Source organism: Schistocerca cancellata, chromosome 1 (genome assembly GCF_023864275.1).
Source record: "Schistocerca cancellata isolate TAMUIC-IGC-003103 chromosome 1, iqSchCanc2.1, whole genome shotgun sequence".
Taxonomy (NCBI): Eukaryota; Metazoa; Arthropoda; class Insecta; order Orthoptera; family Acrididae; genus Schistocerca; species Schistocerca cancellata.
In genome coordinates this window covers 922,499,182-922,787,539 of record NC_064626.1, presented here as the reverse complement: position 1 = coordinate 922,787,539, position 288,358 = coordinate 922,499,182, and the positions used below count along the sequence as shown (strand labels likewise).

The 288,358-nt window shown below is 40.7% G+C and overlaps 1 protein-coding gene across 3 annotated transcripts; it reads left to right on the top strand.

Moving 5' to 3' along the window:
- The first annotated feature begins 80,691 nt into the window (after nucleotides 1-80,691).
- On the top strand, nucleotides 80,692-268,758 carry LOC126191347 (lipid storage droplets surface-binding protein 1). Of its 3 annotated transcripts, XM_049932190.1 has the most exons (9): nucleotides 80,692-80,800; nucleotides 167,303-167,443; nucleotides 168,123-168,308; nucleotides 201,944-202,166; nucleotides 204,590-204,756; nucleotides 214,000-214,257; nucleotides 229,760-229,870; nucleotides 247,255-247,678; nucleotides 267,498-268,758. In XM_049932190.1, the coding sequence occupies exons 2-8, from the start codon at nucleotides 167,303-167,305 to the stop codon at nucleotides 247,609-247,611; spliced, it is 1,443 nt and encodes a 480-aa protein (XP_049788147.1). In that variant the 5' UTR covers nucleotides 80,692-80,800; the 3' UTR covers nucleotides 247,612-247,678; nucleotides 267,498-268,758. The 3 variants fall into 3 exon arrangements, with proteins under 3 accessions (XP_049788147.1, XP_049788155.1, XP_049788164.1); XM_049932198.1 differs by lacking the exon at nucleotides 80,692-80,800 and having other exon boundaries at nucleotides 204,608-204,756; XM_049932207.1 differs by lacking the exons at nucleotides 80,692-80,800; nucleotides 247,255-247,678.
- The last annotated feature ends 19,600 nt before the right edge of the window (nucleotides 268,759-288,358 follow it).

The following is a 288,358-nucleotide window of genomic DNA, read 5'->3' as shown; positions in this document are numbered from 1 at the left end:
GTGTGTTTGTCTTTAGGATAATTTAGGTTAAATAGTGTGTAACCTTAGGGACTGATGACCTTAGCAGTTAAGTCCCATAAGATTGCACACACATTTGAACATTTTGAAAACCTGCCTGGATGTTTCCAGATTTAGAAGTGGATGGCTATAGGGATGATTGTGGACATGAAGTCGCCTACACAATTAATACCATGCAATGTGACACTTGCTCAACCCCCACCCTAGTCGAAGCAAGTTTATTAAAAAAAATCGGGGTCGAAGGAACGCATCAACTGTGAAGCCATGTTTACAAACGCACTACAGAGATGTCAAATAGCTGTAGCGACGCCAGCGCTCCAGGTGGTTAAATTTCGCATTACAGTGAACAGAAGACGAACGAATTTTATGATCAAATCTATGGCGAGGCTCTAGGTTTGATCATATTTATTTGACGACAGGCGAGGTTTGACAAAGTTCCTTATTACACCATCAAGTTTCATCGCCGTAAATATTAGACATATCAGCTTTGACAAAGACATATGATAGTATAATACCGGCCTAAGCGTATATAGCGCAACTCATTGCCAGTTCAGCGCCGCGTAGCTTGTTCTGGTCATTTGCGGTGACTGTTTTTGCTAGCGCCGTTTTGTTCTTCTTTCGTTTTTTTTTTTTTTTTTTTTTTTTTTTTTTGTGATGGCAAGTTCATGTGAAGAACGTACAGCTGTGAAATTTTGTTTTCTGCTCGGTAAAAATGCTGCTGAACTGGTTTAATGTTGAAAACAGCTTACCAAGATTACGCTATGGGAAAAACTCAAGTGTACGAGTGGTTTGCTAGATTTGAAAACGGCGACATGTCGATTGATGACAAACCTCATTATCGACGTCCATCAAATGCCCAAATTGACGAAAATATTGAAAAAATTCGAGGGGTTGTGCTCACAGACCGTCGACAGACAAGTAATCAACTGTCAGAGATTGTGCAAGAGTGTTCGTCAAAAAAGACCCAATTTATGGCAGAGAGGATACAGGTTCTTCCACCATGACACGCACCTGCACACACAGCCATCTCTGATAGACAATTTTTGGCTAAAAACGCCGTGGTTCCGCTGCCCCAAGCACCTTACTCGCTGGACCTGGCTCCGTGCAAGTCAAGAAAAAACGAGGGAGGAGCTGTCAGCCAAGTCTAAAGATGACTACAAGAAATGTTTCGAACGGTGGAAGCACAGGTGGGACAAATGTGTTAGATGTAATGGAGAGTATTTTGAAGAGGACAAGGTTGTTCTGTAAATATATAGCTTTTCAAAAATAATTCCAGTTTTCATTTGGGCACCTCTTTGTACTTTAACCATGGCGGCAGGCGAACAATTTACAGATTTAGTCATTTCGGAAATGCTTTCATCTTTGCACCAAAAGCCAAAGATGTCAGATAAATCGCTCCATTTTCACATTACGATAGCGACTGTACTGTTGACTGCGTCCCCATAAAACGCTTTACACTGAGGTGACAAAGCTGTAGGATACATCCTAATATCGTAACGGACCTGCTTTTGTTCAGCGTAGTGCAGCAACTTGACGTGGCAGGGACTAAAAAAAAAAAATGGTTCAAATGGCTCTGAGCACTATGGGACTTAACAGCTATGGTCATCAGTCCCCTAGAACTTAGAACTACTTAAACCTAACTAACCTAAGGACAGCACACAACACCCAGCCATCACGAGGCAGAGAAAATCCCTGACCCCGCCGGGAATCGAACCCGGGAACCCGGGCGTGGGAAGCGCGAACGCTACCGCACGACCACGAGATGCGGGCTGGCAGGGACTCAACAAATCACTGGAAGTCCTCTGCTGAATAATGAGATATGCTGCCTCTACAGCCATCCATAATTGCAAGAGTGTTGCCGGTGCAGGATTTTGTGCACGAACTGACCTCTTTATTATGTTCAATAAAAGTTCAATGGGATTCATGTCGGGCAATATGGGTGGCCAAATCATTAGCTCGAACAGCCCAGAATGTTCTTCAAACCAGTTGCGAACGACTGTAGCCCGGTGGCATAGCGCATTGTCATCCAAAAAAATCCATCGTTCTTTGGGAACATGAAGTCCATAAATGGCTACAAATGGTTTCCAAGTTGCCGGACATAACCATTTCCAGTTTAATGATCGGTTCAGTTGGACCAGAGTACCCCGCCCATTCCATGTAAACATAGCCCACATCATTACGCAGCCAGCAACAGCTTGCACAGTGCCTTATTGACAACTTGGGTCCATGGCTTCGTGGGCCCTAAGCTATACTAACACCCTGCCATCAGCTCTTACCAACTGAAATAGGGACTTGTCCGACTAGGCCACGGTTTTCCAGTCGTCTAGGGTCCAACCGATTTGGTCACAAGCCCAGGGGAGATGTTGCAGGCAATGTAGTATTGTTAACAAAGGCACTCACGTTGGTCATGTGGTGCCAGTCTATTAACGCCAAATTTCGCCGAACTGTCCTAACGGATAGGTTGGTCGTACGCCCCAAATTGATTTCTGGTGTAACTCAGTCTCACTTGTTTTCTGTAAGCACGCAAACGCCGCTGCTCATTGTCGTCAAGTGAAGGTCGGCGGCCACTGCGTTGTCTATGGTGAGCGATAATGCCTGAAATTGGGTATTCTCGGCAAACTCTTGATATTGCGGATTTCGGAATACTGAATTAGCTAACGATTTCCGAAATGGAATGTCCCATGCCTGTAACTCAACTGCCATTCTGGTTCAAATCTATTAATTCTCGTCGTGCGGCCATAATCATGCCCGAAAGCTTTTCACACGAATAACCTGAGTACAAATACCTGCTGTTTTATAACTTGAGTGCGCGATACTACCTCCGTCTGTATATGTGCATATCGCTGCCCGACGTTTGTTGTGGTGTCACCGCCAGACACCACACTTGCTAGGTGGTAGCTTAAATCGGCCGCGGTCCATTAGTACATGTCGGACCCGCGTGTCGCCGCCATCAGTACTTGCAGACCTAGCGCCACCACATGGCAGGTCTAGAAAGACGGACTAGCACTCGCCCCAGTTGTACGGACGACATTGCTAGCGACTAGACGTACGAAGCCTTCCTCTCATTTGCCGAGAGACAGTTAGAATAGCCTTCAGCTAAGCACATGACTACGACCTAGCAAGGCGCCATTAGCCTTACCTACTTTGAGAGTTATAGTATAAATGTCTCAAGAAGAACGCTGTATTCATCAGAAAATAAAAGTTAAGTATAAAGCAGCTACGTACTTTTTCTTGCTACCATTCAATAGTTATCCTGTTCCAGAATTCACGCCCGTCTGCATTACTAGCGTGCCTTTCGGCTACCTCCGAGTGGTGTGGCTGTATTGCTACGCCACAACATTTGTCACCTCAATCTATATACCATCCATTCCTAGTGCTCCCACCTGCCGCCTGTGAGTGGTTATTGCGCGTTGACGTGGTAGTCACATCAGTATAACTGGACTACGTAGCTTCTGCGGAATGCAATCGCTTAAAGCAAAGATATCGATGTTGCGCCATGTGCGCACTCGTAAATATTTTAAATACATTAGAAACCACACAGAACATGCCATATTACACTACAACAGCTGGAGAAACAAAAGAGTGTTAGCACGGCGACTACAGTCCGGCGTCCTTTTACAAGTGCGCCAACATTGGTGCGTTCGACAACATTGGTCACAATACCAGCACCACGTAATCTTGTCCGACGACTCCTGGTTTTTCGTACAGCATCACGATACGTATCCATGTGTGGAGGCTCTGAGAAGACGTGCGTTTAAAGAATGCATTCGTCACTGTCATAGGTGTTCATTCCTGACGTAATGGTATTGGCTGACATTCGATACACACAACGTCACCTCTGGTTCGCAAAGCCGGTAATTTCGCCGGCATCCGTTAGTTTAAGACGTGTTAAGGCCTGTGGTTGTGGTCTATCTTCGATATTTCCGTGGCCTTCAGCAAGATACTCCAGGACTTTGTTAGCCGTGTTGTTCTGACCTACCTCGATGCAGAGAGTATTAGAGTGTCGCCCTGCCAGAATGTCCTCCAACTCTGTCACCCACGGAAAATATCTGGCAATGGGTTGTCTAGACATTGGCACGCCACCACTTTCCAGCCACTACAGCTGACGGACACTGACATTGAACTGAGACAGCATGGGGCCGTACATGTCATCGGGCTTAGTTCGAGGTGATGCCCAGCCGTGTTAGTGCCATTGCTGCTTCCAGAGGCGGCGGCTCTATGTACTGAATTTCACAGCTTGTATAGCTCCAAACAACATACAAATTTATATTAGGTTGGTTTATATTAGGTTGTCGTTTTGTAGTTCACTGTTGCTATTTGAGTTTACAAATTGTCATTTTGTCATTTGGAGATAGTGAGTCAAGCCGTGGACGCCAAGAAAATGGAGTGCCGACTGGAGAAATCGGAACATTTCCGACGTATTCTTCTGTTTGAGTTCAATAGAGGGGTGACAGCAGCGAAAGCAAAGAAAGATCTATTTGACATTAGTGACTCTTCATGTCCAGGAAGACCTTCGAGATTTGATGAAGATCGTTGAAACGTATTAATCCACAATGATCCACATCAGCATATTCGAGAACAGGCAAATGTGATGAACCGTGATTATTTCACCATCTTGCTACATCTGCATGCAAGGGGGAGGTTCAAAACTCGGGTGTATATAAGTCGCACGCTCTAAGCCAAAATCAGGAATATCAGTGGATGGCCATATGTGCATCTCTGCTTGCTCCTCATCAACTGGTTCGTGAACAACGCCGACCATTCGTATCCTGTATCGTTACTGGTGACGAGAAATCGTGTCTTTATGCTAACATAAGGGAAAGAAAGGAATGGTTGAGCCCAAATAAAGCAGTAGAAAGACCTGCGCGCATCCACAACAGACACTGTTACGCATCCGGTGGAATAGCAACAGTGTGGTGTACTACGAATTGCGTCCCCGAGGTCTAACCGTCACAGCTGACATTTATTGTCAACAACTGAGACGTCTTGCGCACGCAATCCAAGGACAACGATCAGGAAGACTGCGTGAAGTGATGCTACTCCACGATAACATCCTCCCGCGTTCTGGTATACTGATAAAAAACACTATATAATAGTTGGGTTGGGAAGTCATTCCGCACCCACCTTTCTCACTTGCTCCAGCGCCCTCAGATTTTCATCTTTTCCACTCTCTGTCGAACAACCTTCGAGCAACACCCTTCTGGATGAAAATGCACTCGGAACATGGCTCGATCAATTCTTCACCTCAAAACCACGTGATTTCTAGAGTCGCTGAATCGAAAAGTTGCCCTAGCGTTGGGAGACAGTTGTAAATAGCGTAGGAGAATATATTACTGATGACTAAACTCTCTGCTATGTGTATCTGTTGTGTATATTAAACTTATGGGATAACTCTATAACATACGCATCAACCCAATACATGTATTCTTCGAACTACACAACACAATAACTAAAATTCGATATTTGCTCTGCTTCCTAGTGTTTGCAAAATTCAAATGGCTCGAAGCACTATGGGACTTAACATCTGAGGTCATCAGTCCACTAAACTTAGAACTACTTAAACCTAACTAACCTAAGGACATCACACAGATCCATGCCTGAAGCAGGATTCGAACCTGTGATCGCAGCGGTCGCGCGGTTCCGGACTGAAGCGCCTGGAACCACTCGGCCACAGCGGGTGGCCCTAGTGTTGCAGTTTTAATGATAAGTCGTGTGTACTTATGATGTATCATGGGAGATGGAACACTTCGATTTTCGCAGAGTTTAGATTCATGTTGGTTTTCCAGTGTAGGAGTGCCGAACATTGTCAGTTGGCTGCTATGTGAAGCTAGCTGAATGCTGCGTCCTCTGACACTGATGCTCAGGTCATGGTATTCGGGAACACAATTCTGGGTTTCGTACAATTTTTTGTTGATGTGTTTCATGGTCTTGTATTAATACATCCGTCATTGTAAGAAGTCTCTTAAGGAAATGTAGTTTGCAATTTGTGTTACATTTGTTTTAGAGTTCTGTTTCTGCTTCGGTACGCTTATTGTAGAAGGGGCGACCAAAATGTTTTCATTTGAGGACGTTGCTGCAGCGTATGTGCAACGTAGCGCGACTCCGAACGAGTATATAAGCACCGACATTAGCCAAGGAATTATTATGGCACACGTTTTTTTCCGACGTGTGTGCGGTAAATGCGACAACGTGAACCATGGCAACGCTATTACCAAATGCATCTAAACAGGACTAACGTGCTGTTATTCGTTTCTTGCTTACCAAAAGACAAACAACGGTATACGTCCATCTGAGAATGAAGAATACATATGGGGCAGCACGTCTGTCGAAAACCACCGTTGCCCCTCAAGGGATGCTGCTGCTATTTGACAACGCACGTTCCAGTATCGCAAATGTCGTCACGAAGAAGTTACGCCAGCTCAAGTGAGAGACACTAGAGCACCCGCCCTATAGTACTAATCTCTCGCCTTTGGTCCCTTTAAAAAGGCCTTGAACAGCCGACAAGCCCTTTCGGACGAGGCTGTACAGCAGGCACATCCGGACTTCATCATCCATCAGGACTCGGCGTCTTACCAAATGGGTATCTTCAGCCAGGTGCGTCGGTGGGATAATTACCTCAATGCTCACGGCGATTTTGCCTGATTGGTCTACCTATTCTGGACTGTACGGCATTTTTTTAATGACCCCTTATTTACACTACTGGCCATTAAAATTGCTACACCAAGAAGAACTGCAGATCATAAACGGGTATTCATTGGACAAATATATTATACTAGAACTGACATGTGATTACATTTTCACGCAATTTGGGTGCATAGATCCTGAGAAATCAGTACCCAGAACAACCACCTCTGGCCGTAATAACGGCCTTGATACGCCTGGGCACTGAGTCAAACAGAGCTTGGATGGGTGTACAGGTACAACTGCCCATGCAGCTCCAACACGATACCACAGTTCATCAAGAGTAGTGACTGGCGTATTGTGACGAGCCAGTTGCTCAGCCACCATTGACCAGACGTTTTCAATTGGTGAGAGATCTGGAGAATGTGCTGGCCAGGGCAGCAGTCGAACATTTTCTGTATCCAGAAAGGCCCGCACAGGACCTGCAACATGCGGTCGTGCATTATCCTGCTGAAATGTAGGGTTTCGCAGGAATCGAATGAAGGGTAGAGCCACGGGTCGTAACACATCTGAAATGTAACGACCACTGTACAAAGTGCCGTCAATGCGAACAAGAGGTGACCGAGACATGTAACCAATGGCAGCACCCCATACCATCGCGCCGGGTGATACGCCAGTATGGCGATGACGAATACACGCTTCCGATGTGCGTTCACTGCGATGTCGCCAAACACGGATACGACCATCATGATGCTGTAAACAGAACCTGGATTCATCCGAAAAAATGACGTGTTGCCATTCGTGCACCCAGGTTCGTCGTTGAGTACACCATCGCAGGCGCCCCTGTCTGTGATGCAGCGTCAAAGGTAACCGCAGCCATGGTCTCCGAGCTGATAGTCCATGCTGCTGCAAACGTCGTCGAACTGTTCGTGCAGATGGTTGGTGTCTTGCAAACGTCCCCATCTGCTGACTCAGGGATCGAGACGTGGCTGCACGATCCGTTACAGCCATGCGGATAAGATGCCTGTCATCTCGACTGCTAGTGATACGGGGCCGTTGGGATACAGCACGGCGTTCCGTATTACCCTCCTGAACCCACCGATTCCATATTCTGCTAACAGTCATTGGCTCTCGACCAACGCAAGCAGCAATGTCGCGATACGATAAACCGCAATCGGGATAGGCTACAATCCGACCTTTATCAAAGTCGGAAACGTGATGGTACGCATTTCTCCTCCTTACACGTGGCATCACAACATTTCACCAGGCAACGCCGGTCAACTGCTGTTTGTGTATGAGAAATCGGTTGGAAACTCTCCTCATATCAGCACGTTGTAGGTGTCGCCACCGGCGCGAAATTTCTGTGAATGCTCTGAAAAGCTAATCATTTGCATATCTCATCATCTTCTTCCTGTCGGTTAAATTTCGCGTCTGTAGCACGTCATGTTCGAGGTGTAGCAATTTTAATGGCCAGTAGTGTATTTCTCTTGTATTAAAAATATCGCATAACAATAGATGCTTACTTTTGAGCAATGTTAAAAGACCTGAAACTGTCACCTCAGTAAGAATACTCCTGTCCGTCTTTGTAGCTAATTTGGTAGAGCGTCTTGCAAGCACGGCTGTACATCTGGAACACTTCTTTGCCTCCGTTTTGAGATGAAGGAAATTTCCTTCGGGGTGGGGTATCGGCTAGCGGAATGTAACCTCCTGTCCTGAGTCACCTCAGACTTTGACTGTTTGGGGTCAGCGACAGCTGCGTAACGTGACTGCCCTCTTCTGCCGGACTCCTCTGTTTACTAACACGCTGCTTCACTGGCGGCAGAAAATAACTGCTTACACCGCTGCTTGCCATCATTCATTCACGGGAACAAAATCAACAGACTTGTAAAAGAGGGTTAGCGAAGCTTCTTCCTAGGTAAAAGGCTTACCGTATTGTCCATCCATTGTTGACATTACACAGAAATTAAGTTTTTAACCTCCCGGAAAGACCTACGCAATCTTCGTATTAAAACGGAGAACCTTATACGAGGGCATGCTAAAAAGCAATAGCTTCGACACTTTTATAAGAAAAAAAACGTTATTAACATTTTGATTCCTTATTCTTCATGTCTACATATTAATTTCTCAACATAGTCACCCTGGCAACGAACATTTTTTTCCCAACGAGAGACCAGTTTATTGATACCGACACTGTAGACTTTGTTGACGGAGACAAAGCCTCACCTCTGCTTGCACCACTTCATCACTATCAAAGTGAAGTCTTCGAAGGTGTTCTTTATGTTTTTGGAACAGACGAAAGTCTGATGAAGCCAAGTCGGGACTGTAAGGAGGATGACCAACGACAGTGAACCCAAGGTATCAGGCTGTTGCCGATGTCCCAGCACTCGTGTGTGGTCTGTCAGTGACATGCTGAAGGAGAGAGTACACCACGTGCGGACGAACTATTCGAATTCGAAACTCGATTACAACACTCTGTTTCTCACGCACCATAGTTACACACCGCCATGTTACACTTTATTCGGATCTCTCTAGCAGCAGAGGGCTGCGAATATGTAGTCATGACTAATAAAGGTGTAGAATGTTGCTAACGTTTATTTTATTTAAAAAGCTGTACGACTTTTCACAAAAAAAAAATCGGTGTCATTACTTCTCAGCACGTCCTCGTATCATTTAACTGTAATTTTTTTTCAGTCAATGCTCACTGAAATGCCTTATCAAAAACAGTGAGGAGCTTGGGTGTAAGTTTGGATGAGCAGCTCAACTGGGCAGGAAATCGTGTCGCCGCATGTTGAACGACTTCGGCTTACCTCGTTGCCCTTAAAAGTTTCGGAACATATTTCCACAGGATATGAAAAGTAAATGGCCGAGCGTTTCTAGGCGCTTCAGTCTGGAACCGCGCGACTGCTACGGTCGCAGGTTCGAATCCTGCCTCGGGCATGGATGTGTGTGATGTCCTTAGGTTAGTTAGGTTTAAGTAGTTCTAAGTTCTAGGGAACTGATGACGTCAGATGTTAAGTCCCATAGTGCTCGGAGCCATTTTGAAAAGTAAACTTGTGCAATCGCCTGTTCGACCGAACCTCCATTATCGCGATGTACTTGAACACGGCAGGGGTAGTGTGAATACTGTATGTATACGACTAACCACGAATTCTTGTGTGCGTTACATTTACAACATCCGTATATGTGAGTATGAGAGTGCTTCATGCTCCCAATTAGGTCATCGTTATGCGACATTATTTTCAGTACAGAAGAAAGCCATTAACACAGATAAAAAGTTGTGTGAGTACTTGATGGCTGTTGCTGGTATTTTTCAGGTGGAAATCACAACACAGTATAGCCGGTGGACGTGCACGGGCAGATTATCACCATGTTTCGAACTTTGAGAAGGGTCCAATCATCAGCTTGAGGGACATGGGAACATCACAGATATGAGCTCAGGACAACACAGTAGCAAGAAGAGCAGGTACGTCTCCTTCCAGAAAGATTACACCACGAGGAGTTTGTAGGATTATCCGACTGACTCTGATGAACCGACAGATCACCACAACTGAAATCGGAAGAGAATTTGCAGGGAGAGTGTCACAACGAACAGTCAGAAACATATCACTGGAAGCTGGCTTGAGATCTCGATCTGCTACATGTCGTCTCCGGTTGACAGCACACCACAGACAACCGACACTTGCATGGTGTAGAGATAGGGCCAACTGGCACATTAAGTAGCATCCTGCTGTGTTCAGCGATGAGTTAGGCGTCTTTTCGCAGCTGTTAGGTCGATGCCTAATTGTCCTTAGACGGTATGGTCGAAGCTTCTAGGAAATAGTGATTCTAGACAATATTCGTTAGAATGTGGAAAGAATGGCAAACTCTGTTGTCATACTCTTCATGGCCGAAGTATCAAATGGCATATTCCAGCAGGATAACTGCAAGACCCAACACTGCGGTTGAGACCATAATCTCCTTAAGGAATGCCACAGATTCTCACAAGTTTACCCAATTCCCTGATCTGTAGATCAGCAGATATCCTCGGTGTAACAAAGCAGCTTAAATCACTTAATAAAGGCAAGGCCACCGGTCCAGATTGTATACCAGTCAGGTTCCTCTCAGAGTATACTGATAAAATAGCTCCACATTTAACAGTTATATACAACCACTCGCTCACAGGAAGATCCGTACCTAAAGACTGGAAAATTGCTCAAGTCACACCAATACCCAAAAAGGGAAGTAGGAGTAATCCGCTGTATTACAGGCCTATATCACTAACGTCGATTTGCAGTAGGATTTTAGAACATCTACTGTATTCGAACATTATGAAGTACCTCGAATAAAACGATTTATTGACATATAGTCAGCACGGATTCAGAAAAAATCGTTCTTGTGAAACACAACTAGCTCTTTATACTAATGGAGTAATAAGTGCTATCGACAGGGGATGTCAAATTGATTCTATATTTTTAGATTTCCAGAAGGCTTTCGACACGGTTCCTCACAAGCGTCTTCTAACCAAAATGCGTGCCTACAGAGTACCGCCTCAGTTGTGCGACTGGATTCGTGATTTCCTGTCAGAAAGGTCACAGTTCGTAGTAATAGACGGAAAGTCATCGAGTAAAACAGAAGTAATATCCGTCGTTCCCCAAGGAAGTGTTATAGGCCCTCTATTGTTCCTGATCTATATTAACGACATAGAAGACAATCTGAGTAGCCGTCTTAGATTGTTTGAGATGATGTTGTCATTTACCGTCGTGTCAAGTCATCAGACGATCAAAACGACTTACAAAATGATTTAGATAAGATATCTGTATGGTGCGAAAAGTGGCAATTGACCCTGAATAAGGAAAAGTGTGAAGTTATTCACATAAGTACTAAAAGAAATCAGCTAAATTTCGATTACGCGATAAGTCACACAAATCTGAAGGCTGTAAATTCAACTAAATACTTAGGGATTACAATTACAAATAACCTAAATTGGAACGATCACATAGATAATATTGTGGGTAGAGCAAACGAAAGACTGCGATTCATTGGCAGAACACTTAGAAGGTGCAAACAGGTCTACCAAAGAGACTGCGTACACCACGCTTGTCCGCCCTACACTGGAGTATTGCTGTGCGGTGTGTGATCCGCATCAGGTGGGACTGGCGGATGACATCGAAAAAGTACAAAGAAGGGCAGCTGTTTTGTACTATCGCGAAATAGGGGAGATAGTGTCGCAGGCATGATACATGAATTGGAGTGGGAATCATTAAAACAAAGGCGTTTTTCGTTGCGACGGGATCTTCCCATGACATTTTAACAACCAGTTTTCGCCTCCGATTGCGAAAACATTCTGTTGGCACCCACCTACATAGGGAGAAATGATCTTCACGATAAAATAAGAGAAATCAGGGCTCGCACAGAAAAATTTAAGTGCTCGTTCTTCCCGCGTGCCGTTCGAGAGTGGAACGATAGAGAGACAGCATGAAAGTGGTTCATTGAACCCTCTGCCAGGCACTTTATTGTGAATAGCAGAGTAATCACGTAGATGTAGATGTAGATCTGTTACTTGTCACCGTCAGAGCACATCTGCGATGTGAGGGGAAAAAGTATATTAAAAAAACCTTTATTGACAGGTGCCTTACACTAAAATAAAAAGAAATGTCTAGTAAACATGGGCTCTAAAATGCACACCTCAACAGATATCAGCATTTGGTTGTCTTCGAAGCTATGAAATACAAATCTTGTACTGCAAGCTCTTTGCTTTCCATCTTCTGAAGGTATGGGCCAAACCAAGAAAATAATGTCGCGTAAACTTGGGTATAAAATGCTTACAATAAGAGCTATGAGCACTTGCTTGCTAGTGTGAAACACATCTGTTCTAGTGAACAAGTGCTCATAGCTCTTAAAGTATGCATTTTAGAGCTCATGTTTACTAGACTTTTTTTGTTTTGGTGTAAGAAATATCTTCCTAAAGCTTATCGGTGTTTTTTGGGACACACTGTACTTTCATTTCAGCTTCCAGCCAGCAGTCTTTATGAAGTGACATTGCACGTGTTTCAGACTTTTTTTTTTCACTAGCTGCTTATATTTTATGACCCACCGTCTAATTTCTTATGGTGGGTCGTATATTGCCACTTAGCCGCTGTGACTGGGTCCGGGTTCCGCAGTGACTGAAAGTAACACCACACCGGCTCCCGTCCCCACTCACACCGTTGCCCGTGTCCCGCCACGTGGAGGCGGGCTCTGTTTAGATCCATTTGATATCTTTTTTTTTGCGCAGCATTAGAAAAACGTATAACTAATACAAAATCAAGTAAGATATTAATAAACAAAACGAAATTAAATATTTAGAAAGAAGGAAGGAAGAGAACTGAATAGAGAAGTTATAGGTATAATATTGCCCGTCACCTGGTTGTGGGCGGCGGCCCGGGTCTTGGAATGAACCTCAAGACGCTGGCCGTCGCTCACCATGCCTTTAACATCTACCATCCTAAAAACTACCTTAACTAGAAGAGATTAGGGTACGTTAAAGCTAGAAACTAAGACTAAGACCTCCATGTCCAGCCTACTAAACTATTTACGATATACAATAGAGAGGTAACTGATTTTGTGCTTGGCTCAAAGTTGGTAATGAAAGGGTACTCGTAGTAAAAGTAATAAGGTAATGACGCTAACGGTTTGTGTTGAGCCTACAAGGCTCCTAGTAGAGTACATCAGGCGCAAGCACCTCCCGGCCCCGCCGACAACACGACCTGAACGGTGGTTTTCCCCGATCTACCATAGGTATCCGTCGGGTTGGGCTCAAAAGAGAGGAACCACAATTAAGATCCTTCCATCCAGGACGTGCGCCGCCTCTTACCAGGGGGGCGTGGGTCCCTTGAAGAGGTCCCCAACTTTAAGCTTCAGATGAGTTCTTAGTATAGTGGAGGTTGAGGTATAGGCTGTGTAGGTTAGTTGTACAAACAGTTCACACTGAGCCAATGAGACTTACAATGATACGTGGTGTGGCAGTTAGCACCTTCCGGCCCCGCCAGCAACACAGCCTGAGCGGTGGTTTTCCCCGATCTACCGTAGGTATCCGTCGGGTTGGGCTCAAAAGAGAGGGACCACAATTAAGATCCTTCCATACAGACTGTGCGCTGCCTCTTAACGGAAGGCGTAGGTCCCTTGAAGAGGTACCTAGCTTTAAGCTCTTATTGAACATGGAGATGCTGTTAACTGTTTATATATAAGGTGCAATCTGTTTTTAGGATTGTGTGTGACTTGTGCACCTCTTGTCGGTTGTTCCACTCTGTTCTTTGAATTTAACTTGGTTGACACTATGGATCATCTGCGCTGGACGCTTCAATATCTGTGTTGGTGCCCTGGTCTGTATCTGTTTCTTCTTCATCACTCGTGGTGCTAATCATATCTGTGTCCCCTTGGGCATCGTGACGTCTGTTTGGACCGACTTGCCTTCGGTAGGGTCTGTTGCGCAAGTATTCTATTTGTTGGATCTTCGAGATTTCGTCCGTTAGTTTGTTGAGTTCAGGCCACCTTTCCGGGTAGCGTATTATGGCATGTAGTTCGTTCTGTGTGTTCAGGCGATTTATGTGTACTGTGTGTCTTATGTTCGTGCGTTGTCCGCAGAAGAAGACAGTATGTTCAGGGGAACCTTCTTCCCCGCATGTGCATCTATTAGTCTGCTGCAGACTCACGCGGTACAGGTGCGTGGGATAAGGGCCATGTCCTGTGATGAAATGTACCATACCGCGGCTGGGATCAATATGTTTTAGTTTTAGTCTTTCCCGGATGTCAGGGAAGAAGTTGTATACACGGCGGCCCTTATCGCTGTTGGCCCACTCGCTCTGCCAGGTATCCACTCGCCATGCTCTGAGTTGGCGTGTTGTCTCAATCGGTACACCAGTGATTGCCGAACCTGGTCTATTCTCCCCATCCTAAGCCAGTACATTGCTGCGCGGTACCTGATGGTGATATCTATGGGGAAAATTCCCATGACGACACATAGTGCGTCATTTGATGTTGTGTTAAATGCCCCTGTTAGTCGAAGTAGAACACTTCTTTGGCCTCGACGTACAATGGTTCTGTTGGTTGAGAGATTTAACCTGTGGGCCCACGTACTGGCAGCAAAGCATAGTACTGACTCGAAGAGAGCGCAATGGTATGTTCGTGTCACTGACAGGGGTAGTCTGAATTGTTCCGAATTTAGCCTAGCCAATTTGTGTAGTATCTTTTCTGCTTTGTTTGTGCGTATTCGCATGTGTTCGTGGAAGTTCAATCGTTCATCAATGTATACTCCTAGATAGCGTGTGACTGCTAGTCTTTTTATGTTTGTGTCCCCGATTTTGACTATTGGGTTCCTGCGCAGGATACCCTTTAGCAATGTATAAGTTGTTTTGTTTCTTGCTATCTTTAATTTATTATCTGTGCACTATTGGGTTATTGTCCTAAGTGTTCCATTGGCTCTTTCTTCTAGCTGGGCACGGTTATTTGCTGAAACTACGACGAGCAGATCATCAGCATAAGCGACAGCTCCATCTGTCAAGATGTGCTCCTCTAGTAACAGTAGGAGCGGTTCTATAACTATGTCCCAGAAGATGGGGCCGCAGATCGACCCTTGTGGACAGCCTTTTGTAATTCGTTTAATCACTTTCTGGTTGTCCATTTGCCAAACGACCGTTCTGTCTCTGCAGTAGTCCATGAAACTATTATACAGAGACTCCGGTACCTGCAGGTGTCTGAGCCTCTTGAACAAGGCCGGCCACCAGAAGTTGTCGAAGGCACCATAATTGCAAGTGTGTATTTCGAGGGTGTGTCGTGTACTATTTGGAGTGCTCTGTTAATTGCGTCGTCTATAGATTTCCCATCCCTGAAGCCATATTGGTGTGGTGTCAGTCCCCGTAGTGTTCGGTGTGCTTGTAGTCTTCTGCAGAGTAGTTTTTCTTGTACTTTACCGAGTGTATTGATAAGGCAAATTGGTCTGTATGACTTGGGGTCTGATGTGTCTTTGTCTGGAGCCTTTTTGATGATAACCGCCTTCGAGGTCTTCCACACTGCAGGCACACGGCCCAGCCTTAATGCATCGTTTAACAACGTTGTGAGAAACGGGATGATCTGCGGTGCAATTTGTTTCAGTACCTCAGAATGGATACCATCCGGTCCAGGCGCCTTTTTGTTTTTGAGTTCTGAGATCGCTGTCGCCACTTCTTCCTGCGCAAATGGACAGGTGACGGTTGGTGTGGTGTATACTGTGTCTACTTCGCGTCTCACCGCTGCATGTTGTGGTGTGTCTGTGTCTGCGATGTCGTCGGGCAGGAGTTTGCCCAGCAGGAACTCCGCTGTGCGTCTCCAGCCCTTAGTCATCTCACCATCCTCCTGTCGCAGCGTTCCCAGAACCAGTGGGCTCTTAATTTTCTCTGTCACGATTTTGTATGGTTCCCCCCAAATGTTTAGTTGTGTTTGTGCTGCTACATGGCTGTTCCAATGGTCTTTCCTGGTCTTATTCAGCTCAAGTTTATATTTATCCTTGGCAAGCCGGTAGTCGTGTAGTCGTAATTGTCTTTCTCTATCTGAAATTGCTCGTTGGTAAAGTTTACGTTTACGTTTTGAGTCTTGTTTGAGTCGTGTTAATTGTGTAGTCCAGGGAATATTTTGGTGTTTTGTCATTCTTTGTGTGGGTATGCAGGTGTTCTGTGTGTGTGTGATGATATCTGTCAGCATGTGTGCTCTGTAATCAACACTGCCGGTGATGTCTTGCGGTATGTGCTCATGTATTTTTTGTCTGACCCTGTCCCAGTCTGTTTTGTCAAATAATAGTCTTTTTGGTAGTGTTTCTGTGTTGACGTTTGGTGTGCCACTTAAGGTTAGTGTGATGATGTTGTGGTCGCTAGCAGTGATCTGGTCATGAACGGTCCAGTCTCGTACGTGGTTGATGGCGGCGTTATTAACGAGGGTGATGTCTATGTTTGATGAATGACCGTTGTGTCCGATGTGAGTCGGGTGATGTCCTTCCTTGTTGAGTACGTGTAATCTGTTTTCTTGGATGATGTCATTTATTATTCTACCTCTGTCGTCAGTTCTGTCTGAATGCCACAGGGTTGATCTGGCATTTATGTCTGCACAGATGAGAAGTTTTTTGTTGCCAGCGTATTGCGCAACATCTCTGATGAGGTCTGCGTATGGTTTGATGCAATGACAGAATTGGGCGTACAGCGACGCGATGATCCAAGTATCCCCCTTGTGTGTGACTTCAACTGTAACTAGGTGCTCGGAACAGAGTTCTGAAATTTTGACTGGATGTATTTCTTTGTTTAGGATTATGACAGATGCCATGCAGCCTGTCCCCTCCGCAACTGTCACCGCACTTGGAGGAAAGTTGGGGATATGCCCTTGTCTAGTGTAGGGCTCCTGTATGCACAGAATGTCACTTTTTAGTTCACGTAGGACCCGTGGGAGCTCCGAATTTACAAGTATACTCCGCATAGCATTAAGCCGTGCTATTAGCAGTTTGGGTGTTTAACTGTGGCGTAGCACTTGCTGCCAGTTTGACTGTAATCGAAGTATGTTCTCCCATGAGCCCTTACGTGATCCTTGTAAAGCTTGTCCATATCGAATGGTTCCTCCCTGCGGGCGCACACCTGCATAAGCAGGTTTAGTAGGCTGTCTGGATCTGTTGGAATATTCTCCGTTTTGAGAATCACTCTATCGGTTTGCTCTGATGTACGGAAACAAACAGATTGGCCGTACGGGTGTAGGGTGCGGATGAGCATCCGCTGTGCCGTCTCTAAGATGTCTCTTTTTTCTAGCCTATTTAATTTTACATTTATATCTAGCTTGTCGTAACTAAAACTATCGGTGTCGATGGCGTGTGTTGGCGTCTCTGCAGCCGTGACGTGTCGTGATGGTGTAGTGGCGTTGTTGTGTACCTCTGCCGGGGGCGCTGGATTGGCTTCCTCATTGGTTGTTGTGGGGGTTTCCTTGGGCGTCGGCATTGAGGCTGTTGGTTGGGGGGCTGCGAAGGTGTTGGTATCATCAGGGGTATGCACTTTCGTATCACTAGGTTTTGAGGCAGCCTGCGATTGCCGAGATTGGTCGTCACACGCTTTCACTTTCGGGACTCTCTTAGGCTGTTTGGGTTTTCTATGCGGTTTTAGTTTCCTAAAGGCTGCGATGATTCGTTTGTTTTTGTGTGTGTTTCGTTTGTGCAGTCTTGATGTGTATCAGATGTGTTGGTTGTTTGTGCCTCCATTCTGCATTGATTTGACGTGATTTGGTTCCCACTTGACTGCTCGTCTGCGCTACCTGTGACAGACATAAAAGCTTTTGGTATGTTATGCCCAGTGTCGCCTCTGTTGCCAGACCCTCCGCAAACTTTTGTTGCGGTTGTTGCTGCGGCTTTTTGTGTGGCATTCGTGGTGTCTGCCGGCGCTGTGGCCTGTTCAAGGTCGGTATTACGGTTTCGAATATCATTGTTATGAACACTACAATCTATGAAATTTATTGCAAATGAGACATCCTGAGGCTCTTTGTTACCATGCCATTGCGAATACCAAAATGTATTCGTGCTACTGGAGGCCAAACCTCGTGCTGATATTGATGAGGGACAGCAGTTCAAAATGGAATGAAAGTTTAATCAATTAATACCAGTTATGTGGTGAACAACTCCACAAAGTTTGATAAATGCCTGCCTGGTGTTCCATAGTGTAGTACTTTCAGTTTCTGTCACAGCAGTTTTCGTGGTTATTTGGTTATCTGTTGTCTACTGTGTAAGTTTCACGTCGATTATTTTGTTCTGTGTTATTTGTGTCCAAGGGAAACAATACGCATCCTCCACACCTGAATCTACTTCGTCGATAACAAGTTTTGCATGTTGACAAATGCCTAGCGCCTGAGAGGACAACTGAGCGAAGTTGCGGTGTGGTGGCACACTGGGCTCGCATTCGGGAGGGCGACGGTTCAGATCCCCGTCTGGCCATCCAGATTTAGATCTCCCATGATTTCCCTAAACTGCTTAAGTAAAATGTCGGAATAGTTCCATTGAAAGGACAGGCCGATTACCATCACCATCCTTCCCTAATCCGAGCTTGTGCTCCATCCCTAATGCACTCGCTTTCGACGGTATGTTAAAAGCTAATCTTTCGTCCTTCCGAGAGGACAGATATATTGTTCTCTCGGCCGTGGAGGGTCGTAGAGCAGCGTGATGTACCTTAAGTCAGTGCGACGACGTCTGAACACCACCGATTGTCAGAATGGCGACAACTGTTGCAGCTTCCCCTGACGCTTCAGCAGGGAGAGGTGCCCCGACTCTTAGGCGGCCAAGGACAACACTAGACACAAGGAAATTAGAATTATATTAATACCGTCAGCTGCCGACGGGCGTTGATATATATCAACGGGGACAGGTGAAAATGTGTACCCCGACCGGAACCCGAAGCCGGGATCTCCTGCTTACATGGCAGACGCTCTGTCCATCTGAGCATCCCAGGGCACAGAGGACAGCGCAAATGCAGGGACTATCCCGCGTATGCCTCCCGCGAGACCCACATTCTCACCTTGTATGGCCACACACTACATTCGTAGTGTCCCACCCCAACACACTCATTACTCGTGGAAGACATTCTTACCAAGTCCAGTAAGAGTTCGGGGAATATGTGTGCATCCGCACAGAAGAAGAAAGTCATGGCCGGTATTGCCAGAACTATATACTTATATGGATATGGTGTCTGTTCTTTCGGACAAGTATACTAGACGCAAGAGTGGCGCCACGTTGGCTTGTTAGACAAGTCCTGTTTGTGTGTGTAGTATCACAACGGACGTATACATGTGTGATTGTCGCTGTCATACAGGCACAGCAGCTGGAGTTACAGTACCTGACTCAATGTGGCCTATGTTCGAGGTTTCTTTCAACTGCCTTCTCATGTTGGAAATACAGGGTGTCCCGACTAGAGATATACACAAACAAACGCCCAACTCATTTTATGTTGCTGGGTAAATACGCAGTCGATAGAGACACTCTCCAAGATGTGATCCACGCCATTTCATGAACAGCGCTGAATCGTGCGGTGCTTGCGCACAAATGTTTATTGTGCAGACGCACGCCTGACAGTCAACATGAGAACGCCACAACGAAATGTGCAGTGTGTGCTGTGGTTAGCATTACACGTGTTCGGAGGCGTGCAATAAGGGAATGGAACGTGGATCCTCCCACATGCAAATCCAATTATCAGTGGGACAGAACTCTTCGAGAAACGGGAAATTTGATTTCAAGTGTTGTAAAACATCCTAAAATGTAAGTGAATGAGGATACCGTGGAACGATCGCACGAAGCATTCGGTAGAAGCCCAGGTAAAACCATTAGAAAAAGATTGCAGGGAACTAACCGTCCCCCGTTCGACGGCGCACGACATTGTACACAAACGCCTCTGGTTGCGTGCTTACAGACTACAACTTTTACATCACATTAAGCCTCAGGATCACGGCAGACGATATGATTTTGCTTTCGAAATGTTGCATCGTGTAGACGAAAACAACGACTACGTCAGTGGAGTGCTGTTCAGTGATGAATCTACCTTTACGTCTGTGGCAAAACAAACCGACGTAACTGTCGAATATGGACCGACGCAACTGTCGAATTTGGACCGACGCAACTGTCGAATATGGCGACATGAGGTTTCAAGAGAACTGACTCAGTACTAAAATGACACACCAATATCTGGTTGGGATTACATAAAAATGGTATGACTGGTCCATTTTGTATCTTTTATTTATTTTATTTTTTAATATGGAGTCTACAGCGACAGAGCACACCTAGCTCGACACGTTGGCGAGCTATGCAGTTCCACAGGTGCCTCCCGACGTCATTTTCCGGCAGAATGGTGCCTCACCCATCGTCAGGATGTTACCACATTCCTACATGAGTCGTTTCCTGAGTGTTGGATCGGAAGATCGGATGGCGTCCGACTGTCTGGCCCCCTCGGTCCCCCGATCCGACTCTGATGGTTTTCACTCCATGGGAGCTTATCAAGAACACTGTTTGCAGAACAGAGGTTCGAGATCTGGTAGATTTGGGATAACGGATCTACGCCGCATTGAACAGATCTACGCCACAGTAGAGGCTATAACACCTCTGATGCTTATGAACATGTGGCAAGAAGTGGAGTATCGTTTCGATATCCGTCGAGCTTCAAACGGTACCCACACTGTACTCTACCAACACACATAAAAATTGTTGATCTCCTGAGCGTTGGATCGGAGCGGGGGAGGGCGTCCAATTGTCTGGTCCGCTGAGTTTCCCGATCCGACTCTGCTGGATTTCATTACATGGTGAATTATCAAGAACATTGTTTACAGAACAAAGGATTGGAGATCTGGTAGATTTGGGAGAACGGATCTACGCCGTAGTAGTGGACATAATAGCTCTAATACTTGCGAACATGTGGCGAGAAGTGGAGTACCGTTTCGATATCTGCCGAGCATCAAACGGTGCTCACATTGAACTGTGCTAACATGCATAAAAATGTTTGTTCTCCTATGTACAATATTGGACAATGAAGGTATAAACTTTAATAGGTACAAATATAAACAAATGTTTTTGTATTCCTCTTGCCTGGTCATCCCGTTCTGTTCTTAAGTAACGTTGGGCCTGGTTAATGCATAGTGACCGACTGGGTACGCCGGGTGCCTTTGGCTCATGGTCGCGCAAGTCGTCGATGTGGCGTCCAAATGAAATACTTGTACCAGGCCTTTGTCATGCGGCATTATTGTTATTAACAAGATAACGCAAGACCGCATACTGTCCGTGCTGTCATGATCGACGTCGACATAGCAAGTGTTCGACTATTGCCCTGACCAGCTCTCTCCCCCATTGAAAACATGTGGTCTTGGGTGGCCGAGCGACTGCCGTGCCACCGCTCGCCAGCTACTACGATTGATGAAATCTGATGCAGAGCACAAACAGCATGTAATGACGAATCCGCAGCTGTCGCTCAACCTCTCTTCGACTCGACAACCAATCGGGATAAAACCATTGTTGCTGCCTGAGGTGGCAGGTTTCTGTACTGAATTTCGCACTTTGCATGGTCCCAAGTCACCAACAAATTAAATCATGTATTTTTCCAACTACACTGAATATTCACAACAAGCAAAACTCCGTTATTCTCTGTTCTTCCTGGTGTTGCAGTTTCAATCGCCAGATTTGTAGTTTTTTAATTATTTTAATTTACAAGTCCTCTAATCGGTTGGCATGTATAAATCAGAAGCGGTTAACGTGGCAGTCCTTGCTCATTACAACGCCGCAGGAAGAACACACTTTGCTCAGTTATGGAATGTGCCATTTGTTGCACTTGGGCCCCGCGTGTGATAACCTAGCAGGTTGCACCCTGCAGCTCACACAAATACGGATCCACTGCCATTAAACGTTAAACAACTTTCCTATCGCCGCTTATGTTGATTAAGTAAAAAACTTAAAAAGTCACATATCTCGCTAGCCTCGTAAATTCCTTAAGCACACGTGACTATTTGGGAGATACTGCAATAAAGAAAGCAGTCCGGGGTTCCTTAGTTACATTGTGGGTTAATTAAGCACTTGGCTAATTATGTGGAGGTCTTGAGATCAGTCCTCTATCGCTGGTGGGACTTCTTTTCTCTCTGGAAATTACCATGACTCTTCTGTCTGAAAAGTGCAATGTCGCACAGAGGTTCGGTATCCACATTTAATTTCATGCTCAGCACGTAACAGCCCTCGTTATCTGACATACAGGTTAGCAGAAAGGAAGGGCAGATCATACCCGAAAGGGCATTGCCTAACGTGGCACTACATTGTTCAGCCAAACTTTAGGTCCTTGACTACTTCGTTTGAAACAAGTTTTGTGATACCGGCAATACAACGCCGCACTTACACCCATTAAATGACATAAGTGTTTAGAGCAAGTACGCCGTTAGATTCAGTACTTCTTGGAAGCGGAGACTCAGAATGCCTTTGTCAGAAGCCAAAGTATCAGGAGGGCCTCAATAAAGGAAGTATTATAGTACCGTTATTTTCCGTGTTATATATAAATTATCTGGTTAGAGACAGTCCGAATGTTCCCTTTCCGGCTTCAGTTGATCGCATATTAGGGCAGAATCCAGAAAAAGTGGTCATAAATAACAAAAAAGTTCGGAGCTACGAATTTTCGTTTAATTGGTTGGCTACAGTAATGTTGGAAAGCTGAATTTCGTTCGATGAAATATTTTTGTTCAGCGAAAGACGAGAGGTAATTTTTTTTAAATGGAGGCTTTTTCTGAAGGCATGACTCAGTTACAAACACTTGTTTCATTATTTAATCATTAATAACAAGTAGTTTTTGTTAATAAACTTGTTGCCCGAATACAAGTAAAAAAATTATAAAACTGGAACGAAAAAAGAGATAAGTTTTAGATTCGATGACATTCCGCCTTATTTCCTTTTCCATCCTTAAGTATGTACTATTATCTTCGCGAATCAGCCTTTTAGTCCAGATTCCAACCGCAACCCCGGCTTTGGGCCATTTTTTTAAAGCGACAGTTGCAAAATGCCGTTATTTACACCGAGAAAACTGAAACTTTTACTAAAATACGAGTAATACAATTAATCATACAATTGTTATTTCTCTAACATTGCTAATAAGCTATTAGAAAATAAAAATATAATTACTAAATATAAAAAATGTTAAATATAAAAATTACTATTTATAAAATAATGACGTTTCATATTCATCAGCTTTGCCTGGATAAATTTAGTTTCGTTAAGTTATATTTTGCCATTATATATTTCTTCTTTGCGGAAACCATCTCCGAGGAAAGTGAAAAACATCGTCGGAAGCTTTTGCCCCGTTAGTACTTGCTGAGAATGATGAAGAGGATACAAATGTGGGTGAGAAGAAGATGAAGAAGGAAATGAAGAACAAGACGCACAAGAGGAAGAAAACTAAGAAGACCTATAAAACTTTCAATTTTTGTTACTGAGATATATTTTCTTTAATAAAGACGGTAGTAGAGGCAGTTTTGTAATAACGTTTACCATTAAAATTGTAAATGTTCACCGAAAACACTTTTTGTCCACTTCATGATTTTTTTCCGGATGCTTTTCGCTATATGGTATCCGCTATTTTGAATTTTTCAGTTGTAATATGAAGGTCATCATCAGAACAGTCAGAAATCCCGTTATCCAATTTTTGCCGTATTGGAGGAGAATTTTGCAATTTTGAACAGGTTTTCAGGGTTCTTGCCCACTGTGAATCGGTAGGTTTATTACCCATTTAAAGGTTCTTGTAGCGTCTCAAAATATACTTTTATCTAGGTTTACAAAAGGCTAGTCCCAAACAACTATCGGACAATCACAACAAGCATGACTATTATCAGCGACCAGATGTTGAAATTCATATGATGTTTAAAAACAGGATTACACAAAAATAATAGCACAAAGAACCCTTTGTGCAGAGGGCAGCCTGCCAGTGAGTTCTTTTATGCCTCACGTTATCTGCGCGTTAACATGCCAAGTGTTTCATAAAGACAGCGAAGACGCAGGCTGTTCACGTCCCTGGAGTTGATATGGCACGTCATGTATATTGTGTGAGCTTCTTTGTTACAGCTTTCGCTGTCCTTGTTTTAGCAAGGCAATCGTGACAACGTAAATAAATGTGATATTTAATATCTCCAGCTCTGTCTTATGGTGATTCATATGTCACATGATCTGTGGACGCCTAGAGTTTCATTTATTGATCTAATCTTTTTATTCATTTATTTTCTATGTTTGTAGTGTCTGCACTTTCGGACATACGAGTATACATAATTAAGGTGAAACGGCCAATGATCCCCTCAGTGCAGATTCACACCAGGTTCGATCTCTTACGGGAATCGGCTAAATGCCGCGAGTAATAATAGGCAGGGGCACTGCATTAGTGGCGTGTGGATAAGTTGAAAATTCGGTTGTTACGGGAGGCGTGCTAGGGTAGACCGTGCAGTTGCAATGACCACTGTCTCCGGATGGCTTAGTGGTGCCGGCAAAATAGTCCAGTGTTCGAGCAGACAGCTGGCAACGATGAGCTTGTGCAGATGTCATGCGACGTTCGCCCAAGCCAAATGACACGAACAGTAACGAATAAAATGACAAAAAAGAAAAAAGAGAAAGAAAAAACAAAAGAAGTCAGAGCATCTGCCTAGTTAGCAAGAGACCCGGGGTCGAATCCCTGTCCGGCACAAATTTTTAACTTACCCCATTCATTTCAGTCAATGTCCGCTTGCAGTCAACGTCTGCAATTCCTTTGTGTCTTCATTTATTTTCGCTGCAGTTAAGTGGCTCCGATTCTAGAGACACTACATCACCTTTAACTTTAAGCTTCGAAAGCAATCCGATAGTTTCATTCACATTCTGCGTAAGTACGTGTTTTTGCACTTTCCTGACACTGTCAAGTATTGTTTGCAAGTTATATACATTCATTTTCTCTAGCTTCATCTGTAGATGAGGTCATAAAAATCCGAACTGTAAGTAGCCATCTGAATCCTAGTGGTAAATATTTTTTTATCACTAGAATTAGGTTCAAATGGTTCAAATGGCTCTGAGCACTATGGGACTTAACATCTGAGGTCATCAGTCCCCTAGAACTTAGAACTACTTAAACCTAACTAACCTGGGGACATCACAGACACCCATGCCCGAGGCAGGATTCGAACCAACGATCGTAGCGGTCACGCGGTTCCAGACTGAAGCGTCTAGAACCGTTCGGCCACGTCGGCCGGCTAGAATTAGGTCGTTAGAAAGAGCAAAAGTGGAGCCTTAGAGTTATGATCGCTATTACACATGGGGCGTCCTGATACTGGGTGGCAAATTATTGAAAAATAAAAGAGTATACGATGAGTCCTACACACAAATGTGAACAAATAAAATAAGTAGCCCAAATATAGCATTTTGAGCCATGATGGTGGTATTAAGTACAGCATGGACGAAACTGCGTGAACGGAATTTCTTTGTTTCATGAGGCAACAGAAACGTACCGTCACTGTGTGTCCTTTACAAGTTATTATCCTAGCGAACTGGGCTGTTTTCACAGGTATCACTATCATTCTTTAGTACCGCCTTACTTTGATTTCTCTTTCTCTGTCTAACTGTAGACCAAAGAAGTTCCCGTGACTGTAGTTGTAGTGATTGGGTTTCAGTATGATCTGTTATGCGGATTTTTTTTAACATCCTTTTTCATAGTGCGCTCAGTATCAATTCAGTCGCTAGAAAGCGACTAGAAGAAAGTAACACTTATATGTACCAGAAGACACTGAAACCAGATATGATTTTTTTAGTAATACAGGGGGAACTATAGAAATCTAAAAACGACAGTTACTGCTAAGAATGGTTATGACTTGTGAGATTTAAACTTGCCCGGCGTACATACCGCTCCACAAAATTTCGAAAGAACTACCGGATGTCTGTGACTTCCTGCCACAATATTTCGGCGCAGAGTCTTCTGGCCATCTTCTGGTGATACTGGCGAAAACGTGCCATTACCCTCAACTGTGAGTAATATTGGAACAGCAACCTACGACATAGCAAAGTACTCGGCGTTTTTGCTCAAACCAATGGTAGGAAAATGTCCACATCGCGTAAATAATTCTAGTTATTTCATCAGCAGGCTTTAGTTAATGAAGCTGCAAAGTAATGACTTGTTGGTCGTTTTTGATGTGGTTTTACTTTTTACAAATGTACCTCTTGTGGACTCACTACACCTCATTGGCAATAGGTTTGGAGCAGACATTACAGCGCTGTGTGAGCACATCCTCTTCTCTAATTCTTCAAACTACAAACGTATTCTACAGAGAAGGAATTACTTAACTGCTTGACTCAGAAGTTATTCGGATATGTTCGTTTGTACATTCCTTGTTACGCTTATTGTTCTAAATGTTGGATACGAAATACTTAGACTCAAAAATTTACGTGATCGTAAGGTGCGTCATAATTAAATATGGAGTTCCTAATAAATGAGCAGAATTTGTAGTAACATCAGCTGTTAAATTTCAAATCTTACTACAGTTTCATATGTAGTGCAATCCGTCATTCATACGAGGTGGACGCTGAATTCGAAGACCACATACGCTTAAGTCCCTGACTGCGTAAATTCTCTAGACTTAATTACTCGAGGAACCCATTTATGGATATTTTCGTTATTAAGTGCTTTACTGTCTTCGTTCTTGGTTGCTGAAATTCCTCAGTGGTGTCCGTATCACAGATTTTAAACAATACACATGTTACAGTGCCATGACGGGCTCAGGGCTCTACTGTCTAGTATCCAAAAAAAAATGTCGAAAATATTGCTTCCTTTAAGTTATCCAACACGCAGTCAAATCTTGGAATCAGAAAATGTCATACTTGTAGTAGTGTTTCAGTTAGTGAGTTATGGTAATTAGTTATTTGGATGTTTCGTGAATTTTGCTACAGTTGGTGCGATGTGGTAACGTGTCGGAAGTTTTAAGAATGAGATATATTTTTTCTGTGTAAAAGTGCTGACAATTTACATAACGGGGTTTTTGCTTGTTTACTTTACAATAAAGTTTAATGTGTGTAACCCAACCACGTACAGAAATACTCAATTCATAAGTTCGTGTTTGGAGTAGAAGGTGGTGTCAAACAGCAAATATTTCAGTTTTTTTAATACATCTGCCACCACTTTTAATTCGTGTGGGAGATGTATATACTGGTGTGCAAACCTTAAGGACGAAAGTAACTTCCTCATGACATGTCACTGCCAAGTAACTTGGTAATCGAAAGAAATACACAATGAAAGGAACATAAATGACACTTTTATTCAAAGACAATAATTACACTGGGTGGCTCGCAGTGATCCTGTGAACATTACAAGATCTGGGACATGGTTCTTAATGGGTGTGTGTGATCACCACGGACGGCAATGCAACTCTGCAAAAGTGCTCCCATGCTGACCACAAGCTTGGTAAGAAATTATTGTGGTAGGACTTCTTATTCCTCCACCAGCGCGTTTGAGAACTCTGGATAGCTGTTGGTGCATGTGTATGTGCTGCAGGTGGTCTTCCCAACGTTTCCCACACGACAGGTCTCCCGACGGGAGGCCCTACCCACACGACATTCCATTTCAGTTGGGGGAACGCACAGGCCAGCCCATTCGCCGAATATCCTCCCGTTCCAAGAACTGTTCCACCTTCACTGTTCGGTACAGTCGCGCATTGTCATCCATAAAAATAAAGTCAGAGCCGAATGCACCCATGAAAAGACCCACAAGAGGACTAACATGCTTAAAACATTGACCAGTGAGTGTACAGTGTTCAAAGATTTGGATTCAATCAATACGTCCTTTCAAAATTATGCCTGCGCACACCGTAACACCTGGACCACGAGCACGATCACGTAGACAAGGTTCCTGTGCGAAGGACGTGTTCCCACTTCTCGCCATATGAAGGTACTTCCAGACCCACTACTCAGGCTGAATCTGCTCTCACCGAATGCGGTGGCGCAGTGGTTAGCACAATGGACTCGCATTCGGGAGGACGATAGTTAGAATCCGCGTCCGGCCATCCAGATTTAGGTTTTCCGTCATGTTCCTAACCCGATCAAGGAAAATGTCGGCATGGTACCTTTGAAATGATTTTTTCCCCATCCTTGACACAATCCGAGCTTGTGCTCCATCTCAAATGACATCGATGTCGACGGGACGTTAAACCCAACCTTCCTTCCTAAATCTGCTCTCCTCTGAGCAGAACACGCGACTTCACTCCTCGACGGTCCAGTCCTTATGATCTTGGCACCATCGGAAATCTTTGAAAACAGCACACTCACTGGTTAGCGTTATTCCCTCTCTGCACTCCTTTCCTATGTGCGTCTGTCCAGGAATGCATCCGGCCCTGTTTTCACTGTTATGGATGATAATACCCGACCACATAGAACAGCACAGGTGGAGACGCTCTTGGAACGAGAGGATTTTCGGCGAATGGACTGGACTGCCCGTTCACCCGACTTAAATCCCCTCCAGCGCGTGTGCTATGCTTTGGGGAGACGCCTTGCATCACATCCACAAGCACCGATGACCATCGAGTAGTTGTGGTGGAGAAATGAAGCTCCCTATCACAATAAATTCCTACCATTGTTCCCAAGCTTCAGCCATAAATCGCAATTTTTATTTCAATACTTGATGAATATCGAGCCCTGGGGGCTCGACTTCACGTTCTTGATCACTCTACATCATTTTTTGAAACAGATTACTACCGGTCCTGATGAGAGTGTATAGGTATCTTACGATGTGGCACTCCATGACAACAAAATTAAAACAAAAACAAGAATGTTGTTTCCAGCAGAGGTTACACAGTTTTTTGGTATGGTATGTGTAGCCCTACTTACATACATACAAACATTTTTTTTCCTCAAAGTAAATTCTCAACAAAATTCGAACATCACATCATAATTTCAAGATGCTACATTTCCACATATACACAGATGGTGCTATTTCTAAGATGATATAGAGATTTATTTATTTGGCCTCCGGCAGCTAACGTCCATTTCGTCAGGTAAGCGATAAATAAGAGACCTGTAGAACGATCCATAAATTGATGACATGATAGTGATACAAAAATGACAATACTAACGATTAACACAAGTTAATGTATAAAACGAAAAAATAGGTCCACTAGAAACACAACTGTTCAGAGGCTAAATTAAAATAACTATATATATAAAATACATAATAACACAATTGTTAACATAGTCCTCAGTGCTGGGTTATTATTACAAAGATATCGTGGCAGCTTGTAAAAATTTGGAAAGCTCTTTGTTATATGCAGGATTATTCAAAGAAACAAGAATGGCAGCACTCGTAGAAAAATCTGCTTTCATACGACGTAATTGTTGTAAAAATGATTGTCTGTGTCCCTCTCCTTTTACACATGCAAAGGGGATGTGACTGTTGTCACCTTCTGTAGTGTTTGGGGTTGGAGTGACCCCAGTGCGGTGGAGATGCATCGGCAAGCTTCCGTGGTTGAATCTCATATGACAGGCAAAACAATGGCTCTGAGTACTATGGGACTTAACTTCTGAGGTCATCAGTCACCTAGAACTTAGAACTACTTAAACCTAACTAACCTAAGGACACCACACACACCCATGCCCGAGGCAGGATTCGAACCTGCGACCGTAGCGGTCGCGCGGTTCCAGACTGTAGCGCCTAGAACCGCTCTGCCACCCCGGCCGGCATACGACAGACAGTAGATATGTCATCTAGGTAAGTGAACATCGCGAAATAAGGATGTACCTGGGATAACAGACAACACAGGCGTAATATCATCCACCCAACAGTTGAGATACGTTCCAGTCCTCTTGCCATCGTTGAAAGGTCTTCTTTGTGGCCTTATGGTATAGTTCAGAGGGCGAAAGTACGAGAGCGATGAAAGTTCCAGAGTTTGTGGATTCTTTAGTAACATTATCGACTTCTTCATTATGACTTACGCTGCAGTGAGATTGGATCCACAGGAATTCTAACGTCAGCCTGTGGGTTTCACACTTGAGACATTGCCAAATGATTGCCAATATGAGGTTGTTTTAGATTTCATAATCCCACTTCTTTTGCCTTAGACATTGCAAATATAAAATCAGATAAAGTGAGGATCGTGGAAATGAAACATGAAAGGAGATGCCTTCTAGTATGGCTACGGTATCCGCAGAAAAAAAAAAACAGAAATTTTCCTTCGGCAGTTGAAATATTTTTGAGACATGTTTTTGTGGACAGGGAAAGGCACTGCCCACATTTTGTCCCTCACTTAATTTGGAGCCATCGGTATACATGTACAAAATGTCCGGCTATTCCTGGGATACAAGGCACATCACATCTTGACAGATGAACAGGTTTTCCGTTAGTGACATCCCATGTTACGTTATTATTTATACACAGATGTCATTCCCAAAACAAATTCTTTTATAAGTATCAGATGTAATATCATGGCAAAATGGTTATACCTGTTAAATTCTTGCTTTTTATAGGAAAAATGGATTTTTTAAATTGCTGAAAAAACTGTGGATCTTGAAGTCAGTTTGTTCGTTTAATATGTTTTCAGAAATTTTTTTCTGTACAGAGTACAGTTTGGCTGTTGTGAATGTCATTTAGTGTGGATCAGTTTGCTTTCCTTTTTACAAAAGTAATACAGTCACGGCAATAACACTTCGAAAATGAACAAAATTAAATTCTGATATGGTATCTGTACAAGATTTAAAAAAAAAAGGTTCAAATGGCTCTGAGCACTATGGGACTTAACATCTGAGGTCATCAGTCCCCTAGAACTTAGTACTACTTAAACCTAACTAACCTATGGACATCACACACATCCATGCCCGAGGCTGGATTCGAACCTGCGACCGTAGCGGTCACGCGGTTCCAGACTGAAGCGCCTAGAACTGCTCGGCCACACCGGCCGGCGTACAAGATTCATATTGCATCCTCACATGGCTGATGTTAACGGTATGGCTAGCACTCATTGTGCTGAAAGTAAGGATCTTCATTTCTAGCCAATGTATGTACATGATTTCCTCTGCATATTGGTTGATAGGTTGATACTTGTATTGGGCGCTCAGCAGCAAGGACATCAGCGCCCTCACTAAACCAATTTGAGACGAGTGTGGTTATAACGTTAAAAATTACGTTTCAAAAGATAAAATATGGAATGAAAATCTGATACACTCTACGCTGCTCTTGCCACGAAGACGTGCAACGCGACTGGTGAGTTGTGCGATGTGCTGCGACGGGAAGTGGCATCTCCCGTATGAGCGAGAAAGATGTTGGACACGATTATTTCCATGAAAGAGGGGCTATTCCGCACTTCGTGAGTCTGATTCAGCAGCTTCTTCAAAATTTTTCGTGGTAATTTAACTGTTCGGTGACTGTTACCCAAAGTTTGACTGCTCCAACCATCCAGTCTAAACGTGTTTTCTAATTGCAACAGAGCGTCCTGAGATTCACCTAATGTAAATATAGGATAGCCACATTAAATATAACCTAAGAGAGCATGTAATCCAACTGGATTGACGTGGTCACATACGAAATCGCGATCGTACGCCGTTTATTCTTACATCGGGTGAATGAAACGTCTTATTTACGGCCAACAAAATCGAAACATTTACGGAAATGCTGTCAAAATTTCTATTTTATGATATACCATCTTCTGCAAGAAAATACACGTAATAATAGGTCAAACATAAAAATAAAATGCTCTAAAAACAATATCGGAATTCAACGAGAGCTCACGGAAGAAAACTACTATCTAGCCTCATTTCTATCTTTCGCAGCAGTGCATCACATTTTATTGTGATATAACGTAACCAGCGTGGCGGACTTCTTATATTCCTCAGGCGCTTACTGTTCCTGGGAGGATGTTGTCTGTCGACCAACTGATTCGTAGGAATCTAGGCGCATCGAGTGACGACCTACGGAGGTACCACTGCATAGTTATTCACGTAATATTTGCTGTCTCACAATAGGAATCCGGCCCTGAATTAATAACTTCGCTTGACTGCTCATAAATTGGTGACGGCGAACAGGAATGTTACAATTCTGAGTAAAAATCACGGCTAGCATGCCAGAAGACTTTCTGCATACGTGACGTTATTTAGACGCATTATCAACTATCGATGCAGGACGTGTCATATTCATTTTGGTATACTTGGATGTGTTGTATTAACTCTGACTTGCAGAATACGTTTCAAAGCAATGGCGCATTGAAAATTTATCACAGACACGTCACATTATCCTTAAATATCGGAACATAGCGCACCAACGACATAAGGTTTTCAGACATACTATAAAAAACCAAGACAGGAGACTAAAAATTACGGCACCAAGCGCTAGTGGTTTCTGAAAGAAAGGACATATGTTCGCATCACGATACATCTTAATATTCTTTTCCATCTAACAAGTAAGCGTTGTTATCAAAATCTGGGATTCTGATAAATGTAATACAGTCTTGTTGTAACCTTCAGTCCAGAGACTGGTTTGGTGCAGCTCTCTATGCTACTATGTATTGTGCAAACCTCTTCATTTCCGAATAACTACTGCAACCTACCTCCTCCTGAATCTGCTTCGTGTATTCATCTCTTCGTCTCCCTCTACTTTTTTACCCTCCTCGCTTACTTCCAATGCTAAATTGGTGATCCCTTGATGCCTTTTAACTTGTCCTACCAACTAATAACATCTTCTAGTCAAGTTGTGCCACAAATTCCTCTTCTCCCCAACTCTACTCAGTACCTCCTCGTTAGCTACATGATCTACCTATTTAATCTTCAGCATTCTTCTGTAGCATCACATTTCAAAAGCTTCTATTCTCTTCTTGTGTACACTGTTTATTGTCCATGTTTCACTTCCATACATGGCTGCACTCCATACAAATGCTCTCAGAAAAGACTTCCTGACACTTGAATCTATACTCGATGTTAACAAATTTCTCTGCTTCAGAAACACTTTCCTTGCCACAGCCAGTATACATTTTATATCCTCTCTACTTCTTCCATCATCATTTATTTTGCTCCCAAATAGCAAAACTCATTGACTACCTTAAGCGTCTCATTTCCTAACCAATTCCCTTAGTATCACCTGATTTAATTTAACTACATTCCATTAACCTCGTTTTGCTTTTGTTGAAGTGCATCTTATATCCTCCTTTCAAGACGCTGTCCATCTCGTTAAGATGTGCTCCCAGGTCCTTTGCTTTCTCTGACAGAATTACAATGTCATCGGCGATCCTCAAAGTTTTTATTTCTTGTCCATGAATTTTAATACCTACTCCGAATTTTTCTTTTGTTTCCTTTACTGCTTGCTCAATATACAGATTGAATAAAATCAGCGAAAGGCTACAATCCTGTCTCACTCCCTTCTCAATCATTCTTTCCCTCTCATGCCCCTCGACTCTTATAATTGCCATCTGGTTTCTGTACAAATTGTAAATAGCCTTTCGCTCCCTGTATTTCAGACCTGCCATCTTCAGAATTTGAAAGAGAGTATTCCAGTCAGCATGGTCAGAAGCTTTTCCTAAGTCTACAAATGCTAGAAACATAGGTTTGCCTTTCCTTAAGCTATCTTCTAAGATGAGTCGTAGGGTCAGTATTGCCTCACGTGTTCCATCATTTCTACGGAATCCAAACTGATCTTCTCCGAAGTCGGCTTCTACCAGTTTTTACATTCGTTAGTACAGAGTTCGTGTTAGTATGTAATAGAGTATGTTGTGCAATATTTGATGTTATTTACGTTTTAGACAACGAAGGATGAAATAAATATTTTGTGATTTCCGAGTGTGTGGTTAGGCAGTAATCTAAGAGGACAGCTTAAACTGCTGAGAGTGAAACAAGGAACAATAACATTCATATTCTTCTTTGTTAAAAAGTCGATAGCAGTTCCTAGCGTGTGATGTCGAAATGACATCATGTTTGCAGAAACTCTTGTGAGATGAGTGTTACCCAAAAATCATAATTTTCTAAGTATAGCTCACTTACACAGAGCAAACACGATGTAACTTCCATAAAATATTTCTATCTCTCGATAAGGACGATTATACTTCATTCTGACATTAAACTGACTCGCAGATTATCATATCAGTCCATCCGAACACCACGAATGTCTCAATAACAGATCGAAGTCACCACATTTTATTAGTATGGAGATGACGGCATAAGGTCATTTTTTATATAAAATTAATATGCAAATTAATTAAATTAATCAATTAATTACCGTCCACCCACACACCTCCACACACCCCCACCTTCAGATGACGCCACTTGTTTTCCTCGGTCTGCCCCTCCCCACCTCTCCCCCTCCCCACACCTTCCCCCACCAACCCTATTGCGGGAATTGGGATTTTTGATGGCAATTCCGAATTTTGTAGGTATTTTGAATTTTGGTGGGAAATCCTTTGTCCGAGGCCAGTTCTGACGCCCAATCCCACCCCCATTCGGGAATTGGTGGGAAATTAAAAATGGCTGTGCCATTTGTGGGTGCCTCTGGACTGAAAGCCCAAGAGCACCCCACAGCACATGGAAACCGTCCAGATGCAGGAGAGGAAGGTTAGGTTACTGTACTTTATTTATTTTGTTGGGGAACTGAAGTAAACATTGGTCCTAATTGCATAATTAATCATAAAGATCAGGCCTAGTTACACAACTATATGCATAGCGCTACACAAGCGCCTAAAATCACAACACTGATCAAACACTGACGATGCCATGCAACTGATGGCACCTGCTGGGGAAAAATTTCATAATACCACTCAAAACCAAACTCTACCCTTCACTTACAAGCTGGTGGGGGAAAGGCTGTTCTTTCTTTTGACAGGAATTGTGTTCAACTGATGAGACGTTGGTGTTGGTAAGACTCAAGTTTAATAAGTCTATTATCTGTAAGCATACAGCAGAGGATGTGTCTATCGCTGTTTGAGATTAGAGTTCACTACAGACATCTGCCCCTGCATTGCTTGACAATCACTCTGCATCACAACTGATGGAAAATGCTTCACAGTTCTAATTACACATCCAGATTGTCGTGAAAAAACCGCACTCGTAATTAGCAGGTCATAACGCAACACATGTACTGGGAAAAAATCGTCGTCTCAGAAGATTTCAACAGGAGAGAGAGGTGGCAGTTGAATGTGCATTCTCTTCGATGTACGGTTAGGAGCTAGCGAAATTATAGACACTGCTACCTCTCCTCATCCCTCCCCCCTCCATCCCTCCCTCCCTCCACCTATGGTGTGGACATAGGCCGCAGTTCATACCATGCGCTGCACAGTTCTTTGGATGCCATGCCAACTAAACAATGCGAGATAAATGACTTTAAAATGTCGCCACGCCCTAGTCGGAGCACAGCTGCATCGGGCGACCACACACACACACGCACACACAGTAGGTCTACCCACCATAAAATCCAACAGCCCATCATTCTGTGAGGGAAACATTTTATTGCAACAATATATTTAACGTCAACGCATCTATTATAAGCGAGCATCTGTAAAAAAGGAAAACACAGTAGTGACGACAATAAACGTCCTGTTTCCATGAAAATAGGTGCAGTCCATTTTCTTTTAGTTTTATGAACAAAATCACTGTAGTCTGAGAACATTCATCATGTTCAAATTATAAATGGTCGTGCATAAGGGCATTACATTCGTTTCAGATCGTTGAATTACAGTATGGAATGGCACCTATACAGTCATTCTTTTATGTTCGATTGTAGGATACAATTCACATCTCTCTCCTGCCAGCTTCTGTTATTTTGCGACATCCAAGAAAGTGGAAAAAAAAACTACAGTAGCACCGCTGATTACATACGACCAAACTGTAGAGGCGACCCTGCGTAAAATTGAGGAAAAAAAATCTTCCACTATTCTGCAGCGAAAACTACCAATTACTGCAGAAAGCCCTCGTTATTTTGAAACCGTCATCGGCGTAAAGAAAAAAGCGAGAATTTAAGCTACAAAGGAAGAAACATCTATGTTAAGCGATTTCTTTCGGCCTGATGGACAAGAGCATCCCTTGTACTCAAATCAGTGTTTGTAAATAAACGGTTGTACATGTATATTACAAAAATGTCTATGTCTGTGCGTGTGTCATGGATGGCTCCAATAAACCCAGTCCAGTCCTCTTGCTGGTGGATCCACCTTTGAACCCTATCCATAGCGGATCATCCTCTAGACAACGTTCCAGATATAATGCCTGGTGGATTCACCTTCGAGCCCTGTCTCGGACATAGTGCATCGTGAATTCATACCTATACACTGTTCCAGATATACCATGAATCCACGTTCTAAAACTAATGCAGGCCTATCCTCGGTCATGTGATCCATCCTCAACACATGCACAGACAGAGACATGCAGAAAATAGAGCAAATTCAACACACCTGTAGAATATGTGTTGTGATTGGTTGTTGTTTTTTGGGGAAGGAGACCAGACAGCGTGGTCATCGGTCTCATCGGATTAGGGAAGGATGGGGAAGGAAGTCGGCCGTGCCCTTTCAGAGGAACCATCCCGGCATTTGCCTGGAGTGATCTAGGGAAATCACGGAAAACCTAAATCAGGATGGCCGGACGCGGGATTGAACAGTCGTCCTCCCGAATATGTGTTGTGAGTCACTGGGTGCATTCGAATACAGTGCTATGCTATATCATCCGACTAATGTGCTGTTCTATCTTGTGCATAAGAGTAATAATCAGGAAAGGCTATCTCTACTCTGCCAATGGACATCTAGCACACAAAATAGCGGAATTTGAATGATCTTGTGCTATCATCAAGGATCTTTAAGAGAATAAAAGGAGGCGTGATAGATGCAGCAGGGGCCCTTGGTTGCTGTTACTACTGGAGGATCTAGACAATATTATTACGAAATATCGGTAATATAACTTGTATCTAAGATGTTATGCTCTTTAGCAGAATGAATTTAAATGTGCTTACATCCCCTACAGAATTGTTTTGCGAAGAGGTTTTCGCTATTTACGGGACTGTAGCACTGTCGAAAATAGTGTACAAGTGGTTGTAATCGAGACTTCGCGATTGGTAATATCCATGCATAGCCTCTATATGTATGTGTATAGAGCTGTCAGCGGCGGACGATTCCAGTATGAATGCATAACTTGCTAACTTTTCATTTATAAATTATGTTGCCGGGCATGCGTACTCTGTAGGTATGGAGAAGGGAAACTATCGTGATCGAAGATACTAAGTGCAGTCGACACATTGTCAACTAACGAATAACTTATTACTAGGGTAAAAATACACCCGAAATCTACAGTTTGTTGATGTCGTGCTATGGTTGTGAGGATGCATCAGAGTTGTAAGGTGTAAACAAAAGTACGCAAAGCTCGTCTTATAAGCAATAAGACCATATATTTATGGGAAAAAATATCAGAGCAGCAGCAGAAATCAATTCCGTACACCTGTCAACTCCCTGTTGCAGATCCCTACGCGGTAGAGTGGAAGTAAAATAAACGTGTGGAGCTAAACCAGACTGAATTTTCATCAAGTGAATCGCTACATGAGCCTGCAGACAAGCTTTCTGATGAGTCGTAGTAGTATACGGATTTGTTTTCAGACTACGAGTTTCTATTTGCACCAGTCGTTGAGCCTCATCTAGGTATGAGGCGAGTGTTACTATACTTTTCATGATCTTCCTATCCCAAATGCATGCATGCAGATTATCGGGAAGAGGGGAATTCTTAGGATGTTTTAGTAGGCTGATGTATAGGACATGCAAATATCCTCATATAAAATCAAACAACGCATGGGTATGCCAGCAATATGGCGGTATACACACGAAAACTATCGAAAAATATGAAAAATGACCTAAAATCGGTAAAAATCGAGATTTTTACGACAAATTAATGGGAAATATGTAAAATTGAGGGAAATACGACTAGATATGTAAAATTGCTGAAAACTTCCAAAATTATGTAAACTGATAATACATAAAATTAGGGGAAAAGCACCATGAAATGTGGGAAATTGAGGCGGGTTGGGTGTAACCCTACACTCAAGACCGAGAAAAGCTTAAACATTATTCTGTCTGCAATCAGTTTTAACCCTGCCCTTCCCCTGTAAACTATGTGGGTTTCGACACATACATCAACAACGGCAATATAAGTGTTACACAAAGGCTCTATATTATAGCAGGTGAAACAGTTATATCCCAATATTAAACTGTGTTCTCACACATGCAGTGGAATATAGATATTACCGAATTACAGTTGGTTCTCACAAGCAATGTTATTCCTTAAGTATTAAGGAGAAGAATCAATGCGTTTGTTTGACTTAAGCCATTCCCTAGTGTTCTGTAGGAGAGTGGACCGACTCAGACATATACAATCTTTAATAGTGTGAGGAGGGTGTACTCGTGAAACATGGTGTTAGTACGAAATTGTTATATTATCCCACACATGAGCAAAACTACCTAATATCAGACCAGGACTTCTGTGTGCAAGAGAAATGCTACCAGGGCCACAGTGATGCTACTGTAAACAGCAATAAGACTGTTAATCTCCTTCGAAGCAATAAGACTGTATTTCAAAATATTCTATTTTCTTCTTGCTTAAACTGTTTATCGTCTATGTTTCAGTTCCGTACATGGCTGTACCCCATACGAATACTTTCAGACTTAAACCTACACTCGATTTTAATACATTTCTCTTCTTCAGAAACGCCTCTATAACTGCCCATAGTTAGGTAAGTATTGCCACTGCCGTATTTTGTTCACGGACTGACCTCTCAATCATGCCCCATAAATGTTCGATCGGACTCGTGTCGCGTAATCTGGGTGGCCAAATCATTCGCTCATGTTGTCCAGAATGTTTTTCAAACCCATCGCAAAGAACTAAGGCCCGGTGAGATGGCATCATTGTTTAGAAACATGAAGGCCATGAATGGCTGCAGATGGTCTCGAAGATAATCAATTCCAGTCAATGAACGGTTCAGTTGGACCAGAGGAGCCGGGCATTCCATGTAAACACCGCCCAGCCAATTACGGAGCCACAACCAGGTTGGACAGTACGTTGTTGAAAACTTGGGTCCACAGCTACGTGGAGTCTGGGACATCAGCTCCTACAAACTGAAATCGGCACTCCTCAAATTAAGTCGCGGTTTTCCAGTTATCTGCGGTCTAACCTATATGGTCACAAGCCCAGGAGAGGCGCTGCAGGCGATGTCGAGCTGTTAGCTAAGGCACTCGCGTCAGTCGTCTTCTGCCATAGAACATTAACGCCAGATTTTGCCGCGCTATCCTAACGGATTCGTTCATAGTACATCCCACACTGAATTCTGCGGCCATTTTACGCAGTGTTGGCGTGTCTGTTAGCACTGAGAACTCTACACAAAAGCCGCTGCTCTCGGTCGTGAAGTGAAGGCCGTCGGCCACTGCGTTGTCCGTGGTGAGAGGTAGTGATTGAAATTTGGTATTTTCGGCACACAATTGATATTTTGGATCTCGGAATATTGAATTCCCGAACGATTTCCGAAATGGCATGTCCCATGCGTCTAGCTCCAACTAGCATTCTGAGTTCAGTGTGTTAATCACAGTCGTGCGGCCATAATCACGTCGGAAACCTTTTACATGAACCATCTGAGTACAAATGACATCTCCGCCAACGCACTGCCCTTTTTTTATACCTTATGTATGCGATACTACCGCCATCTGCATATGTGCATATTACTATTCCATCTTTTGCCGCCGCACTATATTGGTACGAGGCTGCAACTAAAACGTTCCAGGTACGCAGCTAAATAATCCTTTCCTCACATAAAAGTCCAATAAGGTTATTAAATAGCTACTTTCATCGTATTAACCATTTCCTCGTAGTATGGCGGGTCACACCAGTAAATAACTCGCGTACTGAGCTGTGGAGTTAGGATTCTGCAAATGGGGACAAGAAGGGGACTTGCCAGTCTCCTGTTTGGAATCTGTGGCAGAGGCTTCTTACTAATTCCAGAAGTCTCACGCTTTTGTAGATATTATGTAAACGATAATTTGCTACTCACTATATAGAAGTGATGTTGAGTCGCAGAGAGGCTCAACAAAATGCCTACTGTACATTTGAGCTTTCGGCCAAAACGCTTTCTTCTAAAGGAGGTGTGGCCGTGCGGTTAAAGGCCCTTCAGTCTGGAACCGGACCGCTACGGTCGCAGGTTCGAATCCTGCCTCGGGCATGGATGTGTGTGATGTCCTTAGGTTAGTTAGGTTTAATTAGTTCTAAGTTCTAGGCGACTGATGACCTCAGAAGTAAAGTCGCATAGTGCTCAGAGCCATTTGAACCATTTTTCTAAAGGAGGAAGCAATACACGCTCACGCAAGCAACACACACACACCTGCCTCTGGCCACTGAGGCCGGACTGCGGGCAACTTCTGTCGAAAGCTCAAATTTATAGCAGTCTTTTTGTGTTGGCTGTCTGCGACTCAGCACTTCCTCTAAGTGGTGAGTAGCAGTCTATCCTTTGGATAATATTGTCGTTATACCATCTTGAATTTCCCATTGTTTGCTTTTCTAGATACGATTGCCTGCGAAACCACTAACACCCAAACCTCCAGATGTCAGACACTCAGATTGGCATCAAATGTTGTATGTAGGTAGGGTACCAACCAAAACACCGAATTACTTTGTGCTATGTGCTGTCGTCCAGTAGAACATGCGTAAACGGTAATTAAAAGTAACACCAGAACTACAGAGTTAGGGAAAATAGTGTCTGTGAATAATGATGTTCTTGATCTCGCGTGGGTGAGTTGCTAGAGCGTGTGGTCGGCGCATCAACGGTCCTGTGTTCAAACCTCACTGACGGCAATTAGTTTTAACTGTTTACACGTCAAACTGTTTTAGGGGAGAATATTTTCCTGACATGTAAAAGGACTTTTCGAAGTTTGTAGCAATGTTCTTTTGGCATTCTTCTTTCGCTTCATTAGTTGGAAATAGCAAATCTATATTTGTATAGACAGTTGTGGTGCTCTGTCAGGCATGATCGGCAGGACAGACACCACTCGTGATGAAGCAGCTAGTGCATTTATAGTTTCATAGAATAAACATAAGCAATCGGGACAGTGGAATAAAGAAAGAATTGTATCACACGTGCGGAAGTGTTAATAGACTCATATAACACTTTCACGCATAATACAGTAAAAAAATGGGGCACTACTGAAACTGGGATACAACCCATCAGCTTTGACCAGTGACGTCAGAATTTGCCAGAGATGATTTATTACACAGATTTAACAGCAAAGACGAGTGTTCGTAAACAAAGGAATGCAGAAGAGAGAAAACAGATGGTAGACATTATCACGTGCATTAATATTTCGAACATATTGTTAAGGATATCGCTTGTTTGAGACGTAGTACATCTGTAAAAATAAAGGAAAAAAGGGATAGAAGTAACGTTAGCATGGAATACCTCAGTTGACATATATATGAGCTGTATCTCGAACTTCAGTCGATCTGTATAGGTTAGCTGCAGTAAGGAATACAAATTTAATGTGCGTCGATTTCTTCGTTTTCGTTAGCATTAGTATCCTATTCTTCAGCTGACCTCCATAGGTCAACGGAAGTAGGGGATACAAATGTTTTGGCCTCAGCTACTACTAACGTTCTGTTCTTACAAGCAAAGGCGAAAAGACCTACATACATAATATTTGTATACCATACTTCAGTTGACCTATATAGCTCAACTGAAGAATAGAATACTAGTGCTAACGAAAAAAAGAAATCGATGTACTTAACATTGGCATCCTGTACCTTAATTGAACTACGAGAAGGCGAAAAAAAAGGAGACACATAAAATTTGTATCCCACACTTCAGTTGTGCTATAAAGGTAAAGTGAAGTATGGGGAATAAATTTTTTTTTGTCTTCGATACTTATACTATCGACTGAAAATTATGATAGTCTTCTCAGCGACGGAAAAAAATGGACAACAGTATATTTTGTATCCTATTCTTCAGTTGAGCTATACACGTCAACTGAAGAACAGGGTACTATTACCAGCGAATGGGAAAATAACGACATTTATAACATGTGTATACTGTACTTCAGTTCACCTGTATAGATCAACTGAAGAATAGGATACTATTGGTAGCGAAGTCAAAAAATAGCGACATACATAGCATTTGCATCCTGTTCTTCGTTGACCTATACAGGTAAATGATAGCAATGTTACATATTTCGCTGTTTTGTCTAGCTAGTGCTAATATCCCGTACTTCAGTTAACCTTTATACATCGACTGAAGTACGGGATACAAATTTTACGTATATCGCTCTTTTTCACTTCAGGAATGCTAGTATAGACTCGAAAAAATCGTAGTGATACTATTACTAGGAAAGGGAAACAGATCAACAACTGCAAAATTTGTTTTCCATACTGCAGCTGACGAACCCATACTTAACGCAGAACAATTTAATATGACAAAGAAATACATCAAAATAGACAAATTCAGTACAACATAAAAATAAAAGACTAAACTTCCCATACGCAAACTCCTCCGTAAAAAAAACCAAAGCTCGCCTGGCAAGACGTCAAGAAAAATCACATACCCACATACACAAGAAACACAACATCGCAAAAAATACACATTATATATATATATATATATATATATATATATATATATATATATATATATATATATATATATATATATATATCCAGAAGTTCACGTCAACGAAATGAAGTAAACTAATTAAAAAAATATCTGCCGAATAATCTCATCTAACATAATAAAATTAAGGATGATGGATCAACCCCAAAAAATCCAAATCAATATTTTAACCATTCCACCCTCCCTTTTTCCTTAATTATCAGTTACCGCTCCCACCCTCCCATCCAACTAAAATTATCTTGCAAATTTTGGAGGATACATTTGCCCAACATGTTTAAGGAACACTTAAACGGGCAATATATATTGGGTACATTACGCCTCCATGAATCTAAATGGCTCTGTAGTGCGAAACGCGTCGTTTCCCCCTCCCTACAACAAATTTTATGGCTGACCAATAACCTCCTGTACTATTGGTACAAGCCCCAGTTGATGGAGGTCTGAATTCAGTATTATGATTGATGACAAGATGCTGAAAACCCCTATTCCCATAATCCATATATGAAGAAAAACCGTCGGAGATAACTACAGAACCCCCTGCAACATGATCTTCAATTAATTTCACAAACACTTTCTTCGTTCGACTAGGAACTACTTTAAAAGCTACATGATCACATTCTGGACTTGAAATTACAGCCTTTTAAACCCACAATCCCACGGCAAGTTCCCCCATGTTATACTTGGTTTTGCTGAAATGAGGCTCATCGACTTCGACCCCCTGTACTTTATATATTTTCCACAAACATTCCTACAGAACGAATACCAGTCTAAAACGGTATGCTAACTGACACGACATTCATGCACACACTTCCACACAGGATACCTCAAACACCAACAGTTTGTTATTTTTATTATATCCTTCGATTTCTCAAATCATGTTCCTGTCTAATTGAGTGCCATAGTCGATCCTTTCTGCATCTCCATGTGAATAAATCGTGAGTACGACGAGCAGACCCACTAATCAGGCGCATATATCCACCGCACTCACGACATCGAACGTAATCAGCAAGAAGACCTTTTGCAAAAATCGAATGGTTGCCATGATGTCTACGACCAATGCCTGCTTTAAGTCTTCCATATTCATGGGAATAAATAAATCTATACCTACAAGCGAAAATCAAAAACTAAAAATTCTTCTAAATGAAAACCTATTCTTCCAAATTACCTCAAACTCACAAAGAATGAAATTAAGTACCGAGTGAATTGGGAAGAACCAATTACTTATATCAATTCAAACGAAAAAATCTTACGCAATGTCTGGCGCTGTCTTTCATTTATTTCAATTTACAATGATGGCGTTTATCCACAGCAGTCAAACGATTTATTATCTGTGACTCTAAAAGACATTAATATATATGAGTAACCTATGACGTAATTGGTCAAAGCAGATGGGTTGTATCCCGTTCTTCAGTTGACCAAAAAATTGTCGTCATTGGGGTATGAACCCAGCGCTCTATAAACTTCCCCACGGAAGCTAGACGGATACGTTATTGACAGCTACGCTTTTCCTGTGCTCAGTGGTCTGGTGTTACTTTTAATTAACGTTTACGCCCGTTCTGCTGGACGACAGCATATAATAAGAACTAAATCTGAGTTTTGGTTGATACTCTATCGACATACAACGTTTGGTACCGATCTGAGTGTCTGACATCTGGAGGTTTGGGGGTAAGCTGCAGATTTAGCATAGCCGAATGTAATGGGAAACACTATGGCCTTAGCAAGCACTACTTGAGTTGTTGTTTGATTGGCAGGCTGTTTACAGTGAAATATACCGTTTCCTTGGAGCGACAACTGTATTGGCGCCATTTTTCGGTCTTGATGGATCTGAATCTTTACAGAACAGAATAGCTTCCTTTTACGTGTCACTTCTTCGCACAGCCCTTATCGAAATGCAGAAAGAGACTGTTCCAGCACTGAGCACAAAGTAAGCATGGCTGCAGCATGCTTGCCCGACATCCGGCTTCAATTCCCAAAAGGACACCTCCTTCCTCTGCAACACAACTTAATCACAGCAGCTGTGTGACGTTTGTCTATAGACGAAGAACTCGTCTCAAGGCTTACTGAGACTGTATTTAGTTTCCAGCAGGGAGATTGTAATACACTCTCATGAACACGCACGAGCCACAGTGAAAATGTGTTCGTCTATGGAGCTAAGTACGAGGGTTGGAACTTAAATAGAGGCAACTATTTATTCACAACCGATACAAAAGAGTTACAAGTTTGCACCTGTTACTGTTCTTCAAAGTAGTCACCAGCGTCGTGTAGAACCCTTTGCCAGCGATGTGGAAGGCGTAGTATACCGTTAGCAGAGCCTGTTCTGTTGATGGTGCGAATGGAGCCGTCTAAAGTTATGGTGATTCTCGTGTACGACTGTGATGGCGTTGTCCTAATGCATTACGTTCCTTCACGACTGACGGTCGATGCATAGTATTACTGTTCGTGTTTGGAGCATCACCTGCGACCAGCTTTGCGAAAGAAGCGGTGACACGTTCTGCGCAACCCACCCATCATTTTGCACGACAATGCGCGGGCACATACAGCGCAAGCTGTGGCTGCTTCGTTCGGTCGATGGGACTGGGAAGTTCTTGTGACTTTGATTTGATTCCGAAGATGAAGGAACCACTTCGTGGCATTCGCTTCAGAACTGTTCCAGAGATTAGACAGGCAGTAGACCGCTCCATTCGCACCATTAACAGAACAGGCAGTGCTAATGGTATACTACGCCTTCCACATCGCTGACAACGGGTTCTACACAACGCTGGTGGCTACTTTGAAGGACGGTAACAGGAGCAAACATGTAACTCGTTTGCATCGGTTGTGAATAAATAGTTGGCACCATTTAAGTTCCAACCCTCATACATCGATCAGAAAGAACAAATACTATTTTCAGCGCTGGAAAAGAGGGAAACAAAAATGAAATATCAAGATCGAAATCATTTCCTCTCCAGAAGCAGGAAACTTTCTTAAACAGCATGGAGTGCAACACATGTCAGGAGTTACGAAATCTGTAGTCCAGTTGGCACGTCTGCGCAGTGTGTTGTCAGACTGGGGAGCGAAGGTCACATTGGTTCAGCCCTGAGCTGCTAAGAGTTGCTTCTGCCCGTCAGTTTGAGAACTGATGTACATTTCTCGAACTCATCACATCGAATTCTGGCTGTGTGCTACACCTGTTCTTACAAACCAAAAAGTGCAACTATCAAGACACGTTTTGTCCGTCTTTCATTATGACAATCACCATAAAGAAAACAGAAGACATAAAAAAACGCTATAAATCCATTATCGTGATAAGATGTGAAGCTTTTTAAGCAAAAAAGGTGTTGAATAAGGGTTTTTTAAGTTCACTTCTTGTTTCTCATCTTTGAAAAGTATTAATCATTGGCATTTTTTGTTGCCTATTTTTTATTTTCAACATTAGTTCTTAGGTGCATCAGTTATTTGTTATTCTCTTCATTCCTAAGTACATATTAAAAGTACAAGTGAGCTACATTTGTATTAATCGCTTTGTGTTAATACTAGTTAACAAGTGATCCTCAAACAAATTTTTGAAATCATAGTTGATTTTTTGTACATGACATCATATACGATATCTTAGGGCAATTATACACATAACTATACATTTTCATGTTACTTTATGGCAGTAAAGGAATCATAAATATTACACATATTGTTTATACTTGCTGTACATCTCATGATACGTCAAACTACAAACTTGGCACCAAAACTTTCAACAACAGTAAGTCGTCAACCAGTTTTAGTTAACTTCTCACGAGGTAAAACCTTGAAACATTGTTTGTAGTTATTGGATACCAGTTTTCCTCTCCCAACACATCCTTAGTCGTGGTACACCAAAAAGTGCTGCAACATCACTGACTCTCCAAAACTTGTGAATTTCTTCTACAGCAGAATGAAGTGATTTTCCTATTTTAACGAGGTGCATAATATTATGAAATGACAAATAGGCCCAAAAAATGTACCAAGAAAGCATTTGGAAAAATATTCAAATGGTTTCTTGAGTTCATCTGAGATCTGTGACAGCTGAGTTGCTGGCAGCTGTGGTGTCACCGCCAGACACCACACTTGCTAGGTGGTAGCCTTTAAATCGGCCGCGGTCCGTTAGTATACGTCGGACCCGCGTGTCGCCACTGTCAGTGATTGCAGACCGAGCGCCGCCACACGGCAGGTCTAGAGAGACTTCCTAGCACTCGCCCCAGTTGTACAGCCGACTTTGCTAGCGATGGTTCACTGACAAAATACGCTCTCATTTGCCGAGACGATAGTTAGCATAGCCTTCAGCTACGTCATTGCTACGACCTAGCAAGGCGCCATTACCAGTTACTATTGATGCTGTAAAACATGTACCGTCAAGAGCGATGTTCACCAATTATGAATTAAAGTGAAGTATTCCAGTAGTTACGTACGTTCTTTGCTACTATAAATTCCTTGTCCTGTTCCAGACCTCACGCCAGCCTGCATGAGCTTAAACGCGTGCCTTTCGGCTTCCTGTCATAGTGGATTGGCTGTCTTGCCAGTCCACAACAGCAGCACTGTTAGATTTTAGGTTACTTGAAGTGCTACCCACTGAAAGCTAAAAAAGGCAAACAAGTTTTTCTAAGTAAACTATCTGGTGAAAGACAGTAATTCTTTTAATAACACACCTATTCTTCCTCATTCGTACGCCTTCAGAACTCGTCTCTTTCTCGAATTTGAGCAGGAGGCACAGTTTCTTCTTCTGTTGCACTTTCCTCTCTTTCATCTCTTCATCATCAGATTCATGAAACTCTACGTCAGATTCATCTGGATTAATTCTGTTGACCAACTCAATGATATCTTGACCGGTCAAATCTCGCAACCAAATGGAAAAATATAACCACATTCCAACTGCTGTAGACGGAGTCGGCATTGAGTTCCGAGGTGCCATATGTGCTACTCAAAAGTTTAAAACTAATAAATCCATTCAACGTTAATTTATAGTTCGCTATTAACTTAGGGACCCCTGTACAGTTTCACTGCAATATTAAAGCTTGTGAAAACCACATGTAATTAAAAATGATATGTCTTTACCTTTGTTTCACCGAGACATGTTGTGCGGTTGCACAATCCAAATTTCCAGTCAGTGCTGCCACCTCACTGTGCCCGGCAGAAGAACGAATAAGTGAGCTGCCGGAAATGCGATGTACGTCGCATGTGACAGCACAGGTTAGAAAAAGATTAACTGCCTACGCATCTGAGAAAAAAATAAACCTAGATTTATCACCTACGATAGATACCTCGGGACTCAAGAAGATATTTCAGATTTCAAGCATCAGTATCGATCTAACATGATGACAACCGAATAAAAATATATTTTGTAAATATAAACCAGCTTTATGTACGTTATATTAGATTTAGTCATATGATGACGTCATTTCGTAGGGTTAAATAAAACATGATGGTATCCATATTCGTATTAGTAGTAGAAAAAGATGTACTTCGCATATACAAATGGAATATGCTTATCTTTTAGGTATCAAACAGGACCTGTCTCAAAATGAGCTCATAGCTCCGAAACATTTGAGATGTAGTAAGTTTAATACCCGTACTATCAAATTAAGTTTTTTGTGACCGACACGTTCTAGAATCTTATCCTTGTTTGAATAAATTTCTGTGGACGCCCAGGGTTGTAAAAATTTGATAATTTTGTCTCTGGTGCCGTTAAATATTTTTTGAATAATTATATAGGAAGGAACATTCATTAATCGAAAAACCATCTCGGTAGAGAATGGTATAAGGTCTCTACATGATTGGTTTCACTTAGGTCTAGTTCGCTAAAAGGACTATTATTACTACTATCTTCCTATGAACCATGGACATTGCCGAACTGGGGGATTTGCAGGCCTCAACGATACAGAGTGCCACATCCTCGGTGCAACCACAACGGAGGGGTATCTGTGGAGAAATCAGACTAACCCATGGTTCCTGAAGATGAGCAGCAGCAGCCTTTACAGCAGTTGCAGGGCAACAGTCTGTATAAATGACTTACTGATCTGACCTTGTAACACTGGCCAACAGGGTCTGTTGTGATGGTGTTGTTAACGACAGAAAGCAAGGAAAAAGTACAGCCGTCATTTTTTTCTCGCCGAGGTCATGCAGCGGTACTGTATGGATTAATGTTGTTGGTATCCTCTTTGCTAAAATACTCCAAAGGCAAAATAGTCCCGCATTCGGATCTCCGGACATGGACTACTCATGAGGATGCCGTCAACAGGAAAAACAAGAACGGCATTCTTAGAGTCGGAGCGTGGCAGGTTGGATCCCTTAATCCAGTAGGCAGGTTCGAAAACTGAGAAAGGAAATCAGATAGGTAGAAGTTACATGTAGTGGAAATTAGTGAAATGTGTTGGCAAGGAGAACAGAACATTTGGTCAGGTCATTACAGGCCCATCAACACAAAGCCAAATAGGGACACTGCAAGAGTAGCCCTAATAATGAATAAGAAAACAGGAATGCGCGTAAATTACAATGAACAGGTTAGTGAACGCATTGTCGTAGTTAAGATAGACACGAAGCCAACACCGTAGTACAAGTTTATATGCCAATTGTCTCCGCAGATGCTGAAGAGATTGAAAGAAGGTGCGATTACATAGAGGATATTATTCCGGTGGTTGAGGGAGACACAATTTTAATTTTGATGGGTGACTGGAATTCGGCTATAGGGAAAAGCAGAGAAGAAAAAATAAATGGAGAACGTGCATTATGGAAAGCAGGGAAAGAGGTATCCTCCTGTCAGAAGATGCGCAAAGCATAATTTAGTCATCGCTAAAACTGGAAGGTTTCAGATTGATTGCATATAAGACAGAAACTTCGAAACCGGGTTTTAAACTATAAAGCATTTTCAAGAGCAGATGTGGACTCTGACCATAATTTACTGGTTTTTAAATGCAGATTAAAACTGAACAAATTGCAAAAACTCAGGAGTTAAGGCGATGAGACCTGGATAAATTGAAGGACCTAGAGAGCTGTCAACAAGTGAGACTTAGGTAACGATTGGCCAAAACAGGGGAAAAGAATACAGGAGAAGATGAATGGGTGGGTTTGAGAGATGAAATATCGAAGGCAACAGAGAGAACTTAACTGACGAAATGAGAAAACATAAAAATGCTGCAGACGAATGGGAATATAAACGTCTAAAATTGAGACTGACAGATAGTGCAAAACTGCTAAGCAGGAATGGCCAGTTACATCATGGGAATCGCGTCGATGCGAATGACAGACTCCTCTGCGTCAGCCACGCGGACGAGCGTCACAGGCAAACGCAAGTTTATTTCGTCTCACACACTCATATTTCGCCACTGTCCCGGCATCATGCGTGGTTCCATTTTTTCATTCTGAAGATAATGTTGTTTGTTGAAGATTGTTGCACAGCTGCTTTTTATGGTTTCATGTTATCTGCTTAGCTCTAATTATCTGTTAGCATTATTTTTAATGCACTGTCTGCCTGGTTTCTGATTTATACATGGTGAAGAAAATTTTGCGCACTCGGACTTCCCAGCGCAATTCCCCACATACTGGCAATACAAAAATTTCCCTCACAAAATTTCGTCCTGCGTATATCCGTGTAGTGAATGGACGTTAAAGAACAGCAATCTGGCAACACTATAATCACGTGTACGGTAAGTACTCACCGAATAGCGTTTTGGATTGGCATGCAGGTGAAACGTCCCCTTAGAACAATTTCTGAATTACTGTGCTGATAAACCTCTTACACTATTTGCTTTTCAAACAGCTGAGCAAAACTGAACGTACTCAAACATTCACTAAAGTGACACAATCTTTTAGCGCAACGCCATCTGACTTTCAAAAATCCCTACAAAAGAATGGCCCTGACTAACATTAACCTATACCTTTCACAAATCACTTACCTCACAAAAATCTTCATTACTCCAACTACTGCAATACAGCTAGCGCCACTACTGCCAGCTAAATAAAAGATTCAAACTACTGAAGGCACTAACTACTGATAGGCATAGTTAGCAAATGAAAGATTTTAATAGAGAACAAACACTGTATTTACCTTAATAGTCATAATATATATAGCAGTTCATGACATCCATTCGTACAAATGTACTGTTTCTGATGGACACACTTCCAGATTATCCATTCTCAAAAATTCGCCATCTCACTTCCCCACATCCACCACTGCTGGCGGCCCGCCTCCAACTGCGCAACGCTACGTACGCGCTGTTCACATCCAGCTGCCCAACACTACAATGGCAGACAACAATGCAAACTAGCCACAGACTGCACACAGCACAGCCAGTGATCTTCATACAGAGCGCTACTTAACGTTGCCAATAAGAAAACATAAACAGCCTACTTACACAGGATGTGGAGGGTTCTTCTGGGTAGAGGCTTATTTGTTTTTATTGCTAAAAGTAGTCTACGTGGTACGGTATATGGTGTCTGAATCGTCATACAGCGATTACAGTAGTCCTCTACAAAAGATTTGCGGTTACGTACTGCGAACGCAGAAATGGAAGTACAATCGTTTTCATTGATCAGTTTTTAAAGAAGGCTTTTGCGAATTTTTTCGCACCACTGTATCTACTAAATTCCAAACCAGTTTTCTGTGTACCCTCCCCCAATGGTCCCATCGAAATTATTTGCAAAGCACGTTGCTAGCCCTCTTGGTGATGTAAGGCTGCCGGTCGGTGTGGCCGAGCGGTTCTAGGCGCTTCAGTCCGCAAACGCGCTGCTGCTACGGTCGCAGGTTCAAATCCTGCCTCGGGCATGGATGTGTGTGTGATGTCCATAGGTTAGTTAGGTCTAAGTAGTTCTAAGTCTAGGGGACTGATGACCTCAGATTTTAAGTCCCATAGTGCTCAGAGCCATTTGAACCATTTGATGTAAGGCCCCAATTGACCCTCAACGGCCGGCCTTTGTGACCGAGCAGTTCTAGGCGCTTGAGTCTGGAACCGCGCGACCGCTACGGTCGCAGGTTCGAATCCTGCCTGGGGCATGGATGTGTGTGATGCCCATAGGTTAGTTAGGTTTAAGTAGTTCTAAGTTATAGGGGACTGATGACCTCAGATGTTAAGTCCCATAGTGCTCAGAGCCATTTGAACCATTTTGACCCTCAACGTAGCGAGAATAATAGTTGGTATTAATCGATGGGACTAGCCCATTGGGGGACGGTACACAGAAACAGGTTTAGAATTTAGTAGATTCAGTGATGGGAAACAACTCGCGTCCACGACATGCAAAAGGTTTCTTTAAAAGCTGACCAATGAAAACGATTGTATTTCCATTTCTACGCTTGTAGTACATAACTGCAAATGTTTTGTAGGAGAGCCGTTGTAATCGCTGTATGACGATTATGACGCCAGATACCGTACCACGCAGACTACTTTTAGCAAATAAAACCAAATATGCCCCAACCCAGAATCGAACCTCCTGCACCTCCTGCATGCTAACCCACAACGCTATCCACTGCAACTGCACGGCACTACTTCTATACCCTTACAAGAGGTAGTTACCCATACACGTGATTACAATGTTGCCAGACTGGCGTTCTTTAACGTCCATTTACTGCCCGAATATGTGCACGACGAAATTTCATGAGAGACATTTTTGTATTTCCAGTATGTGCGCTGCGAAATCCGAGTGCGCGAATTTTTCGTCACCCTTTATAGACAGAGCTTCGGCACATTATTTGTAATCGAGTATTACACTTAATGAGATAAGCTGTTTCCACAGAAACTGTTATTAAGAGAGCAATTGTCACATCCTGTACGACCAGGCTGTAATACTTAGGTAGTCGTCTCTCTCGCTGACTCTAGAGAAAAGTAGTTTAGCATAGACACTGCAGTTTTTTGCGTCTACAGATACGGGACTGCAAAATGTACTTCTCACGATCGGCAGTTTTGAAGTTTCATTTTATAGTAATTTGTACAGACTCTTTTTCTCAAGAGTATTCGTTTCTTAAGGACATTGTGTAGGTCTAAAATTCAGCCTCCGACAAGAGGGGAAACGGATTCGAAACCCTCTACCGTAAACTGTCATTCCGGAAAAGATCTTTCATTATTAATTATTGCTACTGTCAATTCTTCCTAGCTTCTTTATGTGAAGTAAGTTAGCGTGTCGACAGCAATGATTAGCTGCTGATAACACTTTAATCAGTTGCAGGGTGACATAGACTTGATAATTATAGTTTCAAAAATAATTAATTATACTAGATGACTTACCTTAAACATAAGTGGTTCAAAGGACTTAATAGTCACGTTCATTTATCTCTGCATCCTGCTGCAGTTTCAAGTATAAGACTTGCCAAATCTTTTGCTGGTGGTAGCATCATAATACTCAATAGCACTGTAAATAATGACATAAGCTGTCAGGATGATGGGCAGCTTCTCAGTTTTCTTTTTAGCGCTTCTCTTGATGTCCAACTTGGCATCCCGAATTCCAGATTCTGTTGTAGCTCCATGAGTAATCATCATTATGTGACATCTTAAACTGTTTCTGTATCCTGTTATGGATTAACCAGTAACCTCCCCCCCCCCCCTCCACCCCCACCCCCTAACCAATCCCAGTTCTGTACAGACTCGAACTCTAGTGTATAAAACAGCTTCAAACGTCTGATCACTTCGCAAATGAGTTGATGTGTTAAATATTTGACATTAAGCATGTAAACGATAAAAAGTTTACAAGTTCTATATTATGTTTAAAGTTTGCTGGAAGTCGCTGAGCACTCTCATTATCAAACACTGAATGAGTGTAGTCTGGGTAATTTGTGCTCCTTTTTTAGTTTTTCACGCATCTGGATGTTTATGATGTCATATCTCCTGAGCTATGGGTTGCACAAATTTCGCAGGTACATTAATTGCTATACGTGGATATTGTCTGCAAAATGTGTTGCGATTGGAGTTAGTAGAAAATGTGATGGTTAATAAAAAAAAAGAGAAGAAAAGAAAAGGTTGAAAATGTGGGAAGAAATGGTGAATAAAAAGTGGGTTGTAAAATCGTTAATGACCGTGAAAAAGGGAAAGAATTAAATGCAAATCGGAATTCGTATTACAGAAAAGCTATCGGACTTCGTGATTCGGAAAAGCTATTGTTGGGGTGATCCTTGTGGCGTTTCTGAGCAAAAGTCAAACCAATTTCTACTACAAAAATTATTTGAAAGAGAACAGAGAATAACGAAATGTGATTAACAGGGGGAAATGGTGTAGATAAGAGTTCATTCATTAGCACGTTAATATGTCTTCTCTCGTGCGGCGTCCACGTCTTGTTCTCCAACAATCTCCTGCTTCATTTCTGCATGAAAAAGTCGTAGCTGCTCCAAAATCTTGCAGTAAATCTCATCGTCCAGCAATTACTAATGTCTAAGAATTAAAACCATCTTGATATTGAATGCAATGTATTTTACGGCTGCTTCCATCCTCCAAATTTCATACAAGCTTCCACAATACAATATGTCATCACATCAATAATTTTTTACGTCTTAATCAGACCAAGACTAACGAATAAATTTTTATGTCTGAATCATACCAAGACTAGCTAATAAGTTTTTACGTCTGAATCATACCAAGACTAGCGAATAAGTGAAGTTAAGCTTCCGCTCTCAAGAGACAAGAGCGGGTAGAAAACAAAAAAAGTTACAATTTTTGTACCTTCATTTTCTTATAAATATTTTCTCTGCCGTCGAGCGCTCATACAGCTGCGACGGTATAATTTATATCTGAGGGAACGAGTGTGTTGTTGTTGTTGTTGTTGTTGTTGTTGTTGTGGTCTTCAGTCCTGAGACTGGTATGATGCAGCTCTCCATACTACTCTATCCTGTGCAAGTTTCTTCACCTCCCAGTAACTACTGCAACCTACATCCTTCTGAAGCTGTTTAGTGTATTCATCTCTTGGTCTCCCTCTACGATTTTTACCCTCCACGTTGCCCTCCAATATTAAATTGGTGATCCCTTGATGGCTCAGAACATGTCCTACCAACCGATCCCTTCTTCTAGTCAAGTTGTGCCACAAACTTCTCTTCTCCCTAATCCTATTCAATACCACCTCATTACTTATATGATCTACCCATCTAATCTTCAGCATTCTTCTGTAGCACCACATTTCGAAAGCTTCTATTCTCTTATTGTCCAAACTAGTTATCGTCCATGTTTCACTTCCATACATGGCTCCGCTCCATACAAATACTTTCAGAAACGACTTCCTGACACTTAAATCTATACTCGATGTTAACAAATTTCTCTTCTTCAGAAACGCTTTCCTTGCCATTGCCAGTCTACATTTTATATCCTCTCTACTTCGACCATCAACAGTTATTTTGCTCCCCAAATAGCAAAACTCCTTTACTACTTTAAGTGTCTCATTTCCTAATCTAATTCCCTCAGCATCACCCGATTTAATTCGACTACATTCCATTATCCTCGTTTTGCTTTTGTTGATGTTCATCTTATATCCTCCTTTCAAGACATTATCCATTCCGTTCAACTGCTCTTACAAGTCCTTTGCTGTCTCTGGCAGAATTACAATGTCATCGGCGAACCTCAAAATTTTTATTTCTTCTCCATGGATGTTAATACCTACTCCGAATTTTTCTTTTGTTTCCTTCACTGCTTGCTCAATATACAGATTGAATAACATCGGGGAGAGGCTACAACCCTGTCTCACTCCCTTCCTGACCACTGCTTCCCTTTCATGTCCCTCGACTCTTACAACTGCCATCTGGTTTCTGTACAAATTGTAAATAGCCTTTAGCTCCCTGTATTTTACCAATGCCACCTTCAGAATTTGAAAGAGAGTATTCAAGTAAACATTGTCAAAAGGTTTCTCTAAGTCTACAAATGCTAGAAACGTAGGTTTGTCTTTCCTTAATCTAGCGTCTAAGATAAGTCGTAGGTCAGTATTGCCTCAAGTGTTCCAATATTTCTACGGAATCCAAACTGATCTTCCCCGAGGTCGGCTTCTACCAGTTTTTCCTTTCGTCTGTGAAGAATTCGCATTAGTATTTTGCATCCGTGACTTATTAAACTGATTGTTCGGTAATTTTCACATCTGTCAGCACCTGCTTTGTTTGGGATTGGAATTATTATATTCTTCTTGACGTCTGAGGGTATTTCGCCTGTCTCATACATCTTGCTCACCAGATGGTTTTGTCAGGACTGGCTCTACCAAGGCCGTCAGTAGTTCTAATGGAATGTTGTCTACTCCCGGGACCTTGTTTCGACTCAGGTCTTTCAGTGCTCTGTCAAACTCTTGACGCAGTATCGTATCTCCCATTTCATCTTCATCTACATCCTCTTCCATTTCCATAGTATTGTCCTCAAATACATCGCTCTTGTATAGACCCTCTATATACTCCTTCCACCTTTCTGCTTTCCCTTCTTTGCTTAGAACTGGGTTTCCATCTGAGCTCTTGATATTCGTACAAGTGGTTCTCTTTTCTCCAAAGGTCTCTTTAATTTTCCTGTAGGCAGTATCTAGCTTACCCCTCGTGAGATAAGCCTCTACATCCTTACATTTGTCCTCTAGCCATGCCTGCTTAGCCATTTTGCACTTCCAGTTGATCTCATTTTTGAGACGTTTGTACTCCTTTCTGCCTGCTTCATTTACTGCATTTTTATATTTTCTCCTTTTTTTCAATTAAATTCAATATTTCTTCTGTTACCCAAGGAGTTCTACTAGGCCTCATCTTTTTACCTACTTGATCCTCTGCTGCCTTCACTACTTCATCCTTCAAAGCTACCCATTCTTCTTCTACTGTATTTCTTTCCCCCATTCCTGTCAATTGTTCCCTTATGCTCTCCCTGAAACTCTGTACAACCTCTGGTTCTTTCAGTTTATCCAGGTCCCATCTCCTTAAATTCCCACCTTTTTGCAGCTTCTTCAGTTTTAATCTACAGTTCATAACCAATAGATTGTGGTCACTGTCCACATCTGCCCCTGGAAATGTCTTACAATTTAAAACCTGGTTTCTAAATCTCTGTCTTACCATTATATAATCTATCTGAAACCTGTCAGTATCTCCATGCTTCTTCCACGAACGAGTGTAGCGCGGAGAATTCAAAGTTCCATTTCAAAAAGAAATAATAAATTAAAACGTCATGCACGAAGCTCAAGTTTTACTGCATGGACTGCGAAAATGTAGTAAGCTGTAAACTTTTCTTGCCATCATTTTGTAAGGGGCGTGAGCGAGAGAAAAAGTTTCGTAGAATTTTTTAAGCTACTCGTATATGTAAAGTTTGCTGAACGGTGCAAAGTTCTCTTATTCTGAAATACCGAATGACTTTAATGTGTGTGATTTGCGCGCCGTGAATTACGCTGCCTCGAGACATTTACTCAGTTTCTAACTCTAATAATTGTCTTATTTCAGAATACATATCAATGACCTAGTAGATAGACGCTGTTGTGTACAAAGAAGTCGCGACGCTAGAAAACTATAGCGAAATGCAGGAAGACCTGCAGTGGATCGGCGTTTGTGTCGGGGAGTAGCAACTGACTCTCAACATAAACAAATGTAATGTGAATTCGTGGATAGAAAGACCCTTTATTGTATGATTATACAATTGCAGAACAGTCACTGGAAGCATTTACTTCCATTAAATATCTTGGAGAACGCTTACTGATCGATTTGAAGTGAAACGACACACAAAATTAATCGTGAACAAGGCAGATGCTAGACAGATTCAGTGGAAGAAATCCCAGGTAACGTAGTCTATCAACAAAGGAAGTAGCGAAAATCAAACAATGGGAAATCCAGGATGGAATGTAACAATACAGTTGCTACTTACCATATAGCGGAGATGCTGAGTCGCAGATAGGCACAACAACAAAATTCTCAAAATTAAAGCTTTCGGCCATTAAGGCCTTCGTCAACAATACACGACAGACCCACATACACCCACACACACACTCATGCAAACGCAACTCACACGCACGACTGCAGTCTCAGGCAACTGAAACCGCCTGCCTGAGACTGCAGTCGTGTGTGTGTGTGTGTGTGTGTGACTGGAGACTGGAATCCTGACCGTATACCGTGCACCCTGCTCCGCATTAGCCGATTAGTGATATACAGGGTGGTCGGAAACAATCTGAAAAGCTTGTAACGGTATTGCAGGGTAGGTTGCGTGTAGATATAATTGTTAAGAAAGAAATTCGATACGTTGCGCCCTTTACGAGTCAATTAGCATTGAAGTTAGCCAAGCAGGTCATTGCGCGAACAATTTCATGTGGCCCACCAGATACAGTTACGGTCAGTTGTTCTCATAGCGTAGTAGGTACTACACGAGACTGCTCATCTTTTGGCTCGGGTTCGATCCTTACTCAGGTCCCGTGTTCAATTTTTGTTTCGCTCTCTTGTTCGCTTTTAGCAAACCAAACGAACCACAGTTTTGGCGACACCGTCTCTGGCCGACCGCTTGAATTTGCGCGCGCTGCCGGCTGATTGGGCAACTTCAAAGCTAATCAGCCCTGATACAACGCGATGTTTCGAATTTCTTTCTTAACAGTTATTTTTCAGAACAGCCTACCGTACAACACATTTACAAGCTTTTCACAGAGTTTCTGATCATCCTGCGGATTGACATTGTCCGAAGATAGGGCTGTCGTACGTAAGAGAATCTATACTGGCATGTAATTTAACACATGGACAAGACATCGGATTTTTAAATTGTTACTGTCCAAGCTAATTTCTGTTTCACTTTCAAAATAGCCTCTAAGAATACAATAGGCATATGTAGCTTCAGTTAAATCTCGTACTCTGACATATTACAATGTTCATCGTCTTTCGTTTGACATCCACAGCAGGAAAAAGGCATTTCGAGATTTCTCCATAAATTATAGTCTTCAGCGATGGGTACCCTGTTTGATAATGCCATCTAGCCAGTCACGTTTAGGTACTCGCCTCGGCCCATTCTTATCTCTAGAAATTCAATAAAGAATTTCGCTGTTTCATTTACTATCCATTCTCTTGTCTACATGACCTGCCTACCTTCATTTCATTACTATTACAGCCACCAGTATTTATTCAGCTGTAGTTTGTTTTTTGATCGACTTACTCATTTTTCTCTTTCCTATTAATTCTGTAATCGACACTTCAGGGCAACGCCTTAGAGCTGCTAAAGTGCGCGTCATTTATGATGGCGCCCGAGTTTAGGTTCGTTCTGCGCATCTGACATCACAAAACACAGTCAGCCAATGAACAGAGAACGACATTGCCAGAGCTCGACTGCAGTGCAGAGCATCGACGAGTGTCTTCAGTTTTAGAAACGTTCAGTCATAAATAAAGTAATGGAACAAAAGCAATGTCTTGATAGCAGACTTTCTTTTATAGAAAGTTTGGAAAAAGATTCTTTATACCAGTTGCTTTATATTCTATTAATTAATTAAACCAAACAAGCAATAAGCCTCCTAATTCAGGCGATAACGAGGAAAGGTGTTTGTATCATTCTCACTAACCACTCTGTCGCAGTAAAGAATAGCGGTAATTGTTTATTTCGTATTGTACTTGAAGAAGTGTGAGTAATTCATAGTCATACCAACAGTGTTTGTCGGTATTTTGCGTGATGTGTTAAAGTCCTCCGGAAAATCTCTTGAATGATGAGCTGCGTTAGTGTAATGGTTAATGTGTTTGGCTGCCAAGCGAAAGGTTCTGAGTTCAAACTTTGTTCAGTGCTCAATATTTTCTTTATTTATAAACAATATCGAAGTGTCTTACTTCATAAATTTTATTCGTTTGAATGTAATTTTTTGAAATTTCTAGTGGCAACTAAAATCGAACATACGGAAAGTATATGCTGTGGACTTTTACCTCTGCAAACTCTTCAAAATTTCGTGCAATGGTTTACTACATCTAATGCTGCACAATAACTGCGTTGAACATCGAAACAAAATTAAGTCATTTACGGGGGGGAAGGTATCAGTCAAGAAGATGTGTAAAAATCAAATTTTGGGGCTAAATAGTTTTTGTGAAATCGAATGATAAAAGTGTGTCAAAGCAGTCGAAACACCATGTGTCTGCACAGACGAGCAGTGCAGTGATGACAAAATCGCGCACAGCGCGGAATGCGGGGAACACGTCTTTGTAGCAGCGAAAAGGTTAATGCGGCCGTGGTGTCTTTACTTCATAAACTGCGCGCTCCCCCCTAAAAGTAAGTTTGCGAACTATACTATGGCGCTGCTTCTCGCGCGTGCAACTGGCAACGCAGCAATTGCCCGCGTCTGGGCGGTCATGAGCCAACCGCCAAGATAAAAAAATTGAACTATAGTAACAGATCCGAACATTGCGAATCAGTTAACGTCGAGATGGGAATTAGTGATCATAAGACTGTGATACCATCGGTGAGTACAAGTGAAAAAAAGGTGTGAAAATATTTTTGGTTCGCAAGAGTGACAGGAGAAAAATTGCAGAGTAGCTAAGTAGTCAATATCCAATATTCAGCTCTGAGGACGACAATGTGGTGCATAAATACATAAAACTTAAAAACATTGTACAATCTGCCTTAGACAAGAATGTGCCGAGAAAGATTGTGGGGGATGGAATCGAACCACCGTGATTCATTAGCGGTTTTAAGAGATTGCTGCGAAAGCAAAGAGACTTCCATCCCCGATTTAAAGCGATGCCAAAGCCAAAATCAACGCGAGGAAAACGAAGTGCGAAGGATTCAATTAACTTCAAAATAAAATTTGCCAAACGATATGACTAAACAACCCAAGAAGGTTTGAACCTAATTTAAAATCAGTATGCGGATCGAAATCTATTCAATCGCACAGTGACCATACTGGTACGGAAACAGACGATGAGACAGACTGAATTCCGTCTTTCGAAATTGTTTCACCGGGGAAGACCGTACAACGGTTCCTCCTCCTAATCATCGCACGAATGCCGAATAGCAGATTTTGAGGTAAGCGATAACAGAATAAAAAATCAGTCAAAGCTGCTCAAAAGAAGGAAGGCAACTGGACTGAATGAGATATTAGTGTAGATCTACAGATATTATATTAAGGAAATTGACCTCCTTCTAGCAGTAATTTATCGTAGAGCAGTGGAGCAAAGAAGGGTACCTAGCGGTTGGAGAAGAGCACATGTCACTCCCATTTTTAAGAGAGGCCGTCTTACAGACGTGTCCATTTATAGGCCTACTAGCTGAGTACCCAGCGTTGCCCGGGTATGTATTTATTCCAGTCCGTTAGTCTGTCTCCTCTTTCCCCCTCTCCCTGTTCTACATCTACATCTACATCTACATCTACATACATACTCCGCAATCCACCATACGGTGCGTGGCGGAGGGTACCTCGTACCACAACTAGCATCTTCTCTCCCTGTTCCACTCCCAAACAGAACGAGGGGAAAATGACTGCCTATATGTCTCTGTACGAGCCCTAATCTCTCTTATCTTCTCTTTGTGGTCTTTTCGCGAAATATAAGTTGGCATCAGTAAAATTGTACTGCAGTCAGCCTCAAATGCTGCTTCTTTAAATTTCCTCAATAGCGATTCACGGAAAGAACGCCTCCTTTCCTCCAGAGACTCCCACCCGAGTTCCTGAAGTATTTCCGTAACACTCGCGTGATGATCAAACCTACCAGTAACAAATCTAGCAGCCCGGCTCTGAATTTCTTCTATGTCCTCCCTCAATCCGACCTGATAGGGATTCCAAACACTCGAGCAGTACTCAAGAATAGGTCGTATTAGTGTTTTATAAGCGGTCTCCTTTACAGATGAACCACATCTTCCCAAAATTCTACCAATGAACCGAAGACGACTATCCGCCTTCCCCACAACTGCCATTACATGCTGGGCCCACTTCATATCGCTCTGCAATGTTACGCCCAAATATTTAATCGACGTGACTGTACAAGCGCTACACTACTAATGGAGTATTCAAACATTACGGGATTCTTTTTCCTATTCATCTGCATTAATTTACATTTATCAATATTTAGAGTTAGCTGCCATTCTTTACACCAATCACAAATCCTGTCCAAGTCATCTTGTATCCTCCTACAGTCACTCAACGACGACACCTTCCCGTACACCACAGCATCATCAGCAAACAGCCGTACATATATTTAACATATTTCACAAATATCTGTACACATATTCCACCTTAATGTCTAGCTAATTTCGACTTGCAGTTTTATTTTCACTCTGCTCAATGTTTATGACGTCATATCTCATGAACTATGTATCATACAATTGAAATAATTTTGCTGGTACACTCAGTGGTATATGTGAATACTGTTTGCAAAACGTGTCGGGAATGCAGTTAGTAGTAAATAAGTAATAAATTTAAACGTCATGCTTCATACGGCAGTTGCACTGCGTGAATAGCAAAAATACTACATGTTTATTACCTTATAAATAAATAAAAAACTTTTTTATTTTTTTATTTTAAATTCAGTGCATTAGTATTTGTAAAATGACGCTTAGTGTTCATTAAAAAATGACGATCATTCCACTTGGGACCTGTGGAATGGTACATTAGCTTATTTGTTTTAGTTGTAAATATTTGTCATGTATTGTTGTTTTTCTGACATGTTCCACATCCAGGAGGACCTCCTCACTACGGATCAATTGGAATGAAAGTAAATCTAATCTAATCTAATCTAATCAAAGAATACTGTAAATGACATGCGTTCACCTCAATTCATGCAAGAGTACCTTTGTAAATTTATATTTGTCTGTAATTAAGATGGGTGTGTATTTGTTTTGTGTAATCCATGCAAGAATACATTTGTAAATTTATATTTATTTGTAACTAAGATTGGTGTGTATTTGTTTTGTGTACAAACGATTAAGTTGCACCATAGAAATATGTACTACCAGAAGTACTATTATGTATATACTCATTCCATGTATACAGTTGACGACATCCATACAACACAAGTTGTCTACGGATGAATAAATAAATAAATAAATAAATAAAATAAAAGTAGTAAGTGACAAATTTTTTTCCTTTCACTATTTTGTAGGGATCTAAAGTGATAAAAAGTCTGGTAGAGGTTTGAAATTATGTGTAAAGTTTGTTGTAAGTCTTTACATCCTCTCATTCTCAAATACTGAAAGTTAAAATATGGCTTTTCGCGCCTCGTGCGCTGCACTGCTTTTTCACCTGCACCGCTTTGATAGATAGGTGGTCCTTACCCCTACAGCGATGATTTCCAGACGTTAAGTGATATGAGTACAAATTTTGGTGGACATCGGTCCAGTGGTTTAGCAGGAGATGTGGAACGTACATACATATATACGTACATTCCACTTTAGGTTTCCGTACTTCATTCGATAAAAACGGAACCTTATAGGATTACTTTGTCGTCAGTCTATCTGTCTCTCCGGCTATTAAGAATCCTTTTTCTCAGGAACGGGTAGATGCACAAAGTTGCAATTTATGTCTCATACTAAGGTCTATGTTTCCCTGAGGATGATGTCAAAAAATTAAGCTTGTAAGTCAATGCAGTCAAAAGATACTAGCATTTATGTCACATATTTTGATTCTTACAAATTCGCTCATCAAGACCTATTGGGTCCTCCTCTTTGACCTAGAATCAGAAAATTTGGCAACAAGCAAGGTAGGGTAGCCGCGCGAGCCGTGACAAGACGCCCCAGACCGCACGGCTACCCCAAGAAGCTTTATGCTCATCTACAAAAATCAACATGGATTTTACCAACAGAGATCTTGCGAAATTCTAATTTTTTCTGTTCGTCCATGATATACAGAGCAACGTAGGCAAAGGCACTCACTTTGACGCCATGTTCCCTGAATTCTGGAAGACATACCATTCAATGTCGCACAATCGTTTCGTGAACAAAATACGGGCTTACCATTTATCGGACCACCAGATGAACTGAACAAAATAGACAAACGTAAAGCTTATTCTTGGAGTACCGCATGGAAGTCCTGTAGGACCCCTAGTATTTACAACGATCTAGTGGATAACTTTGGAAATTCCATGAGGCTATTCGCGGAAGATACTGCTTTCTACAGGAAGGTTGTAAAACGAGAAGACTATAGTGAAATGCAGGAAGATTTCCGGTAGATAGACGACTGGAGCAGTGACTTTGGACATAAACAAATCGGACTGCGCATAAGTAGAAAAAGAGATCCACTACTTCCCGATTACAATAGAGGCTACACTGGAAACAGAAACTATCGAAAAATACGCTAAGAGTAAGCATCTGGAGCGACATAAAATGGAATCTTTCTTTCCAAGCATTAATCCCAAACTGCAGGGTCTGCTGTTATGGTTAACCGATTAATTTTAAGGGGTGACCGGATGCCCTTCCTGTCGCCACCCCAACCCCCCCCCCCCCCCCCCCGCAGGATGGAATGTGTGTACTCCCACTGTCTGTGTCTAGTGTAATCCATGGAAAAGTGCGAATGTGTTTCAGATGTCTGTGAGCCGTGTAACTGAGGTGGAAGGCGGGGACCAGCCCAGTATTCACCTAATGGGATGTGGAAAACCGCCTAAAAATCACATCCAGGCTGGTCGGCACACTGGCCCTCGTCGTTAGTCCACCGGGCGGATTCGATCTGGGGCCGGCGTGCCTACCCAAGTCCAGAAAGCAGCGTGATGATGATGATGTTTGACTTGTGGGGCGCTCAACTGCGTGGTTATCAGCGCCCGTACAATTTCCCAACCTTTGCTCAGTCCAATTTTGCCACTTTCCTGGATGATGATGAAATGATGAGGACAACACAAACACCCAGTCATCTCGAGGCAGGTGAAAATCCCTGACCCCGCCGGGAATCGAACCCGGGACCCCGTGCTCGGGAAGCGAGAACGCTACCGCGAGACCACGAGCGGCGGACAGAAAGCAGCGTGTTAGCCCTCTTGGGTACCTTGGCGAGTAGCGACATAAAATGGAATGACCACATAAAACAAATTGTAGGAAAAGTAGGTGCCATATTGAGATTAATTAGGAGATTGTTAAGGAAATGTTATTCATCCACGATAGAAGTGGCTTACAAAACACTTGTTTGACTGATTCTTGGGTTCTGCTCATAAGTCTGGAACTCTTATCGAGCGGAATTAGAGAGGAAACATGCATCTGTCCGTTGATCGCTGAGCAATCATCACAATTTAAAAACTTTTTTCATCGTGAGGGATGCATAAAAAAAGAGCCGGAGGCCTGTAAACAGAAACTTGTACCACTATTTCAAAACTACTGCCCAGCACTGTTGAGGCATTTGTCGGAAGGCGGTGAATGGCGTACTCGTCCGAGGCGAATCATTTGCCCCTCATTCTTCCGCGCTTCAAAAATTACATACGAGCGGGGAGACAGGACTGTTTGTAAAGTATGGAGTATGGCTGAGGACTTCCCGTTTGAATGTTTGCAAGAGGTCCTTGATTGCGTTTGCTGTTTGGGACCTTGCGTTGTCGCGGCGCAGAATGAGCGAGCGGGTGAGTTGCCCCAGTTGTTTCGATTTGATCACTTTACGAAGGGGTGGTCAAGGTATGTGAGTATCACGTTCAAGGTTGTCCCATGCTGCAGAAAGTCGATAAGAAGTGGGCCCTTTTCGTCGAAGAAGAGGATCAGTATAACCTTTTCCACTCTTGTATGAACAGACTTGGATTTTTGAGTGGAGGCGACGCTAAATATTATCACTGGATACTTTGTCATTTTGTCTCGAATTCGAAGTGATGGCACCAGGGGGGCGCAGAAAGCTATGCGCAGAAAGCAACGTGTTTTCTCAGTTGTGCGCATGACGTCACGGTGGAAGCAACTGTGCCAAACAGTACACAGTTCGAATTGTGTGTGATTGTTTTTCTTGTGTTGTTTTGTGTTTGAAGGAGTATTTTGATTGAGTTCTTTCTTATGAGGTACTCAGTCAACAGCGGAAACATTCGGAATTCGGGAGTGTTAACGGTTTTTGCTGTAATTGATATTTGATTCGGAACTGAAATAGTTAGCGATAGTGGACAGCGGAATCAACATTGTGTTCGCCAGCTCTATAGTTTATGGTTCACCCTGTGAAATTCTTATTGGAGAATCTACAAGTGAGTGAGAAAATTAATTTTTACAATGCCAGGCTGTGCTGTAACGGGCTGTTTTTCCTACAACTGGAGCACAAAGGGAACTGACGTAATGTATCACAGTTTCCCGCGTAATGAAACATTACAAAAACTATGGTTGTCGAAATGTTGTAGGAAAGACAGTGTAAATGTTGCTCATGCAAGAATATGTTCTCGCCATTTCGCAGAAACAGATTACTTAAGGGATTTACAGTCTGAATTGCTTAATTTGTCCCGAAAAAGAATGCTCAAGCCAGATGCAGTTCCTTCGCGCAATTTGCCGTGCAGTAGTGCGAATGTCAATATGTCACCCGCAACAGAAGACAGAACCAAACGGTATAAGAAACGAGAACTACATAAGAAATCTCTGGAAACTCTGGAAAAGCTGTCACCAAATAAGAAACATCATAATAAGAGCACATGTACAGATGACAGTTTTTTTTCAGACACAGATAAAGTTACTTTGATGAATACTATAGCGGCTTTAGAAAGAAGGAATGCTGTTCTTACAAACAAGTGTGTGCAACTTCGAGCTCGTAAGTAAATTCATTTCAATGCGATTAAATGAATAGTTTCTGATTTATTTGAGCCGAGGTTTCGAATTTCAAGTGTGTGTCAGTGTGGTTGTGATCTGACATTTTACCGATGTGTGAGGCATAAGCTGCGAAAGAATATAACTCATCAGTTTTATCTGTAATATTTTAGCAGCAGAAAAGCAGTTTAGACATCTCATTTCTGGTATAAACAAAATCTTCCGCCAAAAACTTGACGTAAACGCGCATGCCGTGTCGTCTGCTTGTGATCGCTTGCTTCCACGCTGACGTCGCTAGGCCAGCCAATGGCAGAGCAGAGCTCTTACTGCCCAACCTTATTTTTAGTAACCTTGGATGGCACCATGTCTCGTCTCCAGCGACAACTCGTGGCAGGAACTTTTCCCTTTCTTGGCAAGCCGGCCGGAGTGGCCGTGCGGTTCTAGGCGCTACAGTCTGGAGCCGAGCGACCGCTACGGTCGCAGGTTCGAATCCTGCCTCGGGCATGGATGTGTGTGATGTCCTTAGGTTAGTTAGGTTTAATTAGTTCCAAGTTCTAGAGTGTCCTGTTTGACATCCTTCCTGTGGCGGTTGAAGACTCTGAGGTACTCATTGACTGTACGCTTTACAAAATTTCAGTCTGTCGTTAATGATGGCGTGGACGCTTCGCTCGCTCAACATAACCAATGCGGCAATGGCTGCTATTGTAACTCGCCTGTCTTAAAACAATGAGGGCATCCACCCGCGGCACGTGGCAGCCGTAACGCAGGTTGGCGTTCCAGACCGTGCGTCATCGGACAACGACATCCGTCCTTCCATAAATCGCTTATGCCTCGCCTTGATCCTTGCAATGGACATGCAGTGCTCTCCGTACACTTGTGCCATTCTTCGATGAACTACCGTTCCTCAAGTTCCTACAGACGTACTACTCCCCTTTGCTCTTGTTCAAATGGCTCTGAGCACTATGGGACTAACATCTGTGGTCATCAGTCCCCTAGAACTTAGAACTACTTAAACCCAACTAACCTAAGGACATCACACACATCCATGCCCGAGGCAGGATTCGAACCTGCGACCGTAGCAGTCCCGCGGTTCCGGACTGAGCGCCTAGAACCGCTAGACCACCGCGGCCGGCCTTTGCTCTTGTGTTGGACCGTTATTTCACGGTTTTCAGCACGGCTGACAGTCCCGCGTGTCAATGTTGCAACGGAATTTTTCATTTTTCAAAAAAATTAATGGTGATGGTTTGCAAAATTTCAAATTAATATAAAATTCGATTATACGGTTTTCAAGAACGTTAATTACATATAAACTTTTATATGAGAAACATTTTTGATATATCATTGTTTCGAAGATATTCCCTCCAAACTTAATACTCAAAATTATCTTTATGGGTGTGTTTTACCTCTTAAAAGTGATATTAGGCACAAAAAAAGTATTGCATTATTTTGCTCCCTCTACCCACCCGCCATGTTTCATGTACTCGTAGATAGTCCATTGAGACTGCGGAATGTTCCCTTTTGAGTGCAGTGGACGGCCGACGCGTGCGCATGCTCTATCTGTAGTCATTTAGGTTTGCGCCCGTATCCCTCTAGCGGCGATTGTGGAACCTCTGAGCTCGTAATAGACCCGCACCTTCTTCCGTAGGCAATGCATTACGATCTTTCCAGCAGCCTGTGCTTCTGCTCTACTCTTATCATTTTATAAATGATTTACATGCCTACTTTCAGACTCGTTCAGTTTGCCTCATACGTTCATTGTTCTAGCTTACCTGTACTAGAGATGAACAGTACACTGTCATCACAAAACCGAAGTTGATACGCATGTGTTTCATTCATTCGTTTTCCCAACTTCGTCTAGGTCAATGTACTGATAGAGAATCTCCTTCTTTGACTCCTCTTACGATTTACTCCGTTTCTTATACACTGTCAACAAAGATTTAATTAAAACCAGATAAAAAGCTTTTTTAACATCCAAGAATCTGAGACAATGTGCTAAATCATACTTCGTCCGATATCTTCGTTCTCAAGTTTTAAATGGAATGTTTGTAGAATTTTTCTTCTGTTGTTAGTAACTTTCTATCATCTTAGCTAATCAAGTGTGGTGTCTAACCAACGTAAGTTTATGTTTTGTTTCTTTCTTAATTCTACTGTATCCTTTCTAAAGTCAGTCTGTTGCTTTCTCTGATTAAAATCTAATACCTCTTGCGTTTAGCTAGTGATAATTCCATTGTGTACATTACGGACAGGAGTCTGACTGATTTACAGTTATTTTTTGTGTCTCGTCTGTCTGCTTTCTTGTAAAATGTAGTAATACATTCTGCATATGTTAGGAAATTGTCTCCTTTCACGAACATTCTATAATAAAAATTAGAAATTCCATTTGTATATTGTTCCTCCAACTTAAAGAATTTAAATTGAAACACTCTCCCGAAGCTTTTCTTTTTTCCATACCTCATACGGCTTTATACACCTCCGATGGCATTACTCTTGGAATGTCATTGCTTTTAATAACCATCTACATTTCTGACTGACCTCTTGAACTGTACAATCTGTTTTTAAAAAAACTGGTATGTTTGTAGAATTTTCCTTTTGTGGTTAATGTGACATCGTATCATCTTGACTAATAAAATGTGGTGTCTGCCAAACATAAGTTTCTGTTTTGTTTGCTTCGTATTACTACTGTTTTCAGTTGTTTATCATATAAAATTTTCACTGTCGCTAATAACTTTCTCTCAATAACAATTGCGAACAGTTTTGTTTAATTACCCATATTTTAAGGCTATCGCGAAAATGTGGAAGTATGTTGATGAGCGCGTATGTATAAAGAATTATATTATTATTTACCGAATTATCCGATGTTGAGCAGGAATCAGTCAAATTGCAGTTTCATAAAAACATAAATTGAAAACGGTTTAGGTTGACGTGTATACGATAAAATACGTAATTCCGCACTTTTAACATTTTTTTATCCCAGATCAACGACAGAGAAATGATACTGATCGGTTTCTTCATTGGTTCCATAAGTGTTTGGTTCCTAAATGATGCGTAAAACTGAAATTTGTGTTACTGATAGTCACTTCGAAGTTTCTGAGGGATTTTTCAAGTCAAATAAATGTGGTGTTCCGTAAGAAGATGCTTATGTTTACTCCTTACTCTAACTTAGTCGCAGGTTAATTTTCAGCTCGTAGTCACAGTATAATCGAAGAAATTCTGCCTGAGAAGCTTCTGTGTTGTGACAACACAGATTATGTCACCCGGTGTTATCTTTGTAACCTTCTGCACCAGAGTCCGCAGCTGGTTACTCATACAGATTTCTGGCCTTAGCTTATCCTCGAACTCTGATACAGGACCCTCCATAGCTGCATGTTGTAAATTGTGGAAGAAGAGAACAGATTCCTGTTCAAAATCGTCCGAAAGCAATTCCACAGCGCATCACGAGTGTTCCATATTGATTTACATTTTATTCTTTCCCATCAGTTATGGTGCGCCATAAGAATCATCATCATAGTTGCAAGAATGTACTTTGGTCTATCCGTAGGTAGTCCCTGCACGTTACAGGCCATTTTCCCACATCCTGTCATGTCTTGGGCACACAGAACTTTCAGGTGACGCGCACATTCCCCGCACAATGCCAAAATTGCGTATGAATAACTGCAGTGTTTGCAGCCTCCTTCCTCAGAAACCACGCTGCCCAACGCTGTGGTTGATGATCACTCCCCTTGTTGTCCGCCCGCGTAATGACAGTATTTAGGAAAAGTGGGGTGTACTATGCAGGGATTACACTACTAGTGATTTCCTGCCACCCATAGTTAGTCCGAAGTGCTACTACTTGCAACTGTAATGATGAGTCGAATGGCGCACCATGACTGATTGGAAAATAATAAAGTGTAAATCAGTGTGAACGCCCTGGTATCATATTCACGACTGACAAAAAGCGACACGAATACACTTACTATCATCGAAAGTACGTGATTTTACGAAAGAATTATTTATCTGCCGAACCCAGTACGTTAACCCTGGCTGCCAAATGTCCAATTTAGAATGACTCTGGTAGAAACACGTCTAGTTAGACACTAGCAAATCTGAAACGTTTTATGCAGTAACGACGTGCATTTCAACTTCTGCTAATCGTGCAGCCTGCTGGAATCCTACCAGGAACATCGCGAAAGCCACGCAGAGCTGAAGGGATGTGCTACTGTTCCAACAGCAGTTTCTTCAGTGATGACATCACATTTTTTTGCCACTCCTACCGCACTCACTACGCAGGTAACAATCTGGCCCATTTCAAATCGGTTAATTCCTCTTACAGGTTCATAACTACTCAAGATTCTCCTATGGCGACCAACATTTGATCATGGTTGTAAGGGAGATGACCAACATTTGACCATAGTTTTAAGGGAAGTTCAAGGGAGATTTGACCGCAACAAATTTCAGTTGCTCAACTACATTTTATTTTCTTAGGTTGGTTGGTTGGTTTTGGGGAAGGAGACCAGACAGCGTGGTCATCGGTCTCATCGGAGTAGGGAAGGATTGGGAAGGAAGTCGGCCGTGCCCTTTCAGAGGGACCATCCCGGCATTTGCCTGGAGTGATTTAGGGAAATCACGGAAAACCTAAATCAGGATGGCCGGACGCGGGATTGAACCGTCGTCCTCCCGAAGGCGAGTCCAGTGTCTAACCACTGCGCCACCCCGCTCGGTATTTTCTTAGGATGGGTGACAGTGGAGATATACGCGTAAATATTAAAAAAAGCATATTTTGCTTACCCTTACTCTATTACGTCACATGGTATCATATTTTGGGGTAACTCCACAAACCAGGAGAAAGATTTTAGAGTACAAAAACGTGTAATAACACTCATTTGCAATGTAAATTTAGAAATGAGTGTTACACGCAAGTGTTCTAAATACGTTTCTTGGCATGTCCCATACCTATGAGGATCCCCTCATTTTTATCTGTGGATTGAAAAATGAATCTAACCTAATTCAAACAAAATAATTTATTTGTTCACCGCATATAACACACAGATATAATCAAAACAACGTTGAACAAATTTGCACATATATATATATAACATGTACGTGTACCTTACGAGGGGGGACCCAAAAGTAACGGGAATTGTGCTGCAGTGGAGAGGGAGAGTGAGGGAACCCATTATTCGACCAGGTGTCTTGTTACGGTCACGCCACCTGAGTCAGTGTGCGGAGTTGCATCGCTGAGAGTGCATCGGTTCGCCCGTGAGAGTTTTTTTAGTAACACAACTTTTTCCATTTCAGCGGAAACGTGATGGCAGATTGTCGAGAGCAACAAGCGGCTGGAAATTTTGTTTCCTGTGGGGGAAATCGGCCGCGCAAACTATTATAATGCTTAAGATTGCTTATGGGGATGCTGCCCTAAGTAAAACGAGAGCCTACGAGTGGTTTTCACGTTTAAAAAATGGAGAAATGTCAGTTGAAGACCAACCCCGTTCAGGACGCCCCTCAACGTTAAGAAGTAACAAAAACGTCGACAAAATCATTGCCCCACGTTCGTGAAGACCGTCGCCGAACCATTGATCAACTCTCTGAGATGTCTGGAATATCATGGAGTTCAATTCACAGGATTTTATCCGAAGATTTGCACATGAGAAGGGTTACAGTCAAATCACAGACGAGCAAACGGGGCGTCGACATCTGGCACGTTTTGAGCTTCAAAATCAGCTCAAGGTGATTACTAGTGATGAATCGTGGTGCTATGGATACGACCCCGAAACAAAGCAGCAATCAAGCCAGTGGAAGACGAGTGGCTCTCCTCGTCCCAAAGAGCTCACCAAGTGAAGTCAAACTTCAAGACAATGCTAATTTGTTTCTTCGATTAAAGACGTGTTCTGCTCGCGGACTTCATTCCACCGCATCGAACTGTCAACCCACTGCCCTCTCCTAAAACAGTTTTTGACCAAAAACGACATGAGACCGATTGTCCACCCCCCCCCCCCCCTACTCACCGGATCTAGCCCCCTGTGATTTCTTTTTGTTCCCCAGACTCAAAAGGCCACTGTGGAGGACGTGAAACAAAAATCGCAGGAAGGCATAAAGTACATCGCGATAAGTGAATTTAAACACTGTTTTGAACAATGGAAGGATCGTTTGAAGAACTGCGTTGTGGTCAGTGGAGAGTACTTTGAACGTGATCAAAATTTGGTGTAAAAGTATTAAGAAATGAAGAGGTTATGACGATATGACGAATTTCCCGTTTGTTTTTATTTTTTTGGGGGGGGAGGGGGTGGTGGTCTTCCCTCTTTCAAGAATTTACTTATAGAAGCTGCATAACTTTGCAATTTTTTATCTCTCTGTACAAATTTAAAAAAAAAAAACTATTTGCAACTATAATCAAAATTGATTTCAATCGGCTAATCAGTTCTAAGTTGCTGCTGTTTCTCTGATCAGTCCATTTATTGTTTATAACAGATAAACCTTTTCTGAGGCGTTGTGAAATGCTATTGCGTTGTGTGAGTCAATTTAGAAGTAAATGACATAACGAGCGTGTTTCAACATCAACGTGTCTATAATCCTCTTACGCGAGTCCTTATTACTTCCGTGTGTTATTCGTACCACAGCTGATTAGTATGTGGCGACCACATACGTGGCTTGTCAGAAACAAGCATATATCCCCCCTTTCTCGACCTATCTAGACATGTATATCTGTCGTTCTTTCTCCGCTTCTCGTATTTACTTGAGCCAAAACGTCTTAAGCGTGAACAGAAAACAGACTATACATCGACAATAGAATCGATTATCATATGAAAACTTTTCGAGGTCTATCGGTTATGGAACTTCAATGAACTGCCGATAGTGCTTCGCGGTACTAATATTTGCAACAGTGATCACTGATACGGGAGAAACAGGCGGTCAGTAAGGGAGCTGGAAGAAGTAAAAAAAAAAGTAGCGCAGCGACGTAGGCGTAAATGCTGTTGTTCCCTAACAAATGTCGAACTGTGTACCCCCAGAAACACGAGCCTTGCTGCGATACCAACTAACTGCTCTGTGGCGAGAAGTCGACGTGGTGCGCGGCTGGTGGAGGGTGTGATGGAAATAGAGGGGGAGGCGGACACAGGGTGGTGGGAAGCCCCTGGCAGCAACCGAGGCTTACCCATTCCATCAACAGTACGAAACTGCAGCCAGAGTTAAAAGTCCTATACAACACTGACGCGATCAAAACACGAAATATCTGTTTTTCAGGTACATCGGTAACACGCGGAAAGGAAATATTACTACAAAAATTAGGCGAAACCGTTTCTGTCACTATTCTAGACTAAATTACAAGCAGTCTCTGGTACTTCATGGAGGTCAGTGGGACAGCAGTCGAATATGAAGTACTTTAACAATGAAAATTGAAAACGGCGGCCATATTGTAATTTAAACGTCGTTTATTCAAAACATGCTACCAGTTTCGACGCAAAAAAGCGCAGTCTTCAAGTCGCTGTACATAGAAACATACTTAGCATCATAGTGAAGTGCAATGAGAGTACTGACAACGTAAATCACATCATAAAATTATATAATAAAAGTATACTACCGGTACCCATACATAACAACATATGTTGTTGTGGTCTTCAGTCCAGAGACTGGTTTGATGCAGCTCTCCATGCTACTCTATCCTGTGCAAGCTTCTTCATCTCCCAGTACCTTCTGCAACCTACATCCTTCTGAATTTGTGTAGTGTATTCATCTCTTGGCGTCCCTCTACGATTTTTATCCTCCACGCTGCCTTCCAATACTAAATTGGTGGTACCTTGATGCCTCAGAATATGCCCTACCAACCGATCCCTTCTTCTAGTCAAGTTATGCCACAAATTTCTCTCCTCTCCAATTCTATTCAATACCTCCTCATTAGTTATGTCGTCTACCCATCTAATCTTCAGCATTCTTCTGTAGCACCACATTTCGAGAGCTTCTATTCTCTTCTTGTCTAAACTATATGACGTAATTTACCGACGGGAGTCCACAACCACAATATCTACGAATACGGCATGTGTCAATAACAAAACGAAACAACCTAATAACATAAAACCAAACGGCTGGCGTAAACAAATGCAACAAAAATCAAATGAACAAACGTTCATTCGATAATGCAAATTCATGATTTACATTGTTTATGTACTGGAGATCATTAGAGTGCATGTGATAATATTGGGTTTACATTATCCAGTGAACATTTGTTCATTAGGATTTTGTTGCGTTTGCTTACTCCAGCCGTTTGGTTCAATGTTATTAGGTTATTTCGTTTTGTTATTGGTACATCCTGTATTCGTCGTTGTTCCGGTTAGGGATGTACACGGTTTCGGTTGCTTTGCTGGTGTGGTTCGTTGTACGTGTGGGCTCCCCTCGGTATATTACATTGGAGTGTATATTAAAATAACAGTTAAGCAATATAAGTTACATGCTGCAGTTTGTTTGGTATGGGTACCGATAGTATATTTTTATTATATAATTTTATGATGTGATTTATCCCCGTTTTAGTCACAAAACTGTGATTTTTGTTGTCAGTACTTTCATTATAGTATCATGCTACTTATGTTTCCATGTACAGGGGCCTGAAGATGACGCTTTTATGCCTCGAAACTGGTAGCACGTTTTGAATAAATGATGTTTGAATTACAATACAGTGCCGGTTTCAATTTTCATTATTCAAGTATTTATTGCGAGCAGATACAAGTACCTTTCTGGAAATGGAGTAAGTATTTACTGTGTCTCGTTACAATCCATACTAAACTGGCGGAAACAGAAAGGGTTACACCATGAACTTTTGACCGAACATGACCATATTTATACTTCAGTTTTACCACGCCTGTGGTACCGAATAAAATTTGATTCTTGAGAGAGCTTATTCCCAGTATTTACATTAAAAAAAGAGCCGTCCTGAAGAATGGTGTGAGTACCTGATGCTGTCTGAGTGTTTAATGTAAATGGAACGTTTCACATGGAGATCACAACAACATAGCATGTTAAGAGGCTATCGTAATCGAATGGATTTCGATATAGATCGAGCCATTGGCATGTGGGTCATAGGAGTGTCAAACGGACATACCGCACGGACCGTTGGCTGTAGGGCAATGACTGCAGAACGAGTGGTGACGAGATGGTCTTAGGACGACAGAGTGACAAAAAGCAGGCGCGAATCGTCACGGAAGGACTAGACCACTAGGAGATTGTAGGGTTGTTCGACTGGGTCTAAAGAACGGACTGAGAACAGTAGCTGAAATCTGAGGAGTTGTTACAGGCAGAGTATTAATACAAACCGTCGGGAACTGGAAGCTTGGTTGAGGTCTCTAGTTGCCGTCCGTCATTTACCGCTGACATCATTTCTCAGACAACAATGAATTGTGTGCTATAGAGCCAGTCAACTGGGATTTGAGGGGCATTCTGTGGTATTCAGAGACAAGTCTCTCTTCTGTTTGTGGCGCTCGTATCGACACCATTGTGTCCATAGACGACCTGGTTAAAGATCACAGGAAGCTGCGATTTTATACTCCGGCTACTGCCGTCGTGGTGTGAGGAGCTGTGGATATGACAACTGGACTGATCTGGTAATTGTTGAGGGAAGGCAGAAGGCTCGCCGGTATGTGTCAAGAAGGGAAACACTGTTGTCATATCCTCCATCACCAGGATACCAAATGGCATGTTCACGTAGGATAATGCATGATACCATACAGCAGTTCATACTATAGACGCGTTGAGGGATGTACACATTCTTGACTACTGGGCTGCTTGGTTCTCTGACTTGTTATCCATAGAGCATGTTTGGAACACCATTGGAAGACGTAAACAGGGTTATTCGTGAGCACCTCTGGGATTCCAGAAGACGATTGTGCAAATACTTGAAGATGTATAGACAAATGACACATATCAGTGGATAGAACAATAGCACATCCCTACAAATTGCGATTCGCTGTAAACGCTGTGCCGTAGTTGCACTAGGGGACAGGCGTGCCGTGTAGACAAACCATCTGGTCGTACTATTGCATCGAATTTGTACGCGCCATCAGACAGACAACCCTATTAACAGATTTCCAAAGCCGGTTGCTGTTACATCTCCCTGGACAATTCGTGTCCACGTCCTCAGTAAATTGAATGGACATAATGACATTTAACACGTCACAAGTGCTACCCATACTGAGAAACTGTAAGTTGTAAACTTGGGGAGGTACTCTGTCGACTGACACGTGTAGTTGCCTTTTGAATCTACGGAGGTACTTTTGGAAAACCTTGTACTTGCATTCTAGTCTTCAGTCAGCAAACTTCATAAATTGACACAGAATATGTTTTACATACGGCAACAGATTTCTCAATTTGAGATTCGGTGGCTAATTGCTTCTATCCCACGACGTGTACGAAAGTGTATTCATACTTTTGAGTGTCACACCTCGTAATTATGTTGACGATGAACATCAGTTTAGAATGGAATGAAAGTTCCATCACTTAACTCCGTCTTGTGACGGACACCTTCACGAAGTTTGGTGAATATTGGACTGGTTTATTTATTTATCGTGTGGCTTACAGAATTATATTTTAAAGGTACATACAATTAAGTTGATATAAGGTAAAGTGATATGAATCAGAACAAGCAGGTACATCTATATGTACGTATGTATAGGTAATAAATAAAGCTGGAGGAACGGCAGTAGATAAAAGAAGTTGAGAGATCCATTTTCCACCATAGCTGGATGTCCGAAGACTCATACCAGTTAAATGCTGTAGGTGTTGCGTCTGGAAGGTCTTTCGTCCCAATGTTCCGCAGCCACATTTGTCGTGATCAGTAATTCCCGCCTTGTGTAGCGTTGTTTTGGTCACAGCATGGTCAATTCTGATACGATTGAGGAAGCTCCGTATGTTTCTTGGTTGACTCACACTCGGGGCTGGATGGTCGGATCTATGTCGCCCAACTTCTGATGACGATGGAGGACGTCCACCGTTTTTTCGTTCATCTCTTAGACTATAGCTTTCTGCGGCGAGTTGGCCAGTGTTCACCCAGATTAGATCTCTAGATTTTAATCTAGTGTTTGATAAGTTGTTCAATGTATCACGAATAGGTAAGTCTGTGGATCTATTGAGTTTCATTCATTCATGTGTTATTGATTGTTGTCGTCGGAGATTTGGAGGGGCAATATTGGCCAGTACTGACAGCCGTGGTGTTGGTGTGGATGTAACAGTTATTGTCACGATCCTCGTCGCATCATTTAGATGAATATCCATTTTGCTGACATGTCTATTTCTATTAAAAAAAAAAAAAAAACCGTCCGAACAGGCCTTAAAGACCCAACGCTGCCGACCGGCCGCCATGTCATCCTCAGTCCTTAGGCCTCACCGGGTGCGGATACGGAGGGGCATGTGGTCAGCACACCACTCTCCTAGCCGTTGTCGGTTTTCGTGACCGGTGTCGCTACTTCTGTCAAGTAGGTCCTCAGTTGGCCTGACAAGGGCCGAATGCACCCCGCTTGCCAACATCGCTCGGCAGACTCGGACGGTGATCCATCAAAGTGCTGGCCAAGCCCGACAGCGCTTAACGCCTGTGATCTGACGGGGAACGTTGTTACAACTGCGGCAACGCCGTTGGCTCTACTCCAAAGAGGAGAAGAGTTTTCGGCTACACGGTATAGAAATGCTTATGCTGTAGTTCTCAAGGTGTTTGCATTAGATCCCCAGCTAGCACCAGGCAGTTTCTTTAATTTGTTATTTCTCGATTTTAGCTTGTGTCCTGTTAGTTCTAGGTGTTTCCTAAATGTCAGAAATCTGTCGAAAGTCACACCAAAACATCTGAGGTGTTGACTATGTCGTAATTTTTTGTTGCGGAAGAATACCTTCAGTTCTCTATAGGCCATTCTATTGGTAAAGTGGAATGAGATGACTACTATTTTACTAGGATTCGGGCAAAGTCTCCTCTTTTGATAACGCTGGTCGACCTTTCCTAGTTCAGCAGTAAGTGTTTGTTCACCTTCTTCGAAAGAGAGTGCTTTGAGTTGCAATCGCTAGGTCACTGGCGCAGATAAACTGTCAGAATGAGTGGTGACTACGTCGCTGGTGTACAAGTTTAATAAAAATGGAGCTAGACAGAACCCTGTGGAAGATCGTTCTTTGTGGTATATTGGACTGATGCATAGTTCAGGAGAAAAATGGTTCAAATGGCTCTGAGCACTATGAGACTTAACATCTGAGGTCATCAGTCCGCTAGAGCTTAGAACTACGTAAACCTAACTAACCTAAGGACATCACACACATTCATGCCCGAGACAGGATTCGACTCTGCGACCTTAATGGCCGCGCGTTTCCAGACTGTAGCGCCTAGAACCGCTAGGCCACATCGGCCGGCCTCAAGAGATATAGCGCCATAAACGCTGAGCTGTGTGAAAACGAAACTGCACGGCGAAATTTGCTTACGTCAAGGACAACACACTCATCCATGCCCGAGGGATGAATCTAACCTCCGACAGGGGGAGCCGCGCGAACCGTGGCAAGGCGCCGATTCCGAATAAAACATGTTTACAAATACGTTTGAAATATATTAAACACACGTGAAATATATGTGAGTTGTGTGTAACTGGGCAACTCCTTAATCCCTGAACAGTTTTCATGCAAACTTTGTACACATGTTACTTACTATTTGGAAGGAAGTACTGTTGGGGTGAAAACGTGCAGAGGGAAGGAGGGAGGAGGAGATGGATAGACAGAGAAGGAGAAGGAGGAAATGGACACAGATATGAGAGAAGAAGAGATAAACCGAGAGAAGGTGGGAGGGAAATGGAAGGAGAAAGGAAGAGGCGAGCGATGGACAGAAGAGAGGGGTGAAGGAGATGGACAAAGAGAGAGAGAGAGATAGAGAGGGAGAGAGAGAGAGAGAGAGAGAGAGAGAGAGAGCGAGCGAGTGGGCAGGACGAGGTAGACAGAGAGAGTGGGAAGGGTGAGATGAGTAGAGATGGGGTTGGTGGGGGAGATGGACAAAGAGAGGGCGAGGAAAAATAAAAGAAGTGAGGAGGAGGCACAGGGTATGGGAGGAGACGAACAGAGGGAGAAAGAGCAAATGGACACAGGGAGGAGGAGCAGAAGGACAGAGACGCGCAGTAGGAAATAGGTGGAGAGAGGAGGAAGAGGAGATGGACTAACAGAATAGGAATAAATACATACCCAGATATTGCTGGGTACTCAGCTGGTATTCTTATAACATTTCCTATCACGTTAGACGTTATCTTGGTCTGTGTACTCAGACAATCTAATGCGGAAAATTATGTCTGCAACCGCACCACTTGATCCATGATAGCCACTGACACTGACAATTCAAGGATAGCTGTGATTTTGTGGAAGTTTATTTTGAAGAAAATTTTCGTCTACGAGTCTTATTTTATTATGATACTTATCACTCAGGTGCATGTTACATTGCAAGTCTGTTCTAACTGTAGCTAAGCATCCTGCACTGAAGTATTATAAATTGATACTGTGATGTCTGACCTTTAAAGAGAAGGTCCTAACCCGGCCATAATGCTACTTTTCATCGATTTTAAAAGAGGAACTTTCCACTTTTAGCATCACACCATTAAGTGCATACTGGTGCGTTTAAAACTATGTTCGGTGTAACATATTGTCATTTCTCTGAAGACAGTTAACACTTACCCTGGGGTAAATAATAGCGTCTAGCAGCCACATTCACTGTTCAGGCCCTCGTGCTATCCTAGCCGCCTATTGAAAATGCCTTCTCTAGACACTCCTATCTTACAGGAATTGAACATCTATGTTCGCCGGCCGTGGTGGCCGAGCGGTTCTAGGCGCTTCAGTCCGGAACCGCGCGATCGCTACGGTCGCAGGTTCGAATCCTGCCTCGGGCATGGATGTGTGTGATGTCCTTAGGTTAGTTAGGTTTAAGTAGTTCTAAGTTCTAGGGGACTGATAACCTCCGATGTTGAGTCCCATAGTGCTCAGAGCCATTTGAGCCATCTATGTTCACAAGGCTGCATGTACGCATTACTGTTTATACGAATAGTCAAGGTATCCTATCGCACCTTGACTGGTTTGTTAAATCACACGACCTTATTCCCATAGAAAACCTCTCTGAATATTTGGATCAGCGGATGAAGCGTAGCAATCAACATCCCCGCAATATCAGCGAGTGGTCTCACCTGGATATGGTACACGTGAAGAAACTTGTCGACTCCCTTCCTGTTCGAACTGCATCAAGGCCAGAGGTGGTGTGATGTCTCCTTGGCTTGATTTATTGTTGTCCCATGCAGAACGTAACCTGACCAGTCATTGCCATTGAAAGTTAAGTGTTTGGTAGTTAGTCTGATATACAGTTGCGAAAACGTCGATGTGTCAAGTGAGCTTCCGAGTGCGTTGTTCTGGAAGCATGAGGTTAGTGACGCCGCGCTCCTCAGAAGGCGCGTCACGTCAAGCAGTGGGCACCACGTGACGTGTATGTGTGTGTGTGTGTGTGTGTGTGATGGGACGCGCAGCGCCGTTTCTTCAGTTCGGCTGTGGCTGCGCCGAGCTGAGGACGTAGGGTGCGCGACTGCTCTCTGCTGGCCGGTAAGCAAAGCTCACCTAGCCACGCTGCGCTTCAAAACTTGCATGCGACTACTCCAACTACTCCGTGCAGCGTTCCACATCTACATACACAGTGTGCAAGCCACAACGGTGTGCGCAGCAGAGGGCACTAAGCATTGTGTTACTCGCGGAAACCAAGTTGATACCCGGCGCAGCAGCTGAGAGAAGTCACCTTTAATGGCTTTCTGCATTTACGGCCCCTCCCATCAGTCACCACAATGATTGTCAATTTAGTTCGCGCGAACAGCGGTTTCTTCCCATCTAATCGTGATGGAACGTGTGAAGAATCACCGCTTATGTGAGAGTACTCGCGCTGTAATTGGTCTGACCTTGTCCTTGCGGTCGCTACGGGAGTGACAGAAATGGGCTGAAATGTATTTCTAGATTCTTCATTTAATGCTGGTTAATGAAACTTTCGAAGTAGGTTGTCTCGGGATAGATTTGTGCTTCTTCGGGCATGTCAATTCACGTTTTCCATAACTTCTGTGACTTTTTCACGTGAATCAAACAACCGTTTGACGATTCGTGCTGCCCTAGTTTTAAATACGTTCAATATTCGCTATTGGCCTTGCTTGATACGAGTCCCACACACCCGAGCACCACTCTAGGATGGGATACGCAAGTGTTTTGTATACATTTTTCCAGTATTCTGTTAATGAAATGACGTCTACTCTCTGCTTTACCTGTGAGAGCCCACGTGATCATTCCACTTCACAGCCCTACCCTACCATCCCCGTATATACACATTCCATCAAGAAATTTGTCAGAAAAAAAATTGCAGAACTCTTTCAGTGAACACTAGACGGAGAAACGATATGCACTTCGGAGTAGTTGAGAAGTTTTTCTCTGTAATGTGTTACTTATTCTTAAACGCGCTCACAATTTTATCGTATTTTTACTTCTTTAATTCTTTTACTTATAAATTTTGCAATTAGCATTCTGTAAGCAATATACCGACTCGTTCCATAACAAAGTAGCTCTGCCTTGCTTGGTCCCACGGAACCTGTGGATAAATAAACAAATAAATATTTGTATGAGTTGACTGATTCCAACTCTGACTCATCGATATTGTAGTGATATTATTTTTTTGCGTTCTGTGAAGTGCACACATTTTTCATTTTTTACAGCAAGATGCCAATCTCTGCATCACTTTGAAATCTTGTATGGATATAAGTGGATATTCGTACCTTTTTTTTTTGGATAGTCCTTTAGTTTGGATACCTGCATCATGTGGAAAACGTCTTGAAGTAACATTCATTGCGACACTTTCCCTTTCATAAACTTTGTCCAGTCCCCCGGAGGGAGAAGTCTGTTAACGTAAAGAAAGAAGAGTGCGCAAGAATTACCGGCAGTAAGTGTTCACAGCTTGCTTTTTTTAAATCTAATGCTGGATACCAACTACACCATACATTTCTATTCATATTTAATGTGTGTTTCAACGCTAAATTGGTTAGCGGATAAATGAATTCAGAGGTTCGGTTTTCGAACCCTGGTTGGGCATATGTTTATTCCTGGCCTTTGACATGACCTTTATCTCTAGCACAGATCTGCCTGTGTGAAAAACGTCAAGTTGCTTCTTGGTTCTGATTCCTCGTAAAATTGTATCTCTTTCTGTTACTGGCTGGTAAGTCTTTTCGTAGGTTAGAGGAAAGCAGCCTATATCCTCCAATAAATCCATTTCTAGTAAAGCACTGTGGCACGCAGAGTTGGAAAACAGCTGTACTTTATTTAATAAGTCACAACGCGGTTCGAGCAGTAGCTTAGCTCATCATCAGGTGAGCATTCAGACGACATCAGCACTTAATTACATTCTGTCAATAGCACACATTTCCTACCATTAACGATGTACAGCGGGCTGCATCCTGTCAGCGATAATGTTGTGCTCTTGGAGCATATGAGATTTTCTCTACGTCATGTTATATCACATAACTTAGTTTGAAGTATAATGTAGTTCATTCTTGGATGGCTATCCGCCGAGGAACTCACAATGGAAATGAGCTGAAATTGTACATAGTGTAACATCGCACATGTGTTATTGATTTATCCATTACAATCGCATAATTAATCGCTAGTATCAAACGGAATTTAAAATATAGGTGTTTCATATTCCCCTGATGCCTTCCGCAGACAATTTTCACCAAAGGTGGCATTCTCACTTCGTCATGCTACGGATTTTACACTGAAAATCAGATTTTTAATGTAGCCCATTTACTGAACTGTAGAAAATTCTGCATTCTGTAGAAGACAGTCTACAACTATCTACTTCTTGTCAAGTCAGACAACGACTTGTTTATCATCATCATTGACATTCTACAGAAATAGAATACATGTACTGAAGCGTGCTTCGAAGTATCATTATTCCTTCTCCTAGCTAATGATTACCGTGTATCGCAACACATATCACCAGGAATTTTAGTGAGAACTGATGTCGTTTCATTTACTTTATTTCAAAGTGTCTCGTGCAATGTTCCATACAATCAAGTAAAAGATTCAGAAACAGGAGGTGAAATAAACGTTGTGGCTACTTTATACATAGGAAATGAACGTAGTGAAATTCTTAAAAGTAATCCAGAACGAGATTTTCACTCTGCAGCGAAGTGTGCGCTGATAGGAAACTTCCTGGCAGATTAAAACTGTGTGCCGGACTGAGACTCGAACTCGGGACCTTTGCCTTTCGTGGGCAAGTGCTCTACCATCTGAGCTACCCAAGCACGACTCACGCCCCTTCTCACAGCTGTACTTCTGCCAGTACCTCGTCTCCTACCTTTCAAACTTTACAGAAGCTCTCCTGCGAACCAAGCAGAACTAGCACTTCTGAAAGAAAGGATATTCCGGAGACATGGCTTAGCCACAGCCTGGGGGATGTTTCCAGAATGAGATTTTCACTCTGCAGCGGAGCGTGCGCTGCACACTGGGCGTGAGTCTTGCTTGGGTAGCTGAGATGGTAGAGCACTTGCCTGCGAAAGGCAAAGGTGCCGATTTCGAGTCTCGGTCCGGCACACAGTCTTAATCTGCCAGGAAGTTTCTCTTAAAAGTAATATTTGAACACTTTTGAAGAATATAAAGACAGTGAACACGTGTCATTAAAAGTTAAACTTCCCCACGAAAGGAACCAATCACGTGATAAAATCAAACCGATTGTAAATGTATCATTAAATACTTCTTTCACAAAGTCTAATGAATTTGTACATACTCATGAGCCAAAGCGTTATGACCACGGTCCAACGCGAGATGGGATGCCGCCTGGCGACGTTTCAGACACTTGACACGATAAGAAAAGTACACTGGTGTACGAAACTTAAAGAGGAAAGTAACTTGCACGTGATGTGTCGCTGTCAAGTAAATTAGCTCGGTGAAACTTGGATCATACGTAGAAAGAACTGCTACTGTGTAGTACACAAGTAAAGTGAAAGAATTGCGCAATGGCACTTTTATTCAAAGATAGAAATTACAATGAAGACAACGCGTTTCATGATGGTCCCCATGGACATAACAAACGACTGGACATGGTACTTAACAGGGTGTGTGGATACCACGGACAGCAAAGCACGCTCTGCAACGTACTCTCATATTGTCCACAAAGTTGGGGAGGAGTTCTTGTGGTAGTGCGTTCCAATATTTCAGGAGCGTGGTTCACGACTGCTGGACGGTCGTTGTTGCACGTGGACGCGCTGCAATACCTCTCCCCAAAGCATCCCCAGATGGGGTTGAAGTCGGGGGATCGGACAGGCCAGTCCATTCGCCGAATGTCCTCTAGTTCTAAGAGGTCGTCCACGTGTGCAGTCTGATACGGTCGCGCATTGTCACTCCATAAGGATGGGCCGAATGCAGCTTTGAAGGAATGGGGAAGGAGTATAGTGTCGCAAAAATTTGACCGGTGAGCGTAATGTGTTAAATATTTCGTGGTCAGTACACTTGTGCAGTATTATACCTCCTCCCCCCTCCTGCTCGCAACATAACATCTGAACCACCAAACCGATCATCTTCGACAATGTTCCTGGATGCATTACGTGTTTTCACCTCTTGCCGTTCGAGGGTACATCCAGCACTGTCGGACACGATTATTTTGGTGGTCTAGATGCTATGATGTGAGGAGGCATAATGATGCATGGGTTTACAGACCTTCTGAACTTTGTTACACTCACTAGTCAACATTATTGCGGCACTGTATTCCTTCCCTACGTGCATCTTGTCTGGGGTGGATTTGGTCCTGGCTACATTTTAATGGATGACAATGAGCGACCGCATCGAACAGCGCAGGTGGAGCAGGTCCTGGAACTAGAGGATATTCGGCGACTGGACTGGCTTACCCGTTCCCCCAACTTAAATCCCATCGAGCACGTATGGGATGCGTTGAGGAGAGGTACTGGAGCACGTCCACATGTACCAACGACCATCCAACAGTTGGCAACGGCGCTGTTGGAGGAATGGAACGCACTGACACAAGAAATCTTCCACAACCTTGTGGGCAGAATGGAAGCACGTTGCAAGCATGCATTGCCGTCCGCATTAATCACGCATCACATTAGGAACCATGTCCCACAGTTTGTAATGTCCTTGGGCCATCTTGAGTCGCGGTGACTTCAGTGTAATTATTTTATTGGAATAAAAGTCTCATTTTCGTTCGTCCCATTACGTTTTCCTTTCAATTACCTTTTGTACTACGCTGTCGCAGTTTTTTTTTATGTATGCTCAAAGTTTCATCGAGCTATGTCACTTGGTAGTGATACATCGTGTGAAATTTACTGTCGTCCTTAAGTCTTGCTCACCAGTGTATAAACGAATGAAGAATCATTCTAGCACCGATACGGCTCGCAAATGGGGAATTCACTGACATAAGCGACTTTGACAAAGGACAGACTGTTATGGCCCCATAGCAGGGAACGAGAATCTCAGAAACAGCGAAATTGTAACTGTTCGTGAGTACTGTTATGAGCATCTATGGAAACCGGTTACAGGACGGCGATACCACGAGTAGGCGACGAGGTGTTGGATGTCCACGTCTCATCATAAAACGTTCACAACGAAGGCTTACTCGTTCTGTAAAGCTGAATAGACGGCGATCTGTGGGAGATGTGGCGATAAAGTACAAAGCTTGTGCAGGCACGAATGTTTCAGAGCACATCATTCAGCGGAAGTTGTTCAACATGGGGCAACGTAGCAGATGAGCCTTCCGTGTTCCCATGTTTATCCAAATACACCGACACTAATGACTGCACTGGGTGTTGGATCATCAAGCCTGAACCGTGGATCAGTCGAAACGTATCCCCTGTTCGAATGAATCACGAATCTTGTTACACCAGATCGGTAATCGAGTCTGCATACGCCGTCATGCAGTCGAACAGCCGCCCGAAACATGCACCGCGCCACGGACGCTGCTGGTGGATACAGTATTGTGCTATGCAGCACATTCACCTGGAGCTCCAAGGGACCTGTGAGAGTAATCGTAGCCACCACAGCAGATGTGGACTACGTGAACATTAGTGCGGGCCACCTTCTACCTTTTCGTGCACAATGTCCTCTCCGACGCCGACTGTATCTTCCAGCAGGATAACTGGTCGTGTCACACGGCAAAAAATCTCGATACAGTGCTTTGATGAGCACTATAGTGGATTCAAGTTGTTGTTTTGGCCACCAAATTTTACTTGGTCGGAGCCCAGTGGAACGCATCGGGGATTTTTTTGGCCGCATGCTCCGCGCTCACAAACAACCGGCCCAGTATTTGTAGGGAATACATGACCTGTGCGTAGACTTCTGTGCAAGAAACTCCCGAAACCTATCAAGGATAGTCGAATCCGTATCACGCAGAATAATTGCTGTATTGCGTTCCAAAGGTGGACAAACAAGATGTTAAGCATGTTGCCACATTTGGGCTATTCAGTTTATGTTTACGTTTTGATAATACAAAGAACTTGAACTGAGCGGTTTGAAGAGTCATCAACGATTTTGAGTTCTTCGTTGTTTTATCCTTTCCTTTTTTATATCTGATGCACTACGATGTAAAATGCATGATGTCGTCTTTAGATGCACTTTCATTAAACTTTAACAGAAGTTTCGTTTTGTTGGTAACCAGGTAGGCAATTTTTAATCTATTAATGGAGATTATTTCGTTCCGCTTAAGAGCAGAACTAGGAAACCATGGGTTATGAGGTGCAGAATATGTAGCTGGATAGCCCAGCCACACGCTCCTATAAAGTTAGTGTCCTCATTACATATCGACGACCATTCTTCTTTCGCAATAACTGCAAGCCATCAACAGTAATCACAATGCGAGTCTTTGCACGCGTTTGGTAACCTGGTCTCTGGATTCTTACGCCGATGTGTCTCTGTACCCACTGAAAACGGGTTCATTAACGAAGATTTTTCGAACTCGTATGATGTCTTAAATGTCCTGTGATAGATAGTACGTAGTTTTCCCGTGAGCTGCTCCTTTTAATGGAAAAGCGATTCAAAATCTGAGGGCTGAACAACGACCGACGGAGCCACGCCAGTTGGGAAATAATGGGAGAGACAGACAGACAGACAGACAGACAGACAGAAAGACAAATGACTAAACGTATCGTGGAACAGACTAGAATGGAAGGCTTAAAATGAAATAAAGATAGGCAGGACATGTAACCAGGCGAACTGATGGTAGATGGGCTGAGGATGTTCTTTCTTAGATTCCAAGATTAGGCTCAAGCTGGTTGGATGACGTAAGAAAACGTGCAGGGGCTAAGTTGATGGGTAAGTCGAAAGATCGTAATGCACGAAGTAGTGTGGAAGAGGGCTCAAAACGACAAACCCGGCTTGCCCGGGTATTCGCTGGCCGATGTGGCCGAGCGGTTCTAGGCGCTTCAGTCTGGAACCGCGCGGCCGCAGGTTCGATTCCTGCCTCGGGCATGGATGTGTGTGCTGTCCTTAGGTTAGTTAGGTTTAAGTAGTTCTAAGTTCTAGGGGCTGATGACCTTAGATGTTAAGTCCCATAGTGCTCAGAGCCGTTTGAACCATTTTTTGAACCCGGGTATTCATTTTGCCATATATTATGGTTCATATGGGTCTGAGCACTATGGGACTTAACTTCTGAGGTCGTCAGTCCCCTAGAACTTAGAACTACTTAAACCTAACTAACCTAAGGGCATCACACACATCCATGCCCGAGGCAGGATTCGAACCTGCGACGTAGCGGTCGCGCGGTTCCAGACTGAAGCGTCTAGAACCGCTCGGCCACACCGGGCGGCTATTCATTTTGCCAATTTGGTATTAGAAACAGGAGGAAATAAATACGTTACACAAAAATGAACTGTGTTTGTAGTAAACTTACATATGGGTGTATGTGAAAACACCTTTGAAATTATTAAAATCATATAAAGAAATGTGCATAATCTACAAATGTGTAAGTACAGTATCCCGGACAGTTTCTCTACTCTGGGCGCAGCTGTTTCGCGTGTCTGCAACGTGTTTTTGTAAACATCTGTATAGCAAGGCCTCTTCATAGCTCTATGGACGACTGTTGGTTTGGGCCTACAGCCGTTTGCCCTTTGCAACTGAAAGTCGTCAAAAGTGCTGCCACGTGTCAGGGATTGGTTGGGTGGTTGGTTGGTTTGGAGGAGGGGACCAAACAATGAGGTCGTCGGTCCCTGTCAAGCGTTTCTGTAAGTTGACTCGACTGTAGAAGTGGCATAGTATCAAAGAATAACGGTATTAAAACTTCGTGCATGATGCGGCATTTTTTCACGCTCTTAATTGTTTATGACGTCATATCCCCTGAACTATGGTAGGCGGGTGGCTCTTACTCCCACAGCACAGTTCGGTTGACTGGTCGAATGATTTAGGAAGAGATGTGGAACATACACTGATACGTACCGTAAATACATTTATATGTATCGATATTGTTCCGTTGATTCCATCGAAAAAGAGGTCCTACAGCGCAAGGCGTGAGTCAAATTAAGCAACTAAAATTCCAGTTCAAATGATTCAAATGGCTCTGAGCACTATGGGACTCAACATCTGTGGTCATAAGTCCCCTAGAACTTAGAACTACTTAAACCTAACTAACCTAAGGACATCAGACACATCCATGCCCGAGGTAGGACTCGAACCTGCGACCGTAGCGGTCACGTAGTTCCAGACTGAAGCGCCTTTAACCACACGGCCACACCGGCCGGCCTAAAATTCCAGTACTCATCCACAATGTCACGTACAAAATATAAAGAAGCAGTCGTTTTTCAGAGGTAATATTTTTCTGTCTTATCCTAACCTGCCTCTGTTACGTTTTAATACTTAAAAATAAGGAATAAATCGATTTCATGTATTTTCCAAGGCTTACTTTCATGAACGGTTGCGTTAACGTTACCGCTACATTTTATAATAGCAGAGAGCAAGCTGGCTTCTATTAGCATGAAAGGGCCAACACCGAGAGAATAGCACTACATTATCTGCTGGAATGTAAGCTATGATTATGGATGAGTTCATTGATTTTTTTTTAGAATTTACTGATATATTTTTATTGCCATTTCATATTACTGTAAAATAACCTAGAGGTCTTTCACATATCTACTTCACTATATTTAATTAAGGCAACGGTGGAATATATGGTTGACAGAAGAAGAGTTGGAGGCGGTATGTTAGTCTTGATAACTGAACACTCTTCTAAAAACGAACACACACACACACACACACACACACACACACACACACACACACACGGCACAAAGAGGGCTCTGTCCCTGCTGATATCTATCTGGGCGTTGACTGTTAAGGTTTGAAACGTTTTTCTTTTTCTTTTTTTAGATGCTGCATCGAATACTATAGCAATTTGTCTCGACCTTGAAAAATTTGTACTCATGAAGTGTTTGACTACTGAACAGAATCGTCAGCTCCTTATCTGTTGCTGTAGGTAATTCTTGTCCTCCTTTTGTAAAATGGTATTTGTTTTCGCTGGTGCTAGTAGAGGAAGAGAGCTGGTGTTCCATTATTATCAAAAACATTAAAGGCGGAGCTGGAGTTCGCTTCGACAAAGCTGTAAGAAAAAATCAGTCGTGTGTTTGTTAAAGAAACCATCCCGCGATATTAGCCTGGATTACTCCACGGAATGTAGAGGTACATGAATGAGGACGCTGTGGAAGGTAACTGAGCCACCCACCTCTGTTCATAACCGGTGCGCTTTCTCGCTTAGCAGAATCTACTAATTATAGTGGCAGTACTTTAGTCTTATATCTAATAACCATGCTTGTAATTAAGTCCTGGTACATTTTCTACGTTCTTCTGCTATATATTTCATTTCGGTGGCTATTACAATTTTACGAGCAGGTCTGCTTAGTAAATTTTATTAACTACCGTGGCCTCTAACCTTTAAAGCGCAGTAAGTTGAAACCGTTCCAGTCTGTACTTGTTAGTTAAGATATCCCTTCTCTCGTCCCTACCTGGAAGACAATAATTTATTACCTCTCAGATGCCGGGTTACCCATATAGATCCCGCTGTGTCGTAGGAAATTTACACGGTCGTAGGAAATGTACACGACTTTGACCTCTAGAAATGTATATGAGGGGACCGACGACCATAGCTTAGCTTTAGGCTTATTTGTAAAAAGGAATTTCATCTCACGGTGCTTAATAATGTAATCTGCACGAAAACAAGGGAACAAGTGAGCTGAGGAAGTTGTTAAGACATGGGACTCTTGTAAGTGGCGATCAAAAACTTTCTATTCGAAGGCCGTACAGTCCAGAATCGGTATGCCAATCAGGCAAAATCTCCATGAACATGTGACATGTTCGCCTTCCTTTCTTCGTTTGTTGTCCTCGGTGTCGAAGTACTGCGCTGCTGCACTGGCTGAAAAATGGGTTGTGGATGTACAACACTGACTACTTTAAATGATGTAGCCGACAGGTGCACATTTGCGTTTCACAGTACTTTAATTTCACTGCTCACAACCCCCAAATAATACTCAGTTATATATGACCAGGGCACTATTGTTTAAACTTTCCATAAGCTTCATACTACTACAGTAGTTTACTACAGAGCGTCTACGAGCAGTAAAAAAACATAACCACAAAGTTCACAGTTCTTGAAGAATGGAAAGGTAGTATGGAGCAGACACTGTCATTGTTTTAACGCATGGCCTAATTGTGTTACACTTATTTCACAGTTAAGTTGAAGCATTGTTGTTGTTCTAATCAACACAGAATTCTCGTCTGAAACTCGGACGTGGACTGACTGTCCATCGGGCCCTTGTATATCCTCACAATAATAGGTGCTGAAACTACACATTGTTCAAAGTTAAATTTACAGAAATTACATTTAAAACTTAACTCATTAAATTAACTGAATACATCGAAAAATTCCATCTTTTTTACAGTTTCTCCTACTACGAGAGTTAAGCCGAATTATTTGTTTAAATTATCAACTTAACAAATGTAGTTACGCAAACAATACTTTTGACAAAACCGTTGATTACTTTGGAATTAATTAAGGCCTGGATTTCCTAACATGTTTTCGAATAGAGTCAAATAAATACTTGAAGAATGCTAGTGTTTCGCCTTCCAAACGTTTATAATTATTATAGAATTTATATTTGTTTAAACGTCAACAATAGAATTTAAGTTACGAAACGATCACTGATTTCACCCTATAATGAAAGTATCAACTAGGAATAGTCGAAATAAATTAGAAAATCAATTACATCCATAAAACTAAGCACAAAATTAGATCTGGTGTTGTGTTCTTTAAAACTGAGAGCCAAGCTTTCTCTTTTATGGAAATGCAGATTATATTCACGTATGTTAATGGTTATTAGTTAAAAGTGAAAAAAAACGAATTTAAGGAGGCAGATGGCTAAACAATGCTTTTTTAAGTGACCGAAGGCGTGATAATCCCGTGGGGAGAGAGATCAGGGCGACAGGGCACGTGCTCAAGTGTCTCCCGCTTGAGCTAGAGTAACTTCTGCGTTTCGGCAATATGGGGACGTGCGGTATGATGAAACAGCACCCCTTGTTGCAGTTTTCCCGGAGTGTTTCACCTTAATTGCACGCCATAATTTCTCCAGCGTTGCGCAATACCGTTCCCCAGTTGTGGAGGCACCAGGTTCCTTGAAATCGATAAGCAATAGGCCCCGGCAATCAAAGAACAGGGTGAAGATCACCTTCCCAGCACATGGCTGGCTCTTGATCTTCTTCGTGGTTTTCGACAGACATGCTGCTCCGTACACATTCTTCATTCTCCGGTGGATGTCTACTGGTATTCGTCTTTCTGCAGCCGAGAAAAGGATAGCAGGACTTTGGTCCTGTTTGGACGCCTTTGGTAATAACGTCGCCGTAGTTCACATTTCCGCATCGACCGCATGCTCGTCGGAAAGACACGAATATCACACTAGTCCCTTGCCTATGTGCCGGTGCTTATATACCCACATCGGAGTCTCGCTACGTTGCATATAGGCTGCAGCAACTTCCTCAAACGGATACTTTTTGATCGCCCTTTATATTAGGAGGGATTTAGGCATCGTATAGTTCTCCAAAAATATCTTGAATCGACTGACGGGATGGTCCATTAAATAAGACAGTTGGTAATTCTCCATTCCTATTCAATTCACCTTGCACGACCCCAATCTTCCTTCCAAAAAAACAAAAGCTTACGATATCTGTTAATACGATGTCTCAGACTAATCGGCGCAAGTCGGACCACCCTGAGAAAAACTTCACTTATCTCTTACCTTAACACTTCGAATTAATTTGACTGGCGTAGAACGGCCAGATCTATAGATCTATAAACTTCTGTCAGATCTATAAACTTTTGCCCTTTTTCAGAAAGTCTAGTGGCTTTTCAACATCTTACTTATTAACATCCAGAATATCCTCGAAGTCTACTACGAACAGCGAAGATGTGTTACAATTTATCTGCTGTCGAAGCTATCTATTATCTGAATGCATTCATTCTCAAACAAATAGTTCAGGATTATGATTTGTGCGTAAGTTATTAGAATTTCTCGGTAAATTAATTTCATTTACGTTTTTAATGAAGATACATCAGAGACAAACGTGACTAAAATAATCAAGCAAATCAGCTGTCACGTAGAGTATAATCATGAAATTGCTAGTGTATAGGTTGTATATTGACTAGCGGTAAGTAAAGTGGTCCTGGTACTCTGACATAATTAATCGTTGCCCTCCAAAACACTGACTAAGAAAGTCATTAGGTACAAAATTCAACAAAAGTCACAGTCAATTACATTGAAAGTGTATGATGAAACATCTGACAAAGATCGACAGATCAAAACTTGGCAGGATTGGTTAAAGGGTCTGGGACTTGATTCTAATAAATGCGTACCAGTGCAAACGATTATAATCGAGAATTTGCACCGTGACAGCTGAAATGTTAGTGTATACGTTTGCACCTGTGGCTGGAGTTGGAAACATATTGATCATATAATCTGCAAGCAAGTCTTCAGAATGGAACTTAAAGTTATTAAAACTCAGTAAAAATGAATTTGACTGTCCCTACGACTCGTTTAACTGTCGTGGCTAATCGCACATTTTATGTTACTGCAGATGGAGACTGAAATGGCTGTGAAATCAGTCATAGGTCACATCTGCGACAAAGTTCAACTCAGCTGAAAAATGTTCTAAGTCCCCAACTCATCTGCTTAGAGGTGTCTGACTGCTCAGCTGACGTGCGGGGAAGAAGGCTGGCAGTGGGGAGCCGCGGAGGTGGGGAGCCCTAGGGATGAAGTTATTCTCATCTGTCCTCTTCCAGAAAGGAATACTCGTATCTTCGCCACGTTATCTCGAGTGGCTAACTACGCATATTCCAAGCGCCGACCGGTAAAATGCTTTAAAAGAAGCTGATTCCCTCTCTGATTATGATGTCAGGCAGAACCAGCAACATGCTCCCTAACACTTATCGCTGAAAAGCTGTGTCCTTCTGTCTCTCTCTGGCTCTTTCTGTGCTCAGTGAGGTCGTTTCTCGGCAGTAGTGTCGAGTCTCTCTCTCTCTCTCTCTCTCTCTCTAACTTCTAATTTATTTGTGTTTGCCAGTCCTGATAGCTCTTACATTGCGTCAAACGTTCGGTTTTTGTAGGCTCTGAGTTCAGCGGCATCTCACGCCCTCAAAGGTGACTAAACTATGAGTTCTCACTCCACTTTTTTATCTTATCTATGGCGGGCAGTGCATTTCGTAGAAAGCCCTATTTTCTACTTTATGTTCTCTAAAGCTCCCTGCCAGACCTCCCCTATACTAAGGAAAATCACATCTGTATTGTAACTTCAGTGACCGGTGTCCAACAACAGTTCCTCAAAGGCCGATTGATTGAGTGGCAGCGATCTGTGCAGCTGGTGGCTAGTGCCTTCTGGGGATTCTCCAGGTTTCAGGCTCCCCTGCCTGACAAATGTAAACTGCTGTGCGCCCCTACGCTTGCAGCTCCCCATAATATGCTTCCAGAGTGGCCTCTCATTTAAGTTAATCGTGGAATTACGTACCGAAATAGAAAATACGTTAATAGAGCACTGAAATCACTGCTACTGATACACACCTCATTTATCAGAGGTTATTAATTATTCTGGTTTGATTAGTTCTTTTAACTCTAATTTATATCAGTTACTGGATAGTTTTTGCAAAAATGTTCACGTAAAAAATTAAATACGACTTTCTGGGACAGCAGGATGAAAGCGCTTGCCGAAATAAAAATGTCAAAATACCTAATAAACTGGACAACGATTTCAATTTAAGCAAGGCTTCTTAGCGCTCAGTTTGTCAAGATCACGTCGGCCACCTCTTTCATTCTGGAAAACGCTTAGATAATGTGTATTTTAAGGAATTGCGAAGTGGGATCTGAAAAGTAAATAAACAACAAATGAGCATTAAAAGAAGTAGCTGGAGCAGAGGGTCGAACATGGCTGTAAATAGCGCCACAATAACAACAATACGTCACAGTCTGGATGGAATCCAAGCATCGAGTAAAGACAGCATAATAACACAGTTCACAACACCTGAAGAAAATGGTTATCGAAATATCATGCAGAAAACTGAAATTAACAACTCAGCTGACACTGAAAAGTGTACTGCTAATTAATATTTTCCTTTCCATTGTCCTCAATTACAGCTAATGCCTGAAGTTTCATAAATTACCACTAGCGAAACAACGATTTTACATGTTATTTTAGATACCTGACATGAACTTTTTTGTGTAATACTGGTTTTGTAAATTGTGATGACTAAACTTTATATATGTAAGTTGTTATTATCTCAGCCTGCAAAGCATCGTTGTAGAACGGTACTACGTTGTTCGTATTAACGAGATAAATTTTACAATGCACGTCGTCATGGTTACTTCGTGGTCGCTTCCACAATCCTGACTTCGCTAGGCGAAAACTTACAGAATAACATGCTTCGGGATTTTGTGATCGGGCTAATGACCTCCAAATGTTGTAATACTAAGCTATGAATAGTTCACGTTTTCCAGGTGAAAAAATAATAATTATTATTATTTGACCTGTACAATCTGCATAGTTTCCAGCAACAGTGGAATGCGAAACTGTTCGTCAGAACACCTTCATTGTTTGAACAATTCGTTGTCGTAACTATTAGTCGCGAATAAAAACTTCGTTGCACGTTTGCTTAACGTTCTAAGACTTAGAAATAGATGTCACTGAACCTATTCTCCTTTGTACAACTTGAATTACGCATGTTTCTCTGTATAGAATACTTGTTGAGAAAAGAAAATATGTTGACATAGCATGAAATGTTCATGTATGGCACAGAATTAACAGTTTTTAATAAGCAGGCCTATGGAGGCACGAAATCTTCAATTTGAGAATGAACTTTTGATTGAAATTACAATCGCTGTGACTGGGGTAAAGCGAATAGTCAGTGAACGGTAAAGTATAGTCTTTCAAAAAGAAAGCAAGGTTTTTTTTATCATAGTGCATGGGTGAAATAAGGGACTGCTTTGCTTCCCTTACTTGGTCATGATTTTTAATCCGATAATAATGAGGTTCTTTAGTGTCACTGTTTGTACTAGCGGCAAACGGAAGGAATCCCTATGATGTTACTAAAGAAATGATTTACATCTACATCCATACTCCGCAAGCCACCTGACGGTGTGTGGCGGAGGGTACCTTGAGTACCTCTATCGGTTCTCCCTTCTATTCCAGTCTCGTATTGTTCGTGGAAAGAAAGATTGTCGGTATGCCTCTGTATGGGCTCTAATCTCTCTGATTTTATCCTCTAGGTCTTTTCGCGAGATATACGTAGGAGGGAGCAATATACTGCTTGACTGAAAACAGAACGCAGCATGTCATTCTCAATGGAGACAAATCTTCCGAAGTAAGAGCGATTCAGGTGTGCCGCTGGGGAGTGTCGTAGGACCGTTGATATTCACAATATACACTCCTGGAAATTGAAATAAGAACAGCGTGAATTCATTGTCCCAGGAAGGGGAAACTTTATTGACACATTCCTGGGGTCAGATACATCACATGATCACACTGACAGAACCACAGGCACATAGACACAGGCAACAGAGCATGCACAATGTCGGCACTAGTACAGTGTATATCCACCTTTCGCAGCAATGCAGGCTGCTATTCTCCCATGGAGACGATCGTAGAGATGCTGGATGTAGTCCTGTGGAACGGCTTGCCATGCCATTTCCACCTGGCGCCTCAGTTGGACCAGCGTTCGTGCTGCACGTGCAGACCGCGTGAGACGACGCTTCATCCAGTCCTAAACATGCTCAATGGGGGACAGATCCGGAGATCTTGCTGGCCAGGGTAGTTGACTTACACCTTCTAGAGCACGTTGGGTGGCACGGGATACATGCGGACGTGCATTGTCCTGTTGGAACAGCAAGTTCCCTTGCCGGTCTAGGAATGGTAGAACGATGGGTTCGATGACGGTTTGGATGTACCGTGCACTATTCAGTGTCCCCTCGACGATCACCAGTGGTGTACGGCCAGTGTAGGAGATCGCTCCCCACACCATGATGCCGGGTGTTGGCCCTGTGTGCCTCGGTCGTATGCAGTCCTGATTGTGGCGCTCACCTGCACGGCGCCAAACACGCATACGACCATCATTGGCACCAAGGCAGAAGCGACTCTCATCGCTGAAGACGACACGTCTCCATTTGTCCCTCCATTCACGCCTGTCGCGACACCACTGGAGGCGGGCTGCACGATGTTGGGGCGTGAGCGGAAGACGGCCTAACGGTGTGCGGGACCGCAGCCCAGCTTCATGGAGACGGTTGCGAATGGTCCTCGCCGATACCCCAGGAGCAACAGTGTCCCTAATTTGCTGGGAAGTGGCGGTGCGGTCCCCTACGGCACTGCGTAGGATCCTACGGTCTTGGCGTGCATCCGTGCGTCGCTGCGGTCCGGTCCCAGGTCGACGGGCACGTGCACCTTCCGTCGACCACTGGCGACAACATCGATGTACTGTGGAGACCTCACGCCCCACGTGTTGAGCAATTCGGCGGTACGTCCACCCGGCCTCCCGCATGCCCACTATACGCCCTCGCTCAAAGTCCGTCAACTGCACATACGGTTCACGTCCACGCTATCGCGGCATGCTACCAGTGTTAAAGACTGCGATGGAGCTCCGTATGCCACGGCAAACTGGCTGACACTGACGGCGGCGGTGCACAAATGCTGCGCATCTAGCGCCATTCGACGGCCAACACCGCGGTTCCTGGTGTGTCCGCTGTGCCGTGCGTGTGATCATTGCTTGTACAGCCCTCTCGCAGTGTCCGGAGCAAGTATGGTGGGTATGACACACCGGTGTCAATGTGTTCTTTTTTCCATTTCCAGGAGTGTATATGTAAATGACCTTGTGGATAACATCAGAAGTTCACTGAGGCTTTCTACGGATGATGCTGTAGTATATCGAGAGGTCGTAACAATGGAAAACTGCAGGAGGATCTGCAGCGATTTGACGCATGATGCAGGGAATGGCAACTGAATCTCAATGTAGACAAGTGTAATGTGCTGCGAATACATAGAAAGAAATATCCTTTATCATTTAGCTACAATATAGCAGATCAGCAACTGGAACCAGTTAATTCCATAAATTATCTGGGAGTAGGCAATAGGAGTGATTTAAAATGGAATGACCATATAAAATTAATCGTCGGTAAAGCAGATGCCCCACTGAGATCCATTGGAAGAGTCCTAAGGAAGTGCAGTCCGAAAACAAAGGAAGTAGATTACAAAAAATGATTCAAATGACTCTGAGCACTACGGGACCTAACTTCTGAGGTTATCAGTCCCGTAGAACTTAGAACTACTTAAACCTAACTAACCTAAGGACATCACACACATCCATGCCCGAAGCAGGATTCGAACCTGCGACCGTAGCGGTCGCGCTGTTCCAGACTGTAGCGCCTAGAACCGCTCGGCCACTACGGCCGGCGAAGTAGGTTACAGTACACTTGTTCGCCTACTGCTTGAATACTGCTCACCGGTGTGGGATACGTACCAGATAGGGTTGATCGATGAGACAGAGGAGATCCAACGGAGAGCAGCGCGCTTCGTTACAGGATCATTTAGTAATCGCGAAAGCGTTACGGAGATGATAATCTCCAGTGGAAGACTCTGCAAGAGAGACGCTCAGTAGCTCGGTACGCGCTTTTGTTGAAGTTTCGAGAACATACATTCACGATCACAGAATACGTTCTCCTCCATCGCTGAGCAGTCTAGCTGTCACGGGAATTACCTGTGTTCGGTTACCGGAACTGCTAACGATTTTATTTTCTTTGGTCTGGCATCTCTAATCGGCTGAGTTTAACTCCTACTGGACAACCGAGGAGCTACCTGAATGAGTAGCAGCGGCTTCGGTTTCGAGTACCCGCCATTAACGGCTGGGGGAGCAATGTACTAATCATAAGCCCATCCACGCTGGCGATCAAAGAAAGCGTTGGCTGTGTGTGAGTCTGCAGCACATACTCTGTAGTGTCTGTACTCAGTTGTGGCATGTGCCTGACACGCTCGTGGCGATATTACGAAAGCGTAAATCAGAACAGCCACCGGGTTTCGAAACTATCTGCAACGTATTAATCTTTGCGCCACCCAGCTGTCGCGTGTTTCTTTTATGTACTATTTGCTCAGTATATGCGTGGCGCTGTTGGCAACTTCAAACACTTCGATTTCTGAAACTGCGTGTCCATTAACGTCAGTGAGCGAAGCAGGAATGGACGCAAGATTTAAGAGCGAAGACAACTTCGTAATGCGATGTGGAAAATCCCTTATCGTCTGTATTCATAAAGATGCGCATATAGCAGCTCGCTATTTGCGATAAGGCAGACGAAGCTTGGGTGTGGCGTAATACTCGCAGAAATCAGCGACGGACGGCACTTGCAGCGATAGATATTACGAGAGTATAGTAAGGCATTGACGTAATGTTTTAACTACATAGGAATATAAAAGTAAATTTATAAAATGTTAAGTTTGACGCTTGCAGGAAGAAAAAATTGCAGTTACCCTGCCCGGGAAGATTTTCCACGACAGATCACAGGCTATAGAATGTTCCCGAAAAAGCGAAGAACTAATCTTTCTCTCATTACCATAGAGCCAAATGTCCTGTCGTTATAGTTAGCTACAAAGGATTCCTCTTACTGGACTCTTAATTAATGTGCAAACTAAGGATCTGCAGTGACAATTTCTTTTTCCACGAGTTGTGGCCATGATTTTGCTGTCGCGAACACAAAAACTCATTCCAGCGAACATTATTTCACTGCTTATTTTTCCACTTGTGATTTTATTCTCGCAATCATAATAGTGATGGCAGACTATGTTATACTGCATGTCGGTGGCGTTGCACAAGAATAACTCTTTAAGGAAGTTACATAATGATCTGAAATATTGCATATTTGGATGAGGCAAACGAGGCTATCATTAGATGACAACGTCACCCCTGTGGAAGCTGATGAAATTCAACGCGAGACAACCGACGTTTACAGACGCAAAACGGCAGTTACATAATGCTGTCAGAGTACTTAAGGAACTCGTAACTCTTGTTTCCTATTCCATCAGACGACTCCACCTGACATAAATGTCAAAAATACCTACAGAACTTTAACGGTTTTGGTGGTCTCTCCAGTGGTAGTAATGGTCTCCTTAAATCCATGTCGCCTCCTCCAGATCTATTTAATTTGATTGGTCATATGTAAATACTTCTCAGCAGGTCCATGGTATAAATACTCGACCATTACATAATTAGACTTGACTACAAGGGCGAGCTGAAAAGTAAGGCCCACGAATTTTATAAGTGAAAACTCTTAAATCTTTTTAAATAAAACAAACGTTATTGACACTCCACAACTTTGTTCTTTGTATCTACATATTTGCAACTCTATGTCGCTAGAGGACTCCGAAATGTGGTGTGTAACATGGCAGTCTGTAACGTAACTATGTGGGTGTGTGAGTTTCAAATTCAAAGAGTTCGTCAACACACAGAGCATCCTCTTCTTCAGTATGAGACTGTCAGATCACACACGAGCGCTGCGACATCTGCAGCAGTCCAACGTCTTTGGTTCACTTTCACGCGATACCACCGCCATCAGTATATGCGCACATTAATATCCGTTGACGTTTGTCGCCTCAGTGTATGCACTCACCCTTGTTAGGACTAGGTACTTCGAGTTTCCTTTCGCCATGTATATTTAAGATAATTTCCTTCAGCTTGCTGCTAGCAAGCGTAATAAGACTGCAATAAACAGCTCAGATCCGTGTATAAATAGCGTTATCCTCCATATTGTCAGCTGTACTTAGGCTACATGGCGCAGCAACAAAAACCCCGACAACAGTCGATTAAATACAGCCTCTGCTGTTCTCAATTACATTTCAAATTCTTGAATTAGTCTCGTTCGCAGGCGCGGCGACGCTTTTTCGTCTTTAGCGAAACTATGCAGCAGCGACGTGGGTAAGAGGGGGGAAGAAAGAGGAAGCTGTTTGTGAAGTCCCACATATACATGGCGGAAGCAGGCGGTAGCACTCGAATTATCGATCTGTGTAACGCTTTAACGCTTCGAATTCGTCAGCCAGAAGGGCTGTTTTCACGTAATACAATATTTCGACGTCTCATTCGCTGCTTAGCGTTACCACAGTAGTTGTTGCACGATTTCTATAGGCCTTGATTGTGGTTAAGTTTATAACTTTCGGATCTTAAGTTTCGTTTGGTGGGTAATTTGCGCATTGCATTTAGTTGTCTTTTGTTGTCATTTTGAAACGATTACAACTTCGTTCGTGCCTTACGGATAATAAGTCATTTCGCATAATAATCATCATCGGTACAGCGTAGAACGCAACCCTTGCGTGTGACTGTACGCAACAAGCAACAGTGGCTGCATATAAATGACCTCCGTAAATGTACAGGGCGTTCGGTTGAGGGACGCCTGTGTCAATTGGTTAAAGCGCACCAGAAGATTCGGCTCCTCTCACCGTTCAGCATCGCCACGCAGTAGCTTTCGGACTATGCTACCTGTCAATAAGACAGCTGCCACACCTTCGTAACGTTTATTAAAAAGTCTTCCCGAAAATATAGAATGAAATTGCCGTTTTACCGTTGTTTATTAAAGACGAGTTAACGACAGGGGCTAAAGAGGAATGTGAAAAGCGTGTTCAGATATTTTAACGCATATCCATTTTTTGGTGGCATTTCAAGTTTGTTGCCGCCACTAAGCATTTTTCTTTTTTAATAATGCTGGTTATTGTTCCGATCCGTCAGAGATTCTGAAATTTCAAAGAGGATTCTGTCGAATTACTCGTGTCTTAAAAATTTACGCGGCTGATCATTAAAATTGCAACTTCAAGAAGGATAGTAAATAACAAAATTTCACTTGTATATAGAATATAGTAAGAAGAATGCATGACTAAAGTTGTAGGTGATTTAAGGCTACAAAGGGTATATCATTTTGTACACAGGTGCCACCTTTGGCAACAACGGCTCTAAACTGGCTGGGCACTGGGTCGAACTAAGCTTGGGTGACAGATGTTGTTACACCAACCCATGCTGCTTCTACCCTCTGCCACAGTTCACGAACGATAGTGACTGGCCAGTCTCTCAACAGCTCTGACAAAATGAGTGAATTTTATCTGTAATGGATGCAGCTGAACTCCGTCACTGTTCCTTTATATGGTGTAGAATAATAACCGCTATCAGTCGCAGCAGTAGGTGATTTTATTTAATGCACAACCGGCTTCGTGCTTGTGACCGTCTTCAGATGGTTTACATTCAAATATATGTTTCCGTGTTCAACATTAGAGATCACCGTTTAAACAAAAAAACAAATAATGCTATGATGACTAAAGAGAGACAATTGAGGCAGCTGGAAGCTTCTAAGCGGCATGTCTTGTAAAATTGTAGTACTTACAAACGGCTGGAGTGTCCGTATCATTTTCACATTACTTTACCCACATTACCTTAAAACCCCGATGAGCACCATCCTTAAATATGTTCTTCGCGATGAACAGAAATTGTTGTCATATCCAAAACTCTTAACGCAGTACACAAAACAAGTGTAATGTAAATTGTGATCAAAGACCATAACCTCTGTTTTCTTTTGTAAACACGTTGGGTGTTGTGAGTGCTGTTGAGTCAAAGGCGTAATCTGGAAGTACCAATAATTACAATGGCGACTAATATACAGTTAACATGTAAAACAATAAAGATCTTTTATAAAAAAAACCATGGTAAATTTAAAGTGGAAAAGACATGGATACTCTAGCTGTATTTAAGTACCACAACGTTTTGCAACACATGTTGCTTATCAGCTTCCAATTGTCTCATCTGTGTCTATTTAGTCATCATCACATTATTTATTTTCAGGATTCCCTACCGCAGTCGGTAAAAACGGAACCCTTATAGAATGACTTTGTTGTCCGTCTGTCTGTCGACTGTTAGAACCCTTTTTCTCAGGAACAGGTGCACGAATCAAGTTGAAATTTGTCACATACTAAGGCTTACAGTCCCTTGGCGGTGTAAAAATTGAAGCTCCTACGCCAATGCAGTCAAACGATGCGGTCATTTATGTCACATTTTTGACACTCGCAAATTCATTAAAACTTGTAGGGTATGTCCCTTTGGTCTAGAATCGTGAAATTTGACAGATAGTGTTTCACTGTAAGAGTAAAGGGAAAAAATCGAAAATCTTGAATTTGTAATTATATCACACGAAAAACATTTTTTGTCATTTGTTATCTGACTGCCTGTACGTCTGTCAGTCTGTTGAGCCGCCCTTTTCTCAGAAACGGGTAGACGGAACAAGTTGATGTTTGTCAAATACTAAGATCTATAGTCCCTTGTCGGTGTAACAAATGTGAGCTTCTAAGTTTTCACATGTTTTGATACTAGAAAACTCACTAATCAAAACTTACATAATACTTCCCGTTGATGTAGACTCGTGAAATATGGCAAGAAGCAAGGTTACACAGCACAAGTAAAGCAAAAAATCAGATTATTATTAATTTGTAATTATATCACACGAAAAAAAATTCTTTTGTCAAACGTTATCCGACGTCAAACTTGAAATTAAAACATTCTCGAAATCCTTGGAAACCCTCCCAGGAACCGATACCTTGTCAGTATCGATGTAGACAAAAGGTATAAGTGGTCCAGATTCTCGATTCCCGGAATGGACGAACTGTCTATACAGTGTGTTACAAAAAGGTACGGCCAAACTTTCAGTAAACATTCCTCACACACAAATAAAGAAAAGTTATGTGGACATGTGTCCGGAAGCGCTTAATTTGCATGTTATAGCTCATTTTAGTTTCGTCAGTATGTACTGTACTTCCTCGATTCACCACCAGTTGGCCCAATTGAAGGAAGGTAATGCTGACTTCGGTGCTTGTGTTGACATGCGACTCATTGCTCTACAGTACTAGCATCAAGCACATCAGTACGTAGCATCAACAGGTTAGTGTTCATCACGAACGTGGTTTTGCAGTCAGTGCAATGTTTACAAATGCGGAGTTGGCAGATGCCCATTTGATGTATGGATTAGCACGGGGCAATACCCGTGGTGCAGCACGTTTGTATCGAGACAGATTTCCAGAACGAAGGTGTCCCGACAGGAAGACGTTCGAAGCAATTGATCGGCGTCTTAGTGAGCACGGAACATTCCAGTCTATGACTCGCGACTGGGGAAGACCTAGAACGACGAGGACACCTGCAATGGATGAGGCAATTCTTCGTGCAGTTGACGATAACCCTAATGTCAGCGTCAGAGAAGTTGCTGCTGTACAAGGTAACGTTGACCACGTCACTGTATGCAGAGTGCTACGGGAGAACCAGTTGTTTCCATATCATGTACAGCGTGTGCAGGCACTATCAGCAGCTGATTGGACTTCACAGGTACACTTCTGCGAATGGTTCATCCAACAATGTGTCAATCTTCATTTCAGTGCAAATGTTCTATTTACGGATGAGGCTTCATTCTAACGTGATCAAATTGTAAATTTTCACAATCAACACGTGTGGGCTGACGAGAATCCGCACGCAATTGTGCAATCACGTCATCAACACAGATTTTCTGTGAACGTTTGGGCAGGCATTGTTGGTGATGTCTTGATTGGGCCCCATATTCTTCCACCTACGCTCAATGGAGCACGTTATCATGATTTCATACGGGATACTCTACCTGTGCTGCTAGAACATGTGCCTTTACAAGTACGACACAACATGTGGTTCATGCACGATGGAGCTCCTGCACATTTCAGTCGAAGTGTTCGTACGCTTCTCAACAACAGATTCGGTGACCGATGGATTGGTAGAGGCGGACCAATTCCACGGCCTCCACGCTCTCCTGACCTCAACCCTCTTGACTTTCATTTATGGGGGCATTTGAAAGCTCTTGTCTACGCAACCCCGGTACCAAATGTAGAGACTCTTCGTGCTCGTATTGTGGACGGCTGTGATACAATACGCCATTCTCCAGGGCTGCATCAGCGCATCAGGGATTCCATGCGACGGAGGGTGGATGCATGTATCCTCGCTAACGGAGGACATTTTGAACATTTCCTGCAACAAAGTGTTTGAAGTCACGCTGGTACGTTCTGTTGCTGTGTGTTTCCATTCCATGATTAATGTGATTTGAAGAGAAGTAATAAAATGAGCTCTAACATGGAAAGTAAGCGTTTCCGGACACATGTCCACATAACATATTTTCTTTCTTTGTGTGTGAGGAATGTTTCCTGAAAGTTTGGCCGTACCTTTTTGTAACACCCTGTATAAGCCGCGAGGGGTAGCCGCGCGGACTCTGGCGCCTTGTCACGGACTATGCGCCTCCCCCCGTCGGAGGTTTGAGTCCTCTCTCGGGCATGGGTGTGTGTGTGTGTGTCCATAGTGAAAGTTAGTTTAAATTAGATTAAGTAGTGTGTCGGCTTAGGGACCGATGACCTCTGCAATTTGGTCCCGTTAGACTTTACCACAAATTTCCAAATTTTGTCTATAAACGTAATTAAACTCGTACGAAACCCTGAGTGTGCGAGTCCTAAACGCACAAGGCCAATTTTTCTTAATTTTATTTAAACGGTAATCTCCAACACTGAGCATGGATATTTCCAATGTGTAAATAATTTGGAGAACGTGCTGGACAGGGCAACACTCGAACACCCGCTGTATCGACGTAGAGCATGTAGTCTTGCTCTTCGGGGGCGAAAAGAAAATGAATTGTTATTTTTTATTTTTTTTAATGTCGAAAAAATGAATATTTTGGTGGGCCACTTGGCAACAGAATCAGAGATTGATTACACTATTATAATAACATACGTTGAGCATTAAATACATTAATAAGAACAGCAGATTGATTTGTTTGAGATCGTTCGGAAGAAACATTATCATTTCTGTGCATTTTTATAGTCGTGATGTAGTCATACCCGGAACAACACTAAGGGACCAGAAAATTTATAGACTTTAAAAGAAATGCAACACCACACAATTAAAAATAAAGAGTTGGTTCAGAAATAATACGAAAACGATAATGTTCCTTCTGCCTCATGCTGCGTTCGGCCCATCAGCGTGATCGTAATTTCTGGTGATGAACTAACACAAAATAATCATCTTTCGAGTAAATGAGGCGATGGAAACCATCAAGGTTAATTTACTAAAATAAGCACACTTATCTTTAACACACGTTTTTTTAATGCTACGTACCTTTCCATATTAAATTACAATAGATGACCATTGTGGTTAAATACTTTATACATAACAGTCAAAATGTCCCCTTGATGCTGTCTGTTCGTTATCATTTACAAGAAACTACATGTTTTCTGATTGGAAAAATAACAATTAGCACATTTATTGAATATTTTCGCATAAAATATAAAATACCGATGCGGAACGCAGCAAGTCCGCGTCCGCCTTTCATGGAATACGAACAATAAAAGGTGAGGCGCCCAATGCCTCATTTGTCTTGAAACAACAGAATTCTTTTTTATATCATTAATCGATACATGTACGTAGAGATTTACAGGCACCGCCCAAGAACGGCAAAGATAAAGAATAATACACTCCTGGAAATGGAAAAAAGAACACATTGACACCGGTGTGTCAGACCCACCATACTTGCTCCGGACACTGCGAGAGGGCTGTACAAGCAATGATCACACGCACGGCACAGCGGACACACCAGGAACCGCGGTGTTGGCCGTCGAATGGCGCTAGATGCGCAGCATTTGTGCACCGCCGCCGTCAGTGTCAGTCAGTTTGCCGTGGCATACGGAGCTCCATCGCAGTCTTTAACACTGGTAGCATGCCGCGACAGCGTGGACGTGAACCGTATGTGCAGTTGACGGACTTTGAGCGAGGGCGTATAGTGGGCATGCGGGAGGCCGGGTGGACGTACCGCCGAATTGCTCAACACGTGGGGCGTGAGGTCTCCACAGTACATCGATGTTGTCGCCAGTGGTCGGCGGAATGTGCACGTCCCCATCGACCTGGGACCGGACCGCAGCGACGCACGGATGCACGCCAAGACCGTAGGATTCTACGCAGTGCCGTAGAGGGCCGCACCGCCACTTCCCAGCAAATTAGGGACACTGTTGCTCCTGGGGTATCGGCGAGGACCATTCGCAACCGTCTCCATGAAGCTGGGCTACGGTCCCGCACACCGTTAGGCCGTCTTCCGCTCACGCCCCGACATCGTGCAGCCCGCCTCCAGTGGTGTCGCGACAGGCGTGAATGGAGGGACGAATGGAGACGTGTTGTCTTCAGCGATGAGAGTCGCTTCTGCCTTGGTGCCAATGATGGTCGTATGCGTGTTTGGCGCCGTGCAGGTGAGCGCTACAATCAGGACTGCATACGACCGAGGCACACAGGGCCAACACCCGGCATCATGGTGTGGGGAGCGATCTCCTACACTGGCCGTACACCACTGGTGATCGTCGAGGGGACACTGAATAGTGCACGGTACATCCAAACCGTCATCGAACCCATCGTTCTACCATTCCTAGACCGGCAAGGGAACTTGCTGTTCCAACAGGACAATGCACGTCCGCATGTATCCCGTGCCACCCAACGTGCTCTAGAAGGTGTAAGTCAACTACCCTGGCCAGCAAGATCTCCGGATCTGTCCCCCATTGAGCATGTTTGGGACTGGATGAAGCGTCGTCTCACGCGGTCTGCACGTCCAGCACGAACGCTGGTCCAACTGAGGCGCCAGGTGGAAATGGCATGGCAAGCCGTTCCACAGGACTACATCCAGCATCTCTACGATCGTCTCCATGGGAGAATAGCAGCCTGCATTGCTGCGAAAGGTGGATATACCCTGTACTAGTGCCGACATTGTGCATGCTCTGTTGCCTGTGTCTATGTGCCTGTGGTTCTGTCAGTGTGATCATGTGATGTATCTGACCCCAGGAATGTGTCAATAAAGTTTCCCCTTCCTGCGACAATGAATTCACGGTGTTCTTATTTCAATTTCCAGGAGTGTAGATTCTGTCGCTGCTATGCGATGGTTCATTTCTTTTACTTTACAATTGTTCGATAACTTTAGGCCATCAGGCGTTTACCATTGAGCGTATATTAATGTTTGTGAGGCGAAAATTACTAAAATTACTAGCAGAACAGCACAGCCACCATACCGTCATGCATCGCCTTGTTGGAAGATAACGTCACGGAGATCTACAGACCGTGTTGCGTACACAGTAGCACTCCACACCCTCACTCCAGCTGCTGGGCGCGTATGACGATGACGAATGCAACTGACAATATTCGTTCTCCTCGGATCCAAACATACGGATACGTCCATCTTGACGCTGTACGCAGAATCGGGATCCGCCCCACAAGATGACGTATAATGGCACTCCTCCGTGCAGTTTTGCCGCTCAGTGCACCATTGTCGGTGCGCATATCTCTACTGCCACAATGTTACATCTGGCCTTCAAAAACCACGCGCGAGATTTTCATATTCGCTCACTCGCTAAGCGCAAACTATTAGTCCTACAGAAAAAATGAACAGGATCTTTTTGTGGGAAATTTAAATGTAGTTAAATTTTCTACTGGGAAACGATTTTGCCAGAGGCTGTAGTTTTAGAGTTATTTAAGAAAAACGTACAAAAGTGATCTTCAAACGCACCCCCACTCCCACACTCACTCTCATCGGTCAGGATTTTTAGTGTGTTGTTCATGGCACTCCCTCCAACCACTGTACAAATATCTGCTACTGCACGAGTTATATCCGACATTCGACCTTGTATTGTCATCATTCACTGATCTTATTACGCCACCGGCTTAGTCGAACACTTACAAACTGTAAAACTGTTGTTTGTGTAAATTTTATCTAATAACTTTGTGAATTTTAACAGAGTAAAATAAAGTACATCGCTGTATTCGTCAGGCATTCTGACTACGAAACTACTGTGCTTGTAAGAGTGAAGTTTGGTTTGAATTGTCAATGTAATTAGTTTTGGCATAGCGTTTACAAACGTTGTTTCTCTTTCATTACGCTCTTTTTTTTTTTAGAATTTTTTCTGGGAAATTGCAGCTCCCTGAAATGATACACAAAAAAAGCTAGCACGGGCTCCCGTACCACGGTTTCTTTTTTTTTTTTTTTTTTTTTTTAAAGGAGGTGGTGGAGGGCGGCGAAGGCTGAGCGATCAGGGGTCGTAACCCGAGGCCTGGTCGCAGTGTCCCCCTCGTCCGTCGAGGAATCAGGGATGGGAAGGGGAAATCTTTTGTGGGAATTATTATTTATTTATTTATTTTTATTTACTGTTTTTAATACATTCTTAATGTGGTTTTACTTTATACCACAACAAAAATAAATGTATCCAGCACCGCATCCCGCTCTGAGAAAAAGAAAACAATATCTCGGTACGTTCCTCGAGGTAATGTATATGGGGAAAACGAAAAAAAAGTGCTTCATACAGGATGCAGAAGGGTGTGTCGCTACTCTCCTTACGCTTCATCATCCAGGTACGTCTTCACGTATATCATGTTGTTCCACCGAAAATCGAACTTAGTCATGTCAGCTCACTCAATGGGTATCTTCTCCTACCTGTTGATGATCCAGCTGCGTGGAGGGTCGCGTAGGGCACTCCCTAAGTAATTAGAAAAATACTTTCTGTATACGCTCAAATGGTTCAAATGGCTCTGAGCACTATGGGACTCAACATCTTAGGTCATAAGTCCCCTAGAACTTAGAACTACTTAAACCTAACTAACCTAAGGACATCACACACACCCATGCCCGAGGCAGGATTCGAACCTGCGACCGTAGCAGTCCCGCGGTTCCGGACTGCAGCGCCAGAACCGCTAGACTACCGCGGCCGGCGCTCATTACGCTCACGGGCACATTTATATTAATGATGTTAACGAAATAGCCGACCGTGCTGGTAGCAACACAGAAAGTGTACAATAGGTGACTGAAAGCGTGTAGTGTGGTGCGACGAGACACAATTTCACTTCTTTTCCGACTGATACAAGGCGTCGAGTGCATCGACGGCCCAGTGAGGCGTTTAGCCGTTGTGTTTAGTAATTCAGCCAATGTAGTCCGGGAATATAATTCTGACTAGAGACATATCACGTAAGTGATTCTCCAACGGTCATTCTTAGGTCCCCTATTTTTCTCACGTACAAGGTGTAACAAAAATGAACAGCAAAAATTGCAGAACACATTCCTCAGACATAGACGAAGCAATTATGTTGTATGAATATGGGTCTGGAAACGCTTGTTTCCATGTTATAACTCATTTTCTCCAACATATTGATCATGGAAAACACACACGAACGGAATGCACCAGCATACCACATGCAACTCTCTCACAGGAGTTGTTCAATAAGCCCTCCGTGAACATTGATACACACATCAACACTCTGTCGTAGTGAATCTCGGATGCTCTGATGTATCCCTTGAATATTGTGTATGGTTTCGCGGCCTTGCATAATACGGGCACGGAGACTCTGAAAATTCTTTACTGGGGTTCCATATACAAGAGCTTTCAAATGCCTCCACAAATAAAAGTGCAGTGGTTTTGGGTGGAGGGCAGGCAATTGGTCCATCTCTACCTATCCGTCTGTCACCGAACCTGTTATTTAGAAGCCGACGACATTAACACTAAAATGAGAAAGTGCACTATGGTGCTTGAAATACATGTTTTGTCTCACAGCTAAAGATACATCTGCTAACAGAACAGGTAGAACACTCTCTACGAAATTTTGATAACTTTGTTTGTTGAGCCTGGGAGGGTGAAAGTGTGGCTCTAACAAACAAGCAGTGACGTACGAACACTGGCGGTGCACTATGTAACCAGACGTCACCAAGAGTGCATGAATGCTCTAACGTTTTGTTCTTGTGTGTTTCCCATGACTGATGAGTTGGAGAAAGTGACTTGTAATATGGAAACAAAGCGTTTCCAGCCCCTTGTCGACATAACATAATTTCTTCGTCTACGTGCGAGGAATGTGTCCTGCAATTTGTGCCGTATGTTTTTGTTACATCCTGTATGTAAACGATCTCTCGGCTAACATGCAACAAGCGGAATTAGTTCTCTTTGCAGGTGATACTAATATTGTAACCAGTCCAATCATACATACAGAAACAGGTGAAATGGTAAGGGATGATCTTAAAAGTATCATAGACTGGTTTATTGCACTGTTCTGACTCTCAATTTTAAAAAGACGCTATATATTCAATCCTGCACATCTAAGGATACTACGCCAATGATAAGCGTAACAGTCCGCAGTCCGTGGTCGTGCGGTAGCGTTCTCGCTTCCCACGCCCGGGTTCCCGGGTTCGATTCCCGGCGGGGTCAGGGATTTTCTCTGCCTCGTGATGACTGGGTGTTCTGTGGTGTCCTTAGGTAAGTTAGGTTTAAGTAGTTCTAAGTTCTAGGGGACTGATGACCAAAGATGTTAAGTCCCATAGTGCTCAGAGCCATTTGAACCATGGTGAGGAAATAACAAACAGGGTGGAAACTTCAAAGTTATTAGGTGCCCATATTGATGATAACTTGTAAAAAGCACCTTTTGGAACTCCTAAAACACCTTAGTTCAGCCAATTTAGTTCATTCGTATGTACCTACAATGACTGAATATCTTGGGCAGAGACAAATCGTTAATTTGATATACAGGGTGATTCAAAAAGAATACCACAACTTTAGGAATTTAAAACTCGGCAACGACAAAAGGCAGAGCTAAGCACTATCTGTCGGCGAATTAAGGGAGCTATAAAGTTTCATTTAGTTGTAAATTTTTTCGCTTGAGGCGCTGTTGACTAGGCGTCAGCGTCAGTTGATGCTAAGATGGCGACCGCTCAACAGAAAGGTTTTTGTGTTATTGAGTACGGCAGAAATGAATCGACGACAGTTGTTCAGCGTGCATTTCGAACTAAGTATGGTGTTAAACCTCCTGATAGGTGGTGTATTAAACGTTGGTATAAACAGTTTACAGAGAATGGGTGTTTGTGCAAAGGGAAAAGTTCTGGACAGCCGAGAACGAGTGATGAAAATGTAGCACGCATCCAGCAAGCATTTGTTCACAGCCCAGGAAAATCGACTCGCAGAGCTAGCAGAGAGCTGCAAATTCCACAGTCAACTGTATGGAGAGTCCTACGAAAAAGGTTAGTTATGAAACCTGAACGTCAACTACCCGAGGCGATGGATCGGCCGCCAGGCAGCCCGTGACAGAGCACTTCATCACTGGCCTCCAAGAAGCCCTGATCTTACCCCCTGCGATTTTTTCTTATGGGGGTATGTTAAGGATATGGTGTTTCGGCCACCTCTCCCAGCCACCATTGATGATTTGGAACGAGAAATAACAGCAGCTATCCAAACTGTTACGCCTGATATGCTACAGAGAGTGTGGAACGAGTTGGAGTATCGGGTTGATATTGCTCGAGTGTCTGGAGGGGGCCATATTGAACATCTCTGAACTTGTCTTTGAGTGAAAAAAAACCTTTTTAAATACTCTTTGTAATGATGTATAACAGAAGGTTATATTATGTTTCTTTCATCAAATACACATTTTTAAAGTTGTCGTATTCTTTTTGAATCACCCTGTATTTTGCATATATTCATTCAATAATGGAATGATTTTCTGGGGTAACTCATCTTTAAGAAAGGAAGTTTTCGTTGCTCAAAAGCTTGTTGTAAAAGTAATATCTGGTGATCACTCACGATCATCTTGCCGACATCTGTTAAGAAGTTAAGCTGTCTGATTACTGCTTTACAGTACGTTTGTTCCCTCCTGAACTTTGTTATAAATAATCAACTGCAGTTTAGAAGGAACAGTGATGGACATAGTTACAATATCAGAAGTAAAAATGTCATTCATTACTCCACATTAGGTTTTCGTTAGCGCAGAGAAGGGTGCACAATGCTGCAGCTGAAATCTTTGGTTACTTACTCAATGATATAAAATGTCCGACGGAGAGCAAAATAAAATTTGCAAACAAACTGAAAAAGTTTCTCCTTTACAACTCCTTCTATTTCATAGAAGAATTTCTGTTGTTATGATGTATAAAAGGTGGTGAGCAGGAACTACTAAGTCATCTGTATTTAAAAAAGAGAAAAATGTCCAGCTTGTAGCCATACTTACAAATTAATTTGCGATGTGAATGTACAATGACTCATTCCACATCATTGCGATTTACAGTACAAATGATCCATGGAACATGAAACTAACCAACCAAGCCAGTGTGTGGGTAGGGTGTAGTTAAAGTCAGAGGTGGTTCTGTGTTATCTTAAGGGTGTTTCTCGTCCTGCAACTAGCACGCATTCATTCACGTTTACCATGAACATGAACCAGGATATTTATTTCAATAAACTGGATGACCAGGCGTTGTGCTTTCTGTTTCATCCTCATGTTGAGCATACTGTCGACAATCCTGAGTTTCAAGATGGTAGCTTCGGTATTCTCCGAGCTGCATGCGTACTTTCCTTTTTTCACGAACACTCAGGCACCCTATCGCACATCAACTGACTCGTTGCAAGTGTCTGTGACTATTTGGAGCAGCGGGTTAAACGAAGCAGTTAACATCCCTGCAGTTTGGTAGCTCTTCTAATAGTGGATGAGCGGCTTCAGCTGGACATGGCATACTTGAAGAAACATCTTGGCCGAATTGAGGCCATTATCAATGCCAGAGGATGCGCATCGCGATGGCTCCTGGAACTCATCAATTTTTTGTCTGGTGTCCTCATACTGCCGTTGCAATTACTTTTATAGTTAGCTGTTTTATTCATGACGGGGTATACACCCATAAATACTGGTTAAATGAAGGCAAGTTTCTGCTCACGTTGTAACGTAACGTAACGTAACGTAATGTAATGTATTACGTCTAGCCGGCCGCTGTGGCCATGCGCTTCTAGGCGCTTCAGTCTGGAACCGCGCGACCGCTACGGTCGCAGGTTCGAATCCTGCCTCGGGCATGGATGTGTGTGATGTCCTTAGGTTAGTTAGGTTTAAGTAGTTCTAAGTTCTAGGGAACTGATGACTGCAGCAGTTAAGTCCCATAGTGCTCAAAGCCATTTGAACCATTTAATACGTCTATATGAAATGATTATGCGAAGATACAGCCTCAGCGGAAACATGTCTTCATTTACCTTCCTTCCGTAGTGTTATGTAGTGCTTCCCTTGTTGGAAGTGAAAGGAAAGGAGGATGAAACCAGGTGCTACGCACAGATTGTGCCTCCAAAATAACTTCGGAAGGTCGCCAGTCTCAAAGCCTCATTTCGGCTGAAAGATCGCGATCAACAATGCACATTCCGTCAAGCCAGCAGCCAACGTACAGAGTTATGAGATTTAATCTAGGGCCATATCACACAAACTGTAAGCCACTACTTCTCCGTGTATTTAAGTACCGACGGAGAAAATATCTTCCACATTTAGGGTCTTCAGAATGTTGGGAATCATTATCATGAAGTTTCTTTCTCTCAGAAAAATCGTTAATGTTTTAAATCGCGATAGAATTTTGAAGGAATTGGAAATGAAACTGCTATAATAATTGTGGATACACCGGTCGATTGTTCGTTACTGGTGGGCTCTGAATCTGTCATCTTAATGCTTACTAATTTTTATCCAATTCTTTCTTTGTTTGCGGCCGCCCACACTAGCATCTCAGCACGTAGCAGTCTTTGTGTTACAAAACAAACTGTATGACTAACTCTTAACACAAATATTTACCTTACAGAAGGTGCCGACAATATGACAGGCATTTTGTATTTAAATTTGGTCATCATCAGCGCCTACATTCTTTAGTCTATAAAACATAAATGACGAGGACCGACTTCAGTAGACGAAAATTCAGAACAGGACCAATCCAATCGTCAGAGTTAAATCATACCGAATGGTTTCAAATGGTTTAAGAAATCTAAATCGTGGGTGCAGACGAGGGACTTGAGGATGTGGGTCTAGTTTCTTTCATTCGCGCAAGCCTCTAGCGATGCGTAATTCTGTTACTACGACCGCTGGCCTCAGTCACTTACAAATATCCTAGACTGTTAAAGAGCGTTAAGTTTTCTTATAGCATTTGACAGCAGGACGTGTTACAGTCCAAGCAGCCCCTTTACTGCTGCCAGTAATCACGGCGGCTGGCCCACGTGACCCACGTTTCGTCGCCACTGCGTGACGCGTGATGGCTGGCTGTTGTTGCGCCATGTCTGGATGTCTACAGGCGACGACTGTTCCTGATGGACGACGATATATTTGCATCGGCTGCCACCCCGGGGCACCAGAGTAAGACATATGTGAGAAAGTAACTCTGCTGACTGCAGTTAGCGACGAATCTTCTAGAACTGTTTATTTGGAGGAATAGGTAAATTAATATAAAATGTGATGCAGGAAGTCTGACCATTAGATAAAATGATGGCGAAAACGCCGAAAAGTAAATAAATAAACTAACAAAAAGTCGTTAAGTTTCGAATAACAGTGTGCGACGCACGCTCGCTGCCCTTCGAAGAAAATATAAGCTGTTACGTAAACCATTGTGAGGTGAAGATCGTGAATTGGTTGTAATATGTGGCAAGGACGCATGAACTTTTATCTTTAGCGGCTGCTGTCTGCAGTGTGAAGATGATTGGTTAAAGGCGGACACGTGACAGAAATCTGTCTTCCCATCTAGCGTGGTAATGGAAAGCATACCTGATATTAAATGTCCGAGAGGAGGCAAAATCTCTGATATTTGATAACAGATCTTTGAGCATTGCCGTATCAAATGCTCAGAATAGAAATATTAGCGCAGAACTGAGAGAAATTGCGAGCGAAATCTAAAGCCGATTCGGTTAAGAAAAATCTATTACGTAGAGGTTGCAACGTACAGTACATCAGTACCAGCTATTCGCCAATATTTTCAGAAAAATTCCAAACTTCTTCGCAGTTTTTAGTACCTTGCAAAGAATGGAAGAGAAAATAGTTGTGAAACAGTTGTATTTAACATGTTCCTGATAATATAAATTAAACAAATTTGAGATATGAATCTTCCTGTTAGAATGAAATTTAAAATTTCAGTGGAAGAAGAAATCAACGACCCTGTATTTTTTAACAACTTAAGTCTAATTTTCACTTCTGTAAATACTTTGTATATTTGGAAAATGTAAAGTCGATTGCACATAAAATTATAGTCTTCCTACTAATGGACTAAGTGAGAAGTTTTTTTAAATGGAGATAGGCCAGAGATTGCCTTCCCTAATAGGATCATAAGGAGTAGAGCGTTGTGGTGTTCAAACCAATCTTCGGGCTGGCGACGTTTTTATTTTCTGTGTTAATGGCGAATACGTATTCTAAGTAGTCGCTTGCAGTTGACGTATCTTGTGTGGATTTAGCATAGATTCTTGCGTTTAGACTTATAACCACGCAACGCAGATCTATAGTAGAAACCATTCATGAAGAAATCTGAACTTGAGTTCTACACTGAAATTAAATTTAGCGTAATTCGTACTCGTGGTATAACGGTGCAGTATGGCTATCATAAGACTTTTCAGTTGGTATGAAGTGAAATTAAATGATCGTGTGTCATTGTTGGCTGAATAACTAACGTACAGGATGTCACATGAGGAATGGTCATTAATCAGGGATATGCGAGGAACGATCGCTCAAAGCAAAATAGTTCAGTAAACATGGACTCTAAAGCGTATACCTTAAGAACTATGAGCTCTTTTTCATCCTAGATACTATGAATCAAATCTCTTGCACTGCTACATCTTTGCTTCCCAAATTTTGGGAGGAAGTAGTATGGAACAAAACGAGAAAAACACTCTAGCGAACATGGGCTACAAAATGCATGCGGAAGAGCTATGAGCATTTGTCCAATAGAAGAGATGTCTTTCTCAGTACTGAAGATAAAAAAAGTGCTCATAGTTCTTAATGTATGCATTTTAGAGCCCATATTTATTGGAAATTTTTCTCCTGTTTTGCTCCATACCATCACCTCCCAAAGCTTGGAAAGCAAAGAGGTTGCAGTAGAAGAGTTTTATTTCATAGTATCAAAGATGAAAAAGTGCCCATAGTTCTTAAGGTATGCATTTTAGAGCCCATGTTTACTGAACGTTTTTGCTTCGAATGAACGTTCCTGTCATATCCGTAAATATTTATCATTCCTCCCGGGACACCCTCCATATCAGTTGTTAATATATTCTCATTCATGGTGTATCACTCTTTCCGAATGTTGGATTGGTATCTCGCTTTCACATTTTATATAATTTGCTCGTCGGAGTTGGTGAACGCCTCAAGTAAGTTATTAAAGTATCGTTATCGAAGAAAAGTGTATCAGAAAAAGTGGAGGATGCAGAATCATCTACCAAGTAAACTCTGCAATGTGTTTATCAAAGAAAATAAAAAGGAAACAGTGAAATTTTTTTGTATTAATTGTTCTAGAGGTCGGACATGTCACATTGACAACAACAGGAGTATGATAAGAATAACACGAAGCCATAGACTTTTAAAATTAATGATTAAAAGAACTTCCTGATGTATCTAATGGAAACTATTACGTGAAGAATTCTGGCGAAGAACAGGGGCAGAATTCCACGTTGGAGAGCGGAGAAGCTTGGTGACACAGGACCGTGAAAATATCAAATTGCACTGCAAGAAATGATTTGCATGACAATAGCAACGATAATCGGGTTTCGTAAAAAGACATCTCCCTCGGGCTCAGCGACGCTTCAGATAGCAAGGTTCGTCGATACGTGTGGAAAAAAAGGCCAGAGTTCGGAAGTTCATGTGAGCTGTAAGGTGGGTTAATTATGTGACATTGGCACCAAATTACACCACAATTCCCCCCAACGGCATCATGAATGTTTCACACGATCATCACATACCTTCTTATCCACATTTCATCCCTTCGTTTGACGCATCTGCGATGGAGGTCAGAACCACGACGCCCGGCGTTCAAATCACGTCGGTTTATTACGTGTAATCGCGGGAAACTTCCAGACACTCCGTCGCTAGAATTGGCACAAAAAGGCCTCAGGAGGTGGCGTAAACAGCATCAACGAAACCACCCCTTCCCCATGGACGTTCATTTTGACACATTTAGCGCTCTAAAACCATAGTTTGCGGTGCCCTGTACAACAGGACGAAGCCTTGGGGGCTGCAACTCCATTGAACATGATCTCACAGGTTTGGTGTGTAGTGTGGCCGCAAGTTTTGCTGTTGTATACAGGGCGGAACTACAAGGGATAGTTCAAAACCATTCGGCGAAATTTGAACGTGATTGGAAGGAGCAAACGGTGTTTACGTTTTTTCATACTTCCCTTTTCGCGCCATCCTTTGTCTGTATACGGGGGGATGCGACATTGAAACGCACGTGAATAAATTGGCGAGAGGTTTCTCTAACGCCCCCCAAGTCGGCAACACCATCGTTGACACCTGCGCACCTATTTGTGTCACTTTAGATATCTCTCTGTACAGACACATCCATATACCAATCTCTCCCTGCCTGTCAGATAGACATCCGTTTAGGCAAATCTCTTATTTCGCATGCGGTCAACAGTGGCTAGTGTGGAGCAGGCTGCTGTCCCGCCTGCACGTAGGGATCGATGAAGTATCTCTGTACAGTGAAAGTTTTAAAGTGCCCAAAAAAGGTGCTTCACTAACACCAAGGAGCAACCGAGAAGGGTAAATGGGGGGGGGGGGGGGGTTGTCACCATTTGCCATTTCATTCACGTGTATGTCAATGTCGCACCTCTCTGTGCACAGCGCAAAGAAGTAGGGGTGCCAATGTGACACCATTAACCCACCTTGCAGCTCATACGAGCTTCTGAGCTTTGGCCTTGTTTCGCATGTGTCGACACTTTGCTGTTTGATGCATCGCCGAGCCTGTGGGTATCGTCAGAGCGGTTCCCGCTTTTGTCACATTATAGAGGAAGTTTGTAGGCACCTTTGAAGCAATTTCAAGCTTCTTTGTCGCAATAGAAGACAATTACGGGGTCTCAGAAAAGTGACCCTTTAAGTCTGTTGTGAGGTGAAGATGGAAGTTAATAACGCCTCCTCGCAGAAGAGGCTCTCTGTTTTAAACTGTATCGTAAAGTTACAAGAGTCTATGTACAGTTAAGCATCAGTGAACGATAGCTAGGCATCAGAATTCATTGCAGTCGGTATGTGAGACTGACGCAGCGTCTCAGTGATTTCTCAGGATCTGTGGATGTCCAGACAAGAACTAATAACTACGAAAGACGTAATTAACTGAAGTTTCTAGAATTTCAAGCAATATTCACCAGCGTTCTTATTGTCAATATATGCACAATAAATCATGTGAAAAGGAACTATGTACATCACATCTCTTTGACTGCGAAAGGGCACAAGGAACAGGGGTTACATGCAAGTGTTCATATAGAAGCCATTTAGTGGATATATCTTAAGCTTTTGAGGAAACGGAGGTAGAAAACCGTCGTCTTAAGAAACCACCGTCTAAAGTTTACAGCATTTTACACTGATTCGTTTGTAGTTCCACTCTTTTATGTTCCTTAAATAACACCACGAGGGGCGTCCAAGGCAGATGGAGCGCATTATGATATTTAACTTACCTTTGAACTGGTTTGGGTTACCAGATTCTTATTTTATCTTACACTGGAGCTTATTAAGTGCTTTTGCACCAAAATATGCAATTTCACTCTGAACTGTAGACAGGTTGGCAAAGTCTACACAAAAACTGTTTTTATATCTTGTGTCGTGGTAGTACAGACTGTAGTTTAGTAGCAGTTTATTTTTATTGTCAGTAACAAAAATCATTAAGGAGTATATGTACTGGGGAATCAGTGTCAAGAATTCCAAAGTGCTTAAAAAGGCCTCTACAAGATGTATAGTTATATACTTCACCCAGGATTGTTACTGCTCACTGCTTCTGAGTAGATACTTCATTTACTTTAGGTGCACTGCACCAAGAATGTAATTTAGTAAGACAACAGTGGGTGAAAATAATTGAATCCAGTGGAAGGGTAAACTGTGCTGACTGATTATCTTGATTGGCTTTCCTGTTGGTTGCTCCTTTTTAAATTATTATCCAATGAAGCCCGAAGGAATTTTACACACAGTATTTTATGTACTGTGTGACCGGTAATGTCTTCCGGTAATAGCAAGAAGGCGCAGATTCAGGAGCTGCTCAGGGGGCGGGTGTCACAGTTAGTTACAGTCTCCCCCTCCCCACTTCTAATTTGTCATAGATGCCTCTGATTACAATAGGAAGGATGGGCAATAACAGGTAGCTGAGTGATGCAAGTCAGAAAGGACAAAAAGTGTCGAATACTTTGAGAGCTGGTAGTAGTCATCGAAACAAAAAAAAAATTGTCCAATAAACATGGGTCCTGAAATGCATACTTTCTGAGAAAGTCCAATAAACATGAGTCCAGAAATGCATGGTTTCTGCTACAAAAAAGTGTTTACAGGAGGTGTTCAGTGTGGCGTCCATTCATGACAATTCATTCCTCTGCCTTCTGGCGTAAGGAATGATGCACTCTTTAAAGTATACCCGGTTGTTGTTGTACCTGCTGGCACGCAGCAAAGACGGGGCCCAGTAGTGCCCGCATATCGTTGATTGGCGTGGGTAGACCGATTCCTTCAAGTGTCCCCATAACCAAAAGTCTAGGGGATTGAGGTCAGGGGATCGAGCAGGCCAAGGTGTGCCCCCCACCCCGGCCAGTCCTGGGTTCCTGAAATGCCTGCGCTAGATGTCCGCGCACATTGTGACGAAAGTGTGCTGGTGCGTCATCATGCAGGAACCACGTTTGTATTCGTTACTGCAATGGCACAGCTTCCAGCATGGTAGACAATGCCTCTTAACAGGTGGCATTTAAGCAAAATATATGTGTTTTCCTTTGGCACTTCTCAAAATTTTTCTCCTTGGCGTCACTCGGGCACCTATCGAAGAACTTTTCGCAGATTTCTTGTGGAGCTACACATGATGATCATTACCACCAACTTTTGCCACCAAAACTATGACTGATTGTTTATCTTGTATCTTTCCTTAGAGCAGATCCAACGTCAAACACCAGGATCGGGACCACCAACGTGACAACATATCAGCTCATCACACTGAGGAAACTGTTGCCTCTCATGGAGGAGCTCCAAGCCAGGATGTTTCTTCGTCCACCCTTTAGCTTCATACCATTTCTTCCTGTCCTACAAAGTGAAGCAAACCTTCCGCAATCGTCACTTTAACGCCGCACAAGTAACCATCTTTGCTTATCTTGCCAAAAGTAGCCGACTGCGAATTCTTCCCCAAGTGGTTGGAGCAGATGCAATAGTGTGTGAAACATCATGGAGAGCGCTTCAGAAAGATGTACCGTTGTGGATTTCAAAAGATAACAATCAAGAGGACAGACTCAAAATATTCAATGTGCTCCTCACAATGATCTTGATTATAGTAAAAGACCGATTAAGAAATATAGAGGACTATACATTCTTTCGTAGTAATGGACTATATATAAGTTATGCCATTTCACTTTCTATTTTATACAAGATCATAGAGAATATTGCGCTCTTAGTAAATTCTGTATGTTAGAAAAGGATACATTCTTTAGTATCAAATGTAACATCTTTATTTGACTTGGTGTGGAAAGATACTATAGCTTTTCAGATCTGCAAGTCTCCTCATTTATGTCACTAAGATTCAGTACTCTGCAATCCAAATTGCTACATAACACTTCTTGCTGTAGTAATTTCTTGAGTTAAATAATTCACCTTATGAAAGAGAGTGTCTATTCGCAGTACGGCTAAGACATAGAGAATCCAAGATAACAATAAGAGGTTAATCAAACTGAGTTAAGGGCAGAGTCTTTACGGATTTTTTCGAGTTTTTGCAGTTTGATCTTAATTTAGTACCTAACAGTTTCACACTTACAAGGCCCTTTGGCTGTAAGTACAGTGACCAACAAAAAAATTTTTATAGTGTTTACTGCACTCCATGAGTCAATTATTACTAATTTTGGGTCGAGAAAAACGAATATGACCATGAAAAATTTTCCTTACCTCTAGTTTCTGTGATACGCACTAGGTGGAATTATTTCATATTAACTGGTGAAGAGAGAAAGATACATTTTAGTTATATATGCTACTAACATTGAAAGTGTATTTGATTTTTTTAAAAATGGTTGTGCTGGAATAATACCTCCAGATGGTTGGGTCTGAAGAGAATCATTTGGTGGCTGCATGAGATCGTCCTCCTTTAGTTTGCCTCTTGTAACGGAGTTCCAGAGCATCTCTACACAAAGACCAGCAATAATTCGCAAGCATTGGTTCATTCCAGTAGCCCTGATATCTTTGTTCCATAACAGAAATGTCCTGATGGAGTCTTTCTCCATGTTCATCACTGACATTTCCACAACTAGGAGGGAAAAAGTCTAGGTGGGAGTGAAGAAAATGTATTGTAAGGGACATGATGCATCAGAGGTTATGGTATTTTTGCAGGAGCGCTGTCATCAACTGAGTGTAGTTATCATCTCTTTTGCTGCCTAAAAATCCACGAACAACTTCCTTGAAGGCTTCCCAAGCTTCCTCCCCCCCCCCCCCCCCCCGCCGAAACTTGATTAAATGCAGGATCCATTACAAGTTCTCGAATTTGTGGCCCGATAAAAATGCCTTCCTTAACTTTTGCATCACTTAATTTCGGAAATTTCTCTCTTATGTACTTAAAGGCCCATCCTTCTTGCTTCATACCTTTGACAAAATTTTTCATCAAACCCAGATTGATATGCAGGGGTGGAAGAAGACATTGGGTCCACGAGAGGCTCGGCAACGACATTTTTCTCGTTAGGGTTAAGATTTCTTCCAGGCCAGTCTGCTTTAATATAATGTGATTTCCTATTCCTAATGTCCCACATACGTAAGAAGCAGCAATGTTTTGTGTACCCCAGTTGCGTTACTATGTGTATGGCAATGACTTCCAGATCACCACATGTTTTCCATTTGTGTTCATGATATTTGATTGAGTCCAACAGGACTGTCATTCTTGCGTATGTCTCCTTCATGTGAACTGCATGATCAACACGAATAGAAGGAAGACGGTTGTCATTGTGAAGTAACACACCTTTTAAACTAAGCTTGGAGGAATCTATGAATAGCCTCCATTCAGTTGGATCATAGTTCTAATTCAAAGATTTCATTAAGCCATTAATGTTGCAGCAAACAACAAGATTGTTTTTCTTCTCCAAAAAGGGAAGCAGTTAGGTGTAACGTTTTCTGTACTGTGAGACTGTGACACCACTTTCGAGGAGATTCCATTGCTGTATCGAGACCCAAGAATTTCTGCCTTCTCCTTTGACAGGTCAAGGTCTCTAATGAGATCAATCAAATCCTCTTGACTCAGTCTGTGCGGCTTATCATCTTTTCCCTCACGGGATGTGGTCGGCTTGTTTGGTTCTTCTTCAACCTGTTCCACATTGTCTTCATTTTCTACTTCAAACACACGGTTTCCGGCTGGAGTAGGAACTGGTAAACTTTGTGTATGCTTGAATGCGCAATGGGTCAATTAGCAGATCGAAGACTCGAATACTGAACTGTTCTTCTTTTCTTCATAGATAATCCTGCCTTTATAGGTGGAGTGAAGCAGAAATAGTAGTCATCTGTATGGTTTGAAGGCTCCCGCCAAACCATAGGCTCAGCAAAAGCCATAGATCGTTTCTTATTTTTCAGCCATCCTCGCAGTGCAACTGAACATGCGTTGCAACATATACGTGGAGCCTAAGACTTATCCTGATCCCCTACTTTCATACCGAAATAATGCTGATTGGCAGTCTTCACTACAGGCGTCACATTGCGTTTCTGTGAGGAAAATGTTATTTCACCACACATGTAACAAAAATTATTGACCTTATTTACACATTTTCGTGGCATTTTTACGAATTTTACACTACAAAAGCACACTCAAACCAGAAGTCCTGCTTCAATTACAGCAGAAACTCTATGAAACTTAGTCACAACAACAATATCTGTGTTTATGACTTACAGAAAGCTTAAGATCATTTGTGTTTCGTTACTGGGCAGGTGTGCCAACTCCGAAAGAAACTTCCCCCAAACTGAATATGTTGACTATAAAAATGAAATGTCACTTTATCTCCAAAGCAAGAGCTAATCTGCCATTTTATGGTGATTTTTTAATTCAGCAGATGGAAACGCATAAGAATTAACTATTTTTGAGCCCGAAACATTTTAATTGTTGGCCAGTATAGTGTAATTGCCAGAACAACCTATTACCTCAAGTTACACTTCATTTTTGGTTGACTATAACTCGGAGAGCGACATTAATTTGACCCTCAGTGCATCTTCCCACGACTTAGGAAATGACATCTGAACTGCACAGACAGACATATAAAAAACTAGAAAATCAAATTAACTGCAATGTTGAATAATACTAAATAGATTGATATAGATATTAAACATTGGTTAGTCACGTCGAGCTGTTCAACTGTCCCAGAAGTAGGCCTATAGTTAAAAATAACAGATAACACAAGTGTGTGTGTGTGTGTGTGTGTGTGTGTGTGTGTGTGTGTGTGTGTGTGTGTGTGACCGTAGCGGTCGCTCGGTTCCAGACTGAAGCGCCTAGAACCGCTCTGTCACACCGGCCGGCTGTGTATATGGAACCGGGGATCTAGAAACGACGGAGAGACTTCGTCCCGCCGTAGGTCTTAGTAGTTCACAACCCCACAACAGGCCACAGTAGTCCACCCACCTCACCGCTGCCCCACACCGAACCCAGGGTTATTGTGTGGTTCAAAACCATTTATTTAACAAATGCGAATTCAAACAAGTATAATAACAAAACAAGGAAAACACTTTTTATAACGCTTCTTCTGCACTACAACAATTTAAAGCCAGTTTTATCTAAAACAGTTGTATTTACTACCGATTTATTGATCCCACCTGAAATAAGGTAACGATAACGAAAAATATTTCCTCATCAGAAAATATGACTGTGCGCCAGTCAAAATCAATTTATTCCTCCGCGAACGCTATGCAGTCTGTCTTCTGATAAACAGTCAAGCGTTGCTTCACACTCGTAGCAGCTCTTTGGCCTATAAGTATATTGTCGATCAGTGTCCTTCCCACAGTTCTTGCACTGCCAGGAAACATAAATCTCTCCCAACAGACGGCAACTGAAGAATGGACAGGCGCGTATGTTGTCGAACAGACATCGGTATCTCTCTTTCTCTTAAATGACATACAGTGCTGTCTCCTGCTACTTTTCCGCTAGACACGACCTACTTAGACATAGTTTCTCCACCAAAGCATAGCCGTCATTTCCTGTACGTCGCGTCTCTCACATGTTTCGGACGGGCAGTAATTCCCATCCTCAATCAGAGCGATAACATGAATCTTGTCTCTTGACCCCAATGAGCTTGCATTATGACTGAAGCCATTTATACAGTGTGTGTGAGGTTTACGGCCGCTCAACTGTGAGATTATGACCGCCTCCCTTACACAGACTGTTGTTGTTGTTGTTGTTGTTGTTGTTGTTGTGGTCTTCAGTCCTGAGACTGGTTTGATGCAGCTCTCCATGCTACTCTATCCTGTGCAAGCTTCTTCATCTCCCAGTACCTACTGCAACCTACATCCTTCTGAATCTGCTTAGTGTATTCATCTCTTGGTCTCCCTCTACGATTTTTACCCTCCACGCTGCCCTCCAACGCTAAATTTGTGATCCCTTGATGCCTCATAACATGTCCTGCTAACCGATCCCTTCTTCTAGTCAAGTTGTGCCACAAACTTCTCTTCTCCCCAATCTTATTCAATACTTCCTCATTAGTTACGTGACCTACCCACCTAATCTTCAACATTCTGTAGCACCACATTTCGAAAGCTTCTATTCTCTTCTTGTCCAAACTATTTATTGTCCTTGTTTCACTTCCATACATGGCTACACTCCATACAAATACTTTCAGAAACGACCTCCTGACACTTAAATCTATACTCAATGTTAACAAATTTCTCTTCTTCAGAAACGCTATCCTTACCATTGCCAGTCTACATTTTATATCCTCTCTACTTCGACCATCATCAGTTATTTTGCTCCCCAAATAGCAAAACTGCTTTACTACTTTAAGTGTCTCATTTCCTAATCTAATTCCCTCAGCATCACCCGACTTAATTCGACTACATTCCATTATCCTCGTTTTGCTTTTGTTGATGTTCATCTTATATCCTCCTTTCAAGACACTGTCCATTCCGTTCAACTGCTCTTCCACGTCCTTTGCTGTCTCTGACAGAATTACAATGTCGTCGGCAAACCTCAAAGTTTTTATTTCTTCTCCATGGATTTTAATACCTACTCAGAATTTTTCTTTTGTTTCCTTCACTGCTTGCTCAGTATACAGATTGAATAACATCGGGGACAGGCTACAACCCTGTCTCACTCCCTTCCCAACCACTGCTTCCCTTTCATGCCCCTCGACTCTTATAACTGCCATCTGGTTTCTGTACAAATTGTAGATAGCCTTTCGCTCCCTGTATTTTACCCCTGCCACCTTTACACAGACTAACACCTGTTAATAAACGGAGAAACACGAATGTAATAAATAAAACACCAAAAGTTCGTTGGGCACATAATGAGTAGGAAAACAATATTTCGTAAATAAAGAACTTTAAGAGGTAAAACAAATGAAACAATACAAATTGTATTAAAGTATTTTAATGCGACAGCAAGTTACAAAACTAATTTTTGCTCATCTCGTATCTTGATTATTAAATTAATTAAACTCTTGGCGGACGTATTAAGTCAGTAATATGTTTACCATAGACAGTGTGCTCTTGAGATAGTGACTCGTGACAGTGTCGGATGAACAAAGCACAATGCCGCTGCAGTTTGTTTATGTTGGCTGACCGACGGACTATGTAGCAGACGCTAAAGATATCATCTTAGCTCTGAATGCAGTGTGCAGACGTCACTATCTGTAAGTTCTTCGAGTAGCCAACTGAGACTGTTCGTAGATCTGATAGAGCAAGTGGAACCAGTATCATTCCATTAGTCAGATAACCAGATACTCCGATTTAATCCCAAGAAAAAAAGGACCTTCGGAGAAAATAACATGTGGTGATACCAAAATTTACGCAACACACAATAAGAATAAGTAGCTGCTCTGCACTTGACAGTACTAAAGAAGTAAACAATTTTTCTGAGATGCATATACGAGTAAATCATTTCCTCCTCACATATCATAGCACTTGTTTTAGTACGAAGTGAGAAAGTAAACATTTTACATTTCTGAAACATAATATGACACCATATTCTTATGGTAGTCCTGATCGGAAATGTTTCAGAAAGTAGGGAGCTCTCCATTCTTTCGTCCAACAGTCTGTTTCCTTTCATGAATTACTACTGCATGCAGGTTCTTATTTAAGGGCTTGTGGACAGCGAGGTTTCCGGGAGAATGTGCGTCATGTTCCGTTACTAACTACTGAAGGGGGGGGGGGGGAGGCATTCAGCCAGAGGCGAGTTACCCCACACACCACTGAAGATCTTTCCTCATATCTGCATTTAGCACTGACTGCCAGCTGCCACAACACTACAGAATTCGAGCAGCAGGCAACACAATTGTCTGAGTAGTTCAGACTTTATTCAGTAATTCGTCAGGAGATGGACTAAGAGATTCAAACAGTTGTGGTAGTAGTAGTAGTAATAGTAGTAATGCTATTCAGTCTGTACACTGAGCAAGCAGTAAAGGAAGCCAAGAAGAAATGTGGAAAGGGAGAAGAAATAAAAACTTTGAGGTTTGCCGTTGATATTGTAATTCTGTCAAAGACAGCAAAGGACTTTGAACAGCGGTTGAATGGAATGGTCAGTGTCTTGAAAGGAGGATACAAGATGATCATCAACAAAAGCAAAACATGGGCAATGAAATGCAGGCGTTGCTGAAGGAATTAGATTAGGGATCGAGTCACTAAAAGTCGTAGATGAGTTCTGTTATTGGGGCGATAAAATAACTGATGGTGGTTGAAGTAGAGAGAATTTAAAACGTAGGCTGGCAATGGCTAGAGATGCGTTTGTGTGGAGAAGAAATTTGTCAACATGGATTGTAGATTGAAGTGTTAGGAAGTGTTTCCTGCAAGTTTTTGTATGGAAGTGAAACATGGACGAAAAACAATTTAGACACGAAGAGAATGGAAGCTTTCAAAATGTGGTGCTACAGAAGAATACTGAAGATTAGATGGGTAGATCATATAACTAAAGACGAGGTACTGAACAGAACTGGGGAGAAAATAAATTTGGAGCACAACTTGATTAAAAGAAGGTTTAAGTTGATAGGACACTTTCCGAGACATGAAGGATTCAGCAGTTTAGTATTGGAGGGACATGTGGGTGGGATAAAAGTTGTAGAGAGAGACCAAGAAACGAATACAGTAAGCAACTTCAAAAGGATGTAGATTGCAGTGGAGTTATACGGAGATGAAGAGAGTTGCATGTGACAGAGTAGCATGGAGAAGTGCATCGAACCAGTCTTCAAAATGAATTCCGCAACAGCGTAATAGTAGTAGTAGTAGTAGTAGTAGTATTAGTAGTATTTTATTCAGCAGTGGATTACATTTACAAGGACATTGGACGTGTCAGGGTACTACACATTCAGAACAAAAAAAATCGTATTTACAGGTCTCTACGCACTAACAGGTCTAGATAGCGAGGGTGCGACAGGCCGTGTCATTTTAGTGGCAGCCATTCTGGTATTTGCGTGAAGTAATTTAGGGAAACCAACAGAAAATCTAACTCAGGATTGCCGGAATAAAACCTACCAACTAAACAGCTAGATGTCATTAGGAGACACATCTAAGCTAATTTCGTCACTCCTGCTGTCACTAAGGGAACAAGACAGAGCCAAAAAGATTAAAACTATAGCACTCAAAATACAGCAAGCACCAGACCCAGCAGTCACCGTCCTCATAGGAGAATAATGTCCATGTGATTTTTTAGGTTTTCCCTGGGTAGCGGTCCTGATTTGGGGGGGGGGGGGTCCCTGCGAAATGAGTATTCTATGAGTTTTCGGGCTTGCAGCCGGTTGACGTAGACATCTTGCTACGATATTTCGGATGATCGGATGACAACCATTAGCCATCTTCAGGTGAATTTACGTCGGAGGTTGCTGGTGCACGTCGCTTGCTTTATACCGCAAATTGGCACGCTGTGACTCATGCGCACACGTTCTCAATGGACGACCGCCCCCTATCAATGTTGGCGCCCTCCGTAGAATATGGCGTGCAAGCGCATGTGCAACAGTGATATTGCATCTCGCCCTCTGACTGCACGGCTGCAAAGTTAAAATTCAGTTACCAAGACAATAAAACTAATTGTCACTGGACGTGTCACTAAGTGTAAAATTTTGTCTTTCTGGAGATATCAAGGAAATCACCAGTTCCCAAGCTTTATCACAAAGAAAGCCGTCGTCACGATTAATAAGATCTTTCGTCTGACGCATTTCCCCAGATTACGATTTGCTGAGCCGAGAAGAGAACAGTTTTTGTAGTTGACCGGAAGTTTATCACATGATGTTTCTTAAGGACTCTGCCTAATTGAGAAGAAATGTTGCTCACACATGGGAGGAACACCTAGGCTCACGCAGCTCATTCTTTTCTTTAACTTATGAATGCTCACGTTTGCTCCACCTTGAAGCTGTCCTAATTTTATGTGAAGAATATCCATTGCCTCTAAACACAGACTGTAGGTGTTCTGTGCCTGTGTAAGGCTGTCTCTGCCACAAACACGTGCCCGGTGGACCAGCGCACGAAGGACACCCACAGTTTGTGGAGGGTCGTGACAGCTAGGTGCCTGCAAATGAAGACCTATACGTGTTGACTTATGGTAACATTCTCTATAGATTCATCCGCTTTCAGACTAACTAAAACGTCTAGGAACGGAAGACAGTCATCTTTCCCCACTTACATCGTGAACTGGATATTCTCATGAATGGACTTGAGATGTAAAAATAGTGATAGCTCTTCCTCACCAAGGGGCCACATTACAGTAGTGTCATTCACGTATCGCCGGAAGACTTTTGGTTTGAGTTCTGCAGACGGCGGCTTTCTACTTGATAAGGTTTGAGACTAGGTGATTTCTCTGATATCTTCTGAAAGACAAAATCTTACGCCTAATGACACGTCCAGCGACAGTTAATTTTATTATTTTAATAACTGAATTTTACAGGCCTGCAGTTCGACAACGTACGTCATAGGTGGCGCAACATTCAACAGACAGCGCTAAACTTGACACAGTGGCAGTGGAAACTTAGGTGTATGTGGTACCGTACCAGTTTTTGGTATTAAGTCAGCGACGTGCACCAGCGAGCTCTCTCATCAAATTCCCATCCCTCCCCACCCACATCGAACATCTCCTCATCTCGTACACTATCCGCAAACTAGATTACAATAACTTCATCGTCTCCCCTCTGATCACCATCCTGCCGCGCGTTCACAAACACGTACCTCCTCCCTATCCCAATGTAACTTCTCCAAGACAATAAGATCCGCCCCGACATTTTTCCCTCTTACCAACTTCAACCTTTCCCCACCTATATCACTCCGCATCAGGGCTCCTCCCTCCTTTTCCATCCCCATTCCTTTTTTCTTGTAACCACTACCCTACCCACACACCACACTACTCCTCACCCTGTCTTTCCCACCGTCTGTATTTCCCCTATCCACGTCAAATTCTGCATCTCATTTCCATAATTTTCCTACCTAACAGCCCCCCATCTTTCTACTCATGCCCCTCAACCCTGTGGAACATAGTTTCTTTCCCACCATATTTCTCACCCAGTGCAGATCTTCAGATTTTAAGTAAAGTGCAGTACTTTGGTGTTTTTCATCAGAAGAATTTCACCATTCTGCGATGTGTTTTTAAAATATGTATACTTTCCTTTTTTTAGCTGTCTGCCTTTGATTTTTAATTTAAAACAGAAAAGTAGCTCTAATGTTTGTTTCTCATTTCATTCTGCAACTTTTAGTTCGCTTGTCTGAAGAGCGAAATATTGTTCCACTGATAGCCGATACCGCCCCCACATGGCGCGAGGGGGATAAAATAAACAATAAACGGGGAAAGAATGAGCGATCTCTGAAGTTGACTGAATGGTTGTCAGCCGAAATACCGTGGCAAGCTCTCGAGATCATCCGGCTGCAAGCCCGAAATCTCACGGAATATTGTCCTTGTGAGAATAATTGCCCACCGAAGAGTACCAAAACAACCACTCAGCTGTTCAAGAAAACTGATTTCCTCTCATACTAGCCATGTACGCCTCCAAGCCTTTGGAGCGACAAACTTGTAAATCATACTACGAGAAATAAATAAACAACTAAATAGACACCGCAAGTCAGTAAACGACTGGACTGGAAAGTTCTCGTCCGACATATTGGAAGGGTTAGCATTGGTCTCTCGGATGGAGGAACTAAAAAGATGACGCAGATGGTGTTTAACATGAAGGCTGAAAGTAAGTTTTTGTTCTCTCTGCTTGTTCCCCAGCCTAGGCAGCGTGACATCCAGTTAATGACGTTCTCACAAGTGGTGACATGAAAATAAGAACTGAAATTATTGCTTCGTCGAACTTATGACTCACTTAACTTGTTGTGGCGACTCTTCAGAAGGGCGGAATTGGAGCGCTTTCTTTTAGCTGCAGTGAATCGGACAAATTAAAATGTTTTACATTGCTAAGGGTGACAAATTCTGTCACGGCTCTTAACAAGATAATCTAATTGTCTGTGCACCGAGAAAAGAAGCTGTTTGTGTTATGTAACGACAGACTAATGCTATCGATTAGCTGCGGTGCCAGTTATTTGCTGTCACGCTTTCTGTGGGTCGTCTGACACCGTGTTAAGAAAACGGACCCTCGTACGTGGGGTAGTCACTTGTCGCATCCCAGTCAACTAAACCTGTTAATGTGTAAAGGCGTGTATATATGAATGTTTTCGTTCTGAATGTGTAATACCTTGGCACGTTCACCGCCCTTGTAAATGTAATCAAATGGCTCAAATGGCTCAAAAATGGCTCAAATGGCTCTGAGCACTATGGGACTTAACATCTGAGGTCATCAGTCCCCTAGAACTTAGAACTACTTAAACCTAACTGACCTAAGGACATCACACACATCCATGCCCGAGGCAGGATTCAAACCTGCGATCGTAGCGGTCGCGCGGTTCCGGACTGAAGCGCCTAGAACCTCTCGGCCACACCGGCCGGCTAAATGTAATCCATTGGTGAATAAAACTACAGCTACTACTACTACTACTACTACTATTACTACGTTATTGAAGTCTTCAGTCGGGTTCTTTGTGACAATACGTTCATCGTTCCTCAAGACAATTTAATACAGAAACTGTTCTGTTCTTTATTGGTCATTGAAACAACGTCATTATATAGGAAGTGTTTACCCAGTTTAGTTAAGGGCTGAGGAAGACTCCTTTGTGACAGTGCATACCTCGTTCCTCAGGACTATTCCATAGAAACTGTTCTCTTCATTTTTCAGTTGTAACATTTCGTCTGAAACACCATCGTTATGTAGAAGGTATTTACTCGGTTTAGTTAAGAACTGAGGGAGACTCCTACGTAAAAAGATTGGAATAGAGATTCGTAAAAATTTTCCACTTTGTTGATTTATGGAGGAGGGGAGAGTCCTATGGATGTTCAGATCAAAACTCCAATCACAATGCTTGTTTCAGCACTCTGCCCACACAGCCAGCGCCGGGTTAAGCCAGCGCAGGGCCCGTAGCAAATGTTAAGGAGAGATCCTTGGTTTTCTTTAGGACTCCAAGTTTAGGATATAAAATAAAAACACTTTGCAAAAAAAATCTTGATTTAACTTGGGAAAATTTAGAGGTAACACTAGTCAGAGCAATGTCTCTAAGCAACTGACATTCTATGTTCTTTAAGGTGAGGTCCTTTGGACGTGCTTGTCCCATTGTGTCCCTTAATTAATTTTTAATGCGCTCTTATTTTGAAAAATATCGTTCTCCACTGCAGTTGGTGATAATCAAAACATAGTAAATGTGAAAGACTATTTCTGTATTTGGAAATCACGATTCTAATTAATTTTCTATTAAAAGTTTATAAAACTGCGGTTTCAGGGGCTTTTGCTTTTTACTATCAATAGCAGCAGCTCCATCTGTTTTGAGCAGCTCAGCAGACTGCACTATTTCGTCACCTATGATAAAAGGGCTTTCTTCCAAGACGCCTGGGCAAGCACTAGTGGTGATATGAGTTCTTTTCAAGATCTAATCTGCTGTTAATTACTTAAGAGGCCGAAGTATTCGAAATTCACTAGTGACTTGATGGTAATCTTCCTTGTTAATGCAGACACGATATTATCAGTTATGACAATAAACACCATAGTTTCAGATTGTTGTCCAGATGTTTGATTTTCCCCAATATCATAGAGTGTAATAGAGCTGCTACAATGGTCGTACTTTGTATTTCGCTTGCATCGGCTTGAAGTCTGTTGCTTATAGGTTTCAGAGCCAATCAGCACTTTGACTTGTACTTCAGTATCTGAAAATATGGACACCTTGCTTGGACGTACCCATGTAACAATTTATAAAGGACGTATCCCGTGTTTGGATCTTGATCAGACGACTGTAGCGAAGCGGACTTCGTAGCGTATAGATGCAAACAACCAAGTTTACTTAATTCTTGAGTGTTTCTCGTGTTCCTGTCGGTAAATTCCGCAGTCGATAGATAAAATTATGTTTCACTATCTTAATATATTCTACTGTTGTTAAACAGTGGTATAGTATCATATTAGTCCACAGCGATCGGCAAAGAAACGACACAACTAGGAACCACGAAACTACTACATATTATTCAAAAATAGTTCACCAACAAGAAAGGAACCTTCAGTCTAGACAGCTCATATCAGTAGTAACGTCAGAAAGGTACATACAAGGAATGATCGGTTGTAATAGTAGACTTGCAAAAATAAATGCAGTATTCATTAATTATTTTCTTATTGGTAATCAATAGAAGGCTATTTTAATTAATCGGGTTATTGCGACTAGCTCGAAAAACATTACCGAGTCTCCATGTAAGTTTTGCGGTGTTATCAACTTAGGACACCTGGCCCACTTTTAGAAATGAGCTAAAATTGTTCCTCTCCATTGTACATGTGCACACCACCGTTTTTCCATTGGACGGCAGGTACAATCCCATACACGTCTGACTTGACAGATTTTATTTACACTCAGGGGCGAACCTCCAGTGCGCGGGGCACGTAGCTTTTTCTGACTTGCTACATCGTTAATGCGGCACTGCACCCAACGCGTAAGTATGAATTAAGAAACGGTCACTCTATAAGGGGGATTAGGGCGTGATAAAAAATGGTTCAAATGGCTCTGAGCACTATGGGACTCAACTGCTGTGGTCATAAGTCCCCTAGAACTTAGAACTACTTAAACCTAACTAACCTAAGGACAGCACACAACACCCAGCCATCACGAGGCAGAGAAAATCCCTGACCCCGCCGGGTTGCTCAGTCATTATCGATCAAACAAGCAGGTTAGTTGCGTGTACTTTTGATGTGAAAGTGAACTGGAGATTTGTAAAGCTATTTTTTCTTTACTTCGTCATGAGTTGGTCGATGAAACGCAACTACAGTGTGATCGCATTAAATAGTTTTTGTTGCTGTACGAAACAATGGTGTCGACCAGCCGCATTGTGTTATTTGTTGTGTAGTGTTGAGCAACGATGCCATGAGACCTTGTATTATCGAATGGCATTTGTGGACTAAACATAACGCTTTAAAATGTAAGCCGATGGACTTTTTTGCTGCAAAATGTGGCCGGCCGTGGTGGCCAAGCGGTTCTAGGCGCTACAGTGCGGAACCGCGCGACCGCTACGGTCTCAGGTTCGAATCCTGCCTCGGGCATGGATGTGTGTGATGTCCTTAGGTTAGTTAGGTTTAAGTAGTTCTAAGTTCTAGGGGACTGTAGGGGACTGATGACCTTAGAAGTTAAGTCCCATAGTGCTCAGAGCCATTTGAGCCTTTTTTTTTTTTTTTTTTTTTTGCCAAATGTGCGAGTATGAAACTTATAGTATTGGATCCATTGCTCAGTCTCCTGAAAACGCGATCCTCCCTTCCTGTAAGTTATCGCTATTCATCGCAAAGACTAAGAAAAATCAAATTGTCGGAGAAACACTTGTCAAACTTTGTTTTTTGAAAGCATCTGATACTGTACTTGGACCAGAAAGTAAACAAAAACTTTCACGAATACCGCTTTATGACAACACTGTGATACGTCGGATTGATGATGTGGCCGAAGGCATAACAAGTCAGATAGTGCAGACCGTGAAAGAATCAGAATTTTTCGTAGTACAGTCAGACGAGAATACAGATGTTCCAGATTGTTGTCAACTGTTAGCTTTCGTTTTATACATACAAAAACGAAACAATTAAGAACGAGATGCTATTTTCTACAGTGCTAACGACTACTTCAGAAGCAATTCGTATAATGACAGCGATGTCTCAGTTCTTTTGCAAATATCAACTGTGATGGCAGAAGCTGATGTGGCTGAAGATATAACAAATCAGGTAGTGCAGGCCTTGAAAGAGTGAGAATTTTTAGCAGTACATTAAGACGAGAGTACAGATGTTGCAAATTATTGTCAACTGTTAGTTTTCATTCGATAGATACAAAACGAAGCAGTTGAAAGCTTATCGGCGTATGCGCAGACGGCACCCCGTCAATGCTTTGATCTCTCTCGGGATTCGTGCAGATGATCTGAGAAAAGAACCGCAATGCTATTTCAATTCACTATGCAATACGCCGTCAAGCCTTGGCAGCTAAGACACTTCTAAAGAACTCAACGACGTTTTAAAATTATGCATTACAATTGTGAATTGTGTTGAAAAGAGTGCGTTAAATACTCGTCTTTTTACGGCCCTTTGTGAAGATTTGGGAACAGAACATAAAAATTGCTATTTCATACGGAAGTTTTTGGAAATTCAAAACCAAACTGAATTGTATGTGAGACTACGAAATCAAAGTGTTCAAGTTGTGACATTTTCGAATCGTGGAAGTCACTGAACTTGAAATTGCAAAGTGGAGATTCGAACATAATTTATCATCGGGATGCCATTACAGTGTATGCTGATACGCTACAACTTCGGAAACATGAAATTGTAACCTGCAATTATTCTTGTTTTCTCAAATTATTTGGAATCCTGGGAGAAGCACTCTTTATGGGGGTCCTTAAGCAAACTGATACTACGAACAAAATATCAGATGATCTACAGTATCTGACGAATTCAAATGCTACTTCCCTACCTCGTGTGATGATAACATTTATGGATTGGCAACAGATCCTTTTCACTTTAACATAGATGTACTGTCGGAAACGCTGCAAGAACAAGCTTCGGAAATTAAAATCGATTCTACAGCCAATTATAACTTCGAGAAGATGGATAAGTCATTATTTTGGGCCAAATATGTGAAAGTTTATCCCAGCATAGCAAAGCGAGCACTGCAACCATACTTACCATTTGCAGCCACTTATTTGTGCGAAATGGCGTTTTCAGGAATTGTAGCAATTAAAACTATCTACTGAAGCAAACTCAATATTGCTGGTGTGCACTTTCATCTCTTCAACCATCATCATCCTGTACAGTTCCCAGCCTCTGGCCGGGTCTGTTTGGAACGTAAGCCTCTCTATCGTCTTCTGTCTTGCCACCATCTCTCCGTCTCCACCTTGGTCCAGTCTTCTCCTTTCTTCTGGACGCATTCCTCCACTCCTTTCACCCATCTGTCTCCCGGTCTTCCTCTTGGTCTCTTTCCTTCCAGTTTCATCTCGTGTATCCTCCTGGGTACCCTCTTCTCCTCCATTCGCTTAACATGCCCATACCATCTCAGCTTTGATTTCTCTATCTCCTCCTGTAATGGTTCCACCTTCATTAACTCTCTGATTCTCTCATTTCTTAAAGTATCTATCTTTGTCAATCCAATACTGTTCCTCAAGAATTTCATCTCACTAACTTGTACTTTACTTTTCTCTCTTCCTTTCATAACCCAGGTTTCGGATGCATATGTCAGGATCGGGTACATCCTTGCTCCGTATCAGGCTTCTGACACTCTCCCGAAATGCTTCTGCTTTTCTCCCTCGCTCGTTTTTTCTCTGTCGTTTTCTCCATCTTCCTGTATCAGGCTTCTTAGGTACTTGAAACTCTCCACTCTCCTCAATCGTTCCCCACCAATTGTTATTCCAGTTGTTCCTCTCTCCTTCGTTCTTGTTGTGATAATTGTCACGGACTGCGTGGCTGGTCCCTGCGGTTCGAGTCCTCCCTCGGTCATGGGTGTGTGTGTTTGTCCTTAGGATAATTTACGTTAAGTAGTACGTAAGCTTAGGGACTGATGACCATAGCAGTTAAGTCCCATAAGATTTCACACACATTTGACCTTTTGTGATCATCATCCCACTCTTACTTATACTAAATTTCATCCCATATTCTTGTACTATTCGTTCCCATACGTCCAACTGCTCTTGTACTTCCTCCTCCTTATTCCCCCAAATCATCAGATCATCTGCAAACACCATAGCTTTCATCTTTCCTTCACCAATTACCCTTGAGCTACTGTACTCATTACATCATCCATCACTAAAATGAAGAGTAACGGTGAAAGTGCACTTCCCTGCCTCAAGTCATTCTTCTGCTCAATCCAAGCTGATCTCTCTCCTCCCACTTTCACACAGCCCACACTTCCATGGTACATTTCCCTTATCCTCCAAATAATCTGTTTTGCTACTCCTCTGTTCTCCAGGGCTTTCCACACTTTGCTTCTTCGTACACTGTCATACACTTTTTCAGTGTCCAGGAAGGTAATCAGTAGATCTATGCCATATTCATAATGCTGTTCCTGCAGTAGTCTTACAGCAAAAATTAGATCCACCTTGGACCTTCCTGTTCTGAAGCCAGGTCGCTCTTCTCTCATCTCTCCTTCTAATTTAGCCCGAATTCGTGCTTCCAAATTGTTTTCAAAAATCTTTACACAATGACTCATCAGTGTTATCCCTGATAGTTCTTACACTCTTTTCCATTTCCTTTCTTAAAGATTGGGACAATTATTCCCTTCTTCCATTCTTCTGGGATCATCTTCTGTCTCCACACAATTTTCATTACTCGTATAGCCATTGTATCCCCACCTCTCCTGCTGCTCTCACCATATCTACACTTAGCTCATCCAGACCTGGTGACTTCCTTCCCAACGCCTCTTCCACTTCTCCCCATGTGAGGTCTTTTCTATTTGCTGTTGTTCCTCTTTTCTCCTCCTCAGCTTGTTCCTCCTCATCCAGGTCTCCATTCGGGTTCAGGAGTTCTTCAAAATATTCCTACCACCTATTCTTGAGTTCCTCCTTATTCTCTACGTCTTGACCACTTTTGTTCACCATTCTGGCATAATGTGTCGTACCGTTCTTCCTCTTACTTTTAATCATCCCATATAATACCCTTTTTGAACCTTCACTATCCTCCTCCATCACTCTGGTCCACTGTTCCATCCACTTTCTTCTCCCCTCCGTCACCACCTTTTTTGCTTCTTTCTTTCTTGCTTCATACTCTTCTCTTGTCCTTCTGGAACCATACTCTAAAGGCTCTATTCTTCTTATGTACTGTGTCCTTCGTTTTATCATTCCACCAGGGTGTTTCTTTCCATTTCTTTTTGTTGCTTGTCCTCCCACATATTGCTTCCGCCGCACTTTCATCTCTTCAACCAAGAACTGAAAATCTTTGCAAAAATATGCAAGCCCATCCACCACATTGATTTATTTGTTGTTTTTTTATATTATTATTATCGAATGTGTGTGCAGATTGTATACGTTTATAATAAAATATTTAAATTACAAAGTTTATGAACTTTTTTGTTTTGCTCTTATTACCCCTATCCGCGCGGATAGTTGCGACAGGCCGTAGATCGGTCGCCCAATATGGCCCATTCGGAGGACTTTGTGTGACCTGTCTTCTGTTTCAGACTGCTTGCAGCCTCACCGATCAATCAGCAGTCGTCATTTTTCTTCTATTCGTTGTGACGTGTTCCGACAAACTAAATGATTTTCACAATATTTGCTACAAATAAGCGCCGCATTCGAAACTGGCCACTCTGTAATAAGCAGAGCCCGAATTTGCATGCAAACGGATGTACTGACCATTTTGGGGAATAAATGCATACATGGAAGAATTTTTATTTAATATCTTTTGTTTATAAATTTATAAGGGATACAAATAATTTCCCTGGCTTTAAATGAGATGTTGGAGTAACTTGCACAGACATAATAAGTGCTCTCTTTTCTCATGTAAATTTTGACGAGATTGAAGATTATGTAAAATTTATGGTCATTTGGTTGAACTAGTTATTATTTTAGAATTGAAAAATTGTGGCAAGTTTTGGAGGGCTTTGTTTCATAGAATTGTTTGTAAAATACAACACAATAGGCCTAAACCATTTTCTTCACTTGTCTGTATTAAGATGTTAGCCGATAAAGCAAAAGTGTTTCCTCGTCACTCACAAAGGAAAGTGGCCGAGGGAAGTACACTACGCACAAATTTAGTTGTTCTTCCAGTGGCATGTCATATCAAGTCAGAACATTTCGTATCGATAAACCTTTGTTTCCCAGTGGCACCCTCGTCAAAATGACTGTCGTGGCACAAAAGGTGCAAGGGACTTGGTGCTGTGGTGTACTGTCTGGTGTTGACAATTTGAATAGTAAGATTAATTACTAGTGGTAGTAATTGTATGTATATAAAATTGTCTGACACGACCAAAAAAGCTCAATACGCCTTGAAATGTCGTTTTTTATTGCTAATTGCTTAGTGCTGCAACACCTTTAAAATAGTTTCATTATCCTTGATAACTGTGAGTAAGGCATTTGAAGATGAGCGTCTATCTGTGATACCACTACAGGTCTTTGGTACGATGCGCGTGAGCTCGCCGGTTGGCAGCTCCGAACCGGAGACAGAAAAAACATTCCCCTTCTCACGTTACCCTTCGCCGCAGCGACATCCGTACTCCTCGCTCTCCTCTACCTGCACACCCCTGAGATAAAACACTAACTTTAAATGTTTGTATTGTAAAAGATACTCCACCGCTCATAATCCCATGAACGCGTGTACATCAGTATAAATACACTCCTGGAAATGGAAAAAGAAGACATTGACACCGGTGTGTCAGACCCACCATACTTGCTCCGGACACTGCGAGAGGGCTGTACAAGCAATGATCACACGCACGGCACAGCGGACACACCAGGAACCGCGGTGTTGGTCGTCGAATGGCGCTAGCTGCGCAGCATTTGTGCACCGCCGCCGTCAGTGTCAGCCAGTTTGCCGTGGCATACGGAGCTCCATCGCAGTCTTTAACACTGGTAGCATGCCGCGACAGCGTGGACGTGAACCGTATGTGCAGTTGACGGACTTTGAGCGAGGGCGTATAGTGGGCATGCGGGAGGCCGGGTGGACGTACCGCCGAATTGCTCAACACGTGGGGCGTGAGGTCTCCACAGTACATCGATGTTGTCGCCAGTGGTCGGCGGAAGGTGCACGTGCCCGTCGACCTGGGACCGGACCGCAGCGACGCACGGATGCACGCCAAGACCGTAGGATCCTACGCAGTGCCGTAGGGGACCGCACCGCCACTTCCCAGCAAATTAGATACACTGTTGCTCCTGGGGTATCGGCGAGGACCATTCGCAACCGTCTCCATGAAGCTGGGCTACGGTCCCGCACACCGTTAGGCCGTCTTCCGCTCACGCCCCAACATCGTGCAGCTCGCCTCCAGTGGTGTCGCGACAGGCGTGAATGGAGGGACGAATGGAGACGTGTCGTCTTCAGCGATGAGGGTCGCTTCTGCCTTGGTGCCAATGATGGTCGTATGCGTGTTTGGCGCCGTGCAGGTGAGCGCCACAATCAGGACTGCATACGACCGAGGCACACAGGGCCAACACCCGGCATCATGGTGTGGGGAGCGATCTCCTATACTGGCCGTACACCACTGGTGATCGTCGAGGGGACACTGAATAGTGCACGGTACATCCAAACCGTCATCGAACCCATCGTTCTACCATTCCTAGACCGGCAAGGGAACTTGCTGTTCCAACAGGACAATGCACGTCCGCATGTATCCCGTGCTACCCAACGTGCTCTAGAAGGTGTAAGTCAACTACCCTGGCCAGCAAGATCTCCGGATCTGTCCCCCATTGAGCATGTTTGGGACTGGATGAAGCGTCGTCTCACGCGGTCTGCACGTCCAGCACGAACGCTGATCCAACTGAGGCGCCAGGTGGAAATGGCATGGCAAGCCGTTCCACAGGACTACATCCAGCATCTCTACGATCGTCTCCATGGGAGAATAGCAGCCTGCATTGCTGCGAAAGGTGGCTATACACTGTACTAGTGCCGACATTGTGCATGCTCTGTTGCCTGTGTCTATGTGCCTGTGGTTCTGTCAGTGTGATCATGTGATGTATCTGACCCCAGGAATGTGTCAATAAAGTTTCCCCTTCCTGGGACAATGAATTCACGGTGTTCTTATTTCAATTTCCAGGAGTGTATATGTAGAACTGAGATGCGTACTCATCGCACTTGTCAGTATTGCAAGATGAAACCTCGTCCTAAAATAAACTGAAGAAACAATTTTTGAGAACGTAGATTTTTGTGGTTGCTGTTCGTGCAATTTTAGTTAGAGACTTACCTCAAAGGCGTGCGTGATGCAGAGGGGCGTTGTTTACCGCCGTGTTCGTGAGAGGGGGAATGTTGACTTGCCTCCACATAGGAGCTGTCAAGCCACAGGTGCCTGCACTTCCTACGAAACAGAACCAGTGCCCATCGGCCAACTTTTTGGATAAAATCATGTGGTTCAAATGGCTCTGAGCACTATGGGACTTAAACATCTGAGGTTTCTCTTCATCAGTCCCCTAGAACTTAGAACTACTTAAAACCTAACTATCCTAAGGACATCACACACATCCATGCACGAGGCAGGATTCGAACCTGCGACCGTAGCGGTCGCGCGGTTCCAGACTGAAGCGCCTAGAACCGCTAGCCCACAGCGGCCGGCTGAAAGCATGTGCCAAAGCGAAGTAAATATAAATATACAACTGAATTTTGAAACTGCGTATTTTTATTGTTTTTCGCTTCATTCTGCAGTTGTGGCAGTTCATGAATGCGCGCTCGTTTAAGATAAGTTAGTGCATGGAAATTGGTGCTCTGACAATGAGTCTTGATGAATTTATGTTGCTTCCGTGCACAGTATTTACAACGTAGTTGCTGATTAGTACAAGGCACATGCTCCACCTTTATGTTGGCAGTGTCGAGAGAGTAATTAATACATACGCATTTATTCTTTCACGACCCCCTCTACTCACCAAGTCATTATTACTTTCTCTTTTAACCCCCCCCCCCCCGAAATTGAGCTAATCGGTCGCATTTTCAGGTGCTTGCTGTAGGTAATACTGCACAGTATTATTATTGTGAAGGGAGCCGCGAAGTTCCCATTTTCGACAGTTGAGGCGCGCGACAAACAAAAGTTTGGAACCCATGCTTTGGACAAACACAACATCCATGCCTCATCGGGGTTCGAACCTGGACCCGTCTCGGGCGAATGAGCAGAAACCAGTCACTTTGACCAATGCGCGACCGGGCCGGCTAATAAAAGTTGTAGAACTGTCAATCGAAAATTCAAGCAAGGCGTCGTTTATTTATTTAACTGCAGGAAAGAGGATGCTGAATATCGTGAAATTTGTTTCTGATTCTAAAAATATTTCAGTGACAACAGAAACAAAATAACACAACCCAGTTTGATGCCCTCATAGTTATAGCATAATTTCGAAATTCAAGGAAAAATTCATTCGCAACAGAAAATAGTTCCACACCTTTATTAGACCATTTTCTCGCAATTAAACAAAATAAATAATTCTTCCTATTATGATTATGAAATTTCAAGAACTGAAGATAAAAATTAAGGACATTTGTTGTTCTCAATCAGTTTTAAAGAAAATGAGTATAAAGAATGAAATTGAGAACTGTTCTCAAAAATTTCGGTGTACGGCTTTATGACAAAATTATCTATAATGAAGTGCTAATTGAAAGAAGTCGTGTAAATATTCAGTCAGATCGTGATGAGATTTCAAAGTGGCGAAAATATTAGCAACTTGCTTTAAACGTTCAGAAATGTAAAATTGTACACTTCACAAAACGAAAAAACTAGTACTATCATATGACTGATATAGTGAGTCACTGTTGGAACCGGCCAGCTCATACAAATACCTGGGTGTTAACACTTTGTATGGATATGAAACGGAATGATCACATAGGCTAAGTCGTGGGGAAAGAAGGTGTCAGACTTCGGTTTATTGGCAGAATACTGGGGAACTGCAATCAGTCTACAAAGGAGATTGCTTACAAACAACTCGTGCGACCGTTTCTAGATTATTGCTTAAGTGTGAGGGACCTATACCAAACAGGACTTACAGGGCATATTGAACGTATACAGAGAAGGACAGTATGAATCGTGACAGGTTACCTTGATCAGTGGCGAGTGTCACAGAGATACTGAAGGAACTGAACTGGAAGACACGTGAAGATAGACGTAAACTGTCCCGAGAAAGTCTGTTAACAAAGTTTCAAGAACCGGCTTTAAATGTGACGGAATGTACTGCCGCCGATAATGGGGAAGTGACGGAATGTACTGCAATCGCCTACGTGTCGCTCCCGTAGGATAAGATTAGAATACTACTGAACGCAGATAGGCATTATAGGTGTAGATGTAGAACTTTAGAACATGATCTAGTTTACATTGTAACGTGAACTATAATAATTGATAATCATTTTCAAGAATGTTTGTAGAAGTCAGCCCCAGCTGCTGTTAGTTCTGCTTGTCGGTACTTCATGCGATAAAACCTGGTTTACTTAATTTTCCAACTAACAGGAAACAAGACTAATAACACGCTGGTCATTTGGCCAGTTTCAGAGTATATAAAGCGTAAATTTTATGGTTCTTCCTTGCTATGTGAATGGAGCTGAGTCAACTGTTCAACCTTGAGTAATGTTTGTATGTTAGGTTACAGGTAGAAAATTAAGGCATAGCGTTTATTGGTGCTTAAATCAGTGAACTAAACTTTTATTAGACGTCACGTTCATATATTATGTGGAAGTAAAATGTTGCTGTTGTAGTCCAAAGCTCTCCAAGTTAGTGTATTCAGTGCAAGCATCTTCATAGCAGTATAACCAACTAAAATATTAGATTTGTAAAAAAGGGAGTAAATATCGTTGAAATCAGTTCGTCCTTGCTATGGACCCAGCGTGAGCTTAAACCGGCCTGAAAGCAATCAGTACAGTAGTCGATTGTCTAAGAGGAGCAGCCGCCTACAGACCAGCGTGTGAGAGGCAGAGGCTCGCTCTTGAATGGAGCGTCGCGTCTGTGATAAGCTGTGAGAAGGGGACTGTTGCGTCTGTGGCCGAGACCTTTGTGTGAGGTGGCGGCTCAAGGTCAAAGCCGACGCCCTCTACTGCCGCCGATAATGGGAAGTGACGCACCCGCTCTGTCGTGGCTTCAACGACTTTCAATTTAAACTCGTTGGTCGGTAGGCATCCACCAACTACTTTATTTATTTATTTATTTATTGTTCCGTGGGACCAAATTAAGGAGAAGTCACCAAGGTCATGGAACGAGTCAATACATGAAATTATAACACCATATTAGAAACAGATAAAATGAAATATAAAAAAAACATATTCAGGTGACAAGTCGTAAATTTAAATAAAGAAAATCAACACTGTAAAACTGGAATTTGCTTAATTTTTTAGCTCTTCCAGGAGCTCCTCGACAGAATAGAAGGAGTGAGCCATGAGGAAACTCTTCAGTTTAGACTTAAAAGAGTTTGGGCTACTACTAAGATTTTTGAGTTCTCGTGGTAGCTTATTGAAACTGGATGCAGCAGAATGCTGCACTCCTTTCTGCACAAGAGTCAAGGAAGTGCATTCCACATGCAGATTAGATTTCTGCCTAGTATTAGCCGAGTGAAAGCTGCTAACTCTTGGGAATAGGCTAATATTGCTAACAACAAACGACATTAAAGAAAATATATACTGTGAGGGCAATGTCAGAATTCCCAGACTATTGAATAGGGGTCGACAAGAGGTTCTCGAACTTACACCACATATATCTCGAACAGCCCGTTTTTGAGCCATAAATACCCGTTTTGAATCAGAAGAATTACCCCAAAAAATAATACCATACGACATAAGCATATGAAAATATGCGAAGTAGACTACTTTTCGTCTTGAAGTGTCACTTATTTCAGATACTGTTCTAATGGTAAATAAAGCAGCATTTAGTTTCTGAACAAGATCCTGAACATGGGCTTTCCACAACAGCTTACTATCTATCCGAACGCCTAGGAACTTGAACTGTTCCGTCTCGCTTATAATATGCCCATTCTGTCTGATAAAAATATCGGTTCTTGTTGAATTGTGAGTTAGAAACTGTAAAAACTGAGTCTTACTGTGATTTAGCATCAAATTATTCTCCACAAGCCACGAACTTATTTCATGAATTACATTATTTGATACTGTTTCAATATTACACACAAGATCCTTCACTATCAAGCTGGTGTCATCAGCAAACTGAAATATTTTTGAATCACCTGTAATACTAGAAGGCATATCATTTACATAAATAAGAAACAGCAGTGGCCCCAGCACCGATCCTTGGGGAACGCCCCACTTAACAGTGCTCCATTGGGACTGAACATCACTACCACTCTCAATATTGCGTAGAATTACCTTGTGCTTTCTGTTCTTAAAGTAAGAGGCGAACCAATTGTAAGCTACTCCCCTTACTCCATAATGGTCCAACTTCTGCAGTAACATTTTGTGGTCAACACAGCCAAAAGCCTTCGTTAAATCAAAGAAAACACCTAGTGTTCGCAACCTTTTATTTAATCCGTCCAAAACCTCACAGAGAAAAGAGAATATAGCATTTTCAGTTTTTAAACCATTTCTAAAACCAAACTGAACACTTGACAGCAAATTATGTGAATTTAAATGCCCCAGTAACCTTGTATATACAACCTTCTCGATAACTTTAGCAAACACCGATGGCATAGAAATAGGTCTATAATGGTCAACATTATCCCTGTCTCCCTTTTTATAAAGTGGCTTCACTACCGAGTACTTTAATCGGTCAGGAAACCGACCACTCCTAAAGGAAAAGTTACAGATATGGCTAAGTACTGGGCTAACATACATAGAACAATACTTCAGTATTCTGCTAGATACCCCGTCATATCCATGAGAGTTCTTGGTCTTTAGTGATTTAATTATTAACTCAATCTCCCTCTTGTCAGTATCATGGAGGAGCATTTCAGGTAAGAGTCTCGGAACACTTTTTTCTAAGAGCGCTATATGATTCTCTGTTGGGACTAAGTTTCTATTTAGTTCACCTGCTATATTCAGAAAGTGATTATTAAATACTGTACATATATGCGACTTATCAGTAACACGGACATTCCCACTACGCACTGATACTATATCCTCGGCCTGTCTCTGCAGACCAGCCACTTCCTTTACGACTGACCATACGGTTTTAATTTTACGTATATACTTTGCAAGCGACCGTAAAACCGGTCCACCCGCTACGGTTTGTCTACGAATGTGATATAAATGCAGACAAATCGTAGCTCCTGCACCGCAAACCTGGCGCGCAGTTTGACTCGCGTGTTTGCCCAAACTGCTGTTTCCCGTTATGCAAACACAGTGAAAAATGGCGATATGCTTCACTATCCTAGACCGGAGTCCGTTGCTGAATTTATTGATGTATACTACTGAAGCTACACGTGTTATGCAAAAAAGAGGACAAGTAATAGGCGTGAAAGACAGCTACTTATAATTCTTTAATAGAGAAAATGAGAGCGCTAGATCATCCGCCAGTCAAGGAGGCGATAATAATAAAATTATTGCGGTTTGCCTGCCGCAGAACAATAAAATCTATTCCATCTGGTCAACAAACAACGTAACTCTTAGTATACGAGTACGTATAAAAATCCGGACAAGTGCGAGTATCACTCCCGCACCGAGAATTCTATATGAACTTGTTTATGTAGGCGTATATGGATAGTTCATCCATCCGGGGAATCAAGAATTTCGATGATTTTTGCGTGTTATCGATATCGATACTAGCAAGATATCGGTTCTAGGAATTCGAAGGCGTTGGAGAATCACAAAAAATTATTTTTTTCGCATGATACAGTTACTAATTAACAATTTTCGGATTTTTTCCTTTGCTTGTAATGTGAAACCTTGCTTCTTGCCAAATTTCATGATTCTAGGCCAAGGGGAAGTATCTTAGAGGTGCTGATGAGTGAGTTTGCGACTGTCAAAACATGTGACATAAATGGCCGTACCTTTTGATTGCATTGACTTAGAAGTTTAATTTTTTTTACACCGCCAAGGGACCATAGACCTAATTATGGAACATAAATTTTAAACTGATGAGTCTACCCATTCCTGAAAAAAAAAAAGAAATATCTCTTAACCCTAGCATGGTATCGAGTCTGGAAAAATGTATTATATGTCTGGGATCTTTATTGACCCCAAACTGATTCTGGCAATTTTATGGTCATAAAATGTCAAATATTTTCACAGAAATAATTATGATTTATCGAGAGATCCATACGCAATGATCAAATTACAACTCCATAGTGCTTGCTAGAATTAAGTTACATGTAAGCTGTGTTTGAAATATGAAAAAATATAATTCTTTAGTTTTTTTAGTCCCAAATATTATTTTAGCACAAAATATTCATATACCACATACTACGTAACAATACTGTAATTAATTAATATGATGTGTAATATCACTTTCAAGTAATTATGCTAAAAATAAACTTTTACTCACACTCTGCATGTTCTTAACAGACAAACGTGTGACGTTTATCACATTGTTTATTCACTTTCCTGTCCTTTTACCTTGGGCAGGCATCACACCCTTTTCGTTTCAGCTTTGGGACATACACATCCTTGTTATCATGCTTCTTGTCCTTTATAAGATCCTTGAAACCTAAAGAAGTTATTGCTGAGCGAATGCGTTGTATTGTGCTCTTGGGGGACAGAATTCATCTTTCAATGTGAGTCTGACTAGTTCTTTTCACAGTTCTGAGAGCAATTCTCTTGTCGCATTTTTACTTCTCATGTCACGCAAAAGCTTACAGTACAGAATGAAAGCACAGAGACATGCTAAATAAGTATATCAAAAATGCAGTAAGTGGCCATCTTCCTCTTCAACGTTTCTGTGAATATGTCTAGCCGTCATATCAACTGCATCAACTCCTAACTTTGTTGAGTTGTAGAACATTATTATTTCAGTTCTTTTGTGTTCTTGCTCAATTATATCAAATGTCTGGTGTAAAGAAGACAACAAAATAACTGATTTGTTTTGAGTAGGGACAAAACAAACTAAAACAGTAGTCTGTGTGTGCCCAAAAGTGGCCAATAATGGAGTCCTTAGTTCAGATGGTGTGGTTATCACAGAAGATTAATTGAGAGATAACACACTTTGATTTGAAATACACGTTGATCACTCGAACACAACAAATATAGCAGTTGAACATATTACTCCCCGGTAGTGCAGAGCACGGCGGAGGGAAGCCTCACAAGGTGAAGTCGTAGTCTTGGTGCCAATGAGGCAGTTGTAGGCGGCGGCCAGTACGGGAAATGGGGGCGGCAGTGTCGGCGGTTCTGCAGCCCGTTGGTTCCAACGGCTGCACGGCAACCACGGGCGGCGACGAGTCAGCCGAAGGCAGGACTACTGCGTCGGGAGGAAGGTCGTCGTTGAGGCACGACGCCGGTTTAAGTCTATTAACTGACTGCCTGCGGTCGTCCGTGGAGGTGGATGTCGAACGTGTTGGTAGCGCTCGACCAGGGCGGGGAGATCCTCAGACGCAGCGGAAGGTGAATTCTCGACGGGGAGAAGGAGAGGCTGGCCATACAGAACCTTGACGTGCAAGGCATTAAGATCTTCTGTATGAGCCGAGCGAATACTCGGCAGGATCCACGGGAGAGCCTTTGACCAGAGGACTCCGTGGCACATTAGGGTGGCCTTGAGTGTGCAGTGCCACCTCTCTATGGGGCCGTTTGACTGCGGGTGGTATGCTGTGGTATGAAACTTGGTGACACCGTACAGTTAGCAGAGTCGTGCGAAGACCACGGACCTAAATCAACATACTGGTTGGTCGTGAAAGGTAGAGGACAGCTGAAGCGAGCAACCCACGCTGAGATGAAGGAATTGGCATCAGTAAGGGGGACCGCCTCGACCCAGCGGGCCACACAGTCGATGACCGATAAGATATATCTGTAGCCCTTGGACGGGGAAAGGGGACCAATGACATCGATATGGATGTGCCGGAAACACCCCTTCAAAATGTCAAACTTGCCCAGAGGTGGTTATGTATGCCTGCCAACCTTGCTGCGCTGGCATGGAACACACACACAGCTCCAAGTGCGACAGTTGTGCTTCATGCCAGGCCAGACAAATCGCTCCGTAACCAGCCACATCATGGCCCGCATCCCAGGGTGAGCTAAGCCATGCAAGGTGGTATAGACACTATGGCGAAGGGCAGTGGGGACAAGGGGACGAAGTGGGCCCGTAGAGGTGTCACAAAGGACAGGTATTGCCGAACCAGGTAGTATATGGGGCTGAACAGAGAGTGATGAGCCGTTGTCTGATTTTATTCGCTGTATATCATCGTCTTCGGCTTGAACTCGAGAGAACTCCTCCAGATTCAGTGGTGCAGCTAGCACGCAGGATGCAGGAAAGGTAGTCTGCCACAACATTCTCCACGCTACGGATATAGCATGTGTCCAAAGAGTGCTGACAGATGTAGTACATGTGGCAGTAATGCCTGGGCTGAAGGTCTTTAGCCGGGTTACGATTAGCGTCCATGAGCGGCTTGTGATTGGTATAGATTGTGAAGGGTCATCCCTCGAGGGCACTATGAAAACTTTTAATCGCCTTGTACACAGCGAGTAGCTCACGGTCAAATTCCGACCACTTGCACTGGCTCTTAGTCAGTTCCTTGGAAAAGAAGCAGAGGGGTTGGATGGAGTCGGTGGTGTGCTGCTGTAAAACGACGCCCACAGCTGAGTCACTGGCATCAGTTGTGATTAGAGATGGGCAAAACTGTTCTTTTCAGAGATTGGATCAGAACTGTTCACTCCCTGAAATGAATTAGCTCTTTTTCATGACTCACCACTCATTTACAATAGAAAATAAATGGAAGACACATTGCCCTTTAAACTTGGTTTATTCCAGTACTATACCTGTATTTTGATCTTATTTGATCCTACTTTGAAGTAACACAGATAATGAGTAAGAATTTTGTATTGTTTATTGAAATTTCCACGATATGACAGTTTTTGATTATTGATTTATTTTGCACTATCGTGGTTTTTTGGGTGATCGGAAAATGTTGTAACTTGAGTTTTACATTAACAATATATTTGGCTATAATGTATTAAAATTTCATTAACCTCATACAAATACATCGCAAGCCATATATTTTTAAAGTGAACGTTTCCTTTCGAAGACGCCTAAAATCGCAATATCCGTACCAGAATAAGAAAAAAATATATAAATTTGACTGTAAAACGAAAGTGCTGCATATAGCCTTACGCAGAATAAAACAAGGAAAATATTGGTGTATCACATTTTGCGATACATTTATCGGTTCGCTCGTAATTAAAGTGTAAATTCGAGTGTCCATAATAAAAATCCTATAGTAAGAGGAGTCATCAGGAACCTAATCTAATCAGTTTAAACAAATAAAAATAAAATAAAAACAATTGCTGTATACATAACATAATAATGTACTATACATAGCGGTATTACTACGAAGAACAATATCCAGTGGGGACGAACTCCGATGCAGAGGCGCTGAGTCGAGCAGGTCGAGCCGCGAGCTGTATTACTGCATGAGCTGAGACCGCAGAGACCAGAGTGACACCTGAGTCACTTTGCTCGACGCTCTGGCTAGAGTCGAGACAGTGGGGTGAGCGTTGAGCGGGCGAGTTCCGAGGGTGGGGGGGAGCGGTGAACTCACCCGCTCCGAGACAAATCGTCCGTTCCCTTGCGAGCAGGTTTTTGCAAGTAGTTCCTATGTTATCCGCTAGGTGGCTCTCTGTCCTGTTGCTCGCATCAACTGCCCAGAGGGCAGGACGTGCGACTGAAACGATCGCCGACAGAGTGCACACGGCAGACGACGCACAGAGACGGCACGGCATATGTGAAACACAAAATCCAATGGGGCACTGCACAATGCAGGCAGCCAAGGTAGAAGCAGGGCGGAGGCCGGCGCTGGCTGTGTTGTGTGGCGTGCACTGTGCTCTGACCAGCAGAGGCGCTGGTGATATGCTCCGTCTCTCTCTCTCTCTCTCTCTCTCTCTCTCTCTCTCTCTGCCGTGGGAAACGTTTGGAGCTACCGTTCTTTTTTTCTGAATCACTGATTGTTCACTCCTTTGAAAGATTGAACTCTATGAATTAGTTCAAGAGCGTATCCCCCATCTCTAGTTGTGATCGAGACACGGGCCTCAGGATCAGGGTGGGCGAGTGCAACGGCTTTGGCAAGGGCAGTTTTAAGGTTACCAAAAGCATCGAGCATAGGTTGGGTCCACTTCAAATTCCGTTTTACAGTGGTGTTCTTGTCGGAGACAGTGTCGGTGAGGGCCATTTGGGTGGAGGCAGCTTGAGGAATATGGCGGCAGTAAAAGTTTGCCATCCCAGAAAACGAAGGAGCTGAGCATAATCTTCGGGAAGAGGAAGTTTAAGTATGATTTCGACACGAGAACTTGTCGGTCAGAGGCTGTCGGCAAAAACGGAATGGCCAAGGAAGGTAACGGATGTGGAATATAGTTGAGCTTTATCATGGTTGATCAGCAACACAATTGCAGCGAGGGCCAAACAGACTGAATCGAGGTGAACTTGATGCTCCTCAACGGAGGAAGAAAAGATAAGTATATCGTCTAAGTAAGCATAAGCAAAAGACAGAGGGAGCATAATGGAATCAATGAACTGTTGCCATGTCTACACAGCACTTTTCAATCTATAAGGCATGTAACAGTATTCAAATAGGCCAAAGGGTGTGATGATGGACATCTTCAGAATGTCTGATGGATGCATAGGAATCTGGTGATATGCTTTGGAAAATCTAATACGGAAAAAAAGGTATAACCATGTAACAACTGTGTGGAATCTTGGATATGTGGTATGGGGTAGTTATTGATAATGGTGTGGGCATTAAGGGACCTGTAGTCCCCGCACATGCGTAAGATGCCGTCCTTTTTGGGAATAAGTTGAATAGGGGAAGACCAGTTGCTATCAGAGGGGCAGAGAACGCCCGAAACCAACATATTCTGAACGATCTCCTTGGCGCACGGAAGTTTGGAAGCGTCAAGGCGCCTGGCCTTATAAGAAACAGGTGGGCCATTGGTGGTGCGAATCTCATGGCAAGAGCCATTGGTGATGGCCAATAATCGCATAGGGAAGTCGACATGAGGGGTCAAGAAGGTACCCGGAGGCAATGTCGGTTCACTGACCTTGATGAACCTGGCCAACGTAAGCAGGGCGTCAGCTGCATTCAGTGACTGAAGGCGCGATGCAGTGGTGAAGCGGCGTGAAGATTCAGGAGAGGTGCATGCAGGTGCACCTTGGAAATTCGTCAGCAGCGATGCGAAAAAAACAGCAGGCAGTGGAGTGCTCGATGCTGGGCAGGTTGGTGAGAAGACTCTGTAGGGGTGTCTGCTGGGCTGCGTCGCTGCAGGGCTGCAGATAGGTGATTTATGGTATGCCTTGCGTGTGACAATTCAGCGGAGGCAGAGGCGATGCGGGCGCGTAAGTCCTCATTCTGGGTGCGAAGTTCGTTATTCTGGGAGTGCACGTATTATGACAGATCAGGGAGCCGTGTGGTTATGCTCTCAACTAGGGAAGCACACATAGAAAGCACAGCCAAGGAGGCAGAGAGCAAAGTGGTGCTGAACTCGGGTGTGCACGGAACTGTCGACCCAGATGTGTGGTGGAGTGCGGCGGACTGCAGGTCTGGTGAAAGTTCGTAATGGTGTAGAAAATCCAACCCAATCACAGGTTCATCCACATTGGCAGTGTGGAATGCCCAAGGGAAGGTGTGAACTGGTGAGAGGTGAAACGACATCTTGATGCCACCATGGACCGAAATGGTAGAACAGTTGGGGGTGATCAAGGCGAGGGTAGATGGGGATAGCGCATAGACAGTGAGCTTGGTCGGGATGATGTGAACGTTGGCACCAGTGTCGATGAGAGGGCAGATGCCGGTCGAGATATCTGTGGCATAGAGGCATTGTGTCGCTGAAGTGGGTGGTGCAGTGTAGGAAGATAGGTGCCGTGAAGGTATGTGGCAGGACGTGGCGCCTAACATGCCCACCAGTCTTGTTTGGGTAGGCGCAGGGCACGTGGCAGTTGCGGGCAGTGTCCCCATGAGTAGCTTGGAACCAGCACAGTGGGTAGGCCAGCTGGCAGGCCAGTAAAATGTGGGTGGGGGTTGTGGCTGACTGCGGTGGGGCCAGTAGCCAATTGTGCTACTGATCGGGTGATGTCGGTGGCTGTCGGGAGCCCGCTGGCAGTACCTCCTGTAAGCCACTAGGGGGCAGCTCCTCATGGGCAGCTGAGGTGCCAAGGTGAGTGCACCGGCCTCTGCTGACAGGGCACAGAACTGGAGGCGCAGGTGTGCCAACTGAGGATGGTGGAGATGTTGTTCATGACAGGTCGTGTCAGTGACGAATGATGATGTAAGCCTGATCCACCATGAGTAGTTGAACCTCGAGCGGGTCAGCGACGTGAGACAGTAGATGAAGCTGCAGATCCAACAGCATTTTGACCATCCACAATGTCCAAAGCACATAGATGCTGCCAAAGTTGCGGAGGGATGCGGTCATCAAGATGCTCCTCGTGAGTGATGTGATGGATTGCCTCTGCCAGAGGGTGGAAAAGACCTCGATAAGCAGTGATTTGGCTGGCGAATATTTGTGCGAGGTGGGCGGTGCGAGGAGCAAGTCACTGATGAGGTTGATATGTGCGGGGAGATGATACACCAGGCAGACAAAATGGGTGCTGTCGTTGGAAATGCTGTGGATGTCCAGGAAGTGGTCCACTAAGGCAAACAAAGTTTTTGGGTTGTCTTAGAGAACCTGCCTGGTGTCGCATGTTGAGGCAGCACCGGCAAATGGAGACCAATGCTGGTAGAGCCGGACGCCTCCGATGCTGAAAGTGCGGTACAGTGAATGGTGCATCACCCGATGCCTGGGTGGCATGGTGACTGCTTGCAGCACATGATATGGAACGAGTGGAGGAGGTGATGGGTATATAAGCTGGTAAGGTGTGTCCAATCGGCCAACCTGACAAAGAACGCAGTGCAGGTGTAACGACTGGTGCCATTGCAACAGTGGGTGGGGGGTGGTCATGGTAGAGCCATGGGGCGGTGAACCCAGTAATTGGCACAGGTGGTATGGCCAGAGCCATTACAAAAGCAGGTGGAAGGCGGTTGTGATGAAACCGTGGGGTGATGCTTGTGGAAACTGGCATGGTCGAGGCAACAGATGTCTCTGAAATGGCATGCAGGGAGGGGGGGGGGGGGGGTGGAGGTGCTGCAACTCTATGTAAATGAGAATGTGCTACCCGGTGTATAGCAATGTTCAATTCACAGTTCTGGAAATTTGCTGGCGTGTCAAGCCATTCTGAATGTAACAATGTCTTTAACTGGAAGATCCTCCATGTTGAGGTTAGGTGACAGGCATTGTCCATGTTGTGGCTGTTGCTGTGCTGCCATGCTAGGCAGCGGCCATGTTGCACTAGGTAAGGTTAGGTGGCCCCCGGCATGGGCAGGCGTAAATGACTGTTCATTTTTAACCAAGTTTGGAGGAGGTGCACTCGTCCACTTATGGTCACAATTGGCAGAGTTGATGGAGCCTGTTGCACTTGCACCAAAAATCCCAGGTTGGCTCACAAAGTGAGTGAATGACGAAAACAAGCACAAATAATGCTGAATGAGAGGTCGATGGTGTCGGGGTCACCATTGTGGTTATCACAGAACATTAGTTGAGAGATAACACACTTCAATATGAAATACACAGTTATTGATCTCTCATACATATAACAAATATTGCAGTTGAACATGTTATGTGCTGAAAGTTCACACAAGACACTAGTTAAAGAAGGAAGGTGCTGAAGATAGGGCAGTCTGTGTCAGAGACACCACAATGGGAATGTTTATTTTGCTGTATCCTTTCAGTTGGCCCAATGAGTTCCCACAAGTGTCAATTTGTTAGCAAGACATTCCTGTCTGAAATCAGAACTTGTGAAAGTGTTATTAGTGTCATGTTCCCATCACTTCCCTTAAAGTGATCAACTAAATCATGTAGCACTCATTTCTTCAGCAAATATCCATATATACACTTGTGTATTTGTGAGATAATTGGTCTCATAATATACAGCAGCCCACAGTTTTATCCCCACCTATGAAAGTATACAAGTGCTCATCAACTGTAATATAAGGCCCAGTGACAAAACAAAATCCATGCTTGAATGAACACATCTATAGTTTCCTGAACACCATTATCATCTTCTTCATATTCATTCACATTCACTTCATGACCATCCTTTATATCTTCCTCTATCATATCAATATCAGCATCAATCTGATCCTCATTTTCAAAAATTGATTCATTATCACTATCACTCTTCCATAAATCTGCCAAAGCTTGCTCGAGGCTGTGGCCCCTTTCAAAAGATATATCATCATTCATGATGAGTAAAACACAACACCACATTTCAACAAAACCCAATTCCTAACTGTGAATTTGTCATAATAGTGCACATGTATGTATTTTCTACAATTTATATGCAATAATGGACATATAAATGTTGATTTAGAAGGTGCGTTATTGTGAAGTTTTTATTTTTGTAATAAAGTTGAAATATAACGTTGAAAATTACATGTTGTATACCTTGAGTATTTTCTGACCCCACTGTAGAAATTTTAAGTTATTGTACTAGGAACCATGATATAACTATAAATATTTTACCCATTTGTAATAAAAAGTCCATAAGAAGCGTATCTGGAGGATGAGAAATCTAGATCCACATTTAAACCATATCTTTGCAGTTAAATTAATCTTAGGGCCTAAAAAGATCCCAGATGCCATGTGAAGATCAACTGACAGATGAACAGACAGAGAGTCAGATAAAAAGTGACAATTTTTTTCATTTGCTATAATTACAAATTCACAATTTTCTGATTTTTTGCTTTACTTGTACTGTGAAACCTTACTTATTACCAAATTTCATGATTCAGGGCAAATGGGAAGTACCTTAAAGGTTTTGGTAAGTGAGTTCGCAAGTCTCAAAATATGTGAGATAAATGGCTGTATCGTTAGATTTCATTGACTTAGAAGCTTAATTTTTTTTTCCACTGTCAAGGACTGTAGATGTTAGTATGTGACATAATTTTCAACTTGATATGTCTATCTGTTTCTGAGAAAATGGTTGGACAGATAGACAGACGGACAGCAAAACAGTAAAATAAGGGATCCATTTTTACTGCCTGACACGCAGAACTGTAGAAAGACTAATAACATGAATTTCTATATAAATAAAAAACCTTATAATACAAGACTTAAAGCACAAATGAGACCATAGAGTGTACAGCTACCACAAAACTTTTTAGGTCCCGCATGTGTGCGGGTCCACAATTTAAATGGTAGAAACACATCAGAGTACACAGTGAAACAATTAACACAACATGATATGCACTACAAATATTAACCACAGTGTGTAATAGGTCATGCCCAAGAATATGATACACTATCTGATCAAAAGTATCCAGACACGCAATGTAGTTTTGAACTGACCACCAGAGGTGAATCCCCAATGAGAGACAGGACACTAAGCCACAGAACAGGATAACATCACTATTGAACTGAATGGAAAGGCTATAAATGATGAGTCATGGTTAGCATATATATTTAATAATCATTTCTTAAATATAGTAGAAAGTACAGGGCAAAGAGTTCAAGTGAAAAATCACAACAGTTTGTTGAAAAAGCATCTGTCATATAATTCAGTCATATGAATGTATCATCAACTTCTCCTTCTGAAATGAGGAAAATTATATAGTGTCTCAAAAATAAAAGCTCATCTGGTTTTGGTGGTGTTTCCAACAGAGTACCAAAGATTTGTTCCTGTATAATAACCTCTGTCTGACCTACAATAGGTAATGGGTCAGTAACTCAAGACATTTTTCCAGAGAGACTGAAGTATGTTGTTGTCAATCCCTTCTTTAAGAAACATGATAAGGCAGATGTCAGTAACTACTAACCTGTTTCACTGTTGACATCATTTTCCAAAATATCTGAGTAGATTACATTTTCTAGAATAGTTACTCACCTTAGCAACCATAAACTCCTCAGAAAATCTCAATTTGTATAGCAGAAGGGTTGTTCTACTGAAAATGCCATTAACATGTTCACTCTCAAAATTTTAAAAGCATTAAATAATAAAATAGCACCAGTTGGTATTTTTTGTGACCTGTCTAAGGCAGTTGACTATGTGTATTCTCATAGAAAAGCTGAAGTTTTGTAGGATTGATGGTATAGCCAGCCAATGAATAATGCTATATCTAACTAAAGGAATGCAGAAAGTTGTACTTAGTAATTCAACCAATGTAGTCCAGGGGCATCATTCTGAGTGGGGAGCAATCACATACAGGGTCCACCAAAGGCTCAGTTTTAGTTCCACTGTTGTTCCTCACATATGCAAATGATCTTCCGTCTAATATATAATATACTACTAGCTGAATTAGTTCCATTTGTGGATGACACTAGTATTGTAATCAATCTAAGCATACATACAGAGCCAGAAGAGATGCTAGACAATGGTCTTTAAAGTATCATTGGCTGGGTTTCTGGGAATGGTTTCACCTTCAGTTTTAAAAAGACACAAAATAAATAGGATGGAAACATTAAAATTCTTGGGTACCCATATCAATTAGAATTTAAAAAGGAAAAAAAAAACACATTTAGGATCTCCCAGAACAACTTAGTTCAGCCATATTTTCATTTCAAATCTTGGGGAGATACAAATCAGTAAGTTCAAAATGTTTTGCATATTTTCATTCAGTACTGCAATGTCATATGAATAAAGCTCTGGGGTACCTCATTGTTAAGAAAGAAAGTCTTCATTGGTCCAAAATATGCTACAAGAATAACGTGTGGTGCTCACCCTTGATCATCTTGGAGACATCTATCTGTTCAACGAGTTGAGTATTCTGAGTACTGCTTCACAGTATATTTATTCCCTCTTGAAGTTTGTTATAAATATTCCACTGCAGTTCAAAAGGAGTAATGATGTACATAATTACAACACCAGAAAGAAAAATGACATTTGTTAATCCACATTAAGGCTGTCTTTACACAAAAAGGGCTGCACAATCCAGCAGTTAAATTTTTTGATAACTTACCCAGTGACATAAAATGTCTGACAGACAGCAAAATAAAATTTGAAAACAAAGTGAAAATGTTTCTCCTTGACAACTCCTGTGAAAGATGGGGAGGGGGCAGGAATGGGGGGCAGGATTTACTGACTTATGTCTGTATATTAAAAAATGTTATAAATGTTCAGCATGTAGCCATATTTTCACAGTTAATTTGCGATGTTAACCTAATGACTCATTCCACATCATTATGATTTATCATGAAGATGATCCATGTAATGTGAAACTAACTAACTAAACATCATCTCTTAAATTTTCTTTGGTGGTCAGAAAACAGATTGAGCACCATATCTGCCCAGGTCTTTGCCTTTTTTTTAATGTATTGTAGCTCCAGAGAATGAAAGGAATGATATGGATTGATTATCCGCTGATTGGGTGTCCCTGTATTTTTGTTTCTTTAGAGAAGGCTAAAGTGGTATATGAATCATTATAGCCATTATTCTGGAATATGTTTCTTAGGTATGTGCACATTGAGATATAGGGCAGTAAGTGTTGGTTTCCATTAAACAGAGTACTCTAGTTGCCCATCTGATCTTTGTTAAAGTACGATGTGTAAAAATGGTAACTTTCCCCCTCTCTCCATCTCATCAGTGAACTTGATATATCGTGCATACTAGTCATATGATAAATGGACAGGTGAAGAGCTTTGATTCTATGTGGCCAGATCATAAAGACGTCATCAACATAGTAAAAAAAGCAAGGTGGATGAAGAGAGCTGATTTTAATGCCATGTTCTTTGAAATGGTCCAGCACTGGTCAGTTTCTTTATGGAGCATTTTGAAGAACATCCATTAAATAGATCAACATAAAATCACAGCTGTGATGAAGGAAACAGTGTAATTTCCCATTAACTATGTGACACTATATGATTTGCTGTGATTGCTAAAGCCATTGTACTATATTTCTCATGGTGATCTACCACATTTGGCTAGTGCATAAGCCTATGGTTTAGTGTAATTACAGTCATTTCTAGAAGTGTAACAAAATTCTATAAAGAATAAAAATGGCCCAAATCGGGGGAGTTCTCTCTCTTGTGCCCCTGTGCCCCCGCCCCCCCCCCCCCCCCTCGCCGCACCTCCTTATGGACATCCATGGATTAGTGTTACCAAAGTTAGTGTGCAGACACTCATGGATAACAAAAGAATTGACACTGGTAGCAAAGCAAAAGTAGAACTGCTAAACTATGTTTTAAAATGCTCCTTTACAAAAGCAGATGCAGAAGTATTGTTACAGATTAATGCTTGCATCCCTGAAAAAATGAGTGCAATAGATTATCAGTGGTGTTGAGAGACAAAGAAAATCACTAGAATTAAATAAGGCTCCAGGCCTGATGGAATCTCTATCAGATTCTATACACAATGCAACTCCCATATTACCATTACATACCATAGATCCCTCAAACAAAAACCTGTCCCCACTGATTGGTGGAAACCACTGGTCCCACCAGTCCACTAGAAGGGTGGCAGAAGTGATGCACAAAACTACCATCAGTCTCACTGACATCCATCTGTTGTATAATCCTAGAAAATATTCCAAGGTCAAACATAAAGAGATATCTCAAACAGAACAATCTCCTCCAATCCATACAGCAAACATTCCAAAAATATTGATCAATTTGCCCGTTTCTCACATGATATCCATGCTAGATGAAACTGACTTTGTGAAATTCCTGGAGCTCCAGTAGGATAACATGTTAAAATGAAGTAAACATATAGATAAACTAATCATGAAGGTCAGTTTAGCAGAAAAAAAATCTCATTAGATTGACCTAAAGAGAAGAGTGTTGCCTTTTGCATATTTTAGCTCCTCGTTGTCTTTTGGAATTATCTTCTGGGGTAATGCAGATGAAGTAAATAAAGAATTTATTCAACAGATGTGAGCATTGGGAATATTGGAAAGCACAAAACTGTTCCTCATGTAGAAGCTTTTTGAGGGTCTTCACTTTCTTACACATATTATTCAGCTTCAAATGAACTATCATTTACACAGTTACAATACAAAACACACAAATTATTTTCATATAGACTTTGCTTCATTGTCTAATGGACAGAATGGAATCATGCACTGGTGGAAAGACATTTCACAAGCTACTGTCCAGCAGCAGCCAGAAATTGGAAGTATTTACCAGTTTGAAGAAAATTAAAAATACACCTCAAAGACTGTGACTGGTAGTCTTGCTTCAGCTGTCAGAGACTGTGGTCATGTGTGTGTGAGTTGCATTTGCGTGCACATGTGTGTGTGTGTGTGTGTGTGTGTGTGTGTGTGTGTGTGTGTGTGTGAAGCTTATTTTGTGACAGTCTTTTTGTTGTGCCTAACTGTGACTCAGCATCTCTGCTATATGGTGAGTAGCAGCTATCATTTTCATAATACTGTTACATTCCACCTTCGGTTTTCTATTGTTTAAAAATACACCTCATTAGCTAGTCTTTCCACAAATTATCTGAGTGTCTCGATTCAGTGATTGAGCAATTCTGTTAGTAACATGGGAAGAAGCAGTGTTTGTTGTAAAGATGCATAAAGAGTAGTGATGTACTGCAGATAGGACTCAGTATTTACAAACATAGATACATATTTTCTTTAAAAATACCATTGTAGCAAAGTGAATATTAAATTACTGACTGCAAATAAACAGTGATTGAACAGGCAGCAGATGTTTTTGAATTAGTTGCTTTCTTTCCAATGGCATATTGCATGCAAATCTGGTCAGTGTGCTGTTGTTGAAGGGGGAGGTAGGTGGAGGGGGGATGTGTCACTGAGGGGGGGGGGATGTATTGTGAGGATCTGTCTCTGAAAGTTAACTGAGCTCCCCTTGGTGTCATTCATGGGGAGAGGGGAGAATCACGGGGAGAGGGGAGAATCACATAGACTACTGCAGGAGGGGGAAGTGTGGCAGTCCAACCTGCTTTCATTTATTCATTGACTGATGATTGTCCTTGCTGTCATTTTACTGCGTTGCTACACTGGCTGAAAAATGGGTTGTGGATTCCGACACACACTACTGCAAATTATATAGCAGACAGGTGCACAGTTGGGTTTCATAGTACTTAATTTCACTGTTCATCCCCCCCCCCTCCCACCCCAATAATACACAGTTATATGGCCAGTGCACTATTGTTTAACTTGCGATAAGCCTCATTAATAGTTTGCAGGTGAAACTCCACATACTGCTACAATGGTTTCCTGTTGAACATCTATGAGCAGTAAAGCCTAACTACAAAGTTCACAGTTCTTGAAGAATACATGGGTACATATGGAGTACACATTGTCACTGTTTTTACACATGGCCTAATTGTTTAACACTTGTTCCACAGTTAATTTGAAGCATTGTTGTTGTTCTAACCACCACAGGTTACACATCTGAAACTCGGCCGTGGACTGACTGTCTTGTGACCAAAAATCGGGCCCTTATATATCATCATAATAATTGGTGCTGAAACTACACATTGTTCAAAGTTTGACTTACAGAAATTACAATTAAAACTTAACTCATTAAATTAATTGAATACATTGAAATATTGGTTCTTCTTAGCAGCTTCTTCTAGTATGAGGGTTATGCCAATTTTTTTGTTTAAATTGTGAAATTAACAAATACAGTTACATAAACAATACTTTTGACAAAACTGTTAATTACTTTGTAATTAATGAAGGGCTGGTTTGCTAACATGTTTTCGAATAGTGCCAAGTAGATACTTTAACATTACTAATATTTCGTCTTCCAAATGTTTATAATTATTACAGAATTTATATTTGTTTATATGTTAACAATGGAATTCAAGTTATGAAACAATTACTGATTTCACCCCATAACAAAAGATACTAACTAGGAAGAGTTGAAATAAATTAGAAAATCAATTACATACATAAAACTAAGCACAAAATTTGATCTGGTGTTATATCCTTTAAAATGATGGTCAACCTTTCTGTTTTATGAAAATGCAGATTATATTCACGTATGTTAATGGTAAATTGTTAAAAGTGGAAAAACAAATTTAAGGAGGCAGATGGCAAAACAAGAGGGGAATTAAATTTATCCCTACTTAGTTCGTACGTACTGCTGTTATAAAAAAACATCACATGCAAGTACAGGGTGTCCCACATAAAAGCGGTACTTCCTTATGCCCTAGATTCAATTAACAATGAACTAATTAAAAAAGAATAGATAATAGTAGCACTGAAAAATGTGTAGCTACCTGTTTATAAGAGATGCTGGAAGTGGTGGTCATGAACATCCATGCCACTTCAAAAGCAATTCTGCTAGGGGTGATTAACTGGTACGTGAGGTGTACTGATTTTATGTTGGACAACCAGTCTAATCAAATTTCACTTAACGCTCACCTCCTGAGTAGAGCAAACTGTAATAAACTGCTTGCTTAATGATCAATGTTTCAGAAAATGAGGCATCTGTTTTGTGCTTTTTTTTTCAATTTTTAATAACTGTTTCAAAAACCAATGTCTCACTTAGATCAGCCTCTTTGGCTTCAATGAATGTGCAATATATCACACATGCTCCTATGACCTACTGCTTTGTAAAGTAGCAGCTCCAACAATGCTGTATTCAGCTGAACTGGTCATGACGCACTTCATGCCTCAATTGTTGTCTCCGGTACCACTGCTGCAACCTCTGCAGAGCAGTTGCATTACGGAAAGACTCTTCATTTTCATTGTGACTTCAGAATGGCAGTTTCTATTTCCCTAAACAGCATATAACACTAATGAGCCTCTTTAATATCTCTCTGTTCTTTCTCAGTTTTTCATTGTGCAGCTCGATTTCGGCTCTTCATAGGCAACCCAATAAAATATCAGTTCCGGTAGGAGATGAAATAAATTTCTTAAACTTTAAAAAAACTAGAAAGATGGTTTTCAGACTTAATGTGTTTTTTTTCACTGTGGTATTTGGATGGTTCAGATGTTCTTATCCTTAATGATTATTTGTTGGAAAATAGCATACATGTCCAAAAGTAAAATTTGCTCACCACATCACAGCCACAAACCAACTCCGCAACATCATACAGTTCTTTACAGAAATGTCTTTTCAAACCTCCTCCCACATCTTGCACACATATTGACACCTTGAGAGCTCGGCATGGTCAGCCACTATCAATCACCTGGTTCCTTTCACTATAAGAATGCGATGGAAAAATTGTTGTTTAAGAAGTGACTTACTGTGCTTTCACTACCCACATTAAATATTTAAATTTCTGCTCAATTGGGTAAGCAATAATACACTTGTACGGAGCTTGAGAACAACAATCAACACAAAGCTTAGGAAACCGAACCAATTCCTTGATCAGGTTTAGCAAGCAGAAAGCAATAGGACTGAGAGCACATGTCGCTTTCAAGGAGTGAAGCTGCTGAGACATTGAAAAATGCTCCAGCACCTTGACTGCTGCCTTGGCAGTAGCAGATGACTCTGGGCAGCGCAGATGGAGTGGGACAGTGGATTATAATGATAGGAAAACACACTATAATGAAACATTATATTTAAACAAATGAAATAAAGTAATTTATTATATTTCTTTCGATTTTATTTGGGCATTGATGCACAACTTGTACATCTGGAGAAAATGCCACTGTTTCTAATTTACTCAATTAATTCAGATGGTGTGGCGTGAAGCAGTGTAATGACAGTTTACGTTCATATAGTATACAGATTATGTTATGTAACTTCCTTGTATCATAGTAATGTATACCTTGGCTCATTCCACATCCTTAAATTCTCTCCTTTGCGGTGGGATCTGCAAAACACAATGAGTAAAAACTAGGGTTTAAATCAGTCCTAAAGGTACTGTATGTATTCCTTGAATCCCAAAAATCATTAAAGTCAGTACCACATCAATGCTTATTGCTGAAAATATGATCATCCTTCAATTCCAAAAATCATACAAGTCAGTACCATGTCAATGCTTATTAATGAAAGTATGATCATGTGGACTGTCAAATGAAATCGCTGACTAGACTGAGCTGTTCTTGTTATGAAGAACAGAGCACTTTAGCTCAAATAGTATGTCAGTGTTAGAAGTAGAAGTAACTTCAGGCATTGCCCAGAGAAGTGTATTAGGACTGTTACTATTCATACTGTATATTATGAGGGGGTATCAAATGAAAAACTTAGAAGCTTAATTAAAAATCTATATTGGTCTGTAAGTTGGTACCATGTCAATGCTTATTAATGAAAATAAGTCTGTAAGTTGGTAGTACTGTTACCAATGACTTAGGGAATGCTCTGCGGGTGACGGCATACTACAAACAAGCAAAACACCATCACAATACCCAGTTCAAAATGGCTGCCCACTTGTGATGTGCACTGAGGAAGAACAGCATTCTGTCATACATTTTCTGAGCAGTGAAGATAGGAAACCTAGTGAAATCTGTCAGTGAATAAAGTTCCAGTATTTTGATGCATGTATTATCACTACTGCGGGAGTGTGAATAGAGTAGAGAAAATTTGAAAATGGCCTGACTTTTGCAGCAGACACTCAGTTTTCATGTCAGGCACACCACATTGTGACAGCAAAGTCTATGCAGCAGTTGCAGCCATTGCAGTGAAAGATGAAGTAGTCATAGATCTGAATGTTAGAAATGGCTTAGCACATCACATCATTCATGAAGTGCTTAAGTTTTGCAAAGCATCTGCAAGATGGTTGCCATGGCAGTTCACTCGATAAGTGAAAGAGTGATCTGTGAAGAACTATTGTGGCACATTGAAGGATAAGGTGATGGCTTCTTTGTGAAGATCACTACAGGGAATGAAACTCGGACACATTACCAACAACCCAAAACAGAGAGAGCATGCAAGGAATGGCACCATTTCTCACCATCAAAACCCAAGAATTTCTGGACATAATCATCTGGAGGGAGAGTTTCACTGGCTCCCTTTTGTTATGAACGAGGCATTGCTTTGGAACACTAGATGACTAAGGAAAACACCATCACCAGTGCATCATATTTCAATATGATAAAAATCAGCTTTGGCCTGCAATAAGATCAAAGCAATGTCAACTTCCGATCATAGGTACCATTTTGAAACATGCCAATGCTTGGCCTCATACTGCCCTTGCAACACTTTCAGCCATCATTGACTTGCAATTTGATACTCTGCCACATTCGACATACCACCAGACCTCACATGAGTGATAATCACAAGTTTGGACCGCTAAAGGAGATGACAGGAGGAAAGAAATTTTGTTCCGATGAAGTGGTGCAGTAGACAGTGCACGAGTGGTTGTGCATGTGACCAAAAGATTTTTTTTTGTTTCCAGAGGAATCTGTGCACCACCTACATACTGAAGGAAGTGTGTTGAATGACAGGGAGTCTATATGCTGAAAAATGATAAACTTGTGTTCTTCTTTTGTTCAATAAAAAAATTTTAAAAAATTTTTAAGGTTTTCATTTCACTCCACCTTGCAATAATGAAGGAAAGTTCCTGATAAGAGTATAGTTACAATGCCAACAATTCCGTACTCACAATCTCACAAAAACTGTTAATTTGGAAGAAAATGTGTGAAATTACTGTGTTAATGTTTGGAGCTGCTACTGTTAGTTGAATATGTTGCACTTTTTGGGATGAGAGGGCACTACACTAATGACATTTCCAGTAATAGATTAAAATAACTTAGACTGATAAGTTCCATTCATTCTTACATATGAGACTATACAATTCTGGAATAGTGCCAAGTGACTTAACAAAAATGTGAGAAGTGTCTGACTCACAGACAACAAGAGACCTACTGGGGAACACCAGTCTGGTTGTAAGAGGTATACAGTCTCTCATATTGGTACTGGTCTTACCATTTCTTGAATCAGTTGCATTTACAACATATTCAAAATTGTGTCTGTATTCTGGTGAAATTCTAGAAAATGTAAGTATTCATAATCAATTCACAAGTTAAATTTTGGGAAGCAATTTGCTTACTGGTACTTAAAAAAATAATGCATTTTTAGAGTGTGATTTATTTCTCTGTTTGTCTTTCTCTTTGTGGATTCCAAAAGTAGGAGAGCCATTACAGTATATTGATAATTTTTACTTATGGACCGTCTGACAGCAGCTGAATAAAACGCGTTTTATTCAGTTGCTGTCAGATGGTCCATAAGTAAAAATTATCAATATACCGTAATATTAAATGCAAGTGAGGAAGACAGGACTACAAAAGTTGAAGATAGGAGAGCCATGCTCACTATTAGTGCATGATGAAAAGTAGTGCCTTCAAATTTTTTTGTGTGTAAATCCTCAGAATATTTTTAAATAAAATAAATGTCGTTTACATTCTAGATCTTTATTCTTCATGCCTGCATACTTATTTCTCAACACAGTCAGCCTGGTGACGACCATATTTGTCCTAATGAGAGATCAGTTTGTTGATATTGTCCCTGTAGAATTTTTGACTTTGTTGACAGAGCCAAAATCTTACCTCTGCTTGCATTGCTTCATGACTATCAAAGTGAACTCCTCAAAGATGTTCTTTAAGTTCTGGAAACAGATGAAAATTGGATGGGGCCAAGTCAGTGCTGTATGGAGGATTATTGATGACAGTGAACCCAAGGCACATTGGATTGTCGCAGATGTTGCAGCACTTGCTTATGGTCTGGCACTGTCGTGCTGAAGGGGAGGATGCTCCGTGTGTGGATGAACTCTTTGAATTCATCAAAACTTGATTACAGGACTTCGTTTCTCATTCACTAACATAGTTACCTTATACAATACCATATTACACACTATAATTCAGAGCCCTCTAATGACATAGGGCTGCAAATATGTAGACAGGAAGAATAAAGATGTAGAATGTTAGTAAAATTTGTTTAGTTTAAAAAGAGTTTTCGCATAAAATCGCAGAAGTAGTGTGTTAATGTGCTTGGGTATCCAATGGGCCATAAATGACAGTTTGAGAATTAAATAAATTGTTGATCTTATGTAAAATGTAATTTTGCTTAATTAACCTGTGATCTTGCTACTTTGTGTATTGGATGCCTATAGAATTTCCCAATTGAAGATATGCAAACTCTAAAAAAGTACAGGAACTGTGCTTTTAGAAAATGAAATATTTGTGCTGCTGTTAAATTACAAATCATGTTTTTTCTTTCTTTCAGATGCTTTATAATTTCAAATACAAAACAATGGGTGAACAAAAGGAGGCAGTTGTGCATCTAAAATGTGTAGCACGAATAGCAAACATTCCCCTCATTGAGACTAGCTGGACATATGCATCAGACTTTTACACAAAAGTAAAGGTAACAGACATTGAATTGAATATCACTCCCTCTAAAATATTCTTGCCCTTATCTAATATTATGCCTAATGTTTAACCATGTATAACAGGGATAATCACTGTTAGTGGCAAAAGAAGATGGGCTATACAAATGAAATGAAGAGGGGCTATAATAACCAATGAGAGAAATGAAAAACTTGTTAGTTTCATAATATTAATTTTAACAGAGCGTCTGTCAGAAAAATTAATTGAAAGATATGGAATACATGACAAAAATTGGGGCAAAAGTATAATAAATATTAGGCTTGCAGTGAAGAGAACATTCTCACTCTTTGTAAAGGGTGATGCATGACCATTAATATTCCTATGTCAATTTTGATTCATTAGCACACTTAAATTTAATGAAATAAATATCACACTGTACAAATCATGGTGCATTCACCTATCTTATAAGACACAACAATGAAATGGATTCTTTTTAAATTATTATTTTATTTTTCTAATTCCTCTATTTGTTGTGTTTTGAAATAACAGGACAGAAACGTAAGTGGCAGTGAAACTTTGAGAAAAAATGTATGAAGGAGGACATTTGGGTTTGAATCCCAGAGTAGCACATCTCTCCCTTTCTCCCACTCTCTCTCCTTTCTTAGGTCATGATGTATGCATTTCAGAAAATGTAGCAACTTATGATTTTCTTCCAGGTATCAAATCCTCTCTTCAACTGGGGCTTGTCAACTGCTGAAGCTACAGTCCAAGCTGCTGTGGAACGTACAAAACCAATTGTGTCAAAATTTGAAGTCCCATTAAGTCTTGCAGATTCACTTGTATGCAAGAGCTTAGACCTTGTAGAAAAACAATTGCCTGTTATCACACTTCCTCCTGAACTGGTAAGTCCATTATCACTTTTCTTCTCAGTTATTATTCACTTATATGCAGTGGATAGCAATTAAATCTTCCTACTACCCCACTGTACTGATAAATGATGGAAGTTGAAACACAACAGTATGTTTACTTGAGTGTTGCAATGCTTACACCAAAATTCCTTGGTTTGTTTGGTCGTTTGGGTACAGTGTTCAAGATTGCTTGCCTCACTCATGGATTAGATACTCACCCTATGATCTGTGTCATTGTTCTAAATTATAAATGAGTGAAAGGCTTAAATCAGAGTTTCCAAGTCTATGTGGGTACACAATTCCAGTCTACTGGCAGGCACTACTCCTGGAGACATATAGGGCCCTCTGAAAGTTTAGATGTTTAATACATCTAGGAAACTACTACATAACTTGCAGAATATGTGTAGGTGGCTGGTGTGGGTTTTTAGGTTGGAAACATTCTTTTGTGGGCTTGATGAACACTTGTGGTTATTAGATCAAGAGAAATGACAGATTGTGGCATACTAATCATGGAGGAGTACATACCTTTAACAGATAAAAAAAAAGAATGTAATATTTTTGTTAATTGACAGCAGGAGCATTCAGTGAGATGACCCTGAATAACTCTCACTTACTAATTGTAGCAGTGCCCAGAAAATCATTGAAACAGAATGCTGGCTACAGTGACAAATAAATTACAGCAAAATTTTCACTTCCAATAGAAAATGTATTGGAAAGACTGGCTGTAAGACAATGGTATTGATATATTTATTGCAATAGTAATGAATACAAAGATAATTACAGCTTTTAAATGTGATGTGATTTCAGTTAGAAAAAGAATGAAAAATTGACTAATAATAAAAATTCCTTGTTTCTATTGCCCTTTTGCAGCAGTTAAAGAAGGCACTGTAAGTTCTCAAGAATGACTGAAAATGCTGTGCATAATACCCTGATTATGTTGAGGTAAAAAAGGTGTTTTAATCTGCCAGCAGTAGACTGGAAGAGACACACATTTATTATGGACGAAAAGAACAGAGATCTGTGTGATACTCTCCCAAATGTCTTTTTCTGAGAACAATCATGGGCTGTTTTTACAGAACAAATTTGCAGTTTAAGAACATAATACAGCTCCTGACAACAAACATGCTCAAACTTTTCATTTCACTTATTACAAATGAAGGAACGAGAGTTGAATGACCATAAGACTATTAGAGCATAAAAGATTACTGGAGTTGGAATAAATGTTAAAATGGTTGGAAGTTACTTCTAATTAGTAAGTGTAAGAACAAACCAATTTCTAACTGTACTTGTACAGTTAGCAAGAAATGTAGATCACAAACTTAAGAATACCAACAATATTGAGAAAAGGATAGATTGCTACTCACCACAAAGAGTTGCAGACAGGCACAATGAACACACTGTTACACATTGTACCTTTCAGCCAAAGCCTTAGTCAGCAAAGAAAACACACACACACACACACACACACACACACACACACACACACACACACACACACACACACACACAAGCACAATTCATGTACACATGACCATTACCACTGGCAGCTCTGACCAGAATGCACCTGTCATGTGAATAGCAATCTGGAGTTGGGCAAGGAAAGGGGAGGGATAACAGAGAGCAGGTGGGAGGAGAGAAGAACACTGTCTGGCATGGCATGCAGGGACTAGAGATTGCCAGGTGTAGCATCGGGTGGTGGGGTGAGGGGGAAAAACAGGGAGTGGAAAAGGAGAGGAGCAAGGATGGGGATATGACAGGCACATTCATTGGCAGTGGGTGGCATGCAAAGAGGGTGAGAGATTGTGAAAAGGGAGGAGGTGGTAGGATGAGGGGGTGAAAACTGTTGGGTGGACAGTGTGGGGATAGTAGGTTACCATAGATCAAGGCCAGGATAATTTTGGGAGTGAAGAATGTGTTGTAAGGATAACTTCCATCTGCACAGTTCAGAAAAGCTGGTGGTGGAGAGGAGGATTCAAATGGGCTATGTTGTGCAGCAACCATTGAAGTCAAGCATATTATGCTCAGCTGCATGTTGTGCCACAGGGCAGTCTTCTTTGCTCTTTGCCACAATTTGGTGGAGCCCATTCATCCTTCTGGACAGCTGGTTGGTTGTTGTTGTTGTTGTGGTCTTCAGTACTGAGACTGGTTTGATGCAGCTCTCCATGCTACTCTATCCTGTTCAAGCTGCTTCATCTCCCAATACCTACTGCAGCCTACATTCTTCTGAATCTGCTTAGTGTATTCATCTCTTGTTCTCCCTCTTTGATTTGTACCCTCCACATTGCCCTCCAATACTAAATTGGTGATCCCTTGATGTCTCAGAACATGTCCTACCAACCGATACCTGGTTGATAATCATACCAATATAAAAACTAATGTAATGGTTGCAGCAGAGCTGCTGTATGACATGGCTGCTTTCGTTTAAGAATACTGTACGCCATATATTAATCAAGTACTGCATCCATTCTTCTCTGGCTAAAGCATTACTAGTAGAGTATTTATCTTCTGTCACATGACAGTGAAGGATTATGGAGTTTTATTTTTTTATTTTATTTATTGTATTTTTTTTTTTTTGCATGGAGACATCAACTGGTGTCTTTTGCAAACGTCATAGCACTTTTTTACAAGCTTAGTACAGTCATATATACATATGTGATTACATATACATGATAGAAATGTACCATTGTGCCTAATAAGGCACAATATTGGGTGTTACATCGTACCTATTACAAATATTCATATATATATATATATATATATATATATATATATATATATATATATATATATATATATATTAGTTTAATATTAATATTCACTTAAAGAATATAAACACTTGTCAATCAAGAAATATTTCAGTTTCACTTTGAATAAGTTCCCTTTGTGGCACCTTATAGAGCTCGGTAATCTGTTGTACCATATTTGACCACTAATGCATGGACTATGGTCTGTTGTTTTTAATTTTGTTCTTTGTCTGTAGCAGCAGTCTTTATTTCTTGTATTATAGGCATGCATATCAGAGCACTTTGTTGCTTTGTTTTGATGTGTCACAAAAAATAAAATTAATTTGTAAAGATACAGTGAGTAGACTGTGAGGTATTTATGATGAACAAAGATTTCCCTGCATGAATCTCTATACCCTAATCCATGGGTAATTCTGATTGCTCTTTTCTGTAGGGTTAATATTCTGTTCATATGTATGTCGGCAGCACAACCCCATATCTCTATCCCGTAATTAATCTGTGCAAAAATGGTTCCATAGTAAATTGTAATTACAGTAGTAATGTAGACACCTATTTTATTTTACATGTCTCTTTTTACATTTTTGCGTGACCTTAACTGAACAACTCTTGTTCTATGCTAAAGATAAAATATTTTTCCATCTCTTTCAAGTTAACACATGAACACAATATACTGAAACTATCTGCGTGTTAAATAAGTTATAAAAAATCCTTCTAATACATTTTTACATTTATTTACTTAATGACAGTTCACTGAATTATAGTGGCAAAGGGTTGGGGGTGGCGTTTACATCAGATATGTAGGCAGTTACTAAATTTTGCTGTGTACCGGTACCTAAAATGTCGTACACACTACTTCCTATGGATATAGAGTACTATGATTAACATCAGTACTAGAATGATAAAAGTTGCTCAATTTTAAAACAGTTATTTATCCTAGGAAACAAGTATATGGTTCCTAGCTAGTCTCACAGAGACCCACATCACTCATTCTATCTAGTCACAGTGAACAAATTCACCATGTAATTTATGTTCAGAAAGATTTAACTGTCTCTCTAGCTCTTTCAGCAATTTATATAACTTCTTCTGGTATCCAGTTATGTCAGTGATCACCTTTAAAGTATTCTCATTGCCATGTCCCATCAATATCTGCAACTCACATATTGCTCCATGAACATCTTTTACTACTTATAACTTTTGATGCTTTACTTACAAAATAACAAAACATTTTTCATATGTACACATTCATTTCAAAATTCTTTTCGTAATTTCAATATGATTAATTTTTCCTCAACTACAATAACTTATTCCACATCTGGGGTGCAGCCTGATCATCACCTTTGGCCACTTATAACCCACTGATGCCTCTCAAGCTTGTACCAAGTGTACACAGTCTAATACATGACTTTCCAATCATTGGCGTGAAACTGCCTCATCTGTAACCTTCTAGAAGGTCAACAATATGAGGGTCACGTGAAATAGGTGGTTCTGATTGATTTGTGATGATAGCCTTACAAAGTCTATTTTAATCAGTACAGGTACACAATGAGAAATACCTTGCTGAAGTTAACTGTCAAAAATGGAAAAAAAAACAATTATGATTTTCAAATTAACTAGCTGTGTCAATAGCCAATGGCCTTGCTGCATTGGCAACACCAGTTCCCGCCAGATCACCAAAGTTAAGCGCTGTCCTTGCTAGCACTTGGATGGGTGACCATTCGGTCTGCTGAGTGCTGTTGGCAAGTGGGCCTTGCTCAGCCCTTGTGAGACAAACTGAGGAGCTTCTTGATAGAGTAGTAGTTGCTCCAGTCTCATAAACTGACATATGGATAGGAGAGCTGTGTTCTGACCACATGCCCCTCCATATCTGCATCCAGTGACACCTGTGGGCTGTCGGTACTGTTGGTACCATTGGGCCTTCATGGCCTGTTCGGGCAATGTTTAGTTTTTTAGCTGTATCAGTGATTGAATGACAGATCATTTCACACAATGTCTTACAAGTATGACACACTACTTTTCTTGATTATCCTGTAATAATAGGTAATGATATCAGTTTACCAGTTATTTACTATGGGAATTACATACTTTCTATTGGAAACAGACTTGCAGAAGTGGTGAACTGTGATTTATTCATCTTGTAATGTACATATACTAATCATTTGGTTAGAATACGGGAGACATATAAAAATATGGTTAATACAGTTTCACTGCTATGAAACTATAGTTAATAAGATGGAGTCATATTTAAATAATTATCTAACTTTTTGTGAGATTTTACATTTACATATTCACGTAGCAAGACAACTGATAAGCTAGGAACTGTCCCTCCAAAACATTCTTCAGGCTGGAAATCCTTCACGTCTCGTTACCTGCTGGCCTGCCCCTCGCTCCTGTCCTTTTGCCTAAACTAATCTCCCTTCCTCACCTTCTGACTGCCACTCATTAAACACAGATGCTTTAGTTCAAGGTATAGGTTTATGAATGAACACCCACTCAGTTCTCTCAGTGGTCATACTCTCCCCCTCCTTTTCTGTTTTCCTTTATACTATTGTCTCTTGTCCCCAACTATATCCACTTTGTACCATCCTGTTCACACACATATTCCTTCCCCCATCACAATCAGTTTTCTCTTATGTTATTTTCCTGTCCTCCCCTTCTCTTTTTCCCTCTCCCTACCATTCAACTTACGGGGTTATCCCTATTTATTCTGTTGTTAGTGATGGAGAATTTATTCCTGTGAGATTTTTAATGAACATAAACAGCATAGATTGTGGAAAAGGGCAATCTAGCTCCAAAGTATCAATGCAGCTTACAATCTGCACCATTCTCCCTATAACTAATTGTCTACTAGAATGCAAGAGAAAGCTAACCCACAAATAGTTAAAAAATGAATTATTGATATATTTAGATACTATTATTACTTATTTATTATCTCACAAGATGTTAACAATTATTATCCACTTATACTCTCCCACTGGACAAAAGAGAGGTTTGGGAATGTTTCTGAATTGCAGTTTTGTAGTGCAAGAGGGAGCTAAACCAAGTGGTACCATTACTTCACTTATTGGTAGAAAATAGTGCACACATGAGCTTGCAGTCACATGTTTTAGTGTTGACAACGTGAAGATTATTCTGTGCCTAGCAGTTCTGAGAAATCTAGAAAGCGTGAATAAATGAAGATAACTGGAAGAAAGAAACGCAACAGTACAACGAAACTTGGGACTACCCTACATGAGTGAAACAACTAACAAAAAACACTAGTGTGGGATTCAAGCCAAATGACTGAATATAATAATAATAATAATAATAATAATAAATTATTATTATTATCTTTCCTTTCTCAGATCTTAGGTCTGGTTAAAAATGGAAAGTGACGCGGACCTTGATCAAGCGTCACTTCCTTTTAACTGTACGGTATATGTTATATTGCATTTAGGAACTTTCGGGTCATTGAACATGTATCAATAATTACAGATTTTTGTAGTTGTATATATATGTTTGGATGTAGCTGTATTGCGTTGATGTACTGGTGGATATTGTGTGGTATGACTCCTGTAGTTGATAGTATAATTGGTATAATGGCAACTTCATCCTGATGCCACATGTCCTTGACTTCCTCAGCCAGTTGGATGTATTTTTCAATTTTTTCTCCTGTTTTCTTCTGTATATTTGTTGTGTTGGGTATGGATATTTCAATTAGTTGTGTTAATTTCTTCTTTTTATTGGTGAGTATGATGTCAGGTTTGTTATGTGGTGTTGTTTTATCTGTTATAATCGTTCTGTTCCAGTATAATTTGTATTCATCATTCTCCAGTACATTTTGTGGTGCATACTTGTATGTGGGAATGTGTTGTTTTATTAGTTTATGTTTTATGGCAAGTTGTTGATGTATTATTTTTGCTACATTGTCATGTCTTCTGGGGTATTCTGTATTTGCTAGTATTGTACATCTGCTTGTGATGTGATCTACTGTTTCTATTTGTTGTTTGCAAAGTCTGCATTTATCTGTTGTGGTATTGGGATCTTTAATAATATGCTTGCTGTAATATCTGGTGTTTATTGTTTGATCCTGTATTGCAATCATGAATCCTTCCGTCTCACTGTATATATTGCCTTTTCTTAGCCATGTGTTGGATGCGTCTTGATCTATGTTGGCTGTGTTAAATGATACGGGTGCTTGCCATGTAGTGTTTTCTTTTTCCAATTTACTTTCTTTGTATCTGTTGATGTTATGTGATCTAAAGGGTTGTAGAAGTGGTTATGAAATTGCAATGGTGTAGCCGATGTATTTATATGAGTGATTGCTTTGTGTATTTTGCTAGTTTCTGCTCGTTCTAGAAAGAATTTTCTTAAATTGTCTACCTGTCCATAATGTAGGTTTTTTATATCTATAAATCCCCTTCCACCTTCCTTTCTGCTTAATGTGAATCTTTCTGTTGCTGAATGTATGTGATGTATTCTATATTTGTGGCATTGTGATCGTGTAAGTGTATTGAGTGCTTCTAGGTCTGTGTCACTCCATTTCACTACTCCAAATGAGTAGGTCAATACTGGTATAGCATAAGTATTTGTAGCTTTTGTCTTGTTTCTTGCTGTCAATTCTGTTTTCAGTATTTTTGTTAGTCTTTGTCTATATTTTTCTTTTAGTTCTTCTTTAATATTTGTATTATCTATTCCTATTTTTTGTCTGTATCCTAGATATTTATAGGCATCTGTTTTTTCCATCACTTCTATGCAGTCGCTGTGGTTATCCAATATGTAATCTTCTTGTTTAGTGTGTTTTCCCTTGACTATGCTATTTTTCTTACATTTGTCTGTTCCAAAAGCCATATTTATATCATTGCTGAATACTTCTGTTATCTTTAGTAATTGGTTGAGTTGTTGATTTGTTGCTGCCAGTAGTTTTAGATCATCCATGTATAGCAAATGTGTGATTTTGTGTGGGTATGTTCCAGTAATATTGTATCCATAATTTGTATTATTTAGCATGTTGGATAGTGGGTTCAGAGCAAGACAGAACCAGAAAGGACTTAATGAGTCTCCTTGGTATATTCCACGCTTAATGTGTATTGGCTGTGATGTGATATTATCTGAATTTGTTTGGATATTAAGTGTGGTTTTCCAATTTTTCATTACTATGTTTAGGAACTGTATCAATTTAGGATCTACTTTGTATATTTACAATATTTGTAATAACCATGAGTGGGGTACACTATCAAAAGCTTTTTGGTAATCAATGTATGCATAGTGTAGCGACCTTTGTTTAGTTTTAGCTTGATATGTCACCTCTGCATCTATTATCAGTTGCTCTTTACATCCTCGTGCTCCTTTGCAACAGCCTTTTTGTTCTTCATTTATAATTTTGTTCTGTGTTGTATGTGTCATTAATTTCTGTGTGATGACTGAAGTTAATATTTTGTATATTGTTGGTAGGCATGTTATAGGGTGATATTTAGCTGGGTTTGCTGTGTCTGCTTGATCTTTAGGTTTCAGATAGGTTATTCCATGTGCAAGTGTATCAGGGAATGTGTATGGGTCTGCAATGTAACTGTTAAATAATTTAGTTAGATGTGAATGTGTTGAGGTGAACTTCTTTAGCCAGTAATTTGCTATTTTATCATTTCCAGGGGCTTTCCAATTGTGTGTAGAATTAATTGCTCGGGTGACTTCATGTTGCAAAATTATCACTTCAGGCATTTGTGGTATCATCTTGTATGTGTCTGTCTGTGCTTGTATCCACCGTGCATGCCTGTTATGTTGTACCGGGTTTGACCATATGTTGCTCCAGAAGTGTTCCATGTCTGTTATGTTTGGTGGATTGTCTATTTTAATGTGTGTGTTATCCATTGTTTGGTAAAATCTCTTTTGGTTTGTGTTGAATGTTTGGTTTTGTTTCCCTCTATTTTCACTTTTTTTTGTATCTTCTAAGTCGTTTGGCCAATGCTTGCAATTTCTGCTTTTTTTCATCTAATTGCTCTATTGCTTCTTGTTGTGAGATTTTACCTAACCTTTTTCGTTTTTTGTCTGATATTTCATTTCTTATAAATTGTGTTAGCTGTCCGATGTCTTTTCTCAGTTTTTCTATTCTGATCTGTAGCCTGTGTTGCCATGCTGGTTTTGTGGGTTTCTTCTGTGTGTTGGTTTGTTCTGATCTCTGCCTAGTGTGTATATTTAGTGTAGTGAGTGCTCCTATATAAACCAGTAGTTGTAACTCTTCCATAGTTGTGTTTTCATTTATTTTGTTGTGTATGATTGTGTTCGTAGTTTTTATTGTTGTTTCAGCTTGTGGGTTATTTGGCGGTCTATGCAAGAATGGTCTAATGTCTGTATTTGTGTCTTTGTATTCTATATATGTCAGCTGAAATTTCTCTTCTATATCTAACACGTGTGTCTCTTCGTGTTCTATTTGTGCTTGTTCTGGTGGCTGTCTTAAGATTTCGTTTTCCTCTGATTGTTTAATTGATGCGTGTTGGTCTTTGTTTGTTTGCTCTGGGATGTTTGAGTCCATTACTGTATTTTCTTCTTCTTCTGATTGCACATTATTTTGTTCCAGTATTTGTTGTACTTGTTGTTTGATGTTTTCTAATTCTGACTGGGGTATCCTGTTATTTTTGATTATTACACGGATCTGATCAGCTAGTCGTTGTTCTGTTAAAAATTTTAATTCCGGGTATCTGGTAATAAATGTTGGGTATACTTGTGACCTGTATCCAGTTGTGTTGGTTCCTAGGTTTGTTGCTTGGTAATAACAGAATATGAGGTGTCGATTAACTTCATCTGACCATCTCATCCTCTGTCTTTGTTTTCCTTCTAGGGTGGTTGCAGGAAGCATATTATTATTATTATTATTATTATTATTATTATTACTTCCTGTCTCAGACGTTATGTCTGGTTGAAAATGGAAAGTGATGCGGACCTTGATCAAGCGTGACTTCCTTTTAACTGTACGGTATATGTTACATTGCATTTAGGAACTTTCGGGTAATTGAACATGTATCAATAATTACAGATTTCTGTAGTTGTATATATATGTTTGGATGTAGCTGTATTGCATTGATGTACTGGTGGATATTGTGTGGTATGACTCCTGTAGTTGATAGTATAATTGGTATAATGTCAACTTTATCCTGATGCCACATGTCCTTGACTTCTTCAGCCAGTTGGATGTATTTTTCAATTTTTTCTCCTGTTTTCTTCTGTATATTTGTTGTATTGGGTATGGATATTTCGATTAGTTGTGTTAATTTCTTCTTTTTATTGGTGAGTATGATGTCAGGTTTGTTATGCGGTGTTGTTTTATCTGTTATAATGGTTCTGTTCCTGTATAATTTGTATTCATCATTCTCCAGTACATTTTGTGGTGCATACTTGTCTGTGGGAACGTGTTGTTTTATTAGTTTATGTTGTATGGCAAGTTGTTGATGTATTATTATTATTATTATTTCTCCATAATAACTTTACGCTGTCATTTTCTTGTAAATTTACAACAGTGGTACCATGTTATAAACATAATGAATAAATACAAGTATACACTAGATATTATTACATAAGCATGTAAAACCACTAATATACAGAAATGGGATCATTGATAATGGAGTTCAGAAATCTTTGAAAGAACATAAACATCTTTAAATTAAAAACTGTTTCAGATTGCCATTATAAGGTATCCACACAATCACTTTATATTATTTGAGAACATGTTATAGGAGTGCAGATCACTAGGTCAGAGGCGCGGCTACAGCTGTAGAAATCCATTTCAGAAATAAATAACCACAACAGCTGCTGTGGGAAGATTTATTGACCTCCTAGTTTCTTGACTTTAAAGTCATATCCTCAACTGCCAAACAATTGACCTTTCCTGGACATGGAAGCCATCCTTCAGTAAGACATAGATATCCTCTATCCTTATGCTGATTTTAGTGTGAAAAATGAAACTGTCCAAAACTTGACAGTGGGTACATGCAAGATGTAACAAAAGCAGTGCTGAGATGACATGTGCAGAGCAGCCCAGTCCACAGTATAGCATGTACTCATTCCTCCACACAGGCCTACTCATCACTGCTTGTGTTACATCTCACAAGAACTCCACTGTCAAGTTTTTGATGGTTGTGTTTTTTATGCTATGATCAGCATAAAGATAGGAGACATCTGAGGGATTGCTTCCATGTCTAAAAAAGTTAAATTGTTTGCACCTGAGAATGTGACTTTAGAGTAATGAAACTAGTTGTAAACCAACAGAAGATCAATAAATCTTCTCACAGCAGCTGGCATTGTTATAGAATGGTCTCCCAACTGCAAGTAGACTGTTATCTGTAGATCTTCCATTATTCAGTACCCTATGATAACCACATCTGGTTCATATGTTATAATTATAAAAGTCTCTATTCATTATGCTTATTTCTTCATTCTCTTTTTTATGCAAATGTAATTGTCTTAAGGACATACAATGAGTACAACATAGTCAGTAAATTATGCTTAAAGTTGTAGTCCCTGCAGGACTGGTATTTGCTTTTATCCTCAATTATTCTAACAGCTCTCTTCTGAAGTTTGAATATCCTATTAAAGACAGGGAGCTATAACACTTGTGAGACATTTCAATAAGTAAATGTTGCAGCTAATCTTTTTACAGAAGCTTTTTCCACATAAGATATTCATCTACCACAATGCTTAAAAATTTATATGTATTGGATGTGTCAGCTGTAGACAGTGAGTCAGTATGTATATCCACCAGAGATTGGCTATAATTTAACAAGAATTTCATTGAATCAGTTTTTTCCTTATTCAGTGGAAGTTCGTTCATGACTAACTACAATATTTTGAAAAGAATAGAGTGTTACGTACCTTATAAAGAAGACAAGAGACTGTAAAAAGAAAGAAGATCGTATAATAGACTGCAAAACTTCGGAAGACTTGAGCACAACAGATAATGCCTTTACTGTATATATACTTGCTGACAGTCTCGGAAAAAGACTGGCAGAAACCCTATATAACTCGGGATGCAATGTTACTAGCATAATAAAACCTGATGCTCCACTGAAAGAGATCGTCAATAACTGCAAAAATCTGAGTATCAAGATGAAGAAAAATGATAGTGTTCTAATCCTAGGGCGTGGAGTAGACGTCTGCTGCAATGATGTATTATCAGTAAGATGAGTGCTAAGAGAGACACTCGAAAAGCTCAAAAATGTTCATGTGATGGTAACCAGCATTCCATATGATTTTTTTAAAAGAAATCTTGTGTTAATGAAGAAATCAAAAAAACTAACAGACTGCTTCACAAAATAACATAGTGCTACCCAAATTCAACATTTGTCCAGTTAGATTTCAGAAAACAACATTTCATAAACAGTGGAGATCTCCTAAATGGAGCAAGACAACTGTATGTCTGTGCTCAAATTAGCAAGGCAAAAATCCCCATGAATGACATGACAGTGTTCCTTTATCCAGTAACTGAATCAGAGGTACTAAATGCTATAAATAAGTTAAAAAATAAAATGTCATGTGGGTGTGATGGAATTCCTGACAAAGTCATTAAGCAAAGTGCAAGAAAAATAGCCTCACATCTCACTGAAATTATAAATGAATCTTTTAAGACAGGGGTGTTTCCATCAAAACTTAAAATGTCAACTATAAACCCACTTTACAAGAACGGTGATAAATATGATGATAGTAACTTTAGGCCTTTATCAATGTTGTCAGATTTCTCAAAAATAATAGAAAGGATAATGTATCATAGACTATACAAATTTCTTATTAAGAATAGAATGTTGGTTAATGCACAAAATGGTTCTGTAAAAATAAATCAACTGAACAGCTATCTTCAATTTTTTACAACTTGTTCTAAATTCCATAAATAGAAAGGAATTAAATTGTGGATTGTTTTTAGACTATCAAAGGCCTTTCATGTCATTGACCATAAGTTACTGCTTAGGACGTTATGTACCTATGGGATACGAGGAGTTGCCCACAAATGGTTTGAATCATATCTGTCAGACAGGTATCAGAAGGTGGACATAAGCCATGCAGATAGGATATATTCATCAAGATTTGAGAGAGTTTTATATGGAGTACCCCAGAGATCTGTATTAGGGCCATTACTGTTTTTAATATTTATCAATGACCTACCAAGTCAATTATCTGAAGCAGAGGCAGTACTGTTTGCTGACGATACAAGTTTGTTTGTTAAAGCAAATAGTGGAGCTGACTTACAGGAAAAAGTCACATTAGCAACAGATGAAGCAGACAGATGGTTTAATGAAAACAGACTCATTGTGAATGCCAAAAAAACAATGTAGATCAACTTCAGACATATTACACATAAAATAAAACTAACCTTACAGTAGAACTGGGTAAGTGTAAGACTGAATGAAAGAAGGCAGCCAGAATAATAAAAGGTATAGGATATAGAGACTCTTGTAGGCATTCTTTCAAAGAATTAAAAATCATGACACTACCATCCTTATACATATATGAAAGCATATGTTTCTTAAAAGAACTCGGGGAATTTTCTACATTAAACAGAGAATTTCACAACTACAAAACAAGGATTTCCACAGAAAAATTCATAAAACAGCTATGTATCACAAAAGTGTACTATACCAACCCAAAATCCTCTATAGTGCTGTCCCCAAAGAACTAAAAATAATACCAAGGTGGATGTAAGTTTTAAAAGGTTGGGAAAAGCCCCTGGCCAATTTAACTGTTTATTAAATGCATTAATGGTTCTATTAACTGATGAATGCATTCTTTAAGTAATATGATATGCCATACTAGCCAGCAGATATTTTTATTTTGAGTTTGAGATTATTTTTGCTCCCCATATTCTATTACATTCCTTGAGAAAAAATAAATTATTCAAATTAACTAAGTTTTTTTTGTGTCGATTTATCAATTTCTTCTTCGTATACCTTAGTTAAATGTTCTATGAACGCTTCACAGACTGTGTCTGGCTCACACAATAACTTTTACATTTTGTTCTAATGCTATATTTAGTGCTTTGTCCATTCTCAGCAAATGTAGGGGTAACTGCTGAAAAAATTAGGAACCAATTGCACACAAGGAATTTTATTTCTTGACTGGTTTCAGACATCTAGTGCCCTTCTACAGAACATTACAAGCATTATTAGGACACCAGGTGCCTGAAACTGGTTGTTGTTGTTGTGGTCTTCAGTCCTGAGACTGGTTTGATGCAGCTCTCCATGCTACTCTATCTTCATCTCCCAGTACCTACTGCAACCTACATCCTTCTGAATCTGCTTAGTGTATTCATCTCTTGGTCTCCCTCTACGATTTTTACCCTCCACGCTGCCCTCCAATACTAAATTGCTTGATGCCTCAGAACATGTCCTACCAACCAATCCCTTCTTCTGGTCAAGTTGTGCCACAAACTTCTCTCCTCCCCAATCCTATTCAGTACTTCCTCATTAGTTATGTGATCTACCCATCTAATCTTCAGCATTCTTCTGTAGCACCACATTTCGAAAGCTTCTATTCTCTTCTTGTCCAAACTATTAATCATCCACGTTTCACTTCCATACATGGCTACACTCCATACAAATACTTTCAGAAATGACTTCCTGACACTTAAATCTATACTTGATGTTAACAAATTTCTCTTCTTCAGAAACGCTTTCCTTGCCATTGGCAGTCTACATTTTATATCCTCTCTACTTCGACCATCATCAGTTATTTTGCTCCCCAAATAGCAAAACTCCTTTACTACTTTAAGTGTCTCATTTCCTAATCTAATTCCCTCCGCATCACCCGATTTAATTTGACTACATTCCATTATCCTCGTTTTGCTTTTGTTGATGTTCATCTTATATTCTCCTTTCAAGACGCTATCCATTCCGTTCAACTGCTCTTCCAAGTCCTTTGCTGTCTCTGACAGAATTACAATGTCATCGGCGAACCTCAAAGTTTTTATTTCTTCTCCATGGATTTTAATACCTACTCCGAATTTTTCTTTTGTTTCCTTTACTGCTTGCTCAATATACAGATTGAATAACATCGGGGAGAGGCTACAACCCTGTCTTACTCGCTTCCCAACTACTGCTTCCCTTTCATGCCCCTCGACTCTTATAACTGCCATCTGGTTTCTGTACAAATTGTAAATAGCCTCTCGCTCCCTGTATTTTACCCCTGCCACCTTCATAATTTGAAAGAGAGTATTCCAGTCAAAATTGTCAAAAGCTTTCTCTAAGTCTACAAATGCTAGAAATGTAGGTTTGCTTTTCCTTAATCTTTCTTCTAAGATAAGTCGTACGGTCAGTATTGCATCACGTGTTCCAGTATTTCTACGGAATCCAAACTGATCTTCCCCAAGGTCGGCTTCTACTAGTTTTTCCATTCGTCTGTAAAGAATTCGTGTTAGTATTTTGCAGCTGTGGCTTATTAAACTGACTGTTCCGTAATTTTCACATCTGTCAACACCTGCTTTCTTTGGGATTGGAATTATTATATTCTTCTTGAAGTCTGAGGGTATTTCGCCTGTTTCATACATCTTGCTCACCAGATGGTAGAGTTTTGTCAGGACTGGCTCTCCCAAGACCTTCAGTAGTTCCAATGGAATGTTGTCTACTCCGGGGGCCTTGTTTCGATTCAGGTATTTCAGTGCTCTGTCAAACTCGTCACGCACTATCGTACCTCCCATTTCATCTTCATCTACATCCTCTTCCATTTCCATAATGCTGTCCTCAAGTACATCGCCCTTGTATAGACCCTCTATATACTCCATCCACCTTTCTGCTTTCCCTTCTTTGCTTAGAACTGGGTTTCCATCTGAGCTCTTGATGTTCATACAAGTGGTTCTCTTATCTCCAAAGGTCTCTCTAATTTTCCTGTAGGCAGTATCTATCTTACCCCAAGTGAGATAAGCCTCTACATCCTTACATTTGTCCTCTAGCCATCCCTGCTTAGCCATTTTGCACTGCCTGTCGATCTCATTTTTGAGACGTTTGTATTCCTTTTTGCCTGCTTCATTTACTGCATTTTTATATTTTCTCCTTTCATCAATTAAATTCAGTATCTCTTCTGTTAACCAAGGATTTCTAGTATCCTTTGTCTTTTTAACTAGTTGATCCTCTGCTGCCTTCACTACTTCATCCCTCAAAGCTACCCATTCTTCTTCTACTGTATTTCTTTCCCCCCATTTCTGTCAATTGTTCCCTTATGCTCTCCCTGAAACTCTGTACAACCTCTGGTTCTTTCAGTTTATCCAGGTCCCATCTCCTTAAATTCCCATCTTTTTGCAGTTTCTTCAGTTTTAATCTACAGGTCATAACCAATAGATTGTGGTCAGAGTCCACATCTGCCCCTGGAAATGTCTTACAATTTATAACCTGGTTCCTAAATCTCTGTCTTACCATTATATAATCTATCTGATACCTTTCAGTATCTTCAGGGTTCTTCCATGTATACAACCTTCTTTCATGATTCTTAAACCAAGTGTTAGCTATGATTAAGTTATGCTCTGGGCAAAATTCTACCAGACAGCTTCCTCTTTCATTTCTCTCTCCCAATCCTTATTCACCCACTATGTTTCCTTCTCTCGCTTTTCCTACTCTCGAATTCCAGTCACCCATGACTACTAAATTTTCGTCACCCTTCACTATCTGAATAATTTCTTTTATCTCATCATACATTTCTTCAATTTCTTCGTCATCTGCAGAGCTAGTTGGCATATAAACTTGTACTACTGTAGTAGGCATGGGCTTCATGTCTATCTTGGCCACAATAATGTGTTCACTATGCTGTTGGTAGTAGCTTACCCGCACTCCTATTTTTTTTATTCATTATTAAACCTACTCCTGCATTACCCCTATTTGATTTTGTATTTATAACCCTGTATTCACCTGACCAATAGTGTTGTTCCTCCTGCCACCGAACTTCACTAATTCCCACTATATTACATTCAACCTATCCATTTCCCTTTTTAAATTTTCTAACCTACCTGCTCGATTAAGGGATCTGACATTCCACGCTCCAAAACGTAGAACGCCAGTTTTCTTTCTCCTGATAACAACGTCCTCCTGAGTAGTCCCCGCCCGGAGTTCCAAATGGGGGACTATTTTACCTCTGGAATGTTTTACCCAAGAGGACGCCATCATCATTTAACCATACAGTAAAGCTGCATGACCTCGGGAAAAATTACGGCCATAGTTTCCCCTTGCTTTCAGCCGTTCACAGTACCAGCACAACAAGGCTGTTTTGGTTATTGTTACAAGGCCAGATCAGTCAATCATCCAGACTGTTGCCCTTGCAACTACTGCAAAGGCTGCTGCCCCTCTTCAGGAACCACACGTTTGTCTGGCCTCTCAACAGATACCCCTCCGTTGTGGTTGCACCTATGGTACGGCTATCTGTATCGCTGAGGCACGCAAGCCTCACCACCAACGGCAAGGTCCATGGTTCATGCGGGGAGGCTGAAACTGGTAAAGAAATAAAATTTCTTATTTACAGCAGGTTGCTGATTTTTTTCAGCTAATGCTATATTACTGTAACGTGAATACACTCTGTTTTTACATTCTTTGTTTACTATTTGTATTAGAGGCTATTTTACTAATATTACCAGATTTGCTTATCTGTTGAGCATAACAGTTTGCTTTCAATATCTTCAAGGATTCTCTGAATGTTTTTTTGCTGCTTTTGTACTTTGTTATGAAGTACCAGAAATTTGGTGTCACTGAACAGTTCATATACATCTTTCATAATTTACTTTGATTTGTGCATTTCCGAAGGAATTTTTAGATTCTTTGAATCTGATTTTCTTACCTTTTTTTACCACTGGACATGGCCAGATATTTTATTTTTATTTTTATTTTTATTTTTTTGGGTCATCTGTCTTCTGACTGGTTTGATATGGCCCCCACCACAGTTCCCTCTCTTGTGTCAATCTCTTCATCTCAGAGTAGCACTTGGACCCTGTGTCCTCAATTATTTGTTGGATGTATTCCATTCTGTGTCTTCCTCCATAGGTTTTACCCTCTGCAGCTCCTTCTAGTACTATCAAAGTTGTTTCCTGATGTCATAATATGTCCTCTTAGCTTGTACCTTCTTCTTGTCAGTGTTTCCCATAAGATCCTTTCTTCACCAAATCTCTGGAGAACTTCCTCATCCCTTGTCCTATTAGTCCATCTAAATGTCAACATCCCTCTGTAGCACTACATCTCATATGCTTTGATTCTCCTCTTTTCTGTTTTTCCTACAGTGCCCCTATCTTTCTGAAAGCCAACCCAATCATCATTTAATACACTCTCATTTTTTCTTTTCCACTCTTCTGTTTATCAGCGACTTGGATGCATGAGGCATTAAGGTGTTTATGTGATAGTTCTTGTACTTATCTGGCCTTGCTATCTTTGGGATTGTGTGGATGATATTTTTCCAGAAGTCTGATGGTATGTTTCCAGACTCATAGATTCTACACACCAACTTGAAAAGTCACTTATTTGCCACTTCCTCCAATGATCTCAGAAATTTCACAGGAATGTTATCTATCCCTTCTGCCTTATTTGATTGCAAGTCTTCCAAAGTTCTGTTAAACTCTGACTAATAGTGGATGCACTGTCTTCCATACAGACTTCCAATTCTTCCTCAGACATGTCGTCAGACAGATCCTCCCCTTGTAGAGACCCATGTACTTTTTATTTATTTTTATTTTATTTATTTATTTATCCATCCGTAGACGATAAATATTGTATAGATGTTGTCCAAAAGTATATGTAACTTAATGGGAAACAATTTGTGCAAAAGGAACATACAAAATTTTACATTAAGTAGTACAAAGAATAATACATACAAAATTGTACAAGAAAGTACAAAGAATAATACTTGGTCATACAAGACAGACTAACGTAACTTTTTATATATGTACACTAACAGTATTTCAATGGCATGGTCTGTTTGCCCCAAGGCTTTACTTTTGTCTTCCCTAAACAGCAAGCCCTTATATTCACTACAATAATTCAGTAAAGATTTTACCACACTCAGCAGCTGTCCATCAGATATACAAAATTAACAGAAACTTTAGGGAATGAATGATAGTGTTTTCAGTTTTGCCTTAATATAAACATTATCAGAATTATTTATTGGCCTAAATAGTCATTTACTAAAAACATTGTTTAAATACAAATTCTTTAAATTCTACTTTAAATCTATTTTCATCTTCTAACTTCTTGATGTTAGCGGGCAATATGTTGTAGAGTTTTGTACTAATATGGCTCACATGCCTTTGTGTGTGTGTTCTTCTTGTTCACTGAGTATGGAATGCTGTGCTATTTCGAGATTGTAGTTATGCAAGGTGGCATTTGTCTGAAAATATGCAAGGTGGGCCCTAACATATAAAACACATTTGTGTGTGTATATATATATATATATATATATATATATATATATATAAAAAGAAAGATGATGAGACTTACCAAACAAAAGCGCTGGCAGGTCGATAGACACACAAACATACACACAAAATTCTAGCTTTCGCAACCAACGGTTGCCTCGTCAGGAAAGAGGGAAGGAGAGGGAAAGACAAAAGGATTTGGGTTTTAAGGGAGAGGGTAAGGAGTCATTCCAAACCCGGGAGCGGAAAGACTTACCTTAGGGGGAAAAAAGGACAGGTAGACACTCGCACACACACACATATCCATCCGCATATACACAGACACAGGCAGACATTTGTAAAGGCAAAGAGTTTGTTCAGAGATGTCAGTCAGGGCGGAAGTACAGAGTCACAGATGATGTTGAAAGACAGGTGAGGTATGAGCGGCGGCAAATTGAAATTAGAAATTAGCGGAGATTGAGGCCTGGCGGATAATGAGAAGAGAGGATATACTGAAGGGCAAGTTCCCATCTCCGGAGTTCTGACAGGTTGGTGTTAGTGGGAAATATCCAGATAACCCGGACGGTGTAACACTGTGCCAAGATGTGCTGGCCGTGCACCAAGGCATGTTTAGCCACAGGGTGATCCTCATTACCAACAAACACTGTCTGCCTGTGTCCATTCATGCGAATGGACAGTTTGTTGCTGGTCATTCCCACATAGAACGCTTCACAGTGTGGCAGGTCAGTTGGTAAATCACGTGGGTGCTTTTACACGTGGCTCTGCCTTTGATCGTGTACACCTTCCGGGTTACAGGACTGGAATAGGTGGTGGTGGGAGGGTGCATGGGACAGGTTTTACACCGGGGGCGGTTACAGGGGTAGGAGCCAGAGGGTAGGGAAGGTGGTTTGGGGATTTCATAGGGATGAACTAAGAGGTTACGAAGGTTAGGTGGACGGCGGAAAGACACTCTAGGTGGAGTGGGGAGGATTTCATGAAGGATGGATCTCATTTCAGGGCAGGATTTGAGGAAGTCGTATCCCTGCTGGAGAGCCACATTCAGAATCTGATCCAGTACCGGAAAGTATCCTGTCACAAGTGGGGCACTTTTGGGGTTCTTCTGTGGAAGGTTCCGGGTTTGAGGAGATGAGGAAGTGGCTCTGGTTATTTGCTTCTGTACCAGGTCGGGAGGGTAGTTACGGGATGCGAAAGCTGTTTTCAGGTTGTTGGTGTAATGGTTCAAGGATTCTGGACTGGAGCAGATTCGTTTGCCACGAAGACCTAGGCTGTAGGGAAGGGACCGTTTGATGTGGAATGGGTGGCAGCTGTCATAATGGAGGTACTGTTGCTTGTTGGTGGGTTTGATGTGGACGGACGTGTGAAGCTGGCCATTGGACAGGTGGAGGTCAACGTCAAGGAAAGTGGCATGGGATTTAGAGTAGGACCAGGTGAATCTGATGGAACCAAAGGAGTTGAGGTTGGAGAGGAAATTCTGGAGTTCTTCTTCACTGTGAGTCCAGATCATGAAAATGTCATCAATAAATCTGTACCAAACTTTGGGTTGGCAGGCCTGGGTAACCAAGAAGGCTTCCTCTAAGCGACCCATGAATAGGTTGGCGTACGAGGGGGCCATCCTGGTACCCATGGCTGTTTCCTTTAATTGTTGGTATGTCTGGCCTTCAAAAGTGAAGAAGTTGTGGGTCAGGATGAAGCTGGCTAAGGTAATGAGGAAAGAGGTTTTAGGTAGGGCGGCAGGTGATCAGCGTGAAAGGAAGTGCTCCATCGCAGCGAGGCCCTGGACATGCGGAATATTTGTGTATAAGGAAGTGGCATCAATGGTTACAAGGATGGTTTCCGGGGGTAACAGACTGGGTAGGGATTCCAGACGTTCGAGAAAGTGGTTGGTGTCTTTGATGAAGGATGGGAGACTGCATGTAATGGGTTGAAGGTGTTGATCTACGTAGGCAGAGATGTGTTCTGTGGGGGCTTGGTAACCAGCTACAATGGGATGTCCGGGATGATTGGGTTTGTGAATTTTGGGAAGAAGGTAGAAGGTAGGGGTGCGGGGTGTTGGTGGTGTCAGGAGGTTGATGGAGTCAGGTGAAAGGTTTTGTAGGGGGCCTAAGGTTCTGAGGATTCCTTGAAGCTCTGCCTGGACATCAGGAATGGGATTACCTTGGCAAACTTTGTAAGTAGTGTTGTCTGAAAGCTGATGCAGTCCCTCAGCCACATACTCCCGATGATCAAGTACCACAGTCGTGGAACCCTTGTCCGCCGGAAGAATGACGATCGATTGGTCAGCCTTCAGATCACGGATAGCCTGGGCTTCAGCAGTGGTGATGTTGGGAGTAGGATTAAGGTTTTTTAAGAAGGATTGAGAGGCAAGGCTGGAAGTCAGAAATTCCTGGAAGGTTAGGAGAGGGTGATTTTGAGGAAGAGGAGGTGGGTCCCGCTGTGACGGAGGACGGAACTGTTCCAGGCATGGTTCAATTTGGATAGTGTCTTGGGGAGTTGGATCATTAGGAGTAGGATTAGGATCATTTTTCTTCGTGGCAAAGTGATATTTCCAGCAGAGAGTACGGGTGTAGGACAGTAAATCTTTGACGAGGGCTGTTTGGTTAAATCTGGGAGTGGGGCTGAAAGTGAGGCCTTTGGATAGGACAGAGGTTTCGGATTGGGAGAGAGGTTTGGAGGAAAGGTTAACTACTGAATTGGGGTGTTCCAGATTGTGTTGATTGGACTTTTGAGGTTTTGGAGGGAGTGGAGCTGGAAGTGGGAGATTGAGTAGATGGGAGAGACTGGGTTTGTGTGCAATGAGAGGAGGTTGAGGTTTGCTGGAAAGGTTGTGAAGGGTGAGTGAGTTGCCTTTCCAGAGGTGGGAAACCAGGAGATTGGATAGTTTTTTAAGGTGGAGGGTGGCATGCTGTTCTAATTTGCGGTTGGCCTGTAGGAGGATGCTCTGAACAACCGGTGTGGATGTGGGAGAGGAAAGATTGAGGGCTTTTATTAAGGATAGGAGTTGATGGGTGTGTTGATTGGCTGAGTGGATGTGTAGGTGAAGGATTAGGTGGGTGAGGGCAATGGATTGTTCGGTTTGGAACTGGTATAGGGACTGATGGAAAGAGAGCCAGAGATGGGAACTTTAAGTGTGAGGCTTTTGGGGGTGATGCCAAATGTCAGACAAGCCTGAGAAAATAAAATATGGGAGTGTAATCTGGCTAGGGCGAAGGCATGTTTGCGGAGGGAATGTAAATAAAACTTAATGGGGTCGTTGTGGAGGTGTTGTGAGGGTGACATGGTACTAGAAGGTGGAAAGTGGAACACGAGGCTGAAATGAAAAAGAAAATAAATATAAAAATATATGGGGAGAGATAAAGGTAAAACTAGAAAGCAAATGGAGATCTGGTGTGAAAAAAGGCAAAAAAGGGTTGGTTAGAGCTGGGCTATGTTGATCCTGTGGTGAACTTGTGTAGGTAGATAATGATGTGCATAAAGGTTAGGTGGTTGTGTTGCCGCCAAAACACTCCTTCACTAAATGGTAAGTTGGCTATGTATCCCAAGAGCCTTGCAATTTGTGCAGCTGTCGTTGTTATGATATAAACAGGCACCTCATCTACTTCTGCTGACATTTTAGGTTTCAAGCTCATAATTACTTTGAACACTTCATGTTCATCTGTTGGATCTCTCCTCATGCTACAAGGAGCTTTGGCAATTCAGGTTTTTTTGGCTTGTAAATTTCAAGCTTAATAAGTTGTTCATTTATGAAGTAATTGTTGATGCAACTTGGCAAATCTTGTTTTTTAATATTGACATTTTCTGTGTTTTTGAGAATGGTATCCTGGTCTTCACATCTCTTTCCTGTTTAAGTCTTCACAATAACCAAATAAGGCTTTTGATTTGGTATCAGACTATCTTATTAAGATGTCATTACTCATAAATTTTGTCTCGGCAATTACTTTTCGACATACCCTCTTGTAATTCTTAACATATTCTACGAACTGTGGATCTGCAGATGTCTTTAATTCTGAATTTAGTCTCTTTAGAGTTCCACAAGAAGTTTTGATGCCCGCTGTGATCCAAGAACTTGGCTTTGTATTGTGAACTGATGTGAATCTTGACAGCTTCTTTGGAAAGCAAATTTCGAAATATCCCATTAAAATTGAAGAAAAAGTGTTATCTGCGTCATTCGTATTTGTTAGGGACAGCACTTCTGCCCAGGACTCACTAGTTAGGATATTTGTGAATTCTACACAGTTTTCCCTACCCCCATGAACCATAGACCTTGCCGTTGGTGGGAGGCTTGCGTGCCTCAGTGATACAGATGGCCGTACCGTAGGTGCAACCACAACAGAGGGGTATCTGTTGAGAGGCCAGACAAACGTGTGGTTCCTGAAGAGGGGCAGCAGCCTTTTCAGTAGTTGCAGGGGCAACAGTCTGGATGATTGACTGATTTGGCCTTGCAACACTAACCAAAACGGCCTTGCTGTGCTGGTACTGCGAATGGCTGAAAGCAAGGGGAAACTACAGCCATAATTTTTCCCAAGGGCATGCAGCTTTACTGTACGGTTAAATGATGATGGCGTCCTCTTGGGTAAAACATTCCAGAGGTAAAATAGTCCCCCATTTGGAACTCCGGGTGGGGACTACTCAGGAGGACGTTGTTATCAGGAGAAAGAAAACTGGCGTTCTACGTTTTGGAGCGTGGAATGTCAGATCCCTTAATCGAGCAGGTAGGTTAGAAAATTTGATAGATTGAATGTAATATAGTGGGAATTAGTGAAGTTCGGTGGCAGGAGGAACAAGACTATTGGTCAGGTGAATACAGGGTTATAAATACAAAATCAAATAGGGGTAATGCAGGAGTAGGTTTAATAATGAATAAAAAAATAGGAGTGCGGGTAAGCTACTTCCAACAGCATAGTGAACACATTATTGTGGCCAAGATAGACATGAAGCCCATGCCTACTACAGCAGTACAAGTTTATATGCCAACTAGCTCTGCAGATAATGAAGAAACTGATGACATGTATAATGAGATAAAATAAATTATTCATGTAGTGAAGGGAGAAGAAAATTTAATAGTCATGGGTGACTGGAATTCGAGAGTGGGAAAAGGGAGAGAAGAAAACATAGTGGGTGAATATGTATTGGGGGAGAGAAATGAAAGAGGAAGCCGCCTGGTAGAATTTTGCACAGAGCATAACTTAATCATAGCTAACACTTGGTTCAAGAATTATAAAAGAAGGTTGTATACATGGAAGAAGCCTGGAGATACTAGAAGGTATCAGATAGATTATATAATGGTAAGACAGAGATTTGGGAACCAGGTTTTAAACTGTAAGACATTTCCATGGGCAGATGTGGACTCTGATCACGATCTATTGGTTATGAACTGTAGATTAAAACTGCAGAAGCTGCAAAAAGGTGGGAATTTAAGGAGATGGGACCTGGATAAACTGAAAGAAGCAGAGGTTGTACAGAGTTTCAGGGAGAGCATAAGGGAACAATTGACAGGAATTGGGGAAAGAAATATGGTAGAAGAAGAATGGGTAGCTCTGAGGGATGAAGTAGTGAAGGCAGCAAAGGATCAAGTAGGTAAAAAGACGAGGGCTAGTAGAAATCCTTGGGTGACAGAAGAAATATTGAATTTAATTGATGAAAGGAGAAAATATAAAAATGCCGTAAATGAAGCAGGCAAAAAGGAATACAAAAGTCTCAAAAATGAGATCAACATGAAGTGTAAAATGGCTAAGCAGGGATGGCTAGAGGACAAATGTAAGGATGTAGAGGCTTATCTCACTAGGGGTAAGATAGATACTGCCTACAGGAAAATTAAAGAGACCTTTGGAGATAAGAGAACCACTTGTATGAATATCAAGAGCTCAGATGGAAACCCAGTTCTAAGCAAAGAAGAGAAAGCAGAAAGGTGGAAGGAGTATATAGAGGGTCTATACAAGGGCGATGTACTTGAGGGCAATACTATGGAAATGGAAGAGGATGTAGATGAAGATGAAATGGGAGATATGATACTGTGTGAAGAGTTTGACAGAGCACTGAAAGACCTGAGTCGAAACAAGGCCCCGGGAGTAGACAACATTCCATTAGAATTACTGACGGCCTTGGGAGAGCCAGTCGTGACAAAACTCTGACATCTGGTGAGCAAGATGTATGAGACAGGCAAAATACCCTCAGACTTCAAGAAGAATATAATAATTCCAATCTCAAAGAAAGCAGGTGTTGACAGATGTGAAAATTACCAACCTATCAGTTTAATAAGTCACAGCTGCAAAATACTAACGCGAATTCTTTACAGACGAATGGAAAAACTGGTAGAAGCCAACCTCGGCGAAGATCAGTTTGGATTCCACAGAAATGTTGGAACATGTGAGGCAATACTGATCCTACGACTTATCTTACAAGCTAGATTAAGGAAAGGCAAACCTACATTTCTGGGATTTGTGGACTTAGAGAAAGCTTTTGACAATGTTGACTGGAATACTCTCTTTCAAATTCTAAAGGTGGCAGGGCTAAAATACAGGGAGAAAAAAGCTATTTACAATTTGTACAGAAACCAGATGGCAGTTATAAGAGTTGAGGGGCATGAAAGGGAAGCAGCGGTTGGGAAGGGAGTGAGACGGGGTTGTAGCCTGTCCCCGATGTTATTCAATCTGTATATTGAGCAAGCAGTAAAGGAAGCAAAAGAAAAATTCGGAGTAGGTATTAAAGTCCATGGAGAAGAAATAAAAATGTTGAGGTTCACCGATGACATTGTAATTCTGTCAGAGGCAGCAAAGGACTTGGAAGAGCTGTTGAGCGGAATGGGCATTTTCTTGAAAGGAGAATATAAGATGAACATCAACAAAAGCAAAACGAGGATAATGGAATGTAGTCGAATTAAGTTGGGTGATGCGGAGGGAATTAGATTAGGAAATGAGACACTTAAAGTAGTAAAGGAGTTTTGCTATTTGGGGAGCAAAATAACTGACGATGGTCGAAGTGGAGAGGATATAAATTGTAGACTGGCAATGGCAAGGAATGTGATTGTGAAGAAGAGAAATTTGTTAACATCGAGTATAGATTTAAGTGTCAGGGAGTCGTTTCTGAAAGTATTCTTATGGAGTGTAGCCATGTATGGAAGTGAAACGTGGATGATTAATAGTTAAGACAAGAAGAGAATAGAAGCTTTCGAAATGTGGTGCTACAGAAGAATGCTGAAAATTAGATGGGTAGATCACATAACTAATGAGGAGGAGGTATTGAATAGAATTGGGGAGAAGAGGATTTTGTTGCACAACTTGACAAGGAGGAGGGATCAGTTGGTAGGACATGTTCTGAGGCATCAAGGGATCATAAATTCAGCATTGGAGAGCAGCGTGGAGGGTAAAAATCGTAGAGGGAAACAAAGAGATGAATACACTAAGCAGATTCAGAAGGATGTATGTTGTAGTAAGTGCTGGGAGATGAAGAAGCTTGCACAGGATAGAGTAGCATGGAGAGCTGCATCAAACCAGTCTCAGGACTGAAGACAACAACAACAACAACAACACAGTTTTCAGTGGAAAATGTTTTTATATGTTAATTACACTTTTTTTCTTGCAGTGTCATTGAAGGAATTTTGAGGACAAGAGCATTATGGTCTGATAATCCCAAATCAGTATTTATTACTTCTACTTCTGTGGATTATACAAATGAAAATGTATTATCTATAAGACTGTTTGTATTATATGTTATTCTTGTGGGTTCATGTATGTGTGGAAACAGATTGAAACTACGTAATAGATTTAGGAATTGATTTTTTAGCCTACTTTCCTTCATAAGATTTATGCTGAAATTCTCACAGAGAACTATAGTGGCTCTTTCAGTATAAAGAATATTAAGCAGTGTTTCTAATTGATTAATGAGTATGTCTGTATCCCCCGTAGGTGGTCTGTATATTGCTATGACTATGATTTCTCGCTGTATTTAATACAACTGTATAGCTGCTGCTTCAAAATGATTTTCCACACTTGATGATTCAGCTTCACACCTTCTTTTGTACCTGATACTTGATTTAGTAAAGATACATACACCTCTGTTTTTGGCATATTTTTCTACAATACTGCCTTGCCAACTTATGTGGATGAATATTAAAGATATGTAGTTCAAAACATTTGCATCAATGCTCCATGATGAACATGCAGTCAATGTTTGCACCATTCATTGCTATCTCACATTCTAGTGATTTATTTCTAAGGCACTGAATATTTAGGCTTAAAATGTGCAGGTGACCAGGGTGAGAACTGATTAGTTTTATTTACATTTTGTGCTGTCATATTCTTTCCCATGTCCTGATGAGATACCAATAATCCTTGAGAAGGACATGTTTCCTGCACCTCTCAGGACATACCTGTACATTGGGCTGCAGTGTTCAATCTATCTGCACACTCCTATGGACTTAACAGTGGAATTCCCATTGCCCTCTTAATGTTTACATTCTTGCTTTTAATTTCACTGAAGGTTGTTCTGACTCTTCTATGTGCTGATTCAATCATTTTGATGACCATTTATTTTTCAGTTTCCTTGCATTTTTCCTGGTACCATCACATATTTTCTTCCCTGCACTTTCCACTTATTTCATTCCTAAGTGATTTACATTTCTGAAATTCACTGAACATTTTTTTTTGGTTTTCATTCTTTTCTCAATCAATTGAAATATTTCTTCTGTTACCCAATATTATTTTAATTTATATTCCTTGTGTCTATTTTTATCTATGTAAATGCTGTGATCACTCTTTCCAGTGATCTTCATCTGAGCTGCCTACTGTGGTATTCATTATCACATTACTTCACAGCATTAAACACACCTCATCATTCATCATTATTTCAGTGTACCACATCTTTGCACTTAGATTCTTCTTCTTATGCTCCACCCTACTCTTCATCATTATTAAAATTTGATCCAAGTCCATATCTGATCTTAGATATACCTTACAATCCAATACCTGCTTTTGGAATATCTGTCTTACAATGGTGCAATCCACCTGGAATCTTAACACATCTCCAGGCCTTTTCCAAGTATATCTTCTGTCCTTGCAATTTTTAAGCAGTGTATTCACTACTGATAGCTGAAATTTATTGCAAACTCCATTAGTCTTTTCTCCTCTCTCATTCTTACTACCAAGCCCATATTCTCCTGTAGCTCTTTCTTTGTACCTTCCCCTGCTGCCACATCCCAATCCCCAATGATTTTTAGATTATCCTTAAATAGTTACCAATGGATATTGATAAATGTTCCATGCTTGGTTAGTCCTGAGAAGGACTGTTCATAGATAAGTTCTCTTGTCTCTTGCTTACTTGTCACTGTGTAGCAACACTTTCATGGAAGAATTAGGCAGTATTAAACCATTGCTCAGAAATTACAAGATTGCAGCCACCACAGTCTTTCTGGAGGCTTCTTCCTTGATTCATAAAGTATCAGTTATTTCAACATGACTTCCTAGTGACATCTATACTGGAACAAAAATCTACCCAAGAAAGCTCATCTGGTTTAAGATCAAGTAAAGAAGGTTGAGGGATTCCAATCCCCACACCAAACCTGTTGAAGCTGACCTGCATTAGGATGGCTCAAGGGAGATGTGGTTACACTTTGAAGAAGTAGGGTTCCTGTCCGTCTGCTGACCGTGAATCACATTCCTAAGGAGTGCCCAGTCTGAGCACTTGATGGTGAACCAAGAACTTTACACCAAGTGATTCTGAATGCCCTGGTTTGGTTGTCTATAATGTTGAATATTTCTATTTGATTGTAGAGACCAGTTTTCGTGTACTCATATACCTTCTCTATCTCTTCATCTTCTGCTTATGACATTGGCATGTATAGTTGAACTTTTGTTGGTGGCACTAGTTTGCTGTCAATTCTGATGAGAACAACCCTCACTGAACTGTTCACAGAAACAAACTTTCTACCCTACTTTCCTACCATACTGAACCCTATTCCCATTTCGCCATTTTCTGCTGCTGCTGATATTATCCTTTAATTGTCTGCCCAGAAAGGGCTAAATCTTTATTCCATCTTACTTCACTGGCCCCTACTATATCTATACTTAGCCATTACATTTCCATTTTGTGATTTTCTACCTTTTCTATTACATTCATGCTTCTGATATTCCACACTCTGGCTCATAGTATGTTATTCTTTCATTAGTTATTCAGCCTCATTCTCATGGTTAGCTGCCACTTGCAAGTCCCCTCCTTGAGAGCCAGATGGGTGACTAATCCATAATCTTTTGCCAATGGAGAACTCAACATAATACATTTTCTGTTACAGTCCATATTCCCTGTGGCTACATATTGTGTGCCCTTCTGTGTTGTCATGTTGTTGATCATTGTTGATTCTTCCACCTTTTAACCACAGTTTCCCATTCCAAGAGCAGGAGATTGCCGTGAAACTCTTGACCACTCCTCTACCCTCTCTGACAAGGCCATTAACAGAACTTTGGTGACTCATTATACCTGAAGTCTTGTGCCATCAGTGTTAATGAATTTTATTCAGAATTTAGTCTGTGGTAGCCAAGGAAACTACATCTAGACCATCCCATAGATCACATGGTTTATTACTTCATAAAAATGGGCCCACTTTTCATTTGTGTCATCGTATTTGGGTAGATGCTGCCTTTCTCTGTGTGTGAGGTCCTTCTTATGATTATAATGGTCAATTTTCCTTCTATAAGTGAGAAGGTCACTATGTGGATCTATTTTATGGTTTACATTAATCTCTATGGAAAGAGCTGTAGAATCCAAATGGTAGTTTCCAGTGGTTCCCATTATTTCTTCCCTGCTTAAATTTGTGACATGGTCAGTGCAAGACTGTCAGTCAGGTATGATTCTGGTTGGTCCCAAATTTATGTGGATATGGTTATAGCACTGTAACAGGTTCAGAATACCTAAGCTAATTTACATGATAGCTTAAAGAATGTATGCTCACATCTCATATCATGACAACCTGTTTCTTTTTATCAAATGACTCTACACAGTTCCAGATACCTTTTCTACTCTCAAACATATCTGATGTATATGTGCAGACTGAAGCAATGAATGAAGATATGTACCAAAGCCAAGATATGAACCCAAGTCTCCTGCTGACTAGGCAGATGTGCTAACCACTGCACCATCCTCATTCAGGGGCTTTGCACAACTGTACAGAATGCCAAAGCACATCTTCCTCCTCAATCCAAATTCCCATTCAAACCTCAGCCCACCTGATATTTTCCTTAAACTCAAACAACATTACAGAGGCTCTCCAGCTGTATTAGAAGATCACCTCAGCATTGAATGGAATGGGGGACCCTGCCTGAAACCTAGGCATTTATGCTTTAATCAGATTAAACTACATGGTTGCGGAAGCCTTTTCAAATCTCAAACAACTATGTTGTATATATGCAGACTGAAATGACAAATGAAAAATTGTACCAAGGCCAGGATTCAAACCTGGTTCTCCATCCCACTAGGCAGATGCGCTAACCACTTGACCTTTTCAGGTCTCAATATCTATGATTTTCATTTGGTGCTGAGGCGCTTTTCACATTAGTGAGCATAGATTTTCCTTGAATGTTTCTACAAGATGTTATGGTCCAATCAAGTTGCTGGTAAAATATTTAGCTGTATAGCTCACAGAGAAGGTCCTATAGCTTTTGTGAATGTCTGGCTCTTAAAAGTGTCATTGTAAAGTTGCTGTAAGATGCTGTAGCTGGGAAAGATATGAGATTTGGTTTGGCTTCTGTTTGTGTATACTTCTAACCATCATGCTCTTCCCTTCTGTTGCCCAGGTGCACAAACTTCAATGTTGTCTGCAAGCTATGCCCTGTATTCACACTGAATGTTATTTATATCATAAATGCCTACATCACCACCATCCTTGTGTATCTTTTTACAATATACTCCTATGCTCACAAGCTTGTAATTATCTTATTAAAACTGTGAGTCTCTTCAGTCTTGCACTCAAGTGTATCCATTGTATATGAGGCACCACTTTTTTTTCCAAAATCAGGTTGGTTTTATTTAGAATTCAATATACCATATTATTTCCCACTCTTTTGGCCACAAAACCTTATTTTTCACCATAATCTCTGTTCAATGCACTGGCCTTATGCTACCTTACTGGGACGGTCTGTGTGCCTGCATGGTACCACTCTACTGGTTGACATTTGAGCCGACATCTTACTGCATCAGTAACCTCACCATCATACATGTACTGCTTGCTGCAGAGTGTATGCTTCAATTAGAACAAACAGATGGAAGTCAGAAGGTGTGAGATCAGCGTTGTAGGATGGACGAGGAAGAATAGCCTAATGTAGTTTTGTGAGTTCCTCTCCGGTGCATGGAGTTATGTGTGGATTTGCATTGTAATGGAGTGGTAGAAGAGCGTTTGCATTTTTGTGTTGGTGATGATGCTGAAGTCATTTCTTCAGTTTCCTGAGTGTAACACAATACATTTTGGAGTTCATTGTTACACCTCAGAGCTGATTGTTGTGCCTATGAGGGTGACATCAAAGAGAATATCCCCTTCAGAATTCCAGAAGACCATCACCATGACTGTACCAGCTGAGGGTGCAACTTTGCGGGGGATTAGCCGAGCGGTCTATGGCGCTGCAGTCATGGACTGTGTGGCTGATCCTGGTGGACGTTAGAGTCCTCCTCAGGCATGGGTGTGTGTGTTTGTCCTTAGGATAATTTAGGTTAAGTAATGTGTAAGCTTAGGGACTGATGACCTTAGCAGCTAAGTCCCATAAGATTTCACACACATTTTTGAACATTTGGTGTGGCTTTGAAAATTTTCTTCAGAGGAGAGGTGGTGTGGTGCCACTCCGTGGATTGTCATTTTGTTTCTGGTTTGAAGGGATGAACCCATGTTACATTGCCTGTGATGATGTCCAACAAATAACTTTTCATGATCATCCTCATATTGCACAAATAATATGACATAGATGGTCCTTCAGTGCTCTTTATGGTCTTGTGTTAGGCAGCGAGGAATCCATTGTGCTCACACCTTTGAGTACCCCAACTGGTGGATGATTATGTCAGCACTACCAATAGCCAATTGTGCAGTGAGGTATTTGATTGTGATCTGTGGATCACCTCTAATGAGTGTGTCTGTGCATTCCTACACTGCAGGAGTTACAACTGTGTATGGTTGCCTGGCATGTGAGAGGTCGGACAAGTTTGCACTATCTTGTTTCAATGTTGACAGACACCTCAATGAATGACTCACCATGCTCTTGTTCACTGCTAGGTCTGTGTAGGCATTCTGCAAGCACTTATGAATATCTACAGTGCTCTGTTTTACTGCCACAAGAAACTCAATGAAAGCTCTTTGCTTTGAATGCAGCTTCATTACAGACACCATTTTGAATGCTAAATATAGCACCATCACCTATCGGAACCTCATGAAACTAGGTCCGAAGCAGGAATATTCCATGATGATCCACAACAAATTCTGCAATTATTCAACTTAAATTGGCTGAGAAAAAAAAGTGTTGCATTACTTCTTGAACACTGCTTGTATAATTTACTTTCTCCTAAACTCGTCAAATTGTTCTATCTTATTGGTGATATACTAGACATCAGTTATCCTGCTAAAGCCTACTTACAAAGTTTAAAGAATTGGTATTAAGTGAGGAACATAGTACATTCCCTCCCAACACCCCCTTCCCACCCCACCTGCCCCACATGCACCTCCCCCATCCCCTCCTCCGCTGACCCACATCCCAAGAATTGCTACCATAGGGTCACAAAGATAATATTAGACTAATTACATTCACACACACATAGGCATTTGTGCAATCATTCTTCCTGAACACCTTACACAACTGGAATAGAAAGAAACCTTGGTGTATGGTACAATGAGAAGTACCCTCTGCCATGCACCTCACAGTTGTTTGCAGTTGGACACACACACACACACACACACACACACACACACACACACACAATGTGTCTGTTGTTGGTTTGTTTGTTGATTTAGGTGATTTTGACAAACCAAGTAGCACTACGCTCTTACACTCATTTTATAAATACATTATGCATTGATAGTGTCTGTGAATTATTGATGCTGAAAACTAAATCTAATAATGCATTAATTGTCTCATTGATTTCAATTTGATTTTTACATTATAAAGTAAGGTATTTTTATTAATGTAAAGTATTAAAAATGACTTAGTTAATGGTTAGTTGTTGGAATAGCACTGGTACAGTGTAATGTGTAATAACAGATGTTAGGAATTAAAGAAAATGTAGCTGATGATTGTTGTTGCAATAGTACACTTTGATAACAGCTTCATACACAGCAAATGAAAGCAAGGGTTCTTCTCTTGATCAGCACTGTGAAGTATTCCCTCCCGATCTTTGTTCATATAAGTCAGTGTTCCACTTTTGATGATTGTGTTAAGGAACTGACAATTTTAACACACAACAAAAAACAAAGAGATTAGATAACCTTAATCACACATAATAAATTTGTTGTTGAATGAATAAATGTTATTGTTATATTTTGCTCATAACTCTTGTAATACAAACTTGCATGTGCCATTTGTTTGTAACAGATTTTTGTCAGCACCAAGGATTATGTGAGCTCAACAATTGTGCAACCTGTTCTCAAGAGAGCAGACTCAGTTAAACAATTTGGCAGAGAACAAGCACATACAGTTCTTGAAAGCAAATATACAAACTTTGCAGCCTACAGACTGGACAGTGCACTTGATTTGGCAGATAAATATATTGACCAATATCTTCCACCCACCGAAGGCACACAAGAGGAATCAATTGGTAAAATAAAACTGAATTTTCATTCTTATTACTCTTTGAATTCTTACAACTGTTATAAAATATTATGTGTTACAAAAATACGAAATATTTTACATATACTTGGTGCTCTTCAGCTTGTTAGTATTTTTAAAATACATCTCGCTGTACACCAGTAGCTGTATGTAAAATATTTAATTGTTAGACCAATATTCACAAATGCAGATTATTGTCTGTGACACATATTGTGCATACATTACAAATGCCTTATATGCCAGTTATGAAATCTTTATTATGTTAAAATTGATGAGGATCTCTGCAATATGCTGGTAATCAAATGCTAAATAGCCACACTTCTTGGTCTTATACAGCGCTCATGAGACCTGGAAGTGTGAACATAACATGTGTGCATGATGATCTGTGTACCACAGAGATCCATATAAATTTTAATGTTATAAAGATTTTATAATTGACATAAACATAATCTGATATGGAGGTGCACAATATATACTACTGACAATGGGCTGTATTCCTGAGAACTGGTCTAGCGATATAATATTTTACATGCAGCTTGTGGTGTACAGCAAAATGTCATTTAACAATTGAAATATTTTATGTTATTAACATTGTTACCGACCACCACTAAAGGGAAAATTTTCCCCCTGTGTGTTAGAACATAATTCATACAGCAGAAAGAGTAAAGGTAACCACTTACCTTATATTTGAGATGTTGGGCAGTGGACAGGTTTTTGAAGAAAACTGAACTTGTACTTAAGCTTTGGGCAATATCCTCCTTCAGAGCTAAGAAACAAAGTTACACTGTCCTGTTGAAGCCGCATATTTGCTCACATGTGCCGGACAATGTTGCCGAGCGGTTCTAAGCGCTACAGTCTGGAACTGCACGACCGCTACGCTCGCAGGTTCGAATCCTGCCTCGGGCATGGGTGTGTGTGAGGTCCTTAGGTTAGTTAGGTTTAAGTAGTTCTAAGTTCTAGGGGACTGATGACCTCATAACTTAAGTCCCATAGTGCTCAGAGCCGTTTGAACCATTTTTTTAACCCATAACTTTTTTTTAATTCCTGTCACAAGATGCAGAATCTGAACTTCTGATGCTGGTGAAAACCATTTCCACCTTTAATTGTTAAGGAGATAGTGCATGACACTTAAAAGATGTCTTAAGACCCATAGCATCTGAAAAATTGGTTACTTATTCAAGTCATCATAAAAATGGCAAGAGATTGTCATGAGGGTGTTTTAGGGAAATTCTGCACCCCTCAATACAGAAAGAGATATTTTAAGGCAACTAAGTTAAAAATATGTTATGAGCAGGTTCATTAGTGTGAAATTTAGGCACAAATAAATTAGCGAATATGATTATCTGAAACATTCATTTCAAAGCTGGTTGTTTGGAAAAGTATTGTATTTGAATTAAATATGAATAGACTTTGCTTACTTGCTATACTCATTTTGGTATACTGAAATTAGAGTATGTTATTTTTAGAATGGAAATGCCAGTTTTTCCATGGATATAAATCACATTTCTTTTTTTTTTAATGAAATGTAGTTGTTTATGTAGCTGTTGATAAGTGATGCAAATACCTTAATGATTTCAATACTCCTCATTTTTTTAAACTCTCATCAGTCAGTTAATTGACAAACTGTATAATATATTTTTTACAGTTATTACTCTATCTTAAAGGCTGCATTATAAGTTTTAATTCAAAAATTGCTATAAAATTTTGTTTTTGTTTGTTACCTACCAGAAAATTTCCTTTATAGTGATCACACCACAGGTCCAGCCCATGGTTCTGTAGATCCTAAGTATGTTCCTGCATGATACACGAACAATAGATACTTCTTATTAATTCTTCAATATCTTGCATTCTAAAATACAATATCTTTCATTTGGATAATTTTGCACAGCAATTTTCATTATTTATTGCATTAAAAAAACTTGCTACTCCAATGTTTCAGAAATTATTTCTACTTGTAAATATTAAAACAAAAGTAATGACTCTGTATTTCAGAATGTCACAATTATGAGGATAGGAAGTTAAGCTTCCTTCTCTCATTCAGTGTCATTGCTGGATTACTGGTTAAACTTGAACAGCCTTAGAATCTCCCAGATGATCATACTCACTTGATGTTTATGCAAATAGATGACTGAGTGAAGTTGGTGATCATTTGGATGAAGGAATGATACCTGTGCTTAACTGTAACATTTGATTATAGAAAGCTGTTATTAGAAGGCAAATAATTAGCACTAATGCCCTTTCCTATGAAAATATCACACATTGAGTCATACTCTGTAAGCCAGATAACCAGTTCAAGAAGAATGTAATTATTTGAAAATATGGATTAAATAATTTTATACTTTGTGTTTTGTTGGTCTTAAGCTATAACAATTGCTTCTACCTCAAGAGAGTGAGTTGGTTATACTGTTACAGAAACAAATAATACTACAGGAAGCAAAGCAGTCCAGGCACTTCACAAAGCAGACCGAGTGACAAAAAAACTTCAGAGGCGCTTAACACAGCGTACCCTGGCAGAGGCGAGAGCCCTTAAGAAGCAAAGTGAAGACACATTGCAAACTTTAATGTACTTAGGTGAATTGGTAGGTGAATGATGAAAATCAATTAATGAACAGATTGTGTTATTTAAAATAATAAAATTTAAAATACATCTTACAAATGTAACAGTAGTTTTCTGCTGCAGCAATTACCAGGTGTTTTTTTTTTTTTAAAGGAAATACAGTTGTTTATATAGACGTTAAAAGTCAAACAAATGCCTTAATGATTTCAATTCTTTTTATTTTTTAACTCCCATCAGTCAATTAAATGACAAATTGTATAGTAAAAGAGAGATTAGAGGGAGAATAGATAGAAAATGTGAGGGTGGAAGAGAGAAAACGTGAAGAAAGAATTCAAAATTGTTGTTCAGTACAAAATATTTTACTATTTTGCTAGCTGTAATATAAAATGTGTATGACTAACACCACAAAAACTGACACACAGATTTTGACACAGTTCTCACTCTTTCAGCCAATGAGTACAATCCAAACAGCATTCTCTACAACTCAAATTATTTACTAAGGAGGCTACATGCTGTAGGTTTTAGTGTTTCTCCCATTTGTCCCATTGATAATAATGGGTAATTATGGCAGATATATCATTTATAGCAACAGATAAGTGAAAACTCTATATCTGTGTAAGAGATAGAAGACATGCAATATCAGACAAAGCTATTCATGCATATATATATCTCTTGGTACATTGTGAAGCATAGAACACTAACATCATAACTGTAATGCTTAGTATTTTTTGTTGTTGTTGTTTCTCTATGAATCTGAGTTTAGCATATTCCATTAGATTAATACTATGAATCATTCTGGTGATGCACCTTTGTTTGTAGTTAATGTTACCAGTCTTTATGAAGACTCATATGGACTGTGGGCTAATATTTGTTTCAAGCACACAAATTCAAATTTTATTGCAAAGTGATTGTATAGTGATGCAACCAGGTAACAGAAATGAATGATATTCAGAATTCAAGAAATGAAATGCAGAGTCGCAGGGAAAATGTGTTTTTTTATGGGCACTCAAGTGGCTAGTTACATCTCATGGGCATTTTCAAACAAGGTATTTCTTAAAAAATTGGATCACAGCTACTGGATATTATTTACACATTCACATGGAGTATAATTAAATGCTCCATGATGTGAAGATATTAGCCTGCATTGAGGGTACCATTAATATGATGTATCATGCAAATCCCTGCAAATGATACCCATCCCCTTGTTTGAGATTGTCCAGTGATTTTTCTTGTGTACATTAATGACCTCTCATCTGTTACATTTCCAGATGCTAAGTTTGTTTTGTTGGCAGATGATACAAACATCACAATAAGTAGCAAGTCAAGTACAGATTTATAAATAGCTGCTAATCAAATTTTCACTGACATTAATAAATTTTTAAAGCTAATTCACTCTCATTAAACTTTGAGAAGGCCCACTACATGCAGTTCAGAACCTGTAAGAGATTTTATTCCAGCATGTGTATAACATATGAAGACATGCAGATTGAAGAGGTTGACAGTGTTAAATTTCTGGGATTACCATTCGATAACAAATTCAGTTGGTAAGGGCATACCACAGAATTGCTTGAGTGCCTAAACAATTCTGTATTTACAGTGAGAATGATGTCAGATGTAGGAGATATAAATATAGAAAAAACTTGCATACCTTGCTTCCTTTCATTCTATTATGCCATATGGAATCATATTCTGGGGCAACTCATCAAACCGAGCAAAAGTTTTTAGGGTGCAAAAGCTTATGATAGGAATCATTTGTGGTGTAAATTTAAGAACATCATATAGAAATCTGTTCAAGGAACTTTGTATTCTAACCACTGCTTCTTGACATATTTATTCCTTAATGAAATTTGTTATAAGTAATATGTCTCTATTTCCAACCAATAGCTCAATACATAGTATCAATACTAGGAATAAGAACAATCTACATAAAGACATAAAATCACTTACCTTGGTACAAAAAGGGGTCCAGTATTCAGGGACACACATTTTCAATAAATTGCCAGCAACCATTAAACAGTTAGTTTAAACAGAGTTTGAAAGACTTTTTGATAGACAACTTCTTCTACTCTACAGATGAATATCTTAGCAGAGGCTGTTAAGCCAGCTTAAATAAAAATGTCTGTTAGATTTAAGTTTTGAGAGCACTTGGTCACAACAGTCAAGATTAGGTATTTTGTGTATAATAAATTTATTAATAGCGCATAACAATGTTTCATTCTGACAGCATGTGAATTCCGTAAATATTAGCTGTTCCAGTTTACCACATTGTATTCATCTATTTCAACAATCTCCTGACAAATGATCAGGGTATTATATTCAGTATTATATTCAAATGTTTTATGTTTCTATATTATACTTTCTGACATGTTCCACACCCATGAGAATCATCTCATTTTTGGGTCTATGGAACAATAACTGTATCTAATCTAATCTAAAGACAAATTTAGATTCTACAACGCCTATATAAATCTAGAAGTCCAGTTTATGATATTTGAAATGCTAGCTCCTAACTGAAAATTAAATTTCTCTAGTCTGGGAATTCATTAGATATGGCATAATAATGGTGGTATATTTTGTGATCTCTGGAAAGAAGGTTTAATTTTTCCAGATTTCTTCATTGGCCATTAAGTGATCACACACACAACAGGGAAATAATGGCAATCTTGAAGCTGTATTCAACTTAAATCCATGGCCTTCCATGAAATTTCAAATACCTAGTCATTTTTTTCTCTTCCACTGAAACATGTGAGAAATTATAGTGTGGAATGTTCCCTATTCATGTTTTTTTGCAACTTTTGATCCATTACTTTGCTGCTGGAGGCAGCATATTACTGTAATACACTTCAGTATACTTCACACTTCAATAAAGTAAATATCAGCCCTAACAAATCTTGAACTTCTGTCTTTCATGTTATGTCTCTGTATGCCTATGATGAGCTGTAAAGTGTGGCTTGGATATGTCCACATACAATATAAATTTAAAGCCCTTGAGCATCACAATCAATATAACTCAGTTATGCTGTTATCATAATACTCTAATACATGCAGTTTTCCAAACAAGAAACCAGACACACTGAGCAAGCTCCTCATGGCTTCTAATTGTGTTCGTCAATTTTTTGAGGAACCTGTTACATCAGAGGATATAATCCACAATTTAAACTGTTAGCTCAACACACATCCAAAGACCATCATGGTTATGAATTCTGCGTCCCAAAGACTATTTTGTGTTTTAACAATTAAGTTGAGTTTCCAATGACGTTTCCTTAAAATCTTTGCTTTAACTAAGATGATATGCATTATGACATTTACACAACAATAGAACTGTTAAGATTTTCTCTCTAAGCTACACCAATAGTCAGTTTCCCCAATAGAATAACAGAAAATTCTGTAAGCTTACTGGCAATTTTTTTCCTGAACAATTGTAGGAACCAAAGTATACCCATAAGACAAATTCTGAAAAGGCTTTCAGACCATGAGTCAATAATTGAATAATTTTAAGCTGTCAAAAATGTCCTTTATGTCTTTCACATTAATTAGTACTAGCAATAATAAATTAAAATCCTTCAATAATTGCATTTACTGACTGGAGCTCTGAGTATCTGGAAAGAAATGTAAATAATAAATTTACCCTGATAACTAATAGGTTCATTTCTCTGCAGTGAGAAACAACACTCAAGTTATCAAAATTAAACCCTGACATATCAAAGAGATCAGAACTTGGCTGTAGGGGGAAAATAGAGTTATATGCATCACTAAGATGACCTGATGAACGTAAAAGACGAGCACTACAGAAAATTTTGTAAGAACCTTAAAAAATGGGTAAGGGAAAGCACTATCTTCTGAGGCTGTTATTTTGAAATAAAAATGTGCTGTGTCCCTGATGGTGCCATTTTAGTGGTCTGAAGTCTCAAGTTATGATTCTTAATAGCAGAAGCACTCAAGTCACACAGTTTAAAATGTGCATATAATATAAAAGTGTGATGAGACAGGTATCAACTAATAAATTTATTACAAAATAGTGATTGTTATCTGTTTCAAAACATATCTTACCATAGAGTCACACTATCATCAACACATCATCTATCAACAAAATAATGTAATATATACCTATTGCATAGTCATAACTCTGTGTTCAAAAGGCTGACTAATTCCAAATTCTAGACATTCAGTAGCTGACTAGATCAACAATATCCATATCAAAATAAAATAAACCTTCAAACTGTAGGAAAAGACAGATTGCTACTGTAAAGAAGACATGTTAAGTTGCAGACAGGCAAAGTTAAAAGATACTTACATAAAGCTTTCACCCACACCTTCATCAGAAAACAAAACACACACACACACTCACACTCACACTCACACTCACACACACACACACACACACACACACACACACACACACACACACACACACAACACTATCATCTCCGGCAGCTAGGACCAGGGTGCAGCTACCACCTAGAATGGAAGTACCAGTCTGGAGGAGGCAGGGAAGGTGAAGGGATAGCAGGATGTGGATGGGGAGGAAAGAAAAGTGCTGGGGGACTAGAGTGCCAACAGGAGCAGTGTCAGGAGGCTGTGGGGCAGAGAGATGGGGCAGGGGAATGGGGAGCCAAATAGGCAAGGTACAGGGAATGAATGGTTGTGTTGGCAGAGGGTGGCATGCAAAGAGGTTGGAAAACAAGAACAGGCTGGAGGTGATAGGACAGAAGGGGTGGAAACTGTTGGGTGGAGAGTGTTGGGGCAGTAGTTTACCATAGGTTGAGGCCAGGATAATTTCAAGAATGGAGAATTTGTTGTGAGGATAACTCCCATCTGTACAGCTCACAAAAGCTGGTCATGGAGGGGAAGATCCAGACACTTAGCGTAGTTGAGAAGGCACTGAAATCAAGCATGTTATGTTCAGCTGCAGGTTGTGCCACAGGGTGGTCTACTTTGCTCTTGGCCACAGTTTGGCAGCGGCCGTTCATACTGAGGGACAACTGATTGGTAGTTATACCAATCTACATCTACACCTACATCATGCTCCACAAGCCACCTAATGATGTGTGGCAGAGGGTACTTTTTGTACTACTAACTCAGCCCTCCAGCCCTGTTCTACATGCGAATAGTGCATGGGAAGAATGATTGTTGGTAAGCCTTTGTATTGGCTCCAATGTCTTGAATTTTCTCCTCATAGTCATTATCCGAGGCATATGTAGGGGGAAATAACATGTTGCGTGACTCTTCCCAGAAAGTGCTCTTTTGAAATTTCAGTAGAAAATCTCTCTGTGATGCACAACACCTCTTTTGTAACATCTGACAATGGAGTTTGTTGAGCATCCGTGTAACAATCTTGTGCTGACTAAATGATCCTGTGATGAAACATGACACTCTTTGTTGGATCTCCTCTATCTTTTCTATCAGTCCTATCTGACAGGGATCCCAGGTAAATGAACAGTACTCAAGAATGGATCGAACAAGTGCCTTATTAGCAACTTCCTTTGTGGATGAGTTACATTTTCCTAAGATTCTTTCTATGAATCTAAATCTGGCATCTGCTTTTCCCACTATTTGTTTTATATGGTCATTCCACTTAAGGTCACTCTGGATACTTACTCCTAGATATTTTATGGCAGACACTGTTTCCAGCATATATAAACCTGTGCAATGATTGCAGCAAAGCTGGTAGATGACATACCTGCTTTCACAGGTGGCCCAGCCTCAGATGGGGTAGGATAAGCCTGTGGCAGATCTGGAATAGAAAGTGGTGGGAGGGTGGACTGGGCAGACCTTGCACCTAGGTCTTCCTCAGGGATATGATCCCTGCGAGAATGGTTGGGACTGGGAGTGGAATAGGGATGGACTAGGATGTTGTGGAGGTCAGGAGGGCAACAGGAAACCAGTTTAGGAGGGATGGGAAGGATCTTGGGCAGGATGTCTAACATTTCAGTTGTTCCTGTTGAGGATGATACTGGGTGATGGAGGGAACACTCCTTTGTAGCTGGTTTTTGGTGGTGGTGCTAGGAGCATTGGCGAATTGAGGGGAAACACCACAAGAGATCTGTTTGCAGACTGGTACTGGGGGGATAGTGCCTGTCTGTGAAGGCCTTGGTGAGACCCTCAGCATACTGGGCAAGGGAGTCTCTGGTCCTTGTCACTGCAGATAAGGCAACCCTGGGTGACTGGGCTATATGGGAGGGATTCTTTAGTGTAGAAAGGATGACAGCTGCTGAAATGCAGGTGATGTTGGTGGATTTGACAGAGACTCACACCAACTTCTCCTTTGAAGGTAAGATATACAAACAAATAAACTGTATCCTAACTCACTACTTCACCTTTGAAGGGAATGTATACAAACAAATCTGTGGCACAGCCATCGGCAAACACATGGCACCCTCCTATGCGTCAGTTTATGGGCTATCTGGAGGAGACTTGCCTACCCTCTTGAAATACCAAACCCACAGACTCGTTCAGGTTCCTTGATGATATCATCATGATCTGGACTCAGGGCCAAGATAGCATACTTACATTCCATCACAACCTCAACACTGTATCTCCCAACTTCTTCACCTGGTCCTCCTCAACATAGCATGCCACCTTCCTGGATGTGGAACCCTTCCTCTCTGATGGCTCCATCCACACTTCTGTCCACATTAAAGACCACCAGCCTCCAACAGTACCTGCATTTCGACAGCTATCATCCTTTCCACACCAAAAATTCCCTTCTGTACAGCATGGCCACCTGGGGTTGGTGTATCTGCTTTGACAATGACCAAGGACTCCCTTGCCCTACCTAATATCTTTCCCACACCTCCTAAAGCAGTGTTATGTCACCCACCTGACCTCCACAACATCTTAGTCCATCCCTATGCCACTCCCAATCCCAACCCCTTATCACAGGGACCATATCACTGTGGAGGAACAGTCCACCCACCCAACAACTCCATTCTCAATCCCAACCCCTAGCCACAGGGATCATATCCCTGTCAAAGATGAAGGTGCAAGACCTGACCAATCTTAGCGCTTCCTACTCCAGTCATATCACAGACTTAATCTGCCCCATCAGAGGACGGGCCACCTGTGAAAGCAGCCATGTATTATACCACCTCTGCTCCAATCAGTGCACAGCATTTTATTTTGGTATGCCTACCAAGCAGGTGTCCACCAGAATGAATGGCCACTGCCAAACTGTGGCTAAGAGCAACATAGACTATCCTGTGGCACAACATGCAGCTGAATATAACAGCCTTGATTTCAATAGATTCTCACTATGTCTGCCATCTGGATACTCCCCTCTCACCACCAGCTTTTCTGAACTGCACAGATGGGAGTTATCCTCACAACGCATCCTCCACAACTGAAGCTATCCTGACCTCAACATAAGGTAACCCACTGTCCCCATGCTAGCCACCTGACTGTTTCTATCCCCTCTGTGCTATTATCTCCTCCCTTTTCTTGTCTCCTACCCTCTTTGTGTGCTGCCCTCTGACAATGCAGCCACCCATCTTTCCCCTTGATGTGCATAGGTTGCAGTCAATGAAGTAAATCAAGTTGTGCTCATTGCAGTACTCTGCCACTGCATAGTCAACCTTAGTTTTGGCCATAGATTGGTGGTTGACATTCATCTGAATAGACTGGTAGCTGATGATTGTGCCTATAAGAATGACTGTGCAGAAGTTTCAGCAGAACTGCTTTTAGAGTGGTCTCTTTCTATGACAGCACTGGTCTATGTAGAGCATGAGACAGGAATTGCTCCTGGAACTTTCACACATGTACAATCTGTGTGGCAAGGGATTAGTAATGTGTGGCAGTAGAACAGATTAGGATATGTTTTTGGTGGTGTGGGTGGTAGGATGCTACCTAGGGGAGGAAAATATTCCTCATTTCAGGGCACGAAGAAGAATGTGATTCATCTGTTTCAGTTTGAGTTGTTATTAGGAAATATAATGGATAATTATCACACTTTCCAATATTATGAGCCCTTACTATTTCATCCTTCAATCCAAAAATCAGGTCCTGATGAAAAGGAAGAAAAGAACATTAATGTTTAATGTCCTGTTGAGAGTAAGATCATAATAGACAGAGTGCAAGGCTCAGATTGAAGACGAATGGGGAAAAAATCAGCCACAACTTTTTCAAATAAACTGTCCCTGTATTTGTCCAAAGCGGTTTAAGGAAATCATGGAAAATCTAAATCTGAATGCCTGGTTGTAGACATGAACCACTGTCCACCCAGATGTGTACTATCGAAATAATCTTGTCCTTAACCTACAGTAACCTACTCTCCCTGTGTTGTCCTCCCAACAGTTTTCATCCCCTCCGTGCTGTTACCTCCTCCCTATTCTCATCTCTCACCCTCTTTGTATAAATATTCCTCATTTCAGGGCACAAAGAAGAATGTGGTTCATTCATTCCAGTTTGAGTTATTGGGAAATATAATGGATAATTATCATACTTTCCACCTTTGAGCCCTTACTATTTCCATATTTCAATCAAAAAATTGGATCCAATGAAAAGAAAGAAAAGAATATTAGTGTCCAATTTCCTGTTGAGAATAAGGTAATAATAAAGAAAATGTAAGGTTCAGATTGGGGAAGAATGGGGGGAAAATCAGCCATAACTTTTTCAAATAAACTGCCCCAGTATTTGTCCAAAACATTTATAAGGGATCCATGGAAAATCTAAATCTGAATGCCTGGTTGTAGACTTGAAGCATTGTCCACCCAGATGTGTGTCCAGTGTCTTACTTCTCTCTCACCCTTCTCAGTATCTCTGATGAAGATTCTATACTGCTCATTGAATCCAAAAATTGGTTCCTGATGAAAATGAAGAAAAGAACATTACTGTTTAACGTCCCATTGAGAGTAAGGTCATAATAGACATGCTTGGATTGGGAAGAACAGGGGAAAAATTAATCGCAACCATTTCAAATGAACTATCACAATATTTGCCTAAAGCATTTTAAGGGAAGCTTGGAAAATTTAAAACTGGATGACTGGTTGTGGATGTGAACCACTGCCCACCCAAATGTTGGTTCAGTGTCTTACCATTGCATCACCTTGCTTAGTATCTCCAATGAAGATTCTATATTGCTCTTAGTTGTGGTATGAAATGTTACTTGAATATAAGTGATCTAGTCAAATTAATAATCATCACTGTAGTCTGTCTACAGTAAACAATTTACCCAGCCCTATCCTGTCTATTTATCATTAAATAAGTTTAGTGTGTACATGACAGGCCTACTGACCATTTCATTAATCATAAATTTCTTCTTTATTTTCAGCTTGTCAAAGACCCAAAAGCTGTTTTTGAACTAAGCAAGGATCTGTGGGCTCATCTGAGTCAAGATGAACCAGAAAACCAGGCCCCGCCAACAACACTTGAACAACTAATGGTCATGCTTACTCGTGAATCAGCCCGCAGGATAGTCCATCTTTTCAACTACACACGATCTGCTGTTGGAGCTTTGCCACATAATGTTAATGTATCCCTTCACAAAGCTGCTGGATTCTGTTCAGATCTTTCTGATGCTTTAGTTAAGGTAATGAATGTTCTGTATTGAACCATTGCATATAGATATCTAAGTAAACATTACTGAAAGAAAAGAAGGAAAGAGAATTTTATTCAGTAATAAATGCAATATAGTGTAAGATAAGTTCAAAACTTTATATTTTGACTTATGAAAAATGTGTTGCTAGTATGCATTGGTCATATTTATTCATGAGGTTTTAAACCAGAAAGACCAAATTTGATAGCATATCAATTATAAGATTTTTTCCTTGCTCATTACATGGAAACTGAAATATTCATATGTCAAATATATTATTAAACATAAACTATTGTACCTGTTATTAAGTAAGGATATTGGACATGTTTCTCAATTGATCTTAAGTCATACTTTTGGAATCCCAAATAGAAGTAGATACTAAGTGCATGAACATCCAAAAATCTGATGGTGTGTCCAAATTTTTGCTTCAGAGATTATGAATGTATTGCTGTCCTTATGTATCTATATTTTTGCTAAAGATTAATTATTGACCATATTTGACTAAACACATGGCTCCTATTACAATACTTAAAGAGCAGTTCTTATAAATCTCAAGTGAACTTTGGTAAACTTAGGTTTTTAATAATGACATCTGCACTCAGTGTGCATAAAGCCCTTATAATATGAGCAACATTCTTGTCTCACTTGACTGTTTGCAGCAGCTGAGTCTGCTGCAACACCCCAGTTATCTTTTTTCTGTACTGTATCTAGCTTGTCACAAGTGATCATTTTCGTTTACATGCTGGTACCAAAAATGTGAATTGTGAGAGCTGTATGCTGTACAGTTTGCATCTGTACAGTGAAGTGAGGTTATGAGAGAACATCCTTTGGTAACAGATGCAGTGTATCCTCCTTGGAAATTCTCATAGCAATTATTGAGGCTGGAGTTGTCACCTCTACTGTTGTGGGTTGCAGTGGTGAAATTTGGACTGGGTTGGTGCCAGCTGGGTACCCGAAAAGCACCAGTGAAACATCACTAACAAATAAACATTTATTGTTGAAAAATACACTGTTGTTTTCATTCATAGCTGCCAGCAGCAATGGCAGGCAGAAGTGGCCATGCCGCAATGCGCTGATGGTTGTTTGTGCTGCACCATTTAAGTCGCTGCAATGGTGGAGGCATAGACTCAGCATCCAGTGGGTCGCTAGCCACAACTTGGTCAGTGTTCTGTGCACTTTCTCATGAGCTAACAGCTCAGGTATGTGGGTAACCAAAGTTCTCTCATTGGCATCGTAGATGACATGCCAGGAAGCACACACTGACAATGCACGGAGTGTGCAAAGTAGAGCTGCATCACACTGCAGCCTCTGACAGGATAAATGCCCGCAGCATCGTAGTACACCCTCAGCAACAGAAGGCAGGTGGCAGCCATGGCACACCCTATATGATGACGATTGTTGACTGCTTCCTGGACCCACAGGTTAGGCCACCAGAAGGCCTGTTTGCTGATGTCAACCATACCTCCCCATCAGTCTTGACTTGAATGGCAGCACTGTGGCTTCCAGTAGCAATTTGCTTCTGTTCTATCAGAGATTGAAGATGGTCTTGATGAGCAGAGGATAGACCAACGAGTCCCTCCTCCACATTAGGTGGCTGCAGACTAACATACTTTTACTGGAATTGTAGTAATATGTACACAGGGCTGGCCAGTGTGCTTTGCCACTGTGGGGGACACCACCTAGCCTGACTTCCTTGTTTGATCAGCTTCTCTGGTTGATATAGTTGCAGCTGAGATGTATCTCAGCTTCACCTTTCAAGAGTAGTGGTAGATGTATTTTGCACAGTTGGTATACTGAATAGTTATTCTTGCATCTGAGTTATGCCTTCTTATTCCTTTCTGCATGGTCAACACAGGTACAGCATCATCCTCTCTCTTTGATGTCATTCTACTCCATTGGCACCCTGGACACCCACGTCTTGGTAGTGTGTAGTAATTAACTCTCTTTTGTGGCCATATTACATTAACATCAGCAGTCCTTCCTTGTTGGCATTACATTCGGCTGTTGTGTACTGACCTGCTGTGCTCATCTCTTGTTACCAGGGGAAGGTGTCAAAAGTTTTACTCAACCACGTAAAGTCTATTATTCTGTGGCACTTCACTATGTATGATATTTGTGTATATTATGCGTGAAAGTACTAATTGAATACTTGTCCATTATCTAATATACATTTTCTGAATGTACCTTTCAGTTTTAAATTTTACGGTAAATAGTATATTAAAATGACAAAAGCACATCTAAATATGGTGTTGCTGTAAATATTAGACTATACTGCACATACATCTGTTACCACAATCTTTATTTGGCATTTGCAATAATTGACTTCACCTACTCACAACCAAGTTATCACTTTTCATCTTAATCTATACCTCAGGCTATGTCACAGATCAGTCACTACAATCAAGATTTCAGTGAGCCCACCCTGATCTGAAAGGAAAAAAAACAGTTCAAAATGTAGTAGCAGAATGTAGTAACAAGTAATCATAACAGAATTTATTAATGGTCAAAGCAAAATGCATAGTGAATGTTCTTGACAAAGATTGTATCATCAATTCTCCACACTCCTGAACCTGAAAAAATAGAAAACGTGTCATCTGAAAACATAATTTCCTTGCTGGAGAAAATATATACTTACAAGCATATCAACAATATTTTGGAGGTGGTAAATAGTGTCTTCTTACTTTATCTTTTGTATCTTTTTTTATATAAATGGCAAATAACATTCTAAATTGTTTTTCTCATTAAATAGCTCTGCTTTTTCACTGTTGAAACAACTTGCTTTAAAAATATTTATCCATTCCTGTTTATACTAATGTATAGTGTAGGGTTTTTCTTTATCCAGGTATATTAAATACCTTTTCACTTTCAGATATTTCCTCTTTTAGTAAAAATATCAGACCCTTTAGTAATCTTTGCAGTGTGCCATGAAAGCGAAAGCAAACAACAAAATAATGACTGAGAAGACAAAAAGGCACAAAATCCATTTCTATAAAAGGAGTGAGCTCCATGAAAATAGGTTAAGTTGTCTGACATTAGCAGATGGCTCCATGTTTCTGAGCTTGCAAAGTCTGCAGCTTACTCAACCCTTCAGAACTGCACATTCGAAACAGTTTATCTTTGACATCAATGAGCACCTCTTGATGTAGCTAGCTTTGGTTACTGATACTATGTGATTGAAAATCAATTTTGCTGTCAATAAACCATCAAAATTATGACCAACACTGACCTGCTTTCTAACCTGTTGATGTAGTTAGTGGTTGATTTACACACAATCACATGATGCATACTCACAAGTAACTGATGTTGACTGGAAATCCATTCATGTAAAACTGGCTTTGTAAAAGTAAAAGGTTGATCCTTTGACAAAAATTACTTTTTCCAGTTATACAGATATGCTTCTACAAATAAACCACAGGTAAAAGTATTTTGAATATAGTTCTGTGATATGAGATGAACAATCTCACTGTGAATTCGGCAGTTGTTTCCCATCACATTTTCTGACATGACATTCTGTGTTTCATATTCTTTGTTGACCTTCAAAGAAATCACAAATTAAAATTTCTGCTGCCTCAGTTTTTTTTTTAAATATAAATTTAAATACTCTTCACCACACAAGGTGAACTAGTAGGAGCTGTGGAAATGATTTGTGGAGACAGTTACCATAATTTTCACTGCAATTTAAAGAAATTTTAATCAACTGATATTGTTGGTACTCTATGCATCCATTATTCACTGTTGGGTGACTCACAATGAGCAAACAGTTTTTGTGTTGAATTATTGGAACACATACAACATTTCGAACACCTTGCACAAAGAAGTGAAATGGAATAGCTTTTTCATTCACATATTTCTGGTAATATATGCACTCAGAGTGATATTTTTAGAATCATAATCTGCACTGATCAACTTTACTCTTTCTACTTTCCTGATTAGTAGAGAACTATGAAAAACCAGATCTGTTAGTCTGTATTAAAAAAAAAGAAAAGGAAAAAAAGGCAATTGCCTGAAGTATCTATGTCTGACTATACACTCTGAAAATCACTCTCAAGTAAATGATGAAAGATAATTCCTACTCTAGTCAGTATTATGGTCACTTTCTTTTCCATAGATGTATGGAGTGTGAAAAGAATGATCGCTTGTCAGCCATGTTTTGTATGGTGAAAACACACAGGAGGCTCTCAATGCTGTTCAGATAATTATAGCTGTAGGAGAACCCAAGGTATTAGTGTAAGATTCAAGGAAATGCCCCTCCTCTCCAACAAATATGATTGTTAAAATCACAGTGATCAATTGCTAAAGCATTCATAACAAGGGCCAGAGTTTGAAGTGTTCCTAGAAAGTATGGAATCACGTAATACTAGGTACAGAAAGTCGAAAGTTGACTAAAACCTGGAATCAACAGAAGTGGAATTTCTAGGGCAAATATTAGTGTATATTGAAAGGATGAACAAATGGGAAATGGACCTTGCGTATCCATCACAGTAGATAAGAGACTCGAATTCACCAGGAGAGAAATTGAAGCAGCATGCGGTCTTTCTAAGAACAATGTGATTGTTCATCTTTCAGCTTCTATTATGGCTTCAGTTTTTTTGTAGTTTATGCTTATTTTACATGTTCCTCACATCAGGTCACATTCAGCAACTGCTGAGAGGTGAGCTCTGATATCTCTAATATTATACTTCGATTTATACTTGATCTGCATGAAGCCAAATTGAAATATTTTTTATGATTCCTGCATCTACTATGTCTATTTCTTCTTGTTTTGTAACAAGTTATTTGTAGGTGTCAAGCTGCTCTATGAATGAAATTTTTCCTAGCTTTACTATCTCTTTTGTTCTCTTTACCCATCTTTAATAACTTCTTATTCCATTGACTTCTTCTCCTCCAGGGAATACACTCCAGTCACATAATATGATTAGTGTCATTTCTTTTACTAAAATGCCTATTATTTCAGATTTGTTGAAGTGTTCTATTGTTGTTTTTATTGTTTTCCTGTTATAGTGTTGCTTTGTTCTTTTTTCTGTTTAACCAGGGAAATTAGTCAAGTAAAGAAATTTATTTATTTTAATCGATTTTTGAGCATTTTTATGCAGTTGTTGTCATCATAAGGAGTTTACTTTTATCAAACAAATACATTTTATTGTCATAGTTTTAGTACACATACTAATAATAATACAAGGCATGTAAAATATACACTACAGAACAATTTCTTAATTTTACAGTACATAAAAAATAATATATAGTTTTGAAATTCTAAAGTATTGTAGAAAGCTTTTCCTTTCAACCATTTTGCAGTTTTTGTTTCAAAGTCATTAAGTGATGAACCTGTAAAGGTAAAGTATTAAATAATTGTATGCCCAGTTATTCATAACTAGATTGTACTTTCTTACATCTAGCTGTGGGCGGTATATTAAGCATTTTATTATGCTTCAACATTGTTCAGCTGATATTGTTTTCACCAAGTTTTTCTCCATATTCTTAAATATATTTGAAAATAACATCAATCTGAAAAAATTCACTGTGAATATTAGTAGTAATTACAAGATAAGGAAAATGAAGGAATGGTATACTCCACAGTTATGGCAACTGAAAAATACTGTTATACTGTATTCTAGTCTGTACAAAACCAGTAAATCAGAACTGTATAAAGAACTGTATGTTAAAGCTAAATACAAGTATAGGAAGGCAATAAATGAAGCAAAAAACTGCATAACATAGTAAACATTGAAAAATCTAACAATAAATGCAAAAAGGCCTAGAGTGTAATAAACTCCATTGCACCCACTAAACACAAAGAGGAAATCACCATTACCCCAGAAGAATTTAAAAAATATTGCATCCAGTCCATTGAAGAAATTAGTATTTCAATAAACAAACCCCTTGAAAATGCACTTAGTATTATCAACAGCTTGAAAAGCTTCCCCTAAGCACCTTCACTTTCACAGAAATGAGCCCAAATAATATCCTAAAAATAGTGAAAAATTTCAAACCTTCAGTTAGTGTTGATTACTATGATATGTCATGTAATTTGTTGAAAGATGTTATTGATTGTGTGATTTATCCTTTAACTTTTTGTGTTAACAAATGCCTAGTTGAAAGTAAGTTCCCCGACATACTAAAAATTTCTAGAGTTGTGCCCATATATAAAAAATGGGAAAAGAACTGTCCCGCTAGTTACAGATCTATATCCATAACCCCAGTTTTTTCAAAAATTTTAGAAACAATTATGTATGAGCAAGTTAGTGTCTCCTTGGGTAAACTAAATATAATTAGTGATAAACAGTTTAGATTTAGGAAAGGTAAATCCTCAACAGATGCAATGGACTCCCCTGTAAAAATAGTCCTAGATGCGTTCGAGGCTAGGGACTAAGCGCAGGCTACATTTTGTGACCTGAGCAGAGCCTTTGACTGTGTAGAGCATGACACTGTGCTGGTTTTGATGGCAACAGTATAAATATGTTCAGGTCTTTTCTAGAGAACTGTCAACAAGCTGTGTGCATTGGTAGGGAGAAATCAAATATGGTTAATGTTAGGTACAGAGTGCCTCAAGGGTTGGGGCTTGGACCTTTACTGTTTATACAAATGATTAATGACCTGCCCTCATTCATAAATTCTCACCCAATATTGCATGCTGATGACACAACTTTTCTACGTGAAAGCTCTAATCTAGGTACACTGAAAACACTGACCGAAAATACTCTTTCTCAGTCCTCATTATGGTTCAAAGCTAATGGCTTCTTACTAAATGAAAACAAAACCCAGACACTTTACTTTAGCCTCAAAGAGATTCATAACTACCAAGAATTAGAAACTGTAAAATTTTTAGGTGTTACTATTGACAATAAATTGATATGGGAACCACACATTAAAAATATATTGGCTGGGCTTTCAAGAGTTATTTATCTAATTAGAAATTTAAAAAGACATGTTCCTAATGACTATGTGAGATCAGCATATTTTGCCTTCTTCCAAAGCATCATCTCTTATTGAATCTTACTGTGGGGTAGTAGCTGTCATGTAAATGACATTTTACTTTTACAGAAGAAAGCAATAAGAATAATAACAGATTCTGATAAAACAGAACATTGTAAACCTCAGTTTATTAAATTGCAGTGTCTTACAGTAGTAAACTGATTCATCTACAATGTTTTATTGTACATTAGAAACAATGTCTCTAATTTTGTGTTGAGAAGTGATATTCGTAGCCATAATACTAGAAACAGAACATCTGTAGACATGCCATATTATAGATTATCAAAATCACAGTACTCCTACCTAGTTCTTGGACTAAGGATGTTAAATAGACTAAGTGCTGACTTTAAAGAATTGTTATAAATATTTTTAAAGTTAAATTATACAAGCTACTAGTGAACAATCTGTATTACACCATTGATGAATTTTTTGAAGATGAAAATACTGTATTCTAATGTGTACCTATTTTATGTAAATCGATGACATCGATATAGCAGTTTATGTAGAAATATATGCTCCTGACTTTGTCTATTGCTGTAATCAGCCAAATGACAAGAAAATTATTATTATTATTATTATTATTATTATTATTATTATTATCTGTCTGTTTCATTCTAGTGTTATGTTGGGTGTGCAGTTCCCCTTTAGATGTAGCTGCTCAAGTTTTCTGATCAATACTTTTAGGCCTTTAAAAAGTGTTCTGCAGAAGGTTTTAGAGTCTGTAACTGCAGAAAGAGACCTGATAGCCTTTTTTTTTTTGCCAGATGAAATTTTTTGACCCCTCAGAATTACACCATAAAAGGACATCATATTGCAGGTGATAGTGAAAGAAGGCATTGTAGGAACTGTGGTTTGTTAATCTTATGAGTTGGAATCAATATATATATATATATATATAGTTATAATAGAAGGAAACATTCCACGAAGGAAAAATATACTTAAAAACAAAGATGATGTGACTTACCAAATGAAAGTGCTGGCAGGTCGACAGACACACAAACGAACACAAACATACACACAAAATTCAAGCTTTCGCAACAAACTGTTGCCTCATCAGGAAAGAGGGAAGGAGAGGGAAAGACGAAAGGATGTGGGTTTTAAGGGAGAGGGTAAGGAGTCATTCCAGTCCCGGGAGCGGAAAGACTTATCTTAGGGGGAAAAAAGGACGGGTACACACTCGCGCACACACACACATATCCATCCACACATATACAGACACAAGCAGACATATTGTTGATAAATTGTTTGCGTTTCATATCGTACAGATTGACGATCGTACAAGCAATAAAATACACTGATAAAATTGCTTACAAGAACTTCTGTGCATATTTGTTAAATCGATTACATGAGGATAGACATTTCTTGAACAAAATCATCTTTTCTGACGAGTCGATTTTTCACTTAAGTGGCAAGTTTAACACACATAACTGTAAGATTTGGTGCAGCGATAACCCACATCAAACATTGCAACACGTTCTTGATAGCCCTAAACTAAACGTTTTTTGTGCAATGAGCAAGAACAAAGTTAACGACCCCTATATATACCTCTCCTTTCTTCCCCCCAAGGCAAGTCCCCCCGCCCCCGGGACTGGAACGACTCCCCACCCCCTCCCCCAAAAAACCCACATCCCCCCGTCCCTCCCCCTCCCTCCCTCCCTCCTGACGAGGCAACCCTTGGCCGCGAAAGCCAGAGTCCCGTGTGCATGCCCGTGTTTATCCGTGCGTCTATCGACCCGCCAGCGCTCCTGTTGGGTAAGTCTCATCATCTTTCCTCCCAAATACATTCCTCCCACGTGGAATGTTTCCCTCTATTACATATACATACACATATATATATATATATATATATATATATATATATATATATATATAATGATATGGTTATAATAGAAGGAAACATTCCACGAAGGAAAAATATACCTAAAAACAAAGACGATGCGACCCACCAAATGAAAGCGCTGGCAGGTCGACAGACACACATGTTTGTGTTCGTTTGTGTGTCTGTCGACCTGCCAGCACCCCCACCCGGCAAGTCACATCGTCCTCGTTTTCAGGTATATATATATATATATATATATATATATATATACATACATATAGTTATAATAGAAGGAAACATTCCACGAAGGAAAAATATACTCAAAAACAAAGATGATGTGACTTACCAAATGAAAGCGCTGGCAGGCCGACAGACACACAAACGAACACAAACACACACACAAAACTCAAGCTCTCGCAACAAACTGCCGCCCCATCAGGAAAGAGGGAAGGAGAGCCCACATCCTTTCGTCTTTCCCTCTCCTTCCCTCTTTCCTGATGGGGCGGCAGTTTGTTGCGAGAGCTTGAGTTTTGTGTGTGTGTTTGTGTTCGTTTGTGTGTCTGTCGGCCTGCCAGCGCTTTCATTTGGTAAGTCACATCATCTTTGTTTTTGAGTATATTTTTCCTTCGTGGAATGTTTCCTTCTATTATAACTATATGTATGTATATATATATATATATATATATATATATATATACCTGAAAACGAGGACGATGTGACTTGCCGGGTGGGGGTGCTGGCAGGTCGACAGACACACAAACGAACACAAACATGTGTGTCTGTCGACCTGCCAGCGCTTTCATTTGGTGGGTCGCATCGTCTTTGTTTTTAGGTATATTTTTCCTTCGTGGAATGTTTCCTTCTATTATAACCATATCATTATATATATATATATATATATATATATATATGTGTATGTATATGTAATAGAGGGAAACATTCCACGTGGGAGGAATGTATTTGGGAGGAAAGATGATGAGACTTACCCAACAGGAGCGCTGGCGGGTCGATAGACGCACGGATAAACACGGGCATGCACACGGGACTCTGGCTTTCGCGGCCAAGGGTTGCCTCGTCAGGAGGGAGGGAGGGAGGGGGAGGGACGGGGGGATGTGGGTTTTGGGGGAGGGGGTGGGGAGTCGTTCCAGTCCCGGGGGCGGGGGGACTTGCCTTGGGGGGAAGAAAGGAGAGGTATATATAGGGGTCGTTAACTTTGTTCTTGCTCATTGCACAAAAAACGTTTAGTTTAGGGCTATCAAGAACGTGTTGCAATGTTTGATGTGGGTTATCGCTGCACCAAATCTTACAGTTATGTGTGTTAAACTTGCCACTTAAGTGAAAAATCGACTCGTCAGAAAAGATGATTTTGTTCAAGAAATGTCTATCCTCATGTAATCGATTTAACAAATATGCACAGAAGTTCTTGTAAGCAATTTTATCAGTGTATTTTATTGCTTGTACGATCGTCAATCTGTACGATATGAAACGCAAACAATTTATCAACAATATGTCTGCTTGTGTCTGTATATGTGTGGATGGATATGTGTGTGTGTGCGCGAGTGTGTACCCGTCCTTTTTTCCCCCTAAGATAAGTCTTTCCGCTCCCGGGACTGGAATGACTCCTTACCCTCTCCCTTAAAACCCACATCCTTTCGTCTTTCCCTCTCCTTCCCTCTTTCCTGATGAGGCAACAGTTTGTTGCGAAAGCTTGAATTTTGTGTGTATGTTTGTGTTCGTTTGTGTGTCTGTCGACCTGCCAGCACTTTCATTTGGTAAGTCACATCATCTTTGTTTTTAAGTATATATATATATATATATATATATATATATATATATATATATATATATATATATATATATGGCTCAAACTCTTTGCCTTTACAAATGTCTGCTTGTGTCTTGTATGTATGGATGGATATGTGTGTGTGTGCGAGTGTATACCTGTCCTTTTTTCCCCCTAAGGTAAGTCTTTCCCCTCCCGGGATTGGAATGACTCCTTACCCTCTCCCTTAAAACCCATATCCTTTTGTCTTTCCTTCTCCTTCCCTCTTTCCTGACGAGGCAACCGTTGGTTGCGAAAGCTAGAGTTTTGTGTGTATGTTTGTGTTTATTTGTGTGTCTATCGACCTGCCAGCGCTTTTGTTGGGTAAGTCTCATCATCTTTCTTTTTAAATATATTTTTCCCACGTGGAATGTTTCCCTCTATATATATATATATATATATATATATATATATATATATATATATATATATATATATATATATATATATATATATATATATAAAGTAGCTTAACAGTTGAAAACTCAATTTCACTGCTTGATAAACCGAAAGTGGTGTTCACTATGTTTTCATGGGTGATGGATAGCTCATTAGCTTTGAATCATGTATTAGTATGTTTTGTCTCTGGAAACTTTAGTTAACATGGCAGATACCATTAAATATACCAGATTCTGATGAGATTAGAATTCATTAATATAGCCTCTTGCTGATTAACTGTCTGTGTGTCTGATCTGTGTAATTTCTACTTAGTTCCTTTCTTATCACACATTTTAAATCTATTACAAGATTCAAAAGCCTCCCTTCATTCTGGACTTTGGTGAGTTATCTGTGGTAATCCATGTGGGATGTCAGATGAAACACAATCTTCTCACGTAATTTCTTAATTCCATTTCATAAAATTATAGTATTAAATAAGTTATGCTGAATTGAAGTTTTATACCAAAATTTGGTAAGTTATGATAACTTGGGGGCAGACAATAATTCACCTGGAGAATGATGGCTGGTGCAGCAGCACACTTAAAAAGCCAAAAAGTCTCACTAGTTTTCCTGCTTTTGTTCTTTTTCATTCATTCACACGTTGCGTGTCATAAATCCTATTATGAAGGAGAACCTTCTGGTTCTTAATACAGGACATTATCAGTGACCTGTTGTTGTTGTTGTTGTTGTTGTTGTCGTTGGGGTCTTCAGTCCTGAGACTGGTTTGATGCAGCTCTCCATGATACTCTGTTCTGAGCGAGTCTCTTCATCTCTGAGTACCTACTGCAACCTACATCTCTCTGAATCTGCTTACTGTATTTATCTCTTGGTCTCCCTCTACGATTTTTACCTCCACACTTCCCTCCAGTACTAAATTGATGATCCCTTGATGCCTCAGAATGTGTCCTAGCAACCAATTCCTTCTTTTAGTTACATTGTACCACAAATTTCTCTTCTCCCCAATTCTATTCCATTCCTCCTCATTAGTTATGTGATCTACCCATCTAATCTTCAGCATTCTTCTGTAGCACCACATTTCAAAACCTTCTATCCTCTTCTTGCCTAAACTGTTTATTGTTCATGTTTCACTTCCATACATGACTACACTCCATACAGATATTTTCAGAAAGGACGTCCTGACACCTAAATCCATATTCGATGTTAACAATCTTCTCTTCTTCAGAAATGCTTTCCTTGCCATAGCTATACTGCATTTTATATCCTCCCTACTTCAACTATCATCAGTTATTTTGCTTTCTAAATAGCAAAATTCATTTACTGCTTTAAGTGTTTCATTTCCTAATCTAATTCCCTCAGCATTACCTGATTTAATTCAACTACATTCCATTATCATTGTTTTGATGTTCATCTTATATCCTCCTTTCAAGAGACTGTCCATTCCGTTCAACCACCCTTCCAAGTCCTTTGCTGAGTCTGACAGAACTACAATGTAATTGGCAAACCCTAAAATTTTTATTTCTTCTCCCTGGACTTTAACTCCTACTCCAAATTTTTCTTTTGATTCCTTTACTGCTTACTCAATATACTTGGGATAGGGCACAACCCTGTTTCACTCCATGCTCAACCACTGCTTCCCTTTCGTGCCCCTCAACTCTTATAACTGCCATTTGGTTTCTGTGCTCGACCCTTGTAACTACCATATGGTTTCTGTACAAATTGCAAATAGCCCTTTGCTCCCTTTATTTTACCCCTGTCACCTTTAGAATTTAAAAGAGAGTCTTTCAGTCAACATTGTCAAAAGCTTTCTTTAAGTCTACAAATGCTATAAACATAGGTTTGCCTTTTCTTAATCTGTCTTCTATGAGAAGTTGTAAGGTCAGTATTGCCTTGCGTGTTCCTACATTTCTCCAGAATCCAAACTGATCATCCCCAAGGTCGGCTTCTGCCAGTTTTTCCATTCTTTTGTAAAGGATTTGTGTTAGTATTTTGCAGCCATGGCTTATTAAACTGATAGTTTGGTAATTTTCACACCTGTCAGCACCTGCTTTCTTTGGAATTGGGATTATTAATGAGACCTGTATGTTGCAAAGATGAGATTTGTTAAGTGTAAATAATACACATGAACAGAATTTACATTCTTTAGCTCAAATGTTCTTCTGTTCCCTGCCTGGTACAGACATCCACCACCATCTGACCAATGATTCTAGTGATGTGTCATGATTTGTCAACAGCTATGTAAAGGACACAACATTATAAGACACATGGAAATTCTTCAAATAGAGAGTCAAGTAGAGACAAATTCACAGCAAAAGTAAAAGCATAACCTCAGAAGAACTTCTTCTATGCAGTAGAAAAATTAATCATGGCCATTCTAAAATAAGCAAACAGAATATTTTTTTATGCACCATAAGTTTATAGCCTGTTAGTTCACTCTACAGATGTTACTATAATTTTCCTTATTAAGAGTCTAAAATAGCCAAATTAATTGTTTTGTTAAATGCCATTAGTTTTTATCTGATTTATTTCATTCTAAAGGATTTTTTCTTATTATAAGTTTATTATATTGTAATTGTGACTTGTCCCACATTCAAGTGTGGGAATGCACAATACGATTTCTGTGATCAATAAAAATCAAATCAAAACTATAAATAACATTAGGGAGTAAATGTCTTGGCATGTAAATCCAAGAAGTCCCAGTCCATGAATAGCCTTCAACTTTACACAATGTTTCTACTGTATGCTTCTGTAAAACAGATATCTTTTTACTCTTACCTGCATTGCACCAGAAGATTATGCCATAGAACATTAGTGAGTGAAAGTTTGCTAGTAATCCTGTCTACAAGTAAAGAGGATGAGGGAGCTTCATAAGCACAAAACAGGCAAGATGGTTTATTATCCATCTTGATACCTAGGAATTTCCCACATTGAGCTTTACCTAGTATGTGGCCATTGATCTCTTCTTCTCATACCTGTAAGTCATTTCTATTTATTTTGGAATTACATAATACAAATTTTTGTTAGTTAATCTGGTAAGATGTTTGCTGTACAGTCTGGTATGGATGTATTTAGATCTTTTGCCAGTATGCATCTGTCATTAACAAACTTCACAGTTTCTGAAGAGTCCCCTAATGTCTTAAGCAAGTCTTGTATGTAGGTCAAGGACAAGAGCAGACAAAGTACCAAATCTTGTGGGCATCATTTTCAATGTTTCTTCCTTCTGAATTGAACTTATTCCTGTTGTATAATTTGTTAATATGACCCACTGTTATAGGAAGATAAGTCTGTAATTAGAGTGCACTTCCTTCTCTCCTCTCCTGTAAATGAGTGCTACTATCAGTAAATACTGCTTGATCATTGACTGGTTACAAAGGGATCTCAAAGTCACAATTATGTCAGCACAAGATTTTAGTACTTTGGTTGAAATACCACCATAGACAGAATGGTTATCAACCACTGAGTATTCAATACTTTTTTGTAGTCGATTTGGCATAATGCATACCTGCGGGTGGAGTATGCAATGCGTACTGAAATAAATCTAATGGATATGCATTTTGATGGTCCACATTTTGTCCCTGTATTTTCAGCTACTGTTAGAAAGAAATCATTAAATTCACTAGCCAGTAACTTGAATTTAATGTCACCTCTCTCACTGCTACTATCACCAGGGAACTGAAAATCATTTGCTTTACCACTCTGATCTGCTTCATGGCGAATAATGCACCATATTTCCTTTGCTTTGTTTTTGGAATTTTGACATTTTTGTGCATAAGGTCCAGTATACAGTTTTTGTCTTTTTGATTTAGGAAGAATTTTGAAGTATTGCTTGTGCTACATCTTTAGGTCTCAATTAGAGCTAGTCCTATGCAACAAATAAAAGCTGTCTCTTTGTGACACAATTAAACATGTTTGCCATCCTTTCTTTTGGTTTCTACTATAATTACCCCTGACCTACAGTAAAGGAAAATGAGATTCATAGTTTGTAAGAATATTTTTAGGAAAAATTCAATTTCCCTTCGACTGGGGTTGGTAAAGGGTTGGTAAACTTCCTCACTCTTAATACTCTCTGACTAATTCACCTGAGTCAATATTTATGATTCTGTAAAATTTTATTTTTCCCTTCTGAGGCAAACTTGATTGATGGGGAAGCTTTATTGTTGCCATTTGATCATCAAAGCCACAAAACCAATTATTATGGGACTCATATCTGCTTCACGAAAACAGTACAATTTAAAAATAAATTTGCAGTAACTGTTGCACTATATCATCATATTCTTCTTGAGATTCTTACTATGGGAACAAACCAAAGCTCAACATCTGAAATTCTAAGTAGCCTTGAACGGTACTGCCTACGATTAATTTAATATGGAGCTGAGCTGTTGCCTGTTCTCATTTTTCATTTTTAAATTAATGTTTACATTATCATAATAAAATTAAACAACCATAAAAATAATTCTTAATTCTTATTTTCAAAATCACTTTTCCAGGCAGCCCATCTGGAAGAAGCAAGAAATAAAGTTATATCAAATGCCAGGCAGAAAATATTATTTATTCAGAAACTGATTTCAGATATCAACTCTTATGCGACTAATCAACTTGTAAGTAAATTTTGCATGTTTACTTTTATATATGTCAACAGAAGCTATTAGCCAACAACTATGCATGATTAAGAAAATTCTTAGTATGTAACTTATGATAGTATGTAACATATGATACCAATGATGAGAATACATTAAACATCTGCAATGCTTTGCCAAACTAATTGAATTGCCAATTAGTTCCATGGAGTATTTCAGATAATAACATAATTTTATGTTCAGTTTTCTTTGGAAAAACAAGAGCTAAGTGAAGTTTTTGGGCAGTAAAATAATAAAGTAATTTACTCTTACAGCATAAAATTCACATTTCCATGAAACAGTAAATGTAAATAAGTATGAATTGCATATACAGTAAGTAAACTATTAAAAAACCAGTTCTTAATACAGACCATTTAATAATTTCAAACATGGATCATAATTTAAAAAAAAAAAATTGAAATGTAAAGCAGCAAGATATGGAGGGGATTTAATGTCTGCTAAATAGCTTTTTCACTTATGTAAAAAAAACTACTTCCTAATTACTTACAAAAAATATTATTGGTTATGAACTACAGATGAAAATAGAAGAAATTGCAGGAAGGTAGAAAATTAAGGAGATGGGACCTGAATAAATGGAAGGAACAAGAAGTTAGTGGACTACAATGGAAGGATGTAGACAGAGCGACAAGTGACAGTTTGGGTCGGTCTGGGGAGTGTGTACAGAAAGCCAAAGTGATTAAGGCAACTGCTCACAATGAGCAGGAAATTTAGGTTCAAATGTCAGTCCAGCACAAATTTTCATATCACTATTGTATATCAGGGACCTATACCTAATAGAGCTGGTGTTGAGGAATTCACAGGCAGTGAATTAATTTTGGAAGGAAAAAAAAAAGCAGAGGTTTTGAGGGTTTTAGAAGGAGCATTAGGCAATGCTGTACTGAAAGAGGAGAAAGGAATATGATAAAAGACAAATGGTTAACTTTCAGAGATGAAATAGAGAAGGCAACAGGGGGTAACATAGGTGGAGAGACAAAGCCTACCAGAAATCCCAGGTAACATAGGAGAAACTGAATTTAATTGACAAAAGAAGAAAATATAAAAATGCAAAAAATGAACTGGGCAAAATGGAATAAGACTAATAAAAAATGAGATTGACGGAAAGTGCAAAACGTCTAAGGTGGAATTGCTAGAGGACAAATGCAAGGCAATAGAAGCATGTATAACTTGAAAAAAGATAGAGAGGCAACCCATAGGAAAATTAAAGTGACCTTTGGAGAAAAGAGAAATGGCTGTTTGAATATTGAGATCTCAAATGACAATCCAGTACTAAGCAAAGAAGGGAACCAGAAAGGTGGAAGGAGTATGAATAGGGGCTGTATAAGGGAAACAAACTTGGAAGACAATATTACACAAGGAAGCAGGTAAAAATGAGATGGGAATATGTTACTGAGGGAAGAATTTGTCATTGCATTGAATGGCCTAAGAGGAAACAAGGCACTTGGAGTGGATGACATTCCCTCATAATTATTGAAATCATTGACAGAGTCAGCTACGACAGAATTATTTCACCTGGTATGAAAGATATGTGAGACAGGCAAAATACACTCAGACTTTAAGAAGAATATAATAATTTCAATTTCAAAAAAGGCAGATGCCGACAAGTGTGTATCCTACCATACCATCAGTACAATAAGTCATGGTTGCAAAATATTGTCATAAATTATTTACAGAATAATGGAAAAAGTAGTAGAAGCATACCTTGAGGAAGGTCAGCTTGGGTTCCTGGGAAATGTAGGAACACAAGAGGCAATATTGACCCTACAACTTATCCTAGAAGATAGACTGAAGAAAGGCAAGCCTATGTTTATAGCATTTGTATATTCAGAGAAAGTTTGTGACAATGTTGACTGGAATATTGAGTCTTTGGAATATTGAAAGTAGTAGGGATAAAATACATGGAACAAAAGTTATTTATTAAATACATATAAACCAAATGCCAGTTATAAGAGTCAAAGGACATGAAAGTTGAAGCAGTAGTTGAGAAAAGAGTGAGATAGGATTGTAACCTATCCAAATGTTATTGAATCTGTACATTGAGCAAGTTGTGAAGGAAACAAAGAAGAAATTTGGAAAGGAAATTAAGCTTCAGAGAGAATAACTAAAAACTTTAAGGTTTGCTTCTGATATTCCCATTCCGTCAGAGGTGGCAAAGGACTTGGAAGAGCAGTTAAATGGAGTAGACAGTGACATAAAAAGAGATTGTAAGATGAACATCAACAAAAGTAAAACATGGGTAATGGAATGTAGTTGAATTAAATCAGGTGATGATGAGGGAATTAGATTAGGAAATGAGACTCTAAAAAGTAGACAAGTTTTTCTATCTGAGCAGCAAAATTATGGATGGTGGCCAAAGTAGAGAGAATATAAAATATAGGCTGGCAGAACAAAAAGAAAAAATGCATAATGAAAAAAGAGGAATTTGCTGATGTATAAATTTCAGTGTTGAGAAATTTTTTCAGAGGGTATTTGTCTGGACATTATCCTTGTAAAGAAGTGAAATGTGGATGATAAACAGTTTGGACAATGTGAGAGTTTTTGAAATGTGATACTATGAAGGAATGGTGAAGTTTAACTGGACTAAGCAAGATAACAAATAAGAAGGAACTGAACTGAATGAGAGAGAAAATAAATTTATGATACAGCTGGACAAAAAAGGAGGGATCGGTTAATAAGACATAGCCTGAGGCATCAAGAAATTGTCAATTTGTTAGTGGAAGCAAGTGTAGAGAGTATAAACTGTAGAGAGAGACTGAGGCCTGAGTACAGTAAAGCATTGAAATGGATGTTGGTTGCAATGGCTGTTCAGAAATGAAGAAGCTTGTACAGGGTAGACCAACAAGGAGAGGTGCATCAAACCAGTCTTCAGACTGAAAAACATAACAAAAACAACAACAACAAAATTCTGTAACACATAAATCCTATCAATAACATGTCTTCTAAGAATAAAGTATGAAACAATGAAACAGTTCACCCATTAAGTACTTCTCTTTTGTATGCCATTGTATATGTTGGCTATAGCAGTTTTTCCAAAACCAGCAGAAAGGAGGAGTTTAATATTGGTACGTCGTTATGATTGTTACAATTGAAAGACAGCCTCCAACTGATCAGTTCTGCCATTAGTGTGAATTCAGACGCTTCTTCTAAGAAGGATGAAAATAATAAAGAATGTACTGGGCAAGATAAATTGAGGTACAGGTAATTGAAGTCATCAACCAGAATACAGACCATAACATGGCTAGCCTGATAGTGTCATTATTTTGTTGAGCAGAATACATGAACAATCACTTAAATATTTTGTAATAACAGATGTGACACGACACACTATTGTATGAAGACAACAGGTAAAAATTCAATGCCAGCAAATAAATAACAAAAATAAATAAAATGATAGTGAACAGAGCCGAGTTTCTGTTCACATTTGACATATCAGTCTCAAAAGTGAATGGATTTATTTATTGCTCTGTTTAGTACATCACAACAACTGTGGTAGTAGACTGTGATTGGTTACAGAATAACAAATGTTAGGGGTACCATACATGCAGAGTGTATAGAAGCTGAATGAGCAAGAGTAAGGATAGACTGAAGGGGAAGAAAGAGCAAGAACATGAGAAGTAGCAATGAAAGAGAAGAACATTGTTAATAATTAATAACATAAAATAAATGTTGACACAAAGGGCTGTTTTAAAAGCTCTGGTGTGAAACAATGTTTTCAGAAATAGAATTAAGATATGTGATTTCAGAAATTTAAGATTAACTTGCTCATGGTTTTCAGTATAGACGGTACCATAAGATAACTGTCCTGAATAGCTTAGGTATGCTCCGGGAATTAGACACACCATTCTCTGTCCACAAGCACTTTCCTGAAACATGAGTATTGCTTGATTAATTTCTATTTGGTTCCATTTTACTACATTATTATGTACATAGTGTGTGCTTGTAATACAGGGTAATTCAAAAGTCATACAACATAGGACAACTCTCCGAAATACATTGTTTTAAATCATGAGCTTAATTGTTGTGACAAAAGCTTCACCATTCAAGTCAACTACTGGGTAATTTATTAGTCTTCTTGAAATCAAAAACTTAACAAAACAAAATGACTTTTGAAATGGCAAACTGAAACAATCCCAAACAAATCAATGTCATATCCATATACCATTTACAACATAACAACAGAATTGGCAATCACAATAGCAAACTCACAGACTGGCAAACTGAAACCAATCAATGACCTGAACTGCCATGTCCTGCAGCTGAACTGCTTGGACACTACTGGAGGAATTGTTCAAATTGATCACATCTGAAAATGGTTCACATAATTCTTGCATATGTTACATAACAGCAAAGGTGTTATTGCTGCAGAGGATCCTCTGATGTTTTCCTGCAGTTTCTGCAGTGTTTAGGGCCTATTTCTGTATACTGCAGATTTGAAATAGCCCCTCAGGAAAAAAGTCAAGTGGTGTCAAATCTAGTGACCCAGGCAGTCATTCCACTGAACCCCTTTAACCTACCCAATGCTCAGGAAAAACTTCATTCAGAAATTCCTGAGTTGCTCATCCAAAAGTGGCAATGGTCCATCTTGCTGAAAGAAAACCTCCCATCAGTTTGCTAGGAGTGTCATCTCAAGATGCTTTCTGTACAGATCACCAGTGAACTTGTTGCTGAGAAATACGATGAGAACATCCTCATGTATACTCTAACACTTTCAGCGACAAGAAGCAATGTGGAGCTGCTTTTCCAACTTCACACCTCTCTCATATCAGTTGACTTACTTCATATGCACAGCCGATCTTCTTCTCTGGATAGTCGGCTGCATCGATCTCCAAAAACTACTTCTCCGAAGAATAAAACTGGTTAAGGGAATTTGTAAGTCTCTCTCTCTCTCTCTCTCTCTCTCTCTCTCTCTCTCTCTCTCTCTCTCTCTCTACTCATGAAATAAGTGGGTACTTGCAGAATACTTTTAGTTTAGTCTTCGTATATTTCAACTTCCACAAAGAACAAATTCACCATTTCTCACATAAATATTCGAAACTTTGCAAGTCAACAGATTCATCTTGCATTAGACTCGATTAAATAAATTTATAATAGCATTGGTTTAACAACTACATAATTTGTAAACATGTCTTGCTTCTAGCAAGTCCAAAACATGAATTACTTGAAAGTCTAACCTCATTTCTTCATTTGCCCTTAACAATCATTACAGTCACTAAAAGCACAGAATAGTACATAAATACTCCTTGTTCTTCTCTACACATACACTGAAACTCTATGGATCGTACACCAGGTACTTGTCAGTTGCCGTTCAGATGCTGCATGCACAATTTGCTCATGACTGTTTTTAGACCTGCACGCACAAACGTGCAATGCGCAGTAGGTCAGATTCATCTCTCTCACACTTCTATTTAAAATATCATGTGTTAGAGATGGGAAAGACCAAGTGGTTCTAGAATTTATGCAGAAATTTTCAAAGCACTACATATTCCCCCACTCAGATTGAACATGCAATATTTTGTATGCAACCATTATGTGCATTTATATCACATATAATAACAATTCATATTTCAACACATATAATAACAATTCATATTTCAACAGTATACCTTGTTCTTTTCATAACCGTGAAGATCCTTCTTATTATTATTTAGCTGTTCCTTATTTTTTCATTTATAAACTATAAAATGTGAACATTTCAATCAGTGTTGGAGTTCATTTTCTTATATCTAGGAATTGTGAGGACTAAACTTTTAGTTTCCAATCCTAAGCTCCATGTGTTCATGACACTTGAGTACTTCATTCTTTATTCTAATTCCTTGTACTATTTTTTCCTTAATAAGTACTAGTATCATTATTTGCTGTAGTTTGTAGTCTGGAGGAACTCCGGGCAACTGAAAGTGTTCTTTTCAACACTTGTAAATTCACATAAAACATAATAATGCTAGTGATATATAGAATTGAAACTTACCAGAATAATTCCTATTAAATATGTGACTTCTGTCACGATACTATCCTTTTCCCCTAGGATCAGTATAAAACATCCCTCTTCATCAGGCCACAGGCCGTCCTCTCTCTGTGTAGGTACATCTGCCCTATATCCTTAGCAAATGCCGGGTATGCCCCCCCCCCCCCCCTTATACTTTATGAGTAAGCCTCATGGTTCATTGCCCTAGTATACATCTTTATGTACGTTATAATTAAATACTTCCTGGTAAAATAAAAATCTATTTTACGGTTCACTCTCACTTCTTAGTACTTCATTTAATACCCTAGAGTCCTCCTCTACTTTTCAACTTCTATAATCTTAGTAGATACTATGTCTACACATATTATTCAACACACGGTAGATACTATGTCTACCTATTTTGTTCAAGTCCCACTATCCTACTATTCATCAATTTATTCGAGTATTTGCTACACTGACTTTTCTTAAATAAGCATCACAATTAACTCCAATCTGGCTTGCGTTCTCCTTCATTACTCATGCTTCCTGATGATGGCTTTTCATGTAAATAGGTGATGTAGAACTATCATAATAAAAGCAGTGTGTGAATCTTTCTAGATTTACATATATCTCCTCCCCTACAACCCTTGGTGATTCTTACATCCTTCTAATCTGTGACTTCATTGTTTGTGCATTCATATTTCTTTGTGTGTATGCGTAAGTGCGTTTGTGTGTTCTGATTCTTCGGCCTTCTTATGTGAAAATAAGTTGTAGGTTATTGGAAACCACAGAGACTAGGAAGGACTTCTGTGATAGAAGTGTACGAATATGGAAAGAGGGAAAAGATAGTTAGGCCTCAAAAGAGAAGTAAGAAAAGAAAAAAATAGAAAGGGTTGCTAAGATCAAAGAAGAGAAGAAAAAAATCTTAGCAACCCTTTGGAAATGGCAAATGGTGAAGAACCAGTCACACTTGTTTGTGAGGGTTTTTTTAAAGGTGTGATGTGTGTTCTGTATTAGCCATGATTTATCTGTTGGTGTAAATCATGCTCTTATTTACAACTACCCCCCCTTTCAAAATCAATACAAACCCTCCTGTCTACATCACCTCTCATAAAAGGTATAAAATATTCTATACAAAATAGAAAATCCATACACTACAGTATAAAGGTTGCTCAATTAGTTACATGATATTACCTTTTTCCACAAATATAATATACTATTCTGTCAAAATCTGTACAGAAACCAGATGGCAGTTATAAGAGTCGATGGGCCTGAAAGGGAAGCAGTGGTTTGGAAGGGAGTGAGACAGGGTTGAAGCCTATCTCTGATATTATTCAATCTGTATATTGAGCAAGCAGTAAAGGAAACAAAAGAAAAATTTGGAGTAGGAATTAAAATCCATAGAAAACAAATAAAAACTTTGAGATTTGCCGATGACATTGCAATTCTGTCAGAGACAGCAAAGGACCTGGAAGAGCAGCTGAACGAAATGGACAGTCTGTTGAAAGGAGGATATAAGATGAACATCAACAAAAGCAAAACGAGGATAATGGAATGTAGTCGAATTAAATTGTGTGATGCTGAGGGAATTAGATTAGGAAATGAGACACTTAAAGTAGTAAATGAGTTTTGCTATTCGGGGAGCAGAATAACGGATGATGGTCAAAGTAGAGAGGATATAAATTGTAGACTGGCAATGGCAAGAAAAGTGATTGTGAAGAAGAAAAATTTGTTAACATCGAATATAGATTTAAGTGTCAGCAAGTCGTTTCTGAAAGTATTCTTATGGAGTGTAGCCATGTAGGGAAGTGAAACGTGGACGATAAATAGTTAAGACAAGAAGTGAATAGAAGCTTTCGAAATGTGGTGCTATAGAAGAATGCTGAAGTTTAGATGGGTAGATCACATAACTAATGAGGAGGTATTGAATAGAATTGGAGAGAAGAGGAGTTTGTGGCATAACTTGACAAGAAGAAGGGGCCGGTTGCTAGGACATGTTCTGAGGCATCAAGGCATCACAAATTTAGCATTGGAGGGCAGTGTGGAGGGCAAAAATCATAGAGGGAGACCAAGATATGAATACACCAAGCAGATTCAGAAGGATGTAGGTTGCAGTAAGTACTGGGAGATGAAGAAGCTTGCACAGGATAGAGTAGCATGGAGAGCTGCATCAAACCAGTCTCTAGACTGAAGACCATAACAACAACATTCTGTTCATTTCGTCTAGAGATCACTGTTTATCCGTGATTCTCTTAAATTGTTCCTTATTTTTGGTTGTCATATCCAGTTTTCTCAGTGCTAAAATTATAGGATAGTTTAAGAATTCAAGGATAGATTACAGAATAGTTTTAAGATTTGAAAGGTGTTCAGTGCAGGAAACTATTTTGGAAGAAACACCGAAAACAACTCAGGATCTGACGGTCATCACTCTGCCCATTAACACAGAATGTTAACCTCCTTGGGGGTTAGATGACTCCGCTCAGATCCCATGGATCTGATATTAGCTTCACTTGAGCAAGTGCAGACCAGTACTTCTCATGAAATTTTGTGTGAAAGTCTCCCCACAGCAAAACAATCACCACTTCACTCAGTAACACAACATTAGATAAAGTTATTCTATTTTCTACTCTATTATCGATAAGTTTAAATTCTTTCCACAAGTCATCTATAACCTTTTGGGTATCTGAAAGTTCAGAAGAAACAATAGGTGACATGTTCCCGGATGTTATTCCCTCAGTGACTTTTCGATCTATAACTCCTTCAAATTGTTCCTCAAGACTACTTATGTTTACTGTTTCAGAGTTAGCTATTCTCTCCTGGAAACTTCTTTCTACATTTTCTACTCATGCATTAATGCCTGCAATTTGTGACTGGAATATTCGTATTAACTTATCCTGCTTTTCAACAATTTCTTTCAAAGTATGCAATCTCTGTTTGACAGCATCAAAAGTAACATTATATACATTTTGAAATGATCCTTACTTCTCACCAAGTTCAGATTCTACATTACTACATTTATCTTCAGTATCAAATTCTAACTTCTTTGTCAAATACTGAAGATGATCATTCTGTCTCTGATTAAAGTCAGTGAACAGTTGATTTACGTGACTACTTAAAGAATTAGTTAGCTCACCTTTCAAATCTGTCTTGAGAGTTTCTACTTTAGCAGTCAAATTGTCAAATTGAGTCTTCAAATTTTCCATACCTCCACATAAATTACTAAAGTCTTTACTTTGTGGATCTACCTTACCACTTAACAATCCTAAAGTTTCATTCTGAACATCCAATTTATTATTTAACTGAGTACTCATTGAATCTAACTTAAAACTTTGAGCATTTAAAGCTGCATGTAGTTCCATTCTTAAAGCCACTAAATCTGCACTTTGTGCTTTGATTAAATTTACTAATTCAGACCAGTCTGGCACTTCCTTACTCACATTCATAGCCGTGGCTGGTTCTGAAGTTTCCCCAATTCTCTGTGTATTATTCGTATTCCTATTATTTTTAAATCTAGTAATCATTTAACAAATTAACTCTAAGTATAATAACTACACCAATAAGTCACTCTCCTGCATGTATCCCTTCTTGCTAAGGTACTAAGGTTCTATTTTGCACTCACCCAGCATAGAATTCTCGCAACGTAGGTAAGCGGATGTGACTGCAAGTCAGCACTGGTGAACAGCAAACTGGTGTCATCACACATTGGTGTCAACGTAGGCATCAGTAGGCAGCTGTGGAAGCAGGTCAGCACCGTTGAACGGCAACTGGTGCCAGTGTCATTGGACGTTGTTTCCCGCATCGGCGTCGCCGCAATGTGTGTGAGGTGTATACTCCCCCCCCCCCCCCCCCCCCCCCCCCCCCCCCCCCCGCCAGTGGATCCTCTTAGTTGAATTATTTTCATCATATCTCTTCTTAGTCTAATACATTGAGATCTTCTTTCCTTTCTTTTAACATTATTACTTCCTTATATATTCCCTTTTGTTGCATTCACAAATTTTTCCATTTAATTTTTGCACTTAATCCAATTACATGAAACAGTTCTCTTATCTGGTGATATCTGGTTGCTACGGCAAGACATCATATCTTCTTCTTCAATTTCTACTCAAAATTCCTGTTGTTTCGAGTCCTTTTCACTGGTTGCCATGCCCTAACGCTTTTTGATGATAGAACATGTGGAGTAAATATACAAACTTTATGTTTTCACCAATTAACAATGTATTAGATCATGCAGAATAACATTCTTGCATTTCACATATAAATATCTCCTTCTTGTATTTCACTCATATTTTGAGCTTTAGAAATGCATTAAATTAACATTCATAAGCGAAAATTAAACAATGGAAAATCCAGGATGGAATGTAACAATACCAGAGAAGGAAAATTGCTACTCACCATATAGCGAAGATGCTGAGTCGTGATAGGCACAATAAAAAGATTCACACACTCATAACTTTCGGTCATTAAGGCCTTTGTCAGCAGTAGACACACATACACACACACACACAGGCACACACACACACACACACACACACACACACACACACACACACACACACATATGCACAAACGCAACTTGCACACATGTCTGCAGTCTCAGAGAGCTGAAACTACACTGCGAGCAGCAGCACAAGTGCATGATGGGAGTGGTGACTGGGTGGGGGTAAGGAGGAGGCTGGGGTGGGGAGGGGAAGGGGGAGGGATAGTATGGTGGGAGTGGCGGAATGTGAAGTGTTGCAGTTTAGATGGAGGGCAGGAGAGAAGGTGTAGAGGGGGAGGGGGTAAGTAGTGGAAAGGAGAGAAATAAAAATAAAAATAAATTAAAGGACTCGGTGTGGTGGTGAAATGATGGCTGTGTAGTGCTGGAATGGGAACAGGGAGGGGGGCTGGATGGGTGAGGATAGTGACTAACGAAGGTTGAGGCCAGGAGGGTTATGGGAATGTAGGATGTATTGTAGGGAAAGTTCCCACCTGCGCAATTAAGAAAAACTGGTGTTGGTGGGAAGGATCCATATGGCACAGGCCGTGAAGCAGTCATTGAGATGAGGGGTATCATGTCTGGCAACGTGTTCAGCAACAGGGTGGTCAACTTGTTTTTTGGCCTCAGTTTGTTGGTAGCTGTTCATGCAGACAGACAGCTTGTTGGTTGTCATGCTTCTTTAGAATGCAGCACAGTTGTTGCAGCTTAGTCCTCACCAACATACTCTTGCAAAACCATATCAACCAAGCCCAATCCTCCCTACAGTACCTTCTCTTCATCCGCAAAATTATCCTGCTATGTAATCCCAAATAACACACATTGAAACTCTTGCCCTGCAGGAACTTGAGCAACATGCATGATACCACCTCAAAAAGCTCCCCATCCAGCTCACTTCTTACTACCCCCTCGGAGTACCACTGTCCACCACTTCAACAACAACCTCCAAACCTCCCCCACACCCCCTCATAGCTGACAAACCCTGTCTCGCAGACCTACTACACTTACCCCTCCACAGAACCCAAAACCTAATCAGACCCACAAAACATTCATGAACCTTTCCTCCAGAGGCCTTAGTCCCACAGAAATATCAGTCCTTTCCAAAGGCCTCAACTTTTGCCCCACTCCCAAATTCAACCATGCAGGACTAGTCCCTACAGTGCAAACACTTTTCGCCACCAACCCGACCAATCAGACTCAACCAAAGACCAATATTGAACCTTGCCTAACTCAGTTCACTCCTCCATCCAACTGTGATCTACCCCCACTGCCTCCAAATCACCCCCTGTTAACTTGCCAAAATTTCTTATCCTTGAACCGTGCCTCACCATCATTCCCCAAATCCCTCAACATGCATACTATCCTTACATCCACAGAAATAACCGCAGTCCACCATCTAAAAACTGATCCCGATCTTATAATTCTACCTGCAGACAAAGGCTCCACCACCGTTGTTTTGAACCGCAAGGATTACATGGCAGAAAGACTCCATTAGCTGTCAGATACTTCCACCTACATACCATGCCACAGTGATCCCATTCCAGCAATCCAGAAGGATCTCAGTCACTACTCAAATCCTTAGGCCCATCTCAGAACCTCTCCCCAGAGTCCATCTCTCTACTTAACCCCTACCACTCCCTGCACTCCCACCTTCTACATGCTTCCTAAAGTCCATAAACCCAACCACCCAGGACGCCCCATTGTGGCGGGTTACTGTGCCCTCGCTGAGAGAATCTCTGCTCTCATAGACCAACACCTTTAACCTATTACCCGGAACCTATCCTCCTATATAAAAGATACTAACCATTTCCTCGACCGACTCTCCACAGTTCCTTTCCCTTTACCACACAGTGCCCTGCTCGTCACCATTGATGCCACCTCCCTGTACACTAACATTCCTAATGCCCATGGCCTTACTGCTGTTGAACACTACCTTTCCAGATGCCCTATGGATTCCAAACCAACAACCTCCTTCCTAGTCTCCATGACCAACTATATCCTAACCCACAATTACTTTTCCTTTGAAGGCATTACCTACAAACAAATCCACAGTATGGCTATGGGCACCCATATGGCACCATCCTATGCCAACCTATTCATTGTCCATCTAGAGGAATCCTTCCTAAAAACCCAGAATCCTAAACTTCTCGCCTGTTTCAGATTCATTGATGACATCTTTGCTATCTGGATTGAAGGTGAGGACACCTTATTCACGTTCCTCCAGAACCTCAACAACTTCTCCCCCATTTGCTTCACCTGGTCCTACTCAACCCAACAAGCCACCTTCCTAGATGTTGACTTTCACCTCAGAGATAACTACATCAGTACCTTCGTCCATATCAAACTTACTAACCACCAGCAACACCTCCACTTCGACAGCTGCCACCCATTCCATACCAAGAAGTCCCTTCCGTGGAGCCTAGCCATGGTCATCGCATCTGCAGTGATGAGCAGTCCTTCTCTAAATATACCGAGGGTCTCATTGAAGCCTTCACTGACCGTAATTATCCTCCCATCCTTGTACAAAAACAAATCTCCCGTGCCTTATCTATCCAGTCTCCTACCACCTCCCAAAGTCCCACATTCTGGCCACAGAGGAGCATTCCCCTCATAACTCAGTACCATACAGGACTGGAGCAACTGAATTACATTCTCTGACATGGTTCCGATTACCTCTCGTCGTGCCCTGAAATGTGAAATGTCTTACCCACTATCTCCTTCCCACTCCTCCTACTGTAGTATTCCACCATCCACTGAACCTACATAATATACTCACCCATCCTCACACAACCCCTGCTCCCAATCCCTTACCTCATGGCTCACACCCCTGTAATAAACCTAGATGCAAGACCTGTCCCATACATCCTCCTACCACCACCTACTCCAGTCCAGTCACTAACATGACCTATCCAATCAAAGGCAGGGCTACCTGTGAAACCATTCATGTGATTTACAAGCTAAATTGCAACCACTGTGCTGCATGCTATGTAGGCATGACAACCAGCAAGCTGTCTGTCTGCATGAACGGCCACCGACAAACTGAGGCCAAAAAACAAGTGGTCCAACCTGTTGCTGAACATGCTGCCAAACATGATACTCCTCATCTCAATGATTGCTTCATGGCCTGTGCCATATGGATCCTTCCTTCTGACACCAGTTTTTCTGAATTGCGCAGGTGGGAACTTTCCCTGCAATACATCCTATGTTCCCGTAATCCTCCTGGCCTCAACCTTCGTTAGTCACTGTCCTCACCCCTCCAGCCCCCTCCCTGTTCCCATTCCAGCACTACACAGCCATCATTTCACCACCACACCCAGTCTTTTAATTTATTTTTATTTCTCTCCCTTCCGCTACTTACCCCCTCCCCCCTCCGCACCTTCTCTCCTGCCCTCCGTCTTCACTGTCTGCCACTCCCACCATACTATCCCTCCCTCTCCCCACCCCAGCCTCCTCCTTACCCCCCACCCAGTCGCCACTCCCGTCAGTGTAGTTTCAGCTCTCTGAGACTGCAGATGTGTGTGCAAGTTGCATTTGTGCGTGCGTGTGTGTGTGCGTGTGTGTGTATGTATGTCTACTGCTGACAAAGGCCTTAATTGCCGAAAGCTATGAGTGTGTGAATCTTTTTATTGAGCCTATCGCGACTCAGCATCTCCGCTATATGGTGAGCAGCGACTAACCTTCTCTGGTATTGTTACATTCATAAGCATGCTGGTTTAAGAACCACTCGTAATTTATGAACATGTCTTGCTTCTAGCAAGTCCAAGATATGAATTACTTGAAAGTCTAACCTCATTTCTTCATTTGTCCTTAACAATCATCACAGTCACTAAAAGCACGGAGTAATACATAAACACTCCTTGTTCATCTCTACACATACACTGAAACTCTATGGATCATATGGCATGTACTTCTCGGCTGCCACGTCCACAATATTCTCATGACTGTTTTTAGACCTGTACACACAAACATGCAATGCACCGTATGTCAGATTCATCTCTCTCACACTTCTATTTAAAGTATTGTGTGTTCGAGATGGAAGAAGACCAAGTGGTTCTAGAATTTATGCAGAAATTCTGAAAGCACTAAAATACCATACCAGACATTTAACCTTGGGTCCGGCTGATGATGAGCATCTACAGCAGTGTAGTTCTTTGTTGCCCAGTAAACAGCATTATGTCTATTTATTGTTCAATTCACATGGAAAGAGGACTCATAACTGAAAATAATATCAGCTTCAAGGTGTGGGTGGTGCATTCACCTTTCTGTAAACCACTCACAGCACTATACCCACCTATGTGTGTCATTTCTATGCCTGGACAAAATGCACATGATATGGATGTAAATTGTTGCTGGATAATATTCTGGACACAAATGCTTGACTGATTCCACATTCTCGAGACACTTTTCTTATTGACCATGATGGACTGACTGTCAGTTTAGCTAGTACACCACCTGAGGTTACTGATCTGTATGTGGCCGTGCAATCTGTTGTTTGTCATGGATACTGCCTGTTGTCTGGAACTACTCTGGTAAATCACCAATGGTTGCGTGAGATGGGGCAGTTGACCTGCATGCCATCTGTGATTTTGACCCGCAACTTCCAATAGACTTATGCCTGTAACATTCCCACTCTTGGGACATTTAAACATAGTTTCCAACAATTTTGTTGTTGAATACATAACAAAATGAAGCAAATACATATTCAGCATCAAGCTAATGATTTAAAAGGTATGTTCAACAATTTTTCCCTTAATCATTTTTGCAGTATCTACACAAATAACAGAACTGTTTTGTGTTGTGTGACTTTTGAAGCACCCTGTATAGTTTTGAATTAATTATTGACAAGAATACAAATCCTTGCAGATCAAAGTGAAAAAGAGAAATAAATGTAAATTTGATACTAATTTACAGTTGGAGCATGCAGCGTTAGTTAAAAAATTAACCACAATTTTATTTAGGAATAAAGAGATGACTCACTGAAAGGTAGGAGCAGTGTGTCATCAACAGACTCACAAACAGAAGGTAAAGAGCTTTGCTATGCTACCTTTTGGAATGAAATTCCTTTCTCAATTTATAGGAGATACATGTGCACGTGTCTGTACCTTTTTTTTTGTTGTGACTATCCACAACACAGCACTTTTGCCCTCAGTGAGTCATTTCTTTATTCCTAAATAATTCGTTATTTTCAACCACAACTTCCCCACATTTTTATAGTAGAAATGATAACACGATAACTGGAGTGAGAAGTTGGTTGCGAACAGAAATAATTAACAGTGAAGCCATAATTTGATTAAAGTATATCTTAGAGAAACTACTAAATACCAATGATGATGCCATATTTATCAGTATAGATAATTCAGTCTTGAGTAACTGGATAAATAACAAACTAGAAATCAAAATTTTCTGGGTGAAGCTAAGGTGGGCCATACATAGCTTGGTTGCTTCTATCAGCCTTCAGCATCATATTGATGAATATTTATGAAAAAAGTATGAAAATTGTAATTAATAAATTTCCCTATTTTTATAGCAGGATAGGAAGCTTTCAGTCTGTCAATAATATAGAATGGGAGACACAGATATTCAGGACAGATGCTAGAGATAAAAGTTTGTGTGACACGGTGGCAAATATTTTATTTGTTTGTACATAATTTGTATTCAGTTAGAACCATGCACCAAATTATTGACAGAAAACAAAACAGATAATAAAACATGGAGCTACGAAACATCAGGATGAAAACAGTACCAATAATAATGTGGATATAATACAATAATTTAGCTCATATTACAAATATTCATTATGAGCAAGGAAAAGAGAAGGTATTGGACATGACCTACCAGTATGAACCATCTGATCATTCCCCAAGAAGCATACAAAATTCAAAACAAGGAAGCTTTATCGGGCAAAGCATTTATGTTAATTATATGAGCAACCCATTAATGACAACAAATAGATCCTAACTTTCAAAACAGTCAACATTATGAAAGGAATCCTTATGGTCATACGGATGCTATGGCATCACCGATTACTTGTGCCTAAACAGAGACAGGAATGTAATCCTGGTTGAAAATAGGTGATCTTCTAAAATCAGAATTGTAATTAACTAAACTTTACAAAAAAATTATTTCCATCCATTCTCTACTCAAACTGATTCCAAAATCTGAAGAATACACAAAATAGCTAAAACTCCCTAAATAAAATTTGAGATATACAAGGCTTATGCTGAGGCATAGTGACAGTTGTTGCTCTTGGATGGCACCTAGGAATAGAATGGGAAGGAGTTAATATTACATATTCCATCATACACTACACAGTTGCAGTAGCTGTCTATTGAGGGAGAAAATGGCTATAGTTTTAAATAAACTCTCAATCATTGTTGTCATAAATGTATACAAATCATTGAACCATTTTATTCCTTCAGATTCTTAACATCATAAATGGATTATCTTATAAGCCGCATAATGAGATAATTTTCAGTAACATGAGTTTATTGTTCTATCTGATGCCACAACATTTCTTTATCCCCCTTAACATGTTTTCCTTTTTTAACATTCTGCAAGAAAAGGGAATATAATTTCCAAGCATTGATAATGGTGATACAGGCTGTTGCTATCACAGACTGAATGATGTTAGTGCTACCTGCCATGATCCAATCATCTTCACTTTTCGTATTGGTTTACAGTTGTGTATTATGCTTACACATTTGAACCTAATAAACATACCAGTTCATAATTTTGTTTCAATAGAAACTTGTAGCAAAGTGCAACACACTTACTGAGGAATGCAGACAGTCTATGGGGAGAATTGTTCTATTGATGCACTATTTATGAGTAACATACACATTTTATACATGATATTTAAAGTATTAAGAGTAATATACCCCTGGGAGGCCCACTGAATTGTATTTTTTCTTTTTGTTTTTTTGCAATCATAAGGGAATTGTGCATCATTATTGCACTACATCAGCACAGACACTCTACAAGATGTGCTACTGTCAGATTTTGCAGCGTTTGAGGAGAGCAGATTGCCACAAAATGGTGGCTATGCATGAGAACAGTGACCAGCAACTCAGCCATGGCAACGCATCTGCCCATGCAACACAACATGGGCAGAAATTTCCCCCTAAGAACCACTTTCCAGAGTTCCAGCAGCCATTTTTTCTGCCAGATCCTGCATCCAGTGATCTTTTCCTCTCCCTGAGAAACAACAACCATTGGGAAAGAGAAAGATATCAAGAGATACACCAGAATCTGCTGAGGGAGCTGTCCCCTATTTCCGAAGATGACTTCTAAAAATGCTTCGTGCAGTAGAAACACCACTGGGCTAAATGTGTGGCTTCAGAATGGGACTGCTTTGCAGGTGATTACCTTACAGATCTGTACTTTTCTAATTTTTTATAAATCCAATCCAGAATTATTTTTCATACATCTTACTGTTGTAATATCCCAACTGAATACGACATTTAGTAAACTCATATACTCTGTGACTAATAAAATAATCTGCCCATCTCATTTCTTGAAATAATTGTTTCACCAAACAATCTATAACAGTGATATCTTTAGTGTGATTTGACTTTTCCTCATCTGGCATAGAATGGTTAATACTTGTATTATATTTTAAAATATTTGGTTGTAGTCTCTTCCTGACACTTTATTTTACAGTACACTTACTGTTCCGTCATCATGAATTTTATTCCTATGATTCCTTGGTCATTCCTTTTTCCCTCTATTTCCCAAAAAATGAAAAGTTCAGGATGGAATAGCAACAAAATGGAAAGTATAGCTTGATGCTCACCTTGTAGAGTAGGCATTAAATCACAGATGGGCACAATGAAAATAGCTCCTAAAATATTTAAGCTTTCGGACAAAGTCCTTCTTCCAAATAGAAAACACACACACACACACACACACATTCTTATAAGCACAACTCACACACACATAGCCACTTACTCTGGGTGCTGGGTTCCCAGTGCTTGGAGACAATGGCCGTGTGCACCATTTGTGTGAACTGTGCTATTTCCGAAGAAGGACTTTATCTGAAAGCTTAAATATTTTAGTAGTCTTTCTCATTCTGACATCTGTAGCACAACACCTCGTCTATGTGGTGAGCAGCAATCTATTCTTTCCACACTGTTGTCACTTCTTTTCCAGATGGAGACTGCATTTCTCAGCTTGTGATTGCCTACTGTCTTCCTGTATAACCAGCCAAAAAATATCAATAATAGGCATGTTTTGAATTGAGGTATATTGTATCTCTTGGGATTCAAATTCTTTTTGATGCTGCATACACATAAAGAAATCTTGTTGGTACACGAGTAGAAAGAGGATAAACTTTTATGCACGGTGCCAGATTTACATGAGAGAAACATGGACTAAATGATGAGAATATGTACATAATTCAGAGAATAAATGGCAAAAATCCCATAAACTGTTGAAAGTAGGAAAACGAGAAACTGGTGACCACAATAAATTAATGCTGGCTATGAAGTCTTTCATGACAGAGCCCTTGGATAAAAAAATCTCAATTTTTTGCATGTACACTTTGGATAAAATCCTAAGCTCTCAATGACTGCCTGCATCATCCTCATTGGGGACTAATTCTGACTGTCATGAAATTGACAAGGCTCCCTCTTTTATGCCCATCATTGCATATCATAGATTATGACATGATATCAAGGAAATGACTGATACTGAGATGACACTCTCTATGTCCATATATCATGTTTTTGCTCTCTGTTCAGCTTTGTTTGCAGTGCTATCTCTCACATTGGGTGGTAAACTATGTACTCTGTCTTAATGAAGTGGGTGGTGGAAGCTATGACCACTGAGTCTATATGTATCAGTTTTTGATACGCAGAATAGCTAAGTCATCCATCTGCTTACTGTTCGACCAGCATATCTAAGAAAGGCAACATCCCGTCCTTCTCCATATTCACCATAATTCTTATATTTGGATGCATACCATTCTTACCAGACTTCACAAAGTCTTTCTTTCCAGTGAGTGTTCCCCCTCCAACTCTAGTCATACATACTGTCCCAACCCTCACACAGCCTTCCTGGTCAATTGCAGGGACGACTGTCAGTCATTGTGGATCATGAGCTCTGCCTAGTCTCTACATGTAAATGTCATAAGATATAATCTACTAGAACTTACATTTTGTATTAAGTTGCTCATCTCAAACTCTTGTACTTACATTAATGAGATATTTAAATACTGAGACTAGTTTTATTTGTTTGGTCTTGACAAGTCAAGTTCTCCAATATTCATTTCAGTTTGGATTGTGGCAGAATGAAGCTTATGTTCAAATGACTCATTTGTCACTGAATTCTATGAGCAGATTTAATGTACTTCATTGAAGAAAAGGTATTCACAAATGTGTGTTAAACTAAAAAAAAGATTTTATTTAACAGCTGAGTCTGTGAGTTTTGGGTAGCGGTCCTGTGGTGTGACTTCAAAAATTGCAGCATCTCTTTTCCATTCTGAATAGCATGAATAGATCATTTTGTAAACTGCACCCATCTTTTTGAAGACCAGTTCCAACACTTCCATGGCTTATATTCATTGGATGATTAAGGGAAAATGATATCTAGCTCTAGAGACTTAAAAACGTTAACACAGCTGCAAAACTCACTGCCGACTTCATCAGTATTAGATTTTACTTTCTTGTATTGCTGTTTCAATTTGCAGAAACTCAGGAAATGACACTCGTCTATACACAAAGAATAATAATGACAGTTGCAATTAAATTTAGTTTCCTTTTTATGCTATATCTCATATCAAGAATTCAATTTTTTGCAATTTTTCATAATAAAGGAGCTATTTTAAAATATTCAGCAGCATTATTATAACCAAGAACTTTGGCTATTTCTGTTGGACATATATCATGAGTATGTCATTGCTGAAGCATTTCTGAGCTTTTGAAAATTATAAGCATACTGCATACGATGCAGTTAAACTCTTCTTTAATACTTGATGATTCAGGCAACTCTTGACCTATTATTTTAAGTTATCCATTGAAAAGCATCATTTACCCTGAGAGTAACACCTACGTGCTACTTCAAGGAGTAAAATTTCGAGCAATATTACTACCTTTGTTTTAACTTAAGCATTTTTTACATGTTAAACACTGAACACCATCAAAAACTTTTCACTGGGGTATTTCATCAGAATTGTGTTTGGATAAGTTCTTAATGTCCTGCCCCTCATTGAAAACACAGTTTTCAGTATTCTTTCTTTATGACTTTATCATAGTAGAAAAATAGCCACAGTAATCAGCATAATCAAAACCAGAATAATAACCACTGAAATAACCAAAATGACAATCTGACCAACAGCACAATAATAAGGAGAGAAAATCTGAACAAAATGCAGAGAGCAAGTGGACTACCAAAACAGCAATGCCTCCTTAAAGTCGAACAATGAGTGAAGGTGTGAGAGTCTATGTATTGAGGAAATAGTTTGAAGAGATGCTGCAGGAATACCCATGCTAATTTTCTTGATGACATCCCCAAAAATTTGAGAATTTTTAATATAATGTCTACAGTAGCCTATTATGAATTTTCTGAATGGTACACCCTCTTTGTGTAGTTTGGCTTTCGAAAGGGGAAGAACACAACAGGGGCCATCGTGGAAATCATTGACCAAACCTTAACAGCTTTTGAAAATAATAACATGGTATCACTGGTATTATGTGACCTAAGCAAAGCTTTCGATTGCATTCCTGTTGACATACTACTGGGGAAACTAGAGTTTTATGGGGTGAGAGGGAGCAATTTATCTGTGATAAATTCTTATTTAAGTAACCGAAAACAATTCGTTTCAGTCAGAAATTTAAATCCTTCCATCATGGAAATCAGCACAGGTGTACCACAAGGGTCTATCCTTGGACCCTTCTTCTTCATTGTCGCTATTAATGATTTACCTAAAAATATAGCTCACCCTGTTGTGTGTTATCCTGTCGATACAACACTACTTACCACACATCAGAACATTTCAGATCTGAATAACCTAACAAAAGAAACACTAGATAAGGCCCTGGACTGGTTTGCAGCCAATAAGCTCCTATGCAACCCTGACAAAACACAACAACTTTTAATGGGAACATCAAATGAAATAGGCAATAAGTCGGTAAAACTCTCAGGTATTCACATTGACTCAAAACTATATTGGGAGGAACATGTCAATCATGTATGTGAAAAAATATCTCGGGTGGCATACCTTGTCTTCAAACTAAGGGAGGTAGTGAGCTTGGAGTACCTCAGGGTGACATACTTTGGGCTATTCCAGTCACATATTTATTTCATATGGTCTTATTATATGGGGGCACTACCCTCACATCAAAAACATATTGAAGTTACAAAAAAAAAGTCATACGTATAATATGTAAAAGAGGTCATAGGGAGCACTGTCGTCCTCTTTTCTCCAGACTCAGAATACTTACAATTGTAAATTTATACATCTATGTGTCTGTACTCTATATTAAAAATAATATTTTAGAATTTATTGCCAGAAAGAAAATACACGAACACAACATCAGGGCGAACGGTAATTTAGACATACCGCGCCACAGATTAGCGAGAACAGGAAATTCCCACAAAGTTAACCCACTCAAAATGTTCAATAAACTGCCAATTCATGTTCATTCTATGGATACAAATTCTTTTAAAATTAAGTGGTACAGCTGGCTGTCAGATCATCCATTCTATGACATTAAAGAATTCTTTGAGATGCCTGAGGAGAATATAAGCATTTAAAAGTTGTCTGTAGTTAAACAAATTATTTTGTGCTGTGGTTAATCATGTGTAATTACAAAGTTTATACTATAAACAATAAAATACCTTATTATATTAGATTATAAGATAGCTTGTTGCGTTAGCTTTTAAAAGCTATCCTTTGTAATTTGGTACACTGCCATGCTTCAAATGTATTTATAATGTATTGACAGAAGTTTATTTTGTTATTCTGTATGTACTAGTACATCTTGTATGACGAAGCCAATATCATTGTAAAATGATCTATGGTGAATAAAATTCTTGAAATTCTTGAAATTTTAGGCAGACCATACAACCTGTGTGGCCTAGATTCTCTTGGCCTCAAATTCTTTACAAGTTCATCAGAGAGGCACAAATATTTAATAACTTACCAGTTTTCAGCTCAGTGTTGGTTTGATATCTTGTTTGAGAATTTGGTAAATGCTGTCCTCTGGAACTAGACATATGTTGTTCTGATAATCAATTGCATTAATAACCAAGGTATTCCAGTTTTCAGCTGAAAAGATAACTAGTTCTTCATTGTTGTCCAATAATTTCAGTCCGTGTCTCTCTGCCCTTCTATTATTGGACTTATGGGGCTTGTCATTCACTAAAATCCGGGTGGTGTTAAGCCTTTTCTCATCTGCTGCCTCCTGAGGAAGATGCTGCACTGCTAGTTCACTCCACTGATAATCTCAGCAACTGGCGGTGTTCATGGAGTTGGAGCAAAATACAGGACTTTACAAAGCTCTGTGATGATGGCTTCATCAAGTTCCTTGTCAGAGAAGTTGATGACAGTGCAGTGAATGCTGCTGGACCCAGCAGTTTCTTGTTCTCAGTGAAGCCACTAAACTTCATTGGAGCATTTTCCCACTGCCTTGCTTAAATTGGCTCACCGATATGCAGCTAAAGTCATGTTTATCCATTCTCAGTTCTATGTTGAGTGAGCTGCTGACAGAAACAGGTGGCAGCTACACAAGGAGAGAGCACTGGCCTCAAGTTCATACCTCGTATGACGTATCCTTTCCTGGATGAGAGCATGGTTCATCATCCATAAAGTTCTGTTCAGTAGCAGTTCTTCTGTAGTGTTTGACCACACAGACTTCAGTATGACATCCTTGTCATGACACCATTGTACGAAAGCAAGAGAATGATGCAGCTGTGACTGTTTCAGGTACAGCTTCTCCAGATAATGGAAGCTGCATGCTACATCCTCCCCATAGAGGAAATTAATATGGCTATGAAGTCTTTCACACTGGAGTCTTTAGATAAAACTTTCTCAGTTTACTTTCCATATCATATCCTGATAAAGTCCAAAGTTTTTAATGACTGATTCCATCATTATCATCAGGGGCAAAGTCTGATTGTTATGAAAATGGCACTGACTTTTATACCCAAAGGGTGGCATCTGATTAGACACATTGCTAAGTGCCTAGGTGGTCTGCCACTGGCTGTGCACTTAGGAATACAGTAAAGTGCACACTTAATAAAGAATGAGAACCAAGGAAAATTTCTCATTGTTTACTGCCCAGTGCATTTGATGGCACTGCAAACAACGGCAGATAGTGTGCAAACATAATCTGCAGATGTAGAGGGTGCAGCCTTAGTACATTTTTTTTAAATTTATTTATTTGGTCCTGTTGATTACATATTATACAACCAGTGTACAAGTAAAATAGGACAAGTCAATTGATACAATACAGTAGTACATGAACATTTATACATCACATTGCACAGTTTGTATATTTTCCAAGAACAATCACTCGCATGCAGTATTATAGCCTACCTTATGCCAAAAACAGTTTAAGTGACTGTTTAAAATAGTAGAATAAGTGATAGTGCATATTTTTATGCTACTGACATATATAAACAGGTAAATTTGCTTCATGGTCATGGTTTGGATTGAATACAAATTTTAACTGCATTCCTTAAGAAGACGTTTAAGTGAATGCTCAAGAATGTGGATACAAGGGAGTTCACATTTTCTCATAAAGACATAGATAGATTTACATTTTATCACCACAATTTCAGTTAAACTACAAGTAACAGCATCACATTTATCTTTAAGGGAGTGCTTTTTTAGGCAGTTCCCCCACTCTTATACCTTATAACTCTAAGTATTCATTCATTTTATAGAAAGTTTTTTCGATGATGAATAATTTTAGTTTTCTTTCGAAAACCTGTACATTATTTATTTCCTTTTTTTATATTGATAGGGAGCTTATTGAAGACCTTTATACCTGACTCCGTAACTCCTCTATATACTTTAGTGAGAGTTGCAGAGCCTTGGTGAAAATTTTTCATCTGTCTTGTGTCATGGTTGTGGATGTCACAATTTTTCTGAAACAATTCTCTACTATTGGCTACAAATAACATTCAGTGAGTATATACAATGACCTGTGATGGTAAGTATTCCCAGAGATTTGAAGTGACCTCTGCAAGATGCCTCATTAGGGACCCCACATATTAGTCTCACTGCTCGTTTGTGTATTCTGAAGACTTTTTCAACACCTGCAGTATTTCCCCAGAAGATTATGCCATAGGAGAGAACAGAATGGAAATACGCAAAATATGACAACAACATTATTTCACTGTCCACTAACTGATGGAGAGCTATTAGTGCAAAGCACAATGAGCTGAGTTTCTTGATCAGCTGATCAATTTGTTCTTTCCATCTTAGGTGACTGTCTATCTGGATACCAAGGAATTTTGTATGTGTGGTTTCATTAATTTTGTGATTGTTAACATGTATTTCAGGAACTTTATTTTTTTTTATTTTTTGTCAGAAACTGTATCATATTGGTTTTTGGAAGATTTGAGGTTAGGCTATCTGCAGTGAACCATTTGTGTACTTGAGTAGAGACTGTCATGGCTGTACCCTGCATTGTGGAGTTGGGCCCTTTTACAAGGATACTTGTATCATAGGCAAACATTACTATTTTTGCTCTGTTATCAATTGTGGTTGGTAGATCGTTAATGTAGATAAGGAAAATTAGTGGCCCAAGAATTGACTTCCATGATGTCATCATGTTGCAAACAAGCCAATTAGATGACATCATTTGAGCATAAAAGTTTCATGATAATCAGTGCTAGCCCCTGACAATGATGATGAGGCAGTCATCAAAAGATTGAGATTTTATCAAAGTTTCACTCAGCAAGTAAACTGAGAACCTTTTATTTTAGGACTTCATTGTGAAACACTTCATAGTTATAAAAGTTCCCTGTGCATGCCTATTTTGATATAGTGCACAGCACTGATAGCTGGAGAAGCTACTTCTAAAACAGTCACAGCTGGTGAGTAACCTGGCTTTTCCATAACACTGTCAAGACATGGGGGTTGAAGTTTGTAGTGGTCAAACATCACATAAGAACTGTTGCAGTGAAAAGAATTTTATGGAAGATGAGCCATGCTGTAATAATGAAAAGAATACATCATACAAGGGACCATCTTGTGCCAATACTCACCCCTTGTATAACTGCTATCTATTTTTGTTGGTAGCTCTCTCACCAAGGGATCGGCAGTGGGTAGCTATGACTTAAACTGCACATCAATGAGCTAATTTAAGCATGGCAATGGGGAAACAGTCCAATAAATTTGAGTGCCTTAATCAAAAGGCAGGAAGTACTGGGTCTAGTGGCATTCACCACACTACCATCAACTACTCTGATGAGAAAATTGATGAAGTCACCAACTTGCTGCGGAATGAAAGCCTGAATTTTGCTTCATCTCCACAAATGCTACCAGTTGCCAACACTATCAGTGTAATGGACAAGAACAGTGTGAAATCTTCATCAGGATTCACAAGATGAGATAAGGGTTGCTACTAGCTGGGTTTTAGTGTCAGCCAAGCTCCCTAAGTTCAATATTAGCAGGGTGGAGAGATAAGGACTGAAATTGTTGGCAGAAGATGAAGAATTACGTTGTTTACCGGCCAACAAGGGGAATACAGCAGTTATCTTCAATGCTACTGATTACCGGAACAAAGTGTGTCTGTTGTTGGAGGATTGCAATTATCAGATTCTTTAATGAGATATGACATTGTCACTAAATGAGAGGACAGGGGAGTTCTTAAAAACTCTTGCCTTTCTGATGCCTTTCTGATGAACTTGTCAAGAATTTCGTGCAAGATCACCTGAGCCACACTAGTTATATGATCTGTCTGAAATACTCAAAAGAGGATGTACTACTTAGACCAATCATCATTACTATTGGCCCTTCTTCATAAATGGTGGCAAAGTCTTTATCTAAACTATTGGTGTCTATAGTTGGTCACTGCAGACAACATGTTAAAAATTTTCAGATTTTTGTAGATGTCATCCAGCAGAAGAGGATAGGTCCAAGTGAAATCATGGTCAGTCTCAACCTCATATCCCTGTTTATTAAAGTACTGGTAGGAGAAGCAGTAAGACTATTTTCTTCCATATTCTCTCCTGAATTCTAAAAATTATTTTGGCTCACCTTGACGACCATGTATTTTTTTGTGCAGTGGAAATTACTATCAAATGAATGATGGAATAGCCATGGGTTTGCCACTGTAACCAGCCATAGATAATTCTTTTGTGGAGGATTTTGAAGAATAAGCATTGAATAGTGTCCCATTTCTGCCCATCCGGCTTCTTGAGACATATTGATATATTTTTAATTTGGCCATATGACAGTGAGGCACTGCATAGATTTATTGACAATTAGAATGGTATGCATCTGAACATAATGTTTCTGAATGAGAAGGAGAAGGATGACAAGTTGCCTTGCTTAAATATGTTGTTCAGACAGAAATGAGATGGATGCCTTGACAATTTTATGTATCAAATCCACCACTCAACTCAAAATAGAACTATGCTTAATACTCTAACACACAAAGCCAGGGCTGTTTTGGACAAGAAACATCTTGGTTTCAAGATGAAGCTCTAACAATGGTATTCAGAAGAAATTGGTTCTCAGTCTGTGATATTTGGTCAATGGCATCAATCAAATGAAGACATGAAATTGTTCAACAAAACCAGGAGGACCAACACATAGTGCAACTTCCATTCTGCTGTGCAACAAGTAGTAAGAGAAATGGAGCCTTAAACAAGCAATGAATCAATATGGCCTTATGCCCACAAGGAAAATTAAGGAAATGTTGCAACTCATTGAAGATAATCTCAGCATGAAAGTATCAAGAATTTATAATATCCCTTGCGAGTGTGTTGTTGAACATCACTACCACACTGAATTTTGAAAAATCAGCACTGACTGAGCACAACCTATTAAATAAACACAAGATTATGTTCGAAGGTATGAGAAGTCTGGTGTACACTTCAGACAATGGGACTCTGTGATTAGAGAAGTAGTGAAAATCAGACTGTGCAATAAAAACTTCAATAGAGACACTGGCTACGTACTTGGCAATGCGTGGAAGCATGCACTTGATAAAGAAATAGTACAGTGGAGATTTCTCTTATTCAGTGCCCAGTATGAGTAGTGGTGTTGCAGAAATGTTGGGTAGGGAGTGCAAACATAATCTATGAATGTAGACCTACCACCATGGTACATGCCATTTCTTTGATGTTTTGACTTAGTCCAGCCAATCAGATGCCATTCTTTAGACATCATAAAAGGGGGAGCCTTGCCAGTTTCACAGCAGTCAGACTTTGTCCCTGATGACGATAATGGAGCCAGTCATGAAAACCTTAAATTTTATCTGAATTTGACACAGTAGTAAACTAAGAACTTTCATCCAAATAAATTATTGCTTTTTGAAGAAAATAAATTAGGTAGAAAATATTGTACCAATTAGGACTATACAAAGCAAAACTAAGAATTTTGCAGCAAGTATATTCTGACTGCATGTGACAAGTTAAATGCACATCTCACTGGTCTATTTGATGCTTCTACTTGCCTCAGGCTCCTGTAGATCCAGAAGATACTCAGTACATGGCAAAAGAATTAATGCTCAGCTACAACCCTGTTATTGCAGATGAGCCAAACCCACCATAACATCCTCTCTTCAGAAAGTGCTACTCTCACAGAACTGTGAGAGGGCTTTTGCAGAGTTTGGAAGGATAGGAGGCAAATTGGTGAAAGTTGAAGATCTGAGTCAGCCTGTGAGGCATTCTCAGATGGTGCAAATGGTAGCAAACTGCAAAGTTTGCCCAGGAAAAATAAAAATTTTAAGTAACAGAATTGCTGGCCTCTTTCCTTCAGGAAGTAAAATATCTAGCACTGCTGATTAAAGTACACACACTGTCTTAACTAATAGCTCTTTGCTCAGGGATATATTGGAGAAGGTTAAAAAGGAAGGGCAGGTCACTCAGACCCCATAATGAAAGAGACCCACCTGTTGTGAGGACAAGGATAGGTGAGATGATTCTAGCAACAGTCAGCAGGAGTAGTGTGTGACAATCAGTGATGTGGATAATGGATTGGAAAGGGTGGATTGAACAGAGGAATAAGGAGACTTTGGAAAAAGGGTGTGACTACAGGATGGGTAATGGAGTAGGGATGGATGTGAGTGTAAAGAAAGAATTTGTGGAGGTTGAGGCCAGGAGGATTATGGTACTGAATGATATGTTGTAAGACAATTACCATCTACATAATTCTGAGGTACTGGTTTTTTGGGAGGAGGCTCCAGATAGATAGCAATTGCTTTACAGCAGTCACTGAAATTGAATCCATGCATCCGCTACCTTTTCCTTGCAACCATCTGCTGCTGTTCCCTAGAACTCTCTCTCTCACTACCTACCATCTTTCTCCCCTTGTCTATTCCACTACCGTATGTGTGTTGCTTTCACCCTCATCTGAAGAAACTGCCATCCAGTACACCAAGTGAAAGTACCATTTAAATTGCTCTGTATTTCTTACAATTATTCGTCAGCAAACAAGACTGCTGATCCCATGTAATAAACTGTGTGTGCCTGTTGAGTACATTAGTAAATCTATTATGCTTCCTTATGCCACACTAGCTGCTTTTAGCAGTTTCATTGAATATTTGCTGCCCAGTATAATGTACTGGGTTTTCTACATCAAAAATTCCTCTAGTCTTGATCTATGGAATACATACTGCAGTACATGTTTGGTTTGGTTCTTATTTGAGAAACAGCATGCAGAAAGTTACCCCATACTGTTTGAATAATACAAAGAAGGACCCTAAATCACATGTTTGAGGAGAAATTAAAATGGGAATCGCACAGGGTTCCATCATTGACCCACTGTTGTTCCTGCAGTACGTTAATGATCTAAAATTTTATTTGAAGCAGGAGACATAGATAGTTCTGTTTACGTATGAAACAAGCATTGTTATAAAACTGGGCTGTAAAGTATCAATAGATAAAATAGTAAAGGATGATTTTGTAAAGGTTACCGAGTGATTTTGCACAAATGGGCTAGCTTCAAACTTTGAAAAAACACAGCTCATACAATTTTATACTCTCAAAAATATGACACGTCCTATTATCCTAGTCAACTGAAGAGAAATAATGAACAAGGTAGGAAGTTCTAAGTTTTTAGCTATGCATGTTAACGAAAACTGGAATAACCATGTAATAGGCCTGGTGAAGTCTTTAGGATAGCTGTTTTCTCAATAAGAATAATTGTCAACTTTTGGGACATAGAAGTCTATGAATTAACATATTTTGTGTACTTTCATTCAGTGATGTCTCACAGTAACACCCCATGTTGGCAAAAAGTATTTATTGCACAAAGAAAGTTAGTAAAGCTATGATCAGGGTTCACACACCTACATCTTGCAGGCATCTCTGTAAGCAGGTGGGAATATCAATCACAGCCTCACGTTTATTCACTTATGAAATTTGCTATCAACACTCCATCTGAGTTTAACAATGACAGATATATTAACAAGTAAAACAATGGAAGAAAAAATGATGTGCATTACCATTTTAGAAATCTGGCTTTGGTTCAGAAAGGGATGAAATATGCATCTATATAAGTCTTAAACATTCTAATCATGGAGATAAAATGTTCAACAGACAGCAAAAGTGTTTTCAAATGTTGATTAATGATGTTTCTCTTTAACAACTCCTTCTGGACCATAGAGGAATTCTTGAATAGAAATAATTAATTAGTCATGTGTACAAAAATCTGTAAATGGCCAGAATATAACCATATAAATATTTGTCTCATTTTTTAATATATATTATTAAATATATGTTATATATTTCTTCTGCATCATGCTTATCATGAGTTTGTATTATGGAACACGCAACTATTAACTAAAACTAACTACAGTAGTCATTTACGGGCCATTGAGAATTCCCACACTACAGTTCTGAAGGTCTAGCAACAAAAATTTGCAGTCAGCTTGGTACTGGCGCTAGTCAGTGACTGGTTAATAGGTCCACTTGTAAATTTTCTGACTTGATGGAACTAGTACCCCATAAGGATTCCTTGTCTTCCAAGAACCTAATTGTTGACTGCTGGGAGCTTTCGTAAATTTTAAATTACTTTACACAACACCATTAAAATAGATTTTAATTTTATATTTATTTTCCAAGCAATCACCTTACTTATATAATCATACATACATACATAATAATAACACAATAGGTCAGTAAACAACATACATTTTTATGTGTTGAACATAATTCAAAAAGTTTCAATAATGTTCGATAAATGTTTCTTGATACTAATTTTTACAGCACGCTAAACAATGACAGCACCACAAAGTCAGTTTGCATATTATATAATAAATATGCAGCTCATACCGACCAATTGTATACTTTTGATTGCTCTCGAGGATAGCTTGCTGAGGACTGACAGTATCTCTGTGTACAGTGCCTCTTAAAAGACATATGCAATATGCTTTTTACAAAAATTGTCACATTTTTAGTACTAACATAAAAAAACAGAAACAATAGTTAATAGGTATAGATGTTAGAGAGAGAATGCATTTTGTTTAATTCTATACTGTATAAACTTCAGATTACCTAAATCACAGGTTTTATTTTATGTAGTTAAATTTTGAGGGTGAAGTTTTTTCCTAGGATTTAGAAAAGCCCTCCAAGACTTTTTGGAATGTTTAACTTCCTAATTAAGACATTTAATTAAATAAAAAGTGTTTTTTTAGTGAAAGTATATATTTTTGGAAATGGAAGAATAAGGGCTACAAGATAGTGCCCCTGAATTTTTGAAAGGATTGCATACTAAGATTAGAATATTCTGGAAACAAACAATTTTTAATTAAGGCAACTTTTTAATTGCACAGTTTTCATAAAAGAGAATATGATCTTTAGAAAGAAGAAAAGTAGGGCTTTCTTATAAGGTACATCAATTGTGAAACAAACAGTTATTAACAGTGTTGAATTTACAAGTGCACATGGATTACTTGAATCTAAATTTTTGAATATTTCCGTAAATAAAATGTTCCTCCTAGAGGTCAGTAGTGTGTAAATTAGTGGTAAATTATACTGTGAATAATAAAGTTCAGAAAAATACAGGTGGGAAAAGAATTATGATATTTCACACATACATAGTTTATGTATTACATATGGAACAGAGGGCAGAGGAAAAAACAGTATTTGTATTAGGAGTGTTATTACACCTTGATATGGTTCAGTCTGCTTCGTCCCTGTTTAAATATGCCAGTGTATATTATGTTTCTGAGAAGCATATTCTCCACATTTTGGAAGGTGCCCTACTTGATCTTTTTGGAAAAATGTAGAGCCCAAAGCTCTCCTTGAATACCTTTCACATAAACACCAGTGTCAGATGTCCTGTGAAAGGAAGATAAGAAGAAGAGGTCCTGTTTTGTGGTCGGCTCATTCACTTGTTCTGAAATGAACTGACTTCGTATTTTGGGGTCATTTTGAATGTGTACACAATGGCAGTTTATATAGAAGATGATCTCCAAGCAAGAGATCCCACTGCCTGTGTCATTGTTTGAACAAGGGGGCATGACAACTTTGTGTAACGATGTCACACATACACACAAACTAGGAGATGCCTGTTTGAACAACTGTCATAAATGAAGCGCATTGTGCCAATAAATAAAATTAACGTAATAAAATGTCTACCTGAATTTTGTAGATCATTGTCAGTCTAACTGCATATTGTAGATATTATAGCTTCTGAATCAGTTATTTTTGGCCTTGGTTCACTATCTTAAATTGGCACATTTATCCTTCTCCAACATCCCTGTAATTTTTTTTATCAGCATCACAGACACACGCTGTACATACCGCAAAGTAGATGGCAGGAGCAACTAATAACATGTCTTTAATTTTTGGTAGGATCAGCTAATAACATGTATATTTAATTTTCTGTTGTATTTAAAAGGATTTTTGGTTTCCTGCTTTATGTAAACCATTGAGTAGTCTGAAGAACCTTTGCACCAGATTACAAACTCTACTGTACTACAAATGCAGAGCCAGAGTTTACATGCTAATTATTTTTCTGTCTTCCATTATTGATGTGGAATTTATACAACTAAAGAGTAATTATTGATGTGGAATTTATACAACTAAAGAGTAAACCGAACTATCAGTTTAATAAGTCACAGCTGCAAAATACTAACGCGAATTCTTTACAGACGAATGGAACAACTGGTAGAAGCCGACCTCGGGGAAGATCAGTTTGGATTCCGTAGAAATGTTGGAACACGGGAGGCGATACTGACCTTACGACTTATCTTGGAAGAAAGATTAAGAAAAGGCAAACCTACGTTTCTAGCATTTGTAGACTTAGAGAAAGCTTTTGACAATGTTGACTGGAATACTCTCTTTCAAATTCTGAAGGTGGCAGGGGTGAAATACAGGGAGCGAAAGGCTATTTACAATTTTTACAGAAACCAGATGGCAGTTATAAGAGTCGAGGGGCATGAATGGGAAGCAGTGGTTAGGAAAGGAGTGAGACAGGGTTGTAGCCTCTCCCCGATGTTATTCAATCTGTATATTGAGCAAGCAGTAAAGGAAACAAAAGAAAAATTGGGAGTAGGTATTAAAATTCATGGAGAAGAAGTAAAAACTTTGAGGTTCGCCGGTGACATTGTAATTCTGTCAGAGACAGCAAAGGACTTGGAAGAGCAGTTGAACGGAATGGACAGTGTCTTGAAAGGAGGATATAAGATGAACATCAACAAAAGCAAAACGAGGATAATGGAATGTAGTCAAATTAAGTCGGGTGATGCTGAGGGAATTAGATTAGGAAATGAGACACTTAAAGTAGTAAAGGAGTTTTGCTATTTAGGGAGTAAAATAACCGATGATGGTCGAAGTAGAGAGGATATAAAATGTAGACTGGCAATGGCAAGGAAAGCGTTTCTCAAGAAGAGAAATTTGTTAACATCGAATATAGATTTAGGTGTCAGGAAGTCGTTTCTGAAAGTATTTGTATGGAGTGTAGCCATGTATGGAAGTGAGACATGGACGATAACTAGTTTGGACAAGAAGAGAATAGAAGCTTTCGAAATGTGGTGCTACAGAAGAATGCTGAAGATAAGGTGGGTAGATCACATAACTAATGAGGAAGTATTGAATAGGATTGGGGAGAAGAGAAGTTTGTGGCACAACTTGACTAGAAGAAGGGATCGGTTGGTAGGACATGTTCTGAGAGATCAAGGGATCACCAATTTAGTATTGGAGGGGAGCGTGGAGGGTCAAAATCGTAGAGGGAGACCAAGAGATCAATACACTAAACAGATTCAGAAGGATGTAGGCTGCAGTAGGTACTGGGAGATGAAGAAGCTTGCACAGGATAGAGTAGCATGGAGAGCTGCATCAAACCAGTCTCAGGACTGAAGACCACAACAACAACAACAACAAAGAGTAAACATGTTTAAAGGGAATGTAAGAACTTAAAGATCTTTTAAGAACCATGACTTGCTTATCTACAAATTAGACAAATATGGGATTAAGGGCAATGCTCTGAATTGGTTCACATCATAGTTGCACAACAGAAGACAAAAGGTAACTATCACTTCAGATGCAGTGGATTATTATTCTAAATGGAATATAGTATCCCAAGGTGTACCTCTAGGCCCCATTTTGGGGCCAATCCTCTTCCTATTCTACACAGATGCATTACCATAAATATAAATTCCCCATCAGTTCTGTTTGCATATGACACTTCTGTTTTAATAGAAGATGACAATGCAGAAATATTCTGGGCTCCATCATAAGCACACTGGATACCCTAGAAAACTTGCTCAAATTAAATTCAGTTTCAAAAACCCATATGGTACATTTCAAAACTAAGTATTCAAAATGTGTCAAAATTATAATATAACGTAACAATTGATGAATCCTAGGATTAAATGTGGATGAGAACTGAAGATGGAATGCACATACTTACTTCCTATCAAATAAACTAAGCGGTTTGGCTGGCCAGTACTTACCTCAGCTCAGTACAGCCGATAGATACACAAAAAACAGAACCGAAAATTTACGTTCGTAGCTTTCGGAACAAATGTTCCTTCATCAGGGAGGAGAGAGGGGAAAGAAAGGGAAGAAGGGAAAGTAGATTCAGTTACTCACAACCCAGGTTATGAAGCAACAGGGAAAGGAAAACAGGGAGGGTAGCAAGATCTTTGGCTTCCCTCTGACAACCATGCCTCCATCCTTGCTACCCTCACTGTTTTCCTTTCCCTGTTGCTTCATAACCTGGGTTGTGAGTAACTGAATCTACTTTCCCTTCTTCCCTTTCTTTCCCCTCTCTCCTCCCTGATGAAGGAACATTTGTTCCGAAAGCTAGGAACGTAAATTTTCGGTTCTGTTTTTTGTGTATCTATCAGCTGTACTGAGCTGAGGTAAGTACTGGCCAGCCCCTCTATCTCTTTGTTAGTATTTGTTTCACATCTTTATATGAGATTTTCCATTAATCATTTAAACTAAGCAGTTTTGCAGTTGCAGTGTAAATATCAACAAAGTCCAGTGATTTGAGTACATGAAAAACAGCATGTCAGTTATTTTCAATCTGGCATTTGATGTGTTATAATTTTCTGGGGAAATTCAAATAGTGCATCTCGAATACTGAAACTGCAGAAGAAAATTACCAGATACATGCGTACTGCACGGTAAACAGAACCCTGTTGCTCATTGTTTCATAAACTACAAAACCTAACTATTCCCTTCATATACATATATGAAATTATAATAATCCTACACAGCAGACAAACATTATTAGAGAAGAATTATCTTAACCGCACAAATAAAACAAGAGACGAAAATAAGTTTAAGCTACTCATGCACCAACTAAAATTATATGCATGGACTCCACAGTACGTTTTGTCAGATCTCCATCAATCTTCTTTGCACAGTACTGTTACTGTTTGCTGTTATAAATACTTTCTTTACTTTAACAGTATGGTCCCAGAAAATTATCCTGCATCATAACGGAATAAAAACGTGGTAAACAAGGCAGCACAGTACCCTTTGAGTTAAAAGAATGGCAGATATTTCTAAATTTTAAAGATATTGGATGGAGTTGCTTGATTTTTTTATCTCTGTGTTATCTTCATTTTAGCTAGTTGCTGTGTTAGACTGCAAAAAATTTAACACATTTTATATCTTTTAGCATGTAACTATTAATGTATAGTCTGTGAAAGTTCTTTTTGAATTCTCTGGTTACATTAATAACAAATTGCTATTAGTAGCAAGCAACTTTTTATGACTTTTTAGTTACACTAATCAACTGTTGGCTACCTGCTATAACAGACTTCACAGTTTGTGAATTGATACTGTTATATAATAAGTTATATTATAGACCTATTGATTAAATGGAGGCTGGGATAGCTATTGTTTTCTACAGCTGTAATGGAGCCATGTGTGAGATGATCCATATCATATGTTGGTTAACATACAACTAATATTCAGGCCTTATATTATCACAATTATGAATAAAATACCAGTCAGATCTACATTCTCCGTTCATCTCTCACATAACAGCGCCACTTTCTATCATCTCCTAATTCCTTATATCCTCATATCTTTTCTGTTAAAAGAATTTTGTTGCTAATTTCCCTATCTTTCAGTGTTGCATGTCTGTCTTGGCCTAGGGCACAGTGACATTCCTGTGGCATCTCAGAATGATTAATTTCCTTCAATTTTTTCCTGTTATCTTTCAGAGGAAGCAGTCCGTGGCAAAAAGTTATGTTTTGTGCACATTTTTGCTTATGGGAGTATCTGTGTTTACTTGTATACAGTGTGTATAATAATTAATAGTGAAAACTGGAACTGATCACATAAATGAAAATGTTCCAGTAAACATGGGACCACAAACAAGCCATTTTTGAGACAGCTGTGAATGTGTGGTTAAGGGAAATGAAATATTGGCCTAGTTAGTGCAAATGTATTTGAAATGTAAACTTTAGATTAAGTCCCCATCCAGCTGGGTTCAAATGTCACCATAACCTACCTTTGCAAAGAAATACGTACTACTTCAGCATGTTGCATGTTGAAGTTTCCTATACACTTATAGCTATTTAAGGAAGTGTTACATGTGTTGTCCTTGCTTTTGGATGCAATATTGCACTTGTCTCTGCTGTTAGCTAGGAATTCCTTCAAATATCCTAGATCATCTCATGAATTTTGACAAGACTGTACAACCTGCTGTTCCAGTTCTGCAACTGTTTCAACATGAGTACTGTACACTTTGCTTTTGATGTGACCTTAGGCAGAAAAATCCAGAAGATTGAGGTCAGGTGATCTTGATGGCCAAGGTACACACCCTGCTCAACTTATCCACCTTGGATCATATTTGGCTTTTGATGTCATCACACATCATCACCAAAATTTGCTGATTCCTTATCATGGGTGTACCACATTCTAAAATCATGGGCCATGGGGGAAATTTGAATTCAATTACACGTCGTTTTAATCAAAAAGTTACATTTCAAATAAAATTGTACTAACTGGATTATAATTTCATATCAAAGACAATGATATCTCATGACTACACATTTGTTATCTTGCAAATGGCTCATTTGCAGACCACTGTTTACTGGAATGTGTTTGCTTCTATTGTCAAAGACTTTCTCCTGCGTCAGTGTTTGCTGTTAACTAAGATGCACACTGTGGTTGTTTTTTGTATAGTTTGTTTTGAAATAACATTGTCATATCATCAATAACTAATAATTAGCTTTAATATTTTATGCAGCTGACAAAGTATATCAACCATTTTAAAGATAATTACACATCGTTAAGTTCCCATCTCGAAAGCATTGTAATTAATAATAAACTGAACTTTTCATATCTCTCGAGACTCTTTCAAGGAGTATGAACATGGTGTTCATTATGTTATAAATACTTTAGCCCACCACAACAAAGTTAATAATTTCTTTGAAAAGCATAATGTTAACATCACCAAGGTAACACTTTTCAAAACAATTTACATATTACTGTGATATCATGTTTGCAGGTTTTACAAACTAAGTGTACTCGTCCAACTCAATAAAGAGAATACTGATCACACTTTGAACTTACTTTTTTAATTGCAGGAGACGCTGACAAAGTCAAGTTCCAGAAAGGGAGAGAGCAAGAAAGCACCATCTTCTAGAAATGGAGAAGTGCAACCTACTGAAAACAAATCTGCTGTGACCAAAAATCGACGTTAATGTAACATATGTCATGCTTATTTTTGAGAAAAAATTCAATGATTTATTTGATGGAGAATTTTTTGGGCATTGTCTAACAATACAATGATGGAACTGAAGCATGTAAAAATGTGTTGCCAAAAATCATCACAGCTATATTCTAAATTCTTCAAAAAGGATGTTCCCATATTCCACACAATATAGTTAGTTTTTGCATCTGAAAGGAATGTACTGAAACACAAAATATGCACTGTTAATTCAATTAAATTTTGGAGATCCATTTGAGGATAAATACAGTAAGAAGTATTGAGTATTTTCATAAACAGGTTTTAGAATATTTTTTGAAACAAGCTTTGTTTGTAACTTTTTTTGCATATTCCAGATGGGCAATATGACCTGGCAATTTGCTTCATTAAAGATTTTTGTCATGTCATTATGCAGTGAAGAAAATTATTCTCTGAAAGTCTAGGCTGAACAATGTCTTTAAACTGTGTTATCAGTCAGTAAAAACATGCTGTCTGTTGATGTACTCTTAAATATTATAAATCATTCAAAATACATCTGACATTATTTGTTTCTTAGATGAAAATATGTAGTTTTTAATGTATGGTGTGTGAATGGCTAAAAGGTACTGAACAAAACTGAATTTTCATAATTTCTCAGCGGATACATTGTTAATGTAACATGAACCACAACTTTTATTAGTGAAATTTCCTTCATTGAATAACCATTAATGAGCCTCAACTGAACAAAGATTCTTTGTTTGGTTTTTGTATCTAACTTGATTCACATTTTCCATTCAGTTTATGTTATGTACCGTTTACTTCTCACCAACAAGAACGACTTATTTCCACTGGGACCTATGCAACAAATGATGCCTTGGAGATAACCAAAAGTATCACATATCAAACACTGCTGTAAATTTAACTATATTGGCTATAGCACTTTTTGAACAACTTATTGTTGCACAAAATTGGAAGGTGCCTATTTTCAGAAGTCATGAATGTATATTTTATCTCCCAGCACTATAACCTAATGTTGATAATGTAGGTGACAGAAATCAGATTTTGCTAGAGATACATTTTTTTTACAAAACTAACACTGTTATGTATTTTGTTTGACAATGTAAAAGACTGATAAGTAAATAAATTTTTAGTTATGTATATGGAAAGATAATTTTATCTGCACTGATAGAAAACATGTAATATTTGTTCCCTATGACTAACTTACACTTTTTGGCTGTTAGGTGTTTGTAAGAAAAACACACACACACACACACACACCACACACACACACACACACACTCTCTCTCTCTCTCTCTCTCTCTCTCTCTCTCTCTCTATCTCTCTATCTATCAGGACAATGAATTATTTGTGTGTTGAACTCATAAAGGCTGGACTTGTGTTAAACTCATCATCATCATTTCCTTTGGGCCTTTCTCCTGCTTCTTGCAGGGTTGGCCGTGTTACTATGGATTTGGCAATGTTAGTGGCAGAGGGTGGTCGGATGCCCTTCCTGCCGTCACCCCGAACCCCCAGGGATGGAATTAGTGCACCCCAGCTGTCTGCATCCAGTGTAAGCCTTGAAACAGTGTGAACATTTTCAAATGTTTGTGAGTCGTGTCACTCAGGTGTAACATGGGGACCAGCCCCATATTCACCTAGTGGGATGTGGGAAACTGCCTAAAAACCACAGTCAGGCTGGTCAGCATACCAGCCCTCGTCGTTAATCCAGTGGGCGGATTCGATCTGGGGCCGGCACGCCTACTTGAGTCCAGGAAGCAGCACATCTAACACTCTTGGCTACCTTGGCGGGTTCTGTTAAACTATTGTACTGTAAAAATATTGGAAATAAGAAATAATGGTAAAAGAAGGGAACAGTAAACTGTCGGTCAAGCTGAAGCTGAGTACCTGGATCAGTAGGAAGTCCAATGTTAAGGAACACACCTCAAAATGCAATACACCCCTGTAATTATTACAACATACAATGTAATGGTTATTCAGCAGAGACTGTTTCATTCAAATGAACCCCATATGTTTTGGTCTGGAACAATGAGCACAGCACATGATGACTGTGGAAAGCATAGTGGGGACTTTATATGACAGATCTTCCGTCACTCAGTATACCTAAACTGTTATTCAGAGTGGTCTGAAACGTTTGAAAGGCTGTTGCAGGGGACATTGTGTTGAGAAATAATTGATAAGAAAAAAATGTGGTATATTGCACTATTTCTGACTTATTTAGCATCAAAGTTAAGCCATCAAGTCATCATGTCTGCAAATTCAAACAACCTGCCACAAACAGTGTTGTTTGTTTCATTTCCTCATAGCAAATAAATGTACCTTTACCTCTCCTAGCTTAAATTTATCACTTACTTAAAAGGCACATTTTAACTGGTATAGAGGATTTGAACAAGTGGTAACTCATAGATGTTAAAGTAAATAAATCAGAACTGGGTTTCCTCTCCTTTCCTACGGTGGTGCTTGGTTCTGTGTTGTGAATTTTTTTGCTCCTAAGAGTTTCTTTTATTTTTCATGCTTTTACTCTATGAAGTTTTTGTTGCTCCTATGAGTCATCTTTTAGACATTAAAGGAAGAAGATCACTATTTCTAAATGTGTTGTGCTCTTGCTATAAAATTATATCCTAAGTTCAACCACAACAGGTTATGGGCCCAGATTTGAATGCTTCAGGTTCTGAGCATTATAGTATTCGTTTGCCAGACTATTTTTCCATTTACCAGGATATTCATGAGACTGCAAAATTTTTGGAATAGCAAACACAGCACTTCAGTTGGGTGATGATATTAGTCATACAAACATTCGCAAACTGTCAAGTGAATATCAGTGGGAAACATGGAAACGGCAGATTCAACTTTTTTTGAAGGAACATTCTCTTTATTTGATTATAGATGGTACACATCAGTGTCCATCATTAGCAGAAGGTGATGAATCGTCCGACGGATATCGGCACTGGCAACAGGACAATGCTCGGGCAGCTCGTATCATTCGAACAGTGCCTGATGAGGAACCTAGTGATTATTGAATAATGGGATACAACCAATCGGTTTTGATGTCAGAAGTTACCAGAGACTATGTATTGCACAGATTTAACACCAAAGATGAATGTTGAGAAAGAAAAGAATGCAGGACAGAGAAAACAGATAGTAGACATTTCTCACATAAATTCAAATTTCGAACATAATGCTAAGTATATCGCTGCTTTGAGTCCTGGTATCCTATTCTTCAGTTGACCTGTATAGCTCAACTGAAGAATGGGATATACCTCAGTTGACATGTACAAGTTGTTTCCTGAACCTCAGTTGATCTGTGTAGGTTAACTGCCTAAGGAATACAAATTTATCGTATGTCGACTATTTCACCTTTGCTAGCACTTTGGTTGACCTATGTAGGTCAACTAAAGTGTGGGATACAAATTTTACAGGTGTTCCGTTTTTTGCTTCCGTACTACTAGTATCCTATTCTTCAACTGATGCTAGGACTAGTGAAAATGAAAAGCGCGGCATACGTAAAATTTGTATCCCATACTTCAGCTGACCTATATAGGTTAACAGAAGAATAACATACTAATGCTAGTGAAGATGGGATACATATATATTTTTTTTTTGTCTTCGACACTAATAGAATCACTGAACATTATCGTTGTAGTGCTAGCAACGATGAAGAAACCTACAACAGTAAAATTTGTATCCCATACTTCCGTTGACCTATGTAGGTCGGCTGAAGAATAGGATACTAGTGTTAATGAAGACGAATAACTCAACATGCATAAAATTTGTATGCCATACTTCAAATTGAACTGTACAGGTCAATTGAAGAATAGGATACTAGTATTAGCGCAGGCGAAAAATAGCAACATACGAGGGTTGTTTTTTAAGTAAGGGCCGTTCGCGCGTATAGTCCCATACTTCGCGCGGACGCCGCAACAAGCCACCGCACCACTTGTCGGCATCCTTCCCGTTCACACTGATTGTTGCAGCTCTGTAGCTGACATGTACGCATCGCTGTGCTACTTTATAATGTTTACGATTATTGAATCGCCCGCCGCGTGTGAGATACGGTCAGTGATACATTTTTTGACAGTGAGAAGCCTATCAGCTGCAGAAATTCATCGTCAGTTAACAGAAGTTTATGGCTTGAATGCAATGAGTGAAGGTAAAGTGCGTCAATGGGTTAGAGTGTTTAAAAATGGCTGTCAAAACGTCCATGACGAAGAACACTCAGGCCGGCCCTCTGTGATCACTGATGATTTGGTGGCTGCAGTCGAAACAAAGATTCGTGAGGACAGAAGATTCACAATTTCCACTCTTTCTTTGGAATTTCCACAAGTTTCAAGATCGGTTTTGTACAAAATTGTGTCTTAAAACCTAAACTTTAAGAGACTGTGTTCTCGGTGGGTACCCAGACTCCTCACAGAGGACCACAAAGGGAAGAGATTTGCCACTTCACTGGACTTTTTGATTCATTATGAGGACGAAGGGGATGACATGTTGAGTCAAATTGTCACTGGAGATTAAACATGGGTATCCCATATCACTCCCAAAAGCAAGCGACAATCGATGGAATGGCGACACACAACCTCACCCGTCAAGGTCAAAGCCAAACAGATGCTGTCAAAGAGCAAGATTATGGCAACTGTGTTCTGGGACCAGCGCGGTGTTTTGTTAGTGGACTTTATGCCATGAGGAACGACAATCAACTCAGATGCCTACTGTGCAACTCTAAAGAAGCTCTGCAGTGCAATTCAAAACAAAAGGCGCGGCATGCTGACAAAAGGAGTTTTGCTCCTGCACGATAACGCTAGGCTTCACACCTCTCAAAAGACTCTGGATTTGATTGATTCTTTTGGCTGGGAAGTTTTGGACCATGCACGATACAGCCCCGACCTTGCTCCTAGCGATTTTCACCTTTTCCAGTACCTGAAACACCATCTTGGCGGGCAGCGCTTCAATGACGACGATGAAGTGAAAGCGGCCGTGAACTCTTGGCTGTCAGAGCAGGTGGCCGAATTCTTTGAAGAGGGAATTAAAAACTTAGTTGTACGGTATGACAAGTGCTTAAATAAACAAGGCAACTATGTAGAAAAATAGGTAAAAGTGTGTCGAATCAGAAAATAAAAGTTTTTTTACAAAAGTATTTGTATCTTTTTTTAAAAATAAAAATGGCCCTTACTTAAAAAACAACCCTCGTGCATAAGATTTGTATCCCGTGCTTCAGTTCAGCTATATAGCTCAACTGAAGAACAGGATACTACCTCCATATTTCAACTGAGGTACAGGATGCCAGTGTTACGTACAGTATGTAGCTTTTTTTGTCTTTACTAGTACTAGTTTTTTTTCTTTATTGTTATTTAAACACCTTGAACAAAGGTGGGCTGTCAGCAGCATAGTACGCTGCTCTTCAGCCGCGAGTGGTACAATAAATGACAGAAAGTAGTGACAGATAATACAATAAAAATTGCGGGTAAAAACTGTAGACACAAAAACAAGATACATGAAGCCGTTCATGCTGGACAAGAAAAAACACTAAAACCTGTTGACACGGTGCACATAACATGGATGACGGCGACGGCACACGTGAACAGTGGTGGCATGACGGTGAAAGAACACTAAACACAAACGAAGGCACACACACGAGACACTGATGACGATGATCTCCGGCGCGCGAATGTTCACTGAGCGTGTGCGAGTCCTGCCAAGAGAGGAGGAGGAGGAGGAAGGGGAGTGGGAGAGGGAGAGGGGAGAGCAGAGATGCCATGGGCAGGGGAGAGAGGGGGAGGGAGGAAGGGGGAGGGGAAGCCCAGGGGAAGAGGGGCGGAGGGAGGGGGACGGGGGAAAAGGAGAGAGAAGGGAGGGAGGGTGCCTAAATGAAGGGACACAGGAAGTGGGGGGGGAGGATCAAAGTTGATAGGAGGGGTTGATGGAGGGGAGAAGGACATCATCAGGGAGGGGGAGCTGGCAGAAGCCACCTTGGGAGAGGGTAAGGAGGGTGGAGAGAAGGAGACCGGGTGGGACGTGGGAATACAGGCGCGACAGCGGGCGGGGTGGGAGAGGATGGGTGAGACAAGCGGGTGAGGAGGATCGAGTTTGCGGGAGGTGTAGAGGATCCGTAGGCCTTTCAAGGAAAAGGAGGAGGTGGGGGAAGGGGATGAGATTGTACAGGGGGAGGGGAGACGGATGCGATAGGTGAGGCGGAGAGTGTGGCGTTCAAGGATTTGTAGGGATTTATAAAAGGGAGGGGGGGGCAGAGATCCAAGCTGGATGGGCATAACAAAGGATAGGGCGGATGAGGGATTTATAGGTGTGGAGGATGGTGGAGTGGTCCAGACCCCACGTACTGCCAGAAAGGAGCTTGAGGAGACAGTGTTGGGAGCGTGCCTTGGCTTGGATTGTCCGGAGATGGGGAGTCCAGAAGAGGCGACGGTCGAGGGTGATGCCAAGGTACTTAAGGATGGGAGTGAGGGCGATAGGACGGCCATAGATGGTTAGATAGAAATCAAGGAGGCGGAAGGAAGGGGTGGTTTTGCCTACAATGATCGCCTGGGTTTTGGAGGGATTGACCTTGAGCAACCACTGGTTGCACCAAGTGGTGAACCGGTCAAGATGGGATTGGAGAAGGTGTTGGGAGCGCTGCAGGGTGGGGACAAGAGCAAGGAAGGCGGTGTCATCGGCAAACTGGAGAAGGTGGACGGGGGGTGATGGCGGCGGCATGTCTGCCGTGTACAAAAGGTACAGAAAGGGGAAGAGGACGGAGCCTTGAGGCACACCGGTGGAGGGGAAAAAGGTGTAGGAATCTGTGTTATGGATGGTGACGTAGGAAGGACGGTGGGAGAGAAAGGAGCTGATCAGACGGACGTAGTTAATGGGAAGGGCGAAGGTTTGGAGCTTGAAGAGGAGACCGGAATGCCATATGCAGTCATAAGCACGTTCGAGGTCCAGGGAGAGGAAGATTGTGGAGCGACGGGAATTAAGCTGTTCGGAAAGGAGATGAGTGAGGTGAAGGAGAAGGTCGTTGGAAGAGAAGGATGGCCGAAAGACACACTGGGTAACGGGAAGGAGGCAGTGCTGGCGGAGATGCTAGTGGATGTGTCGGGTGAGGATAGATTCCAGGACCTTACTGAAGACTGAGGTAAGGCTGATGGGACGGTAGGAGGAGACGGCGGATGGTGGTTTGCCAGGTTTAAAGAACACCAGGATATGGGAGGTTTTCCACAGGTCGGGGCAGTAACCGGTGGACAGGACGACATTGTAGAGCCTGGCCAGAGTGGAGAGGAAAGAGACAGGAGCTTCACGAAGGTGACGGTAGGTGACACGATCATGACCAGGAGCGGTGTTGCGTTTTGTGCGGAGGGTAGCAATGAGATCCTGTGTAGTGATAGGGGCATTGAGTTCCGTGTGTGCAATGTTGTCCAAGTACTGGAAACCAGGTGCAAGGGGAGGGATAGAGGTGTCAGTTCGATCGCGGACATCCGGGAAGAGGGAGTAATCGAACTGGGGATCATCGGGGATGGAAAACACACCGGAGAGGTAGGAGGCAAAGTGATTGGCCTTACTAAGAGTGTCAGGGAAGGGGTGATCATCATGGAGAAGAGGATAGTAGGGGGAGGGTTTAGTTCCGGTAAGGCGACGGAAGGCTGACCAGAACTTGGACGAGTTGATAGGTAGGGTAGCATTTAAACGGGTGCATGTCTGTCACCAGTCCCGGCGTTTCTTAGCCGCGAGCAAATTACGAATGTGTCGCTGGAGTTGCCGGTGTCGTCATAGTGTGTCTGGGTCACACGTGTGGAGGAAGGCACGGTAGAGACGGCGGGATTCACGGAGGAGGAGGACGGCCTGTGGGGGTAAGGTAGGATGGTGGGGGTGGATGGCAACAGTAGGGACGTGGGCCTCCACGGCCTCAGACGAGGTCTGCTGGAGAAAGGAAGCAGCATGGGTCACATCGTCAGGGTGGTGGAGAGGGTATCTCGGTAGGCATTCCAGTTGGCATGGGAATAGTCATGGACGTACTTAGGAAGAGGGTCATTACGAGGGTCGGGGCGGGGGCGATGACCGTCTGAAACGGTGAGGAGGACAGGGAGATGGTCGCTACCAATAGACTCCAGGACATCCACTGTGATGCATTCAAGGAGGTTGGGGAAGGAGAGGATAACATCGGGAGTGGAGTTGGATTCAGGACGGGTGTGCTGGGGGATGGGGATGAGGTAGCCTTGAAGGGAGGAGAGGAACCGATTCCACCGCCATAACTGGGCGGTGGAACGACTATGGATGTTGAGGTCGGCGGCAATCACGTAGGAGGAGAAGGTATGGTCAACGTGGGAGAGGAAGTCGAAGGGAATAGGGGCGTTAGGGCGGACATAGATGGTGGCGCAGGTAATGGTAAGGCCGGGGAACGAGAGACTAAGGATCAGGTGTTCGGTGGGGTCGGGAAGGAGAGGTTGGAGCCGAACGGGGATCTGGCGGTGGTGACCAATGGCAACTCCACCACGCGCAATTGGGAGGGGATTATCGGAGCGGTGAAGGAGGTAGGGCAAAGTGTGGAGGGGGGGGGGGGGGGGGTTGGAGGAAGGTTTCATTGAGGAGGAAGGCATCCACGTGGTGAATGGCAAGGGTGTGCAGGAAGAGGTTCTTGTTGGCGGGAAGGGAGCAGATATTGTTGAAAAGGATACGGTGCTGTTGCACCATGACAGGGATTTAGACGAGGGTGTCGAGATGGGAGAAGGTGAAATGGGCCTGGTTGTTGGAGTAGGTGGCGTACATTTTAAGTTGGATGATGGATCGGATGGCGAGGGAGATCTGTTGGAGGGTGTGGGGGCACTGAAAAGGATGAACATTCTGAAGGACGATGGTGAGGAATCGGGTGATGTCCTCAGCGGTAGGGAGTGGGCGAAGGGAATTGCCGGGAGGGGTGGGGGTGTCCAGAGGGCGGACAGGAACGGTGAGTTCAGGAGAGGTAGGAGGGGACGGGCCTTACATTTCTGGGAGTAAGTAGGATGAGGGAGGTTACAGGTATTGCAGGAGGGGGGAGACTGGAGATTGGGGCACTGCCATAAGAAGTGCGCTTGCCTACAATGCGGGCAGGTGGGGGCTTCGCGGCACTCAGATGTCGGGTGTGCATTATACCGCAAGCACCTCTGGCAGCGGTGGGATTGAGGAGGGGAACGGGAGGGGTCAACTCTATAACATTGGTTAAAGAGGAGGGCACTCTCCTTCAGGAGACGGTCAATGGAGGGGGCGTCCTCGGAGAAAACCCGCATAAGGCATGTGGGACCGGCCAAGTTGAAAATGTGGTGGACCGCCCGCACCTCCAGCGTGGGATGCGCCTTGAGCTCTGCCAACACCTCCTCCTCCGTGATCGACGAACTGAGCTGAGTGATCATGGCGGTGAGGGTCGGCGGGCGACGTGGGGTTGGTGGGTAGGAGATGGAGAAGGAGCAGGGGTGAGGGAGGCGTTGGAGCCAAAACGGGTGATGGGGAGGTGGGAGAGGATGTCAGTATGGAGGGTTGGGTTGGGGGAGGAAATGAGAACGGAATCCCATCTGGGAATGAGGAGAGAGATGGGGGCACCAGGGAAATGTTGGCGGAGGAGGAGGGAGAGATTACGGGCCTCGGGAAGGGAAGGAGGTATTTGTATAAAGAGGGGGGAGGAGGAGGAGGAGGAGGCGGAGGGAGCAGGGCCAGGCGGGGAGACATCCATGGCATCCTGGGGGGGGAAGGAGGATGGGGCGGGGCCTTTTTGGGAGCAGAGGAGGTGGTGGTGCCACTAGGGCGTTTAACGGCGGCAGAAGGGTGGGTGGTGACATGAGGGACGGGAGCTATAGGGAGGTAGCTGGAAGGGGCAGGTCCTGGCATGGACGCAGCAGTCGGCGCCGGAGATGGTGACGGTGAAGGCGACGGCGACAGCGACGGCGATGGTGGTGGCGCTGATGGCGAAGGCGATGGGGAGAGTTGGGCATGGGCAGTGGCCCGACGGGCCACCATCCTAGCTGGAGCTGACTAGTACTAGTATTTCAGTTGACCTATATAGGTAAACTGAAGTATGGGCTACAATACGTCAGTCGTTTCGCCTTCGATGGTGGTTGGTTGGTTGGTTGGTTGGTTGGTTTGAGAATTAAAGGGACCAAACTGCACAGGTCATCGGTCCCTTGTTTCATAAACACACAGAGCACAGTAAAACCATCCATTAGTCATTTGAAGCACAAGATAAAAATTCCAGGGGAGAAAATCCCAAAGGTCAATAAGAAAGAAACGTAGAAAACGGAGCACAGCAATAAAAACAACAAAGAGAAGAAAGGCAGAAAGAATTAAAACTGTACAGCAGAGGATCATGGCTGGCTGATCACGAAAATAATAGGATGAGCCAGCCACTCTGCAACACGTTAAAACCTCCAGCCTAAAAGATTAGGATGGAGTCGAATTACAACACAAAACAAAGTAAAAGATACAGCACAAAAGAGGATGACGCAATAAAATTGAGAAATACTGAAATGAGTAATAAGTGTGCTAGTGAAGGCGAAAAATAGCAACAGCTGTAAAATTTGTTTTCCGTACTGTTGACGAATCCTGCTTAAAGTGTTCCATATTCATAGGAATAGATAAATCCATACCTACGAACGAAAATCAAAAAGTAAAAATTGTACAGCACAAAAAACACTTCTACCAAAATGAAATAAGAATGAAGACTCACTAAGAATGAAAATAAGTACCGAATGAAATTAAATGGACAAATGATTTAAATTAATACAAGCGACGAAAATTTTACAGAATGTCTAGCGCTGTCGTTTAAAAACACATTCATTTATTTCAATTTACAATGATCACGCCTCACCACAGAAGATAACATTTATTATCTACGGCTCCAAAATAAAGACATTAATATCTCCAAATAGACTACGACGTTGTTGTTCAAAGCCGACGGGGCTGTACCCCGTTCTTTCAATTGACTGCAAAATATTTGGAATGGCAGACACAACACTTCAGTTGAATGCTGATGTTAGTCGTACAAACATCAGCAAACTGTCAAGTGAAGATCAGTGGGAAACACGGAAATGGCAGTTTCAACTTTGTTTAAAAGAACATTCTGTTTATTCGATTATAGATGGTGTCTGTCATTAGCGGAAGGTGGCGAACCATCCGACGTATATCGACGGTGGCAACGGCACAATGCTCGGGCAGGTCGTATCATTGGAACGGCGCTTGATAAGAAACCTGCTATTAATGTAAGAAAGAAGACTAACACAAAAGAAATTTGGGATAGGTACCCTTACGTCAGTATATGAACAATCTTCATTGCAGCTACTATATACGTTGTTTGATTGTTTCTTTGAAATGTCAAAAGATGATGTCACGTCTATAACATAACACACGTCGCTACTTGCGAATATTTTCCATGACTTGTGCCTTGAACTAAACAAAATCAATCCAAATGTAACTTAGCTCCTTTCGTTGCTCCACCATCGTATTTTCAAAACATTAGGGACCGAATATCAGTTTTACAGGTCGACCTGGTTGGTTGGTTGGTTTAAAGATTAAAGGGACCAAACTGCAAAGGTCATCGGTCCCTTGCTTCATAAAAACACAGAGCACAGTGATACCATCCACCAGTCAGGCGAAGCACTAAAATAAAAATTCCGGGGGAAGAAAAGCCCCATGGTCAATGGTAAGACAACAAGGAAAACGGAGCACAGCAACAAAAACTACATAGAGAAAAAAGGCAGAAGGAATTAAAACTGCACATCAGAGGACTGTGGCTGGCTGATCACGAAAATAATAGGATGAGCCAGCCACTCTGCAACACATTAAAATGTCCAGCCTAAAAGATCGTGGTATCGTGTTCCTGAACCTGAGCAGACGGGACAGCTTCTAATTGAGAATTTGCGTTCGATTGAGAATTCGCTAGCTACACAGGCAGCTGGTGCTTTCTATGCAAAATCGAATGAGCAACATCAAGAAGAGGAGAAATTTGCAACAGAAGGGAGTAAGTCAAAGAGAAAGAAAGTCATACGCGTCTGTATTGCAAGAAAACTGGACATTCTATCGCAAACTGCTGAAAGCACATGGCCACAGAAGAAGCAAAAGCGACAACTAACAATAATAATAATTTTAGTTACAGTTTAAAAGTGAGCAAAAAATCAAATACAGGGTGTCCCACTCAAACCTCCCTGATTTCAAGGACCTATGAGAGAAAAACCACAGTAGATATGACAGTGAAAAATGCACCACATTGTAGAGTATCTCAAAGAAATTATATTCCCACATCAGAAGTGTCAAGTATCGTCGCCAGATTGCAGCATGATCGCATGAAGTGAAAATGGCGACCCCACAGTAGCGTGTGCAAGCAGTCATGTGGTTTGAAGAAACAAAATGACAATTACTGTGCAAAGAAATTATCGTCGTGTGTATGAATGTGATCCACCTGATGTGGAAACAATTGAGGAATGGTATATGAAGTTTCTGGCAACAGTAAGTGCTCTGAAACATTCTGGCAGTGCACGTTACAGAGTTTCAGAAGAGACAGTGGAGGACATCAAACGTTTCTCAGGAGCCCACGTAATTCAATTCATGAACCATCTAGGCAACTTGATGTGTCTCGATCAACATTGCATCGTGTAGTTCACCAGTGTCTTCGTATGTGTGCTTACAAAGTGCAAATTCTGCGACATCTGACGCTGAATGACAAACCACACCGACAACAATTGGCTGTGGATATGCTGCAGCGTAATGATATGGATGCCAGCTCCCTGGAAAGATGTTTATTCTCAGATGCGGCAACCTTTCCTCTATCAGGAAGGGTTAATAGGCGTAATGTTCGGATTTGGGGTTCACAAAATCCGCACACTGTCATTGAACATGTTCGTGATAGCCCTTCTTTCCAGAACAAACAATGAATGGATCAGTGTATTTGAACATGTTGGAGCAGTTTGTGTACCCTTAGATACAAGACTTGCAACCCAACATCATTTTTCAACAAAATGGAGCTCCACCGCATTGGTTAATGGCTGTTCGCCAGTTCCTAAATAGGAAATTTCCCAACATTGGATTGGACACGGAGGACCCATTGCCTGGCCGCCACGTTCACCCAACATTATGCCACTTGATTTTTCCATATGAGGATTTGTGAAGGACCGCGTGTATGTGACCAAAGTGGACAAGATTCCAGCATTGCAACATCTTATCACTAATGCAATTGCAACAATAACACAGGAAATATTACAAAGAACTTGGTAAGAAATTGTATATAGACTCTATATTCTTCTTGCTACAAATGGTTCACAATCAGACCTGTATTCATGATGTTGTTGTGGTCTTCAGTCCTGAGACTGGTTTGATGCAGCTCTCCATGCTACTCTATCCTGTGCAAGCTTCTTCATCTCCCAGTACCTACTGCAACCTACATCCTTCTGAATCTGCTTAGTGTATTGATCTCTTGGTCTACCTCTACGATTTTTACCCTCCACGCTGCCCTCCAATGCTAAATTTGTGATCCCTCGATGCCTCAGAACATGTCCTACCAACCGATCCCTTCTTCTAGTCAAGTTGTGCCACAAACTTCTCTTCTCCCCGATCCTATTCAATACCTCCTCATTAGTTACGTGATCTACCCACCTTATCTTCAGCATTCTTCTGTAGCACCACATTTCGAAAGCTTCTATTCTGTTCTTGTCCAAACTAGTTATCGTCCATGTCTCACTTCCATACATGGCTACACTCCATACAAATACTTTCAGAAACGACTTCCTGACACCTAAATCTATACTCGATGTTAACAAATTTCTCTTCTTGAGAAATGCTTTCCTTGCCATTGCCAGTCTACATTTTATATCCTCTCTACTTCGACCATCATCGGTTATTTTACTCCCTAAATAGCAAAACTCCTTTACTACTTTAAGTGTCTCATTTCCTAATCTAATTCCCTCAGCATCACCCGACTTAATTTGACTACATTCCATTATCCTCGTTTTGCTTTTGTTGATGTTCATCTTATATCCTCCTTTCAAGACACTGTCCATTCCGTTCAACTGCTCTTCCAAGTCCTTTGCTGTCTCTGACAGAATTAGAATGTCATCGGCGAACCTCAAAATTTTTACTTCTTCTCCATGAATTTTAATACCTACTCCGAATTTTTCTTTTGTTTCCTTTACTGCTTGCTCAATATACAGATTGAATAACATCGGGGAGAGGCTACAACCCTGTCTCACTCCTTTCTCAACCACTGCTTCCCTTTCATGCCCCTCGACTCTTATAACTGCCATCTGGTTTCTGTACAAATTGTAAATAGCCTTTCGCTCCCTGTATTTTACCCCTGCCACCTTCAGAATTTGAAAGAGAGTATTCCAGTCAACATTGTCAAAAGCTTTCTCTAAGTCTACAAATGCTAGAAACGTAGGTTTGCCTTTTCTTAATCTTTCTTCCAAGATAAGTCGTAAGGTCAGTATTGCCTCACGTGTTCAATCATTTCTACGGAATCCAAACTGATCTTCCCCGAGGTCGGCTTCTACCAGTTTTTCCATTCGTCTGTAAAGAATTCGCGTTAGTATTTTGCAGCTGTGACTTATTAAACTGATAGTTCGGTAACTTTCACATCTGTCAACACCTGCTTTCTTTGGGATTGGAATTATTATATTCTTCTTAAAGTCTGAGGGTATTTCGCCTGTCTCATACATCGTGCTCACCAGATGGTAGAGTTTTGTCATGACTGGCTCTCCTGAGGCCATCAGTAGTTCTAATGGAATGTTGTCTACTCCCGGGGCCTTGTTTTGACTCAGGTCTTTCAGTGCTCTGTCAAACTCTTCACGCAGTATCTTATCTCCCATTTCATCTTCATCTACATCCTCTTCCATTTCCATAATATTGTCCTCAAGTACATCGCCCTTGTATAAACCCTCTATATACTCCTTCCACCTTTCTGCTTTCCCTTCTTTGCTTAGAACTGGGTTGCCATCTGAGCTCTTGATATTCATACAAGTGGTTCTCTTCTCTCCAAAGGTCTCTTTAATTTTCCTGTAGGCAGTATCTATCTTACCCCTAGTGAGACAAGCCTCTACATCCTTACATTTGTCCTCTAGCCATCCCTGCTTAGCCATTTTGCACTTCCTGTCGATTTCATTTTTGAGACGTTTATATTCCTTTTTGCCTGCTTCATTTACTGCATTTTTATATTTTCTCCTTTCATCAATTAAATTCAATATTTCTTCTGTTACCCAAGGATTTCTATTAGCCCGCATCTTTTTACCTACTTGATCGTCTGCTGCCTTCACCACCTCATCCCTCAGAGCTACCCATTCTTCTTCTACTGTATTTCTTTCCTCCATTCCTGTCAATTGTTCCCTAATGCTCTCCCTGAAACTCTCTACAACCTCTGGTTCTTTCAGTTAATCCAGGTCCCATCTCCTTAAATTCCCACCTTTTTGCAGTTTCTTCAGTTTCAATCTGCAGTTCATAACCAATAGATTGTGGTCAGAATCTACATCTGCCCCAGGAAATGTCTTACAATTTAAAACCTGGTTCCTAAATCTCTGTCTTACCATTATATAATCTATCTGAAACCTGTCAGTATCTCCAGGCTTCTTCCATGTATACAGCCTCTTTTCATGATTCTTGAACCAAGTGTTAGCTATGATTAAGTTATGCTCTGTGCAAAATTCTACAAGCGGCTCCCTCTTTCATTCCTTCCCCCCAATCCATATTCACCTACTATGTTTCCTTCTCTCCCTTTTCCTACTGACGAATTCCAGTCACCCATCACTATTAAATTTTCGTCTCCATTCACTACCTGAATAATATCTTTTATCTCGTCATACATTTCATCTATTTCTTCATCATCTGCAGGGCTAGTTGGCATATAAACTTGTACTACTGTAGTAGGCATGGGCTTTGTGTCTATCTTGGCCACAATAATGCGTTCACTATGCTGTTTGTAGTAGCTAACCTGCACTCCTATTTTTTATTCATTATTAAACCTACTCCTGCATTACCCCTATTTGATTTTGTATTTATAACCCTGTAATCACCTGACCAAAAGTCTTGTTCCTCCTGCCACCGAACTTCACTAATTCCCACTATATCTAACTTTAACCTATCCATCTCCCTTTTTAAATTTTCTAACCTACCTGCCCGATTAAGTGATCTGACATTCCACGCTCCGATCCGTAGAACGCCAGTTTTCTTTCTCCTGATAACGACATCCTCTTGAGTAGTCCCCGCCCGGAGATCCGAATGGGGGGACTATTTTACCTCCGGAATATTTTACCCAAGAGGACGCCATCATCATTTAATCATACAGTAGAGCTGCATGTCCTCGGGAAAAATTACGGCTGTAGTTTCCCCTTGCTTTCAGCCGTTCACAGTACCAGCACAGCAAGGCCGTTTTGGTTAATATTACAAGGCCAGATCAGTCAATCATCCAGACTGTTGCCCCTGCAACTACTGAAAAGGCTGCTGCCCCTCTTCAGGAACCACATGTTTGTCTGGCCTCTCAACAGATACCCCTCCGTTGTGGTTGCACCTACGGTACGGCCATCTGTATCGCTGAGGCACGCAAGCCTCTCCACCAACGGCAAGGTCCATGGTTCATGGGGGGGGGGGGGGGGGTATTCATGATAAATAAATAAATTCTTTGAGATGCTCTACAATTTGGTGCATTTTTCATTGTCATATCTACTGTGGTTTTTTCTACCTGGGTCTTTGAAATCAGGGAGGTTTGAGTGGGCACCCTGTACATTTCTAGCCACTAGCTTGTTGTCTCATGTTATTTTTGATAGTGCAGATAATTGGATTTCGGACTCTGGCACGACACACCATATTTCACCAAATACACGGCATTTCGCTACATACGAAAAGTTTCCGATTCCACAAAATGCACAGACAGCTGGCAAAGAAGTTATTTTTGCACTTGAAACTGCCAGTATTCATATTGAAATATTCATGAACAAAAGGTGGAGACCTGCGTTACTTGAAAATATCTGGTATGTACCTGATGTCAGACACCAACTTTTCTCTGTCCGTCAAGTTACACAACGTAGATATAATGTGACTTATGATAACAAAGGTGCTATCATTCGGCGACGTGGTGAAATAGTCACGACAGGTAGACTAGTTGCTTCAGTATACATTATGAACATGCGAGTTTGTCCTCAGGATTCACAATTTATTATTAACTTAGCCACTTCAGAAGAACAACCACAATGTTGGCATGAGACACTCGGTCATCAAGATAAGCGTCATGTACGAGATGTGCTCTCTCGTTTTAGTATGTCTGTTAAGTGTCCTGATACCACTTCGTTTTGTGATAGATGTGTTCTCGGAATCCCACCGTGAACCATTTAGCCATCGCAGAGATCGTCCACAAACTGTCGATGAGTTGATCAATGCAGACATTAATGAACCCATGTCTGTTGATTCTATAAAAAGTTTTCGTTACTGTGTGATTTTCAATGATTATTATCATCGTTTCGTTCGGATATATTTCATGTGATATAAATTTGTAGCGGCTAACGCTTTGAAAACATTTTTGAAGGAGTGTGATGCTGTTGGCCATAAGTAAAAGTATTTCGGTTTGACAGTGGAGGAGAGTATAATTGTAACATGGTAGCAGCTGTGCTACGAGACCGTGATATTGAGTTTCGCTCAATGTTAACGTCTAGCAAGGTACCTAAATCATTTTGGGTTCATGCATGTGACAGCCGTTTTTCTGCCAAATCGTACTGGGAAGTTAAGTGGTCAAGGTAAAACACCTTTCGATTTGTGAAATAACAAAGTGTTTAACAGCTTTCGCTATCTACGAATGTTTGAATCAAAATTTTATGTTTATTTGCCCTAGAAATTTCGGTCGAAGTTCTATGATGAGGCCATACCTGGCCATTTCATTGGTTACCTGAATGACAAAGATGGTTACAAAATGTGGGTTCCATCAAAATCTCGTGTGATGAAATCACGCAATGTTGTTTTTCAGACAGAAAAGCTATGTACAACTGGAAATTCGATTGAATTGAAATTTAATTCCGTACCTGAAGAAACAGGAGAGAAACGTGAATCTACTGTTGATCAGATTGAAACTAGTGACCAAGAATATTCGAATGAGTTACCAAATCGACGTCCAGTTCGTGAATTACGTCCCCCAGTAAAATTTAGTGACTACGAATTAGAATACCAGCCTCACCATTCTCAAGAAGCAAATGCATTAGTTTGCCTGACAAAAGCAATCCATGAAGAGCTTGCACCAACAAACTTCAACGAAGCTATGGAAAGTAGTAGTTCCAGTAAGTGATTTAATGCGATAAAAGAAGAAATGAAGGCATTTGAAGAAAATTGTACCTGTGACTTGGTAAAACTGCCTAAAGGAAAACGTGTTATTAATAATCGATGGGTACTTCGTATTAAATATAAACCTGATGGATCGATTGATCGATATCGTTGTAGGCGACTTGCCTACAACAAATAATTGCATAGCCGTCCGGTATAATGAGTTAACGTAGTACTATTTATTCGTGAAAACTCACACTGAGAAGAAAACTAAAAACAACAGAGAAGTAACAAAAACTAGGAGATCCTATAGTCTTACGGCAAAGATAAAAAACAACACATGACCAAAAAAAAAAACTCTCACGCACTTTTGATCTCACTTTGCACCAGACATGAAAAATATCACTGCCACACCGTGTTCGTTTGGTTGTGCGCGGTATGTTTCAACGTGCCGGACTTGTTTATGATGAAACTTTTAGTCCAGTTGCTTGGTATGACGCTATTCGTGCTGCAGCAGCGATTGTAGCAGACGAATATTAGAAGAATATTAATGTACTTGGCGTGCTCTACTCGCCCAGATCTCTCTTATGCTGTTTCAAAAGTTGCTCGATCTATGGCTAAACCCACTTCTTCTGATTGAACCACTGTAAAACGTAATTTCAGATAACTCAGTGGTACTTCAGACTTAGGTCTCTTCAGTACTTCACTGGGTGTTAAACTTTGTGCCTATGTTGATGATGACTTTGCTGGCAACACTAAAATACGACGATCAACAAATGCTTTTGTTTCAATGATTGGCGACATGTCTATATCGTGGACATCTCGACTGCAGAAATCAGTTGCACTAATCACCACTGAGGCGGAGTTTGTTGCTGCAAGCGAAGGAGCAAAGGAGTTAGTATGGCTCAACAGACTGCTGTTGGAGATTAGTGGAAAAAGAAACGCGCACATTGTTCATTGACAATGCAAGTACCATTAAAGTAGTGAAAAACGCAGAGTTCCACAAACGTTCTAAGCACATCGAAGTATGGTATTATTTTGTGCGGGAAAAATGGGGATATCAATGTGGAATATGTATTTTCTGTAAATCAACATGATGACATGTTTACAAAGTCTTTACAATCAAACAAATTTAAAACAATGTGTATCAAGATAACCTTCGTAACTAATGTGTTTTGACTTGTTACTTTTTATTTAAAAGTTGTTCAGGGCACCACAGTTTGACTTGCGGGAAGTGTTAAATCAAATAAATCAGAACTGTGTTTCCTCTCCCCTCATACAGTGGTGCCTGGTTCTGTGTTGTTGACTTTTTTGCTCGTGAGAGTTCCTTTTATTTTCCATGCTTTTACTCTATGACGTTTTTGTTGTTCCTATGACTCATGATTTAGATATTTAACTAATAAGATCACAGTTCCTAAAAGTGTTGTGTTTTTGCTGAATATTATATCCCCACAACAATGGACCTACAGATGTGTGTACATTACCACATTTTAGCATATGCGGTGCTTGAATTTGTGCGCACAGTGATCTGATCGACTAATTTCAATGTTAAATAACTCGGAAATGGTGCAACATGTCAAATTCTTTTCTGAATATTTATTTCTCAGCACAGCCTTTCCTGCAACACCCTTTCAGGCTTTTCATACTGTTTCTGCCCACCCTGTTTATGTGATGGATGCCATTTTCTAGAAAGTGTCATTATACAAGAACAAGACATGATGAATCCTTGGCATATTAATTCATAAGTTCATATTCATAAGTTCATTGCAACTACATTTTTCATTCTTTTTCGAACTGATGGTACTTATAGGATTCTTATTACTTAAAGTAAACTATCTCTGTTTCAGGCAGTAAAGCATAAAGAAAACATTTCTACCGGTGTATAACACAGATGAAAATTTGGGTTACAGAGGTCTTGCTGCTTTTCAACACTCTTTCTAAGGCAATTGCAACAACATGATTGATATTATGGAAAACATTTATCTCTATCTTCCACCATTGTTAAGATACACATCATAATCATACACATTAAATATGTAAAACACTTTCTGACAGCTGATACAAGATTTATTTTTATCGTAACTCTGATATTATTTTTTTAAAAAAAAAGGAAAAAGAAGAAGCATCCAGAGTTTCGATATATATTGGATGTTCATTTAATATATATCATATCTTTGTTCAGAAGATGGTTCAAATCAGCTGCAAAGCTGCCTCAAGAAAGTACAGAGCCAAAAGTAATAAATTTAATTGAAACATTTTCATTAGATTGGTTAACTTTGTTTAGGGTGTCAAAATAGCATCCTCAAACAACCATTATTCTACCCACACTAATTTTAATTTAAAATGTACATGTTCAGCCATGAAGATGCCTGAAACTATCAATGAAACTTCTTAAGAGCATCTCTGATTTTAATCCGCTGTCACAAATTATATTACGTTAACTTGATATATTTTTCATTAAAGTAACACATTCTGCCTAATGATGTTGATTTAGGTATACCAACAGCACAT

Coding starts and splice junctions, on each gene's coding strand:
- LOC126191347 (XM_049932190.1), top strand. CDS start 167,303: ATGCTTTATAATTTCAAATACAAAACAATGGGTGAACAAAAGGAGGCA. Junction 167,444..168,122: donor ACTTTTACACAAAAGTAAAG/GTAACAGACATT, acceptor ATTTTCTTCCAG/GTATCAAATCCTCTCTTCAA. Junction 202,167..204,589: donor CACACAAGAGGAATCAATTG/GTAAAATAAAAC, acceptor ATACTGTTACAG/AAACAAATAATACTACAGGA.